Source organism: Pristis pectinata, chromosome 32, assembly GCF_009764475.1.
Source record: "Pristis pectinata isolate sPriPec2 chromosome 32, sPriPec2.1.pri, whole genome shotgun sequence".
Classification (NCBI taxonomy): domain Eukaryota; kingdom Metazoa; phylum Chordata; class Chondrichthyes; order Rhinopristiformes; family Pristidae; genus Pristis; species Pristis pectinata.
In genome coordinates, this window is record NC_067436.1 from 6,151,808 (window position 1) to 6,440,165 (window position 288,358).

A 288,358-nucleotide genomic window follows, 5' to 3' on the forward strand; every position below is an offset into this window, starting at 1 on the left:
GCTCTGGTTTCCTCCCACATTCCAGAGACGTACGGGTTAGGAGGTTGTGGGCATGCTATGTTGGCGCCAGAAGCGTGGCGACACTTGTGGGCTGCCCCCAGAACACTACACAAAAGAAGCATTTCACGGTGTGTTAAGATGTACATGTGATTAATAAGATATCATTTAAAAATATTTTTAAAAAATGACAGTGCTCTTAGGAATATTGATGTACAGAATGGTCTTGGGGTGCAAGTCCATACCTCCTTGAAAGTGGCAACACAAGTGGTAAGGTGGTAGAGAAGGTGTCAGCATGCTTGCCTTCATTGGTCGGGGTATGGAGTAATAAAGTTGGGAAGACAAGTTGTGGCTGTATATAGCTTTGGTCCGGCCACATTTGGAGCATTGTGTGCAGTTCTGGTTGCCACCTTATAGGAAGGAGGTGGAGGCTTTGACAGGGTGCTGAAGAGGTTCACCAGGTTGTTGCCTGGATTAGAGTGTACTAGCTATAAGGAGAAGTTGGACAGAATTGGATTGTTTTCCCTGGAATGGTGAAGGCTGAGGGATGACTTGATAGGATTATACAAAATTATGAGAGGTATAGATGGGGTAGATAGAGCCTTTTTCCCAGGGTAGAAATGTCAAATACTAGAGGGCATAGGTTTAAGGTGAGACGGGGAAAGTTTAAAGGAGATGTACGAGGCAAATCTGGTGGAATTGTGGGCAGATGGGATTAATTTAGATTGGTATCATGGTGGACCAGAGGACCTCTTCCTGTGCTGTACTGTTCTATGTTCTAACTATACTTTTGTCTTGAAGTAGTTCTGTTTTCACTATTATAAGTACTGCATGAGCTGGTAGGTGCCTGGAACACGCTACCAGGGGAGGTGGTTGCAGCAGATACAACAGCAATGTTTAAGAGGTGTTTGGACAGACACGTGAACAGGAAGAAGACACAAAAATCTGGTGGAATTGTGGGCAGATGGGATTAATTTAGATTGGTATCATGGTGGACCAGAGGACCTCTTCCTGTGCTGTACTGTTCTATGTTCTAACTATACTTTTGTCTTGAAGTAGTTCTGTTTTCACTATTATAAGTACTGCATGAGCTCAATTCTCCATTGTTTACATTGGCTTCAATGTTGTGCAGAGCACAAATCCCAATCCAGTCGGGTACAAAACCAATCTATTGAAAGCTTTGGAGACACAAGAGACTGCAGATGCTGTATATAGAGCAAAACAAAACTGCTGGAGGAACTCAGTGGGTCAGGCAGCATCTGTGGAGGCAAAGAGGTAGTCGATGTTTCAGGTCAAGACCCTGCATCAGGACTGAGAGTATAGAGGGAAGGTAAGTAGTTCCATTGCCCTCCTCACTTGGTTCCACGTAACGCCTGCCAGCCCCGCCTCGCCCCTCCCTCTCACCTCTATACACTGGTTACCTTCCGTCTACGCTCCCAGTCCTGATGCAGTCTCACCCTGAAATGCTGCCTCCACAGATGCTGCCTGACCTGCTGAGCTCCCCCAGCAGTTTGTTTTTCGCTCTAAGCTTTGACCTGTACCTGATGCTTTGGAGAAGATGGTAAAGGAGGTGTTCAATATATTAGAGGAAAATGTAGCTCTAATCAAGAGGAGAGAGTGACAGGTGAGCAGCCTAAAGTGGACAAGTGCGTTCAACTCTAGTGATTACATTGAACCAGACAGTTGACAGCAAGCAGTACTCATCACCCGCCTGACATGATTGATAAGCAGCGCTGGCAGGAGCCAACGTTCTCAACAAACTAGGTGCATATTCTCAGTTGAATGTGGATAAAGAGAGTCAGTAGTATTTGACAACCAGTACACATGAAGGTCCCTGAGCCTTCACAAACTACATTTATAGTGTGAAGTTGCCAGTGAAGAGCTGTCCAGCTACCGTGGGCAAGATGCTACAAAGCCAGTCTTTGTCCATTGATCAGTATAATCAGTTACAATCATTTGCTTTTCATCCTTGTGGCTTTTTATTGTGAAAATTTCTCTCTCGTGGGCAGGCACAGTAGTGTAGTGGTTAGCGTAACGCTTTTACAGCACCAGCGACCCGGGTTCAATTCCCACTGCTGTCTGTAATGAGTTTGTATGTTCTCCCCGTGTCTGCGTGGGTTTCCTCCGGGTGCTCCGGTTTCCTCCCACATTCCAAAGACGTACAGGTTAGGAAGTTGTGGGCATGCTATATTAGCAACGCTTGCGGGCTGCCCCCAGAACACTCTACACAAAAAGATGCATTTCACTGTGTGTTTCGATGTACGTGTGACTAATAAAGGTATCTTAAATCACCCTTTGGGTAACTATGTTGGCTTTGGAGTAGTACACTCTACCCTTTTTATCCAATAATCATTTTGCTTTTTTGAGTTTACATACATATGGTGGATAGTTTCCATTCTGGGAATAAAGACAATTTGCATTGTTTCACCCACACACTTCAGATCCTGCTTTGGAACTCTAGCCTGTTCTACTGCTCAATGACTGTAAACTGCCCTCATATTTTTACCTTGCACTGGAAGAAATTCCTAGCATTCCTTGATCTCTTCTCTGTTGACTTCGCAATTTTGTACACAAAAATAAATGTGATATTCCTTGTTTTTAATAGATTTCATTGAATTTGCTCATTGATTAAACTACAAACAGATGTCTCAAAAAAGTGCCAGTCTTGCAGCACAAAGACAGGGCTGACAATGGGAGAAAAGCACTAAGATGCTGGAAGTGCTCAGCAGGTTGGGCAGCATCTGTGGAGAAAGAAGCAGAGTTAATGTTTCAGAACAATGACCTTGCATCAGAACGAGGAAATGACAAAAACTGAATGTTTTAAGTTGCAGACTCTGTGAGAGGGATGGCATGCTTATTGACAGTCTCACCTGGCTTCTGATTCCTAATGTGTTGTTCTCCACAGACTGAAGTGATTCCGTGACTTTTGCTAAACAAAAATCAACAATTACTTTCTGTAACGTTAAAGGTTTGCAAACATAATAATGGAGCAACACATAAAATGCTGGAGGAACTCAGCGGGTCGGGCAGAATCTGTGGAGGGAAATGAACAGTCGACGTTTCAGGTCGAGACCCTTCATCAGGACAGGTGATGAAGACAGACTTTTGCTAACATAATGAACGTTTGGAACAGATTTCATTAAGAAGAATGGCTTAATTACACTGCAGTAAGGCATTGTTTTGTGAAGGCCCATTCTCACCAGTATGCATGATATCCCCAACTTTATTTTGTTCACTGACTATACTCTCTGACTCTAACCCTCTCGCACAACTGCCACGCTGCTGAAACTGTCAAGAGCTCCCTTGCACACACGCCCAAGCTTGTTCTGCTGGACTCACCGCATTTGCACTGCTCTCCCCTGCAAGAATGGTGCCAGTCCTCACACAAAGTACTTGACCAGGAAGCCCTCATGCTGTGTTGCTTCCCCCTCCTTGTACAGAGTTCACCCCCATGCACATATTTATTTAATGTTTGCCCCCACTGTGCCTGGTGCCTCTAGCTGCTGCTGTGGTCACCAATGCCGACAGCTTCCAGAGAAGTCTTCTTGTTTGACATAAGGTCCTTGTTTAGTCTCATGCGAGGTCTGTTATTTGCAGCCCATCACTTTGTGTCAGTGTCATAGAGGGATACAGCATGGAAACTTGTCAAACATATACATATGTTAGCAATTCAGATAAGAATGTAGGTGGTGTAATTAGTTTGCAGAAGACACCAAAACGGGTGGTGTGGAGGACAGTGAAGAAGATTGTCTGAGGTTACAATGGGATCTAGATCAGCTGGGAAAGTGGGCAAAGGAATGGCTGATAGAACTTAATTCCGGCAAGTGCAAAGTGATGCATTTTTGGGAAGTTAAACGAGAGCAGGATGTACACAGTGATTGGCAGGGCCCTGGGGAATGTTGTAGAACAGAGAGACTTTGGGGTTATAGGTACATGGTTCCCTGAGAGTGTCGACACAGGACAGTGAAGAATGCAGATGGCACACTTGCCTTCATCGGACGAGGCACTGAGTGCAAGAGTTGAGAAGTCATGTTTCAGCTGTACAAGACATTGGTGACACCTGGAGGACTGTGTGCAGTTCTGATCGTTTTAATATGGGAAGGATGTGATTAAGCTAGAGAGAGTGCAGGAGAAGATCCACAAGAACGTTACCAGGACTGGAGAGTGTGAGTCAGAACATAGAACACTAGAGTACAGGCCCTTCGGCCCACAATGTTGTGCCGACATTATATCCTGCTCTAAGATCTATCTAACCCTTCCCTCCCACATAGCCCCCCCCATTTCTCTATCATTCATGTGTGAAGGAGAGACTGGATAGGCTGAGGGGTAACCCTCTGAGGTTTATAAGACCATGAGGGGCATAGATAAGGTGGATGGTCAGTCTTTTTCCCAGGGCAGGGGAGGCTAAAAGTAGAGAGCACAGGTTTAAGGTGAGAGGGGAAAGGTTTAAAGGGGACTTGAGAAGCAAGTTTTTCACACAAAGTGTGGTGGGTGCATGGAACGAGCAGCCAGAGGAAGTGCTAGAGGTGGGTACAATTGGACATGTGGATAAATTCAGAGGGATATGGTCCAAATGCAGGCAAGTGGGACTAGCTCAAGAAGACACCTTAGTCGGCGGGGATGAGTTGGGCTGAAAGGCCTGTTTTGTGCTGCTGTAGGAAACGGGCCCTTTAGCTAACCGAATCCATGCTGGACATTAACATCCATTTACACTAATCCTACAATAATCACAGTTTTTAAATTCTCCCCACGTTCTCATCCACTGCCCCCAGCTTCTACCCCTCACCTACACACCAGGGGCAATTTACAGAGGCCAATGAACCTACCAACCCGCACGCCTTTGAGATGCGGGAGGATACCGGAGTAAACCCACGCTGTCACAGGGAAAATGTGCAAACTCCACACCGACAGCAGCGGACGTCAGGATCGAACCTGGGTCGCCGGCGCTGTGAGGCAGCAAACTCTCTCTTCGTGCACCACCGCCGCCGAGACACTGCTCTTAAGTTTGCACATGTCCTGTATTCTGACAGCGGAACACAAAAAGATACAGCGAGCTGTTAGAATGTTTGCAGCCACTTTATTCAATTCTCCAACCACACATGGGCGCAAGCATCATACATGTCCACAATACACTATACAGGAGCAAGTACTGCACTGTGGGGGGTGCTGTTTATTAGTTAAGACTTTAAACAGGGTTCTGTCTGACCTCTCTAGTGGACGTTTAAAGAAAGAAATCTGATCAACATCCATCCCCTAAATCGCTTCAGAAATTTGTATTGATAGCATGCGGTAAATCCACGATGTGTTGATGTATTTGCATTATAGAACGATTCCAAAATTGGGTTACCCAATAAGGCAGGGAACTCCTTTTGCAAGATACAAAATCTATTCTTTATATGTACCGCCGCTGCCAACCAGGGCAAATTTCCACCCATGATCTGATGGTTAATGCATTGTTATTTCTGGGTGTTACCTGCCCCCTCACCAGCCACCCCTCAGCACACTGACCGGCCGCAGCTGAGAGGTGGTGCAAAGGCGCGGTAGAAACCGATTTCGGAGCAGGGTGCGGGCACCGGCGGCGCCCGGGAGGCAGGTGCCGGGGCTAGGGCTGCCCTGCCAGGCGGGTCTCCCTACCCACACGTTCTTTTGGCGGGGTTGTGTTTGAACCGGTGACGCGGCCTCCTCCCGCGGCCTATGTTAATGAAAGGGGGTGTTTCCATCTTCGGGAGCTCGGCTGCCTGTGAGCGGAGGTGCACGCCAGCGGCCAGTGGCGGTGAGGAATCTCCCCGTTTACCTCCTTTCCCCCCCCTCTTTTTATCCCCAACGATTCTTTATTTCACGGGCAGCCGTGCAAGGACTTTGGTGGCTGCGATCCGTCTCTTAGGGATTCGGGGGAAGGCAGAGAGAGAGAGGGGAACCGCGCAGCGCTGCCCGCCGCCCCGCACTGGGTGCCTGCAGCCCGAGAGAAGGCAAGGGGCTGGGGGTTGCAAGGGAGCAGATGGCTCGCCCCTCTCCCCTAACCTCGCCCCTCTCCCCCACCACCGACCGGCCGCCACTCACAGCCCCGCACACGGTGGCCTTTTTTTGGTGGGGGGGGGGGGATGGGAGGGAGGAATCACACGGCGTTTCCTCGCCACCGAACACTATTTATAATCAACACGGTGTGGGTTTTTTTATATATAAAAAAAAGGAAGTGGGGGGGGGGAGGTAATTAGCACCCGCCTTCTTGGATGGATTTGTTGGTTTAAAGCACGACGGCCCGGTCGTGTATTTTGGGGGGGGGGGGGGTGGGTGGGTGGGGGCCGGGATTTAAAGGGGAGGGGGGGGGTGAAAATGGAGAGTGTGGCGGAAGGGAAGGTGCGTAGTTTGCATGTGCAGCGGGCTTGTTGTCGATGCCATCTCCACCCCTCCCCCGGGGGGCTGGATGCCGGTGGGGCGGGAAGGTTATGATTGCAAAGGGGGAAGGGGGGAGAGTGTTGGTGGATTGTAATGGTGGTGTCGGGTTGCTGCCCCCGCCGGCCGGCCGGCAGCCCCCCCCCCCCACCCACCTTCCGCCGCCCGCCGCCCGTCCCGACTAGGCAACAAAAGCCTCTCGCCCTGTAACAAAAGTCCGCGCTACGGAGCGCGCCACGGACCAAACGGCCGAACGCGCTCCCCCTCCAGCTCGAAACGCCCGCGCTCCGGCCCCCGGGAGAGGGGGCTGGGGGAAGGATACACCGGGGATCCCCTCCGGTGGGGTGGGTGGGTGGAGGGGGGGCCGGTGTGCTGAGCCGCCGCCGCCCGTTGCTGCGCGGTGAACGGCCGGCTCCTCGACATTCACCGGGAGTAAACACGGCCGAAGCCCCGCCCCCTCCCGGCGCTGGGCACGCCCACCCCTGACGTCGACAGACCACGCCCCCCACTCGGTGCTGGGCACGCCCACTCCCTGACGTCGACAGACCACGCCCCCCTCCCCTTCATTACGTACGTGCCCGCGGCTCGCCCCTCGCCGTTCACCCGCAAAAGGTTGACGCCTTCTCTCTTCTGATTGGTTGCCGTCCCCACGGACGGTCCGCCCCCTGGTTACTCCATCCTGATTGGTGGTCCGCCAAGCCGCGCCTCCCGCTGGCTTGTCATTGGCGGACGGCTTGTAGTAGTGGGAGGGAGGGAGGGGGTTGCCGCTTCTCTCCGGGAATGTGATACGTCACAATGGTGGCGCCCTGTCACGTGACACGGGGAGGATTCCCCGGCAGCGAGGGTTGCAACAATGAGAGCGGGAGGCGGCGGCGGGGTCCCGGGTCCCTGGTCCCGGCTCAGCGCCTCGGGGAGCCTCCGGAGGGCCATACAGCTCCCGAACTGACCCGCAGCCTCTCGGTGCACGGCGATGAGTCCTTCCCCAGATACAGCGCTCCATGGCGCTTGTTTCTCTCCTCCCCCTGGGCGGTCTGAAACACAAACATGACTGCCTCCCGCGGCTTCAAACTTCCGGGATGTGTTGATCAATTTCGGAGGAGGGTGGGGGGGGTGGAAGGGGTAGCAGCTGGCCGTGAAATTACATGGGATCGACTCAGTAGCAAGTTGACCTTCGGTGTTAATGGTAAAGTTGTGTCGGTCCTTCTGCGATTGTTCTGGGACTTTTGTTCTGTCCCCACTGAAATCCCAGTACAGCATTAATTGAATAAAACCCGCAGCCGTGTGGGACCCGGAACTTGTTCACGGATTGTAGCGTTTGTGCAGATTGTTTTCAAAGTTTTCTCGGGGGTTTGATGTTACTCTGCCTGGTTCCGCTACCTCCGACGTGAATGCACCGCGGCCAACAGTTTGCCGTGTGAATCAACCCATGGCGCCGGGGTTGAACAGCTGAGGCAGTTCTACCCGCCACCGTATTAGGCAGCTTGAGTAGTTGAAACAGCCGCTCACTTTGGGTCTGGAGTGAGGGGAGGGTGTGTGTGTGGGAGTGACTTTGAAAAGAATTGTACTTGCGCTCGTTTGGGACCGGAGGAATTCTACGGGAAGTGGCTCTTTGTTTTTCCACGGGAGGTAGGCGTCGCTGGCAAGGACGACATATTACTCTTCATTAATTGTCCTTTGAGGTGGTGCTGAATATATTTCCACAGTGCTGTGAAGGAGACAGTTCCTGTATTTTGACCCAATCCATGACGGAGTGGGGGTTAAATAGCGAGGTTAGAAATAGTGTATGATCTGAAAGGGAACGTGGACCTTAGCATTCTTACAACCTCTGCCCGTACCTTTCGGTGATGAGAGGTGGTGGGCTTGGGTGGTGATGTCAAGTAGCCTTGCACTGGAGTGTCTCCACAACGTGTAGCCGTGGTGAACAGTTTTAGTATTTAGGCGATGGGCAAACTTACTAATAAATTACAAAAAAAATAGTGCAATAAAAAGGGAATGACGAGGAAGGGTTCATGGACCGTTCAGAGATCCGACAGTGGAGGGAAGAAGGTGTTTCTGAATTGTTGAGTATGGGTGTTCACGTCTCCCCGCTGGTAGTAACGAGAAGAGGGCATACACATACATTTACATGTATTTAATTTACATAACATTTAAAAGATATTTGGACAAATACATGGGTGGGAAAGATTGAGGGATATGGGTCAAATGTGGGCAAATGGGACTAGCCTAGATGGGCATCTTGGTTTGCATGTACGAATTGGACTGAAAGGCCTGTTTCCGTGCTGTATGACTCTATACAACTGCAGATTCTGGAATCTAAAGCAATAAAACTGCAGATTTTGGATCTGAAACAAAAACAGAAATGCCGGAAAAACTCCACCAATGAAGCAGCAAATATGGTAAGAGAAACCAGTTAATCCCTCAGAGAAAGGATCTCTGACCCATAACGTTGATGAGTTTCACTTTCCATGGGTGCTGTTTGACTGGCTGAGTTCTTGTAGTATTTCTGTTTTTGTTCCATTCTGGTGTTGAACAAAGGAATATAATGTGCATTATACTCCTTTGCCTTGCCTTTGTTGATTGCAAAAGAGTTTGGGGGAAAGCAGGAGATGGGTGACTTACTCAGAATAACTGGCCTCTGGCCTACTTGTATTGCTGTATTTATGTGGCTGGTTGATAGTGGGCTCTCCTTCCCCTGGCTCTGCAGGTTATTGTCAGTGCAGTGGTGGCAGTGGTCATGTCACTGAATGTCATGAGCAGGTGACATGGATACTGAATGGCATTTAACAGCCCAAGCCCAATGTTTTTTTTCCCCCCAGGTCTTCCCAAATGCAGGTACAACCATTGAAGGTACATTATGTGAGGATGTGTGAATGGAAATGAACCCTTGCAGTTATTTGCCTTTATCCCATGTACTCCCATATCACAGTGAAGTTCATTGAAGCAGCTGAAGATGTCTAGTTTAGGAATTGCCCTAGAACTCCTGCAGCAATGCCCAGGAGCTGAGATGATTCGTGTCCACCACTTTGTTAAAAATGATCCTTCTGGATAAGAATTTTCCCATTAATTAAACAGTCTTATAAAATTTAAATCAATCACTCTCTTGCTATTAAGGGCAGTGACCTTAACCTCAAGGTGCGATTTGTGTCACAAGTTGCAAAAATGCCCATGTGTCACCTATCCAGTTATCCCTTCATCTGCAGGCACATTTACTAAACCAACTGAATTTTTTTAATATATGGGAGTAGAGCAGGAACATTGAGCACATATGAATTTTAGCAGCCAGCACTTCATTTTTGCATTTACAAAAAAATCATAATTGTTATAAACAGAACTGCTCTCTAGTCACTTGAAATCACAGCAGACTAGCTATTTTTCATTTCCATTATAATTATTACCTGTCAGCCAAGAGTATTACACTACCCAAAACATCATAACCACTTCAAGCAGTTTTTGATATCTGTAAAGTTCTGTATTTAGACCCTTTTGTGCTGATTCTGTTAAGTAAAATTAAACTCTATTTGCCATTCCTTGGCCCACTTACTCAGCTGATCAAGATCCCCATGTAATTTTTTAATAATCTTTGTCACTGTCCATCTGCAACTAGAAATTAAATATTTTGATTGCTTTTTTTAAAAATAAAATCTAGATTAATATTCATCCAAAACTATGTAAAAGAATACAATATTTGAAGGATATACTGTATGGAAAGGCAAGTGTGCACAAAGTTCACCCAATGCTTGTCACCGGCATATATTTAATGCCACTGGAAACAGACCCAATTACCTTCAAATAACTGCCACATTCATGCTCTTTGAACCATTTGAAACAAGTTGGTGACTGAGTTGTGCCTTTAAAAGGTATTATTAATATAAAGTACAAGTAGAGTCATAGTGCAGCACAGAAACAGGCCCTTCAGCCCATCCAGTCCATGACGACCTGATCTTCTGCCCTGTCCCATCTCCCTGCACCTGGACCATATCCCTCCAAAGCCCTCCCATTCAAACCTCTTAAATCATAGAATCATAGAACAGTAAAGCACAATATAGGCCCTTTGGCCCACAATGTTGTGCCGACCTTTAAACCACACCTAAGACTATCTAACCCCTTCCTACCACCTATCCCTCTATTTTCAATTCCTCCATATGCTTATCTAGCAATCGAATTTGACCAATGTACCTGCCTCCACCACTGCCCCAGGCAGCGCATTCCATGCACCAACCACTCTCTGGGTAAAAAAACCTTCCTCTGATATCTCCCTTGAACTTCCCACCCATTACTTTAAAGTTATGCCCTCTTGTATTGAGCATTGGTGCCCTGGGAAAGGGGCGCTGGCTGTCCACTCTATCTATTCCTCTCAATATTTTGTATACCTCTATCATGTCTCCTCTCATCCTCCTTCTCTCCAAAGAGTAAAACCCTAGTTACCTTAGTCTCTCCTCATAATGCATACTCTCTAAACCAGGCAGCATCCTGGTAAATCTCCTCTGCACCCTTTCCAACACTGCCACATCCTTCCTATAATGAGGCGACCAGAACTGGACAAATATTACAATTGAACCCACATCTACCACTTCTGCTGGCAGCTCGTTCCACACTCACAGCACCTTCTGAGTGGAGAGGTTCCCCCTCAGATTCCCCTTAAATTTTTCACCTTTCACCCTAAACTTACATCCTCTGGTTCTAGTCTCAGCCAACCTTAGGGGAAAAAGCCTGTATGCATTCACCCTATCTATAACCCCTCATAATTTTGTATACCTCTATAAGATCTCCCCTCATTCTCCTAATCCTATAACCTACTCAACCTTTCCCTATAACTCAGGTCTTCAAGTCCCAGCAACATCCTTATAAATTTTCTCTGCACTTCTCCAATCTCATTTAAATCCTTCCTTTGGGTAGGTGACCAGAACTGCACACAATGCTTCAAATTCAGACTCACCAACATCTTGTACAACTTCAACATAACATCCCAACTCCTGTACTCAATGCCCTGATTTGTGAAGGCCAAAGTACCAAAAGCTCTTTTTATGACCCTATCTACCCGTGACGCCACTTTCAAGGAACTATGGATCTGTATTCTCAGGTCCCTTTGTTCTACTGTACACCTCAGACCCCTACCATTCTTACCCTGGTTCGTCCTCCCAAAATGCAGCACCTCACATTTGTTTGCTTTAAATTCCATCAGCCATTTTTCAGCCCATTTTCCTAGCTGGTCAAGATCACGCTGCAAGCTTTGATAGCCTTCCTCGCTGTCCACTATGCCTCCAATCTAGGTGTCATCTGCAAATTTGCTGATCCAGTTTACCACATTATCATCCAAATCATTAATTTGGATGATAAACAATAATGGACCCAGCACAATCCCTGCAGCACACCACTAGTCACAGGCCTCCAGGCAGAGAGACGACCATCTACTACCACTCTCTGGCTTCTCCTGCTGAGCCAATGTTGAATCCAATTGGCTACTTCATCCTGAATGCCAAACAACTTAATTTTCTAAAGCAGCCTCCCATGCATGACTTTGTCAAAGGCCTTTCCAAAGTCCAGGTAGATGACATCCCTCACCTTCCCTTATCGACCTACTTATCGACTATCCCTAATCAGGCCTTGTCTATCCAAATACTTATATATCCTGTCCCTTAGAATACCTTACAATAATTTACCTACAAACTGACATCAGACTCACTCACCTATAATTTCCCAGCTTATTCATAGAGCCTTTCTTGAACAACATTAGCTAGCCTCCAGTCCTCCAGCACTTCACCCATGACTAAGGATGTTTTAAATATCTCTGCCAGGGCCCCTGCAATTTCTGCACTAACCTCCCACAAGGTCCGAGGGGACACCTCATCTGGCTTGGGACAACCAGCACTCCTTCTGTAATCCAGATACAGTCCATGCCTCAGTTCTATAGTCTCTGTGCCCATTTCCAGAGTAAGTAGTCTGAAACTCTGAAGATTGTTTTAAACATTTTGGGAGCAGGGGTAGCCTATTTGGCCCTTTGAGCTTGCTCCACCATGTAACAGTTTGGTGGCTGATATGATCATTGGCCTCAGCTTCACTCTCCTGTCTGAGACCCCTAACTCCGAAGTGCAAACATCTCTCAGTCTTGAAAACTGGTATTGGTATTGGTTTATTATTGTCACTTGTACCGAGGTACAGTGAAAAACTTGTCTTGCATACCAATCGTACAGGTCAGTTCATTACACAGTGCAGTTACATTGAGTTAGTAGAGTGCATTGATGTAGTACAGGTAAAAACAATAACAGTACAGAGTAAAGTGTCACAGCTACAGAGAAAGTGCAGTGCAATAAGGTGCAAGGTCACAACAAGGTGGATCGTGAAGTCATAGTCCATCTCATCATATAAGGGAACCATTCAATAGTCTTATCACAGTGGGGCTGTCCTTATGTCTGGTAGTACATGCCCTCAGGCTTCTGTATCTTGTACCCGATGGAAGAGGAGAGAGGAGAGAATGTCCCGGGTGGGTGGGGTCTTTGATTATGCTGGCTGCTTTGCCAAGACAACAAGAGGTAAAGAGTCCAAGGAGGGGAGGCTGGTGTCCGTGATCTGCTGGGCTGTGTCCACAACTCTCTGCAGTTTCTTGCGGTCCTGGATAGAGAAGTTGCTGTACCAAGCCGTGATGCATCCATATAGGATGCTTTCTATGGTATCTGCGATAGAGAATTCCAAAATTCACAACCCTCAGAAGAAATTCCTACTCAGTTCAGTCTTACTTCTTTATCCAGAGACCATTTCCCCCAAATTCTAGCTATTCCTCAGTAGGGTAACATCCTCCATTTACTCGAGCCCATCCGCAAATGAAAATAGCAAAACAAAGACTTACGAGTTAAACAGTGGATGTTATCAGTGTTTACAATACACTCAGTCATCTATGGTGATGCCAAGTTGGAAAAGTAGTTACTGGTGAATCCCAAGTGTGATGTGACTATGAAATGATAACCCTCAAACTTGCCAAGTCTAGCACACAGCTCAGAAACCTTTGGATTATGTGGACAGTTTCCAACTTCTAGCTAGTATTTACATAATTGGTCAATTGCAGTGATATTCTGCTTCACTTGATTCAAATTGTGTATCCATAAGCTAGTTCTAATGATTCTGCTGAAGGAAGGTTTATTACCAGATGATTGGCAATTCACACCAATCCACTTCATGTCACTTCCTGTTTTTTTTGTTTAACAGTTATTTTCAATCTCAGTTCTGATCCTGTCTGAAATATGCTGAGCCAGTCAGGAGCACTAGTTCACAAACCTAGTCCCCTGTAGCCACACCTGTTCAGCTGTAATCCTTCTTGGCAAGTGTCGACTTGTTTTAACTTGGGGATGAGATCACAGAGCACATTCATAGGCAGAAGATCAGGTCGGCATGGACTGGATGGGCTGAAGGGCCTGTTTCTGTGCTGTAGTACTATGACTCTAGTTGTTCTTTATATTAATAATACTTTCAAAGGCACAACTCAGTCACAAAGCTATGCTGGCTGTCCCTGATCAAGTGGAAAGCCGTGAGGTAATGATGCAGCCCTATACAACTCTGGTTAGACCACACTTGGAGTACTGTATCCAGTTCTGGTCACTTCATTGCAGGAAGGATGTGGAAGCGTTGGAAAGGGTGCAGAGGAGATTTACCAGGATGCTGCCTGGTTTAGAGAGTATGCATTATGAGGAGAGACTAAGGGAGCTAGGGCTTTACTCTTTGGAGAGGAGGAGGATAAGAGGAGACGTGATAGAGGTATACAAAATATTAAGAATAGATAGAGTGGACAGCTAACGCCTCTTTCCCAGGGCACCAATGCTCAATACAAGAGGGCATGAGCTTTAAAGTAATGGGTGGGAAGTTCAAGGAAGATATCAGAGGAAGGTTTTTTTACCCAGAGAGTGGTTGGGGCATGGAATGCGCTGCCTGGGGCAGTAGTGGAGGCAGATACATTGGTCAAATTCAAGAAATTGCTAGATAAGCATATGGGGGAATTTAAAATAGGGGGATAGGTGGGAGGAAGGGGTTAGATAGTCTTAGGTGAGGTTTAAAGGTCAGCACAACATTGTGGGCCAAAGGGCCTGTATTGTTCTATGTTCAGTCACCTTCTTGGTTCAAATGGTCTAAAGAGCATTTTCTCAGCATGAATTGTGGATCATTCAAGAGTAGGGATCTCAGCTGGCATGTACATCACTGTGACTGGAATTGGCTAATTCAACATATTCTGTGAATTGGGACCTTCCTTTCAGTAGCCAAGGAGGGGCTTTTATTTATACAGCTGCTCTCAGCACTCCTTTCGCACTTCTGAAGTGTGGTCATTTGTAACATAGGGAGAAACCAATAAAAGCCAATATGTGCACAGCAGGGTTCTCAGTATGGCAGCAAGATAGATCAGTATCTGATCTGTTTTAGTGATATTGCTCGAGTGATAATTCTTTGCCAGAATATTATTTTTTCTTCAAAAAGTCCCTTTGGATTGTTCACGTCCTTAGAGGGAATGTGTCTTTGAGATGAAAAATTAAAGAATTTCTACCAGTGCTGCACTGGGCATCCATCAGAGCCCATGTTCAGGGATGTGGAGCATGGGTTGAACCCATTACCTTTTGACTCAGGCAAGTGCGCCAGCTTTGGAATTAGGTTTAGTATTGTACTAGATTGGTATCCAAATGTGTAATCTGGGAAATAGAGCTAATATAATTGATGGATCTGAACCAGATAACATCTCCATCTCTGCTTGTGGGAGGTTTTATTCAAGTCTGTTTTCCTTAAAGATAACTATGGAGCAAAAGGATCTTTATTAATGTAATTTTCTTTTGCACAAACCAGTGGCACTACTGGGAAAAAGGAACATGTTCCCTCTGGTATCAAAATCAATTACCCCCTATCAGCCTTTTTTCCTTTGCCACGGCTGCTGTGGTAGGTTACTTTACTGCACTTTCCCTTGGCCTTAAGACACTTTTTCCTGAGATCAAGTGAAAAGGGACAAGTTGAGTGGGTCTGTACTGTGGGCCCAGTATCCAGACAGAGGAGGTGTGCTGTAGCTTGCATTACTTTACCCTGCAATCCAAGACTGGAGCAAAGCCTGACATCTATTCTCTAGGAACATGTGTAGATTTTGGGCTCATTTATGTCTTGATGCCAGTAGGTTATCCTCAATGTTGTTCTCACATACTTCAGTGAATGCAGTACTTTCTCTTAACATTTGATGTCAAGCTCCTGACATCTGTACAACAGAAAGCTCCTATTGCAAAGCAGTAAAAAGTGCAGATGTTGGAAATGTGAAATAAAGGTAGAAAATGCTGGAAACATTCAGCAGGTTAGGCTCCAGCATTTTCTATTTTTATTTTAGAAAGCTCATGAAATTTGCTACAAATGGCATTCACTTAACCACTATGTGGATGATCCCACTACAGTGAGACTAGGACCGTATAGAGCAGACTGTCTGATGCCAACTAAACACGACTCTTCTACATGATCAATGTTTTGGTCCAAGAACTAATTTTAGATTTATTCTGAGTTGAAGAAATTTAATCCTGATTTTAGAAATGTCATTGGGGAGAAATAACAAAATTGTATTGTGCAATCATAGAAATGTACCCAAATCATGTACATTTCTATGATCACAATACAATTGTTATTTTTCCCTAATGACATTTACCCCATTAGATTCATACTGGCCAAATATGCACACGGTCATTTCCATATCACAGCTCTAGTTGGTACAAGTTTGGTTTCCATTGTTACTTTAAGACCAATGCCTTCTCAAAAGTTGTCTGAGATGACACGCCAAAGAATTCTAAGCAGTAAAGAAAATGTTGAATATTAGTTTAGATCAGCCCCGTGTCCGATTCAGACATTTCCATGTTTCAGTTCATCTATTACAAGGTACCTTAATGAAGCTATGAGTGAGTGCCACAATCTGATCTTAAACTGAGGCTCTACCCATCTGTTTATTTGATGGTAAAGATCTCCAGAACACTCTACTAAACAGATTAACTGGTCAACAATATGACTAATTGTTTGTTGGCCTTCAGTGTACTTAGATTAACTGCGACTGCACTGCAAGTTATGGGCTATAAAGGAATCAAGATCCTGAGGGTGCCTGACCAGATGGATGTGGAGAGGTTTCCTATTGTAGGAGAATTTAGAACCAGGGGTTACTGTTCAAAAAATAATTCAGCCATCTGAGGCAGAGTTAAAGTTTTTCCATCTTTCAGAACTTCATGAGTTTTTGGAAACCTCATCCTTGAAGGGTGGTAGAAGTAGAGTCTTTGAAGTCTTACGGCAGTGGTATATAGATACTTGATAAGCAAGGGGAAGGAATTGAAAGGTTACTGGGGAGAATGTGGGAATGCAGAATTAAGTTACAATCATGATTGTATTGAATCAGGTTTATTATCACTGACATGTTGTGAAATTTGTTTTGTGGGAGCAGTACAGTGCAAAACAAAAATTACTACAAGTTACAAAAATAAAGTGTGAAAGAGGAATAATGAGGTAATGTTCATGGTTTTATGGACCATTCAGAAATTTGAATGGCACAACAGGCTCAGAGTTAAATAGCCTATTCCTGCTCCTAATTCACATGTTTGTAAATGTCCACCTTTTGGATTAATCCATTACTTCTTTTTGATCTTAGCATAAGAAACATTATGGATCATTATCAATATTGTATTAGGTGGGTAAATAGAGACTTAAATTACAGATTTTGTAAGTGTTATTTATATGACAAGGACAACAATTTTAATCCATAACTGTTTAGTTCCTTTGTGGTCACTGACATTCTCACCTGGTGTAAATATGCCCTGACATCTTAAGATATTAAAGTGTACCTTTGTGTCTAATCTAAACCAATCTGATAACTAAAATTTGGATGCTGAATTTCACAGGTAGTGTCCAACACATGTCCATCCTTGGCTTCAGGACCGCATCTGGTTGCTTTGTGGAAGGACATCACCTGCCACCCCATAGACCTCCCACTTATACAAGACCTGACCAGCATTTCAACACATCTTTTCAGATTTTGTGATTGACCAGGTAAGGTTTATCTCTAATTTTCATTGTTGTCCCTTCTCCCTTTGCACATTTGCTGCTGCTTTTGTTTGCAGTTGCTTCTTGATTTTTTTTTTTACTAATTTGTTTTCCCTTTCCTTCCCTCTTGTCCTTAACTCCACTTCTATCATTATCTCCATCTCCTCAAAGTTCCACCCCTGGTAACACCAAACTTCTAACCTTCAAGGTCTCTGGTGATATCTTCTTCCCAGATGATGTCATCAGGCAGAATTTGAATCCAGTCTTGTTTCTGGCCTGCCTCCAGCAGACACCCCAGGCAAAGTCATTCACATCATTGAGGTCTCGTCTCTCCTTGTCTTCCTGCATTTCTTTGCAATATGCTCTACAACAGGCAGGTCTTTCTCCTCCATCCCTGGCCCCTCATTTACATGCTGCCCGTGGGCCAAGTATCACTGACACAGGAGACACTGCCTTTACTTGTCTATCACCTCTCACCTGAAGGGATGGGTGAGATGGAACATTACTGAAAATCAGAAACAAAAGCTGGAGTCTCCCTTCAAGAATTCATGCTCTTGACAAGCACTCCAAGCTTCCACCACTACCACAACCCTGCTGATAACCAATCAGATACACTCTGCATACAGTCTCCTGAGAGATAAAAGCTGAGCTTCCAGCTCTATCATTACAATTGTTACTACAAAGGAGGCCCTTCCGTCCATGGAGTGTATGCTAGCTCTGAGTACAGCAATCATGTCAGTTTTATTCACCTGCTCTAATCCTATGGCCCTGTAAATTATTTTCCCCTCATACACCTTTCCCATTTGCTTTTGAAACCCCCAATTCACTCTTTCTACCATCTCTGCAGATGGTAACATCCAGACTACAAGTACTCCTTGTGTAAAAGTCTTCCTTCATATCTCCCTTGTATTTTCACCCAAGACTTTAATCTGTTTCCCATGATGCTTGAATTATCTGTTCATGGGAACAGCTTCACTATTAACCCTGTCCATACCAGTCATGGTCTTGTATACCTTCATAACATCTCTCAAAAACTTGAGACTCTCCAGTATAATCTTAAAGCTGAAATTCCTCATCTACGGAGCTAACTAAAGTTCAGTATGGTTCAATATTACCTCTGCTTTAACTGTTTATGGATCTTATGATCTGATTCATTTTGTTAATTGTTCTCTCAACTTTCAAAGGTCTCTTTCATTACTGAGTTTCATCTGCAATATTACTTACCTCTACCCTGACATCTTCCCAGCTATTGAAAACCCTTTCCTTACTGTTCTCCTGGCTTGGCTTTCCCACAACTTGACCAACATTTTCTGAAGTCCAGGTGAAGGGTCTCGACCCAAAATGTCACCTGTCCATTTCCCTCCATAGATGCTGCTCGAGTTCCTCCAGATCCCAGCATCTGCCGTCTCTTGCATCTCCATTTTCTGAAGTCTGTTAGACTCCAAACCAGACTTGCTCAATTCACATTCTTGTTGGCTATCTGTTCCCAGAATGGATCATATTGAAACTGTCACCAACATATTCCTGTGGTTCCAAACCACCCAACCTGTGCAGGATTCTCCATGCTTGTCCCTCCTCCAGCATCTTCTCAACCTGGCCCAACACAATGTCATCTACCTTCCTATCTCCCTTCCATCTTTGATGATGTGCATTTACTTTGTCCCTCCAGTTTAAGATTCTCTACTTTTAAAACACATCTTGGATGAAGCTTTTGATAACTTCCCACCTTGCCTTCATAAAGGCTCAGTGTTTGCTCCTTATATTCTCAGTGAGGTACTTAGGATATTTTCCTATGTTAAAGGCATAGTGAGGTTTGAGATTGTTTGGCTGGACTTATCCAGACCAAGGTCAGCACTGGTGCTTCTCCTCAATGGCCACAGGAGAAACCCTGATTCGATAGCTCTCACATGACTGTTCTATTCTCTAACATAAATTACTCTGCCACTTAAAAGCATTCAGCCCAGCAGACAACTGAAAAATACAAACAGAACATCAGGGATACTCAGCAGGTCAGGCAGCATCTGAGAGAGATTTAATGCTTTGTGTCAATGACCTGAAAGAATTTGTCCATTGAGTGGCTGAACTTGGATTTTGATGAAGGCAATTTCCTTCTCCATATTTTGTTTTAATTGAAATATAGTCCTTCAGGGCATGTCAGGGTAGATGTTGAGTGAGAGAATCTCAAACAAGGGGCTGTACCTCCAAATGAAGGGGGTGGACACTGAAAACTGAGGTGTATAGGAACTTCCCTCAGTAGTAATCTCTGTACTTCTCTACTGCAGGGCTGAGGAGGTTGGATTGTTGGGAAGTATTTAAAGAGCAAGTAGATAATTTTTTTTGTAAGATTAAGGAATGAGGGTGATGGGGAAGTGTCACAGAAGTGGAGGTGAAGGTCTGGGGAAGATCAGTCATGATCATAGAGTGTCAGTAGAGGCTTGAGCAGCTGGGTGGCCACCTCCTCTTATTTTCTTAATCACTAGAAATCAAGAAAGACTGATGGGTCATAAATGTGGTGTTGAATCCAGTTGCACTGACAGGATGGGGTTATTTTAGCTTCCTGCAAGTGGGCAAGATGCATCTGGACAGTTGTCACTTGGTCTCATCTTGAACCTACTCACAGTTCAACTGAAAAATCAAAAGGTCCAGGAAAACACTGAGTGCAGTTGTGGTTGCACGTCTGTAGGTGCTTACTGGGGAGATGGAGGGAGAAATGTTTCTGGTTATACTGTACCTGAAATTTTCTTGTTCCAGTTGAATTGATGCTATGTTTGCTGCACATGAATCTTGTTGTCTATGTTATAGTATCCAAAATGTTTTTTTAAACTGATAGTCTTCTCTTGCTGTGTACAACTGGCTGCTATATAGCAATGACTGACATTATTGGGTAGGTAGTACAATGCTCTGGGATGTGCCAAAAGGCAGTCTTTCTTTACATGCATAAGAATTACTTGAAATGATGCATAGGTTTGGTAGTTTTCAGAGGCAGAACCAGCCAAAACACCATAGATTCCTTGGGGATTTATCAGGTTATGCAGAAAAGGGCAAGACTTTATCCAGAATTAATTATTATAGAATATGAAATATAGCATCCTTAGTAAACATAACAGATGGACCCGTTCCTAAATTTCAGTGTCAATCTTGATGTGGTTGCCTAGGAGTTCACAAGAGCATGCCAGACTCCTGAAACTTCCTTGCTGACAAATCCAGCCTTGTCATTGCTATCCGTATGCTTGTTAATGTGAAAGTACACTGGAACATCACCTCCAAGTTCCACTATCCTGCTTTGGACATTGTTGCCACCACTGGGTCAAAATACTGGAACTCCAAGTACCTTCAACACCCAGGCAGCACCAGAGCATGGTGATGGATGGGCAATAAACAGACTTACCAGCAGTGCCCATAAAATCTTTTTAAAAACTTGTTCTAAAAGGTAACTGTTTCAACTTGTTATCCTGCTTTTCATACAAGGATATTCATCCAAACTACAAAATCCATTTACTTGGATATCTCCAGAGGGTGACCCATGGCAGTTTTTTTTAAAATTGGATGTGGACAGAGAATTAGCTAGTTCTAGGGGATGGTAATGTAATATAGTTCTGTCTACTATGTTAATGTTCTGGGATGTTAAATATTTCCAGTACTTTAGAGTTGGAAAAGTGAAAGTACTTGCAACTTAAAGTCTGTCAGCACTGAAAAAATTGGGCCATTTAGTGATGTTAGAAGCATTTAGAGTCATGCAGCATGGAAGCAGGCCCTTCAGCCCAAACTGGTTCATGCTGACCAAGATTCTCATTTGCCTGCATTTGGCCATATCCTTCTAGACTTTTCCTATCCATGTTACTTATCTAAGTGCTTTTTAAAATGTTGTTAATGTACCTGCCTCAAGCACTTTGTTTAGCAGCTTATTCTGGGTGAAAAAGTTGCTCCTCAGGTTCCTATTAAATTTCTCCCCTCTCACCCTAAACCGTCACACAAGTTTCAGATTTCTACTTCTGGAAGCTTTTGAAGCCAGAGTCAATTAAAACTTTTAAACTTAGACAAAGCAAAGTTTAATATTAGTTATGAAACCATGGTGGGGAGATTGTTGGGAGACATTAGTTGAATGATGCAGCAAGTTAGTGGGAATGAGTGGCCTAATTCTATTCATCTGAAAGGTGAAAGTTCCTCTGTAGTGTCTTACTATGGGGGTTAGTTTAGATTAGTTGGATCTGGGTGCCATATAGCACCCCATGTCATTTTAATTGACTGAAGCAACCATAGACAGCTGTGCCCAGATCACTGCCAAGGAACTCTCAGTATTATTCCAAGGGCTGGTTGTGATGACTGACCAGTGACCACAACCCTGTTCATGTGCTCAACATGACTGTAGCTAGTGAGTTTCCTCCTTGATCTCTATCTTAACAATGCTCCCAGAAGATTCTGACATTTCTTGCATCTTCCAAGTTTATTGAGTGGAACTGGGGAGAGAGACTTACTACCCTTGACAGCAAGGCAGCATTTGACCAAGACAAGCTGAAGTCAATGGACAGAGTGAAAGCACTTGTGGTTGGAGTTACATGTTGCACAGAGGGAGGTGGTTGTTGGAAGTCAGACCAACCCCATGATATCATTGCAGGACTTCCTTAATGTAGTGTCTTAGGCCCAGCCATCTACAACAATGATCTTCATTCCATCACAAGTTCAGATGTGGGGACATTTGCTGATGATTGCAAAATATTCAACCTTTCAGCAAAAAGTATTCCACACTAGCATTCAATAGGATCTGTATAATATTCAGGCATGGGCTGATAAATAGCAAGAAACATTTATACCACAAAACTGCCAGGCAATGACCATCTCCTGAGATAGAATCTAACCACCTAACTTTGACATTCAATGCAATTCTCATTGTTGAGGACCCCCCACCAAAATCCTTGGGGAGGGGGGTGGGGGGTGGTGGTCACCCTTGACCAGGAACTCTGATGCATCAGATAAAAATGCTGTGGTTAAGAGGTTCAGAGGCCAAGAATCCTGCTGTAAACACCTGACATCAAGGTCTTTCCATGATCTCCAAGGCACTTACCCAAATGACTGCAGATCCAACAATACTCAAGGTCAACACCAGCCCAGATAAAGCCATGTGCTTGGTTGGTACTCCATGGCTGTAGTGTGCATTTGCCTAGGCTACAATAACAGCACCTCCGAAACCCACAACTTCTACCACCAAGGACAGGAGCTTCAGGCACACAGAAGCCCCACCACGTAGATTCCTCTCCAAGCTTCATACCATCCTGACTTAGAAAAGTATCACTAGTCCATCATCATAATGTCTTAATCTTGAAAAATCCTCTGCACATCAGCACTACAGGAGTTCCTTCAGTAGAAGGACTACAGCAGTTCAAGCGGCCACTCAGCACCACCTTCAAGGGCAATTAGGGACAGGCAATAAATGCTGGTCTTGCTGTAGATGCTCAGATTGCAAAAAAAAAAATGGAATTGTAACATTAGTCCAGTCCCTCATTCCACCTCCTGGCCAAATCTCTCCAAACCAGATGAACTGTTCATTGTTTTGCTTCCTCTTATGGCAGGATACAACTTATGTACAGATTGCCAGCTTTGTCTATCTGACATTGAATACTCTTCCAAAGTAACCTATTGCTTTGGGACATCCTGCCTGAAGTTTGACTGGTTGCATTCCACGGGGGACTCAATCACCCCCATGACAGCAAGGGAGATGTCACATCAGATAAAACCTTTGAATCTGATGGGTCCTTTTTCTAAACCCCTTCAGTCTTATTTCTTAATCAGGTATTTATCCTGCTGTTTACTCAGGAGTTAATTGGCAGAGCTTTGAATGCTTGCCCCTGGGAGTCTGTTCTACACATTACTCTAGGGGTACTGTATATCCCAGAGTCTAATAATGCTCAAGACTTGTTAATTATAGTCTAGTTAAGTGGTCTTTTCATCCCTGAACTTGAGGGACTTGATTATGGTACCAAATTATTGTCTTGCACATTGTACTGAAGGCAGTGAATTCTGCTGGGGAACATTTGACTGGATTGCACCAATACTTAAGTGGCATTTCTTTATAACTACAGACAAAGGAAGATATTGCATTTAATCATGCAAAACGTTCTAACTTCTCCAATAACAACTTTCAGGCTCGTGCAATGACAGTTGTGCAGAAACATCAGTCAAATGTTTATCCCCTTGGGGTACTGAACTCATTTCAAGTTAAATTAAATTTGCTAACAATGAAAATTACACCAAAACCATAAATGACATTTAAAATTCTGGGCAATGGCCTTTATTCAGGTCATTGGAAGTCTGTCTACCTGGTAGAAAAACTATCAAATAATACTTGTTAACATTAATGAAAGCAAGATCTCCCAAGACACTTCACAGGAGCTTTAAAGATACAGTAAACCACATTAAGGAGTCATTAAGACCAACTTTTGATTGGTCTTGCATCTACAGCAAGACCAGTTTATACAATATCTTGTACTAAGAAGCCAAGGTTAGGAACTTCATTAAGAGCACAAGATACAGAAGCAAAAGAAATATCATACCAGGGAAGATCATGGCTAATTTTTTTTTAAACTTCAGTGTCATCTTCCTGCTCTAACCTTGTATCCCTTTGGAATTCACTACTCAAGATTCAGCACCGTCCAGGTGAATGAATTCCTCGTCCTGAAATGGCCAGCCCCTTGTTTTGAAACAATGACACCTGGTTTATAGATACCCCAGGAGAAACATCTCTGCATTCCTGTCAAACCACAAGAATTTTGCATGTTTTTAAAACAGCATATCTAAACTCAAGATAGGCCCAATCGGTCTAACCTCTCCTCATACAACCCCTAATCCCAAGAATAATCTGGCAAATGTTCATGGCACTCTCCCCATCACCAGAAGATCCTTCACTGGAGGGATAGGGAAGACTTGTGCCTAATATTCCTGAAGCTGTCTCACCAGGAACCAATAAAATTGGAACAAGATGTCTGTACCCTTGTATTCAAAACCTCTCTCAATCAAGCCAAAACAGTTTGCCACCTCAGTTGCTTGCCAAAATGGCATTTTAACTTTCAGTGATTGCATACAAGGATACCAAAGTTCCTCAGAACTAAGCCTTCACACCATTTAAAGCTGCCATTCTCTCCCCCTACCCCCGTGGATAACTTCAATAACCATTATATTCCTTCTGCCATGTCCTTATCCACCCACATTCTGAAGTCTCTCTACATCCCATCAACCCAAATTACCACCTAGCTTTGCATCCCAGTAGACTTGGATACATCACACAAATCTTCCATCCAAATTAAGAGATTGTGAATGACTGGACCCCAGCACCAACCCCTGTAGCACTCCACTGACCTCAGGCTGCTGACCTAAAAATGATGTGTTTATGGTTTGTTAATCAATCCTTAGTCCATCCCCCAATGCAATCACTAATTTTGTTCAATAAATCTCTTGTGGCACCTTATTGAAGACCACCTTAAAGTTCAAATGCACTACAAATGCCTTGCCCTCATTGATACTGCTAGATGCATCCTCAAAACATATTGTAGAATGTTTATCCAAATGCCTTCATAAATACCACTCAGTACTATTATTTTCCAAATGTTTTGTTCCTACTTTTATAAATTCCAGTATGTTCTTTATTGTTGAAACCCATTTCTCAGTTGAATACTTTGGCAACCAGTGAGTGTCTTGGATCAATTTGAACTGAAAATATCCTGGTTAGTCATTACACTATAACAATTTAGTCATCTGGTAATTTAACAGAAACAGATCATTTAGCAGAAACTATTTTGCACAATTATTAATGTTCCCACTGTGCTGAAGTTATGATCAAAAATCTGCCAAATCTCATTTTTCCCATAACTGAGCATTAATTTGGAAATTTGCTTGGAGTTGAAAATTAATGCTGTAGGTGAGAACTGTTGCAGATCTGAAATCCAAGCAGCTAAGAGCTTTTATCAACTTCTAACTATAGCTGTAGCACCAGATCTTAAAACTGCATTTGAGTTTATTTACACTAACAAAAAGAGTCTGGCATTGACTCCATGGTCATTACCTTCACTTGTTGCGAATCAGACACCTGTTGCAACTAACATTCCATTGGCTACGGACTTAAACCCCTTCACAACTACCTTCAGGCTCATGCTATAGTGGTTGTGCAAAAACATCAGTAGAATGTTTATCTCCCTAGGAATGCCAAAGTTAGTTGGTGAATGCAGCTGAAATTAGTAACAATGATGAAAATTTACACCAAAGCCATAACTGTGACACAAAGTACTGTGCTTTGGCTTGTATCCAGATCATTGAAAGAGCCTGTCATCCACTCAGTGAAGAAATCAAATACCAAGTTAACACTAAAAACTGCTTCCACAAGACAAATTTCAAGACCAAAATTTTGTAATTTTTGTTACATGTACAATTAATTACACCCAAGTACAATGGGGGGAAACCATTGCATCTGCCAAGACTCCATGACAGCATTGAGGAACCCTTTTCAGCATTAGCTATGCCCCCTTATGGTACCATAATCTAAGTTACCTGAAGCAGGGTTGCAGTTTGAGATCTTATTCCAAGTACCTTAAAGGTTCAGCCTACTGGCAGGTCTGCACAAACCCTGGGTTGGGACCTGACTCCATAACCTTTTCAGCTAGACTGACACTTTAAACCACTTGTATTAGTGTTCAAGTAGTGAGGGGAGGTGCAGGAAAGAAGTGGGAGAAAGAATGGAAGAAAAACTTGTAGCAAACATCTCCAAGGAAGTTCCCATTGAAGATAGTGTACCATCTATGACTCGATCCCATAGAATGCATCTGGATTTCAAGAAAAAAAAGATTACTACCATGGACAACATTCCATTTGCAGATATTTGTACTAATGACAAGTGTTGCAATGAACTAACACGTTGGACCTAGAATGAAATTTTAATTGGTAGTTAATTGAGAATTTCCCCCAGAGTATTAGGTGAACCTTGACTTAGGACAATACTTTCATGTCACTTTAAGGTAACCCAAAAAATTTTAAAATTCATAGTGGGCATTGCTGGCAAGACCATTATTGCTGGGCCCCAGATGATAGTGAAGGTGGAAGTGAGCAACCACCTTAAATCTGTGGTTCCATTTTTGCCCCAGTTCTCATTTAAAGTGGGACCCTCCCAGTGACAGCCATGCTCCAAGCTTCAGCATGCATTTTCTTTTCCATAATCAAAGTGGTTTCTCGCCTCAGTAGTCCAGCATGACAATGCAGCAGAGTTAAGACAGACTGTTGGTTCCTTACCAAAAAGGGTTTAGTATTGGAGGAAGTAGATTGAAAATTAGCTGTCACAGAAAACAGTTGGAATAAATGGCTTCTGTTCCGGCTGGAGGGGTGTAACTAGTGGAGTACCCCAGTGATCAGTTCTTGGCCCTCAGAACAAAATGTAAAGTTTCCAAGTTTGCTGTTGATACAAAACTAGGTGGAATGGCATGTTGTGATGAGGATATTATGATAATGCAATTCATACACATTAGTGACTGGGCAAAAATCTGGCAAATGGAATTTAATGTGGAGAAGTGCAAGATCATGCACTTCAGTAAGAGGAATCAAAAGGCACATTAATGTCAAGGAGAGAGATTACAAATGAGTGAAATTCAGAGGGATCTAGGTATTCTAGTGCACAAGTTAGTAGGCAGGTCCAATAAGTAGCAAGGAGGCAAACAGCATATTGGCCTTTATTGCAAAGGGGTTGGAGTTTAAGAACAGGTGGTTTTGTTATAGATTGACAGGCTGTTGGTGAGGCCACACCTGGAATATTGTGCACAATTTTGGTCCCCTTACCCAAGAGGATAGAGGAGCACTGGAGGCAGCCCAAAGGAGATTCACCAGGCTCATTCCTGGAAAGAGTGGGTTGTCCTATCAAGAGAGGCTGGACAGGTTGGATCTGTATCCCTTGGAGTTTAGAAGAATGAGGGGGTGACCTTATTCAAACATACAAGATCCCCAGAGTAGATATTGAGATGCTTTCACTGGTACAAGAGTCACAAACAAGGGGGTATAGTTAGAAAATAGCAGCTAGTCACTTTAAACTGAGGTACATAGGAATATCTTCTCTCAGAGGGTAGCAAATCTCTGGAATTGTGTTCCCAAGGATGATGGAGGCCAGATGTAGATTAAGGTGGAGGTAGATAAATATTTGAAAGATCAAGAAATTGAGGGTCAAGGGGACCTGGCACAGAAAGGTCATCCAGGGGTAGACCAGCCATGATCATATTGAATGGTGGGGCAGGGTTGAGGGGCTGAGTTGCCTACTCCTGATCTTGTTTTCTTGTGTCATCTATTTTAAGCATTTCCTTGTTTTCCAAATTCCAGCATCTGCAGATGTTTGCTTTTTGATTACTGATATTAGATCTTTGCCAATGCAGATATTCTTACTGCTTCCTTCAATAGCTTTACAAATTCCCAAGCAGTACTCTTCCTATTTTCATCTGCAAGAAATATTGGCAAGGTGCATCCATGACCCAGCTCCCACCTTAGGAAAATCATTGTGCAAGTATTGAGACATAGGCTCAGATGCCCCACTGTGATCAAGCATTAACCTTGACCATCTACAATATTCAATTTTCAAATTAGTGTCAATATCATTTTATACCTTCTCACCCTCCATCTCATACACCTTCATGAACAGTTCAATCCAAAATTCTGTGGACTTCCTAAAGGAGCAGTATTGTTGGAAAGGAATCTGTATAAATCGAGACAAGAGACTGCAGATGCTAGAGTCTGGAGCAACACAAAATGCTGGAGGAGCTCAGGTCAGGCAGCACCTAAAATGGACAGTCGATGTTCAATCAAGACTTCATCTGGATGGATGAAGAGTCTTGACCTGAAATATTCCCTCCGTAGATGCTGCCTGACCTGCTGAGTTACTCCAGCACTGTGTTGCAATAAGTGCTGTTTGAGAAGTCAACTAAACAAACCAAGCCAAGGGCTCGCCCAAGCAACTATGTAAAGGAAATCAATATTTTGTTAGTAGGACAAGTTAGCCTCCTATGGTTAAAGACATCACTGAAATTTGAAACTAGCATCTTCATGTCAAAGATTTGAAATGTTGATCAACTGTTTCCATAGGCTTTGCCTCAGTAATTTCAGTCAAGTTTTAATGTCAAATGGAACAAAGCTTTCAACTCATTGGCAAGACTAGATTCTTGTCAAGACTAGATTTCATGACAATTACAAGTAACTTAAATCTACACCTACTACCCAACTGTTTTCTCCTGAAAGCAAGTGACTAGATAATTCTACATCTACTCAGCTGCAACTTCTTTGTCATTAGAAAAAGATGATTGGTTGTCATCACCTCTTCTGGCAGCCTCACTTTCCCTCATCTACACAAATCTTTATTCAAGAGGTAGCCTAACCAGAATCCTCTCTCTGGTTCCATTTCCCCCTCCTACAACATCTCCATTCTTGTCCAAGAGTGAAGAGTCTACTCCTTCGACCAGATTCCTACCAACCTGATGTTCATCCGGTTTCCCCTTGTGGTCTCCAATGCCATCCTCTAATAGAGCGACTCCCTTGCCTCATGATGTTCATTCAAACCCAGAATGCACTTCCTTAAAAACAAACACCAAGCTCAGAATGGCACCTCCGTCTTCAACAGTTACACGATGCACAAAATCCACAATATGGAAACAATCCACATTTCACATCTTCCAGTCTTTATACTATTTTATTGTTACAGTTTTAGCATTCAATTAACTCTTCCCACCAATCCACTTTCCTTCTCTTATGTGCCCAGCTTCTCTTTACCTGCTTTAAATCTTCTCTGCACATGGAGATACCGAAGCATCGAGTTCCACATTCTCTCAAGTCGTTACTTGATGTCAGTGGCCATCTTGTATTTTCACTCCCTTGCTGTGGACTCATCTACTAGTGGAAACTATGTCACACCTATTGCATTTTCACATACCTCTATCAGGTCTGCTGTCCCCCCCCCCCCCCCCAAGAGAGGAACCCCAACATGCTTAATGTTGATAGTTGTATTCTCAATTCTAAGGAGATTTTTGTAATAATGTTTTGCAATTTTGCATCTGATTTAATATCCTTTGTAGTGAACATAGAATAGTACAGGCCCTTTGGCCTATGATGTTGTGCCGACCTATACAAACCTTATCCACATTCAATCTATCCCCCTCTACGTCGCCTCCCATAACCCTTTTTCTTTCATCCATGTGCCTACCTAAGGGTCACTTAAGTGACCCTGTCGTATCAGCCCCTACCACCACCCCCAGCAGTGCATTCCAGGCACCCACCACACTAACGCACTACCTTTGACATCTCCCCTGGACTTTCCTTCATGCAGCTTAAACAAGTGACCTCTAGTATTGGCCATTACCGTCCTGGGGGAAAAAGGCTGGCTGTCCACACCTCTCAATCTTATACACCTATATCAAGTCACCTCTCCCTCTGTAGCTCCAAAGAGAAAAGCCCTAACTTGCTCAGCCTCTCCTCATAAGAGGTTCTCCAATCCAGGCAGCATCCTTTTAAATCTCCTCTGCACCCTTAAGGCTTCCACATCCTTCCTATAATGTGGCAACCATAACTCACAATATTCCAAGTGTGATCTAACCAGAGTGATAGCTGCAACATTACCCCTCAGCTCTCGAACTCAATCCCCCCAACTAATGAAGGCCAGCACACCATACCCCTTCTTAACCACCCTATCAACTTGCACAGCAACTGAGATATCTATGTACTTGGACCCCAAAATCCCTCTGTTCCTCCACACTGCTAAGAATCCTGCCATTAACCATGTACTCTGCCTTCAAGTTTGATCTTCCAAAGTGTATCACTTCCCACTTTTCCAGATTGAACTCCATCTGCCACTTCTCTGCTCAGCTCTGCATCCTGCCCAAATCCCTTTTCAACCTACGATAATGTTTTGCATTATTTACTGCACCACCAACCTTCGTGTCATCTGCAAACTTACCAACCCACCCTTCCACTTCTTCATCCAAGTCATTTATTAAAATCACAGAGCAGGGGAACAGATCCCTGCACAACAGCACGAGTCACTGACCAAGGTCGAATAATCCCCTTCTACAACCACCCTCCGCCTTCTGTGGGCAAGCCAATTCTGAATCCACAGCCAATTTTCCATTGATCCCATACCTCTTGACTTTCTGGATGAGTATACCATGGGAACCTTGTCAAACACCTTGTTAAAATCCATTTATACCACATCCACTGCACTACCTTCATCAATTTGTCTTGTCACTTCAGAACTATTAGGCTCATGAGGCATGACCTGCCCTTCACAAAGCCATGTTGACTATCCCTAGTAAGACTCTGCTTCTCCAAATGCCCATAAATCCTGTCCCTAGAATCCTCTCCGATAGTTTGCCCACCACTGATACAAGACTCACTGGTCTATAATTACCAGGATTATCCCTTTTACCTTTCTTGAACAATGGAATGTTTGCCATCCTCCAGTATCACTCCTGTGGCCAGGGAGGACTAAGATAATCAGCAACACTCCAGCAATCTCTTCCCTCGCTTCCTATAGTAACCTGGGGTATATCCTATCTGACCCCAGGGACTTATCTATCCCAATGCTTTTTAGTAGCTCCAACACTGCTTCTTTCTTAACCTCAACATGCTCCAACACATTTGCCTGTTCTACACTAACCTCACATTTGTCCAAGTCCCCCTCACTGGTGAACACTGAAGCAAATATTCATTCAGGACCTCCCCTAACTCCTTTGCCTCCAGATATATTTTTCCTCCCCTTTTATCCCCGAACAGTCCTACCCTCACCCTAGTCATCCTCTTGTTCCTCACATACATGTGGAATGCCTTGGGTGGTTTCCTTAACCCCACTTGCCAAGGCCTTCTTGTGTCCCCTTCTAGCTCCCTTAAGTCCCTTAAGCTCCTTCCTGACTACCTTGCAACTCTCAAGGGTCCTGTCTGATTTTTGCTTCCTTCTTCCTCTTGAAGAAACTTCCCACCTCTCATTAACCATGGTTCCTTCACCCTACCATCCTTTCCTCATCTCAGTGGGACAAACTCATCTCGAATCCTATGTAAGTGGTCCCTAAGCAACCTCTACATTTCTGTGGTGCATTTACCAGAGAACATCTGTTCCCAATTTACACTCCCAAGTTCCTACCTAATGCCATCATAATTTACCCTCCAATTAAATACTTTCCCCATGATGTCTGCTCCTATCCTTGTCCATGGCTATGCTAAAGGTCAGGGAGTTGTGGTCACTATCCTGAAATGCTCACCCACTGAGAGGTCTGTCACCTGACCGGGTTCATTGCCTAGTACCAGATCCAGCACGGCTTCTCTAGTCAGCCTGTCTATATACTGTGTTAGGAATCCTTCCTGGACACACCTAACAAATTCTGCCCCATCTAAACCTTTTGCACTAAGAGGTGCCAATCAATATTAGGGAAGTTGAAATCACCCATGACAACAACCCTGTTATTACTGCACCTTTGCAAAATCTGCCTACTGATCTGCTCCTTGGTGTCCTGGTGGCTATTTGGGGGTCTATAAGAATACTCCCAATAGAGTGATTGCTCCCTTCATGTTTCTGACTTCCACCCACACTGACTCAATAGACAATTCCTTTGATGTCCTCCCTTTCTTCAGTGATACTATCCCCACCCCTTTTGAAACATCTAAACCCCAGAACCTCAAGCAGCCACTTCCTGCCCTTGCAACAGCCAAGTTTCTAATGGCCACAACATCATAATTCCATGCACTGATCCATGCTCTAAGTTCATCACCCTTAATTCTCACATTAAAGTAAACACATTTCAACCCATCTAACTGACTGCATTCATGCACTATCCCCTGCCCATCCTTCCCCACATTCTCTGTACACATCACATCTATACCAGCTGATCCATCATTTGACCTAACACACTGGTTCCCATCCCCCTGCCAACTGAGTTTAAGCCCTCCCCAACAGCTCTAGCAAACCTGCCCACAAGGAGATTGGTCTCTCAAGTTCAGATGCAACCTGTCCCTTTTGTACAGGTCATACCTACCCAAGGAGAGATCCAATGATCCACAAATCTGAACCCCTGCACCAACTCTTCAGCCACTCATTAGTCTGCTGTATCTTCCTATTCTTTTCCTCCAGAGATTACTACACTTGAGGCAGTAGTCCCTCACTCTGATACTTGTATGATTTATAGTTTAGGCACTTGTATAGTTACTTCAGCCTCCCTCAGACACATCCCTATTTTCCTACTTTTAATTTCACTTCCCATTTATCTGTGCTTCAAGGCTTAGCTAGAAATACTGGGTACCTGGGAACACACAAACACCAAGCCAGCATGAAACTGATATTTAGAAGGGTTGATCAAAAGCTTGCTCAAAAAGCCAGGTCTTCAGGTGATGGAGGCAGAAAAAAAATGATTAGGGTTCCCTCCCAATTATAAAATAGTTCATGCACAAAACATAGATAATGTTTCAAGTAGAGTGCACCCACACCCCACCATGAGATCTGGCATCATATTTAGGACAGGCTGGGCAAGAACAACATGTGCCCTTACCTGAAGCATTAGCAGACCAGAAGGGAAACAAACCAGTAGTTTCACAGTCACCACTACTGACACTAGGCCTTTATTCTAGGCATTTTAATTTCCCAGCTGCCTTGGGACCAGAACTTCTCCTGAGATCAATAGTCTACACCTCCAACATTATTCTAGTAAATAAACCACCATCGTACACACAAGGCCTGGGTTACTCAAGGAATGAGTGACAACCATAATGCAAAGGCATGGGTGATAATAACCATTTTTGGAAGAGGAACAATGAAATGACAAAGGTGATCCTTTGGAACCCACCACAAATCTCTACCAACCTCAGATGGAAAGAGGTGTGATATGCATGACCAGAGTCAGTCCCTCCTGCACTCCAATAGCACCAGATAATTTGCAATGTGGGCACTGTTTTCAACTTTAAAATGAGTTTTTGATCCCATTTCTTTCAAAAAGATTCAGTTTCCATCTCATATCAGTCACTTCGTTGGTCTGAGAGAGTCTCCTGTGCTCCATTATATCTGTAAACCTCAAGTTATGCAGCACATTTTCCAACCTGCTCCAGATACTGCTTCCTAGCACTAGTCTACTTTGTTCAAATTCATTAGATGGACTAATATCTTAGATATCTTATGTATTCAAATCTTTGAGGCATCTATTTGTGTGTCACTTTCTCCCATCCTCAAGGGTTCTACTGACTCCAGGTACATTATCACACCTCCCAATTTCCCATTAGTAGCCACATGGGCTTCATACTTCTCATACACTCTATATCCCCCCTTTCACCACATTTTTCTTCTTTAAGTCTGGTGTTTTGTGTTTCTTGAAGCATTTCTTCTGTGTTAGCAGCACTATATTGGGACAATAAAAACAAAACTCAGGTCAGGCAGCTGTGGAAAGAAACAGTTAACACTAATGTTTTAATGAAGGGTCTTCCACCTGAAATGTTAACTGTTTCTCTTTCCACAGATGCTGCCTGACTTCCTGAGCATTTCTAGCATTGGGTTTTTATTTCAAATTTCCAGCACCAGTTTTTTAAAAATTAATTTCTTTATCTTGGTACAAGCTATTGTCCTTATTTGATAGCTACACCCATATTTTAGAAGCTATTAATGAAAGGGCCAAAATGGGATGATTTCCATTCCCACATCTTCCTTCCCCCATTGTCCAGGGGAGAATTTTGGGGGTAAACATGCTGTTTTCATTGCTACATGAAGCACCATAGACAAGGTGTATTCTTAATCTAAATTAATTAGTACAATAAATCTGAAAGAGTCCACAATGATAATTTATACAACATGATATTTAGGATTCCATAAAGTTAGTAATTTGTGGTTCTGTTTATTATTTCCCAATCAAAACTAAAATCCAAAATGGGTAATTTAGCAGTTACAAAGCATTTGTAAACAATCTTGGGTTTAGAGGCACATAATTTTCTCCTGTTCCAATTAGAAAGGCATTGGCCAAAGCTTTGAAAGAGGGCATTGTTAATACATAATGACAATGTGTTTAAACTTATGCCACAAGGCAGCAAAAAAAATTATTCAACTTGTGCTTTGCAGTATCTAACAGGTAACAACGTCATCCTATCTAGGCTGCACAATACTTTTCCTTAGAATATAGTTGTTACATTCAGGGCTGAAGACCCTATTCCTGCTCCCATACAGCATTCTGGCATTTGATTTTGAATTATAAAGGGTTATTTAATTCTTTTAAATGAAGAGGCTCTAAATTCTCAAGTCAAAGCATTGCACAGGTAGCCATTAACACCAACCTGCTTGCTTAAAAGTAAAAAATGTTATAGAAACACAAAACAAATTAGGTTTGTTGATTTAGGATTAATTAGACTGAATAAATAGCATTTTTCAATTACATACAAGCGTTGCACTATTCCAACAATTGTAGTGAGTGCCACAGCGCACAGATACCAGAGCCTCTGTTTACCACTTTAGGTCCAGGTAAGAGATTTTAATGCGTTGATAAATACCGCAAACAAAAAAAAATGTCCATAAGATTGCCATTAGGTAACCAGCTGCAGGACACACCAGCCTGACTCAGACATTGTTTGCCACAGAGGTGGGTTCAGTCACGCTTGGGAACTCAATTAGAACATTACCAGCCTGAACAGCACCGTTGAGCGAGATAAGTGTCCACAACCCAGTGAGCGGAGGCAAACCTGGACTGACTGCCTGCTTCCACTGTGAAAAATGGTGACCTGGTCCCCCTGTACTGGAGCCAGCACCAGTCGTGGCACTTCCGCTATTAAAGGCAAATACCTGCCCATCAGTTTGATAGACAGTTCACTAAGCAAATGAAAATGTGCCGGTCCACTTAAATTTAGCAAGCAGACCAATCAGCATAGAGGGAGGGGGCGTGGCCGTGCTGTGCCTGATGTTATGTGGCTGTGAGCATGGGCGGGTACCGGTTGTCAGCTCGGAGGCGCGAGTTGCGGGATTGGCAGCGAGTTTAATCCAATCAAATGCTTCGGTTCCCCAGCGGACCTGTCGGCGGAGCTTCCGCCGACGACCAATAGACGCGGGAGACGGGCGGGACATCCGCTCCCGGCATCTGCCGATCACGCTGGAGGAGGGGCGGGGCACCGTTGTCAGGTTACAAACGACAGCGGGATGACGGACGTCGCCCACCACCCAATGAGCGACTCTGCTCCCGCCCGCTGTGGCGGCGCCGGAGCCAATGGGGGTGCGGGGGGAGGGCGGGACTTCCTGCGCGATGCGCCGTTGATTGACAGGTAGTGAGTGAGCGGACGAAGAGACGGCCTCCGCTCGGAGCTGTTTGGTTTTATTTCATCCACACCCCCGGGCCCCGCTGGAGGGGGTTCGCGGGATTTCTCCCCCGGAGTGGGAGGGACACCGGGCGCAGGGAGGCTGCATCTTTGGCGGGGGCTTCGGGAGCGGTGAGTGGAGGGCTGAGGTGTCTGTGTTGCCGGGAGGGGGGCTGCGCTGCCCTGCCGTGTGAGGGGAGCGAGCGACCCGCGGCCTGCACGGCCATCGGCGGCCCCCGGGCTCGCGTTCGGGGCTGTGCGGAGACGCGCGGGCGGTGGATCGGCAGCCGTGATTGGGGAGGGGGTGGGGGAGAGGGTGTGGAGGGAGGAGGGGGTGGGGGAAGCGATCGGCCGGCGGCGCGGATCAAGGCGGCGATCGGGCGGGACCTGGGGAGGTGGTGGGCTGGTCGCCGATCGGTGGCGCCGGATTGCGCTTCCCCGAGCGGGAGGGAGGCAGGGCCCTGGGAGGCGGGATTGGGAGGAACATCAAACCAAGCAAGGGGCCTGAGGCGGGAGGCTCCGTGGAAACGAGGGGAAGGGGAGGAGGAGTGTAAAAAAAAGGAGGGAGGGTGGGTGGGGGAGTTGTTCTGAACGGAGCCGAAACGATCGGGCTTGAGGGCATCCGGGGAGAGAAAGGGGCCGAGGACGAGCGGGGATTGGCGCTGAGGGCGTCCGAGGAGGAGACTGGCGGTGTGGGCGGGGTTAGCGGATCCACGGGGAAAGTTGCTGTTCTGGGCTGTGTGTGTGGACAGGGCAGTGGGAGGGATCAGGGAGGGGGGTGGAGATTAGGGGCACGGCTGTGTGTGTGTGTGTGGACAGGGCAGTGGGAGGGATCAGGGAGGGGGTGGAGATTAGGGGCACGGCTGTGTGTGTGTGTGTGTGTGGACAGGGCAGTGGGAGGGATCAGGGAGGGGGTGGAGATTAGGGGCACGGCTTGGCTAGGAGAGGATCTGAGGGGTGGCAGGGGGGGGTAGTGGTGAGTGGAAGAGCAGGCATCTCGGGCATAATGGAGACTGTGGGGGTGATCCCATTGGGAAAAAAACATTCAGATTCAGCTGGAAACATTCACCTTCCAGTGCCAGCAGACAAGCTTGAAAAGTGTACGGTGTGTCTGGTGGGAATGGAGAGGTTTCGTTAAAATGCCACTCCCTCTCGAAGTTTGCGAGTGTGGTGAAATAGGAGAAAAATAAACATAAAAAGGATTCGCGCAAAAGATCAATGTACCTAGGAGCAAGCATTGGCATTTCCGGTAGTCCTGGGTTACGCTGAAAGGCCACGACCTGACTTGATACCTTGGGTGATTGCAGATCAGCTGGGTAGTTCCAACATTTCACATTCTTTCTCTATAAGACGACAAATCAGCCTGTTAATTTTGTAAAGAACGGGTAATTTATTGGGTGAGATATTAGACTCTGGCCACATTCTTTCAGGTGGACCTCGAAACATTCTGTTTCAGAATAGAGCAGGAGGGTTCTGCATACTGTCCTTGTCCACACTTATCTTTCAACCATTGTTAAAACACATTATTTGGTCTTTAAGTAATTATTTTGTTTATGAAAATTCAGTCTCCATGTTAGCTGCCATGTCGTTACATTATGACGGTGATTGTCTATAAGTTGCTTTGAAAGGTGACAAATAAATGTTATATAAAGTGCAATTGTTGAAGGCATTTATAAAAAGCACTTCAGAGATTCTACCATTGACTTTGGGTGGAAACACAAGTGTTTAGGTAAAAATGGGATTTAGTACCAGAATGTTATGAAGGTGAGTGAGCAGTGGTCTGTAATTCTGGGACTGCTGTAGAAACGTAAATATGAGGTATCTTGTTACTTCAGCATAAATGGGATACAGAGCTTAGGACATATCTAAAAAAAGAATGAGTAAGACTTAGTGCTGAAAATCATTTTCAATAAAGAAGCCTTTGCTATGAATTAACGAGTAGGTCTGGTGTAGTGGGAGAGTTGGAGTGGAGAGGATGAAGTTGTGGAGTATCATTTGAACCTGTGTTGGATTCCAGGGTCAGATCAGTCTCCTAGTCTGGGGTAGTGGGTGGGGCTAAAAGAAGTTATCATTTGCAGCTATGTGGTGATTTTGTGTTCCACAATGGTGGTTGTAAAGTAAATTTAAATTCTAACTGTATAGTGCAATATGGTTAAAGTTTGCTTGCTTTGTGTTGCACATCTTATGAATTACGTGGTTCCTCACTCTCACTCAGATTCATGGTGTAGCATGAATCATTGATGTAGGTTCATTTCAGGTGAACTAAGTGGGATGTGGCCAGCATCATTTCCTCGTGTTATATATGAATAATCAGACCTTGTAAGATAGTTCAACATTCATATATGTTTGTGTGAAGGCTATTGTGTCAGCTGGGTTCCAGCAGTTACATAACTTTTGGTTGTATTGGTAAGTGATGGGTTTAATTTGTACAAATTATACTGCAAGTATTTATTTGTAGATCAATGCAATATATATAATCAAAAATAATTCTTCTTAACTCCTCTAGAATATTAAATTGGAAGCCATAATGTGCTCTGATGGGAGGCTAAAGACTGTATGCTTGTTTAAACCTCTGAGTTTCTTTTCATACAAAGGAATCTAAGACAGGGGAAATGCAGTTGGGCATATGAACATTTAGTTAACTGGATTTTTGTGTGTGAATTGATGCCAATGGAGCAAGCAGACCCTAAAGCAAACTTTTGCAAACAATGTTTGCATTCCTTTCGAATTGTAATCAGGACAGGTAGTGTGGCATGTAGTGAATTATTGGGTAGTAAATACATGGCATAAAAGCATACTAAGATATTGATGCACAGAATTTTGTCATGAACCCACATTTGCTTTCTATCACAGTTCAGCCTTGCTGCAATGTTTTGTGTGATAGAGTTGAAAAGTAAATCTTTGAAAAAACGTGTTTGAGAGATTTCCAGACATTGACCTGCACATAGATGTTTATCAGAGCTCTCTATTGTGGCTCAACAACTTCTTAGTTTTATTTCTTTAGTCCAAGATGAGTGGAATTTAATTTTGATTTTTTATTACCAGATCCCTAATCAGTGACTGGTATGTTTTTTACGATATTGTTTTAACATGGGCTGGCAACACATTCATACACCGAACAAGGAAATATGATTGTGTGCATGAACATTATCTAAGCACTGAATTTCTTTTTATTTAGCAGAATGTTCATGCAGCTAAAGCCAAGGGAGTAAAGAATTTTCTGCCTTGCAGTTGGTCACTATTTTGTTTCAAAATATTATGTTGTACCCTAAAAGTAGGTGTTTTAGAAGGATAACCTCTATTAAAACAGTGGGGCATTCTCATTCGCCATATTACATATGCCCAAATGTCACGATTGATAATTAGATTAGTGTGGCTTCTTGTTTTTCTTTTGCTTTTTTTTCCCCCACATATTTTTACAATAAATATTCAGTGTGGCCTGTAGAGAAAATATTTTTGTCCGTTCATTCTAACCTGAAGCCACTCAGTCTAAGTATGTTGCACTACACTTGTCTGTGGTGTTATCGTAAATTGTGTTGATTTACATCCCTCTATAAGGGATCTTTCTTGGCAATCTTGCCAAATACAAAGGAACAATCATTCAAGTTTCCTGAGCTAGTGATAGTTATCTGCTGAAAGTAGTTAAGTTTTTTTTCTTGAAAGCTCCCGTGACCTTTGATGCATCGTTATGAGGTCAGTAATGTGAAAACTAGTGATGGAAGGGATTAAACTGCTTTACTGCCAGCTCATTTAAGGTCTCTGTTGTGACTGTTGACGAAACTAGCAGTGGGTGGAGTCTCTATTACACAGATTAAATTCCACACCTCCACGTGTGTTGCTATCAGAGCTAAATTTTGTTGTCTGCCTGAATGTTACAGCTTTGTCTGGGTGAATTCCTGTTTTATACTTGAATTTAAACTTTATGCAATTGGGAAGGAGGCATAGCATTGTGGGAATTGTAGTTTTCAATCCTCACATGAACTATTAATAGATTATTTGGCAGTTTTTCTGACTCTTTTAAGCTATAGATGAGTGTGACTATGGTGACGTTGCTTTTACCCTCATACTGTTTGTATTTAGTTAGTCTGTGCTTATTTACCAGAATAAGTTACTGCATCACCTGAGACTCAATTGGTAGGGCTTTTGTATTGAAGTTAGAATGCACTTCTGTTTAAGAGATTTGACCACAAACATCTAGGCTGGCTTTCCAGTTCAGTATTAAAGAAACCTGCAATGTCTCTCACATGTTAAACTGAGGCTTCATCTATCATCCTGGGTGGATTCAAATGATCCCATCGCACAATTTCAAAGAAAAGCAGGGATGCTGTGTCAGATGGCAATGTCAATGAATGTAACTAAACAGATTATCTATTCATTGTGGCATTGCTGATTGTGGGACCTTCCAGTGTGCAAACTGACCTGCACATCCATTGCTATAACAGTGATTCCACTTCAGACTTACCTCATTGAATGTAAGGGTGTTAAGATGTCCTGAAGCCATGAAAGATGCTATTCAAATGCAAGTTTTCCCTTTTCTTACTTTACCAAGTAACCAGCGAAATAAACAATCAGAAAACATTCAACTTTTTGTCTTATCATCAAATTCATGGAAATATTAAAGTGGACAAGCATATAGTGAGCATACCTGAAAATGGATCACATGCTCAATGTGATTATGGTACTGATACTTTGTTTTGGAATGAAAAATGTGTTGCAAATACATTAGTTAATGGTACTCTGAAATTCGTATGCCCTGTTATTCCATTCTTACTGTAATCATTTTTGAAATTGGCGAACAATTTTTATACGATCCTATGATTGCTTGTTCACCTTACTTTTAAAGTTGTTTTCCCCTATGTACAAAACGGTGTGTTGTTTGAGTGTGATTATTGACATTTTCCCATGTTACTATTTCAGAATTCCTCCATCTTGAGCCCTTTCACCTGCATGTAATTGACCACAGATCCACAATTCAGTCAAGTCTACATTTATTGCAAAGCTTGACCATGGCCATGGCCTGGACACTTTTATTTGTTCCTAACTGAACCTCAAATTAACTGGCTGGAGGAACTCAGCAGGTCAGGCAGCATCTATGGAGGGAAATGGAAGTTGACACTTTGGGTTGAGGCCCGTTATCTGGACCAAAAGATAGCCAGTATAAAGAGGGGAGGGGATAGGGTGGAACAAGCGCTGGCAAGCGATAGTTGGATGCAGGTGAGAAGATGTTATAGGCAGACGGAGGAGGGAAGAATGGAAACAGTGACAGAGTTTGGGAGGTGATAGGTGGAGGCAACAAAGGGCTGCAGATGATGGAAAGGAGGGAGGAGCATGGAATCAATTAAGGGAGTTGGGTGGGCAGATGAAACGGGGGGGACACCCAGTGGAAGGACTGAGGCTGATGGGCAGGAGTGGGTGGAGGAGAGGAAAGAAGCTGTGATGGAAGGCTGGGGTGGGTGTAGGAGGAACTGGGTAGATCAGGAGGATGGAGAAAGGGGACAGAGGGAGCGGTTTACTTGAAAGTGGGGCAATCAGTATTTGTGCTGTCGGGTTGTAGTCCACCCAGGCGGAATATGAGGTGCTGTTCCTCTAGTTTGCATGTAGCCTCACCCTGGCAGTGGAGGAGGCTAAGGGCAGACATGTTGGTGTGGGAATGGGGAGGGGAATTAAAATGGCTGGCAACTGGGAGCTCCAGAAGGCCATGGTGGACGGGGCTCAGGTGCTCGGCAGTGCAGTCACCTAGTTTGCACTTGGTCTCACTAGTGTACAGGAGGCCACTTCGAGAACACCGAATGCAATAAGCCAGGTTGCAAGAGATGCATGTGAGTGACTGCCTCACCTGGAAGGGCTGTTTAGTGCCCTGTATGGTGGTGAGGAAGGAGGTGCAGGGACAGGTGTTATACCTCCTACGGTTGCAGGGGAAAGTGCATGGGAGGGGGAAGGATGGGTGGGGAGGGGTTAAGCAAACCAGGGGGTCATGGAGAGAGTGGCCCCTGCGGAAAGCAGAAAGTGGTGGGGAGGGGAAGATGTGGCTGGTGGTGGGGTCATGTTGTAATTGAAGGTCAATTATTTTAACTGTCAGTATAGTCCTTTTCTTTCCCCTTCTTTGAATCCAAATAAACAAAGCTCTTGATATTCTTTTTAGTCCCTGCTCCACCTCCCACAACTTTACTGCTATGAATATCTGGAAAATGCACTTCTCTAAGTGAGTATGTTATAGGAAGTAACTTTGAAATCCTGCAGGCTAGCCCTTACACCCAGCAGAATATTTTACCCGTCAGTTATATTTGTCATGGATTTTCCTTATTCATTCTTAAGTTAATTGATTGTTTTGTATCTTTCCTATATTGCCGAATGCCAGATTTGTGACTTCGAGGACTGTTTTGACTCAGTGATAAACTTTGTTGTGTTGTTGTTTGCTTGGAGCTCAGCTTAGTAGAGCAGTGCTTGAAGATTACTTGAAAGCAGAAACAACAAACTTTCTGGTATTAAAATGGCTCTATTTTGTTTTAAAATTGCATTTCATTAACACAAGTCCCTATTAACAGAAATGTCTAAAGCTGTGCTGAATTCATTTCAAAGTTCAGTAATCTTCATTTTGGCCTTTGTTGAAATTTTGTCACTTTTGTTCTAAGTGTGCTGTTAGCTCTGCATGACTGATATTGAGAGTTGTATTACTTGACACAGTTGTATGTTTTAAAAATTAGTAAAAGCATTTGTTACTTATTTATATGACAGTAGAATGATGCTGCTGTCGGAAATCTCTCCACTGAGACCTTTTAAAAAAAACATGGTAGTTTAGGAGCTACACCATTCTCCACAATTTCTAAATAGGTTTGATGGTAAAATAATACATTTATTTAAAAATAAACATGCCATGGCATGGTGTACCATGATGAAGAATGGATCAGATGTTTAAATTTTGTTTGAATATGGCTTTAGGACTATGCCAGCAAAAATACAATTGCTATTTGAAAGCCCAGGAAGCCGTGAAACAGGATAATTGGAGAGGAAGAGAAAGAGACTTTGAAGGTGAAGAAACAGCTAGAAAAGTACTGTAACTTGATTACCTAGACAAGACTTCTACTTAATGTGCACATTTAGTGTAACTGTTTTGATGAAAACTTAAGCTGCAATCTGGCCACAGCGATCAAATTCAAGATGCTGAAACTTATCTAATAAATTCTCACTACATTTGGGATAGAAAATGTTTTGAAATGTATGTTTGATATTGTAAAGTTCCCCTGCCTGTTTATCCTTGTGCCAAATTCCAGCACCCATCACCCCATCCCCATACTTCTTGTCCATGTGTGTATTTATTTTAAAATCCCAGTTCACGGGAACTTCCATGGTGCTGCTCCAGCCCTCATATGCCACTTGCCGTAGAACCTATGTCCCAGCTTGCATTGTCTTCCCTGCCGACTGCGGTCTGCTGGGTGCTTTTCCCTTTTCCTGTTTTGTTCTTTGGAGAACTTTAAACCCTGCTCCCTAATGTTGAGGTGTATCCTTCCCATCTCCAGACTATTTGATAATTTTTTTGCGAATGTCCTTTTCTCACCTGATTATCTGCCTAATCAAGGTATGTGAACTGTTTCATGATGTATGAGATACTTTATTAACGGAAATTAGAGTTGGTTATCAAAGAAAGTTCTTTCTCTTTAAAGGTTCCATTCTTGGTGTTGATTTAGTCCATTTTTAAATTTAAATTTTTTAAAAAAATTTTATTTACAGCGTGGCACTGAAGTCCTTGACAAAGTCCTCTGTAGATTAAGTACTCAAGGACATTAAGTATGCAATCTAGGTTGATGCATAAATGTAGTTCTGGGGGAGAGGTAAGTTGTAGGCGTATTGTTTTTTGGGTTGAGCCTTTAAACTGAGGCTATTTTTAGATAGTACAGTTTTCTCCCAATATTGGATAAATCACATAAAGTTAATATATCCACTGTTCTTTCATCTTTGTTGCTACTCCTACTTGCATCCACTGACTGGGTAAATACCTGATTGCGCAATAAAAACAAGTGGTTATGATGTGCTTATGCAACGTAAGGTGATGAAAAGGTCACTCATTTTAGCCCAATCATCTGATAGAATGGGTGAATATATTTTGCTTTGTAGATAGTGTACAAATCTTTATGAGGAAACTAGAGAAATCCTTGCCTGTAAAATTAAAATGTATTTAGTATCTTTTCTTTATAGTCATAGAGCTGTACTGTAAAATGCCTTCAGCTCACCATATCCATGCTAACTTTTTTGCCTATCTACACTAATCCAAATTGCCTACATTAGCTCCATATGCTTCTATGCCTTGCCTATTTAAGTGCCCGTCTAAATGTCTCTTAAAAGTATTGACTGTATCTGATTCCACCATCTCCTCTGGCAGCGAGTTCCAGATATCAATTAATCTCTGTCTTTCCTCTCACCTTAAACCTGCTGTTTTTGATTGCCCTACCATGGGGAAAAAGATTCTTACTTGCCACTCTATATATGTCTCTTATAATTTTATATACCTCTATTACGTCACTCCTCACCCACCTTCGCTACAGGAAAAGCAAGCCCAGCCTATCCAATCTCTCCCCATAACAGGTCAATCTCTTCTGCACTCTCTCCAGCGAACCACAGCCTCCTTATACTGTGGCGACCAGAACTGTACACAATACTCAGAACTGTACACAATACTTGCAACATAACATCCAAACTTTTAAAGTGTTTTAAAATTTATCATATGTGAATAGCTTCACCATATTTTGTTTTAAACTCATTGCCCTAAATATTCGTTATATGTTGGAACTTGTAGATATTGCTTTTGTCTTTGTTAGGCAGGCAGTGGATCATTACATTGGAATACAGAAGCAGCAGAGGCTGTGCCATTTAGTAAGATCTTGGTTGATCTTGTATCTCATTGCCACTTTTGCATTAACCACACATCCTTTAGTAGATTATTTGATATTAAAGAATCCATTTTTTTTCTTGAAGATACTCAGGGACTGTCCCCTATATGGCTCACCCCTTATTTTGACATTGACTCTTAGACACTCCAGCCAACATCCTCCTTGCATCTACCCTGTCAAGCCCCATAAGAATTTTGTATATTTCAATGAGCGCCTCTCATTCTTCTAAACTAAAAAAAAAGACTTTGCCTGCTTAAACTCCCCTCATATGGTAAATCTGCCATTCTAGGAGCCAGTCTGGTGAACCTTTGCAATACTTCCTCAATTGTAGTTATATACTTTATTGGTGACTGTAAGTTGCCCCCATTGTGTAATTATTATTTCGTTTCGCTGCCTTGTAGCTTGTGATGACTGAGCTTTGTGCTTGCAGATCATTCAGCCCATCTAAAGCCATTATAGGCACCAAGTGTTTACTTTAAGAACATAGGGAAATAGGAGCAGGAGTAGACAACTCAGTTTCTCAAGTCTGCCCTTCTATTCAGTATGATAATGGTCATCTGCCACAGACCCCACCTCCTCTTATGTGCTAGTTCCCTATAGCCTCAATGCCCCGATTTTTCAAAAATGTACTTACTTCCTCTTTAAATACTCTCAATGATCTAGCCTCCACAACCCTTGAGTTTATAATTCAGAGATTGATCGTTCTCTGCAAGAAGTTCCTATGCACCTCAATTTTAAATGACTGCTTGTAACATGAAAACATCTCAACTTCTACTCTTGTATGTTTCAATATGATCCCCCCACATTCTTCTAAACTCCAAGGATTATAGATCTAATAGAGACATAATTTTTTTTTAGAATGATAGCAAATATTTAACAAAAATAGCTGGTTTTCAGTGAAATGACAGGGATAAATTCTTTACTCGGTAGAAAGCTTCTTATTTATAAATACGAAAGTTGGTGTCACACAGAGTCCACGGAAAGAAGGAAAGTCAGAGTGAATGTGCATGTTTTATCAGCATCAAGACACACCAATTAATAAATGTAACAGAATTCTGCAGTTCTTATTGGCGAGGCCCAAGGAAAGGAAGTTTTAAATTTTTACAAATTCCAAATGTTTATATTTTCATTAAAGATTGGAGGCAGGGTAGTCTGTATAGAATCTAATTTATAGGCTTATTAGTATTCCTTCAAAAACTTAACTGCTTTAATTTAACTTTAATTATTAACAAGGAATTAATTTGAAGGTTCATTTGAGACTGAACAGTGATGATCCCGACACGAGAAGTGCCTGCAAAGATTTATTAGCTCTGGTTGTGAATGGAAGATATGTATAGGTTTCAGCCAGGGGTATTTTGCCACTTGTGCCCCTCAGGGTTTGTATATGTTCATAGACTTCATTTACAGACACTTAACTCCACTCAGTGATGTTTTTAACACATGCTGCTTAACATAAAGTTGGCAAGTGAACAAGAAATGAATAGTAAATGAGAAATCAGTGAAGTGATGTTTAGCTCTTGTAACTAAATCTAAAGGAGCCATGTCCAATGATACTTTCTCATTAGTGCTGTATGATGTGCTGTGATATAATAGATTGTATGTCCTTCTGATGGTATCGCTGTGCCGTCAAGTGATCATTACCCTGAAGCAACATTTAGTTTGTCTTTGTGCAGTAGTTCATGATAGGATCCATTACCTGCAAGCATTGGCACATGTTGGGCTGTTGTGCCTTTACAAGAGTGACAGAATCCGTAACTATTGTACTTTGTTACATTCGTCAGTATGTTTTTGGTAGACATCCTAACTGAAATACAGTAAAGCAGGACTTCTTTGCTGGTTCTCTATTGTTGAGTGTCAAATGATTTTTGATTAATCACTTAAAGATAGATATCTGAATGATATCTGTTTGTATTTAGTTTCCTTACTATAACAAATCCAGAAATATGCAGAAATTTTAAAATACACCATCTCTACACCAATATTGGTATTGGTTTATTATTGTCACTTGTACAGAGGTACAGTGAAAAACTTGTCTTGCATACTGATTGTACAGGTCAATTCAGTACACAGTGCAGTTACATTGGGGTAGTACAGGTAAAAACAATAACAGTACAGAGTAAAGTGTCACAACTACAGAGAAAGTGCAGTGCAATCAGGTGCAAGGTCACAACAAGGTAGGTTGTGAGGTCATAGTCCATCTCATCGTATAAGGGAACTGTTCAATAGTCCAGGAGTCGGGTCTAGGCGATGGGGGCTCCGTGGGGACGTCTCCTCGCCCTGCGGAGGCTTCCACGTGGACAGGCCCGTCCTAGGCCGTGCTAGTTGTTTCCCTCTGGGTCCGGGAGTTGGGTCCGCTTCGTAGTCATTCCTGGAGGTTGGAAGATTGCCAGCCCTGTAAGAAGGTTTGAAAGAACATTATTAGTAATAGTTAGTGACATAGAGTTTAAATTTAAAAGTGTAGAGCGATTATAGTAAGGGTAATGAGTAGATCTGTAGCGAGCAGCTTGCAACGAGTCGTCATGCTCTGGCGTGAAAACAATGTTCGTGAATATTTAGAAAGCTAGAGGTTCGCTGGGTCTCAAGTTTTTAAAATTAACTTTCCCTCACAAATTTTAATTTCTTTGATCCAGGAGTGTATCATGCCTCACCATGCTGCTCACCGATATACTCTCAGCAAGTGGCAATCTGAATTTGACCAGGATATTGTCTTGTGTGGTTTTTTAGATGGGAAGCTTTGGAAGGCAATTTGATCTTTCTGTTGAATTTGAAGTCAAGTAATAATTGAATTTGATCACTAGGTTTTGCAGTGCTCTTTGTTGTGATTTTGCTTTGTGTTTTTTCACATGCTATTATAGTTAATGTTGCCATTAAAAAGGAACTCGAATTCTAGGCCAGTTGAATTGAAAAGTAAAGTAGTTTGTTAAACCTGTTTAAGTCTTCAGTTAGATAACCCACGCAGAGGAAATGCTGTGCACAGTTATGGTCACGTTGCAAGGATAAAGAAACACTGGAAAAGTGCAGAAAGAGATTTACAACATGGATCTAGAACTGATGGGTTATTGCCCTAAGGAAATATTCAATGGACTGGGGTTTTTTTTGGGAAAGGCTGAGGGAGCAAACCAATAGAAGTTTTAAACATTGTGAATAAGGTTGATGGAATAGTTACAGAACAAAATATTTTTCATGTAGAGAAGTCCACAACAGGGTCACGGGCAATAAAAGTTTAAGCCAATGGAATTAGCTAAAGTAGATAGGTAGGAGGTTGTGTGAATGTTAATATCCTGAATGATCTAATTACAATAAGGCATTCTTGTTTAGTGACTTACAGCTAGAAAATGTATCTTGTGTCCTCAACATTGTGTCCACCAGCTATACAATGTTCTCCCTCACTAAGTGGACAATGTTACAAAAGTTAAGCAACTGAGCCATTTACTTTCCATTATATTCAAAAGTTAAAGTATCCTGATTTTGGTCCAGCTGTAGATGATGGTATCAGCCCTCCACTCCAGTGAGGTGGCATTCTTGATTGGACAACAGAAGCATCTCTGAAGGCAACTGCGGTTTTCCGGATCATGTTTCTCTCCTGTGTGTGCTGTTATAATGGATGGGTGGCTGTTTGGAATTGTAACCACAGTAGGTTGTGTGGTAGAGGCTGGAGTACAGAGCCTCATGCACTTTTTCTTCATATTCATGGTTTAGATTTAGAGTGAAAGGGAAATGTGCAAACAAGAGTGGTATTCAATTCTTCAATTGACCCATAAGATCATAAGACATAGGAGTAGAATTAGGCTATTCGGCCCATTGAGTCTGCTCCGCCATTCGATCATGGCTGACTTATTTTCCCCTCTCAACCCCATTCTCCTGCCTTCTCCCCGTAACCTTTGACACCCTTACTAATCAAGACCCTACCAATCTCCGCTTTAAATATACCCAATGATTTGGCCTCCGCAGCCATCTGTAGTAATAAATTCCACAGATTCGCTGCCCTCTGGCTGAAGAAATTCCTCCTCATCTCTGTTCTAAAGGGATGTCCTTTTATTTTGAGGCTGTGCCCTCTGGTCCTAGACTCTCCCACTACTGGAAACATCCTCTCCACGTCCACTCTATCCAGGCCTTTCAATATTCGGTAGGTTTCAATGAGATGCCCCCTCATCCTTCTAAGCTCCAGCAAGTACAGGCCCAGAGCCATCAAATGCTCCTTGTGTGTTAACCCTTTCATACCCGGGATCATTCTCGTAAACCTCCTCTGAACCCTCTCCAACGCCAACACATCCTTCCTTAGATATGGGGCCTATAACTATATGGGGCTCACAATACTCCAGATGAGGTCTGACCAACGCCTTATAAAACCTCAGCATTACATCCTTGCTTTTATATTCTAGTTCTCTCGAAGTGAATGCTAACATTGCATTTACCTTCCTTAATACCGACTCAACCTGCAAGTTAACGTTTAGGGAATCCTTCACTAGGACTTCCAAGTCTCTTTGCACCTCTGATTTCTGAATTCTCTCCCCATTTAGAAAATAGTCTACACCTTTATTTCTTCTACCAAAGTGTATGACCATACACTTCCCTACGCAGTATTCCATTTGGCACTTCTTTACCTATTCTCCCAACCTGTCCAAGTCCTTCTGCAGACTCCCTGCTTCCTCAACACTACCTTCCCCTCCATCTATCTTTGTACCATCCGCAAACTTGGCCACAAAGCCATCAGTTCCATCATCCAGATGATTAACATATAACGTGAAAAGTAGTGGACCCAACACTGACCCCTGTGGAACACCACTAGTTACTGGCAGCCAACCAGAAAAGGCCCTCTTTATTCCCATTCTTTGCCTTCTGCCAGTCAGCCAATCTTCTATCCATGCTGGTACTTACCTGTAGTTTGAAGTAACTTTACAATTCTTCTTCCACTCACCCGCTAAGTCTACGATGGGAAGAGCAACTCTACTGGTTTCTCAGTTCTGATTGTGGTTCCTGGCTAGAATTCACTCTCTCCTGTTTTAAAGTGTATTACTCCGGCAGGTCTTGAGTTTACACTGACCACCAACCTTGCCATCATTTTCTTTCCTGCATAATAAGTGATTCTACAAACATACTGCGTTCTTATTTTCTTGGATACCTCAACTGTTCTCCAGAACTCTGTCCTTCAGATAGCATCTGAACTTCACTCATCCGTTTTGCCTATCTCTCAATTTAGGAAACAGCTCATTGTGGTCCATATCAATTCCAATCTACTTACTTTAATGTTATCTTACCATGCAACCCTTAGCTTTAACTCTGGCTTCTGTCATTTTGCCTCCACTTCTCTGTTTACTACCAAGTACACATATCCTAATACTCCTACAAAGCTAGTCTCATGTATTTTGATTGTATTCATCTGCAGTTTTGGCTGCTGCTTCAAATCTCCAGGCATAATTTCCATTTACTAATTTTACCTTTTCTTTCCCTCTCTTAAGTTTTATCATCACACTTTTATTTCTATCTTCCAGCAGCTCTTTTACCACCAGCAGCCCTTCCCGCCCCCCCCAACCCTTCTGCACCCCATAACATAGCTCAGTTCTCTTTGCCATCCCAGACTGGGTCCCTTAATCCTATAGCTTTACTCTGTATCTTTTCTGATGTCATCCACAGACTCCATCAAGGCACTTAAGAGCAGCAGCCCTAACTGTTCCATCTTGCTGCCTTGCCTACTGTCCTGCCAGCATGTCCATTGGGAAATAATCCTATCTCTCTCTTTTCCTCCTTGTGCTAATCCTGTGCATGATGGATTATTTTATGACAGGCCTCTGCAGCTTCTTCCATTGTATGTTATTGTTGGTGATTGCATCAACACAACACCTTGATGAAAACTTGGTTGAAGGCTGAATACTCCTCTAAATGAAACCACCCCACCCCTTGTCCCATCCAGATCATTGCAGTAATGGGCTTTTATTGCCAAATTATACCTGGGTTTGCATAACATCTCCATCAGTTTATCCTCCGAGCATTTTCATTTCCCCTGGCCTCTTATTTAAAGTGCCTTTTCTGTGCCAACCACAAGTAATATAAAATGTCTTTGCCCAGATTTCTTCAGTGTTTTCCTTTATTAAGAGAGATCTTTATTAGTCACATGTATTTCACTGTGTTTCAATGTACATCTTTTTGCTTAGTGTTCTGGGGGCAGCCCGCAAGTGTCACCACGCTTCCGGCACCAACATAGCATGCATTCAACTTCCTCACCTGTACATATTTGGAATATGGGAAGAAACTGGAGCACCCAGAGGAAACCCACGCAGACACGGGGAGAACGTACAAACTCCTTACAGACAGTGGCCGGATTTGAACCCAGGTCGCTGGCACTGTAAAGCGTTACGCTAACCGCTATACTACCGTGCCTGCCCTAATTGCTGTTCCAAGCGACTTTTGCTGCCTGTCCTCTTCATTACCTGTTATTATCCCTTTATATTGAATTTCTTCAGTCATGCTCATGGCAACTACCTTGATCTCGCCAATTTATTTGCCCAGATAATCCCATAATCTCAGCTGTAGGTAAGGGCATCTCGGATCACTTTAGTCTTGATTTTCACCCAAATACCTCTCCCAAATTTGTATCCTTCTTCCATAATTGAAACCCTCCAGTTTGTGCCTCTGTCTCATTAATGAAGTGGATCACTTCAAAGTCAAAAATTCCATCCTGTACGAGAAAGGTAAATTATCCCTTCTCATTCTTGTGGACCGAAATGTAGCATTTGTTGCAGTTGATCTTGCCATCCTTCAGTGCCTCTCCAATGTGGTCAAGCTGAGTGGGACTGCATATTGCTTGGTTCCAATACTATCTAAACAGTTGTTGCTAGAGAATCATCTGTAATGACAGCTCTTTTGCTCCAGCATGTGTCCAGTGGCTCTTCCCATTTCTCATTCATGGCTTGTGTTTAATGATGTGATCCAAAAACACTGTAAGCGTGCACAGGTACTCTGATACTTTGTTTTAGGTCTCATTTACAAGCTTTGTTCAGCAGCTACTGACTCCATCCCAGATGGAGACTGAACCAGACTGCATAAGCTTGGTATTGTCTTTGACCTCTAGCAGAACTTCAGCTCTCTTCTCATTACTTGCTTCAGGGAGGAGGTACAGGAGCCTGAAGATCCACACTCAACAATTTAAGAACAGCTTCTTCCCCTCTGCCATCAGATTTCTGAATGGTCCATGAATCGATGAACCCTACTTCGTTATTCCTTCTTTTCTTGCACTATTTATTTTGTAATTAATAGTAATTTTTATGTCTTTGCACTGTACTGCTGCCGCAAAACAACAAATTTCATGTCACTTAAGTCGGTGATAATAAACCTGATTCTGATCATGTATCCCCTCCCATCATAAAGATTGCCTGATTATCCCTACCACATCGCATCTGCTGACGAAACAGCCCCCCTGTTATTCTTTTATTGCTCCTGTGCTTGATTTTAAAATGCCCTCCTGACTTACCAATCAAATTTTGCCTCTCTAAGCCTGTCATCAAAACTCTGCTACTTTAGTGCTAACTTTCATAAAATACTGTCCATTCATCACTCCTGTGCTTGTTTTCCTCTTTGGTAGATCACTTCTTCATCTACTTTAAGTCATAGAATTTCCTCCCAAAGTTCCTCTGTTTTTCTACCTCTCTCTCTCTCTCTCTCTCTCCTTAAAACCTACCTCCTTTGATCTCAGTTTGGGTTAGTTATCGTAATATCATCATTTATTGCACAGTGTGAGGTACTGTTTGATGACGCTGCTGTCAACCACCTTGAAGTTTTACTGTGATAGCTGCACTATATTGATACATTACTGTTGTCTAGAAAAGGTAATAAGGTCCAGAATGTCAGTTATGAGTGGAAGTACAGTGCAGGGGATTATTTGAGGTAGAAGTACTGGGGCGAGAAAATAGGGATTAAAGTGCCTAAATTTAATTCAGTTCCAATATTAAATTCTGACCTGATTTTATTTTTACAATATTTTGACCTTAACGTGGTTATGTGACGTTGTTTAGCGTATGGTTGGTGTTGTACAGAAGAGCTGAGATTAAATCGGGCAATATTTAAAAAATGCTTAGTATCATTTTTCTACTAAGTCTTTATTGCACTTATTTTATGTTAAGTCTGAAACTACTAGCCTTAACCATTCTTTCTCTAATTCGTGCCTCTGTATTCATAACGTATCTGATATAGAAAAGATTCAAAGAAAGGTGTTCTAGTTGCTTTCAAACCTGTCAATCCAATAAACAAAAACTTGAAATTAATCTATTGTTTTGACGATGAAGTTTACCAGAGATAGTAACCAATGTGCACTGAGAGTTCATTTATAGCACTATAATCTTCGTTATACAATGGTTTGCGAGAATATGTAATTATGTATCGAGCCAAGCTATTTGATAGTGTGTGTGTTAAAGGATATTATATCATTAGCAAGACAATTGTAGCCCCCTAGTGAAGGCAGGTCAATAATTATGGGATGAGCTGTTTCAGTGTGAGCAGTGAAAACTGACCTTTGTCTTCAGTATTAGTTGGCATCTTAGGTAGAATTGAGCAGGTGTAATCAAGGCCTAGAGGGGCTCTCATGTTGAGAATTGTAATCTTGTTTTCTGTTCTTTTTGAGATGAGGTGTGAAATTATAGAATCCTAAACATTTATTCTAAATGTTTCAGACTCTATTATTAATAAACTAATTGCTGACTGATAATAGAATTCAAATCAACTGATTATAAAATATGTTACTGGATATCTGAATTTGTTTTAATTTTTAAATGTTTGTACATCTTAGAAATTATATTTTCTTAAGAATTGCTTTCTCAATATTGACCATATCTTTTTCAGTGAGCTACTCACTCAGTTGTGAGGTGGGTGGAAATACCCAGGGAGGGTTATTTGGTAAACTTTCCTGTAGTGGATCCCCCACTAGCACAAAAATTGACCATTTTGCCTGCAGGTAATTGCAGATACCAGTTTGTGATTTGAAGTACGCTCCATGTTTAACAGTCGCACACAGGTTACTGTTGTTGGTATGGGTCTTTATCGCTTTCTGTTCTTTTGTCTCCTGATTAACAAGTTTAAAATATGTTATTGTTAATGCTACCTTAAAAGTTCCGAGCTTTCAACTCTACTTTTATTAATGGTACAGTGACTAATGATTTTTTATGCTTTCTGATTAAAATTAAGTTTAAATACAACAAATAAGCAGTAAAGTTACATTTATTATGAATTTCAATAATAATATGGATTTCAGTTCTTTGGTTTCAGAAAAAGGATTTTTCTGTTTCTGTCTGGATATCTGTGGTCAGTTGTTTCTGTCATTTCCTGGGACGGTTATTAAATACATTATTAGTGGGGGAACTGTGGCTATAGAAATAGATTGTCAGGTGTGTTGTTGGCCTTTCCTTGTGGTAGCGTGTTGTGATGCTTGATGTGAGGTGATAATGGATATACACAAGCAGCATTCCAGAGCGTAATATGGACTATTTCTGGAAAAAAATGATGTCGGTCTGCGAGGATGAATATGCAAGTTTAACTTTAAATCGTGCCTAAGAATTAGTTTTCACCCAGTAGCTCTAGCAGTTTGGTATTTTATTAAAGCTTCATGATGAATTATGTCTTCACTTGAATTTTATGTGAAACACTTCAAATATGAACTTTGTCCAACCAATCTTGAATCAGAAAGATTAAAGGAAACTTACATTTATCCACATGTTTCATGACTTCAAGATGTCCCAAATGCCATTTAAATACACTTGAAGTTCAGCCACTGAAATAACCATAGGAAATAAGGCAGACAGTTCGTGCAGAGCAGGCTATATCTCATTGCATAATGATTCCTTCTGTGACTTATTAAGGTTGGGGGCATGCACTGCTACCTTGTGATGTCTTGGCACTTTCTGTAATAACAACAAAGAATGGTATTCATCCAATTTCCAGTGTAGCTGCCTCTTGGGGCAGGTAAAGCTTTGTGTGAAGCTGCAGTATAGGTTCCTTACTAACAGTGGAGTGGAGCAATTCCTGCTACTGCATTCTTACCTACTCTCCCATTTGTGGGGTATAAACTCCTGACTAAATAGTTTAAACTGAAATTTGAAGAGAATGTATTTAAAGTTGTAATAAAATATGTCGACTAAAATGGCTGAATATTCGTCAGGGAAGGAGAGGTGAAATGTACCATAGATGCCTTATGAAAACAGGTTGAGGGAACTCGGCCTTTTCTCCTTGGAGTGATGGAGGATGAGGGGGGACCTGATAAGAGGTGTTTAAGATGATGAGAGGCATTATGTGGATAGTCAGAGACTTCTTCCTAGGGCTGAAATGGTTGCCACAAGAGGACATAGGTTTAAGGTGCTGGGGAGTAGGTATAGAGGAGATGTCAGGGGTAAGTTTTTTTCTCGGAGAGTGGTGAGTGCGTGGAATGGGCTGCCAGCAACGGTGGTGGAGGCGGATATGATAGGGTCTTTTAAGAGACTTTTGGATAGGTACATGGAGCTTAGAAAAATAGAGGGCTATGGGTAAGCCTAGTAATTTCTAAGGTAGGGACATGTTTGGCACAGCTTTGTGGGCCGAAGGGCCTGAATTGTGCTGTAGGTTTTCTATGTTCTATCATATTATTCGGTGGGAGGGGGGAAACAGCAGTGTTAAATGGTGAGATTATATTAAATATAAGAAACAAGATTCAAGTGCATTGATCAAACAATATAAAAATAGAAATAGAATGGTGGACGTCAACTTATGATCTCCAGCTGTGCTTAGTTATGTGCAGGTAGAATGACATTTGCCAAGTTGAAAAGTGTTCAGGAAATCGGTCAGTACTAATTTAGTCAGAGATTAGTTGATTATGATATAAAGCAAAATCAGTATTAACCAATTTCTAAAAACTGTTATTGTTCTATTGACATGTCTAAAAGATGTCCTACTATATGTTGGCAGTCTCTAAATTCTAATTCCCATCAGATTTGAATATCAAATAAATGCAGACATTTTCTATTAGATCTTCTGACTATTCTCAAGTGGCATGACAATGGGGACAATTTTGTACGTGTGTGAAAACAGCCACTTGTTAAAGATGCATTTAAAAAATGGGCTCTGATGGAGAGACTCAAATAGTAGAAATTATAGATGATCTCAAATAATGAGCACTTGGCAATCCTTTTTTTCAACTATAATCACAGGACATAACCCGTTGAAAAGATTCTGTTTCAAGAACTTTCATTGGAGGATTACTGTTACTTCACCTTACAAGTGCATCCTTTCTGTTTTCAACTTTCAGGATTTTGTGAATGGAGGGGTCTTTACCCGGAATGCACAGCAGTAGAGAAACTGTTCTCTCGATGATGTTCGGTGTTTGCATGGACTAAACCAACGATAGAGCAGTTTCTATGCTATTAAGAATGCTGGGTAAAAGTTCTACCATTCTATTGAAGATTTGAACAATACTATGATGACCATTTAAATAAATATACCTGCAAAAAAAAGTCTCTTGGGTAACCTTTATTTTCGGGTTTCCGTGTGTATTTATAAATATTATATTAACCCATTTGTTATATTTATTTCTAGTAGCACTTCCATTTACACCTTTCATAAGAATGTTACTTGTGTCTTAACAATATCACTTTACTAATGAGAAATGGCTCTACAATGTTTACCCTATATACACAAGAATGAATTTAGCTGTTGGAATATTAGCAAAATGTCTTCTTTGTTCTTAGTCCAGCGTTATCACTGTAATGGTCAAAAGGAGGTTTCATGCCCTTATTATTTTGGTGTTATTAGGTCTTCATCTTTTGGAATGTGGGCATTGCTGGCAAGTCCAGCGTTTATTGCCCATCCTTAATTGCCCCCTTGAGTAGGCGTCTTTTCAAACAGCTGCATTCCCTCTGGTGAAGGTACTCTCTTAACTTATGTTTAGCAGAAATTGAAACTTCATGTCCCTGTAAGTTTATTTAAGCTGTATAGCGTATCCCAGTTGGAGTACAACATGTGAGGAGCCAGAGTCCCCAAAACTAAATTAGTGCCAGCAGGTTGCAGTCTATAAATTATTTGAGCATTTAGTCACTTGCACTTGTTCAGTGCTTATCTTTGTATAAACCGTTTTTTTCCCATTCCGATTCATTGATGTCAAAGTTAATAATTGGCACAGAAGCATAATCTTATTTGCTGCTTTTAATACAGAGGCACTTAATTGAATCCTTGCAATGAGTTACTCAACAGGAACACATGGAAAGTGTTTCCATTTTATTCACAGCTGTAAGTGTGTGAATGGTAGCTTACTACAACAAATCCAAGTGAGAACTTCTATATGGAATATACTCGCATCTTTGGAGTCACAATTCTCATATTCTGATCCAATTTGGGCAGTGCTGTGATAGAGCAGAGCAGTCAGGGGAAGTTGATGGTGAAACTGGGATTCCCTTTAAGTACTGCCTTCCCATCATAGCCCACTGCAGCCAGTCAGGGTTGAATTGATCTTCTAGCAGGGATGTCTTAAAGTAAAAAAAAAGTATAACTATTGTGTAAAATGTTTCTAGTGTTTATGAAAGATGACACTACCTGTGATTCACTGCTCCCATACGTTGATCTTGTTGTTGAGAGGTCAGAGTATGCTTTTATTTTGAAGTGTTGACAGTATTCTGAATCCTTAAGTCCGTTAAAATAAAAACAAACAGCTTTTGTTTGGACCTCCATTTGCCATTATAAATTTGCAGCTGTTCATCTTGTTGAGCACTCCTTCAATTTTATCTGTAATTCAGTTGTTGCTTCTCCTAGCAAAATCTTTGCTGATGTGCTGCCTTTCTGGTTCCAGAAATCCAAAGGGTGCAGGCATGAGTATATCTGGTACATATTTGTAAGTCATCCAGCACCAGAACTATCCAGACCATATCAAACTCCACTGGGATCTTCTGCCCTGTGCCAAAGCTATCTGCTGTTTGACTTTTCCACACTACATTCTTAAATCCTTCTTTCAGTTTGGTCTACTGTTCTCTGCAAGTATGAGGAGATTTTAGATTTATTTATCACTAAGATATTTATTCACTTCCTTTATATGATTCTGTGACTTTCTGTAACTGATAATATTTTAAAATCTACCTAATTAACCAAGGATTTTCATCCCCTGCTATTAATATTTTACTGACTTGAGCTTATTTTTCTCAGATGTTATTCTATGTAGCACTTTGGGACATTTTTCTACGTTAAGGGTTTTATATAAATGCAAGATGTTATAAAATATTTTAATGAAGTAAATATGGATTTATTGAGGCAATATAATGGCCATGTTTCCTCTTCAGGTTTATAGGGCTCCCTTGAGTATGAACACATAATGAAGCGCCGACTGGATGAGCAAGAAACACCTTATGCATCTCAGCAACGTCGGATTGCAAGCAACGCTGAAACGTTTTCACACCAGCATCGAGTACTAGCCCCAGCACCCCCTGTCTACGAGGCTGTATCGGAGAACATGCAGCCGACAGCTGGCATTCAGTACTCGGTCACACCAGGATATCAGGTACTTATTATTTGTTTACAGGGATTCCCTTGCATTGGGATATATCCCAGTGCATACACTTCCAATAAAGCGTTGACACCAGAGAAAAGTTTAGTTGTCATTCCATTATTGTCTTTGCCCTCGCATATATTAGAATAAGATTCAATTCCTGTACTACTGTTATAAAGTAATTGACTTTTTAAGTTCTCTTTTTACTGAAGCTAATCTCAAAACAAGTAAATCCAATATCTATTTATCATTTGATGTACAGTTTTTCTTAAAATTGCCCAAAATTGGGTATTTTCTCTTTGCTAGGAACATTGATTGCTTACTCTGGAGCTGTTATTAGATTGTGATTCTCAGTTGCATGGGATGGGCACTGGCTACCCTGATACTGGCTAGGCAACATAGCCTTCAAATCTTGTGCGCCTAATGTAGAGGACAGTCAGTGTCTGTCCTCTAACTATACAACCCCTACTACAGTCACCTTCCCTTTTATCCCCCTTACTTGAACGATAGTTACTTTGCATTGGTTAGTTTGCTCATTCTACTTGCAGTCCCAGTCTTGTTCCTTAGAGTCGCATCAAATTGAACGTGCAAGAACTGAGGCTCCCGAAATGCTAACTCCTGAATCTTCATACCTACCTCACTTGCAGTTACACCTTGCTCTCCCTGACCATGAATCGGTTCTAAAATATTTAATCCAAGGGGCGTGCTGCCTCCTGGAGCAAAAGAATCAAAAGGGAGAAATAACTTCCTTGCTCCCTGATATCTCCCAGTATCTGCAGTTTGTCTTCCAGCTCCCCAATATGGAGCTGTAATTCCTCGAGCCACAGAAGTAGTTGCTTTGGTCAAAAATGTCCACAAGCTCCCACATACTGTAGCAGCAACACATCTCTTACCCTCCCATTATTCTGTTTACCTAATTAATTAGTTTAATATTAATCAAATTATTTACAGATTATAGTTTATTAATTTAGATAAATTTAGTTAGCTGCTGTAGGTTAACTCAAAGCTTAGCCCACAGTCGCTACCAATTACTTATCTGACTCACCTATATTGTCACACAGCCGATCTCTCTTGTTGCAATTCACTACTTCTGCTCTCAGGGACTCTCCTGCTTTTTGTATGGCCTCACAATGTCCACTCATTATCTCCCTATCACTCTTTCTCTTGCTCTCTCTCTCTCTCTCTCACATAGATGGGAAGTGTTCCATGAAATCATGGACCTTTATCATTGAGGGGTGGGAAGCAGTGTTGTACAGCACAGGCATGTTGATGAGGGCCTATGTTTTGCAGATGTTGAGTATAAAAGGCCCATTTTCTTGTGTGGTTCATTATAAGTCATGGTGACTTGGAGCTCACCATTTCCAATTTGTCCTATACATTATCTCCATTAGAGTGGGATGCTTGATGGTGGTGGGGTACGGCTCTACAGTAAGGAAGATTGAAGAAGTGTTGGGGTGATGATGCCATCTGCACTGAGATTGGGTCTGTTGTGTGGATCTGTTGGTTAGGATCATAACTTGCATGCTTTCACATAGCAATGGAAACAAATTGCTGTGGGTAATCAAAATTGAGAAATATGCTTCATATTCCCTCTCAATTTGATAGTCAAAGGTCAAAAAAGTCCATTGTGGTTGATGTTATATTGAGATTGTGTGGTTAAGATTTCTCTCTTTTGCATACAGTGCGATTTTGAGAATTATCTTTGAGAATTATCATTGATAATGGGCACATAAGGGGTGGTAACTCATTAGTTGGGTTTTCTCATTTGCTGTCACCTTCCATGGGTCCTTTGCCTAGATAAGTCCTTTGTTCTGTGTCAGCTTTCTAAATAGATATGGCAGGGAATTTATAGTGGAAGTGGGTGAGTACCCTGTTAAAATAAAAGCAAGTACTAGCCGTTTCCTTGGTGAAAAAGTGTTGTCTTTCAATGTCAGCAACCCATTGTGTAGTGAATAAGGGTTTAATGGCACAGCCTTTGGGTGCCTTAGCAATCTACTGATGAGAGAATTTGTGCAATTGATGGCAACTGCGTACATGGATTGTCTCAGTGGCATTACATTATAAAGTAATGCCTGCAAAAACAGCATAGTGAAGACTGATAAACAAAATTAATTATAATATCTCCCAAAAATCGTACTAAAACAGTAACCAGTTAGCAAGTTGGAAATAGGGTGGCATTTCCTCTGCCCCTTGCTTCTTTCAGCTAGGGTCTTAAAGGATGTAAATTTGAAGATGCTTTCAGGCTAATATCATTATAACATGACATCTTAATACTTGTTATCATTCCATTCATTACATTATATCCACCATCATGAAGTGATTTGAGAGGTTGGTCATGGCACGCATCAACTCCAGCCTACCAGACAACCTGGACCCATTGCAATTCGCCTATCGGCGAAACAGGTCTAAAGTGGATGCCATCTCCCTGGCCCTACACTCAGCTCTGGAGCATCTGGACAGTAAAGAGACATACGTTAGACTATTGTTTATTGACTACAGCTCTGCCTTCAATACAATAATTCCAAGCAAGCTTGTCACCAAACTCCGAGACCTAGGACTCAACACCTCCCTCTGTAACTGGATCCTTGACTTTCTAACAAACACCGCAATCAGTGAGGATAGGCAGCAATACGTCTGGCACGATTATTCTCAACACTGGTGCCCCACAAGGCTGCGTCCTCAGTCCTCTACTCTACTCCCTATACACTCACGACTGTGTGGCCAGATTCTGCTCTAACTCCATCTACAAGTTTGCAGATGATACCACCATTGTAGGCCGTATCTCCAACAGCGATGAGTCGGAGTACAGGAAGGAGATAGAGAGCTTAGTGGAATGGTGTCATGACCACAACTTTTCCCTCAATGTCAACAAAACTAAAGAGCTGGTCATTGACTTCAGGAAAGGGGGCGGTGTACATGCACCTGTCTACATCAATGGTGCTGAGGTCGAGAGGGTTGAGAGCTTCAAGTTCCTGGGTGTGAACATCACCAACAGCCTGTCCTGGTCAAATCATGTAGATGCCATAGCCAAGAAAGCTCACCAGCGCCTCTACTTCCTCAGGAGGCTAAAGAAATTTGGTTTGTCCCCTTTGACTCTCACCAACTTGTACCGATGCACCATAGAAAGCATCCTATCTGGATGTATCACAGCTTGGTACGGCAACTGCTCTGCCCAGGACTGCAAGAAGCTGCAGAGAGTTGTGGACATGGCCCAGTGCATCACTCACACCAGCCTCCCCTCCTTGGACTCTACCTCTTTACCTTGGTCTTTACCTCTCATTGTCTTGGTGTAGCAGCCAGCATAATCAAAGACCCCACCCACCCGGGACATCCTCTCTTCTCTCCTCTTCCATCAGGTAGAAGATACAGGTACCTGAGGGCACGTACCACCAGACTTAAGGCCAGCTTCTACCCCACTGTGATAAGACTATTGAACTGTTCCCTTATACAATGAATGGACTATGACCTCACGATCTACCTTGTTGTGATCTTGCACCTTATTGCACCGCACTTTCTCTGTAGCTGTGACACTTTACTCTGTACTGTTACTGTTTTTACCTATACTACATCTATGCACTTTGTACTAACTCAACGTAACTGCACTATGTAATGAATTGACCTGTACAATCAGTTTGTAAGACAAGCTTTTCACTGTACCTCGGTACAAGTGACAATAATAAACCAATACCAATACAAATATATTTACTGTCAACAGTGACGGGGACAAATCACTTAATACATACAGGAACAGTCCCTTTGGCTCATGATGTCTGTGCCGACCATGACAGCCGATTTAAACTGCACATCCGTCTGCACATGTATATCCCTCCATTCCCTGCCTGTCCAAATGCCTCACAAACATTGCTATTGTATCTGCTTCCACCACCTCCCCTGGCAGCGCGTTACATCCACCTTCCACCCTCTGTGTAAACTTATTCCAAAAACAAGAATTTTGTTGTGTTGCCTCTATGGGTGTCTTATTTATTAGATTAAATAATTCTTTGACTGGTAAGTTGCATTCACTCTTTCTGTGCAGTAATGTTTCCATGCAATGGCATGAAAGTAGATAATTGGAAATACTTGTATCACAGTCCAATTTGATCAAACATTCAGAAAACTAACTTAAATTAGAAATGACTCAAGTCCATTTGTTGTTAAGGTCTTGGGGGAGGAGGGAACATCTGAATAAGTAGAACCTCAGGAGCAATGATTGCATGAAGTGTTTTCTTATCTTCCTTACCTAGAGATAGAGAAGTAAGCCAACAGAAGGGCAAATAAGATAAGATTGTTCTTGGCAACTCACCACGTTGATTATTTACGATACGATACGATATCTTTATTAGTCACATGCACATCGAAACACACAGTGAAATACATCTTTTTGCGTAGAGTGTTCTAGGGGCAGCCTGCAAGTGTCGCCATGTTTCCGGCGCCAACATAGCATGCCGACAGCTTCCTAACCTGTACGTCTTTGGAATGTGGGAGGAAACCGGAGCACCTGGAGGAAACCCATGCAGACACACAGGGAGAACGTACAAACTCCTTACAGACAGTGTCTGGATTTGAACCTGGGTCGCTGGTGCTGTAAAACGTTACGCTAACCGCTACACTACCGTGCTTGTCCTACACTATCGTGCCTGAATTACCCAAATACCTTGGTATTACCCAAATACCTTATCTTCAGCCTCCTCATAAATCGTTCTGTGATGATGTGCTAACTTTTCTTTGCTACTTTAATTTCATTAGCTACTTTGTTATGAAAACTTCACTGCAGGTTCTGATGATGCATCAAAATGCACAACACCTCCATCTGAATTCGACTGATAAAGGTAGTCTTGTAGAGGCTGCAGCTTTATAATGAAAACTGAAAGTTCTCAGCAGGTCAGGTAGCATCTGTGGAAAGAGAAACAAAGTTAGCATTTCAGGCTAATGACCTTTCATCAGAACTGGGAAAAATTAGCAATAAACAGGTTTTAACTTGTAGAAGGGAACAAAAGAAAAGGTATGTGATAGGATGAGTCAGGAGAGATAAATGACATAAAGGGACTATACCCAAAAGTGATAAAGGATGGTAATGGGTCAGTAAAGAAAGATGAGGTGTATCTGGGAAAAATTTTAGTAAAGTACTCATCAAGAATTGTAAGGCAGCTACTATACCACTGATGTGGGCAACTTTCTTTGAGGTCAGTGAGGAGCGCCATGGCAAAATCAGGGCATTGTGTTATTAATCTAAACTATTCTTCTGTGTTTCTTTCAGCCAGAAAACTCAAATTGATAAGTGAACACTTGGCAAATTTTTGTCGAAAGATTAGTTGCTATTTAGTTTGCAAATTGGTACTCTGGCAGTTGGATAGGGGAGTTATAAGTCTGAGAACTTGAACCTCCATGATCTTGTATTCTGCACATTCTAAATGTCTGGATTACTTTCAAGTTGCGATAGAAAAATTGGCAGCCACGGTGTATGATATCTGAAGTGTGTGCAGCAGATCTGCCCTGTTGTTGCTCACTGTTGGAGCAGGCTCTGTTTTATAATGCTCCTGGTGTTGTCACCCTGTTGGGGGAGGGTTACAGGAAGCAAGTGTTTTTTTTCCTGTTTGCTCACCTAACCCCATACAACTTTTAAGCCCAGTTGAAAAATTTGTGTATTTGTTCATTGGATCTGCAATGCAATTGTTAGTAACAGCCTCCCGATAACATCTTTTAGTTATGAGGCAAGTGCCGCACTCAGATGTTTATAACTTCCACTTTCACAGCAGCTGATTGAGGCACCTGCTGCCTCATTTTTTGAACAATGCCTATGAAGAGTCAGTAATTAATGTCTAGTTTCAGTATAAGTTGCATCTTTTATTGTTGCTGCAGGTTTCAGCAATGCCTCAGAGCTCTGGCAGTCACAGCCATACTCCTGCTGTACATAGTGGCCACCATCACACTGCGTCAGTTCAGCCCCACGGACAGCAGGTGGTATCCCAGAGCCATGCCCATCCTCCAGGAGCACCAGCCACACCAGCCCAAGGACAACAGCAGTTCCAGAGGTTAAAGGTGGGCTATCATTTCTGCAGTAGAGCTGAAACATTCTTGAGGGCTAATGTTAGAAAATCTGAATTTAACACCGCCTACAATTTAAGGCATTTTTTTTCTTACGTAACTTACAGCTATTGATGTATTCCGCAAGTCATCCTTTGCCTGAATTAAACACATTCACTTGTCATTTGGACTTAATTGAAACAAAGGGAATTACGTGTGATCTGCTTATAACAGAGTTTAGATGATTTCATGAACACTGATAGTGTTTTAAATAGTAGATTTACACAGCCTTCATAACAAGGTTACTATACTGCAGTTAATATGTATGACAAGAAAGTAACACATCAGCAATGTAATGAGTTGATAATTAGAAGGCATATATTTTAGCTCATCATTAAAAGGACAAAAGGTTAGTATTTTTTTCTTGCAAGATCAAACACGGGATTCTCTATCAGTAAATAATAATATAGAACAACATGATGAAAGGGAAAACAAATGATTTGTGAAACGACAACTCTTTTGGATACAAGGCATAGGGTATTGAATGGTTTGTGGTATAGGATTCCATGAAATGGTTTTAATGATGCCACTTAGCCATAGTTTTGAAAAGGAAATGGTTTAATAACAGCAACTAAAACCACAAAATGTTTAGTGATATAATGATAGAAGTTTAGATATGTAGATTTATTCTACTTCTGGCAAATGTTTGTCTAACCACATGTTGCTGCCTTGATGGTTGGCTGACTGACATGGTTTTAAATGGATTGCATATAATTTTTATACTACAGTATTGCATATTATTTAAGAATTTAATTATCTGCTGCAGCAGATCTTGACTCCTCTAGTGGTTGTTTGTTTGGGCCAATCTTACATTTGACACACATTCTAAAATATTCTGCTGTGTAACAACTCCAATGTAATGAAGGGGGCACATTTAACATTAAAAATAATGCAGGATGCTGTATATCTTACTGTAACAAACTGAATGAATAATCCTTTATTTACAATGGTTTTGTATGGAATGTTCTCATCTGCAATTGATTATTATTCTATCAGCTTTAAACTAATGATGAAATCTTAAAAAGAGATGTCTTGCATGCTGTCAAACTAATGTAACTTCTTGCTTTATCTCTTGCTAGGTGGAAGATGCTTTGTCATATCTTGACCAGGTGAAATTACAATTTGGAAACCAGCCTCAGGTTTACAATGACTTTCTAGATATCATGAAGGAGTTCAAGTCTCAGAGGTAAGGGTGAAGGGAGATGTTTTTAAACAGCCCATGCCATATTGATGGTTGTATTGGTTTTCTCAACATACCTTTGTGTTAAATTGATAGCAACTGCAGCTTTTATGGAAGTCTTCACTCAGTTGAAGTGGGAAGGCATATGTTGTGCAGAGAGCTGGCGGGTGTGGAGATCTCATTAAAGATTCATTTTAGTCAAAATGATTCAGGTTCAATGAAGATAACTAGTGTAGTAAATTATTGGTTGGTTTATGTAGATTGAAGCTGCAGTCTCCTTGTGTTCTTTTGAATTTTAATTGCCCTTCTCTTTTAAAACATTGCAGCATTGATACCCCTGGGGTGATTAGCCGGGTTTCTCAGCTCTTCAAAGGGCATCCTGACCTCATCATGGGCTTCAACACCTTCCTGCCTCCAGGCTATAAGATTGAGGTGCAGACTAATGACATGGTGAATGTGACAACACCTGGGCAAGTCCATCAGATCACTCCTCAGCATGCTGCCCAGCCGCAGTCTCAGCAACAGCACCAGCAGCAACCCCAGCAGCACGCTGCACCTGCACCGGCACAGCCAGCACCACAACCACCACCTGCCAAAATCACAAAGGTGAGTATGGGGAAACCAATTATGTAGCCAGTTTAATGTGCAGACTTGCATATCCTGATTCATCTTTAATTGGTATTTATTTACTTGATCTTTCATGCAGACAATATCAGTAGTTCCTCTCCCTGTTTCCCTGGTGTAAACTGGAGTACAGTTGCATGGCTTATTGGATGCATTGCAGGGTTCCGTTAGAATGAACTGTTCATAACCTGAACAGTTGGCAGGTTGGAAATGTGGCCACGGACTAAGTTCCCAGGTGGCAGAAGATGCCTGCAGCCCCCTAGCTGCCGGCAGATCCATACTGCAGGTCTCCCAAATGCTCCTTCGTATATACAGGCTGTGTGTAAGTCGGGTGCTCATAAACTGGGGAGGATGTGTATTAGCATTTTCCTTGCTTTCTACTCAATTGTGTTGGATTAGGGTCCAGATTGTTGTTTTTCTTTTTTTTTTGTAGTTTTAGCTTTCTTCACACTTGCTTATATGTTTGTATAATCACCTGTGTGTAAACTTTTAGTAACCTGTAGTATATTTGGCTCTATACTTCTGTAGTTTCTTTGTCTGTAAAACTGAAGTGTGACTCAGACAGTACCTTTTCTTAGGTTCTCTAATCTAACCAGTTCAGACCAGTTTGCAGTATAAAGGGAGAGCATGCGCCCAAGTTCCTTTGTTACTCTTTACCTGCCTTACTTGCTGTTACAAGCTGACACTGCTTGACCTGTACTATGATGAACATCTAATAAACAGCTGTAACCATAAGATTTGTGCCTCATTCTTGACTTCTGAAGAACCTTCTGGATAACATCATCTCCAGATCTAACAAGTGGCATCCTTTAACTGGAAGGATAAACTTTAGAATTGGGCACACCATCTTAACCTTGATGCTAATGCTGTTTTAGAAAAATATATTTTAGAACAAATACGAACATCTGGTATTTGGTCAGGATTTGCTTAATGCCTTGCAGTATTTACAAGTTCCACATCTCCAAGTTGCTCATCTCAGAAAAGAAAGCATGTAACGGCCACCGAACTTGTGTTGGTTGGATTTATTTGATGATGCAAACTTTTAGTGAGCATTCATTTATCAATGGAATAATCTTAAAATTGTTATCAACTTAAAAGGTACCGTGGAGCTTGTTAGCTGGAAAAGGGAATCTTGTTCTTAGGAATCTTGGGCTTAGGAATCTTGTGCATACATCATTGTAATTAGTGAGAATGTGGCTTTGAGATTGGGTCATCCACAAACTACTGCTGCTGTCCATAATCGGGAGAATACATTTTTCCCCTTAAGGGGCTTTTCTTTTAATAGATTGTTAAGTTTCTTTTGAATGTCAGCATAATTTTAATTAATTTCATAATGCTAACATCTGTGATCTTCAAAAATTGTGACAGCTGTAAACAGGTATTCCAATTATAAACTTGCCTTCAGGGATATATTAATAGTGGAGCTTCCTTTCTATCACAGGCAGCCAAAGGTTTGGGGAGGGCCACGAGGGAATTTTCAGTTTCTCTTAACTTGACTCTATCTGGGTTTCTCACTTTAAATAAAGTGCTGATAGCATATTATGGAAAACGAACATGAATCTTGGCTTTACAATCCATTTTTAAAACCTACTTTGGTCTTGAGGTCCAGGAATGAATGAGTGCTGCAAGGTTAATTTTTTAAAACAGTAGGGTAGTATATTTTTCTTAGGTCTTCTGGTAAACTGTAGACACTCATCAGTAAAAACAGGAACTGTGAAGTAACCCATTGATGTGGTGAACAACTCTCCCCATCAATATGTTCCTTTGATAAATATTAACTGGTTAATACACACAGATCACTGATCTTTTGGAATGTTGTGTGCTGAGTGTTGTGATGATTCATCTTTGATTGATTTTATCCATTACATGCATTTTGTCTATGGGGAAAAATAGCAGTTAATGGCTTTGGAGTACCTGTGGTACTACCTGTGGTAGTCTGTTATAGATGGATGTGCAGCACAATAAAATTAAAGTAATAAGCAATCAAATTAATTTACTTTATTGAAACAAACTTGGCAAGCCTTTATTTATTTTCGCATTACATATGTAGTAGGAATAAGTCATATTGTCCCTTGACCCTGCTCCACCATTCAACAAGCTGATTTTCTACCTCAGCAGTTTTTTTTACTTGATCCCATATCCTTGATTTCCCCAGCTTCTGTCAATCCCACCCCTAAATATACTCAAGTGACTGAGCATGCACAACTGAGTGAAGAAATTCATCCTGACCTCATTTCTAAATCACATCTTTCTTTTTAACTAAAAACTATAGGCCTGTTCTACTCAATTTTATTACTTTTTGGGAGTAATGCACATAATACAGGAAACTCTTCGAAGTCTTATTTCAGAATGTTGTTCACTGTTTTGATTGGTTTGATACTTCTAGCTGTCAGACACAAAGTTAACAGAAACCTCACTAACTGGGAGAGTTGCACAATATAAAAGATGCTGGGGGTTGTGATTTGTGATGTATTTATAGTGGAGTATTTGCAATATACACTTGGAGTGACAGGAATAGGGATTGCTTTATGCATACACTTCTGATGTTATGAAAGTAGAATGTTACAGTATTCCTATTCCCATGATTGATCGTAATTATTATGGTCTGGATTCTCATTTAATTGCATAAAAAAAGCACTGTGGTGGGACACCCATCATCACTCTTGTGTTAGCCGAGCTCTGGATGTCCCATTCTCCACATTCCTGAATAAGCATATGGTTATCAATGGTGAGCATTTATAAGTTCTGAGTGATAACTCACAAAACCAGTAACATCATAGGCAAAGCATACTTAGTTGACCATATCAAAATAACAGACAATTGTCTGGCTTTTAGTAAATGGGCAAGAACAAGGAAATTGATATTGTGTCGCTCCCAGAGTTGCGATAAGTTGATTGATGAATTTTGCAGAATTGTTCTTAGGATTTTAGTAAAATGTAATTCATTTTGTTTTTCTATTCTTGCAGCCACTGCAGTCACAGACACATACACCAACCAGCCAACCAAATGCATCAATGGCTCCATATGCCTCTCCCCGGTCACCTCCAGTGCAACCTCACACTCCAGTCACGAGTGCTCACACTGCTACGCCACCCATGCAGAACAATCAGCCTGTGGAGTTCAATCACGCCATCAACTATGTCAACAAGATCAAAAACCGTTTCCAGGGACAGCCTGACATCTATAAGGCCTTTCTGGAGATCCTACACACGTACCAGGTAAAGAAACTCACACCATTTCAAGCTTTTCCCCAATCTCATTGTTAACACTGCAAAAAATATTTTATTGTCTTCCTCTTTGTTTGTCTCTTTCACTATATTTATCTGTGTATCTCCTTATCTATTTGTGCTATTTTCTTTCTTGTCCTTTTCTGTTTCTCTCCTTTCAATTGTGTTTGTATTTGTAGCTAGGTGTCTGCTTTGTCAATTTTTCATGTCCTTTACGTGACTGGAAAAAAGAATACGCTTTCCCATATGTTATGAGTGGCAAGATGAGCACATGCACATGATCAGTGTACAGTGCCTTTTAGTGGATGGGATAGTTGTTCATTATGTCACCATGAGTACAAGAGGGCAGTCTCACTGAAAAAGTCCTTCATGTCTAAGTTTATTACTCATTTTTACATCTTCTCCAATGTGATGCTAAAATGTATGTTGTTGGGAAAGGTGGGAGTTGATGGTGGTGAAGGGGGGGGAGGGTGGGGGAGAGACGAAAGGCGTAAGCAACTGGACAGTAAGCAAGCTCCTTCATCAAAGAATAAGAATATATGTAGATTCACAGAGACTCCCCCCTCTCTTTTGCCACATGTTAATCAGAGATTGTCTCTTTTCTCAGATGCTTTAAATATTTTTGCTGTTGCAGAAGGAACAACGGAATGCAAAGGAAGCTGGTGGAAACTACACACCAGCATTGACTGAGCAGGAGGTATATGCCCAAGTAGCAAGGCTCTTTAAAAACCAGGAGGACCTTCTGTCAGAATTTGGCCAGTTCCTGCCCGATGCCAACAGCTCTGTTGTAAGTAATGTTGAATACTGTTAGTCCTGGTATGGACCACTCTGTTAAGTTGTTTTGTCATCCAGTTGTATTGAACTGTCCAAAGCTGCAGTGGTTAAGCTAGAAAGTACAAACCATTTTATTCAACCATCTATACTTTCGCAGTCACGAGTATTATTAATTGAAGCAGACAGCATTATTAGAAATTTGTCAGATTTCTTGGGAGGAGAAGTGGGTGAAAACCACAAATGCCTGAATGAAAATATTCTGTCAAGTCTTTGGAGGAAAATATCCTATATCATCCTTTGTCAGGTTCCCACTAGCACACTCACTCCCATTCCTCACCTCTTGATTGAGGGGTAACTTATTAAAATTGTGTTGCTTGTGTTTTTGTGTAAGTTGATGGTTTGTTTTGGATTTGAGTGAATGGAAGGTGCAGGCAGCTGCTCCTAGGATCTGATCTGAGTACTTAAATCTATTACCAACTGCTAAGTGTTGTTTACCTATCACGATGACATGGATAAATGTATGTATGTTGTTTGATTTGTCTTCTTCTTCCTTAAGTGTGGTACCTTGAGCTTGTAACCAAGCTGAATGAAAGTTATTATTACTCCACAGCTGCTGAGTAAGACAACAGCAGAGAAAGCTGACTCAGTCAGGAACGATCATGGCAGCACAGTGAAGAAGCCTCAGTTGAACAATAATAAGCAAAGAAGCAACCAGAATGGCTGTCAGATCCGTCGCCACTCAGGCACTGGAGCCACTCCACCTGTGAAAGTAGGTGTTAGTTCACTGTTGTATGGCTAGACAGAATTATGCACTGAGTGAAACAGTTCTGTGGACAAGCTCCTTGCTGATGCTTCTTTCTGCATATGGAGAATTTGCAAGACTTTGATAACAACAATATACAATTGTGTAATCCCTTCAAAGCAGAAGACCATCCCCGAAACCTTCACACAGGCATAACAAAACACATTGGATTGAGGGTGCAGTGAAAGTGTGGTGCAGTTGTGATGAATTGACCCAAGACGCTCTTTGGATGATTTCTAAAGAGCACTAAGTCCAATGTTTGCAAAGTGTGCTTGAGGTTTCTTGTGGTGGTTAGTGACTTCCTGCGATATTGCCTTTGGTAAATACAGTTTTGTTGCATGTTATAACATTAGGGTCATTATACTTTGTGATTCATAGCTTATTATTTTGCTGCATTCATGTAGCTGTGTTCAACTTGCTCTGTCCTTTTAAACAAAATTCTTTTAAAACTTGTTTTTACTTTTGTAGTAAACTTGTGTTATGGAACTTTGTTATCCACACAGACTTACAGTGTTCTTGTTACTTCGCACCTCTCAACCTGCCAAAACAAATAGGGTTTTGATGCTTCAGTTTAACGTCTATCTGCTAATAAGACAATAGTATAAAAAATAACTTTTCAAAACTTTCAGGTCCACAAAATGCAAATAGGAAAAAAACAGCAAGTAAGAAATAAAACCGTAAATAGAACTGAGTTATCTCGGCTTCACGTCCTGGATTTCAGTGTAAATGGGTCAGAAATGGTCTGGGATAATAAGTTAGAGTTTCCCTATCAGGTTAGCTCAAAGTCGGTTATTAGGAAGGGAAATTTGTAGATTGGCAGGTGGCTGCAAATTCTTGGTCCCCTACATAAAATGACTGCCTTTGTACCAAAAATTTAGAGTCTTGGTTTATTTAATGCATATCAGTGGCTGCCCCGCTGATGTGTCTTTGAAGCCTTTTTAAAATCCCTTAACATGTGGTTTACTGTAATGTAAAAACTTTTGAGCTTAGGCTAAAAGTATAATATATGCTTTAATAGTAGCTTATAAAATTTTAAATTGGTATGTTCAATTATGAAAACAGTCTCAGTTCTGTATATGAAGATGATAAAAACGTAAGGTACCATTTATGAACAAGAAAAGGTGGGCTTGTTACTGAAGCGCGTGCACCGTGAGCTTCTAATCTTTGGTGGACTGCCAGAGGGGTGATAAAGCGAATAGGCTGCCTATGTACTATGTTGGTCAGGGACTGCTGTGGAAATGAAGGAATTTGCAATGCACACATTAGGTTGCTGAAGAGTCCATGTTAAATTATCACAGTAATGTAAGCACAATCAAGTCTTGTTCAGGTGCAAAACCGGTTTGCAATTGATAAAGATAACCAGCAGTAAACCAATGTTGTTAGTGATCAACTTTTCTTCCTTCTTTTTGTAGAAGAAACCAAAGATGTTGGGATTGAAAGACCAGTCCCTGGCTGAGGTCAATAAGCATGGAGCTGGAACAGAAACCTTGTTCTTTGAAAAGGTGACTGACTGTGACTTCAAATAAGTGAATTAATGGAGGTTGATTTGCCAAATCTTTCATCACTGCAATTAATATAAACTTTCCATGCTTCAAGGGCATTAAAATGAAGCTGTATTCTCCAAAGAAGCTTATGGCCAGGACTGCTTAACTGTCGGTAGTTTTTAAAGAGGAATATTATGTAACTAAAGTTGGAAACCATCTTTTCTTCAAAAGATTGATTGAAATTTCTGCTACACATGAGGAAGATCTAAAAATAGATGGTGGAAATACTCCTCAGGTCAGGCAGCATCAGTGGATAGTTAACACTTCAGATCAATAAAAAGTTATAGTAAGAGTTTTTAAGCAAATATAGAAGAACGGAGGAAAGAACCAGGAGAAGTCTGTGATGGACTGGAAGCCAGAAATGATAAAGTGACAAAAGTTGTGATGGTACAGGCATGAGGGGTGGCAATGGATCATGTAGAGAAACAAGATTTGCTGTAAGTGACCACAGCAGAATCTACGCCAGTACCTGCTGTCTGAAAAATTGAGAGCACCGTCCTAAAATTGAGTTTGAAAGGCTGTGAAGAGCCTAGTCTGAAGATAATATAGTCTTCCTTTAGCTTTTGTTGAGTCTCATTGGGATACTGTTATAGATTGAGGTCAGAATTAGTGTGCTGCAGAAAATTGAATGGCAAACAACCAAAAACCCAGGTCATGATTGTGGAGTGAATGGAGATGTTCAGATGGAAGTGGTATGTTGGTTTGTGCAGTTCTGAAACAGGTTTGGGCAATGCTGACCACTGTTTAACATTGAATCTACTCAAAGTTGGAATGATGATGACCCACATTCACATGAATAACAGGCAACCAGAACCGGCCTACTGAGTAATCCACTCTTCAGTGTCTTTATGGGTTGACAGTATTTAATATTTGCATATATCACCAGATATTGCCTGGAATGGAGGGCTCTAGCTATAAGGAGAGACTTGATAGGCTGGGTTTATTCTCACTGGAACGTAGGAGGCTGAGGAGTGACCAGTTCGAGGTTTACAAAAATGAGGGGCGTAGATAGGATAGATGGTCAGAATCTTCCCAGAGCAGGGGAGTCTAGAAATAGAGGGCACTGGTTGAAAGTGAAAGGGGAGAAATTTAAAGGAGATCTGAGGGGTAAGTTTTTCACACAAAAGAGTGGTGAATATTTGGAATGAGCTTCCAGAGGAGGTAGTGCAGGCAGACATTAATACAATGTTTAAAAGGCATTTGGACAGGTACTTGGATAGGAACGGAGTAGAGGGATACGTGTACATTGTGGGAAAACGGAATTAGCGTAGTTGGGCATCACGGCCAGCATGTAGAAGGTGGGCTGTAATGGCCCTTTCTCTGTGCTGTCTATGATTTTATATAAAGGTCTTCCTTTGAATAGGAATCAATTTAAAAAAGGTTTTAGATAGGCAGAAATTGCTTGAGATTTTATGTGGTGTGGGTACTTTCCACAGGCACTTTAATTGAAAGTGAAGCATTATACGGTTCTGAAGTATAACAATCCAATATTTCAGAATAAATCATTTCAAATATTTAGAGTTATCCAAGGATATCGGTTTTATTAAACAGCTACTATTGTCAGAACAAAAACCACAGATTTTACCCCTACCTGAATGGGATTTAAGTGTGTATTTGGGAAGGCAAAGATCAGCTCAGTAAATGGAGAACATGACTTTTTGCTGCATTGCTTTTCTCTTACTAACTTTTTTTTCCCAACTTCTCATTTAGTACAAATGATTGAAGGAAAGAAAATGCCAATAAAATATCGTTACTTTGATTTTAGGTTCGGAAAGCACTGCGGAGTGCAGAGGCTTATGAGAACTTCCTACGCTGTCTTGTCATTTTTAATCAGGAGGTGATTTCTCGCGCAGAGCTGGTCCAGTTGGTGTTTCCTTTCCTGGGGTGAGTAATCTCTGAAAGAATGGGATGTTTGGAAGTAGTTTCTGATCAGGGTTTTTAAACTTTGAAGACTGCAGCAATATTTTTGTCCAGAATAAATACATTGTCATAGTTTTATTTTGAAGATAAAAGGATTTTTTGGTTATATACATTTTCTTGATTTAAATATTCAGTGTAATAACTTTAAGGCAATAATGTATAATTTGGGTGCTTAGAACTAAGGCTGAATCAGAAACTGAGCATTGAGATGTAAATCGGGAAAATAATTTTGATTTTGAAAAAGCAAATCAGTGATTAAAAATGTTCACAGAATTTATGGGGTATTAAGAATGCATTTTTGTGGTAGCCGGTCACTGAAGAGTGCAGCAGAGTAGCTTCAGGTGACAGTTCAACTTGAGCTCCACCTTTCCCTGCTACTTGAAAGAAATTAACAAGCTTAGCTGTTCACTGCAACAAGTGGTGACTGTATTGTGTTTGAATTTACTGGGGTTCAGGATCATTTGATAGGTGTGAAGACTCCACAGAGCGTGAACCAGTATGTATTTCCTGAGTGGATAGAGTGCTCATATTGGTCACCATATTGATGAACTCTATTTAACAATGCTAGTCTGCAAGCTCTTTAATTGGATTTAGTTTAATTTCCATTGCATGTTCTTATAATTTTGTACAAGTTACTCAGCAGTAAGTGACTGTTCTCTATGTCTCATTACACAAAATAGTTTGCTTTTCTCTGAAAGAATGGGGTGGCACATCCAGGCATTGGATTAGCAGGGGTTAAAGAAAGAAAAATCATGTCTATAGTATACTTGTTTCTAAATAATAGACATTATGTAAGTCTCCTACCCTTCACTGGCCACAGTAAACATTATGGAACTTATCAGCATTTAGTTTTGTATGACTGTACCACACATATATATTATGGAGCTTTAAGTTGGCAGAAAGCTTGTTTTCAGACCAGTAGAGTTCAGTACAGCATGGTTGGGAGACTGAGAACCTTGAGAACAAGGGAAAAGTTGAGGGCCAAGTTAGACTGGGCAGGTGTATATCAAACCAGAAGGGAGAAGGGGCAGCACTGAGGCATGGCTAGTAGAGCTACTGCACTCCACCAGTGACTCGGTTTCGATTGTGAGCGCCTGTGCTGTCTGTGGAATTTACACATTCTTCCTCTGATCATGTGTATTTGCCCAAGATGCTCTGGTTTCCTACCATGTGCCAATGGCGTGCAGGTTGCTAAGTTAATTGACCACTGTAAATTGCTGCTAGTGTGTAGGTGAGTGGTAGACTGTGGGAGGAATTGATGGAAAGGTGGAGAGAAGAAAATAGGATCATTGAAAATGGGTCTTGATAGTTGGTGCGGACTTGGTAGGCAGAAGGGTATGTTTCCTTGCTCTGTAATTCTGTGAACCATATTTACTATCTGAATTGTTCATACTGTCTTGCAGAAAGTTTCCTGAGCTCTTTGTGTGGTTTAAGAATTTCCTGGGTTATAAGGAGTCTTCCCACATTGAAGCATTTCCAAAGGAGAGAGCTACAGAGGGTATTGCAATGGAAATTGATTATGCTTCTTGTAAACGACTTGGTTCAAGTTATCGTGCTCTGCCCAAAAGCTTCCAGCAACCCAAGTGCACTGGCAGAACTCCTCTTTGCAAAGAAGTAAGGAACATTTTATGAATTATTTTGTTGCACACTAAATTCTGTGGTAGTTAAGTATGGAATTCCTAAATGGCTGAACTGCTCATATTGGCCATCAGATTGTTGTGTAGGTGACTCACAGACTGTATAGTTATTTTATATGTTTGCCTCTACATGATAAAGTTGTACATGTAGCGGTTGCTACCGCGGAATAAAACAAGACTCTACTCGGAGGATTGCCAAACAGAACTGGTTTATTTTCCCGCCTTGCACGGGCCCTTTAAGGGAGAATGTTTCCGCCCAAAACAACCGGCAATGACGTAAGTCCTACGTCATCAGGACTTTCCCGCGCGCGGGTTCTCCCCGTCGCTCGGAAAGACGAGGCCCGCCGCCATCTTGGGCCTTGTCGCTCCGACGCCGCGCGACCCGACTGCCGAGCTGGTTTGCCCGACTAGACGGTGAGTCGCCACACAACCCCCCCCAGAACCGGCGAGACAGTCCCCAAGGTCCGTGGGCTGTGCCAGCTGCCGCTTAGGGGGGCAGCCTCTGCGTCGCGGCGTGGCAACCTCGACAGGCTGTTGCAGATCCAAATGGGCTGGTTTGAGGCGGTCCGCCGTGAAAACCTGTTCCCTGCCTCCAATGTCCAAAATAAAAGTGGATCCGTTATTCCGTATGACTCGGAACGGTCCCTCATATGGTCGTTGCAATGGCGCCCGAGGTGTGCCCCTGTGAACGAAAACAAACTTACAGTCCCGTAGTTCCTTGGGCTGGCAGGATGGGGCTTGACCGTGCCGTGAGGTGGTAGCGGTTGCTACCGCGGAATAAAACAAGACTCTACTCGGAGGATTGCCAAACAGAACTGGTTTATTTTCCCGCCTTGCGCGGGCCCTTTAAGGGAGAATGTTCCCGCTCAAAACAACCGGCAATGACGTAAGTCCTACGTCATCAGGACTTTCCCACGCGCGGGTTCTCCCCGTCGCTTGGAAAGACGAGGCCCGCCGCCATCTTGGGCCTCGTCGCTCCGACGCCGCGCGACCCGACTGCCGAGCAGGTTCGCCCGACTAGACGGTGAGTCGCCACATACAAATCTAGTCACAGATCACAAAAGGGAAATAGTGTTTGATATGTGATCTTTAACATGATATTCTCAGCACAGGTTATCAAAATAAAATATTTGTATGAACTCAAAATCAAAATCATGGTAGTGTGGGAAAACTGGTTCAGCAAAGTTTTTGTAAGTTCTATCGGAGATAACCTCACTATTAGCTTTAGCCCTTGTCACATAAAGTAACACTGCTAGGATATGCATAAACATTGGTGGAAGCATTGACTCTTGCAGATAGTCTCATGTTGTTCATCTCATTCTTGATCTGGAACTATCACTGATGCTTTTGTTTCAGGTTTTAAATGATACGTGGGTGTCCTTCCCCTCCTGGTCTGAAGACTCCACCTTTGTCAGCTCAAAGAAAACACAATACGAAGAGCACATCTATAGGTGTGAAGATGAGAGGTTTGAGGTAAGAAGATCTGCAGAACAGATATGTGGACACACAGAGACTGGTAACATCTATATGTTGAGCCTTTTCTTCATATTTATTTATTCAGTATTAAATTGTATCCACACCTTGTTTTTGCCTTGAGTTCTGCCCACCATCTGTTGCTTGAATGTATAACATTTGGCCTTAATCCAGGTATTGAGTTTGGCAGATTAAGGTGTGAACTAATAAAGCATTAAAAATATTAGAAGGATTTGGTAGGAGAACTGAGTCCTGATATCGGAGCTAGGCAATTTAAGGGCAAAGTCAGGAATTACTTTTTCCACACTGTGGAAACCTGCAATCTGTCTCCCAAAAGACTATGGATGCTCTGAGTGTAGGTGAGCATCTATATTTCTATAGCAAATTTCTATAGGACAAGGTTATCAGGGGATATAAAGGTAAGGCAAGCAAATTGAGTTGTGTTGTACATAAACCATGATTTGTTTGAATGCCAAAGAAAACCTAGAGGTGAATGGCCTCATTCAGAAGATGTTTATATGAGAAGGTTCATGACTATCTTGTGAAGCTGTATTTTGAGCTGTATGTAAGAAGCTCCATTTCTAGTTTTTCCCACCTAAAACACAACATGGATTGCAGTTACATTATTTAGGATCTGATCAGTGCTCCATGAAGAATATCATGTGTTACACATTCTGGTCATATTGTATCAAGAGCAGTCTATTTGCAGTGCTCTCAGTATTTACTGTTGGTGATTAAAACACTGTGGGTGTGGATCACGCGCAATTTCAAAATAAATCAGTTGATACTGCACCTGTGGTCTTTCCCAGATGCTTTGACCCAATGCTTCGGATATAATTTTAAAAATTTGCTGTTATATTCTTGCTCATTAAAATATAATCCTATTTGTGATATAACTTATCTACTTGATTCAGTCCTGAACAAATGGTATCATTTTGACAAAGGAAAATATGAGCATTTTTTCCTTCTCTAGTTCCCTATGTATGCAATATATACCCTTCCTCTATAGAATGACAGATACAGGAGCATCTAACATTGGTTAGTAAATAATCGTTTAGGGATTTATTTACGTTTTGCACAAAAAAAACCTACAAACCTTTACTGACCACTAAAGAGTCCTTCAACTTCAGTAAACATAATCCGAGTCATTAGCTGTACATTGCTGGTCTCCCTTGAAATGTGAGTGTTGAGAATCTGATATCTGACTTTGTATTTTAGAAGTGCCTTACCTTCTTGTACAAAGAAATTGGAAAATTTTGTCATTCAAAGAAAAGTAAGTTACATGTGTTGGATATTTTTCCACAGCTTGACGTTGTCTTGGAAACGAACCTAGCAACGATCCGTGTCCTAGAGACTGTTCAGAAGAAGCTGTCACGAATGTCAGCAGATGACCAAGCTAAATTTCGTTTGGATAACACCCTTGGAGGCACTTCAGAAGTGATTCACCGTAAGGCTATTCAGAGGATATATGCAGACAAGGCTGCAGACATTCTTGATGGCCTGAAAAAGAACCCTGGTGTAGCTGTTCCTATTGTGCTGAAAAGGTAGCTTTATTCTGACTCCGTATTATATCAGTGTTACTAAATGTACTAAATATTGATCACTCTAGAAAGGCTCAACAAGTGGGCTCCTATATCTGAGATGATGGGGCCATTGTCACTTTTTGTCATAAGAGCTTAAGAAACGTGACCAATATGGATCACACATCTGCTGGAGTGGTGCTCATTTATTCTGTAAAATCATGGTTTATCTGATCTTGTCTTTAGCTCCACTTGGTGTGATCCTCAGCTTCCCAACAATTCATAACCCTCCAAGAGAAGAAATTCCTCCTCATCTGTCTTAAACGGGTGATCCCTTATTCTGAAATTTTGCCTTGTAGTTCTAAATTCTTCCAGGAGGGGAATCTTCCATATTATCAAGCCCTCAGAATTTTTATCCATACTTTCATCTCAAAAGTAACCACGAGTGAGGTACCGGAGGTCAGATAATGCTCTTGGAACTATATCCTTTCTTTTTCAAGAGAGGAGGGGGATGGAAGTTTGGAAAGGTCAGTCACAATACGTAAAATACTAATTCTGAAACAGGATTTTCCTTCAAGATATATTTTTGAAGATGAACCAAGACAAACCTTCAGATCAGTCTTAAATGTGTCCACTTTAATTCAATTTTTTTTAGATCTTTCTCCCCACTCAGGTCAGCTGAATATTGCTTCATTAGTGGAAACTGGATGTCATGAGTTAGATAAGAACCTCTTAGGGTAACAAGTCTCGGTTCCCTATATCCCTCTGTTAGCAGTGTTGCAATTGGGAGCTGGTTTCTGAAGGATTGATTTGTGGATCCAGGAAGGCCCAATCTTTTTCTTTTGCCATTTTATCAAAGTTGCATCTTCCTCCTGTTCTTTGCTCCATTCCCTTCACATGTGCACATTGCCATAAATTGTAACTTGGAATCTTTGGAATTTTTATGTTAGAATTTTTTTGTTGTTGCCTCACCTCTGCAGGTTAAAAGCAAAAGAGGAAGAATGGCGAGAAGCACAAAGAGGTTTCAATAAGATTTGGAGAGAGCAGAATGAGAAGTACTACTTGAAGTCCCTTGATCATCAGGGAATCAACTTCAAACAGAATGACACCAAAACTCTGCGCTCTAAAAGTTTGCTCAATGAGATAGAGAGCATATATGATGAGGTACAGTGTTCTTGCAACTGATGTCCATTTTCTTTAGGGAAAAGCAATGACTACTGTTTTTGTAGCTGATCATTTTGATCGTACAATATGGAGGGACCTTGTAGCCACTAATGGTGATGAGGTACTCACAGAAATTATCGGTCAGCTGTTTGGATCTTAACTTTAAATTTCCAAATCAGTTTGGTGTGAGTTAATCATTCATTATGACCCCATTTGCTTGGGTATGCCTCTGCTTACAATGAATGTGATTACAATTTGTAGGTAACATTTCTCTTCTTGCCGAGAAATTGTTGGTTGTTACAGTAATGCATTTGGATCTCTCCGTTCATTAATGTCTCTTTTCACAATGCTACCCTTCTTCCCCCCCTTCCCTCTAGTTCATGCTGGTGGCCTCTCTTTTCCATCTGTCTCCAAGCATACACATGTACCACCACTAATATCTAATACTGCTTCAAAAGATTTAATTTCCTGCTTAAGTCATGCAGTAAATTTCACTCTGCTGAGGCAGCTACTTTGGATAGGAGCTGATATTGGCAAAAGTTGGAATTTCTTAGTCGGCAACTGATATTTTGTGTAAGTTTGGATTTTAAAAAGAGTGAGGCTATAATTTTTCACTACCCCATCAGTTGATGCCTCTTCAGTTTTTGTGCACATTTATAAAAATATTCTCTTAATTATTTAGCAGCCATTGAGATTGGTAGGTATGACTTAGCATTAGGCAGCATGTCTCAGTATGATATTTAGTGCTTGCCGTTTTTAAATGTAATGGCTTTGGTTGTATTTTGTAGGAAGGCACTAGGTGAGTTGGACATACTTGTGCAAAGTTTCCCTGTGGTTTCTGGAAGATTGTTCAATCTGAGAGTTTCTGTCCTGCATGTGTCACCTGCTAACTGGGCCTTTGTCACAAACACTGGAGCTTGAAATAGTCTTTCATGCTGACTAGTTTTGAGAAATTGTCATTTTAAGATGATTTTCAAAAGAACCAGAGGGATAAGATGAGGGCATTTTCTTTTGTGTAGTGAATTGTTTTGACTTGTACTGCCTGAAAGAGATGTGGAAGTGGGATCAAAGCAGTGTTCAAAAGGGAATTGAATCACACTTGGCAGAAAAGATAAAAAAAAGTCATTGGGAAAGTACAGGGTAAGGGAGAATGCAATTGCTCTTTTAAAGAGCCAACAAAGGAAATGTGGACTGAAGTGCTTTCTGTGCTGTATCATTCTGAGTTTTATAGTACTGGTTGACTTTACTCTCTGGTTCATCAAACTTACCCTTTTTTTGAATTATGGACTGAAATCTCTTGCAGAAAGCAATTTGAGCTTTATAAAACCTGATGTTCAAGTAATTCTGTGTATTCATAGATCTTTTACAAAAGGGAACCAACTCAGATACCCACAGGAGTCAACTTCAGCGGCGCTCCTCCTTCTGCTTCAGAAGGTTGGGTGTTCAAATCCAGATCCAAAGGTTTGGGCACAAACTCTAGAGAATACCCCGCAGGAAATGGGCACTTTTAGAGGTGCAGTCTTTCCAGTGAAACAATGGAAAAGCACTTTCTCAATGAGTGTAGCCATGTGTCATGTAGCTACAGGGAGGAATTCTTGGGTATTCTGGCCAGTAGTAATGCTTAAGCTAATTTAGCTGAAAACATGATTATTATCTCATTGATGTATGAGATTTGGATGCCCCATTTTTCTAAGTACAGTTTTGACTCCACTTCAAAATTACCATTGCCTTTGATGCACTGTTACTCATCTAGAGGTGGGGAATGAAGCCATATAATTGCAAATAAAAGCAGAAGAAACTAAAAGTACTCAGCAGGCCAGGCAGCATTGCAGAGAAATAAAGAACGAGAGGAGATGCAAGTCAATGTTTTAGGTAAACGACTTTTAATCTAGGAAAATTTGAAATCCAACATGTTGTAAATCAGATGTGTTTGATGAAAGGCCATCAACCTGAAACTTCAGCTTTGTGTCTCTCTCCACAGGTGGCATCCAGCCTACTAAGTATCCCCAGTATTTTCTGTTTTGTTTTGGATTTCCAGTGTCTGCAGATTTTGCTTTTCTATGTAATTATTTTCTTTCTATTTAAATTAACATCACATTAATTGACCACCTTAACACACCAAAAGTGAAATTCATTAAGCCAGGATCAGTGCAGCGGTCCTTGCTGTTTGTCATATACGTTAATGATCTGGATGTGAATGTAAGAGAGTAAGTTCACAGATGACATGAAAATTGATGGTGTTGTTGATAGTGAGGAGGGTTGTTTTTGGCTACAGAATGATATGGATGAGTTGGTAAGATGGGCAGAGAAATAGTAGGTGTGATTTAATCCTGAAAATGTGAGATGATGTACTTTGGGAGGATTAGTAAAGCTAGGATATGGACAATGAGCAGTAGTAACCTTGGAAGTGCTGAGGAACAAAGAGACCTTGATGTACTTCTCTGAGGATCCACGAAGGTTTACAGCACAGGTAGATAAGAAGCTAAGAAGGGATATGGGATACTTGCCTTTATTAACCAGGGCATAGAATATAAGAGCAAAGAATTTAAGGCACAACCATATAAAACATTAGTTAGGCTGGGGTATATATACAGTTCTGGTCACCATGCTATAGAACCAATGTTATTGTATGAGGGCAATTAAAGAGGGAATTCACCAGGATGTTTCCTGGGATGGCATGTTCCAGTTATGAAGAGATTGGATTGGCTGGGTTTGTTTCCTCTGGCGTGGAGGAGACTGGGAAGACCTAATTGAGGTGTATAAAATTATGAGGGGCATAGATGGGGTGGAAAACGAGAAACCTTTCTCTTTAGCAGAGATGTCTATAACCAGAGGGCATAGGTTTAAGGTAAGGAGCTGAAGATTTAGAGGGTACTCTAGGAAGGTTTTTTTTCACATAGAGGGTGTTTGAAAGCTGGAGCTCACTGCTTGAGGTGGTGATGGAGGCAAATACTCTCACAACATCTAAGATGTATTTAGATGAACACTTCAAGTACCATGGCATTGAAGGCTACAGGCTGAGTGGTGGAAATTGGGATTAATATAGATAGATATTTGATAGCCAACACTGATGTGGTGGGCTGAAGGGCCTGTTTTCTTACTGTATGACTCTAAATTTATCGGGTCTTAAAAATGCAGCAATTGAAGGGTTTTATTGTTCTTTTCTAAATTTATGCCTAATGATTTTTCTTTCTATTTGTGCATGTTTAGCGACAAGAACAGGCATCTGAAGACCATGCACATGTGCCATCTGGTTCTCACTTAACCTTTGTTTATGAGGACAAGCAGATCATGGAGGATGCAGCCTCCCTCATTATCCATCATGTCAAGCGGCAAGCTGGGATACAGAAGGAAGATAAGTACAAAATCAAACAAATAATTTATCATTTCATCCCAGACCTTTTGTTCGCTCAGCGAGGTGAGCTGTCAGATGTAGAGGATGAGAAAGAAGACGAGGAAGATGAAGAGATGGACATTGATGAGAGCACAGGGGCAACCAAAAAGCACAATGGCATCGGCGGTAGCCCACCCAAGCCAAAACTTATGTTCAGCAACACGGGAGCACAAAAATTGCGGGGCATGGACGATGTGTACAACCTATTCTTTGTGAACAATAACTGGTACATCTTCATCCGGCTTCACCAGATCCTATGTTCACGACTCCTGAAGATCTACAACCAAGCGGAGAAGCAGATTGAGGAGGAATGCAGAGAAAGGGAACGGGAAATGCTGACAGGAAAACGAGACAAAAATGACAGTCCTGCTATTCAGCTTCGGTTAAAGGAACCAAGTGAGTATTTATGGGGATCTGAGTGGTCCTTCCTCATTAGAAAATAATGGCTGTTATTACTTTATTTTCCTATGAATAAAATGGATGAGGTCTACCTGAGTTACAGGCTGAACTTCCAAATATTGTATTTGAGCTGTGGACAACACCGACAAAATTAAGGAAAAGCAATATTTTTTAAAAATTAATTATGAATTGCATAAGTCTGTGCCAAGAACAGGTAGGTCTGGGGTCTGGAATTGGGTAGACAGTGCTAGGAGGAGCCAAGAGGATGGCTGAGACCCTGCAGAGGGCTGAGAGGGAGGCTGGAGATTCCAAGAGTAGGTGTGCTGCTGACCACCTGAAATGCAGAGTCAGTTAGCTCGACAATTTGGATTGCAGAAGAGACTTGATGTTTCAGGATCTGCAATATTGCAATTTAGGTAGGGGTTTATTGATAGGATCTTTTAGAAGTTCACTTAGTCATCGTCCTGCATTCCCATGTCTAGGTATGAAATTGATGAGGTCAACCCATTGTAACCAGTTTTTAACCAGTTAGGTGGCTCAAAACACCATTCAGTTTTTCAGGGTGCCATTTATTTTCTCACTGGGGTTGTCTCGACTACTCATTTAACAATGAATTGGAGCTGGCCTGCTGCTGCATGTTCCACAAATGTTTGATTTCATTGTACTTGTTCCTCGTATACCGGAAACTTCAAGGAACTGTCCTCTTGACAGAATGTTGTGATGAACGGTCTCGACCCGGAACATTGACTGTCCATTTCGTCCACAGATGCTGCCTGATTGTTGAGTTCCTCCAGCAGCTTGTTTTTTTTTGCTCCCGATTCCAGCATCTGCAATCTCTTGTGCCTCTCTTGATAGAATCTTTTTTTTAAGGGAAACCTTTCAGATATTACTTTGTGGTGGTTGTGATTCAGTAAAAAAAAATCTTGGTTTTAAAGCTGTAGTGTCGTACAGCATGGAAACAGGCCCTTCGTCCCAACTGGTCCATGCCAACCAAGATTCCCATCTTAAGCTAGTCCCATTTGACTGTGTTTGGCCCATATCCCTCTAAACCTTTCCTATTCATGTACCTGTCCAAGTACCTTATAAATGTTGTTATTTTACCTGCCTCAACCACTTCCTCTGGCAGCTTATTCCATATATTGACCACTGTCTGGGTGAAGAAGTTGCCCATCAGGTTCCTATTAAATCTTAAATCTATGCCCTCTAGTTCTTGATTCCCCAATCCTGGGAAACAGTCTTTGTGCACTCACCCTATTTATGCCCCTCATAATTTTATACACCTCTATAAGATCACCCCTCATTCTCCTACACTCCAGTGTAAAAAGTCTGAACCTGCTCAACCCCTCTCCATAACTCAGTCCTTCGAGCCCCAGCAACATCCTCGTAAATCTTCTCTGCACTCCTTCCAGCTTAATGGCATCTTTTTTAATGGAGATGGCAGTTAATGGCTTAATGGAGTCTTGCACCAAAGGATAGTCCCGCACATTTAAAATATAATATAGGTACCTAAGTTGCTGGACCATCGTTTGATATACCAGTGAAAGCCAATTTGCTCAAAGACTAACATAAGCACCTTGTTAGCTTGGGAAATATTTCACACCCTTCGTATGGAAACTTTTAGTTGCCTATCTGCTAATGGACAAGGAGATTTTGAAGAATTACCTAAAGCTGCCAACAGGCTATGAGGCCATACATGTTTATGCTGGTATTTATGCTTCCTCTTGAGTCTCCTTCCCTACAACTTTATCTAATCTCATCAAGTGCATCCTTCTATTCCCCGATGCATCAGATATTTAGCTGGCATTCTTTTAAATGCATCTGGGCTGTTCACCTCAGCAACTCCATGTGATAATGAGTCCCATATTTTAAAATCTATGTAAATAAGTTCTTCCTAATTGTCTATTAGATTCCTTGGTAACCCCCCAAAGAAAGTTCCTAATGTGTGCTGTTTAAATCTTTACATGATCAGAAGGACTGTAATCTTCTCTTAAAGGGAAAAGAAACCCTTTTGCTCACCAAAATCTCTCAGTTATGGTATCATCCGTTTACAGGTCGTTACCCAGTGCCCCATAACCATTTAAAAAAAGTGATCAAAACTGTACACTGTACTATAAGAGCGAGGCAGACAAGATTGATTACAACTTTAAAACAACTTCAATATCTTTCAGTTCTCCTTCTTGAGAAATAATAGCAAGATCACATTGGCTAGGCCAGGCAGGATCATAGTCATTTGTTTTAGAATGAAGTTACACTTCCATACTCACTGTGGCTGCACCAAAAAAATGATCATATTTAATGTAACAACTCCAAATACTAAGTTTGCTTTCTGGAGTAAAACGTAGACATCAGACATAAATCAAAGTTTTCTTTGTGAATAGTGATTAGAAATGACAAAAGATGTTTGTGTTAAGTAAGTTATTATGGGAAAGGGTACCTTATTTATTAGTGTAACAGTTAAGCTGCATTGACTGTATTAAGTGAGCCCAATCACAATTGATTCTCCATGTTCACCTTGCTGTGAAAGAAAGCAGCTTATTGATTCACATTCAGTCTTGTCTGATGAAATGTCTGCTCAGATTTAAGAAGCACATTCATGCAAGATGCAAATTTGTAATTTGTATTGTACGTTGTCAGGAAAGCCAATATGAGGCATTATGAGTCAACTTCCATAAAATTAAGGCACTTTAATTAACGGCCAACATTGAGAAGGAAGTGTGTGGCATTGGTGATGCTGAGTATGTATCCTAATGTTTGAATGCTTCAGACAACATTAAACATATCTGAAACAACAGCATCCTCCCATCCTCCATTATACAAATCGCCCTCAACAGTGGCACGCTGCCTAGATGAAATCAATTCTAAACTGCAATTAGTTTTTGGTTTTATTTTGCATGTTATTTTATTTCCTTACTTTGATTACATTGTGGTGTAACTTCATGTGGTATCTGTAAAATAATGACTAACATTTAAGTCATTGAGTTTCTGATGAACATTGGGAATAAATTATTGTTGGGTGGGTGTCAAATGTGGTCATACTTTCACCTCTCAGTCAGAACGTTACTGGATTCATGCCCACTGCTGCATGACGAGAGCACAAAAGTGTGTTTGTTGCTTAATCGTAGTATTGAATAATGCATTGTAAAAAGTGCCATCTTTCAGCTAAGACATTGAAGTGATCCCATGTCTGATTGTTCTGTTATTTCACATTGATGTTAACAATCCTATGATACTACTTTAGGAGCAGCAGTGAGTTCTTAATTTTATTCTGTTAAATGTCCTCTTTCAATCAGCACAACAATATACTTGTAAACTGGCAATTCATCTCATTGCTGTTTATCCATCCATTCAGCTGTAAGAATTATTCATTAAATGAAATGCATTGGAATATTCCTGCCGCTACAATTTTTTCCTTTTTAAGTATGTATCCAATTTCATTTGGGAGAACCTTTGAATCTGGTTCCATCACCTTTCAATCAGTTCAGTGCCTTTCAATCATGTCTGCAATTTTCCATCACTTGAGGCAGCGGAAGAGGCGTGTGAGGCACTCTGTGTGCCTGGTGTACAGAGTGATGTTTTATAAGTGAGAGGAGTGTGAGTGGCTGAGCTATACCTGTGGCAGTGGTGGTGAGGGTGTGGTCTACATTTAGAAAACCAAATTCAGTCATTCACAACCCCTGGTCCATCCTAAATTGCTTTACATCCAATGAAGTACATGTTGAAGCATAGTCACTGCTGTGAGTAGGAAATCTGGTAGCTAATTTACACACTCCAAATTTCTGAAAGCAGCAAAATTATAAGTGATGTTGATTAAGGAATGAATATTGGCCTGAACCCTGAGGATAGCTCTCCTGTTTTTCTCCACAATATATCTACGGCATTTTATAAGTCAGGTAAGAAAACAGATGAGAGTTGAATATCTCATTTGAAAGACTCTCCAGCATTCCCTCAGAGTGTCAGCTTTTGACTGTAAATTGTATCAAGTTGTTGCAGCTTTATGTGTGAGAGCTGTGTGCTGGTTTGATAGGAACTGCTTTACAAGGAATGACCCTGTAACCTGCTTCTTTGTCAAATTTCAGTGGATATTGATGTGGAAGACTATTACCCAGCTTTCCTTGATATGGTGCGGAACCTTCTAGATGGCAACATGGATTCCTCCCAGTATGAGGACACCCTTCGGGAAATGTTTACTATTCATGCATTCATTGCTTTTACAATGGACAAACTCATTCAGAGTATAGTCAGGCAGGTAAGATGTCACCAATTAGAACACCCCTGTTCCTGCTGAAGCCTTGATCTGAATTTTATGTGAGTGGATGTTTGTGTCCTCTCTGCTCCTTTTACAGTGAAATACCCTGGTGTAGCAGTTGTGGGAATTGTGTTCATCAGTAGTTGTAAGTTTAATCATGAATTATCTAGTGCATTTTTTTTCTTCAAAGGTATACTCTTCCCCTCTGGTTACATTACCAGTTGATCAGTCTAACACTGGAAGGTTATGTCTTCCCTGCATTATGTTTAATGGCTTGTGCTTGGATCCTCCCAAACAAATGGCATCACTGCGTTTAGCAGTTTTTTGTGGGAAGTTCCAGGCGTAAACTTTTGAACCATCATTAGTATTTGGACTGGGGGTTTCAGTGCGTCTTGTCACAAACAATTGCTGAGGTTGATCCATTGAGATCTGGCACTCTGAGCTAATTGTTCACCTAGCCATTAAATTTCCAATGTAATTTCAAATCTAGAAACTTGTCGAATCACAAACCTATTCCCTGCTTTTTGTGTTTCTGCTCTTTATAGCTGCAGCATATTGTGAGCGATGAAATCTGTATACAGGTGACCGACCTCTATCTAACGGAGAGTGGTAACTGTGCCACCGGAGGTCCCTTGGCAACCACATCCTCCCGAACTGCTATTGAAAGCAACTACCAGCGCAAGGCTGAACAGCTCTTGTCAGATGAGAACTGTTTCAAGGTAAGTGTGTTCAGATGCTGATTTCTCACTGACAAAAGTCCTTTCAAAATTACCTTCAGGAAGGTGTGGCTAGAACTGAAGAAAGTGGCACCTGAATGGATTTGGGACTCGTAATTTAGAAAACTCCCCGCTTCCTTGATTCTGTCCTGTGCAGTCCATTTTTAACTTTGTCAGTTAGGTCCAAGTGTTAAAACAGTTTGGTTACAGGCATGGCTAGATCTGAAGTATTAGTCTTAGCAATATTGCTGGGGTCCAAAACCATTGCTGAACCCAGTGCATTCTGATATATCTCAAAAGTACATGGACCAAATTGAATTAATCAGCTGGCTGCTGTGATGGTGTGGGAGGCAGCTGAGCTGGATCATCCACTTCTGCCAAACCTTCAACCTTTCAACAAAAACAGAAAATGATGAAAAGATGCGACACACAAGATGCTGGAGGAACCTGTGGGCAGGCAGCATCTATAGAGGGAAATGGACAGTCGACGTTTTGGGTCAAGGCCCTTCGTCTGGTTTGAAAGATAGAGGGGAGATAGCCAATATAAAAAGATGGGGGGGAAGGGGTGGAGTAAGAGCTAGCAAGCGATAGGTAGATCCAAGTGAGGAGGGGAGACTGGAAATAGCGACAAGAGGCTGGGAGGTGATAGGTGGAGGCAATAAAAGGCTGAAGATGATGGAAGGTGGTGCATGGAATCAAGTGAGGGAGGTGCAGGAGGGTAGATGGGAACAGTTCGGGGGGGGGGGGGTGGGAGGGGAGGGACCAGTGGGAGAGTATGTGGGTGATGAGCAGATTGGAATAGTCCCCACACAGGTAGCTGTGGAGATAGTGGATGCAGTGGTTGTCATCTTCCAAGATTCCATGGATTTTAGAATGCCTCTCACTGCCTGGAAGGTAGCAAATGTAATCCCACTTTTAAAGAAAAGAGGGAGAGAGGAAGCAAGAAATTTAGACCAGTTGGCCTACCCTCAGTAATAGGAAAATGCTGGAACCTACAATTGAGGAAATTCTAATTGTATGATAGGATTCGAAAATAACAATAGGATTGGGCAGAATCGGCATGGATTTATGGAAAAAAAATCATATTTGACATTTTTTAGAGTTTTTTTTGAGGTTGTAACTTGCAGAATCGATGAGAGGGAAACCAGTGGATCTGGTACACTTTTAGAAGGTCTTCAAAGTTGCCGTACAAGAGATAATTAAGCAAGACTACAGCACATGGGTTTTGAGGCTATAGACTAGTGTGTGGACTGAGGATTAGCTAATGGACGGAAAATGGAGAGTAGGAACTAAATGGGTTATTTTTGGGTTGGAACACTGTGAATTTTTGCAAGGATCAGTGCTGGGGCTCTACACTATACATAACCAGCGATATGAATGAAGGGATCATTGTAATATATCCAGTTTTGTTCATGATACAATGCTGGTTGACCATGTGAGCAGTGGGGTGGATACAGACAGGCTTCGGGGAGATATTGGCATATTGTGAATGGGTGAGGAATGGCAGATTGACTATAGTGAGCAAAATGTGTTGTCATGCACTTTGGTTAAAAAAAACATAGAAAAGCTGAGTATTTTTTTAAATTGTAAAAGATTGAAGGTATTGTGTTCATTGGGACTTGGGTGTTCGTGTATATGAATCACAGAAAGTAAACGGGCAGGTATAGCAAGCAGCTAGAAAGTCAAGTGTTATGTTGGTCATTGATGTAAAAGGACGAGTACAAAAGTAAAGATGCCTTTCTCAATTGTATCAAGCGCTTGTGAGACTGCATCTACAGTGTTGTGTACAGGTATGGTCTCCCTAGCAATGAGAGGATAGTTGTGATAGAAGGTGTAGTGAAGATTCACCAGATCTACTCCAGGGGTGATGGGTTTGTAGAATGAAGAGAGATTGAGTAGGCAGGGCTGATACTGATTTTGAACATGGGTGTAATTGGGCGGCATGGGCTTGTTGGGCCGGAAGGGCCTGTTACCGTGCTGTATAAATAAATTTTTTAGATTTTAACAAAGAGGGGTGATCTCATTGAAACATACAAAATTCTTATGGGATTTGACAGGATAGATGTAGGGATGATGTCCTAACTGCTGGAGTGTCTAGAACTCTAAAACAAGGGGTTTGTCATTCAGGACAGGGATAAGAAGGAATTTCTTCACTCAGCCATCTTAGGTAGTGAATTCTCATTTTGGGCTATGGAGGCTCAGTCATCAAGTATATTCCAGACAACCATTTCATGGCTATTAAGAGAATCAAGGATTACAGGGTTAGGACAGAAAGTGGTGCTGAGGGAAACAGTCAGCCATGATCTTATTACATGGCAGAGCAGTTGATCCCCACTTCTATTTCTTGTAGTCTAATCTGTTAGTTAATTTGTACAGATTTTTGTTATCCCATTGAAGTTTACTTTTTCCTAGCCCAGTAGCTTTTTTTCTTTGATATTCACTCCTTTCAGTTTCACAATATATTTTGAAGAAAAAGTATCCAATACACTGTAGTTTGTGGATGGAACAATATATTGGGTAACAAAGGAGAGGGGCCTTTGTATGTTGTCAGATCAAATATATTACTGTAAAAGCAGAAATTCTGTATACTTAAAACCATTCAAATTTATTATTTTTCTTTGCTCAGCTTACGTTCATACACAGCCGAGAACAAGTGTCTTTGACCATTGACCTGCTGGACACTGAAGAGGAAAACTCAGATGATCCTGTGGAAGCAGAGGTATGCATAACACATTGACTTTAAGATTGAATGATATAGAGTTATCTTGCCAATAACACATAGATTGGAGAATCCTTGAGATTCATTGTAAGTTCCATGTATAAGCAAAATTTGTATTCTATACACACACACACACACACACACACACACACACACACACACACACAAAAATATTGTACTCATAAAAGAAAAGGGAATGCATGGATTTTATTCCATGTGATGTTGTGCTTCCTACATCAACCTTCTGTTTGGACTGTCCCTTTCATTCCAACCTCAGGCTTGTATTTCACTGCAGCAATACACAGCCCACATTCCAGAAAGAAGTGAAGCAATTCTGTGAGATGATTTAGTGGCTTGCATAAATGGATTGGCTATGTTGACTGTCCATTTCCCTCCATGGATGCTGCTCGATCTGCTGAGTTTTTTCAGCTTTTTGTGTGTTGCTCCAGATTCCAGCTTTTGCAGTCTCTTGTGTTTCCATCTGGCTACCAGAGGGAATGAGTTATGAACATCCAAACTGTGATTTGGTAATGCAGGTTAATTCCTTATGAAATTTGTCCAGAAGTCAGTAAAACCTAAATCAGAAAAAGAACTGCAGGTGCTGGTAATCTGCAACAAAAGCAGAAAAACTGGAAACACTCAGCAGGTAAGGCAGCATCTTTAGAACAGACAAAAGGAGTTAACATTTCACATCGGGGGCCCTTCATTGGAACAGTTACGAAGGGTTTCCTATCTGAAATGTTAACTGTTTCTCTTTCTGCAGGTACTGCCTGACCTACTGAATGTTTCCAGCTATTTTAGTTTTTGTTTCAGCAAAATCTATGTGGTGGTATGCATACAGTTTGTAGAATTGAATCAAGTAACAAATATTTTGGGAATACTAAAAAGTTAATTATTTTTGTTCTTGTGATTTATGGATTTTCTGTCCCTTTGTCCATTAAATTTGAATACAATTACTTCAGTAATTTTGTTGCACTCAGCTACCATTAACAGTGGAAACTGAATGATTGGTTGATTTAATTTTGTGCTGGTGTTGGTTGATGGAGGAACCTTGACAACTGAAATAACGCAAATTTTTTTCTTCAAATAAGTTGAGTGATTTTTGTTTTAATATTTATTGAAACCACTAGAATTGGCATTTTAACCTCTGGCAGTCCAGCACTCTCTCAGCCCTTTAAATGGTTTCAGATATGATCAAGAACAGGATTACTATTTGAGTCAAGTCAAGAGATGGGGTTGCTACTGGATGAATCAAGCTGAAAACCTATATTGTGCTTCTTTTTGGATTAAGTTTTACTGAAGTTCTCTTCACTTTTATTTTTTTCACCTGTTTCCTTTTGTTGAAGTATAATTTGCACAGGCCCTTTGGCCCACTGCAGTCATGCTGACCATCCAGTAACTATCTATATTAATCCCATTTACCAGCACTTGCTGGATAGCCTACTAAGCCCTGATGGTTCTAGTGCTTGTGCAGATGCTTCTTAAATGTTGAGAGTACCAGCCTCCACCACCTTTTCAGGCAGTGTGTTTCAAATTGCAACCACTCATCTGTTAGATAAACAACACAAGCTTATCTTCGTTAGGGTAGATAACTGTTTTAATTGAAAGTAAAACTATGGAGAAATGCATTACATGGTAACATGGAGACACAAGACTGTAGATGGTTCCTTTACTCCATTTGTTGCTCCATTACATGGTAAGTTGTGAGTGTGCTGGAGTGGAACTAATGCACAGGACAAATGGAAATATGATCAACCTATGTCATCTCTACTCCTGAATCGAGGCCACTCCAACTCCAGTATTTGAGCTGCAGCATGCATGCGGTGCTTGAATATGTACGCATTTGGAAGCTAAGCTCCAATTCATTGTTGAATGATTCACTGAAGCATGTCAGAAGATGGGTCTTACATTCAACATCCAGAGAAGTCCTCCACCAAACTCTCCGTCCTCTACAACATCTCCCTCCAATGAAACCCTGGGAATTGAGGACCATCTCCCATAATTTGGGAGCCACTTCTCAGCAAAGGCAAACACCAGTGGTGAAATTCTCCATTGCTTTCTGTGCACCAGACACTGCACTAGACAGTCCTTGGCTGTCTGAGAAGAAGGATGATCTGAAGTTCAAGACCTCAAATCTGGCACAAGACTCGTTCGTGATCTACTTCTTTTATGGAAAATACAACATTTGGTTCATTGATGAAGCAGTTAAGGGAAGTCAACCAAGGATGTTTCCTTGAGAATCAGCAGAAACCTTAAGATGCATCTATTGGCAGCAGAGATCTGAGATTTGTACTACCTACAGCAGGCACCTCCAAGCCACTAGAGAGATACCTCCAATGTTGTCTCTGTAAAAAATCCTCCAAATGGATTAGTAGGAATGAACCAATGTCAGTGTGCTCATCCAGGCCAAATTGTCCAGTATTGAGGTCCTACATAAACTCAGCTGACTCCATTGGGCAGGCCACATTGTTAGCATGCCTGACGTCCAACTTCCATGGCACACACTTTTTTTTCCAGGTTCTGTCACAAGAACTGATTACCGGCTGGACTGAGGAAATGGTTTGAGAAGATCCAAAAGCCGCCTTGAAAAATAATGCAACACCACCACTGACTCATGGGAAGCCCTTGCCAATGTTCACTCGAAGAAGGAGCATTTAGGTTGGCACTGAGAACTTTGAAGCCACGTGTCAGGTACACCGAGGTCCATTATAAGTGGCCAAAGGAGTGCACCACCTCTCGAGTGTCCCAACTGGCTACCCCACCAAGTACCTCCTGCCCCAGCTGTAGCAAAATCTGTAGGTCCCACATTGACTCAGCCACTTCAGAACTGGAGTGGAGACAAATCATCCTCAACTGAGGGACTGCTTAAGAAGTAGTATGATGCGCATTTGTTACTTTTTTAAAAATTTGTTCTTTGGGATGTGGACAGCACTGGCAAAACTTCATTTATTGCAATATCAGTTGACTCTGAGGTCGTGGCTCTGTCCTGTACACTTTACTCTTTCAAGTTCAAGTTCAAGTTACTTTATTGTTATTCACCCATATGCTATAAAAACACATGGAGGAACAAAATATCATTTCCCCCAGACTCTCACAACAGAGGACATACATAGAACAGAGGACATACAAGAAACGCAGACAAAAAAATTGTGCAAGTACAAGTAGTGCAAAAAATGGTATATACAGAATACAAATTTAGTGCAGAGTTAGTGCAAAACTGAGTTAGACAAAGAAAATACAGAACTCAGTGTGTTGCACTAATTGTATAAACATGTTCAGCAGCAGCCAAAGTTCTTATACGCTGTTGTGCAAACCAGGGCTTTTGACACAGCATTTGTCTGAAACTGTCTCCAGGGTATTCAGGAGCCTGACAGCCTGGGGGGGGGGGGGGGACTGTTGTACAGTCAAGTAGTTTTGGCCCAGATGCTCCGGTACCACTTGCCAGACAGCAGTGGGACAGACAGGTCGTGGGAGGGATGAGAAAGGTCATCTATGTTACATAGAATAAGCTGAATTAATATCTGTGATAATGGCCACCATGTGGCTTATAGAATTGTTCACATATAAAATGCAAGTAAGCAGCTAGTTTTTGCATTCACTTAGGTAGTGTTTGAAGGAGAGATGTTCATGTTGTCTCTTGTTGATGATTACCGAGTGGTAAGGTTGTGATACTTTACTGTGCTCCAGTAGTTGTTAGGCACCTTGGTTCTGCCTGCGGCCTGCACTTTTCCTATTTAGTAAACTTTACTCAGTATCTTGTTCCAAGGTGCTCCTGGCATGTTCCTGATGCTTTCCCAATTGAATCAGGTGAGGAATGTGTTGGACAGTGAAGCCACAGATTGTTGTGGTTGACAATTGTCATATTGATAAGTCACAGAATCCCATGAATGCTGATGTTCTGGTTTCCTAGACCTTTCCTCAGCAGTCATTTATAGCTGCATTGGTCTTCAGTTGCACATCAGCCAGGCTGGGTAGGAGCATCAGAATCCAAGGCAACTTTTATAATAGAAAGATTGGTACTGGGCTGTAAATGACAGATATATGTTGGTTTAGTTTCACCATGGTGTAATTGGAACTCATAACCTCTGTTTTGCCAGTACTGTGCTGGTTACCATCAGGGATATCATATCCTGATACAGCAGGAAGTCATGAATGAAAGCTCAACCTCACTTGCATTTTAGCTATAAAAAACATGATGTTGCTGGAGGAACTCAGCAGGCCAGGCAGCATCGGTGGAGAAAAGCAGGTGGTCAACATTTCGGGTCAGGAACCTGAAGAAGAATCCTGATCCGAAACATTGACCGCCAGCTTTTCTCCACAGATGCTACCTGGCTTGCTGAGTTCCTCCAGCATCATCGTGTCTTTCATCTAAATTCCAGCATCTACATCTACAGTCCTTTGTTTCTCTGCATTTTAGCTATCGTTGGGCTGATGTGTTTAGGCTTCCTTTGGAAGGTAAATGACAGGTAATTAAACAATGATTTTTCAAATTGAGTTCTTTATGATATTACTATAATTCAGAAATTAGTCTGGATGCTCCCCAACTCCATGTAGCTGCATAAACCGACTTTTGGCAGAGGTCTGGGAGTACAATGCCTAACTGCTCTCTTGGCTGTAGAGACCTGGGCCCAAGTAGACTGGAGATAACTTGCACATCTTTATTTCTCTATTTAGAGCCAAGGTCAGCCTCTTCACATGAATCGGCTTCTGCCTAATCTTTTGTTGTTCTGGCAATGACTGAAATTCTGTCACATTTACTGTTTTATTCGCATTAGAAGTTACACCCATGTGGAAATTATAATTCAACACAACTGTTGGGGACATACAGCTGTTTCTTTATGCATTCATGAATCAGATTTTGTTGTTCCTGTTTTTTGCTTGGTTGTGTCTAAATTAAAATATATCCTGATTTAACCCTGCCATATTGCAGGTGTTGGTGGTGGTGTCTTTTGGATCAAACATTAAACCGAGGCCCCTCTTAGACAGATGTAAAAAATCCCCAGCACCACTTTGAAGAAGAGCAGGGGAGATATCCTGTGTCCTGGCCAAAATTTATGCCTCAACCAACACTTATTTAAAAAAGTTATCTGGCTGCTTTCACATTGCTGTTTGTGAGGCCATGCTGTGTGCATATTGCCTGCCATGCTTCTTACATTACATGTCACAAGTACCTCACTGGCTGTAAAGTGTTTTGGTACATCCTGAGATTATGAATGGTGCTATATAAAGGCAGATCTTTCATTTTTGTTGGTCTCCAAGATCTCTCACTGTTGAGCTTCTGTCTCAAGGTGATTCACAAGAGGTGGGCAAAATCTTGACATGAAGTGAAATTTTACTTAAAGAAACAGTATCCCTCAAATGATTTTTCTCCTCCCCCCTCACTTTGCCCATCCACCTTGGAAGGAATTTATAAGTTTTTGTGGAAGTTAAACTTTAACCCTTCAACTTAAGTAGAAAACATTTTATAAGTAATCTGTCCATCTATTTTGACTGATCATTTTTGAACAACACTTGTCTGTTTGCAGCGCTGGTCAGATTTTTTGGATCGTTACATGAATTCAGATTCTACCTCTCCTGAACTACGGGAACATCTAGCACAGAAACCTGTGTTCCTGCCAAGGTAAGGCTTCTGTGTACTGTAGATGTAAGTCCTAACCTAGCTGGTGAACATTGGGTTTATGTGTTTAATACTTGGAGGATAGAGTTAGAAATCTGAAGGACAGGAAGAGGGCGCTCAACCTGTCCTGCTTCTGTTGACTGTTTGTGCCTAGTCCACATCCCCACCATTTGTATGCAAATGTTACGTTCCTCATCCTCCTGTACCCATTCAGCTCTCTTCAACCTTTTTTTAGATATGGTATTTCATATGGCAACTTTGGAATGCAAAAAAGGACTTCGCGCCTCCTATCGAGATGTTTTGCCAATAATTTTAAATATGTGATCTGTGGTTATTCATCAGAAGCAATAATCTTTCTCTTTCTACTCTATCTACCTTTCATAATCTAAGGTCACCTCTTAATTTTCACTTGTAGCAAGGAGAATAGTCATACCTATTCTAACCTCTCCTCATTTTATGTTTCTTATACCTGCTGAATCTCAGTACACTACTTCTGTAATCATTGCACCTTATCAAGGAAAATAAAAAAATTCAAATTCTGGCAATCTTCCTGCAACTGGTGTCAGAGACAAAGTGACTGAACAAGTATAAACCCATTAGGAGAGTCAGCTTGGATTTGTGAATGGTGGGTTGTGTAGTTAATCTAGTTACATTTTTTAATGTTACTAACAAGGTGGAGGTGGTGTGTAGTATTGGTTTATTATTGTCACTTGTACCGAGGTGCAGTGAAAAAGTTGTCTTGCATACCAATCGTATATGCTATGGGTGCAGGTTTGAGGAAGACAATTAATAAAGTTCTGTACAAGAGGTTATTAGCAGACATGAACAGATGCAATCGGAGGTACCCCTAGGTTGGTACCTTGGTTGTTACAACAGGTAAAGAGAGTCAGAATAAAGGGAATGTATGCTGATGAACATGATGAGTGATGTTTCTGGGGACCTCTGCTCAAGCCTTGGCCTTTGTGTATTTTAGTGACAGATGAGGAGATTGTACATCCAGGTTTTTGAATGATATTAAGATGAACTGTAAATGTGCAGATGGAAACAAAAGCTACAACGGGACATACAGAGATTGATATGGAAAGAATTCAATATTGGATGTGTGAAATGCTCACCGTTAAAACCAAGAACTGCAGAGGATCAAAGGGATTTTGATATTCTTATACACAAATTAACCATTTTGTACCTTCCACTTGCTTCCAGTAATGAAATTTCAGCTCAGGGTTTTAAAGGTTAGAATATTTGGATAGCTAGCCTAGATTTGCCTCATAATCCTTTGAATATAGATCATCTAATTGAGGTCTTGAAAATGGAAAAATGATTTGCTGGAGTAGATAAAGTCAAAGCTATTTCCTCTGTTGTAGAAATCTAGAATAACGTGACACATTATAAATTTAGAACTCACCAATGTAGAATGAAATCAAAAAGTACTTCGTTCGAAGAGTAATGGAGACGTTGGAATCTCTCCCTCAAAGGGATGGAACTTTCTTAGATCTTTTTCTTAGTTGAGTTTCAAGGGATGTGGAGTAAAGGTTTGTGAATGGAGTTGAGCTGTAAATCGGTCATGGTCTGATTGAATGGCGGAGTAGACTGAATGGCCTCCTGTTCAATTGAGTGAAAGGTAGCTGAAAAGCAAAAATAAAAATAGATGGAAAAAAAAATAAAGGAAAATTATACTAAGTTTTCAGTCGATTAACTGCAATGGTTTGCACACACATACTTTTGGAATATTTAATAAATTATCTGTGATGGAAATCTTGCCCCTTAGAAATAACATGGAAGGAGAAAATTCTTCAGAGGTAGCCGTGTTGGCCTTCTTCCACTTTCACTTAATCACAAATCTGTTAATTCGTCATTTTATGTTTTCAGAATTAGAGTCTGAATCAGAATCAGATTTATTATCACTGACTTAACTGACGTGAAATTTGTTGTTTTGTGGCAGCAGTACAGTGCGAAGACATAAAATTACTATAAATTACAAAAATAAATAAATAGTACAGGAATAACAAGGTAGTGTTAATGGGTTCATGGACTGTTCAGAAATCTGACAGTGGAGGGGAAGAAGCTGTTTCTGGGTCATTGAGTGTAGGTCTTCAGGCTCCTGTACCTCTTCCCCAATGGTAGTAATGAGAAGAGGGCATGTCCCGGATTGTGAGGGTCCTTAGTGATGGATGCTGGCTTCTCAAGGCATCGCCTCTTGAAGATGTCCTCAGTGGTGGGGAGAGTTGTGCCCGTGATGGAGCTGGCTGAGTCTACAACCCTCTGCAGCCTCTTGCGATCCTGTGAATTGGAGCCTCCATACCAGGCTGTGATACAACCAAACAGAATGCTCTCCACTGTACATCCATAGAAATTTGTAAGAGCTTCACATGCACACCTTGCCCATATCATTTGATCATCCTTTTATTGCATCTATTCAACTAATCTTCTAGCCTTTCCCCTATCCCTTCTCCCAAATATCCCAATAATTTATTGTCATGGAGTATATCTCTCAATGAAACAGTCTGAGTGCATGATTCCTCTGGATAATTCCAGCCCTTTTATTTATTGCCTACAGAACCAAATGTCTTTGTCAATTATTTACTTCACTCAGCATTAAGATATAAGGCAAATCCATTTCTGAACTATGTCTACAAATTGCCACTGTCTCCATCAATGAGCAAGAAGGCAAGAACCTAAGAATCAGGTTCAGTTTCCTTCCTCAGAAAATGTGAAAGGTCCTGTCAATAATTAAAGAAGAGTTAAAAGCGTTGTTCAGGTATCAATCCCCCTCTAAAAGGTGAAATTACTGACCTTAATAAGAACTAAAAAATAATTTATTTTTAAGAGGATGGAGTTAGATGATTGTTGAATGGAATGTGTGATAAGAAAGAAAAAGTTCTGATATTTTTTGGCAGCTGTTGTACATTTCCTATAGATTTCTCCCTTCACACTATTCTTGTGTTTAATTGTAGTGATCTGATACACAGTTCTGTACATTATGCTTTTTTCAGGAATCTACGTCGAATTCGCAAGTGCCAACGGGGTCGGGAGCAACAAGAAAAAGAAGGGAAGGAATGCAGCAATAAGAAATCTATAGAGAATACTGAGAATTATGATAAAGCACAGTGCAATTTTAAACTCAACTCTTACAAGATGGTGTATGTCTTCAAATCAGAAGACTACATGTACAGGAGGACTGCACTGCTTAGGGCTCGTCAGGTCAGTACGCTCTCTTCACAAACTCCTAGAAATTGCATCTTATGAGAATACGGAAAACAAGATACTGTGGGTGCTCGGAATCTGTAAATAAAGGTAACAGATGTTGGGAAGGGCTCAAGAGGGAAATGCAGGGCTAGTGACCTTTTATCAGCTGTAAAAGATTATGCCTAATATTTTCTTCCCCGTGGATGCTGCTTGAATGTTTCTGGCTTCTGTTGAGTATGTGATTAAGGTTGTCCGGATTGGACATGACATAAAATATAGAAGTAATAGTAGACTATTTGGTCCTTCATGCCTGCTCTGCTATTGTGTGAGATTATCTTTCAACTCAGCACCATTTTCCTGCACTAGCCCCATGTTCCTTGTTTCCCTTAATGTCTAAAAATCCATCAGACTCTCTTGAATGTACTCAGCAACTAAGCCTCCACAGTCCAAGAGGGTTTATAAGTGAAGAAGCTTCTTTTCATTTCTATCCTGATGTCCAAACCCTTATTTTGAGAGTGTGACCTTGGCTATGAACACCTCAGTCAGGGTAAACATCATCCCTGTGTTTATCCTGTCATTCCACAATTATTTTGTATGCTTCAATTACATTACTTTTCATTCTGATAAACTCTACAGAGTATAGGCCCAGTCTGCTTAATCTCTCCTCGTCTAAGTAACCCACCATCCCAGGAAGTAATCCACTGAACATGCACTGTACTCCTTCTATTGCTCGTATATTCTTCCTTGGGTAGGAAGACCAGACCTATGCACAGCATTATAGGCGTGGTCTCTCTAAGGCCCTACGTAATTTGAAGTGTAGCCTCTTTTATGCTCAAATATACTTTCAGTAATGGCCAGAGTAACATTTGCCTTTATAATTGCTTGCTGTACTTTTAGTGATCCACGTACAAGTACATCCAGCACTCTGTCACAACACCCTCAATTTCACCATTTAAAAATGCTCCGCTTTTTAATGTATTTCTACTAAAGAGGATGACCTTGCATTTTATGCACCACATTCTATCTGCCATGTCCTTTCCCATTTGCTTTACCTGTCAATATTCCCTGAATCTTATCTATATACTCCTCATAGCCAACACTGCCAGCCAGCTTTGTATCATCACCAAACTTGGATATATTACACTTGATTCCCCTCATCCAAATTACTGATGATAAGATTGTGAAAGGCAGGGCTCAGCATTGGTCCCCGTGGCACTCCACTAGCCAGAGCCTCCCTACCCTAAAATGACTAGTTATTCCTACTCTCTACTTTCTGTCAGTTTGCTACTCCTCACTTCATACCAGTATATTAACCCCAATACCATGCTCTGTAGCTTTGTTTAATATTATCTTACGTGACACCTTATCAAAGGCCATATGAAAACCCAAATATATCACACCCATTGTTTCCTCCTTTAACTGCTGGTTACACCCTCAAAATAACTTGACAGATTTCTCAAATATGATTTTTCTCTTCATAGCCAATGTGATTCTGGCCACTCCTATTACTATTTTCCAAATGTCCTGATACTACTTGTTTGATAATAGATTCCTGCATTTTCTTTACTATTTCTGGCAGGTTTTTGTGTCATGGTATGTGAAGATAGGCACTAAATATATGTTTAATTTTTCTCCCATTTCCTTATGCTTATTATAATTTCTGCTGTCTCAATGTGTAAGGGACCCACATTAACTTCAGCTATTTTTTTTCTTTTTTCATATCTGTGGAAACATTTACAGTCTGTTAGTTAAAAGGGATTATTGCTGTTAAATCCACTTTCTAACAAAGCTATTTAAAAATAACTACAATACTCATAAGTGCAATGTATGTAGGAGAGTAATTTACTATTTAGGTCAATCCTTGCTATAAATAATTAGTAGCGTTGGTAGTAAAAAAATATCTTGGAGAGGTGACATCTGGCCAATGTAAGACCACAGGAGACATTTACCCATACTTGGGTTAAATTCTGTATGTAAAACTTTGCTCCCAGCTATCGTATATCTCCTTAACTTTAATCTCCTTTCAAATTTTCTTGCCTTTTTTTAATTGAATTGAGCAATGTTAGTTGATGAGCAAGTTCTTATGATACTCCAGAGGCATTTTCCTGTTTCATGTTTGCTTATTTCCAAACATTGATTGTTTATGTGTGCTCCAGCAGTCAACTCCAGAACAATTTAATTTAAACAAAAGCAAAATATTACAGATGGTGAAATTCTGAAAGTGAACTCCAGGAAAACACCCTGGGTTAGGAATTCTTATATATGGTGCAAATTTTTATGTGTTATTTATAATCTATTGCATGTCGTTAAGTTCACTTTCAATTCTCTGATGTGAACATACTGTTCATGAATGGCATATCTTCGATTAAAGGAACAGGCCTGAGCTGCAGTTACTTGAAGTGCATCAAACAAAACTGGCTCTTTCATCATACTACATCTTCCACTGGTGTGGGCCCACTTACAGCATGGGATTCAGCTGGGGCAGACCACCATGCTACTCATGAACAGTGTTGTTTGCATTAGAAAACTAGTAGATGCGTTAATTCCAGGCACAGCACCATTTAAGCATACACTATCACACTGAAGAATTTGTAAGCCTGTCTTCCTTTCGACAGATGCCGACAGGCTGCCTGTATTTTCCAAACTTTTCCTGTTTCCATTTCAAAATTAAACACATCTCCACACCCCACCTCCCTCTCGTTTTTCTTTTTTCATATTGTCTCTCCTTTTCCCCAATTCTTTCGTTTAGTAATAACTTAACAAAAAGCAAGTGTAATGTTTAGTTTTCCAGAACCAACATCACTATGTGATGGCTGTTGCTGTTTATCAAGTATTATGCTGTCTGTTTTGAAGTCACATTGAAAAGTATTGCAAATAATATCGTGAAATTTGGCCTAATGTTTGTAATTTTCTAAAGTCCCAAAGCTTTGAATTCAATGAGAAAGAATAGTTGCAATTCAAGAAAATCTTCATTATCCTTTGTATTGATTCACTTGAGCTTAGGAAATTGGATTGCACTCTATTTTGATTCACTAATTATGAGCCCATAGGTATTAACATCCAATTGGATCTTCTTCAAAGATTCATGAAATTGGACAAACAAATTTGTTTAAAAAATGCCATGGCATTTTGTACAGGAATTGCATGGCGAACTGTGTCATTGCTGGGAAGCATGTCAGACTTTAATGTATTCTCTTTATAGTGTCCAAAGAAAGGGACATAAAAAGCTATCCTAAAGGTGAAGGATAACAGGGGCTGGGGTGTTTGGGCATGCTGTTACTCATGCAGTGGTCTGCCCTGATCAAAACCCATGCTGTGAGTGGGGCCACACCACTGAGAAGTATGTAATCAAAGGGCCAGTGATCACAGCGGAAAGGCCAGATGTAATTTGTACAAAAAGATTGCGGATAGCATAATGGAAATCATTGATATGGTTTACATTATGCTAAACATTTGAAAGCTGCATTTGGCAGGTGCTGTGTGCAAGTCATTGATGTCACAGCGCAGACCTTTCAACTGATGTCTCATTGCTCATCCTTGTGCAATGTGCTCCTAGTCTTTTTTTTCTGAGTGCTTAGTGAAGCTGGTAAGTTACACATAGAAGCTCCATTTTATATTGGTAACGGAAGTCACAATGCATGACTAGTGTTGTCAATCAGGTGTGCAGCTAATACCCAGAAGAAATAAGCAGCACCATGGTGAATCATACGTGGAAGACCCCATTGGGTGGGATTTCATCCAGAATTACCTGCTAGTGCAAGTAAGATCACTTTAGTGTGCGATTTGCATGAAAAATATGCAAATGATCCAATTTCTCACCTTTAGATTTTAAACTAAGCTTGAGTGCCATGTTGCAACACCACATTGGTATTGCACCAAATGTTACTTTTAATATACTGGCAGCTGAGTTGTCCTTTCTATTAAAATGTAGCAATATAAATAATGTTCTTAATACTTCTGTTATTACTGCTTCCCAACTCAACACCTCTGCATATCTCACTCTGAAAGGTAGAAATTGACCCTGAATTGGCAACCTACTTGGAGTCTTGTTTCTTAAAATTCTAGGTATCCTATTCCTCACAATTCTTTTTTTTCCCCTAATCCATTCAAGGCCACTATTTTTTCATTGAATTTGGTGAAACTCACTGTGACTTAAACTTCCCAGATAATACTATCCTAATAGATTAAATAAAAAGCATGCAATAAACAGAGTTAAATGATCTTACAACAAATGGATCAGGTCTTCAGTCCTACCAAATCTAGTCATGAATAGCGATGAACAATTAGACAGCTAACGGGAAGAGAAGGCTCCAAAAACATCTCTGTCCTCTTCAATGGCAGGGTCAGCACCTGAGTGCAAAAGACATGGCTAGAGCAGTGGTGACCATGTTCGGCCAGTCATGCTGAACGGGTGATTCATAGAATACTACAGGAACAGGCCCTTTCGCCCACAATGTCTGTGCTGAACAAGATACCAAATTAAACTAAATATCTTCTGCCCGTACATGATCCATATCCCTCTATTCCCTGCACATTCCTATGTCTATCTGAAAGCCTTTTAAGCACCACTATCCTACCTGCTTCCACCACTTCCCCCAGCGGCCCGTTCCAGGCATCTACAACCCTCTGTGTGTAAAAGAAAATCTTGCCCTGCACATCCCTCTTAAACTTTCCCCTTCTCACCTTAAATGTATGTCCTCTAGTATTTGATCTAGTATTTCAACTTCCTCCTGAGATCCCAACCATCACAGAAATTGGTCTTCAGCCAAATTGATTCATTCTGTGATAGCAAGAAATGGCTGAGAGCATGGGATACAACACAGGCTATGGGATCAGACAGCAGTCCAGCTGTAACCCTGAAGATTTGTGCTCCAGAACTAGCTGCGCCTCGAGTCAAGCTGTTTCAGTACATTTACAACACAATATAGAAAATTGCCCCGGTCTATTCTGTTCAAGCAAAGCAGGTCAAATCCAATTTGTCTAATGACTGCCCAATCAGTCCACTCTCAATTATCAGCAAAGTGATGAAGCAATCTTCGACAGTGCTAACAAGCTGCACTCATGTACCAATGACCTGCTCATTGATGCCCAGTTTTCATTTTGCCAGGATCACTGGGTTTCAGATCTCAACACAACCTCGGTGCAAACATGGACCTATGAAGTGTTCAAGATGTGAGGCAAGGGTGAAAAACCTTGACCAATGCAGCATCAAGGAATGCTGGCAAAACTGAAGTCATGCCCCACACAAAGGAAGATTGTTCCTGGTTGTCAGAATTGATTATACTAGCCCCTTGATCTCACAATCTATCTTGTTATAGCCTTGTACCTTATTGTCTGCCTGCACTGCACTTTCTCTGTAACTGTAACACTGTATTCTGCATTCTGTTATTGTTTTCCCTTGTACTACCTCAATGCACTGTTGTAATGAAATGATATGTACGGACTGCATGTAAGACAAGTTTTTCACTGTACCTTGGTACATGTGACAATAATAAACCAATTTACCCTGAATATCACTGCAAGAGTTCCCCAGGGCAGTGTCCCAGACCCACCGTCTTCAGCTGCTTTTTCAATGACCTTTTTACCATGATTCTGCAATGTTCAATTCCATTTGCAGCTCCTCAGCAAATGAAATAGTGTGTGCCTACATGCAGCAAAACTAGACCACATTCAAGCATGGACTGATGTGTGGCAAATAAAATGTGCACCACAGAGTTCCAGGCAATGACCATCTCTATTAATAGAGAGTTTAACCATCTCCCCTTTATGTTCAAAGTCATTACTATCACTGGGTCCGCCACCATTAACATCCTGAAACTCTCCACTGACCAGTAACTCCTCTGGAATCATACTCTGGCTGTGAGAGTAGGTCAGAAACTGTGTAGAGTGATTCACCTCCTGACACCCTAAAGCCTTCTCACCAGTTACAAGGCACAAGTCAGGAGTGTGATTATAATACTCGCCACTTCCCTAGATGAGTGCAGCTCCAATAGTGCTCAAAAAGCTCAACACCAGCCAGGACAAAGCAGCCCACTTGATTTGGCACCCTATCAACCACCCTAACTATTGTTTCCCTTTATCATCAGCACTTGCTGGTTGCAATGTATACCATCTACAGAAAGCATTGCAGCTACTCACCTAGGTATCTCTGACAGCACCTCCCAAACCTATAACGTCCACCAACAAGAAAGGAGGGCTTCAGGCACATGGGAACACCATTTCCTGGTTCCCCTCCAAGTTGCATATTTGGAAATGTATTTGATTAATTCCTTCATCATCGCTTGGTCTAATTCCTGGAATTTACTCACTCAAAATGCTAGAAGAACCTTAACCCAGAAGTATAGCAGTGGTTGAGGAAGATGGCCAACCTACACCACCTCAAGGGCACTTGATAATGCTGACCTTGCCAGCCAGTGATGCCCAGATATTAGAAAAGTGAATTTAAAAAAAAATAATGGTTTGGCTATTGATTGATTGCTAAACCGGTCACTAGGTCTCAGATCATTGTTGTTGGCTTACACAGACTTTTAAGAAATGATGGTCCGATAATCAGTGACAAACTTGCTGTATAACTTCTGCCATACAAGGAACCAAGAACAGGCAGACTAACCCAACAATCTCCTGCTTTGCTCCCACAGCTAAACACAACTCCAGTGTATGAGAACTTATGAAAATCAATCATGTTGCAATGCTGTTAGCTATTCAAAAAATGGGAAATGACAGGGCCAAGACTGTTCATTGACCACTTGTTCACCCCCGCCATCACCCCAAGCAAAGTGCACAAATGCATTTTATTTTAATCATTGAAAAACTTATCTTGTCAGTTGCTTTAGCAGGCAAGTCTCGTAAAACTCAATTCTTTCTGATATTCTCTAAATTTGATAGGTATTGTTGACGGCTCTTTTTTCGTTTCTCTTGAATTTAGTCTCATGAGCGAGTCAGCACACGGCTACATCAGCGATTTCAGGCCTGGGTGGATAAATGGAGCAAAGAGCACGTGACTCGTGAAATGGCTGCCGAAACCAGCAAGTGGCTGATGGGCGAGGGATTGGAAGGCATGGTGCCTTGCACAACCACCTGTGAAAAGGAAACACTGCACTTCATGAAAATCAACAAATACAGGGTGAAATACAGTGCATTATTTAAGGGGCCGTGACCAACCCACACAGCAGGTCCTCCCCTCGCTCAGCGTGCCCATCTTGTGGCATCTCGTCCAATGCCACCCACCAGCTCCTTCAAAAAAATTAAACACTGCTATCTTTTTGTAAATACTCTGTACATATTGTCAACAGACTTTTTTTTAAAAAAAAGAGAAACAATCTGCATCAATGTGCTAGCATCACTTACTAGCTTATTGTGTATCATAGTATGAGGTGGCTTGAAGTTAGTTGATATGGAAAAATGAGGCACCATTATTAAAGTTTTTACCAAAGGGATTTCAGAGTAATTGTAGCTTTCTTTACATGTGAATTTCTGTTAGTGAAAAAAATATTTCTTTATGCACAGAACACTTGCATCATTTAAGTGTCCCTGTGCAGCATGCCATCACATAGTGCATTTTGGCCTTTTTTGTTTTAAGTTTTAATTCAAGTTTGCTCGTCTATAACAACTGGACCAAACTTCATGGCAGACGTTATTTGAACTGTCCGATCACCTTTTCTTTCTTTTTGGAAACATTGAACTCTGGGTCTCTGAGGGTAACTTACCTAAGACCTTTTTTTAAAAATACCTGCCTTAGTCTTCCAAACACAATTTACTTCCTTTTGGAAGTCTGATAGACTGCTGGTTCCAGTTTTATACAGTATTTGACCCCATGGAATAGTAGTTTCAGGTATTAAAAGATGTTAATGAGCAAGTGGTTGACTGACTTTCTAATGTGACAGCTGACCGGTTAGTATACAGTTTTTTTTTCCAGATGTTCATCAGTAATTAGTAATTCAGTTGCGGTTGACACAGTCCTTAAGTTTTTGTGCTGCTTTTTTTACAAGTTACAGTAAAAGTGATTTCATGGTTTGGGCATTTTATTTTGAACATTTTTTTTGAAGCATTTTGAGTATAGCATTTGAAGCCTCTTATGAACACAGTTGATACTATTGGAAGACGATGAAACACATTAGGTGTTTTTTTTAAACATGTCACAAAGAAGAGCTTAGCTGAATTTTGAAAGACTTTCTATGAGCCTTAAATTTGATTGGTTAGAACATTCACTGCTGTCTGTCGTATGTTGAAAAGTGCTCTGTAATATCTGAAACACCTGACTGTTAATTATGATGCCTCTGGAAATCAGTTTTATACATTTGATAACAATTTTTCCCTCCCACAGCCCCTCCGACTTCTGCCTTCATCTTATTTTAAAGTTATTTTTACTTGTTGAAACAGGATTTTTTTTAAAGTTATGAGTTTTTTTGATGAGCAGCCATACATCTCGTGAATTTCATTTTTATAAGCGACCTTTCCAGAATATTCTGGACTTGTTACTGCTCTCTCTCAATTAGCCATGCAATTGAAAATTCTGTTTTTGACAACAGCAGACTGGTAGTTGGGTGAAATTGGTCCACATAAGGAGTTTGGCCATTTTACGGATTTCTTTGTAAATCAGGTAAATTATTTTCTCCCCTCCTCTGTCTACTGATGTGGATCAGCAGCTTTTGTTCCCCAGGACAAACCAAGTAGTGGTTTGGCAAGTATTAGAAGAGCCAATCTAATCAAGGCAAGATTTGGCTAACGGCAGCTGAAAAATCCTGTAACTAGTTTCTGCTCAACCACTCATCCAGGTGTCGATGTTAACCTCCAATTGTCCATTTAAAATGTTGCATCTGTTCAGATAGCCACTGTGCTCAATGACATTGTGATCAGACAATGTCAGAGATTGACTTGTACAGTTTGCCCCAGCAACCTCTCTATTTTCACTTTGTAAAGTATAAGAGGCAGGGCTTTTAAGCCAGCTTGTACAATGCATATATATTGCTTTTTGTATTCTGTACTGTGATCTTTAGCCATCCACGTGTGATTTCTATACAGAAGTTGTACACTTGACTTGTAGTTCAGTATTTCCCATTAAAATATCGCCAGGGCTGAATTCTGGCTGTCTTGTGTGAAGTGTATTATTTTTTTTCTTGGATTTATTATAGGTAACTTTAAATATGTAATCAAAATAACTTTTTTTTAGATTGGAAGCATAAACTGCTGCCCTCACTGGTCCAGAGATAGGCTGTTATTTATTGTACTGCCTCCATTTCAAAATGTAAAAATAAAACTTATCACTTTTACATCTGGACAGAGATCAAGGACAATCCCTGCTTGCTTAAGAATAGCTGATATACACACATCGTAAAATATTAGGGAGTATAGATCTAAGTAAGTAGAGATTTAAGCCACATCAGTTGCACCATTGTGTCAATGGCTCAAAAAAAAGATTGAAAGATTTTGGGAGAAAAAGGACAGCAGGATCAGAGGAGAAAGCTTTGATTTGATGCACAACTGCACCAATGGTCTTTGGCTCTGAAATCTCTTGTTATTTTATGATCAGATAATCATTCTTACTCTCTTTTTATTTGTTTGCAGACTGAGGGCATCGCTGAAAAGGCTGTCTCTTAATTATCCATCCCTAATTGCCCTGGAGAGGGCATTAAGGAACCGGCTTCTTGAACTGTTGCAGTCTACATGGTGATGGTACTCTCCCAATGCTGATGGGTGAAGAGTTCCTCAAAGTCAAAGTCGAGTTATTGTCAATATGCATGTACGTGTATACACAGGTGCAGTGAAAAACTTACTTGTATTTAGACTTAATGACAGTGAAGGATATTTCCAAGTCAGAGTATTGTGTGACTTGGTAAACTTATAGATAAATCTCCAAGCTCCTGCTGCCCTTGTCCTATGTAATAGAAGTGTTAGGACTGGGAGGAGGTGCCAAAGAAACCTTGGCTACTACTTGTACTATATTGCAACTACAATCCATTAGAGGTAGAGGGAGTTCAATGTTTAGGATCATGTATGGGATGCAAACTGCTTCGACTTTGATTGTGTTCAGCATCTTGTTTGTTGGAGCTGCACTTATTCAGAGGAAAGTGTACAACCACACTCCTCATTTATGCCTTGTAGATAAAGGAAAAGCTCTGAGAAGAAAATAGGAGAAGTTGTACTGCAGGATATTCTGACTCTAACTTGGTTGTGGTCATAGTATTTATATGACAGGTTACAGTTAAGTATCTGGTCAATGGTGATCCCTGGAATGCTTATGGTAGAGAAATTGGTGAATGTAATTGGACTAAATGTCTTTGGAAATGGCCATGGCCTGGCTAGCCCATTCCTGGATGTTGTCCAGGGGTTGTTGCATGCAGATCAAATGCAATTGAATGTTATATATTCATCAATTAACGTTCATATTTGCTACCTGATGATGGAAGGATGTTGATGAAGCAAGTGCAGATGGTGACATCTTTGGGATGAAGTGATTGGCTTCCAGCCATCACAACCACTTCCACTGTGTGAGGTGTGACTCCAGCCAGTAAAGAGCTTTCCCTTTGATTCTCATTGACTTCAGTTTTACTGAAGCTGCTTAATGCCACACACGGAGTCAAATGCTGCCTTGCTGTCAGTGCCGTCACCTTGCCCAACCTCTAGGATTCAGTCTTCGGCCTACAGAAGCTGACTGGTCCTGGCAGAACTCAAACTGAGAATTGGTGAGCAAGTTTATTGGTGAGTAAATGCCGCATTTTAAAATTTTCAATGGCACAGGGTTCCGTTCCTGAGAACTTCCCGTAAGCTGATTTCTTCATAAGTAAGAAATATCCATTTTCTATAGTAACCCATATCATATCGCTCTGCATACAATTGCTATAATTTCATTTCATTGAATAAACACCCCAACACTACCCATAATTAAACTAACGGAATATACTGTATCCAGTCATTAATGAATACTGTGAAACATTTTATTATTACTATTACCTTGAAAAATGTTTTAAAATTGCAAGGGAGAATTTGCATAATGTTGGATTTCCTCAGGTCATCCGTAACCTGGGGAGCCCCTGTCTTTTCCATCATATTTCTGGTAACTGAGACTGATATTTTGTACGATTAATTTTGTTCCACTGAGTGTGGATAGGGCAAACCTGGACAATTCTTGATATTCCCAGTTATATGGTATTGACAGAACTGTAGTGGAAGATCTTGGCAAGAGACAGGGAAGGAAGTGTTTATGGAACTTCCTGTTAGCTGTTTAATTGTCGACCACCATTCATGACTGAAGATGGCAGGATTGCAGAACTCAATCTGATCCGTTGGATACTGGATAGATTTTTGTCTGTTGCATGCTGTTCCACTGTTTAACATTTATGTTATCTGTAATGTAATTTCACCAGGTTGGCACCTCATTTTGAGGTATGCCTGCTTCTGCTTCTGATTTGCTCTTCTGCACTGTTCATTGAACAAGTTCCCTGGTTGATGGTGATAGGAAAATGAGAGATATGACAGACTATATGCAGATTATGATGGTATTGTTCTGCTGCAGGCACATAGCACCAGATGGATACCAGTTTTTAATCTGCGGGATCATTCTGAATCTATCTCTTTTGTGCTAAGCTGATGCCATTCATCACAATCGAGGGTGATTCAAAATGAAGACAGGATTGCATGGTGCTCATTTCTACCAGTACTACCGTGGAATAATTCAACTGCACTTGGGAGACTGGTAAAGGCAAGGTCAAGTAGATTTATCACCCCTTGATTCTCATCACATGCAGCAAACCCAATCCGGAACCATGTCCTTCGGAGATTGGAGAGCGCTGTGCTACTAAGCCACTTGTGATATACTTTGAAGGACCTTAACCAGAATACATCTGTGAGGTTGCTGCCTTCAGTTCAACATGATGAAATACTGATTCATTAGCTAAGGGAGGTAATCAGGAGGTTTCCTTGACTTGATGTCTTCAGACTTCATGGGATCCAGAGTCGATATTGAGCAGGGCCTATCCTTTATGACCTGTGACATCATCTCTGGTGGGTGTGCCCCACTGCTGGGACAGAATATACCTCGGGAACGTATTGGAAGATATTGGCTGCAAGATACGGTTTACATGAATACAACAATGTGAAGTTTGTGGCTTAACTAGGCTTCAGAGAGCTCCACCAACATTTGTATAAATATTCATGAAGGTAACTCTGTTGACAGGGTATGTCTTTGCCATGTTCATATCCAATGCCTAGGTCAATGCCAGGAAGTCATTAGAAGATAACTGGTGAGTAAACATTTAATGTTTGTTTATTCGTAATACTTGTATTGTACTGTCTATACTTTGATGTTCACGTAGACCTACCTTTGGGTTAGAGTACCTTCAATTTTTGTTTGTGACATATAAATTACAATTTAAAATAATTGGTAAAAGAACTAGAAGGAGGAGCAAGTTACTCATAGACCAGATGTTGTGGAACCCCACAACCTGAACGGGTGATGGAGTCAGATTCTGCAGGAGTTTAAGGCAATTGGAAATGGTGGGAGAAGCTGGGAAGTGTAACTAAATTTTGCAGTTCTATTAAAGAGCCTGCACGAACCGAACGGTCTCCCTCTTGTGCTCAATGCTTTTATTTTATGAACAGTTCACTTTACATGCTTTGCATAGCTGGCTTTTTAATTTTTTTTTGTAACTTGGAAAAAAATTAGAATGTTTTTACAGAAGGAGGTAGGTCAGACTCTATGGCGTTATCCAAAACTAATTCCAGTGCCCTGCTGCTTATTCAAGTCCTATATCTGGTCCTTAAATGCGTACCATATTTTCATTAATGGGATGGTAGATCTGTGAAATAAGAAGTCCAGGGTGTTGGGTAACACTGGACAAGGAAGTTGTTACCATGATTTGATTGAGGTTTCCCATAATCTCCAAGAGTTGATAGGCAAGCTTTAATGAGCCCTGGCAACGCCTGTCTTCTATTTATACAATCAAGGAAATCCCTTGAACCCCTGTACCTACATTCTACTTAAATAGGCAGGGAATCCCCTAAAATTTTGTGCTCTGAATGGAGTCTGAACTTTTTTTTGTTCCAAATAGGATCAGAATCATTGGTTCCAGACAGGTCCTCAGCCTCATGCTTGCAACAGGATCTGAAACTTGTGCAATTATAGGTTCACTTTTCTTGAGGCTAGTTTTCTACAAGAATGAAAGCAATGAAGAGTTATGCTCTGCTAAGTGTGAACTTCTTGTCAGCATCCTTCAAAATTCTTCCCCTGGTCATCTGTAAAACAAGGAATGGCTTAGTTTTTGCCTGAGAATGTCAGAAACAGAAGCAGGAGTGGGCCATTCAGCTTCCTGTGCCTACTCCACCTTTCAGTAAGATCAAGGCTGGTCTTATACCTTGGAGCCAGTTCACATAAAAAGCTTGCTTCTACCAAAGCCTACATCCAAACTTCCTGGGTGATGATGGAAATGATCAGAAGAGTTGTGTTATGTTTGGGAAGCTGAGGAGATAAACTTAATGACATGAGCCCAAGTAGCTAATGAATGAGTTTAAAGGATGCCTCTGGGATATTTGACCCCAGGGACCATCATAGGTGAATCCAATCCTTTCTCATAATTACTTTTAGCAAATTTTTTTTGAAACAGGCTGCCTCTGAATTTATTTTTCTGTTGAGTTTCAGTTCCCCTTCATTTCCATGCCCAGGCTGTCTGGGGGGAAAAAAGCAAAAACTACTGAATTATGGGATGTTTCTCCTTAAACTTAATTGGATTTCACCTCTCACCTTTGGTTATTTTCAGCTTCTAAGCAACATTGAGATCTAGGCCTTTAATGGCTGTGAACCTGGCTGTACAACTGCACATTAAATGTACATTTGTTTAACAACATTTATACTCAGCGTTTTGTATTCAAGCATTTGATTTACACCACAGATATTGTGTCTCAGTCTGTCAAAGTACACTCATTCATAATACTTTACCTGCCACTTCCTTTTTCTTACTAAGTGATGAGGGGTCAGTTCCCAATTAAACACAGATTATTTTTCTATTTCTGCCTTTATTTTGTATTATATGTAAATCCAAACTCACCTTTTAAAGCAAACAATTAAGTAGCTAATTGTGGTACATTGTCAACTGTGGGCAGGCACGGTAGTGTAGTGGTTGGCGTAACACTATTACAGCACCAGCGACCCAGGTTCAATTCTGGCCACTGTCTGTGAGGAGTTTGTAAGTTCTCCCCGTGTCTGCGTAGGTTTCCTCCAGGTGCTCCGGTTTCCTCCTACCTCCCAACAACGTACGGGTTAGGAAGTTGTGGACATGCTATGTTGGCGCCGGAAGCGTGGCAACACTTGTGGGCTGCCCCCAGAAAATTCTACACAAAAAGATGCATTTCACTGTGTGTTTCAATGTACATGTGACTAATACAGATATCTTATAATGTTTGGGTACAGAAAAATTCTGCCTCTTTTTAAAGAAATTATATTCTAGATTTCCAAAATAAATATTCTCATGGAAGAGGAGTGTAACAATATAGAAACCTTCCTGTGAATAAAGAGATGATTGATGGAAAGATGGGAGTGTTTTATTGTCCAATGTGGCTCAATAGATAGCACTCTTGTTTCTGCATCAGAAGGTTATACATTCAAGTCCTACTCCAAAGACTAGAGCACAAAACAAGCTACCCTGACACGTCAGTGTAATATAGAGAAAGAGAGCTGCATCTTTGGCATTGTGGTTTTTTGCATGTGGCATTAAGTTAAGGTTGTCTACCTGTGGACATAAAAGATCCAATAGACCCATTTCAAAGAAGAGTAGAAGAGATTTCCCCCAGTGTGCTGGCCAATATTCATCCCTCAGTCACCACCACAAAAGTCTGGTCACTATCACAGTGCAGCTTGTGGGAAGTTGCTATGCATGTTGTTGGGTTTTCAACATTATTACACTTTCAAGATATTTAACAGGGTGTAGGGTGCTGAGTTTGTGAAAAATGTTATAGAAATGAAAATCTTTCTTTAACTGCAACTAACATAATGTTTAAGAAGCATTTAGGCAGGCATTTGAATAGCCAAGACATAGAAGGATACAGACCTTACGTGGACAATGGAATGAGTATAGATGGGTGCAATGGGCTGGCATGGATATGGTGGGCCAAAGGGCCATTTTCTGTGCTGTACAAATCTATGACCACATATTGTCAACCCATTGATTCTTTCCATCATCCATTCAATTCTCAAGGGTTTTTAAAATTGATCCCCACTTCCAGTTGCAGGAGCAGCTGCCCCTAAGAAATTTCATTTTGGAAATCAAGGATCAGTGAAACTTCAATATTCCAGTTCAGAATTCCTGATGGTTTGGCATTGGCTCGCTGGATTCTGTTACCCGCTCTCCTTTTAAATGCACTGTCCCCTTTAAACTCACTGGGTTCACAGGAGAATTTATTATACTTCTATGTAATATGGGGAAAACTAAGTGAAATAAAAATCTGTTGGGGTACTAAAAGCATTATATAGACTGGAAAATCTTAGTCCAGCATAACTGAAGTTCTGAATATACTGTATTTTCAGAGTTTTACTGCACAATATATAGGTTAAAATTTCTTCCAAAATATTCTAAACCATGAACAGCAAATCATTTAAATAAGATGTACTGAGTGTACTGGCTGTGATTGATGCACCGACTCATTTTTAATCTAGACTACAATGTGGATTACAATTTCCAGTTAAAATCTGTAAATAGGTGCATAAGTGGCAGATGAAATTCAATATATAAGAACACATTGGGAGGTAAACTATTTACAGATGTTAGCTAGTGTTTAAAAGAATGGTGAAGTGAAAAGTGGTATGGGATTAATGGCAGATTTGCTACTTGACAGTCAAATCTTTCTGGAGCAGCAGTAAAAACCAAGCAAATTGCTCATTCACATTATGAGGTCAGTCAGATAGGAGTTGGATGATATGCCAAAACTCTACAACACACATTGAATATTTGGATATCAGGGAAACATTCCAGGATTGTGTGCAAGGAAGAGCCTCAAAGCTGACCCATAAAGATTAGAGACAGGAAGAGGCCATTGCCCCTTGCAACTGCTCCACCTTTCAATAAGATCAGAGCATTTGGCTTCCTAATAGCTAGCTGTACCTGCGTGTTGGTAAATTGGTTTATTATTGTCATATGTACCAAGGTACAGTGAAAAACTTGCCTTGCATCCTGTCCATACAGATCAAATCATTACAACAGTGCATTGAGGTAGTACAGGGTAAAATAACAGAGTGCAGAATAAAGTGTTACAGTACAAAGAAAGTGCAGTGCAGGTAGACAGTAAGGTGCAAGGTCACAATGAGGTAGGTTGTGAGGTCAAGAGTCCATCTTATCGTACTAGGGAACCATTCAATAATCTTATAAGAGCGGGGTAGAAGCTGTCCTTGAGCTTGGCAGTACATGCTTTCAAGCTTTTATATCTTCTGCCTGATGGGAGGGGAGAGAAGAGAGAATGTCTGGGGTGGGTGGGGTCTGCTTTACCAAGGCAGCGAGAAGTGTAGACAGAGTCCATGGAGGGGAGGCCGTTTTCCAGGATGTGCTGAGCTGTCCACAACTCTCTGCAATTTCTTGGGGTCATGGGCAGAGTAGCTGCCAGTGTTGACTTGCAATGATTCATGTATAAGGACACCCAAACCCCTATAAATACCAGTCCTTTCAATGTCTTTGGGGGAAAAAAATACTCTGGTTTTATAGTTTTCTACTAAAGTGGATGACTTCACAATTTTCCATACTTTATCCCATCTGCCATGTCGCTGGTCATTCACTTGTCTATATTCCCCAGAACATCTCTACGTCCTCCTCACAGCCCACACTGTCATCCAGCTAAACATCATCAGCAAACTTAGATATATTATACTTGGTCCCCTCATCCAAATCATTGATATAGATTGTGAATAGCTGGGACCCCATTCTCTCCTTTCTGTCCAATAACCAATCTTCAGTCCATACCCCAATCCTGTGTGCGCTAATTTTGTGTAATAATCGCTTACATGGTACCTTATAAAAGACTAATTAAAAATCCAAATGCACAACATCTATTGGTTTCCCTTTCTCTAATCTGCTCATTACAGCCTCAGATTTGTCAAACAATACCATTATTACTTTATAAGTGTCCTGTTACTACTGTCCAATTACTGATGTCAGGCTAACAGGGCTGCAGCTCCCTGTTTTCTTTCTCTCTTTAAATAATTTGCTTCCCACCAATCAATAAGAACTGTTCTAGAATTTATGGAATTTTGGAAAGTGAAAACCTGTGCATCCACAATTTCCATGGTCATCCTTTTCAAAACCTTGGGAATATGGGCCATTAGGTCCCAAGGACCTATTGGCTTTAAGTCTACTGATTGCATCAATGCCTTTCTCTAACCAATGTGATTACTTTCAGGAGACACAAGAAACCACAGATGCTGGAATCTGGAGCAACAAACAATCTGCTGGAAGAACTTGGTAGATCGAGCAGCATCTGTGGTGGTGGGGTGGGGGGAGGAATTGTTGACGTTGTGGGTTCAGATCCTGCATTAGCAAAGATAGCCTCTATAAAGACGACAGGGGGAGGGGTGAGTCAGGGACCAAGGAGGCATGATTACTTTTCGCTCCGCTTTCACTCCGGAGCTACTGTTTTCCACTGTTTCCAGTAGGTTATCAAGTATTCTTCCGACACAAAATGTTTAATATCTCTGCCATATCATTATTCCTCAATATAATTTCTTCAATCTCAGCTGGTAAAGGATCATTCTGAATTCTGAAATTTCCTCAGGTCTTTGGCTTACTGCTTTCTTCGACATCGCAAGACTTTTCCTTTGATCTAATGCTGTCACTAACATCTCAGCCATGTCCAGAGCACCTTCTTGTTGGACTTGTGTACCTTAAAAGAATCCTTTAAATCTTAGTCATTTCTCACTTATTGTTGTACCTTTTAATGTAGTTTACCAATCTACCATCTCACTCATATTTAGTTTGTTTTCTTTACATTTAAGACTTACATTTTGGATTGAACTAAATCACTGTCAATCTTTATACAAACACACATCATATTATGGTCACACTTCCTAAAGGTCCCTTAACTATAGATTATTAATTGACCCATTCTCATTGCACAAGATCAGACTTAAAATAGCCTGTTGCCTTACTGATTCCTGAACATACTGATTTAGAAAGCCATATATACGATATGAATTCTTCCTTCACACAATTACTTTTGATTGTGCTTGCTAGTCTTTATGTAAACTAAAATCCTCTATGATTATTATATTACCCTTAATACACGCACCTCTAATAGCCTAATGTATACAATGCCCTACATTATCAGTAGTGTTTGACGCCCCATAAGCAACTCCCACCAAAGAAAAGTGAACTGCTCATAAAATGAAAACGTTGAACACAACAAGAGGGCGACAGTTTGGTTTGTGCAGGCTCTTTGATAGCAGTGGAGAATAGTGTGGTGGATCTCGGATTACCTAGATTCATTTAAAAGATGATGACATGAAAGGAGACAGCTAAATTAAAGAAAATAGAAGAAATGAATGGATAGATCAAAATGGGTCAAAAATACCCTGCACCTTATTATTCTACTAATCAAGGTTACTTTTTCCGGCTTAGCTTTGTCTAAATTTGAGCATATGCTCGTTTTTAAATTCAATAATTGCGGCATAAAGCTGCAAAACCTGGGCTGCGTATTCCAGTTACTCCGATATTGAAAATTAGACGTGTTAGATCCACTATCGTCAAAAGGAAAAAATACCTTCCCCTTAACGTAAATATAATTACCCAATGTGCTTCACATGAGTGTTGTCAAACACATATGATCCTGGGCCTAAAAAATAAGCAAAAAATAATTTTCATCAGTTAAAAAAATACATGTTCCAAAATACATTCAGTGCTTTAAAAGGACCAGTATGTGCCACTTAAATTCTGTGTTGTCAAAGATTTAGGTTTTAGAATAGTGTACTTTCAGAATTTGAAGTTTAGGCGGATGAAGGGTGGCAGTCACCAGCAGGGGAAGGGATCGGATTGGGAGGAGCGACCAGTTCCCAAGGTTGTGGGGCTGGAGTAAATTGCACTGATTTTGATGCAGGTCAATGACCAAGGTTACGTCTTGCAACCAAATGTAAAACTTCCTATTTCAGTTCTGCAAACAGAAACAATCTAACAAAACAGAAAAAGCAAACGAACAATTTGCAAAGTTATAAAAGTTATCGCAGCCGTCGGTTATGCGCTTCCTGAACTTTTGCAAGCAGAAGGCTGGTTGCTCCCCGGGGGTAGTCGAGGCAGCCGAGCGGTGGGACTGTGCGGCCCGGAACGGAGTTGTGGCGCTGCTGTGGGGCGCGGCCGGGGGGACGGTAGAGCGCGGTGCGCCATGGCCGGCTTGGTGCAGAAGAACCGCCGTGCGACGCTGGAGCGGGTGGAGAAGTTCGTGTCGCCGGTGTACTTCAGGGCCGTCAACCTGCGGGGCCGGTGAGGGGCGCGGGGAGGGGTGAGAGAGGTGGGTGGGGCAGGGGGCCGGGGCTCAGGAGCGATTGTTACCCTCTCCAATTAACACAACCCCGTTGACCCCACACTGACCCCCGCCCTCTGATCATCTCCCCAATTACCCTCCCTCCTCGGGTCCCTACCTTCGTCCTGTCCCCTCCCCCGCCCCGTTTCCCCCCCTCCCCTCCCCCACCTTCCCCCCTTCCCTCCCCCCCTCCCTCCCCCCCTCCCCCCCTCCCCCCTCTCCCTCCCCCCCCCTCCCTCCCCCCCTCTCCCTCCCCCCCTCCCTCCCCCCCCCTCCCCCCCCTTCCCCCCCCCTCCCTCCCCCCCCCCTTCCCCCCCCTTCCCCCCCTCCCTCCCCCCCCCTTCCCCCCCCTCCCCCCCCTTCCCCCCCCTCCCTCCCCCCCTTCCCCCCCCTCCCTCCCCCCCTTCCCCCCCCCTCCCTCCCCCCCTTCCCCCCCCTCCCTCCCCACTTCCCCACCGTCCTGTCCCATCTCTCCCCCCTCTTCCCCCCCCGACCGCCCCGTCCCCTCCCGTCTCCCCCCGACCGCCTCGTCCCATTCCTTCTCCCCTTGCCCCGCTTCTCCCCCCTCCCGTCCCATCCATCCGTCCCCATCCCATCCCTCTCTCCTCTGTCGGTCCCTCCCTCCTCTGAGTCCCACATTTATGAAGGTGTGAAATGCACAGTTGTAGGAAATGCCCAGCAGGTCAAGCTGTGGGAACGGAGATGGAAAATATGTTTTCCATCTTTTCCATCTAACTGTCCCCATTTGTCTATCATCTTGATCAACAGCTTATCACCATGGTAACGCTGTCCTCACCCTGTCATAGACATTCACTTTGTCCTATCCATCTCCCCCTCCCCCCCCCCGCCAATCTCTACCACCTTATTTGCTTTTTTTCTCCTTCCCATTTTGAAGAGTCTTTGACTTGAATTGTTAATTCTATTGCTCTTTCCATAGTTGCTGCCTGACCTGTTGAGTATTTCCAGTATTTTCTATTATTTATTTATAAGTTTAGAATATAATGGACTGCAGTGTGCATTTATTGGTACAGCAGCAGCTAAAGATGTAGTGCCTTGTCTCTTGTAGGCTGTTCGGTGCTAGCTGTCCAATTGAATCGCTGTCCTATTTTCTGACACAGTCACGTATTCCATATGAGAAGGCAGTGAAGGGAAATTTTACAGCTGCTAAAGTTGGAGATTCTTTTGGACCAACGTAAGTATATATAAGAAAATAGGAACAACTGGCTTGATAAATTTTCACTTATGAGCCATCCCCAGGTAACAAAGGGGTTCCATTTTTACAGATGTCCTTAAGTTGAATTCGTCCTTAAGTTGACTTTGTCCATAGATTGGAAAATACACTAATCACTTTATGATAACCATACCTCCCCAGTATTGTAAAGAATAGCATCAAAAGCATATTAGACTAGTAAGAAAGAACAATTGCTGGAAGTGGAGAGAGAAACTAGGTCTGCCGTTTGTTGGAACAAACATGTATTTATGTCAGACTTCAGAATTTAATAATGTTATTTAAGTTCCATAAGTCGGGTGTTCATAACCCAGGGATACCCTGTAGTTAATACCATTTCACAAAATTTGCAGACATGAAGGCACTTCACATTAATAAAAGTTTCTCTGTCAGTTGAAACTTCATCTGAATATTTGGTGCTCATTATTTTTCACTTTTTGTTACTTTTATTAATTATAAGCCTTTATTTTTCTTTTACTACCTTTCATCGTGAAAAACTTGGATTGTGAGTTGAGCTTAGTCGGGAATCTGTCCAATAAAAGCAAATGCGTATCTCTAGCATGTTTAATGAAGCAAGTTGTATCAAATTGTTTCTCGAGTGTGGTTTGAAAGAAAATTCGGTCAGTCAGATAAGAATATTAGGGCAGATGATCCAAAGCTTGGATAAAGAGAGAACCTGTAAACTTAAGCTTATTCTAATTCGTACAATTGTTAAATAGACTTTTGTTTAAACTGTAGATGGTGGACTTCCTGGTTCAAGGTAACGTTCACCATTCCCCAAGAATGGAAAGGCAAAGAGGTGCACTTTGTGTGGGAGAGCGACGGGGAAGCAATGGTTTGGAACAACAGCTCACCAGTACAGGTACAATAAATTTACAGACTGGAACAAATTTCTTTCTGTAGCATAATTATTTGTGCAAAAGCTCCTTTATTAGAAGCCAGGCATAAATGTTTTCATCCCGAAGGGGAATTGAGAACCTTCTGTCAGAGAGGATAGTGGAGGCTGAACACAGCACTGCAGTAAAAAAAGTACTTGAGTGTTTCTTAGAATTGTAGGATGGTTACAACAGCACAGGGGGACCTTTCAGCCCATCATGTCTGTGCCAGCTGTCTACCAGAGCAACTTTCCAGTTCCATCTACCAGCTTGCACAAATGGAGATGGTTGTGGTTATTAAAGGTCAATCATTTCAGCCCCCATACATTTTTTTTTGCAGGAGTTCCTCTGAAGTGTCATAAACCCTACCGTCTTTAGCTGCTCCATCAACCTTCCATCCAGAAATGGGGATGTTTAATGATTGTACAATGTTCAACTTCTTAGCTAATAGAACAATCCAAATATTAAGACCTAGACAACTTTAAGGCATCAGCTGATAAATGACAAATAATAAATGTATCACCAAAGTGCGAGGAAGTGAGTGTCTCCAACAAGAGAGAATCTATCCACCCATTCTTGCTATTCAATAACCTTACCATTGTTGAGTTCCCCAACATTGACATGCATGGGGGGGGGGGGGGGGGGGGGGTTGCTTGCTGCCAACGAGGGGGTGGGGTGGGGTGTGTGGCCAGGAGTTCGGGGTCACCAGATCATGAAGTCAGCAAGCCCAACTACATAACTACTGTGGTTACACAAGCAGGTCAGAGTGACTCCCCTTCCGATAACCCAAAGCCTTTCTATCGTCTGGAAGGCACAAATCAGTGCCTTCTAGAGTGTGATGGAACACTCTCATTTGCCTGCATAAGTGCAGCTCTAAAACTACTCAGGCAATTCAATTCTATCCAGGAAAAATCCAGTTCCTCTGATTCCTATTCACTACCCTAAACATTTATTCCCTCCGCCCAGGCACACTATGGCTTTAATGCCTATCATTTACCAAATGCACTGCCATTACTTGGCTAGGCTATGCTGATGGCATCTTACAAGTCTGTGGCCTTGAACTACCAAAAATGGCGAGAGCTGTAGGTGCATGGCAACAGCATAAGAAATAGAAGCAGGAGTAGGCCATTCAACCCTTCCTGCGTGCTTCGCCGTTCAATATTGTGGCTGATCTGGTGACCAAAATAGTGACCTGATGTAATGACCAAACTTGGTACCTTGAAGCATGTTGCAATATATACACGAGTACGTGGAATGGATGGTACAAGTTAATGTGCTGATTAACACAGGAATAGTGTTAAGTTCATGGTAAATGATGGAGATGCTGTTCACCCATTGATGTTGAATTCTGTAAAAAAAGAAACAAGTCTATCAGCTGGATCTGTACCAAAGCCTAAGTGTTAATTATGTTTCTTGTGTTATCTTAACCTTTTTAAAAAAATAATAATGATTTTTCTTCAGGGCCTTGCTAAAGAAGGGGAGAAGATAAGCTATATCCTCTCAGAGAATCTAACAGATGAAGAACCCCACAGGTCAGCAATCTTAACCACCTGTAGAAAACTTTTGTATGCTTTAAGATTCTCTTGAGATTTAGTGGCAAACACCTTTAATAAAAGGTGAAGGGTACTATAGTAAGTGAGTAAAACGGCAACTTTTGGGTAAGGATAGTAGTTATGTTTCTTCCCACAGAGCTGCAGCATCATCTCTAGTTTGTTTTATAAAAACATCCATAATTATGGAAATCTGTCTTAGAAACAGGGTGAGACAGTGGAGCTATCTGTTCTTTTTACTCCATGCTAATATTGACATCTTTTAATGCAGTAGCAGGCTTGCATTGTCTTTGATGTGCAAACACTCTGGTCACTTAATTTGCCGTTCATAGCTTCTGTTTGTTCAGTTGAAGTGAAGACAATAGCATTATTTTAATGAAATCAATAGCTAACCTGCAATTCCAGAATAGGAACAATTAGTGAGCTGGGTTTTATTATCTCAGGTAAAATTAGTTAGAGGACTATCTTTTATTCTTGGTTCAGGTTAGACACAATCTGGAAAGTTTATCTCTTTTTCCCTTAAATTGGGAACTGGTGAGCTAATTATGGTAATCTTGGCTAGGTGTTCTACATGAAAGAGGAAAGTCACTGGAGTGAGATGCAGTGGGATGACCTTTGAATTTTGGTCATCTCTTCAGATTAGGTTATTTAATGAGTAATGTAGTTGATACCCTTGGACATGCTGGTCTGAATATCTACTCTGTCCAGTTTCTTTAATTGTAGTTAGACAACTTTGCTGGAGGAGACAACAAATTTACTGGAGGTGTGTTTCTTTTTTGCTCTCTGCAGCTTGGAGCTGTATGTAGAGCTGGCATGCAATGGATTGTTTGGAGCAGGCCAGGGCTCTATGATTGCACCCCCTGACCCACAGCGCAAGTTCACTCTCCACAAGGCTGAACTGGTGGTCTTCAACAGGGATGTTCATGAACTGCTTATTGACTTCGAAATCCTCTCTGACATGGCAAAGGTATGGATTGCTTTGATTGCTTGTCTCTGTGTAGAAAGGACAGCAAAAGTACTGATAAAATTAAATAGTTGTTGTAAGGAGACTTGCCTACTGGATTCTTGAAAATTTCACAGCCTTCTATTAAGAAACACCTTGCACGTAGCTGTCTACTTGTCATAGATCAGATCTTCCAGGGGTTAAAGAATCAACACTGAGATTTACTCATGGACTGGGATCAATGGGTTGGAGATGCAGAGAAGCAAGTGACTGTTAAGGATTTGAGACTTTATGTTTGCTCTGTTGAAAGCCTGATATGGTTTTAAAATTTTAAATCTATTGGCTATGCCGTAAAATTTAAACTTTTTTGATGTAGAAAATCAAATTTGCTTCAGTCCTTGATAGAGAGGTCCTACAAATTAAAGCAGATCTTGAGACAGTATTTTGAAGGAACCTGCACAATCTAAACTATTGACTTTGGGCTTTACTGTAATGACTCCATGGTCAGTAAGACTGTTTCTTTAAGGCACCTTTTAATCAAGAGATGAATTCAAGTTTTTATCCCAGTAATGAAAGCAGCCTGTCTGTATTATTTTGCTGGTTACATCCTTACCTCTAAGTCAGAAGGTTCTGGGTCCAGCTTCCACTCAGGAGACTTGAACACGAAGTCTTGGTGTCTTTTCTGTGCAGTAATATGGGAATGTTGCACAGTCAGAGAGATTGTCTTTCAGATGGGACTTTAAACTCTCAAGCGATAGTAAAGCACTTCAAAACTATTTGGAGGAAGAGCAGGTGAGTTTTTGGCAAATATCTTTCAACCATGTCACTAAAGGTACAGTATTAGCAGTTTTGCTTTGCTCTTTACTGGACCTTGCTGTGTGCAAATTGCCTTCTATCTTTATTACATTGCAACAATAATTAAGCTTCAATAAAGTACTTCATTTATTGTAAAGTACTTTAAGGCACTACATAAATTCTTGTACAATACTTCATTTATCTGTGTGCTCTTCAACCAAGCATTTATGAACCACTTTTGCAATTGCAAAGTGGGGAAACCCAACCAAATTTCACGTAACAGGGTACTCCAATGGAAACGAGATAAGTAAACGGATAATTAAATAAAAGGAAAATACCAGGAACACACAAGTTGGTTGGATTTTGTAAACAGAAAAGATTGTTTAATTTTCTGGCTAAAACCCTTATCTGAAGTCAATTGAGTCCTGATGAAGGGACTCGACCTGAAACGTCGACTGTCTATTTCCCTCCATAGATGCTGCCTGACCTGCTGAGTTCCTCCAGCATTTTGTGTGTGTTTCTCCGAAATCATGACAGCTTTTTTCTTTCTTACTGCATGATAGTCTGGAGACGGAGGATTAAGAGCACAAGATGCATTTTCCCTGGATTTGTACTATACCCAGAATTCTTTAAGCAATAGTTGGTATATTTTCCGGTATTTTAGAATTTATCATTTGCCATCTCAACAAAGGATGCTTTAAATTTTATTGGGCATTGCTCTTTATTTTGCATTTTGGAAAATAATTATTCCTTTATAAGTATTTTCTTCCCAGAAACTGTTAAGTAATGTATTATCTGGTTGCTTATCTCATTCCTGTTGGACTATCCTGTTGTGTGAAATATTTTTTTGGGGATTTCTCAATTACAATTGAGAAACCACAAAACCAAATTTCACACAACTGCAAAAATGCTTCATAAAAGGTATATGTTTGGCTGAAGGGCATCAGGACTGTTGAAGGGTCTCGGCCCGAAGTGTCGACTGTTCGTTTCCCTCCATAGATGCTGCCTGACCTGAGTTCCTCCAGCATTTTGTGATTGATAGACAAATAAAGTTTTAGTATTAATATCTCCTTGTTCCCACTTTACTTTCTCTACTATCCAGTTCCTTGGCACTGAGAATCAGCGCAGCTACCAAGCATTGTACACCGCTAATAAGATGGTAAATGCCTGTGATGTTGCAGACCCAAACACCTTTGCAGAAGTTCACAGAATAGCCAATGCTTTCCTTCAGCAAAAGAATGGGGAGAGTCAACATGTGGTGCATGCGATGGGACACTGCCATATTGATACAGGTCAGAAGACATTTGCATCCATTTAATCACAGAAGCATTTGTAATTAAACACAAATAATGGTGAGACAGATCTTTTGCTTTTATTTCATTTTATTTCCAGCGATTAGAACCTTCCAGTTGCATTATATACCTATTCTACACGTCTATTGCTTGTGCAGTGTGGTACTGGTCAGTAGCCTGCATTGGAACACAAGTATTTAGTGTTCTGTTTGTAAGCTGTTACCACTACTTGATTCCAGCCTGTCACTGAATACTTGATCTCTGGTGTGTCTTCAACACAAGGAATTATGACGTTATTGCTGTGACGAAGCCTGACTAATTAAAAATCTAAGCATCTTCAAACATCTGGATAGAAGCATTGGGTACCTGGGATAAATTACAGAATAATCTAATTATGTGCCCTGTAATGTACAAGGGAAGAAATCACTGCTGATATGGAGAATGCTGTCAAACAATGAATCAAGCTAGCAGCTGAAAATCAAAAAAATTCATTTGGTGGAAATCCGAAATAACAGCATAAAATGCTGGGAATATTCGAGGGAGGCGGTATCTCTGAAAAGAGAAACGGGGTTAATGTTTCAGGTTGAAGACCTTTCATCAGAACTGGGGAAGAGAGAAAACAAGTTAGTTTTGATGTAGGGTCTTTGACTTGAAATGTTAACTCCATTTCTCTTTCCACACATGGTACCTGACCTGCTGAGTGTCCCAGTGGTTTCAGTGGAGACACAAGAGACTGCAGATGCTGAAATCTGGAGCAACAATCTGCTGTAAGAACTCAATGGGTCAGGCAGCATCTGTGGGAGGAAAGGAATTGTCAACGTTTCTGGTCCTGATGCAGGATTTTGGTATTGGTTTATTATTGTCACTTGTACCGAGGTACAGTGAAAAACTTGTCTTGCATACCGATCATACAGGTCAATTCATTACACAGTGCAGATACATTGAGTTAGTACAGAATGCATTGATGTAGTACAGGTAAAAACAATAACAGTACAGAGTAAAGTGTCACAGCTACAGAGAAAGTGCAGTGCAATAAGGTGCAAGGTCACAAGGTAGATTGTGAGGTCAGAGTCCATCTTATTGTATAAGGGTACCGTTCAGTAGTCTTAGCACAGTGGGGTAGAAGCTGTCCTTAAGTCTGGTGGTACGTGCCCTCAGGTTCCTGTATCTTCTACCCGATGGAAGAGGAGAGAAGAGAGCATGTCCGGGTGGGTGGGGTCTTTGATTATGCTGGCTGCTTCGCCAAGACAACGAGAGGTAAAGACAGAGTCCGGGGAGGCTGGTGTCCGTGATGCACTGGGCTGTGTCTACAGCTCTCTGCAGTTTCTTGCGGTCCTGGGCAGAGCAGTTGCCGTACCAAGCTGTGATGCATCCAGACTATGGTAGATAGGATGCTTTCTATTGACCTGAAACGTCGACAATTCCTATTCTTCCAGTGTTTTTATGTCCAGCTAGAAGTGTTGTATCCCTATCGTCAGTCCGTGCTTGCAGTCAGTGTTCCATGATGAGTGTCTACCTCAGTTCTGTGAAAGAACAATCACCTCCTGAGTCAGAAAGTTAAAGGTCCATTCCAAGATAAACAAACAATCTGCTGGAGGAACCTAGGGGTCCAGCAGCATCTGTGGGGGGGGGGTAAGGAATTGTCAACTTTGCGGGTTGAAACCCTGCATTGGGACTGAGAGGGGAGATGGCCAGTATAAAGAGGAGAGGGGCAGTGTTGAGACAGGTGATTGGTGGACAGAGGAGGGGTGATGGGCAGATGGAACCAGGTAGGAGAGGAGAGGGGTGAAGTTGGGAGGTAGGTGGATGATGGGTAGAGGCAGACAAAACAAAAGGAGAGGCAGACGGAGTGAGGTGGGGTGAAGGTGGAGGCAGCTGTTGGAGGGTGAAAATCAGGAGCACAAAGGCTACCAGTGCTGGACTCTGATAAGTAAGGGCATTGAGGTGTGCATGTAGGGGTACAAAGGCAAGGACTCTGCTGAGGACCGACTGCTTAGCATCAGAGTGGTGGAGGTCAGCGGGGGGTGGTATTACTCCATCTGCCTCTATCTATCATCCACCTGCCTGTGTCTTCCAACTTCACCCCTCCCCTGCCTGGATTCATCTGCCCATTATCCTTCACCCCTCAGTCCACCAATCACATCAAATTCCTGCCTCACCACGCTCTCTTTATACTGGCCACCTCTCCTCTCCACTCTCAGTCCTGATGCAGGGCACCAAGCTGAAACGTCAATAATTCCTTTCACCCCACAGATATTTTCCGACCTGCTGAGTTCCTCTAGCAGATTGTTTGTTGCTTCAGATTCCAGCACCTGCAGTCTCTCGTGTCTCACTTTTTAGGGTGCTGAGAGAGTGATGTATAGTATATCAATTTATCGATGAGATATAAACCGATGCCTTGTCTCAGGTGGACAAAAAAGATCTTGCGATCGACTTTGAAGAAGGATACAGTGGGTTCTCCCAACACCAAACATCCCGCAAGCAACATCTAAACTGTGGGTATCTGGTCAGCCAAGCAAACAGGACTTTGATGATGCTGTGCACATTACATCAATGACTACACTTGATTGTCAAGCCCTTTGGGATAGTCCTGCAATTGGGGAAGGTTCTTTCCATTCATCAGTCTGCCAAACCTGGATATGCTTGTACGTGAATTGCTGAGATTTAACATAAAGATGCAGCCAACAGTTAGGAGGCCTTCTGTGAGAAGATTTGAGTACAAGAGAAAAGATGTCTGGTTGAAGTTATATTGAGCCCTAGAGAAACCACACCTAGAGTATTTTGTACAGGTCTGGTCTTCCTAAGCATGGAAGGATACAATTGTGTTTGGATGATGCAATGAAAGTTTACCAGGTTGATTCCTGGGATGGATTGTCTTTGGAGGAAAAATTAAATAGATGGACCAAATACTCTTTATAATTTAGAAGAATGAGAGCTGATCTCATGAACCTAGAAAATACTGACAGAGCCTAATATGCACAGATGATGTATCCCCAGCTGGGGTGTCTGGAGCTAGAGGCTGCAGTCTCAAACTAGGGACTCTCAAGAGACTGCAGATACTGGAATCCAGAGCAATAAACAATCTGCTGGAGGAACTCAGCAGGTTAAACAGCATCTTTGGGGAGTGGGGGGGGTGGTGGTGGTTGGTGGTGGCAATTGTTACAGGTTGAAATCCTGCATCAGGACTATGTGGAGAGGGGAAATGGCCGGTATAAAGAGACGAGAGGGAGTGGTGAGATGGGCCAGAGGTGATTGGTGGACTGAGGGGGTGGGTGAAGGGTGATGGACAGATCGAGCCAGGTAGAGGAGGGGGAAGTGGGATGGAGTTGGGAGACAACTGAATGATGGATAGAGGCAAACCAAGAGAGAGGAAGGTGGAGCCAGGTGTGGGGAGGGGAGGGTGAAGGTGGAGACTGCTGGAGAGAGATAAGCAGGAACACAAAGGGCTAACAGTGCTGGTATCTGGATAAGTAAGGAAGGTGATAATGGGAACCATGAGGGGAGGGGTGAAAGGCAGGATCAGCTTTGGGAGGGAGGAGTGGAGAGCTGATGGTTGAAATATATGGGTAGTCGGTGGATGGAGCCAAGAGGGGGAGGAAAATGGGTGAAGGGGTGGGGGCTATCCTCAAAATATGGGTTGGCCATTGAGGACTGAGATGAGAACAGATTTCTTCACACAGAGGATAGGATATGTTTGGACTTTCCTGCCCAAAAGGGATGTCGAGGCTCAATCACTGATTATATTCAAGTAGAAGTGGAAACGGGATTTAAGCAAATGGAGAGATGTGGCTTCCTGTGGGAAAGTGGTGCTGAGCTAAAAGCTCACCCTTGACTTTATTGAATGGTCGTCCAGGTGTCAGGGAGCGATGGCCAGTTCCTGCTTCTACTTCTGTGTTCAAAGAATTAGTCTTTCAATGTGCTCTTTATCAAAAAACCATAACAAGACAAAACAAACCTCGTCCTGGCTTCCTGTGCTGCAGCTGAAGTAGTCCCACTGTTTCCTCTCCCACCACGACATCATCGTGTTGTATCTCTACTGTCCACTTAGTATAAAGGTAGGTGACCTAAAACTGCTCAGATGCAAGTGGAGTGTAACCATTGCTTTGCAAAAAGAAATTATTGCTTTGCTGTATACACTCTAACCTTGTAGCAAAATTGGGAAGGATATTTAGATCAGGAACTTAGGTAAAACATGAGGTGGGATGCTGATTCATTTTCCTTGATAAGATATTAATATATTAGTCACATGTATATTGAAACACACAGTGAAATGCGTCTTTTTGTGTTACTGAGAATGTGCTGGGGGGCAGCCCGCAAGTGTTGCTATGCTTCTGGTGCCAACATAGCATGCCCACAGCTCCTAACCTGTATGCCTTTGGAATGTGGGTGGAAACCGGAGCACCCGGAGGAAACCCACGCCGACACGGGGAGAACGTAGAAACTCCTTACCCACAGCGGCCGAATTGAACCTAGGTCGCTGGTGCTGTAATAGCATTACGCTAACCACTGCACTAGATGTCAAAATCTTTCACTACAGAAGGAGGCCATTCAGCCCATTGTGCACAGTGCTCAGCAGTTTGTGCTGCTGGCTTACTGCTCCAGGTTCCTAGATTCTATCCTGACCTCCAGTACTGTGTGTATGGAGTTTATACATTCTTCCTGTGACCGTGTGGGTTTTCGCTAGGTGCTCTGCTTTCTTCCTACCTCCAAAGGAGTTCTGGTTGGTAGGTTAATTGGCCACTGTAGATTAACCCTTTAGTGTGGGTAAGTGGCTAGAAGAAGGGGAGTTGATGGACACTTAAGAGAGAATAAATTGTAGGACTACAAAGGGGAGGGGGATATTGAAGGAAATGGATTGGGATTCATGGGATTGCTCTTTGGCATAGTCCTGATGGGCTGAATGGCCTCTTGTGCTATAATAAGTAAATGCTTCTGTTTATTGAATGAATGGACAGTATTACTTTAAAAGCTTTACCCCTTTTGCTTGATTACACTTGGCACTGTATTCCCATGAAAGTGGAAGATTAATGGAGGGAAGGTATTTCCTCTGGGAATCGCCTATTGAGGCAGAGGTTAAGTTAAAACTTGAGAACAGATTTTTTTGTAAACCAAGGCAGGTAGGTGGAGCTTATGTATAGAACAGTTGTGTTTCAGTTGACTGCTGGGAAGGCTCGAGAGGTTGGTTAGTCTCCTGCTCCCATATATGATTGCATTTCATTTTTAAAGAGCGTTTTCTTTTTTTGCCATTGAACAGCTTGGTTATGGCCGTATGAAGAGACCATTCGAAAGTGTGCTCGGAGCTGGGTGTCTGCATTGCGACTAATTGAGAAAAACCCAAACTTCATTTTTACTTGTTCACAGGTAAAATGGACATTTCCCTTATTTTAATTTTGATGTATCTTTTTTTGCTTTGTATATTGATAACTGGGAGTGCAGGTGAAATTGGTCTTCAAAGCATGAGAGCATTTGGTAGTGAAAATTTACACACTGTTGTATTTTCATTGACTCCCTGGGCACTCCCCAAACCTAGGATTATGTACCAGCATAAAAGGACAGCAACACCCCTTCCAGCTTCCCCTCCCATCACACTGTACTGATTTGGAAATGTATTAGCATTCCTTCGTTTTCCTGGAGCTTCCCACCTAATAATGGGTGCACAGTGTCACAGCTGGTGGAGCTGCTGTCTCACAGCTTTACTGACCGGGGGTTCAATCCTGACATCCAGTGCCACCTGTGTGGAGTTTGCATGTTCTTCCTGTAACTGAGTTTCCTCCAGGTGCTGTGATTTCTTCCCACAAGCCAAAGATGAATGGATTTGTAGGTTATTTGGCCGTTGCAAACTACCTCTAGTTTATGTGGGTGGTAGAATTGATGGGGGGGGGAGGGGTGGTGTTGGAAATGAGTAACAGGGAAAATTTAATGGGGGATAGTGATTGTTTTGAGTTGGCAAAGGCTTGATGGGCTAAATGTCTTTCTGTGTAGTAAGGAAATATGAAAGTATAACATATGACACAGTGAGAGTACCACTACCAACATTACTCTGCAACGATTCAAGAAAATGGCCTGCCACTATCTTCCTGGATAATTAGTGGGGGTAATAAATGTTGGTTTACCAATCACACCCACATTCCATGCAGGGCCAGTTTTAACAGCAAATATTGGTTCATCCTCATCGCATCCTAGATTCCTTGATCTCTGCGTAATTCTTGTGGTCAAATGGGATTAGTATAGATGGGCAAAAAGGACGTGGTGGTCTGAAGTTTCTGTGCTATATGACTCTGACTATAATTGTCTCCCTTTGCCCCATCACATCTGCACCCTTGCTAATACCTTTACGCATCCCTCCTTGACTTCTCAACCCTCCTTAAACCCCAAATTGACAACAATTCCACTAACTGTTAGCAGTCCCACTCAGAAACCCGGCCTTTGTCTCTTGCCATCCAATGCATTGAGTCGAATATTCTTGCTCTTATTTAACACTCTCACCGTGGCCACCCCTACCTTGCACGTTTGCCCAATTCTGATCATCTATCAATCAGCAAAGCCATCACATGAAATATTCTGTGCATGGATTTGTGGATTTTGGTTCAAGTTCAAATTCAAGTTTTTCTTTGTTTTTTAATAAATGGATTAAAAATAATTATTTTACATACTGCTTTAGGGTTTGATTTATCATAAGACAATTTACTTGACATTGCTTTGGGCTTTGCAAACATAACACGAAGCTAGTGCCTTTTGATTTTTTTTCACTGGCACATTGGTAAACAGTGGAAACTGTTAACAGACTTTCTCTTCTGAAATACATTATTCAAACTTTTGCATTCAAACACTGGGGAGCGCTGGGTTTCCCTCTGTGCCAGAAAATGGGCTTGATTAATGGCTGTTTATATTCTTAAAAGTGAACACTAAAATTAAAGTCTCAACCACAAGAGAGAATAATAAACAAGTTCTCAAAATCTACATTATTCTTGAGACTGTGTGCATCATTTGCTATTCATGAATATATACACCTCATTTATCTCCAACCATAAACTTAACCCTTGATTACAAAATGGCTTACTTGGCTTATTGCCAAAGGGCATAGTGCAAGATGTTTGCATCCAGTGCCAAGATCAGGTAATTATACCAGTTGTATTTTGGGTTATGCATAAGATGATGTGCTTCCTTTGTCATCCAAACTTACAATCCCACCACCTGGAAGAATGAGAGTTGCAGTGGAAGGGAAGCACAGCTTCTGGGGTCCCGCAGTAACTCACATCAACCTGGAATGGAACTTTGTCGCTATTCCTTCCTTGCCACTGGGTCAGTACTTTGGCTGCACCTTCTATGTGTGGACTGGAGTGGTTCTAAAAGAGTGGTGCATCAACCCTTCTCAGAAGCAGTAAATATTGGCCTTCAGCTTTGTCAGCTAAATTGTACCAAGATAAGTGATGCCCACATTCCATTAGCAAATATATTTTAAAGAAAACTGTCTTCAGGTCACACCAGTCTTGGGGTGCAAGTCCATAACTCCCTGAAAGTGGCAATGCAAGTAGATAGGGTGGTAAAGAAGGTGTATAGCATACCTGTCTTCATTGCTCGGGATGTTGAGTATAAAAGTTGGGAACCCATGTTGCAACTGTATAAAACTATGGTCAGGCCACATTTGGAGTATTGTGTGTAGTTCTGGTCACACTGTTACAAGAAGGATGTGAAGGCTTTTGAGAGGGTGCAGAAGAGGTTTACGAGGGTGTTGCCTGGATTAGAGAGTATTTGCTGTAAGGAGAGGTTGGACAAACTTGAATTGTTTTCTCTGGGACGTCAGAGGCTGGGTGGGGGGGGGGGGGGGGGTGGGGGGGTGACCTGATCGAAGTATATAAAATTATGAGAGGCATAGATGGGGTAGAATCTTTTTCCTTGGATGGAAATGTCAAATACTTGAGGGCATAGCTTGAAGATGGGAGGGGGAGAGTTTAAAAGAGATTTATGTGGGAAGTTTTTTTATATACAGAGAATGGTAGGTGCCTGGAACGCACTGCCGGGGAGATAGTAGAATGATATGATAGCAATGCTTAAGAGGCATTTAGACAGGCACCTGAACACACAGGGAATCAAGGGATATAGACCAAGTGCTGGCAGATGGGATTAGTTTAAATTGGCATCATGGTCAGCACAGACATTGTGGGCCAAACGGCCTGTTCCTGTGCTGTACTAGTCTCTGTTCTGCAAGGCCTAGACTGGATGAAAGCCTAAGCTCCTTGTGCTTTGCTCCAGCACGATGTTTCAAATTCAACTAAAGAAATGTATCCTATCCAAATGGTAGTACTTCCATTCCCACAGCAGCCGTTCCTGTAGCATTTGTAAGGGACAGATTGCGATGTATTGGGGCTTTTGCTGCAATTATAAACGAACAGCAAGCCCATCCACACCCACTTTTAACTTGGAACATTGACATGACAAATTGCCTGAGGAAGAAATAAAAATTAATATAAATTCTGATTCCCCTCAGGAAGTTTCTCATAACTCCTCAAAATCATATCTAACTAATAACTTTCCCTCTAACCAGAGTCGGCCTCATCTCACAAAGGTTTAGAAAGTCGGTGTCTGGCATATGATTAGTCTACCCAGATGGTGATGGCTCTGAGGAAAAAACATTTAATTTAATGACTCCCCTCTTAGTCTGTCAATGACATTCTTACATTATTGTGGAAAACTTTAAGCATGTACTTCTCTAAAATAAATAACTTCTGGCACCATCCTAGGAGCCCCATTTTGATGTCCCCATAAATATTAGATTTGTATACTCCAATAGAACAGAAATAGGAGGAGGAGCAGGCCATGTACAACTCCCACCAATGTTTTCTTTCCCCTTGCTGTTTCTTGGCTCCCACAGAATGATTCTACTTGATCCGAGCTTCAATCCTTTATCCTAGCCTTTAAAATTTGAGCTGCTTTACCACCCCACCACTACACTCCACTTTTTTTTAAATCTTGCCTATCTCTTCCAAAGTTTACTGAAATAAGTAATTGCCACCTGAATCTGAATTTGAAACTGATTCTCTGTAATGATTATTAGACCATTCCCATTTATTTCTATTTGTGTCACTAATTCACTTTGTTAGAAATGCTTTGTGCATTCAGATACTTCACTTCAGTGTTGTCTTTGTACCATTTTTTTCTGCTCTGACTCTAGTTGGAGTTTTAGTCTTTTGTACACACTTCCCCTTCCTGACAGACCATTTTTACTCATTTTGCTGCCCTTTACTAATGTTTTGTCTTTTCTCTTGAACTTCAAAGATTTGTGCTTACCTGGAACCCTCCACTTTTTGCATTAAAGCTTTATCTGCAGCCTTGGTTGTTGAGTTTGCTAAGATACTGGTCTCTGCCTGATTTAAGTGAAATCTATCCTACTGAAGATCTCCCTCTTTCCCCAGTATTGTTGACCCATGAATTGAAACCTGCACCAATCTTTGAGCCACGCCTTCAGTTTTGTGATCTTATCTGATCTTATTTGCCGTATGCCAGTTTGCACTTGGCTTCGGTAGTAATTTGGAAATCATCACTTTGTTGTTCTGCTTTATAGTTTGGACCCCAGTGGTTCATATTCCTTCAGCTGAACCCTCCTCATTCTATCTCTATCAATAATTCCCATGTGGACCATGATAACTGGATCTTTCCCCTTCCAATCCTTGTTCCTCTCCATGGCATTTCTTAACCATGGCATTGATCAGGTGGCACAAGGCTGTGGGATTCACGCTCGTGGCTGGAAAGAACAGTTTTTATTCCCCCTAACTACACTGTCCCCAATAACACTACATTACTTGTCACTCCCCTATCTGGTACAGTCCCTGTACCATGATGCTAAGATCAGTGTGCTCATCCACCCTGCGGTGTCTGCTTTCATCTATGAACAAGTGTGAAGATTGAGGCTCCTGCAGTAATACCTTCTGGATTCCTAAACCTGCCTCACTCGTAATTATGCCGTCCCTCCTCTTAACTGACCAGAACCAGAGTCCTTAAGGCAAAGGATGAGGCTGCCCCCTAGAACAAAGTGAAAATCAAAAAACTGTAGATGCTAGAAATCTGAACCAAGAATAGAAAATGTTGGAAAGTGTTGCAGCAGCATGTGTGGAGAGAGAAGTAATGTTTCAGGTCAGTGACCTTTCATCAGAAGTTTCTTGAGCCACTTATTGCAGATGTCACTGATCATATACTGCAGCACCTGTCCTGCCATCCCGTCTTAGAATAGTTTTAAAATATTCTTTGTCACTGTCATCCTTACCTCACTTAAGTGCTTTGCTCCCCAGTATGCACGTGACTGGATAGCACAGCAGTGCAGGTAGTAGAGCTGCTGCCTCAGCTCCAGCATCCCGGGTTCAATCCTGATCTCGGGTGCTGTCTGGAGGGGTTCACACGTTCTCCATGTGACTACATGGGTTTCCTCCCACATCCCGGAAATACGTGGATCGGTAGGTTAACCTTTTTGGGACTTTTAACCAGAGAGTGGTAAGTATCTGTAATACACTGCCTGAGCGAGTGGTCGTAGCAGAGTCACTGACAGCTTTGAAGAGGTGTCTAGATGAGCACTTGAATTGCAGAGGCATTGAAGGCTACGGGCCAAGTGCTGGAGGATGGGGTTAATATGCACGGGTCCCCACTGGTTGGTATAGACATGGCGGGCTGAATGGCTTGTGTCTGTGCTGTATGTCTCAGTGACACTATAAATTGCTCCTTGTTTATGAATGTAGATTATGGGGGGAGTTTATGGGAATGTAGGGAGAATAGAAATGTGTTAGTGTAGGGTTAGTGTAAGAATGGTTGCTTGATGGTCAGCATGAAATCTTGGGGCCAAAGGGTCTGATTCTGTGCTGTATCTCTCTGTGACTAACACTCTGGACACAGCACTCACAGAATGCTCTTAACCAGTTCCAGCTTGTTTCCCAATCAACTGGACTCTAAAGCTACTTGTTTACCATTTGCTCATCGCTACAATTTAAAACTACAGGGTGAAAAGAATTTAACTTTAAATGGAAATAAAATCAACACATTTTTAAAATGAAAATAAAATCTCCCTCTTACTCACAAGTCCACACTCCATGGTTGCTGCACTTGGAGAAGGCCCATCGTGTTTTGAGAGAGCTCTTTAGTTTGTTCTATTCCCCTGCTTATTCTAACCTTAAGGTTAACCATTAACCTTAATGGTTAACCTTAACCATTTCTCTGTGCCTTCTCCAGAACCAAGACATCCTTCACCACGTGGTGCACAACTGTAGGAAGTACAATGAATTTTAATCCCCCTTCCTCTATAAGCTAGTCAACAAAATAGGGGCATTGCAATACTGTTAAGCAACACTGCACATAAACCTCCTCCGTGATGTAGAGAAGGTGCATCAATATAATTTTCAAAAATATATACTTGGGACAATCTCCTCCCACATAAACCTCACCATTCTGATTCCAGATCTTTGGTGTTTTATTTTGCATAAGAAATAGTTAGCAAATTCTTTTAGCAGCATATTGTTTTTTTTCTATTAATATCGCAGCAAAAGTGATATTCAGTCCTGTGCCACTAGATCTTGAAGGACTTTGTTTGGAGGCAGATGAAGGACATTGACCACAAGGCTCTTGGGTCATTCCTGCTGAGCCATGAGCCTACTTCCCTCTACCACAGATCGATCTGTGGTAGCGGGAGCCTGAATGAAAAGGAAAACCTTTCAAACAATCCAGCACTCGCACCTATTCATTAATGTAATTCTTCACATCACATTTGATATTCCTTGTTCTCCACCTAGCACGTGGCACTGTGCTGCCAACTTCTCAGGTGGACTGTAGGGGGTACCTGAACTGCTGCTGTCACCCCAGGCATGGTACAAGACCACGTGGTCATTCACAGAATGGAGCTTTTAAATAAATGAAGTCACTAATAATTCATAACTATCAACATTTAAACAAAAAATTACCAACACTGAATGAATTTACTGGAAAGGCTCAGGGATGAGAGATTTTAATTACAAGATTAGACAGCAGAAGCTGGGGTTTCTTCACCAGAGCACAGAGGGTGAGAGGAGATTCTAGAAGTGTATGAGTTCACCAAGGGCTTAGTTAGGGTAAACAGAGTGGAATTGTTCCTATTGTGGTGCATGGACTATGGTACATAGATTTAACAGATGAACAAAAGAACAGAGGGAAGTGAGGACTTTTTTTAAAACAGAGACAGGAGGTTGCAGATGTTGTAATCTCAATCAAAAAATCAAAATGCTGGATGATCTCAGCAGGCCAGGCAGCATCTGTGGAGGCAAAGGGATGGTCAATGTTTTGGGTCAAGACCCTACATCCTGACCATCCATTTGACTCCACAGATGCTGCCTGACCTGCCGAATTCTTCAAACATTTGTAGGGAGTAGTTATCTAGATCTTGCTGCAGGTAAAGGTGGAAGAAGCCAAGTTAACCATGACTTTCAGTAGGAAACTAGATGGGCATAGTGGAAAATAACTTGCAGGGCTGTAGGGAAACGATACAGACTGGATTGCTCCACAAAGGGAATATTGATTTGATGGGATGAATGGCCTTTGTGCTGTTATGATTCTATGCTGAGAAGTTTTTTTCCTCAAATTCTTAAACATAAAGTCAATTCTTTTTACTTTTGCCAACCTTCTAGGGCAAGTTTGGGATCATCGTAGAGTGAGCCAGCAATATGCAGATATGCATAAGGTTGTTAATTTCCTGGCCTTAGCTGGGAGCGTGCGTACTGTATCCTAAGCTGCCTTATCCCACATTTTTCATCATCTAGGTTGGCTGATCCACACCAGCTCCTGGTCCAGCAATATCTCCATTTTAAAATTCAGGTTTAGAATGCAATGGTGCCTGAGTTGTTGCTTGAAGCTGTTACTCCAGGAGTTCAAATTTTTGCATCTCCCCTCTCCTCCCTATCTCTAACATTTTACACGTCTCCCATCTAGTGTTTTGAACATTTACCCAGTCCCTTTCCATCACTGATAACCATTCCATCAACCATCTAGATACTGTTTCCAAAGCTCGTTCTCTTTCCTCCTTGCCTACCTCTTTGATTAAGCTTTTGGATCTCTCCACTTTTGACGGTGTCAATTTATGCTTCGGGGAAGCACCTTGTGAAAGATCTCCATCTGATGACAACTTCTGTTTATATAGTGCCTTTGATGTAGCAAAGCAACTCCAACTGTATCATAAGAGAATTATCAAGCAAAAATTAAATATGTGCATGTAGTTACGAAGCACTTTGGCACTTTGAGAAATGACTAATACAAAATTAGCAACAATGATTAACACTTTAACTTTTTACCAGGCACAGCAGCTGGAGTGGGTGAAGAGCTGGTACCCAGGCTTGTACGCACAAATCCAGGAGTATGCTCAGAAAGGGCAGTTCATCGTTGTAGGAGGCACCTGGGTAGAGATGGTAAAGTATCAGAACTAGGGCTAGAAAATACTGCATGCGCTACTTAGCCGTATCACATTAAATGTCAGCTTACCTTTGCTGGGTCTGGAAGTTGTGTGGTCGTTACTTATTGGGGGTTTAAGAAAATGCCTCGACTGATACTTCAAATGTGGTACTGAGGGAGTGCTGTGCTGTCTAGATGCCAACCTTTTAGATAAGACATAAAGGACAGAGAGTCCAGCTAAGTGACTTCAACAATGCCACAAAAAACAAATCAGCTGATCAGTTTCTTTGCTATTCATAAGAACCTGATGTGTATAAAATGGTAATCAGAGGGATGATGCATGTGTGAAGCATTGGAATGTGATATGGCACAATGTAAACATGACTCTCATTAACCACAAGACACATCTAACAGTTACAATATGCTGCTATCAGTTCTCTGCATATCACTGATAACCAGCCACTGCCATCGTCAAATCTGTCACCAACATCATGGAGGTCATTGACCAGAAATTTAAATGAACTGGCTACATAAATATTGTGGCCGCAGAGCAGATTGGAGATTTGGTATTTTGAGCAAGTGACTTGCCCCAAAGCTTTCCCATCATCTGCAGTGTATGCGATAGAATGGATTCTATTTGTCTGGATGAGAGCAGCTCTAACAGCACTCAAGAAACTCCAATCCATCCAGGAAAAACAGCTGCTTTATTTGGCAATCCAGTCACCATTTAAAACATTCCCTCCCTCCGCCACTGGTGTACAGTGACTGTAGTAGGCATCACTTCCAAGACCTAGTGCGGAAACTCTCCAATGATTCTTTGACATGTAAGCCTGTAAAATCTAATGCCTTGAAGAGCGGGGTGGGAACTTTTCTTAAACATCAACGCTGAGTTTATTGTCATATGCACAAGTACATGTATGCACAGGTGCAACAAAAAACTTACAGCAGCATCTCAGGTACGTAGCATCATATAAGCAGCATTCACAAGAGAAATATAAATTATACACAATTTTTTACCAGAAAGAGCACAACTAGAACAAAAAAAACAAAGTCCATTTTAGTGTGAAGTGATCAAAGTGGTCACTGTGTTGCTAAACTGTAGTGATTAGGGTTGTGCCGGTTGGTTCAAGAATTGGTTGAAGGGAAGTAGCTGTTCTTGAACCTAATGGTGTAGGACTTCAGGCTTCGGTATCTCCTGCCCGATGGTAGCTGCGAGAAGCTACCATCGCTGGGTCAAAGTCCTGAAATTCCCTCCACAGTAGCCCTAGGAATGCTTTTGCCACCTGTCCTGCAGCAGTTTAATTGGCAGATCACCACCATCTTCCTGAATGGGCTGTTTGTTTGCCTGATGGGGAATCACCAGTGTACATTTGCATTTAGTTGCTTCATACTGCTTGGTGTTGGATGCCCAGTATTACACTACTTCCAACATTTTGTAATTAAAACAACAATCTATATTGATGAAGCTCCTTTTACATAGTAAAAAATCCCTAGAAGCTATAAAAGAGCATAATCGGACAACTAATAAGCCAGATAAGGAGATACTGGGATAGCTGACCATAGCTTGGTCACACAGCGGTTTCACTGTGTGTCTTGAATGAGGGTAGAGTGGTGGAGGTTTAAGGAAGGAATTCTTGATTTGGAGCTTAGGCAGCTGATGGCATGGCCAATATTGGTAGATGGTTTAAAACTGAGGATGCATCACAGCTCAGAAGTAGAGATTGTAATTGGGATTAGAGAAGACTGCACAGATAGGAGAGGTGAAATCATGGAGCAATTTGGATAGTGTTCCTGGGAGTCGGTGAGGCCAGAAAGCACACATGGGGGTTTTGGTATGAGTTGTATTTCAGGCATTAGTACATGAGGGATGTTGGAGGAGGGCCAGCCCAAAGAACATTGGAAATAACCAAGGCACAGATGATGATTTCAGCAGTAAGTGAGCTGAGACAGGAGTGGTGAGCAATCTTGACTCCAACCTCTGCCAGTAGGATACAGTAGAAATACAGAGAGCTCACACTTCTCCACGGTTTATTGCTGTACAAGATAGATTGTAGTATAGAGTTGTATTGAAATAAAAGCAGAAAATGCTAGAAACACTCAACAGGTCGCGCAACACTGGCGGAAAGAGAAACAGATTTAACATGTGGAGTTGAAGACCCTTCATCGGAACTGGGAAAAGAGTGTAAACAAGTTGGTGTTGAGCTGCAGAGAAGGTGGGGGAGGAATGGATAGGATAAACAGAATATCTCTGAGAGGGTGAGGGCAGGGTTTCTGCCAGAATAAGTTGCATAACTCCTGCAGTCAAATGGATTTATGGGGCAGTTAGAGGATGATGATGCAGATAAAGAAGTGTAATGTGTCGCAAAATAACTGAGCTGTGGGACATGACCAGCGGGTCAGTGTATACCACTGGAGAGAGGAAGACTGAGCCAATGTGATTGACAGAAGAAATGGCCAATTCTGATACAGAGAAAGCAAGTTATCTGAAGTTGGACAGTTCAATACTGAGTGGGGAAGGCTGTAACCTGCCCAGACGGATGAGACACTGATCCACAGACTTGCATTGTAACAGTGCAGGAGGTCCTGACAGGTCAGAGTGGGTGTAGGATGGAGAATTAAAGTGGCAAACAACTGTATGTTCAAGGTCATCCCTGCAGACTGAATACAAGTACTCCGCAGAACAGTCACTTCACTTTCACTGCGGATCACGTTGTGATTACTGAATGTAATATGCTTGATTGGGAGAATTGTTAGTGAATTGCTGCTTCCCCTGGAAGGACTGTTTGGGTCCCTGGATGGTTGGAAGGAAAGAGGTTAAAGGACAGGTGTTGCTTCTCCAGCCGTTGCATGGGAAAGTGTAGTAGGATGGGGAATGTTTAATGGGGACGGGGGAGCGGGCCAGGGAGTTGTGAAAGGAATGGTCCCTTTGAAATGCTGATAGGGCAGAGGACGGGGAAGATGTGTTGGTGTGGGGATCTTGTTGAAGCTGACAGAAATTGTGAAGAAGTTGTACTTAAGGTGCGTTCGGCAATCTAGATCATCTCTGCTCCTGTTTTACTGGTGCTGGGATTATTTGGATCGTAAAGGAATCATAAAGCTATCCAGTAGAGGTCACTAACGTTCAGGTTTTGCAGGACGGAAACCTCCCCTCCGGTGAATCAATGGTTCGACAATTTCTCCAGGGTCAAAGGTTCTTCCAGCAAGAGTTTGGAAAACATTGCTCTGAGGTGAGTGGTTGGCACAGCAACCAAACTTTCATTTCTTTGTAATTTCTGTACAGTTACTTGTCTTTGAATCAGAAATTACATTTGGTCTATCTAAATGAGTACTTGTCACTACTTCCACTGAAACAATATAGATGTACCTGTCTGTGTTCAAAAGCAGTTTATCTCATAAAATTGCAGTATTGTCATGGCATAGAAGCAGGCTGTTCAGCCCATCAAATCTTCTTGGGCACTCCCATCAGTCCCATACCCTTGGTTCTTTCCCACAGTCATGCAAATTATTCTCTCTTGAATCCCTATCCAGTTCCCTTTCGATTGCCCTCATTGATTCTGTTTTCTTCACCCCTACGAACAGCAAGTTCCAGATCATAACTTCTTCTTGCAAAATATAAACAAAAAAAAATTCCTCTCCTCCTCATTGACCTTTTGCTCTCAGTCCCTGAACCAATTCTTTCTTTCTTTTTCTTTCTATACTTTCTTTCTCACCCACCTTATCTCGTTATGATTTATTAAATCTCCTCTCAACCTTTACTCCAAGGGAAATAGCCTCAACTTCTCCAGTCTAGCCTTTTCTGTCGTCGATCCATAATAAATCTTTCTGCATTCGTTCTTAAAGTGAGATTCCAGAATTGGACGCAGCACTCCACTTGTATCCTAAGTAGTGTCCTTTACAAGTTCAAGGTAGCTTGCCTGTTTTTGTTGTCTGTTCCTATTTCTGAGCAGTAAGATCCCATCTGCTTTACTAACCCTGCTGTCTGTGCCCTGTCACTTTAAAGATTTTGTGCACCTGTGCATCTAGATCCCTTTGTTCCCTATACTTTGCCTTTGTGGATAAAGGTGGTGTTCTGTTACAATAGCTCCACCAGTCATCTTGCTGTCCGCATATTATTTACATGCCTGCAGTAGGCTTTTGGGTTCCCATTTTTAAGTTTACTTTTCATTCTCCCTTATTTTCCTTTTCATTCCTCACCCAGCTTCATCTAGTATTGTTCACTTATTTATTAAATAGAAAGTGCTCTCATTGGTCCTTTCTGCTGTTGATAACAACTGTGTTAGGTACATGTTGAAAAGTCATTTACTGCTTCAACCTTAGACTGTCAGAGTTTCTGTCAGTCAGCAGGTGAGCCAGTTGTTCGGTCCTGGAGAGATTAGACTTATTGGATGTACTGTACCTTTCCAGCTCCAGAGCATGAGAAGGATACAGACCTAATGCAGAAAATGGGATTTAGTGTAGATAGCTGAAAAGGTTGGCATGGTCATGGTGGGCCGAAGGGCCTGTTTCTATGACTCTAAACCAAGCTGCTGGCAATTCAAGGTATGGTGAAGATTATGGAACAGAGTTCTATAATGCTTCATTGTTTATGGTAGTCCTCATGCTGGAGTATTTGTCCGTGTTGGCACCATCTCTACCTTGCCTCTGCCCACACAGCCATTCTTCATGGATAATTCTATGCATTTGCTGTAGCCTAGCTTGTTCGTGTCCTTGAAGTACATGAAAATTATAACCTGCAAACAGGGCACTAAGGATTGGAATTGGTTTATTATTGTCACGTACTGAGGTACAGTGAAAAACTTGTCTTGCATACTGATCATACTGATCAATTCATTGCATGGTGCATTGAGGTAGTACAAGGTAAAACAATACAGAATGCAGAGAAAAGTGTCACAGCTACAGAGAAAGTGCAGTACAGGTAGACAATAAAGTAAATTGTGAGGTCAAGAGTCCATCTTATCGTACTAGGGAACCGTTCAATAGTCTTAACAATGGGATAGAAGCTGTCCTTTAGCCTGGTGGCAAGTGCTTTCAGGCTTTTCTATCTTCTGCCTGATGGGAGGGGGGAAGAAGAGAGAATATCCCGAGTGGGTGGGGTCTTTAATTATGCTGGCTGCTTTACCAGGGCAGTGAGAAGTATGGACAGAGTCCATGGAGGGGAGGCTGGTTTCCGTGATGTGCTGAGCTGTGTCCACAACTCTCTGCAGTTTCTTGCGGTCCTGGGCAGAGCAGTTACCATGCCAAGCCGTGATGCATCCAGATAGGATGCCTTTTATGGTGCATCAATAAAAGTTCAAGGGGGACATGCCAAATTTCTTTAGCCTCCTGAGGAAGTAGAGGCACTAGTGAGCTTCCTTGGCCATGGTGTCTACGTGGCTGGACCAGGGCAGGCTATTGGTGATGTTCACTCCCAGGAGCTTGAAGCTCACAACCCTCTCGATCTCAGTACCGTTGATGTAGACAGGTGTATGTGCACCGCCTGACTCCCTGAAGTCAACAACTAGCTCTTTTGTTCTGCTGACATTGAGGGAAAGGTTGTTGTCGTGACACCATGTCTCTAGGCTCTCTATCTCCTTCTTGTACTGCGACTCATCATTTGAGATACTGCCCACTATGGTGCCTCTGCTTCTTCAGGAGGCTAAAGAAATTTGGCATGTCCCCCTTGAACTTTTATCATCTGTAGACTTGTAGATGGCATCAGAACAGAATCTGGCCATGCAGTCATGAGTGTATAGGGAGTAGAGTAGGGGGCTGAGGACACAGCCTTGTGGGGCACCAGTGTTGAGAAAAATTGTGCCGGAGGTATTGCTGCATATCCTCACTGATTGCAGTCTGTTGGTCAGGAAGTCAAGGATCCAGTTGCAGGGGGAGGTGTTGAGTCCCAGGTCTCGGAGTTTGGTGATGAGTTTGCTAGGAGTTATAGTATTGAAGACGGAGCTGTAGTCAATAAGCAGTAGTCTAACGTAGGTGTCTTGAGTGTCTAGATGCTCCAGAGATGAGTGTAGGCATCTGCCGTAGACCTGTTTTGACAATAGGTGAATTGCAGTGGGTTGGGTTTTCTGGGAGGCTGGAGTTAATGCGTGCCATAGAACACAGAACATTACAGCACAGGCCCTTCAGCCCACGATGTTGTGCCGACATTTTATCCTGCTCTAATAGCTATCTCACCCTTCCCTTCCACATAGCCCTCCATTTCTTTATCATTCATGTGTCTATCTAAGAGTCTCTTAAATGCTGATACTCCTCCTTATTATCTCCAATCAACTTAAAATAATGCCCCCTCCTATTAGCCATTTTCCCCCTGGGAAAAAGTCTCAGACTGTCCACTTGATCTATGCCTCTTATCATCTTGTACACCTCTGTCAAGTCACTGCTCATCCTCCTCCTCTCCAAAGAGAAAAGCCCTAGTTCACTCAATGACCAGCATCTCCAAGCACTTCATGATGGTGGATGTCAGACCACTGGGCAGTCGTCATTAAGGCACATTACCTTGTTTTTCTTGGGTACCGGGATGATAGTGCTCTTCTTAAAGCAGTGTTTACCCTCTTCACCGATTTGCTCATGACTCTCACTGGGTTTCTTTGGATAGTAAACAGGATCGTTGATTCTTGTCCTCTCAAACCTTTTGGGATAGTTGTACTAGCTCAGATTTTTGTCCTTTAATTGCTTTGTACCAATACCATTTATGTATTGACTTGAGCTACAGAATGCTACCGGTTAAAAATGGGACATTTTTTTGTTTCTCTTTATTTTTGAAATATAGTTCTGGTTGCCAGATACATTTGGATATTCAGCGCAGTTGCCACAAATCATGAAAGGGTGCAGTATCACACGCTTTCTAACCCAGAAGCTCAGTTGGAACCTGGTGAACGAATTTCCGGTGAGTTGTACATAGGATGCCACTGTTGGAGGTTAGAGATTTTGAAAGTGCTTGTTAAAATAACTTCATAAGCATTAAGAGTGTGTGAAGTGGGGCAAATGTAATTTACAGGCTGCTAGTAGAATCATAGCAATGGTTTATTTCCAGACACTGACACTTGGAATGTTCCTGCCATGTGAGTGGAAACGCAAGTGGAATTTGGCTGTCTGTGCGTCACTGTCATCAGTTTGAGGACAGTGGGTCTATTAAACTGCTTTGGTGACTGAGTTTAGTTCAGTTTCATCAACCTTGGGAGAAGGTGGTTTAACTGACTTCAACGTAAATGGCACTCCAGACAGGTGGTGTTCATGGAGGTAAAGGAAAAAAAAATCAGTAAAAATTGGAAGCTGTAAGTAGAAACTACATGTGTGAACTACTTGGGTCTAACTCCATACTCAGAATAGACCCTCTAAGCTGCTGATATAATGCCGTTCCTCAGAAACTGTTTCCTGAATGAGGCCAACTGTTTCAGACCTTTTCATGCTGTAAACTCATTGGGAATTGGGTTAGCACTCATTTCTTATGGCAATATAGGCTTTAATGCTGTGATTTGAGCTTTGTGTGAGTCCCATATTGAATTGAATTGAAGTATCAAATGTACAGATGTGCTAGTATGCAATATTGCTCGCCTGCTGTAAATAATTATTGCATTTTGTATAAACTCTGATAAACACAATAGCAAAGCAACAGCATTGTGTTTGCATCATGATTTGAATTGATGTAAGAGACACTTTGGATGCATTTTGATGCTGCGCTGCAGTGTTTCACAATGATAGCATGCTCCTCTCTCCCTCTTAAAACAATTCCCCTGTAACATTGATCGATCTACCTCTGCCTGATGATCTCCATCGTGCCAATATTTTCTACCTTCTGCAATATCTGCAACACACATTTTACTTATTCAAAGTGAAGTGAACCTAGCTCTCTCCAGGAGTGTCACTGCGCTTAACCTAGAAGTGGCTAAGTGGCTTGGGTCATAACTCTGAACATACATGGTCAGTTTAGCACTGCTGCGAAGCTGAACCTATTTTCTATCAGCATTAAATGTAAATGCACCATTAAATTTAAGAGAACAGAATTTCCCCTCCCTCTTTCTCTATAGGGGTGTTACTATCATAACAAGCATACAGTCCCATGTATGTCAGTAGGCCAAGCAGTCCCTCCTAATGTGGTAGGGTTATGATTGTTGACAGGCATTTTGAGCGTGGCATGGATTACTGTATTAGACATCTGGAAGAATTAAGTATTAACAATCAAACATCACTGAGTTACTATAACGCTGTTCAACAAAAGCCTCTCCAAGGTAATCAAATAAAACCTTAAGAAATAAGAAACTAAGACAACATTGATTAGAATTAAAGTCAAACTTTAGTGCCTAGTGAAATGAGCAAAGATGAAGGTGTCAGCCACACTAGTGAAGATATTTAAGAAAATATGCTGTTCATAATACTATCTTTTAGATGATTCATGAACAGATAGATCATGAAGTAAACAGGCTGTTCGTTGAAGGGATAAATCTATGTTATATGTACCCTTGAAGGCAAACTAAGCTGTGTATTGGAGTATAGTTTTCTATTCTTAGTCTGGAGAGCTTGGAAGATATAAAACCTGAAAAGCAAGTCTTTGTTCAGTATATCTTCACTTATGCCACTTATCAATGTATACTCAAATCATCAAGTGTCTTGTGCTTACTCAGAGCATTTCTTTATTAATGATTGGCTAGACAGGTATTAGAGCCCAGTTTTATCTTTACTCACAGACTACAGTGAGCTTTAAATGTGGGTATGCTCAGAGCTAGGATTCCTGCTCAGTTTATCCTTCAACATTGACCGATTAGGGGAAATTATTGTTTTAAATTGTCTAATTTGGCACAGACCGAGGATCCATAATGATACTTGGGCTCAGGGTTAAGTGATGAGGAGAGATTTCAGAAATGAGAGATAGAGGAGGGATCTGACTGTGGTGTTTAAAATGTTAACAATTTTGTAGAACAGATATGGAGAAATTATGTCTCACGTTGAGGGAATCAAGAACAAAGAAGAAAATTGGAAGCTTTACACTGCACCAAGGATTAAAGTGTATGCATTAACACGTGCTGAGCCAAATCCTGTCTGATTCCTTCAACCAATGCCCTTTTGGACTTGTACTTTGTGATCGTTTCAACAGAGATTTTGAACTAGAATGAATTGCTGCCTCATGTTCCACATTATGACAAGTAATATCTTTTGCTCTTGTGTTCTTGGTGACCCTCACAGCATCACACATTCTTTTGGGAAGGAATTGATGGCTCGAGGGTACTCTCCCACTTTCCACCCGGGAACTCGTATGGAATGAAATGCAAGGTTGAGGAAGTAAGTACAAACCAAACTTTGGCCTCAGAAGTTCGGAATAAAGGGGGAAAATAATATTTTTTGTGAAGGTTCCTGTCTCTCCTTTTCCTTTTGAAATAGACCTGCAAGATTTGCATCCTAGCAAACATAACCAGTAAACGTGCCCAAAGGGCTTTATAAACAAGCTGATGACATGCATTTCTCATCCACCTCTAGCATGCAATGGCACTGATTTATCTGAGGCTTCTCCTGGGTTACACTCAGCCTTAGTGAAGCATATCTTGGTGCGTGTCACTATTCTTGATAGATGTGGTGTCTCTAGGATCATTAGATGGTTTAAACCTGGAGCAGTCCAACTTGATAGCCAATGTGATCTACGTCAAAATTTCATCCTGTGTGTTTCTACAAGATCATATGTTGCAATGATCTTCAACTTTAAAATTGGATGTCAGCTCTGGAACCTGTGACTGCTCTGAGAGGGCAGCACAGCCTCACAGTGCCAGAGACCTGGTTTGAATTCTGCCCTCTGGTGCTGACTGTGTGGAGTTTGCATGTTCTCCCTGTGACCCTGTGGGATTATTCCAAGTGCTCCAGTTTCTTCCCATATCTCAAATGTCCTGGTCAGTAGGCCACTGTAAATTGCGCATAATGTGTAGAGGATGGGGTGGGAGTTGATGGGAATGTGGGGAGAATAAAATGGGTTAGGGTAGGATTTGTGCAAAATTGGATGGTTGGGTACAAACTCTGGGCTGCAAGGCCTGTTTCTGTGCTGTATCCCTCAATGACTCTGCCAGGACTGGCACTGTGAAAGTTCAGTCTTCACATTTCAACATAGCGTAGACAGAGCTTTGAGGGGGTTGGTGGGGGAGATCATTGCCTGGTGAGCAAAGCATTTACATTCTCCCTTCTACTTGGAAAAACAAAGCAGTGTGTTTCACGGGAGAAACTTTGATACGCAAGACTGGAGTGGGTGACCAAATGCTCAGTCGCAGATGTAGGCCTTCAGAAAGGGAGCAAGGTGTAGAGAGATGAGAACTGTACACCAGTGTTTGGGGCCTTGGCACTTTGTAGTGACCCTTAACAGTGTCAATGTACAGAGGGATCTTGGAGTCCAAGTCCATAGCTCCCTGAAAGTGGCTACACAAGACGATAGGGTGGTAAAGAAAGCATATAGCACGGAATTGAGTTCAAGAGTCGGGAAGTTATGTTGCAGCTTTATAAGATTCTGGTTAGGCCATATCTGGAGTGTTGCATTCAGGTCTGATTGCCCCATTACAGGAAGGATGTGGAGGCTTTGGAGAGGGTGCAGAAGAGGTTTACCAGGATGCTGCCTGGATTAGAGGGTATGTGCTATAAGGAGAGGTTGGACAAACTTGAATTGTTTTCTCTGGAGCTGCAGAAGCCGAGGGAAGACCTGATAGAGGTTTATAAGGTTATGAGAGGCATAGATAGAGTAGGCAGCTGGTATCTTTTTCCCAGGGTTGAAGTGTCTGATACCAGAAGGCATGCATCTAAGGTGAGGGGGGGTAAGTTCAAAGGAGACGTGAGGGGCAAGTTTTTTTTTACAGAGAGTGGTGGGTGCCTGGAATGTGCTGCCAGGGGTGGTGGTGGAGGCAAATATGATAGAGGTGTTCAACAGGCTGTTAGATAGACACATGAATGTGCAGAAATGGAGAGAGAAGGGATTAGTTTAACTGGGCATTTGATTACTGATTTAGCTAGTTCGGCACAACATTATGGGCCGAAGGGCCTGTTTCTGTGTTGTACTGTTCTATGTACATGTGCCCAGAATTAAAGGAGCACTGATATCCTATGATGGGAGTAGTCGCAGAAATAAATGGGAGTGAATGGGATTTATACTGGAGGATGACAGGTTTGAGATGCTGGTGGATTGGGAGACAACAAGGATCAAAGAAAATGTGATGGGTGAGGAAAGCTAACAGCTCCATGCAAGAAAAAACATTTCCTTCATGCCACTTAACTTGCAAGTTGGGTAGAACTTATTCTGCTTGGTAATGCTGTTTTGTCAGCTGACACCTTGAAGTGGACCTACGGCCTGGGCTATTTTCTTCCATTCTTTTTTGCTGCTGCAAGAAAAAAATCAACTTCCTGCAGCTAGAGTGCAGCAACGTGCTACCTCACAGAGTTGTCTTCCTTTGTTATAATGTTTGTTATCCGCTGATAAGATAGTTCCATTTAAATGCTTGCAGGAGAATTGAAGGGAAGGGCAGGAGAATTGAAGGGAAGGGCAGAACACCTTGTTTTATTGATCTGTAATTTGGAAGAAATATGACTGACACATGCTGTCAACCAGCAAGTAGTCGACGTATAAAACTCTTACAGATTAACAGGAAAGCCAGGGTGCATGGGGTTCAAGGTCTGTTGCCTTGCGGGACACACTGATGTCAAATCTTTGTACAAAATTTGGTAAAGTGCACAACTCAGCTTGGGTTAAAGGAAATGCTCTGTTACAATTCTGCCTATCTTATGTGTCACATATTTTATTTGCCGTGACCCAGTGTTTGTACTTTATACCAGAAGAAGGACTAAATTTGGATATATTCAGATTTGGTGCAGTTATTTTGTACAGTGACCTGCTTCATCAATCCTGCTGAGAGGTTTCATTTCCAGCTCCAGGCTGTTATCTTTACTTTTTTTTATATGATATTAGATTTTCCTTGGGAGAAGCTTAAACTTCAGTGAGAGTTGTTGTCCAGAAAATAGTAATTTATATGCAATTTAAATTTCCCCAACTTGACAGCAGAAGTTTTAATATAATTTAAAATTTTGCAATGATGAATTAAACACTTGTGTAAATCTTGAATCATAGTATGTTTAAAGATTTGTTCATTATGTCATTTTTGCTTAAAATAAGTGATTTTTATTGAAAAGATGTTCATTAGAATGTGTTCATTAAAATGTTTGCAATTTGACATCTTCAAAACCCATGGAATCCTCAACTCTTCTGATTAAAATATTTTTTGTTCAGCTATTTAATGTGGCTTTTCTCTATTGTTTGTTGTAGTCTTGATCTCTAGCTTCCTCATTAATTCATGTTTGCTGTTTTGTGCTCTTTTAAAATTTAAGTTTTATTTCCTCTCCTTTGTTCTGAAGTGCTGGAATTGCTCCAGTTTAGAAGCACCCATGTTCCCTGACTAATTCCACTACTCACGCAATTGGTGAAGATAACATTCCCTCAGACTTTAGCTGGTTCTTTGTGGTAAACCATTTAGCTTCCCTATGACCACACAGCTAAAATCTCCAACTCTGTGCAGCAGGAGTAAAGAAGTACTTGAGGCATGAATTTATATCTTTCTCCTTTTGCAGGTCATTCTATTGGAGAGACAGTGCTTTACCCTACAAAACCTTTTGAGACTTGACATTCTTCTAACTCCATGCTGTATAGCTCTATAATAAGTCTAACCTCTTATTGCAGAACCCTCACTTTATTTACCCAATCAGTAGCAGACATGCCTTCAGCTGATTAGGTTCTAAACTATGGAATTTCACCCCCCCCCCCCACCCCCAAATTTCTCATTTTACTTCACTCCTTAAAATCTACCACTGTACTGCATGGGTTTTCTCCAGGTGCTCCAGTTTCCTCCCACTTCCCAATGATGTGCAAGCTATTAGGTTAATTGGCCACTGTAAATGGCCCTTCCTGTGTAGGTGAACGTAGGATCTGGGAATAGTTCATGGGATTGTTGGGAGAACAAAAAGGGATTAGTGTAAGTAGGTGCTTGATAGTCGGTGGGGACTCGTGGGCTGAAGGACCTGTTTCAATGCTGTATGACTGACTTTACCAGTTTGATAAATCCTTTCTTTCCCCTGTTGCAGCTGCTGAATACGGTTAAAAATAACAAGGACAAAGGTCGTGTTAATCACAGTGCATTCCTATTTGGGTTTGGCGATGGGGGAGGTGGACCTACACAAGACATGTTGGATCGACTACAAAGAATGCAGAATACAGATGGACTGCCCAGGTCAGGGGACATTGTTTAAAAGGCTTGTATATTACTATCTAACTTCCCATTTTAGATTGACCTGAAGAGATTCAGAACTCTGCTTCCTTCTATTACTATCAATTAAATAGATTGCAGAATATTGTACATTGATTTTCTAAATCTTCATGCAAACTGTAACTAAGAAGTGCAGTGAGTTGGAGTCGCAGGTTCCAGTGCACACACAGAAAACTATCCCTTGCAGAGTTCCTGTTCCTTAGCAGGAAGAATAGAGTAGCTAAGTATTCTGTGCAATCATTCTGACCACCATTGTTGGAAGTAGATTGCTTGATGGTCCTCTAAAGTAGGGATGGTGCTGGACAATTGAACTGTAAGGTACAGTAAGGGAACAACAGCAACGTTCACTTCAGAGGAGTGAATGGAGTTAAGGAGTTGGGCTCGTTGGATGGTGAAATTACACAGCACATTTGTGCCAAGCCTGGAATGTCGGGAATTGGGTTTCCATCCACAATCCTCCATGTAAATGGTACCCCATTGTTAAATTGCCACTCATTGTGTTAAACACTGAAATTGAGCAAGAAAGCCCGTGGTTTCCTGCTAGCTGTTCTGACCCTGGACTATCCTGAAGGCAGGTTCCATTGATTGGGACCACTCCCCAGTCTGGAGGAAGCTTTTACAGCAAAGTTACACCAGTGCATTCCCTACCTGAGGAGAGGGCTTAAAGAGACAGTACAAGCTAATTCACGGTTTCATGTTAGCAGCTGAAGCTCACAGCCATGCTTGTACTAACTGTAAACAGTGTCACAAGGATCAATTATTTAGTTTTACTGGTCTTGTATATCGAGTGCATCACATATTTAAGTGAGTCCCTGCACAAAGACTTTGTTATGCTTCTAATCTTTCTGCAATTTTATATAATTGCAGTTCATGTGACTTAACTGTTTACGGCATTTTGCAGCTCATGGTAAGAAGGGTGATTCATGTTCACAAAAAGACTAATTTCCTTAGCTGTCCCGTTAGAGGTGTCTGGATAGAGGTTTGTTCATAGTAAATGGAAAAACCTTTGGGTGCATTGCCTTGGACCACCACTGTTATCAGGTTCAAGGATCATAACAGTGTTATCCAAATTTGGGATTTCCCTAATGGCTCAGTGGCATCACACTGAGAATTCTTTCAGGAAGATGGTTGGACTTTTTCTGTGCTGAGTTAGATGTTCCCATGTATTAGTACTCACGGGTTAAATAGTCTGCCTACGCCCTTCTATCTCGACTGCTGCATCACTGCTTACATAAAGTATTGGAGGTCAGCTGATGATTGTGAAACATAAATCTGGGAGAGAGAACCGATGAAATATGACCCATAAATTGTTACATTATCACAACAAAGACTGTGCTTCTTCCTAATCTGATGGTTGGTTATTACATCTGGTTCACTTTTAGTCCTGGGAGTGACCAAAACAGATTAATTTTGTGGTATTTTATTTTTCTCCCAATCCCCTTTTATGCAAGTTCGTGTTTCTTTCTGTGATTATTTTCTGCATCTTGTATAACACTGTGGATCATGTTTCAAGGTGTTACCTGTTAGTGTTCTAAACCAAGTCCTGGGTGAGCAAGTTATACAGACACTGTTCTCAAGCTGCCAAAAATGGTGAATTGATCAACATGAAATTGGTTTAGTCTCAAGTCACAGTGTTCTGTTTAGTAGCATTCCCCTCACTGATTGTCTTTCTCCCAGTGGCAATGGTTGGTTGATTTTATTGCACACGGTATTGCCGTTTCCAGCTGTTGTTGTTAGCTTGTTTTAAGCATATTGACAATCAGAAAGTTGTCTGTGCATGTATGTAATGGATCTTCAATGTCATTGCTCACAATAGAGTTTCCCAATACCTGAATCACATGTGCCACATGTGCCTAATGAGGCATCCAATTGATGAAATATAACATGGATAATATACACATTAGGCATTTGATCTCGTTCATACGTGTCATTGGTAAAATGGTAAGACCAACAGAGAATGGGAGTGTTTTTAAATCTTGAGTGTTGGCAAATACTTGCTGAATAAAGAAAATAGAAATTGTGTTTGGCACATCTAATAGTTCTTTTAGAATCTAAATAGCAGAATACACGTGGTAGATAAAGAGTAGCTAGCATACGTGTCATATATAGACAAGGTACGCATCAAAGGCTGTTTGATAAAATGAGTCTCGCACCATGTTGAGTAATGTTTGTATGGGTGGACAGAACTGAGGAAAGAACACTACAGATGTTGGAAATCTGAAACAAAAACAGAAAATGCTGGAAACAATCAGCAGATCAAGCAGCATCTGTGGAAAGAGGAACAGAGTTAACATTTCAGGTTGAAGGCAAAGGGTCTGATGAGAGGTCATTGATCAGAGACATTAACCATGCTTCTCTTTTCACACATGCTCCCTGACTGGAGTGTTTCCAACTTTTTCTTTTTTTACATGGATAGATGATTGATTAAAAGAAACAGACCATAATGGGAATAAACAGCTCACATTTTGGATGGCAGGCTGTAACTAATGGGGTGTCATAGGGATCAGTTGTGGTCCCTCGGCTATTTTCATTTTAAATTCCTGTCTCAGATGTAAAGATAGCTGACTAGTTCAATGCACAACTTTTTAGTGTTTTGTAATTGAAAATTAATTACTGTGTATCCATTTTGTACTGTGATTTTGACTATTTCTGACCACTCCAGAAATACAGCTGGGCACTTCATGGAGTAAATCATCATTAAAGCACACTGCAATTTCCACATCAGGGATGGACAGGATAACACAATTCCCCATGCAACACTCCTTTCTTGGGAGCTTTGATTAATGTCCCAGGCACAGCCATAGAACGTGGAACAGTACAGCACAGGAACAGGCCCTTCAGCCCACTATGCCTGCATAAACCATGATGTCAGTCTAACTAATCCCATCTACTTGCACATGGTCCATATCCTTCTATTCCCTGCCTTTTCTCTGTGTCTAAACGCCCCTTAAATGTTGCTATTGTGTCTGCTTCTACCACTTCCCCTGGTAGTGCTGTCCAGGCACCCACCACCCTCTGTTTCAAAAAAATCTTGCCACACAAATTTCCTTTTAAACTTTCCTCCTCTCACCTTAAACCTGTGCCCCCTAGTATTTGACATTTCTACCCTGGGGAGAAAAGTCTCTGACTGTCTACTCCATGTATGCCTCTCGTGATTTTACATACTTCTATAATGTCGTCCCTCAGCTGATGCTCCAGGGAAAACAATCCAAATTTGTCCAACTTCTCTTTATACAGTAGCTAATACTGTCTAATCCAGGCATCATCCTGGTGAACCTCTTCTGCACCCTCTCCAAGGCCTCCACATCCTTCCTGTAGTGTGGCAACCAGAACAGCACACAATACTCCAAATGTGGCCCAACTAAATATTTATACAGTTGCCACACAACTTGCCAACTTTTATGCTCAATGCTCCGACCGATGAAGGCAAGCATCTGTGCACCTTCATCACCCTATCCACGTGTTGCCATCTTCAGTGAGCTTTGGACTTGTATTCCAAGGTCCTTCTGCACACAGTGCTCCTAAAGGTCCTGCCATTTACTGTATACTTTCTTCTTGTATTTGACATCCCAAAGTGCAACACCTCACACTTGTCTGGATTAAACTCCATCTGCAAATTTCTCTGCCCAAATTTCCAACTGATCTATGTTGTTGGTCATTCCCAAGACTAAGTCTCTTCAGCACATTGGGATCCCTGAAAGACAAGTTGCCGCCTTAGATTTTGTCCTTCCACACACTTCCCTTGTAGTGAATTGATCCTCCCTCCTGTCCTTTCTTTCCCACTACTATTGTCACTCAGTCCCGATATGGTCTTTCCTAATACCAGCCTCACTTTTCTGATTGCTGCCCAGACTTGCCTTGACCCAAGCTACCAATCATTTTTCCAGTACTATCCACATCCACCTTCGCTGACCCACACTTGAATCAGTTCTTGCTCTTGGGCCTAGACACAAACCAAAATTTGCAACAGTGGAAGGGGGTCCCGTACCCGAAATGTCGTGGTGCCCCTCTACCATGCCAGTTTAGTGGTTGTGTGTAGTTTATTGATCATACAAAGCTGAGTGGGAGAATAAGGAGATGCAAAGAGTCTATAAAGCAATGTGGCACAGTAACACAACTATTCAAGCTGCTGTTTCACAGCTCCTGTGACTCAGGGTCAATCCTGATCTCTGGTGCTTTCTGTATGGAGTTTGTACTTTCTCCCTGTGACAGTGTGGGTTTCCTCCAGGTGCTCCATTTTTCTCCCACATTCCAAAGACATATGGGTTGGTATGTTAATTGGCTGCTGTAACTTGTCCCTGGTGTGTAGGTGAGTGGTAGAATCTGGGGCGAGGTGATGGGAATGTGGGGAGAATAGAATGCAATTAGCATTATGATGCTATGTGCCTGTGATGTTGCTGCAAGTAAGTTTTTCATTGCACTTGTGCTCACATGTACACATGATAAACTCAACTTTGATTTTGTAAGATTCGTGAAAATGGGTGTTGGGGTGGGGGAGCTGGTGGAACTAGAGGAGGGTAGATTACAGGGAATATTAATGGGAAAATGGGATTCCTCTGTGATTCAGCATAGATCCGATGGCCCAAATAGCCTCCTATGTTGTAGGACAACATGTATATGGTGTTTTCTATTTAAATTAGTTCATCTGGCTCAAACTGAATTGCAGTAGTCAGATGTGACTGGTCAGCAAATGCTGCTGGACAGCACTCACTTAAAGGTAGCTTAGACCCTGCAGCAGAGTAGCTGTCAACTAGGCCGCTCCCAAATATCCCCTTCAAACAATCCCCATGAAAACTTATTTTGTGGCAATGGAGATCTATTAGAGATCAGTTAATGACTAAACTAGATTAAAGTAAAAAAAAAGATAAAAACTAGATTGAAGTAAAATGTATCTTGTGCATTTGAAGCGAAGTTAGATTAGAAAGGTCAACCGTTATCATACCGGCTACTAATAGATGTTTTCCACCTCAGGGTAGAATTGTCCACCCCAGAGACTTTCTTCTCTATGCTGGAAGCTGATACAACAATGCTGTGTACCTGGGTTGGTGAACTCTTCTTGGAACTGCATAATGGCTCTTACACTTCCCAGGCAAAGGTGGGGATTTATTTTTATTTTCTTTTTGACATCACTGTCAATCATTCTGTAGTTTCCAAGCCAATCCATATCAACTCTAATTTATTGGAATGTGAAATAAACATAACATTACCTCAACGTTCCTGTGACAGATAACATTACACAACATATCATTAAAAAGCTGTGTGTGTATACACACACAGCTATGCACCAATTTTACTTCCAGTTGCCATGATTTTTGTGTGTACTGTGTTAATGTTTAACGTTTAATCTGTGTATTCACTTATAATTGAGTTTCCCTATATAAACAGTTAGCCATAACTATTGATGAACCAGTGAATCATTTAAATTGCTTTTTTATAAGATGCATCTTTTTTCTTGGATAAAATTTACAAAGTTAAAATTTTTAAAATTGCATAGATTCATGGAGAGAGACAGCACGGAGGTAGGCCCACCAAGTCAGCGCCAGCCACTTACCCCAACCACTCATTTACACTAATCCTCCCCTCCATTAATTTTATTTTTTTATTCTCCCCAAGTTCTTACCAACTCCTGCCAGTCCGTACCACTCACCTACACACAGGGTGCAATTTACAGTGACCAATTAACTTCCCACATCCTACGGGCTGGTAAAACAATACAGTCCAGAGGAAACCCACGCAGTCACAGGGAGAGCCTGCAAACTCCACACAGACAGCACCCAAGGTCAGGATTGAACCTGGATCTCTGGTGCTGTGAGGCAGTGGCTCTATTAGCTGTGCCACTGCGCTGCCCATTGAAATAATGTGCCTTCTGTTGTAAACTCCCTGGAGACAGAATGACACTGAACAGAAGCACCTGTGTTTTCACTTCAGATTGGCTGTAACGTGTGTGATTATAGCTGGTGAAGGTTTTGTTAAAGGGCACTCTCAATCATTTTAGACGCTCTGTTTTCATGCATAAACAGATTGAAAATGACGTTTCTGTTTGGTTGTTTCTTTAACAAAAATTCATGTTCATTAAAAATTACATTACCACTGAACTTGCTAATCTGTTGCCCCTGCTGCATAACAAGTTTCTTTCTGGAAACTGCATTCACTTACGTCCTGTGAGGTTTTTTTTTCTGTTCATTGAGGTGAAGGAATTGAATAAGGGTTGTATTGCTTAAAGCGAAAGGTTGGATCCAGAGGTTAGAGTGATAAAACACGGAAATGACTGTAACCCTTCAGCCCACTAAATTTGTGCATTAAGCACCCACTTACCCCAAAGTGGATTTGTGTAATTGTGAGGAAAAGGAATGGTGGATGAGTTTGAGGAGGCTGACAGCACCCAATGAGGGGTTGGGGCTTGACGTGGACTAGTAACAATTGCCTCCCCTTCTCCTGGACTCCCACACTTCACGTGGAGGCACCCCATTCCCTCCAAAACTATTGGATCACTCTAATCCCTGATCACTCCTCCCCACAACTGGCTGGCTGCTGGACAGAGAAGCCTACTACAAGGACCTCTGGGGAGGAAGTTACTGTGGGATGGGGAGGGTGTGGAGGGATCTGGACAAATATGGAAGTTGGGCAGAAGATCCTTAGGAAGGCGATGACACCTTGTTAATGAGAGGATCTGGGGAAGACATTTACTTCATTCAACATTTTGCTGCTTAAGTGAATTGAGAGTGGATTCCTCATTTTTATCAATATACTCCCCTCCCCATCCTCAGCCTCCCACTCCCCCCATGAAACTGATGCATTCCTGTCAAACGTGGATGGGCAGAGAAGAGTAATAAAATCCTTCCAATGTGCATTTGTACCTTGAGAAAGATGACTTCCTCTGAGTATTAGAAAGACTGGCCGTTCACTTACATACCAGAGCTCAATCATATTCATGTCTATTCTTATGACTTAGAGGGAGGACATTCGGCCCATAAATCAATGCCAGCTTGCAGAGCATTCTGATTGGTCCCATTCCCTCACTATGTAACCTATTTTCTCCCTCAAGCCCATCAACAACTCCCACCTGATTCTCCTGCCACTTGCTAGCAGCAGTTTACAGTAGCCAACTAGCCTATCAGAACGCCTTTGGGGTGTGGGAGGAAACTGGAGCACCTGGAGGAAACGTGCAGTCATAGGGAGAGCATGGAGATAGCATCCAAGGTCAAACCTGGGTTGCTGGAGCAGTGAGGCAGCTGCTCTACTAGCTGTGCCACCATTCTGCCCTGATACCATGCTGGTGTGAAATTATTGTAGATGGAGCACTCACAGAAGCCTTTACGAGATGCAGTTAATTTTTTTATGCAATGACCTGGAAAGTTTATGCTTTACTTTTGAGATAACTGAAAAACGAAACTGTACATAGGATAACATTAACCAATGTGGTGAGGCTGCAATCAGCAAATGAAGTAAGACTAAAATAGGGAGAGGATGTTAGGTAGGATCAACTGAAAAATAATGGGAATTTTAAAATACAAAGTATTTGGCCCATCTCATTTGTCTCGGCCCTTTAGAAAAGATATCCACACAATTTAATTTTTTGCCTTTTCCCTTTCTTCACTTGCTTAAAAATAGCTTTAAGTACTTAGCAATACATTTGAAATAATTGCACAACTTGTTCTGTTTTGAATAATCAGCACTATTTAATGTAACGGCAATGGCAAATTCTGGAAGGGCTATCATGCTTACAAATGGAAGCTCTCAATGATTTAAACAAGTACAGAGAATATTGCAGTAATCTTGTATTTTAAGTTTTAAAATATTGTAAGTTTTACACTAATGGTCAAACCCATGGAGAATCTGCACCCTAAACAAATGGATGATTTAAGATTGCATCTCTTCCAAAACTGAATGGTAGATGAGGAATGCAGAAGTAATGAAATGTTCGATAATAGTAATCAAGCTCCCCAATTTGTGTAGGAGATATTAGTATATGTATTTACCTAACCAGATAAGTAAAATTGCTATTTCAGTGGCACTAATTAAATAACATATATTTCACTGGTGGTGGCAAGTGCTCACAGAACTTATTAATAAATTCGAGCAGTGTTGAATTGTACCAGTTACCACACCCAAGTATCTCCATTCCTCACAGTTGCAGAAGCAATCCCGATTCACCCTGAGTGTTACTGCACCATTCTAGGTTGAAGTTTCACTTCTAGTTCAAGCATATAGCAGTGTTCTGTAAAGCAGATGGCATGGAGTTTCAGCATAATCTCTGCAAGCATATCGGCAGAATCAGTGTGAAATGATGTAAGATAGAACAAAACAAATCAGAGTTTTCATTGTGAGTAACTGCCACTTCTCATGATCTTTTGTGTTGGTTCAAAAGTCTATTTGACCAAAATGTTTCTGATCCACAAATCTGACCATGCACCCAGTGAAGCTTCACCCTGATGTATCTTATACTGATGCTAAAATTATTTTAAGTGGATTTAAATTGGTTCATATTCAGTCAATTAATTTGCCCTTGCTACACAATCTCTTCCAGCCCTCAGCTGAATCACCACTTTACCTGTTTATTGATCTGTAGCAATTCCTTGAACATGTAATCAGTTTAAATTCAGTCATCTCGAGAGACTTCCGTGTATATAGTGCCTTTCACAACCACAGAGCATCCTGAAGTAATTTTACAGCCAATGAGATGAATTTAGCCCTGTTCTAGTCAAATATTGATTATGATGAATAACATTGCATTATTGCCCTGCGTTTTGGGCAACTTTAATGTTTGGGTTTATGCTAATGGTTTGAGTGGAAACTTGGGTGTAATTTCACCTCCAGCAAAATTGCTATATTCCAGACACTTTTTTAACCAATTATGCACACCAAGCCAATCGTCTTTATTTGTATCCAAATTTGAAGATTTGCTACACAACACATTTTGATGCTGAATGATAAATATAATTGCATTGAATGCACATAGGAGGATTGCTTTCATATGTTCATTGTTATATTTTAGAATTGTACCAAAATACTGGCATTGCTATTCGTAACAAGGCAGTGACTGATGCAACATGCAACCTTCAGAAAATCCCAGTGCAGCTACTGAAAGAAGCTGGTGGTTTACTCAAAGGGGAATGCAAGCATGTAGTAGTGGAAGATTAGCAGGCCTAAGGAGGAATGATGGGTTACAGGAGAAGTTGCAAGGAAAGGAGGCAGAAGAAATGTGGTGAACCTGGGTGAGAGGATGGATTAGAGGCAGAACAGTGAAGCTAAGGAAGTGTGAATAGGAGCACTGGCGCCATTCAAGAATGAAACTGGAACAATTCTATTGCGATATCAGACTGTGGTTTTGTCTGTCTGTGTAAAAAGTCCCATTGTGTTATTAGCCCTACTGCATAATAGAAATTCTAGTGTCCTGGCTAACAATTTACCTCCGTAGCTGAAGTTGTTTATTTATTTTTGTCCATTGATCTCACTTCAAAATGGCTTTTTGGGCTATAGAAATCTTTTCCATTGCTGTATTCATTTTCCTCCTTAAAGTCTTTTTCACTTTCTTTAGATTAAAAAAGGCAACCGTAAATGTGAATGTATCCTCCGTAGTATTGAAATTGTGAGTAGCCTGGCTGCAGTCCAGAAAGATGGCTTCCAATATCCAAGTTCCCAACTGCAACAACTGTGGAGGTAACAGTTATTTCATGAGATTTCATTTGAGTGTTAATACTAATCTCTTTTTAGATTTCTCGACACCACATTAACTTCTAAGTTAAGATGCTTGGGAGTTGAGTTCTTGCCTCTCGCTTGGGCTTTTTGTAGCTTGACATTAAGGACTGTGATGAAATACTTACAACCCCTTTAATTTCTGCAGCTAGGCTTGAACATCAGGTAGAATGTCATGTGGCAAATCACACAAGCCTGCCACTCTGTTGGAGTGTGCGTTTACGAGTGGCATGTTGTGTTGATCAAATGGCAGACAGCTTCTCTGGCACTAAGTATGTTGAAGAGGAGATGTCAAGATCCTAGTTTCCATATAGAATGGACAATTAACCTGGCGGCAAATCAGCTGCTCTCCTGGTATATGCGAGGACTAATAGGAGGAGACTTTCTAATAATTGACAAGAGCCAATCACATTCAGAGTGCCAGGATTGTGTAGGTGACATTGCACTATGAATCCCACACGTGGTCAAAGTTCTGCTTAATGCTTGGGGTTCGTGTTGGAAATTGTGCTTTTCTATCTGTTTAATTTTCCCAAGTGAATCATATGAGTTATTTTGTTCATGCATGCAATGTGGACAGGGCTGGCAACCCTGGCACTCCAAGCTCCCCTTAGGCCATTTCAGAAGGCTCCGTCCCCATTGGCGAGTCTGGAGTGACATTGGCCAGAGCAGCTTAGGGTGGAGGATTTCTTCCCCTAAAGGACATCAGTAAACCTGATAAGTTTCTGCAAGAATATGGGAGCAAGAGTAGGCCACCAGGGCTCTCAAGCCTACCTCATCCTGTGATCATGTCTACCCCTGGTCTTATCTCTTCTGTGCCAGTTCCCCAGAGCTCTCAATTCCCCTCTCTTTCAAAATATTATCCATATCCTTTTTAAATACTTCCAGTGATCTGGCCTCCACAAAACTCTGGGATAGAGAATTCTAGCAATTTATTGTCCTCTGTGAGAGAAATTCTGATGCACCTCAGCTACAAGATGAAGGAGTGATCATTTTAGACTATGTGCCCTGGTTCAGGATTCTCCCACTAGTGGAAACATCTCAACATCTACCCAGGCATGCCCCTTAAGATCTTATATCACCATAAGATCACCCTTAATTCTTCTTCATGCCAAAGAATACAGCTTTTCTACATTAACCTCCATCTTACTCAACCTCATTGCAGCATTAACGTGAATTCATCCATTTTTGTGTCGTCATCTCACTTGGATGCCCTACACTCTGGCTCTCTCCTTCAAATCGTTAAATAGTCATAATTATGGTCAGTAAATAATTGAGGGCCAAGAATTTAACCTAGGGACACTCCACTAGTTACATCTTTCCAGTGTGAAAAGGACCCGTTTATTCCAAATATATCCTGTGTGATAACTAGTCTTCAATCCATGTTAACCCGCTTCCCTCAATACCATGAGCTGGCACCTTATTGAATACCTTCTGAAAATCTAAATACATTACATCTACAGGATCTCCTCTATTGACCCTGTTTGTTACTTGCTGCTGTTCTGTGAGTATGTTACAAACATGATTTTCCTTTCATAAGGTCAACTTGATTGCATTAAGCTTCTCTAAATGACTCATTATTTCTTCCTTGATTATAGACTCTATCATTTTCCCAACAGATTTTAAGCTGACAGGTCTATAGTTTACCACCTTGTGCCTCCCTTCCCTCACGTCTGTGGTTTTCCAGTTTTCTGGTGCCCTCCCAGAACTTAAGATGAATAAATAAATGCTTGAGGGATAAATGGATGGAAAAGAAATGTTTAGGAGAATTGGGAGGAGGTCCTGTGTATAATAAACATTGGTGTGTAAACTAGTTGGGCCAGTTCTGTGTATTTGAAATAAGTGATCACATTTCACAGACTGTTGCTTCTTAATCAGTTCCATGATGTACTGCCTGGCACCTGTATTCAGTCTGTAGTGGAAGATGCTGTAAAGTACTATGAAGGTAAGGCATGTCTCATCTTGTATGTTATAGATTTGCCTGATTCTACTTACTAACAGCAATCCTTCCATTTTTAGTTATTTACAGGAATATATCCTATTTCTATTGTGATTGTTTCCATAATTACAAATTCTTATTTGATTAATTATTTAATACCATTATGTATCTTTGTAACTATATATATAAACATTTAGCATTACAGAGCAAGAAAACAGGCCCTTTAGCCCACTGAATACATACCGACCATCAAACACCCATTTACACCAATCCCATTTTCTTCTCCTCATGTTCCCAACAACTCTTGCCACTTTATCCACGTGTTGCCGCTTGCAGGGAGCTATGGACTTGCACCCCAAGATCCTTTTGTACGCCAATGTTCCCAAGGGTCCTGCCATTTACTGTATACTTTCGTCTTTTATTTAACCTCCCAAAATGCAGCGCCTCACACTTGTCCATATTAAACTCCATCGGCCACTTCTTAGCCTAAGTTTCCAACTGATCTATGTCCTGCTGTATCCTTCGACAACCTTCGTCACTGTCATCATCTGCAAACTTACTAATCAGACCATCTACATTTTCAACCAAATCATTTATATACAAATATTACAAAACAGGTCCCAGCACTGATCCCCATGAAACATACTGTTTACAGACCTCCAGTCACAGAAACCTCCTCCGCCACTACCTAGTAAACGTTGTTGTGTTGAAATGATGATCTGACATTGTCTTCTCTATGTGCCTCTAGTCTAATACATTTTACAATTCACTGATGTTCATCAAATGGGCACCTGATGTGAAATATTGTCTCAAAGCAAATCTGGTCATTTGGAACTATTTGATTCAACTTTCCTTGAGCCATTTGTTAAACCACATTTGCAAATGGGAAGTCTTTCTTAAGTCAGTCTATACAACCTCTTACTCAACAATTTAGGAACAGTATCTTCCCCTCTGCCCTCAGATTTCTGAATGGTCTATGAACGCTACTTTGTTATTCCCTTTTTTTGCACTAGTTATTTATTTTTGTAACTTATAGTAATTTTATGTCTTTGCACTGTACTGCTGCCGCAAAACAACAAATTTTATGTCATATAAATTGGTGAAAATAATCTTCTGATTCTTCCAGTGGCTGAAAGTGAGTGTTTTCTCCGCTAAAATAAAAAATAATCACATTCTACTTTGATCCATACACTTAGATTAAAACACTTGCCAGTAAGTGGATGTATACCCAAATCTCTGCTGCTGAACTGACCTCGACCTGTTATTTGTGTGGAAGCTGAGAGCCGTGATGTGTTTGCGTGCCTCATTCCTTGCGGTTCCATTTTGGCTCAAAGCTTTCTGTAATTAACTCATTCACACTGGCAAGGCTTAGAATTATGGTCCCTGCGCATTATTTTTTTTAAAACAAGCAAGGTTTAATATTATAACATTTTATTGAAGATTTGGTGTGGAATAAGATTCTGAGACTGAGAACATTTTGGTTTACCTTGACACAGCAACAGGGATGGGATTTGAGGCATGGGTGTTGAATTTGTGGTGTGGCTAAATACAATGGCTTTAGTCATCTAGTGGAAAAATTGCAGATTATCCATGAATGGATGTTAATCATGTGTGCCTTATTCGACAGACCTTCTGCCTCTGAGTCAGAAGGTCATGAGTTCAAATCCCATTCCAGAGATTTGAACACAAAATTCAAATACTATCTTGCAGGGCAGCATAGGGGTTATCTCCAGAATCTAGGAGTCAAGAAGTTATGATGCATCTCAATAGAACTCTGGTTAGGCCGTATTTAGAGTATTGTGTGCATTTCTGGTCACCTCACTATATAGGAAGGATGTCAAGGCTTTAGAGAGGGTGCAGAGGAGGTTTACTAAGATGCTGTCTGGATTAGAGGCCATGTGCTATCAAGAGAGGCTGGACAAACTTGAGCTCTTTTCTCTGGAGCAGCAGAGGCTGAGGGGTGATCTGTTGGAAGTGTATAAAATTGAGGGGCATAGATAGGGTGGATAAGCAATATCTTTTTCCCATTATTGAGCTATCCAATACCAGAGGGCATTCATATAAAGTGAGGGGGGTAGTTTCAGAAGAGACATGAGGGGTAAGTGTTTTACTCAGAGAGTGGTGGAGGCCTGAAATGTGTTGCCTGATAGGGTTGATGGAGGCAGACTCCTTGGGGGCTTTTAAGAGGGGCGTGGATGGGCACATGAATGAGAGGGATATGGGCATTCTGCAGGGAGGGATTAGCTATGTTGGCACAACATTTTGGGCCAAAGGGCCTGTTCTGTGCTGTACTGTTCTATGTTCTAATCCTGGTGAACATTCATTCCCTCAATCAATATCTAAACAGGTTATCCAATCATTGCCTTGTTGCTACTTCTGGGAACTCACTGTACAAAGTTGGCTGTCCAGTATTCTACATTACCACACTGGCTTCATTTCATAAATACTTCATTGGCTGTCAAGTGTTTTAGGACCAGAAGTTGTGATCTGATATAAATGCATTTCCTTAAGAAGGCAACCCTCACAAAGGTGGAGTGGGACTGTGAGCGAAGGCACAGAGGTGAAATGGCTGTTGACAGCATATGTGAAATAATATACTGCATTGCTAACTTGCATTTATATAGACCCTTTAATTTAGAAGGACATTTTCACTGATACTTGACGCTGAACCAAGAGAAGAGTTTGATCGTTTCAGTTGTTTATCTATGTCATATTTGACTTCCAGCTGTGATTGTTAATTGATCACCAATATGTCACTTGAAATCAGACTTCCCATGGAGTTTGAGTTGCTTTCTTGTGACTTTTGTTGGCAAGAACTGAGGATACAGCTTTTGTGAGGTCATGAATCAGCAGAGGGGAGGAAACTCTTGTCTAATTGGTTTCCATTCATATGCAGCACCTGATTTGTGTTCATTGAATGAACGTTCTCCTTGTGTTAATAAAATCCGCCACTTTATTTTCTTATTGCTTTTGTTCATTGTTTGCAGAAATCCAGAGCAATGGCGATGAACTTCTTAAAGAGGCCATTCAGTGTCTCTTGGGTGGATGTGTGCTGGAAACTGGGAGAAACATACATGTGCTAAACACCCTGTCATGGGAACGGACTGAAGTCATCTCAATGCCTCGACTGGAGGGAGAAGAAGTTTTGGGTATGTAGCAGTGGATCCATTAGAGTCTCAGAAGATGCAATCTCTGCTTCAGTTAAGCACAGATTTGTCCTTCAGAGTGTTAATCAAGATTTGGTTGATCCTACTTCATGTTAAATTGATCATATTACCAAAGGAGACCTTCAAATCTTTGCAGCTGCAGCTCGATTTGACTGGAACCCCACATCGTAGAGGATACCTGGCAGGACTAGCTGTACCTTGCAACATATCCAGTCACCCTCCATTAGCAGGGTATGGCTGCATACTTTGGAGATTTATTAACGTGCAGGGAAATCAGGTAGCATCTGAGGAAGCCTGTGACTAGATTTTCCCCCAACTGAGAGAGAATATCCTGGACGTGGTAAATTACAGGTCAAGACTTGTATTCGAACACTAACTTGTTACAACAAGTAGAGTTCAACAGCTGTTGGTTGTCCTGCTGCCCTTTTAAATCTTGTCCAAGTAGGCAGTGAGCACTACTGGAAGTTTTGACAGTGGGAAGCGTCACAGCAGACCCTGATTCAGTTCACTCATGTTTCCCAGCAGAGGAGGTTACACAGTGTGGATTTGAGGATGGATGTGCTGATTCATAATTCCTCTCCCAAGCCCAGAGGCTGGTTTTGTGGCACCTGGGCTTTCTGGTCTGTCTCCCTCACTGCCTTTGCCAGCTTATCATTGGGGATAAACTTTAACCATACCTATACATGCATTCTTTTACCTTAGCCTCCTTATTGATGTCATTTCTAAAAAACCAGTGAATATGACTAATGATACCAGTTTTCCAAACCAGTATGTCGGGTACTGTTAGCAAGTACAGCTTTTAACCAGAATTCCTGATAATCAACTGGAAGTTCTCAAAATTTCTTTTCCATAACCAAGCAAGGCTGTATTTATTTTTTCTTTAAAGTTCTCCAGGACAGGTTTGTTGCAATGATAATAAAGATTAGCATTCAGAAATAATATTTAAACTTTACACAAGCACAAACACACTGGCTGAAAAACGATTGTAGTTTATTTGAGAGGTGCAAGTCATGTGCAACTTTGGTCAGTCTGTGGCGGCACGGTAGTGTAGCAGTTAGCACGACGCTATTACAGCACCAGCGATCGGGGTTCGATTCCCGTTGCTGTCTGTAAGGAGTTTGTACGTTCTCCCTGTGCCTGCGTGGGCTTCCTCCGGGTGCCCCGGTTTCCTCCCACATTGCAAAGACGTACGGGTAGGTTAATTTGGGTTTAAAATGGGCGGCATGGACTCATTGGGCTTTAAGGGCCTGTTACCACGCTGTAAATAAAATTTTAAAAAATTGAATGTTCTCTGAATTTTTTTTTCTCTGACTTTTTATTCTTTCTGGTTTTGCGGACTGATTTTTTTTGTTTAACTTTTATACAAAGCAAGTGTTTTGACAGGTTGTTTAATTTTTAACCTGAACTGTGCAAGAATGCAGGATTATCAGAGTTTTGCTGTATTGCTATAATATTCAAGTTCTTTATTGTTCTTTATTCACTGTCAAATAATTGAAATCTCTGGCTGAAACACGTAGTGTTGGAGTTCGAACCAGATGTAGTTTGCTTCTGTGCTACAACATCATGTCTGCAGATTGGAAATGTACATTCTAAATACAGAATGTGGCAGGAAATTACTGCATTTAATTTGCGATTTGCAATGCATCCAAATTCTAGTGTGTCATGCTGCAATGGGGAAACTGCTCATTCTGCACTTTATAGGCAGAGTTTGTGAAACACTGTGGATGACTGGTTTACTTCAAAAGGTTGTAAACCTGAACAAATAGAAATAATTCAGAATAGAGTAAAACTCTGATAATCCGCTGATGGTTCAGAAATACTGATGATTCGGCATCTGACTCATTGGGTGATGTTTCCTGCAGTCCCTTTAAGCTCACCGAGGCCCTAATCATGCACTTTAACTATGTTTCTCCCTTCCCATGCTACCTGACAGCAGACTGGAGTGTTTTCCATTAGGAGAGTGTGGGAGGCAGTCCACTGGCTGGAGGGCACTTCATTTTCTTAGGACTTCTTTTCCACTTCCAGTTGGCTTTGTCCCTGCCCATCACTGCTGACGCAGTAGATTTGACCTCCCAAACCTAACCTCAAGTCCACTGATTTCCTCTGACTCATTCTGCTGAATCAATCACTCCTCTGAGCTTGATTCTGGCATAGATCCAAATATTAAATGCGCCATCGTGTTCACGTCCACAAACATTTCGTCTTATCCTACCACCTCATTTTCTCATTGCCTCTATTCCAGCAGTTGTTTATGACTGTATTCGCATCCCAGAAAGTGATCCTTCAGTCTAGATTCAGCTGAAATTATCCACATGCATAAGCTCCAAATCGAGTGATCTGCTTGGAAGACGCAGAATGGTCGTGTTTTCACATTTGTGTTAAGCAGTTGATTGCAATGTATTAAAGTGTGAGTGAGTGGGACAGAGGTTTTGTGATACTGCAGTTACCCAGATATACATTCTATGTCATTTGCAGCCTTGGTAAAGGTTCCCAGTGTAGGATTTGCTACTGTGACCAGCCCTTTGGTCCCACCACATCCAGTTATTGTCACTTTACAGGTAATTATGAGATAACTTGTTAAGGTACTTTATTCTATCGATAAACAGCTATGACCTTTTTCTCACTTGCTTTCTTCACTGTGTGTACTCTTGCGTATTTGTTCCTTGAACTTTTATTGATTTCAACTTTTCGTCCCTATTCTGAGGGTTATATTGTTCCTCTGCTTACTGATCTCTGATTCTTTTTATCTTTTGTTTTCACTTCCCTTGCTGTTACTGCATGAATCCCTCTCACTGCCCCCCCCTCCCCCCCCCAGTGACTAGTGGTGTGCCACAGGGATCGGTTGTTCATCATTGTTGTTCATCAGTTACATAAATGATTTAGATGAGAATGTACAAGGCATGGTTAGCAAGTTTGCGTACTTATTAAGTTTGGGACGTTATGTTGCAGTTGTACAAGATGTTGGTGAGGCCGCACTGACAGTATCGTGTACAGTTTTGGTCACCCTGATGTAAGAAAGATCTCATTAGGCTGGAAAGAGTGCGAAGAAGATTTATGAGGATGTTACCAGGACTCGGGCCTGAGTTGTAAGGAGAGTTTGGGCAGGCTAGAACTTGAGTTTAGGAGACAAAGGGTTGATCTTATAGAGGTGTTTTAATTCATGAGGGGCATAGATAGGGTGAATTCACATTATCTTTTACCCAGGGAAAGAGAATCAAGATTTAGAAGGGACAAGATTTAGAAGGGACCTGAGGGGCAACTTCTTTGTGCACAGGGTGGTGTGTTTGTGGAATGAGCTGCCGGAGGAAGTTGTTGAGGCAGGTACAATAACAGCATTTAAGAGACACTTGAACAGATACGTGGATAGGAAAGGTTGAGAGGAATATGCAGACAAATGGGACTTGCTTAGATGGGCAGGTTGGTAGGCATGGAGAGGTAGGGCTTGTTTCTATGCTGCATGACTCTGTCCCTCTCACAATCTCTTAAACTTAAAAAAAAGACGTCTACTTGGGTACAAAAGGAGAGTTGGCTAAAGTGGATTTGGAAATTAAATGTTATAGCGGTAGGGAAGCAGTGTAAGATATTTAAATATTTTATCCTCAACGAAGATGCATGCCATTGAGAATGAAGACCTCAAAAAAGCTCTGTCCATGATTAACTGAGGAAGGATTATGTTTGATTTGGGGGGAAGAAGGCCAGTGGGAAGCCTAAGGATTGGGCGAGTTTCATAAACTAGCAAAGGACGGCTGTTGATGGAAAGAAGATAGAAAATGAGAGTAAACTCATGAGAGGACAGCCCAGGGGTACAGCTGCTGGAGTTGCTGCCTCACAGCTCCAACCACCTGGGTCCAACGCTGGCCTCAAGTGCTGCCTGTGCAGAGTTTTCACATTCTTCCTATGACTGTGCTGTTTTCCTCCGGGTGCTTTGGTTTCCTCCACACCCCCAAAGGTACACAGGTTTGTAGGTTAATTGGCTGCTGTAAATTTCCCCTGGTGACTGGTGGAATGTGGGAGGAGTTGATGGAATGTAGGGAGGATTAAAATGGGATTAGTTTAGGATTAGTGCAAATGAGTGGATGGTGTAGACTCTCTGTGTCAAAGGGATGTTTTCACGCTATTTGACTATGACTTTGATATAAATTCATTGCAAGTGCTTGTATGTGAGGAGAGTAGCAAAGGTTACCCAGGTTTATGGTGACCCACTCCAGGTTTTTATCCATCTGGTCACATCCTGTCAATGCCACTTCCTTTTGACACACTTTGGGAAGGGCAATGGTGCAGGGTGGAGACGCTCTAGACTTCTCTTATCCACAGCCCCCTCACCCCTTGCCTTCCTCGAGTATACTTTATCTCCGTCACTAAATCCGTGTGCACACTTTGAAAGGAAGGAACTTAAAATGACCATATTCACGAGAGAAGCAAGGTTATGGAACCAAAAACTTAGGGATCCCCTGGAGCTGATGGGCTGCATTCTACGGTTATGAATCTTTTGGATGCTGGATCATTAAGTATATTAAAGCCTATTGAGATAGCTGGAGTTTTGGACGACAGGGGGATCGAGGGTTATGTGGTCAGATGGGAAATGGAACTGAGGCCAACCATCAAATCGTTCATGATCTCCTTGATTGTACAAGCTCGAGGGCTACCCCTGATCCCATTTCTTGTATAAAGTCTTGGTGCTCTTGCATCTCATGTTTTCACGCATGCTTTGTCCTCTTCTCACTCCCTGTGTCCCTTCCTTGTGTCCTCTCACTCCTTGTGCCTCTCCCCTCTGACTCGCTACTTCCTGTGGGTGTTTTGTGTTTACTTCTGTACATGTTTGTTCATGTTGCAGGAAGGTGGCTCCGTAACCATGGAGAATGGAATTCTCCGAGTTGAATTTGATTCATTAGGCCGTGTGATATCACTTTTACATTTACGTTACAAAAGGTAATCTATTTCTTACAAAATATTAACTATGGAAATAGAGTCTAAATGAAATAATTTCATTATTCTCTAAACCTAGTTTGAAATAGGTTTCACTTTCACTTTAGCATAGAGTTCCCAAAAGTTTATGTCAGGGCATTAGTGCTCTGAGGAAATTAGAACATAGAACACTACAGCACAGTACAGGCCCTTCGGCCCACAATGTTGTGCTGACGTTTTATCCTGCTCTAAGATATATCTAACCCTTTCCGCCCACATAGCCCCCTACTTTTCTATCATTCATGTGTCTATCTAAGAGTCTCTTAAATGTCCCTAATGTATCTGCCCCCACAACCTCTGCCGGCAGTGCGTTCCACACACCCACCACTCTCTGTGTAAAAAAAAGCTTACTCCTGACATCCCCCTTATACCTTCCTCCATTCACCTTAAAATTATGTCCCCTCTTGTTAGCCATTCTATGAAATTGCAGCATGCTCCCTCACATCAGAATTGCTCCAGACACAAGAACAAAAGATTTAGAAGCAGGAATAGATTGTACGCACTATCTCCTCAAGATTGTTTCACCATCCCTCCCATTCCTTGATTCCAGAAATCCCTAAAGTCTAGCAGTCTCAGCGTGGAAATGACTGCTCACCCTCAGAGTAAAGAAATTTCTCCTACCTCAGTTATGAATGGCAGAACCTTTATCCGGAGGCTATACTCCCTGGATTTATAAATTTATAAGAATTCTGCTGTGTGAGGAAATAGTCTCTCAATGTTTACTGTGCCAGTCCCTTGGGGAGTCTTGTGTCTCAGTAGATCCTCTCTCATACTTGTGAAATATTTATGTGTGGATAGTTTTGCTGTAGAGACCTTTGACAAAACTGTTGTATTATAGATGCCACAACACCACAGTGGAAACCAATGGTGATTTTACTGAATTACTGCCACTATGAACATCACTGCCCCTCACACCATGACAGATTGGTTCTGGAGGCTTCAGTCTGTCAAGAATTAAATTGCTCAGCAAGCTGGCTGTCTGCATCTTGATTATAATCTTAACCTTGCATAGTACACTGAATGCAGGGAAGGGCTTTCATTTATAATGAGCATCAAGTTTAATATTGTCTTGATCTGAAATAAATCCTTGTGTTGTTATTTTCACTGATCTCCTATGGACTTGAAATGTTAATCTCAATTAAGTAGTAAAATCGATGTTTTAATCGATGGGTATTTTCCGCCAAAAAATATTTCATTTACATTAATGCTTAAGGAACATCGAGCATAGGCTGCATTCAATAATGAAACTTGGTCCAGGGCTGTATACAGATCAACACACAGATTCTGATTTAATATGTTAATAAACTGCAGCTTCCTATTTGTTCTTTGTTAATTAGTATACAGATTAACCTGGAAGGATAGTTTCAAAGTGATATTTTTAAATATTATGGGGAATGCAAGTATAGAAACTAGACACATTAAATTAGAGATCCTGCACGAAACATGTCAATGCAATGAGAATGTGTAACATCTCGTTCTAATTGCCCTGAAGAGATGCCCCCCAGAGACGACACATTAAGTTGAGGATGGACTCCGCAGGGATTTATCATTATTGTGATAAGCCACTGTGAAGAAAAAATTTGTGTCTACAATTGAAATGATAAAACGTTGCAACTGCAAGCAATTTCTACCACGTACAAAGTTTCTAAAATTTACCAGGGAACTTGCATCTTAAATCCTCAGGAAATAAAACTTCTAGCAGGTCGTGATTGTTTAACTATCGACTGATGAAATAAGCCATGTTCATTTCTAAAACAATGTTGCAGGCGGTGGTCATTTGTTCTTACCACATTTATTCATTTGTAAAGTACAGTAAGTAAAGAATTGGTCGCTATACTATCAGAATATTTAATAAATCATCAGTCAGGTAGTTTAAAATATTCAGCATTTGGAAGAATGAAGGAAAACCACCTGTGATTTTCATGAAAAAATTTTAAAAATCATACTGTTCAGTAACCAACCTCATGCTTTTGAATAACTCAGACTAAAAAAAAGATTGCTTTAAGTAACGGATGCAGTTAGTAGGCCCCTCTTGACTATTGCACCATTCAGTAAAATCGTGGCTGATCTTCTACCTGTCTGTCACTTTCCTTCACTAACCCCATATCCCTTGATTCTCATAACGTCCACAAACCTAGCGACCTCTGTCTCAAATGTACTCAGTGACTGACCCTCCACAGATCTTTTGGGTGGTGAATTCCAAGGGTTCTTCACTCTCTCGGTTCTTCACTCTCTCGGTTCATCTCCGGCCAACCCCTATTTGAAACTAAGTCCTGCTTCTAAACACCCCAGCCAAAGACAACATTACTACATCTCCTTCGTCAAGCCCAGTAAGATTCTTGCCAGTTTCAATGACGTTGCCACAGAGACAAAACAACTCTGCTTCTAAATCACGTGTTAGAACTTTCCCCTCATCTCCATGGGCTGGACTGATGCCTGGGCATCATAGGGGAGAAACAAAGGACTGCAGATGCTGGAATCTAGATGAAAAACACGATGATGCTGGAGGAACTCAGCAGGCCAGGCAGCATCCGTGGAGAAAAGCAGGCGGTCAACGTTTCGGGTGGATAGGGGAGGGTGAATTCACCAGGCTCACAGTTGCAGAGTATGTCGTTTGTAACTTCAGAGAGACTTTTCTCACAATAGGATGGCAATGCAGCTAATTGGTGGGAATCAGATAGTCTGGGGAAATTAGGAAGGGATCTAGGAGATGGAAATCAAAAATAATTGCGGATGTTGGAAATCAAATAATATCAGAAAATGCTAAAAACACTCACCAGATGGAAATGGGAAACAGAGGTAATGTTCTGTGAAAGAATCTTCAGCATAAAAAGTTAACAAACAATCTGCTGGAAGAGCAACATTCGTGGGAGGAAAGGAACTGTTGATGTTTGGGTCGAAAGCCCACATTAGAACTCAGAGCTCAAGTTCTTTCAGCAGTTGTTGCTCCAGATTCCAGCATTTGCAGTCTCTTATGTCTACATAAAATGTTAACTCTGTTTTGCTCTCCACAGATGCTATTTGACTTGTTGAGTGTTTTCATTGGAGAGGTTAGAGCTGGGGTGGAGGCGTGCAAGAACAATGAGGGTTGGGATTCCTTCTCGCTGAGAAACTGCACTTGATGTCTTTGTCCAGCCCTCCTCTGTTGAATGAGATTGGCGAAGTATTAAAGACAACATCTGTATCTATTTTCCGGCCACCCCCCATTCCTTGTTCTAATCTAGTTTTGTGATCATGAATATGTGGTGCTCATCATCCAAGTCCATCAAGATTATTGTGTTTCATTTCCAGGGAAACTCTTCCTGAGGGCAGCTATGGCAACCAGTTGGTGCTATTTGATGACATTCCATTGTATTGGGATGCATGGGACGTTATGGACTATCACCTGGAGACAAGGTAAAATAACCCTGACGACCTACATTAATTTGTATCGATCGTGCATTTCTTTCGCATACCAAGGAGAAGTTATGTACCAAAGCTGGCAAAACTATTGTGCATGTTATTCTGCAACGAGCTGTGAGGTGACGTGAGTGGTGAGCTGGGCAACAATGTCCTTAAAGGGAATCATGAAAATCTGGTAAATCTCAGTCTGACTCTCAGGGGACTGTTTCTCATTTCTACTTTCTCTCCAGGTTTCTTTGGCAATTAGGAACTTTCTGTCAGAGCAATATTTCTGGTTGATTGCTCCATAGCTCTAAACAAATATTGTACGTCTTATATTTCCTTACAACATCGAAGGAGGATACTCAGTCCATTCTGCCTCCTGAAGTAATTCCTCTCCCCCATTTATTTCCCTGCAACCTGTTCTCTCTCGCACAACCTTTAACACTACCCAGCCGTACCTGATTACCCCACCAGCCACCTACACCAGGGGCAACTTACAGTAGCCAATTAACCCTCACACTTTTAGGATGTGGGAGGAAACCCACACAATCACAGGGAGAATATGCAAACTCCACGCTGATGGCACCAGAGGTCAGGATTGAACCAGCGTTGCTGAAGCTGTGAGATAGCAGCACCACCACCTTCTGTAGTGTCACTGCGTTGCCCCGACTACTGAAGGTACATCAAGAAAATTCCCTCTATTATTAGTGATTTGCTGAGAGTCATTTAAAATGTTCTTGTGCTCTATTGTTACAACGTTAAATAATTTCCCTTAAGAGAAAACTTTCTATCATTGAGGCAGCAATGGCACGTTGAGGAAGAAATGTTTATTTCACCCCCGCTGTCCAATTTCTGCCCCTTCCCAGAGTTCTGGGTTATTTGTTGCATTGGCTGAACCCAGTTACATCATAATTTAGTCCTAAATTCTTCCAGCTCACATTTGGTCACCTGTGATTCAGTTACATTGATTAAATGGAAAAAAAACAAAACAATAATTGCAGATGTATTTGATTATGATAAGATGGTGTCATCTAACCAGATCAAAATGTAATAGTTTGTCCATAATCTAGAACGGTCTGCATTTTCCCTGATGTATGAAGGTTCGGCACTTGTCTCAGTTGTTGTACTGGATTCTCCACATCGCGTCCTCAGCTGCCAGATCATCATCACCACTCTCTTGTACCTGTTGCAGATAAAAATCGTACTGTTCTCAGAGCTGTTGTGCTTCTGTCACTAGCTCTCACTTTCACTCCATAGAAGTGGTAATATTGACCAAATAAACCAAATACTTAAGGTCAGATTTGAAACTTTCCCCTTCCAGGTACTTTTGCAAGGGCCATCACAGAACAAACACTCTGACTAACATCCAAAAAGCCAATCCACCGTCACTCTGTAGCCTAACAATTGATGCAGTCCCCTCCGAAAAGAAAAAGGGAGGGTTTCTACACTGCCTTTCACAGTCCTAGGATACCTCAGAGCTCTTTACAAATAGTGAAGTACTTGTGACATGCTTCCTCGGTTGGAATGTGTAAAACTTGCCGCTAATGTTTTGCACAGCAGTGACCTGTAAACAATAAGATGATAATGTCCAGATAATCCTTCTGGTGATCAATGTTTAGAGACCTGTCCAGTCCTTCATATCATGCGAGGGGGTATTTTACTCTCAGCTGGGAGGACAAGTAGACCCTAGTTTTGCTGTCTCACCCTAAAAGTCAGCACCTGTAGTGGTGCTGCACTCCCTCAATAATCTGCATTGTGTGTGCTGTCATCTCTGGAAGCCATGTTTTACTTATTCACAGGTCAATGTATTACTGTTGGGTGGGAACCAATACTGTGAAAATGCCTTAGTTTGAACTTCGCTTGTATCGATCCTTGGTACAATGGAACGTGGAGTCTGCATTCTCTACTGGCAATGTAATGTTTCTTTGCTCATTAGGAAACCTATCTCCCAAGTGCTGCAACCTCTGGAGATCGTGTGCCCAGGTGGGGTCAGGGGAAGTATAAGGCACTCCATCCGTATCAGTGAGACCAGCAGAATTCGCCAAGAAATCATACTGGATGCTTGCAGCCCCTACGTTAAGTTTAAAACTGAGGTGAGCAGATTTGGGGAATCAAGAGCTTTCTTCTCCATGTTGTACGCTTTGTGACCCTTTGTACTAAACAGTAGTATATGTATTGTGTGTAGGTTGAATGGCATGAAGCACACAAGTTTCTGAAGGTGGAGTTCCCCACAACGGTGCACAGTGCCAATGCCACCTATGAAATCCAGTTTGGACATCTTCAGCGACCGACACACCGCAACACTTCGTGGGACTGGGCACGTTTTGAGGTACCAATTTGATGGAACTGCATTATGCTGGAACAGCACATACCTCACAATAGAACAGAAGAGAAAATTGAGCCCAAAAAATTGGTTAGGCTTTGGAATTGAGGTTGTGTGACCATTTTGAGGACACCTGCGTTTAGTCTGTAGCGGCGACCCTGGGCTTCCCGTTCCCTGCCACTTTAATTCTCCGTCCCACTCCCACTCTGACTTATCGGTCTGTGGCCTCCTGCACTGTCACAGTGAGGCCCAATGCAAGTTTGAGTATCTGCATCTCATTTTCTTTCTGGACACGCTGCAATCTTGTGGATTTAATATTACATGCTACAACTTCAGGTAATTTGATGTCTCTGTCGGCATCCGTCATCCATCTGTGATACCTGCTCAGCTGGTTTGTTTTCCCTTTTTCCCCTCCGGGAGTGGAGGACGTGCCCAGCCTAACCTGCCGGGCACATCTACCTGCTCTGCCTTTCACACTCCTACATTCTTTTGTCTACGCTCTCACTCTCTAACTGCTCCTATTGACCAGATCACCCTGTTCACAGCTTATCCCTTCGGTCAGCCCAGTTTTACCCTATCAGAGACGCTCCCCTTCCCCACCCTCCCTGCAGCTTAACAAGTTTCTATTCTCTTCTTCCCAGTTCTGACCAAGTTCCCAGTTCCATGACCTGAAACTTTGACTCTGTTTCTCTTCTCTCAGATGCTGCCTGACCTGCTGAGTATTTACAGCACTTTCTGTCTTTATTTCAGAATTGCATCATCTGCAGTTTTATTTTTGGATTTTTTTTTCACTTCCTGGAAATACTCAGTAGCTGAGGCATCATCCATGGAGTCAGAGTACTGAAGGAGGCCCTTCAGCCCACCAAGTCCGTGCTGACCATAACCACCCATTTACACTAATCCCATTTTTTAAAATTCTCCCCGCATTTCCATCACCTCCCCCTAGAATCTGCAGGGAGAGAGGAACAGTTAACTTCTTAGGTCGGTGCTCCTTCAGCTCTTTGCGGACACTGCCTGGCCTCCCGAGTATTTCCAGTTTCAGTTTTACTTCTAGTTTCCAACAGCAGCAGCATGTTGCTTTCGAGTTGTTTAGCTGTGTATCTGAAGCATTTCTTCACTCTTAACACACCACATCACCCCACCCCGCCCCCCCACCCCAGCACCTTTTCTTCAAGGTAGTTAAAGAGAACCCTAATTGTTTCTGTCATAGTTCATTTGTTCTTAAAGTATTTATAGATGTTGTGTGCACAGTTTACAATTTCCCATGGTCCCTGCTGACCTTCCTTGGGCTTACTAGAACAGTCTGCTCTCCCACTCTATTCTGGCTCGATGCTAGCGGCTGTTCACGTTTTAAAAGGTTTCAGTTCATAAGTTATCATATTGTGCATGAGTTGCAATCCCTTTGGAAGAGACTGATCTCTACAAAGTTGGTCTGTGATCTGCACTTCAGCATTATAAATTACGTGCAATTATTTTTGATGGGAAAGATAAAGCTGCTGTAGGCTCCAAAATGCTGAGAGTTTCAAACTGTATAATATTTTTTGACAGAGGGGGGAGAGGTGTTAAACACTGGCTAAAAAGCATTACATCCTGAAACTATCAGAAATGTCCAAATCCACTCCTGATCTACATGCATTTTGCCCCCTCTGGAGAAAATGGTGGGAGGTAGGTGTGCTTCATCGTGTAACTTGGTTAATGGTTTTCATGCATCGTGTTTATGGTTCGGGCCTTTGGGCTGTCAGCTCAGTTGAAGCACTCTGTCAACGTTTGAAAGTTTGCTAGGTTGATGTGTGTGGAGGCGCCTCATTTCTTTCTCCTGCACTTAGTTTCCTAACTATTCTGGACGTGAGCTGCATTACTCAGTCAGACGCATCTCAAATGTTTTGCTGAATTATTTTCTCCTCCCTCAATCATGTCAACTTGTAGAACTCCAGATAATAAATGCCCAGTAGTTGGTCAGTACATGGAGGCTACATGGAAATGAACAGGATCATATTCTGTTTTAAGCTTGGTGCTTGTGCATTATTACTGGAGCTGACAGTTTCTCATCGTCAATCCTACCTCTTTTTTTCCAAGACATCTACATTGACCCAGTGAGACCTAATGTCATCCTTTGGGAGGAATCATTGATGTGCCAGTGTAAATTAGCATGAGCTCAACTCAACTGACAGGCTCACTGATGCATCCTGGGTTTATGACCGTAGCTACAGTTATGTCGTTCTCTCACAGTTGGGGCCACTTTTCACAATGATGCCTCAACTGCTTGGAACTAAAAATACTTTTTTTTACTTAAGAGTAGGCCATTGTAACAACCTGCATTTATAAAGAACCCCTAATGGAGCAAAACAACCCCAAAGAATTATCAAGCAAGATCTGATGTCAAGCTACATAACTTTAGGTACTCCAGTCCTAAAAAGGTCTCAGACCTGAAATGTTAACTCTCCGCACATGCTCTCTCTTTCGTATTATTTATTTATTTCTGTAACTTGCAGTAATTTTTATTTCTTTGTCTTGCACTGTACTGCTGCTGCAAAATGGCAAATTTCACGACATATGTCAGTGATAATAAACCTGATTCTGAGATGCTGCCTGACCTGCTGAGTGTTTCCAGCATTTTCTGTTTTTATTTCGGCTTTCCAGCATCTGCAGTTTTTTTAAATTTTCTTTTTTTAGAAGAGAGAAGCTTCATTTTAGTGGGATGGGATTGCAGTAGAAAATGACTTTACTTTGTTTCCTAGGTCTGGGGACACAAGTGGGCTGATCTGTCGGAGCACGGTTTTGGTGTCGCATTGCTCAATGACTGCAAGTATGGATATTCTGTGCATCAAAACATAATGACCCTATCCCTGTAAGTACTCGGTGAAAAACAGATCTATCACCACCAAGGTGATGATGACAGTACAACCTATAAATATACCTACTCAAGTAAATATTCACAGTTAAGTCATGGGATCTAATAAAATGTTTTTACGTTGCAAGATGATTGGGTTGTAAGGCTCTCTGAACTTAACCCATGTGGAAGGAAATGATAAGGGTTGGTACGGTGGTTTATGGTGTGTTTGTGTGGGTTTCCTCCACATGCTCCGGTTTCCTCCCACGTTCCAAAGATGTACGGGTTAGGCAGTTGTGGGCATGCTATGTTGGCACCGGAAGCGTGGCGACACTTGTGGGCTGCCCCCAGAACACTCTGCGCAAAATGTGCATTTCACTGTGTGTTTTGATGTACATGTGACTAATAAAGATATCTTATGGACCTTCTGAGTTTAGTCATGTTTATGAAGGGCTAACTTGTTTATAGTTGGCATACTTCACTGCCCCAAAACCAGCTAATAAAAGTTTTGGGGAGTTTTATTCACTCTGTTTCTTGTTTGTTTTAGCCACTGAACCAGTGTTAGGAGGTAATGCAGCTTGGATCATTTGGGAGAGTTTGGGGCTGATGATGTGAATAAGGCATGATCTAAATTTAACACAATTTTCTGATGATCACAAGATCTTTGCCCACCTTGGCCAGTGCAGCGAGCTCTGTGATCTCTACTTTAGTAAGAGAACAAGACAACAGGTTTTTGGATGGTCTGTTGGGAACCCAGGGCTTGGCTCATTGAATTTCAGGGCCAAGCAAAATGACCCTGAAACCATCAAGAGCCTTGGGTTAGTTACTGCGGGAGTAACCGAGGTTTGAGAGAGCACTCAGAGGTGCAGCTAGAAAAATCTGAAGATTCAAACTTCTGCCAGTGGACGAGGTAGATGAGAGCAGATTTCTTTATTAGTCACATGTACATCGAAACACACAGTGAAATGCATCTTTTGCGTAGAGTGTTCTGGGGGCAGCCCGCAAGTGTCGCCACACTTCCGGCGCCAACATAGCACGCCCACAACTTCCTAACCCGTGTGTCTTTGGAGTGTGGGAGGAAACCGGAGCACCCGGAGGAAACCCACGCAGGAAACAACATACAAACTCCTTACAGACAGTGGCCGGAATTGAACCTGGGTCGCTGGCGCTGTAAAGCGTTACGCTAACCGCTACACTACTGTGCCGATTAACAACAACATTAAACGGATGAAAATGTCTGGAAGGAAAGACTTGCTGCCTTGTCAAGTGCAAATTCACAGTGGCTAGAGCATCATTTGGGGAGTGGTGAATTGGTAATTAAATTACTGAACTGATGGTCTGGAGACTTGGAACATCTAGAGACATGGGTTCAAATCCCATGGTGGCAACTAATTAAATAACGTAACTTTTTTTAAGAAGGAGCTGTTACTATGAAACTACTGGAAATCCATTTGGTTCACACATCTGAAGGGAATCTGCTGCTCTTGTCCTGTCTGCCCCTTGTGTGGTGCTAACCACATCCCGATCTTCACCAGCTCAATGTAGCCACAGTGTCCACCATTCATAAAGTCCACAGCACCTCTCGGACTGCACTTCCTGCCACCAAGAAAGACGGGGTCTATAGAGTCATGGAGTTATACAGCACGGAAACAGGCCCTTCGGCCCAACTCATCCGTGCTAACCAAGTTGCCTAACTGAGCCAGTTCCATTTGGCCCATATCCCTCTGAACCTTCCCTATCCCTGCACCTGTCCAAATGCCTTTTAAATGTCAAAATTGTACCTGCCCCAACCACTTCCTCTGGCAGCTCGTTCCATACACCCACCACCCTCAGGTCCCCTTTTAAATCTTTCCCCTCTCACTTTAAACCTATGCCCTCTAGTTTTGGACTCCCCTCTTCCCCCTATCTTTGACACGTGGAAACCCCACCCTGCAGGTTGTATACTATCCCACCTTGGGAATACTTATCCTGTCCTTCACCATAAACCCCAAGCTCTCCATCCAACAGCACTGTGGGAGTATTATCACCACGTCTCTTGCTGCCACCTTCAAGGGCTGTTAGGAAGTGGGCACTAAATGTCCTGACGTGTAAGTGAAAATAAAAGGAACAGGACCAGCAATGTGATCGATTCTTAACTGAAACGGATGAGCGAGCCACCCTCTTGTACTAATCACAAGGATTCAAGGCAGCATCTCTGCACATCTCCGCAGTTCCCAGCTCCCCACAGTCCTGTACTCCCAGGGGAGGAAATGACGCAGCAAATTCTGGGGCCGGTGAGGGGATGATGCCCCGGGGAACATCTCTCTCACATCCTCATGGTTGACATCACATGGAGCAAGCTTGCCTGTGTGATTCGATCTCTGACTCAGCCGAGAACCAGTCGAGCATGAAGGCAAGCAGAGAGCTGAGCGTTGACTGTGTTAGAGGGGCCCATGACTCTCTGGGGGAAAAATAACTGACTGACCTGGCTCTTCCTGTTCCTGCACAGTGTAAGATCACGATCTTCCGCAATCTGTCCAGCTGAAGTAATCTCAGAATACAATGTCAGCTCTTTCATTAGAACCCTCTAACACGATCGCGTGTCTAATCGTCCCAGAAGGAACAGATCAGTTCCTTAAGCCTATCTGAGTAACTAAGCTTCTAGCTCTTCCTTAGAGCACTTACAGGGCCACTGTATCGCCCATTAAAGGAATCTCGGCTCAGTGATGTGGGAGCAGTCAGTTTGAGGTCCAGCCAGATGTTTCAGTATCAGACTCAAATCCAACAGTGGTCCATTTGCACTGTCCGAAAGACACAATAAATTAATATTATCTTCGTGTTACCATAGCAGACTTACGTCCCGTCTTCTCATTGACTCCTCCATTGCTGTCACCAGCTGTGGGCTGTGATTGACCAGTAGGAGATATGAATCAGAATCAGGTTTATCACTGACATATGTTGTGAAACTTGTCATTTTGCAGCAGTAGTACAGTGCAAGACATAGACATAAAAATTACACATAAAATAAAAATTAAAAGACATAAGTCACAAAAATAATGCAAAAGAGGAATAACAAGGTAGTGTTCATGGACCATTCAGAAATCTGATGGTGGAAGGGAAAATCCTGTTCCTAAAATATTGAGTGTGGGTCTTCAGGCTCCTGTACCTCCTCCCCAATGGTAGTAACATGAAGAGGGCATGTCCTGGATGGTGAGGGTCCTTAATGATGGATGCTGCCTTCTTGAAGCAATGGCTCTTGAAGATGTCCTTGATGGTGGAGAGGGTTGTGCCCGTGATGGAGCTGGCTGAGTCTACAACCCTCTGCAGCATCTTTTGATCCTGCACATTGGAGCCTCCATACCAGGTGATGATGCAACCATCAAAATGCTCTCCATCATATATCTGTAGAAATTTGCAACAGTGGTGACATACCAAAGATATGCTGACACAGTAGGCCTGGTTTAGTGCTTAGGGAGATCCTAAGACTTGGTCTCCAACTTGATGGCCTCAACATCGATTTCTCTAACTTGCAGTAACCCCTCCCCTGCAGGGTTCGGACAGCATGGAGTTACACGCACTGCACCCATGGGGTCCCAGCGCTGAGCCCGTGGGGGTAGCCAGTGGGGCCGGCACTGTTTGTAGAGCCACCAGATTCTGGCAGTGATGTAGAAGTTGGGCAGATGGCAGACATTTGCTAACTTCATTCAGGTCCCAGCACAGCAGCCATCCTGACAGTTCTGTCTTTGTTTGCAGTTTAAGATCGCCAAAATCCCCGGATGCCACAGCGGATATGGGCCAGCATCAGTTCACATACGCCATCATGCCCCACACAGGTAAATATTAGGGGGAGAAAGGTGACTTGTCACTGAGAAATATACAGATGTTATATAAAATGTCACTATCACACTATTGAATTCCAGGGCTGCAGTGAGGGGAAGACTGACTTGTGTCGGGGTCCTGAACACAGCTTCAAATCACAGTGAACTGCTGTGACTGTTATGTAGGAAAACACATCTCTCTGCACAGCAAGGTCACAAGGTTATAGAAAATTATTTAGCTAATCTTTTGGATATAAGTGCAATCCATTTATAGAGAGGTATCAGATGCGTTCTAGGTAAGTGGCCACCAGACAAGAAGTGGGTACACTCTCTGGAGAGGGTCTGGATTAGCGAGTAGGGTCTGTGCTGTTAGCGGGAAATCGAATGATTAAAGAATCACTTGACACGCAGGTCTGTTTCAGTCATCAGAGGTTTATTGTTTTTCACCAGTGGGAGGTGAAGCTAAATGTCTCAAGCAGCTTCTCCATCCAACAAATAAAATCACGCATTTTCATGCATGTTCTCGAACCTGTCCTGATGAGCTAAAACCTATCACAATCGTAATTGCTCACACATTACATATCCAACCAAGTTAACAACGAGGCATCATGTGGCTATTCAATCAGTTTATGGACAGTTCTGAACCATCCCGTGATGTTTACCAGATAACTGACCACTTGTCCTCGGTCCTGTATGGTGAATCCTAGTGTTCAGGATTCCTTTTGGGCTGATAAGGGGAGCCCTCTACAACACTTTCTGCTTCTGCAGCAACCACAGGAAAGTGGTCAAGTCCCACAGTCTCCATTTGGTAACGTAGTGTGTGGCTAAATGTAGCTGCCTCTGCTCCCATGACCTACTCCCAACGGTCACCTCTCCTATCACTGGGCTAGTAATGCTGGTTTATGTTGTGAACTGGAGTTGAATGGCTAACGTGATGGGTTTTAACCAAGTGCAGCATTGCTGGTGTTTCTCCTCTAGTCCTACTCGAGTCAGCTGTGGTCCTTGTCCTGAGCGCCTGTGCTGGGTTTCCCTGCAGGTTCGTTCCAAGAGGCCAATGTGGTCCAGTTTGCCTACAACATCAACTACCCCTTGCACATCGTACCTGCTGAACCCAGCGTAAGCACTTCCAGCTCCTGGAGTGCCTTTTCCATCCAGTCTCCTGCTGTCGTTCTAGAGACAATTAAACAGGTGAGAGTACCAGAGAGCAACACACAAGGCGCTGGAGGAACTCAGCGGGTCGGGCAGCATCTGTGGAGGGAAGTGGACAGTTGACATTTCAGGTCGAGACCCTTCATCTGGCATGAAAGAGGGGAGATGGGCAGAATAAAAAGGTGGAGGGAAGAGTTGGAGAAAGCTGGCAGGTGATGGGGAGAGAGCCAGAGGGATCAGTTGATCATATAGGGCAATAATATTTCTGTAATTTGCAATAAAGCCTCGTAGGTATCACTGCTTCAATCAGTAACTCATTTGTAGGTTTGACAGTGCATTGGATATTAGTCCAATAACTTAACCACAGGCGCGCGTTTCTACCCTTCTGTGCCAGACAGGAAATGTAAATTAAAGTAACAAATTAAGTGTGGAACACCAAGCTAGAGGAGGAATAGTGACCATGAAACTGCTGGATTGTTGTAAAAACTCATCAGGCTCCTTCAGGTGAGGAAATCTGCTGCTATTACTGAGTCTGAACATATTTGATTCAAACTCAAAGCAATGTTGTTCGTGATTAACTCCCTCTGAATGGCCCGTAGTTCACAGGTAATAAATGTGGCTTTGCTGGTGATTTAACAGCCATGAACAATTCAGTTTTACAAATTGCCCTTTGAGGTGGCCAGATCTTTCATCTGGGGGATGTCTCTGTGGCTGCTGTTAATGCTGTGTGGCTGTAAGATCTGTAGGTGAAATATAATGGATGCTTTGAACCTTGCAAAGGGAACATGACTCATTGAAGTGAATTCTTGCTGCATAAGAGGAAGGCAAATATTTTGTGAACTGATCCTTAATGTTCATCACTGATAGGCTGAAGACAGGGACAACGCTCTGGTGATCCGACTGTATGAGTCACATGGCAGCACGGTAGACACTTGGTTGCACACTTCACTGCCTGTTAAACAAGCAATCTGGTAAGTGGCTATCAGTGTGATAGTGGACATTTTGTCAGTAAACAAGCCCCAGTACTGCACTTAGATCAAAGGTTATTGTGGGAAAGCTCCGGTAACATGTTGGCTAACAGCAACCAGAGGAGACACAGGTGGGTCTTTCTTTGGTTGGCAAAATGTAACAAGTGGTGTGCCACAGGGATTAGTGCTGGCGTCCCAATATTTTACAATTTGGATAAAGGCACTGAAGGTCGATAAATTTGCTTGTGACACAAGGATAGGAAACTGTGAAGAGGGGGCGGGGCAGGGCAGCTCAAAGTGATAGAGATGCATTAAATGAGTGGGCAAAGATCTGACAAGTGGAACCTAATGTGGGAGGATTGGAAATTGTCCATTTTGGCAGGAAAAAGGGAAAACTTTATCCGAATGGTGAGTGGAAAAGGGATCTGGGTGATGCAGAGCAGGATTTACAAATGTAGTATGCAGGTACAGCACGTAATTAGGAAAGCTAACAGTGCTATCTTTATTGCAAGATAAATTGAACACAAGCGAAGGATAACTTCCCTACCTTTATATAGAGACCTCAGCTGGAATACTCTGCATTATTAGGCTTTGTACTTAAGGAAGGATGTAGATGTGTGGGAAGTAGTTCTGGGGTTTACTGGAGTATCTAGAATGGGCAGGAAGAGAGGTTCAACAGGCCAGCCTTGTATCTGCTGCAGCTTAGAGTGGGATGTGACTTGATTGAAACATTCCAGTCCAGAGGGCTCTTAACAGGGTGGATGTGGAGAGGATGTTTCTTCTTGTGGGAGAATTTAAAACCAGAGGTCACCCAAAGGTTGCCCATTTAAACAGATATTTTTCCAAATGTTGGCTGTTTGGAACTCTCATACCATGGTCAGCGGAAGAAAAATCTTTGCATATTCCTAAGGCAGAGGTAGGTAGATTAGCAAGGGGGTGATAGGTTGCTGGGGGCTGGGCTGAATGTGTGTTCGTCAGATCAGCCCTGGTCTTATGAAATGGTTGAACTGGTGCTTATTGGTCCTGCTCTTGTTGTAAGCAAGAATCATGGATCATATCCATCAATGTAGGCTGTTTAATAACTTCAGAATGACCCAGTGTAGGAATTGCAGCAGTCAATCTGAGAACAAGATGGCACAACACCTTTTTATTTAATTGACAGACTGGCAATATCAATGTCAGAGGCAAACATCTGCTGAAAGCTGATGCTTAATTGGAACCACAAAAATTCCAGAACATCTTGTTACAGGAGTGAATGTGTGAGACATGAATATGTCCAGTGCTCTGAACAGAATCCTCTCCAACTGTTAGTTTTGAAGCTAAGTTACAGAGCAGTGAATCCAGCTGGAAGCAAATGTTCTGCCTCTATTATTATCTCAACTCATCCACATTAGACAGGCTGTGAGTCTGTAACACGTCCCTTTCAGTTGGTCTACGTATGAACCCACAGCCCATCTTGATAAAGTGAAATTGACAGGCTTTCATACTCTGTGTCTTTGGGTGATGGGGCATTTATTCACTACAGCTCAGCTCTAGTGCAGGAAGCTATGTTCATCAAGTAGTAACAATGCTGCAATCTCCCTGGGCCTTGTGAATCCAGCACCTTAACATTTACTGTTTCCTTTTGGCAGGTGTGACCTCTTGGAGCAGCCACTGACAGCCAAGCCTCTTCCCATCAATGATTTTCGGATCGAACTGTCCTTCACTCCATTCCAGATCCGTTCCATGATTCTCATTTTCTGATGTTGTGATGTACATAATTGCATCATATATAATTAACACCTTGACTGTATCAAGATTTTGCTATACTTGAAATCACAATCTGATTTGCAACAAGCAATTAAATAATACAAAATCCAAACATCCTCTGCAGAATTTTTTTTCTCATTTCCCGTCACTATTTACTGCTTGCAGCAGGAGTTTGATGCAGTCAGCGCAGGTCTTCTCATGGCTTGGCAGCAATGCTGACTTCCATTTTACATTCCTTGACAGTAATCAGATAATTACCAGGAAGCAGCTAGAGTGGATGAATGAAGGTGGCAGCAGGCAGGGAGCACGTTAACCATTCCAGGTCACAGCCCCTAATTCTAATAAACAGTCCTCAACCTGAAATGGTAATAGTGTCTCTTTCCACACAAGCTGCCCTACCTGCTGAGTGTTTACACCATCTACAGTTGCTTTGATTTCTAGGAAGATGGGCCAAGTGTTTCAGGTCTGCGGAAGGGATCGCAGACAACTGGCGGCAAGAAGTAGAATTCCTGTAGTTGACAAGAGTTTTAAAATAGTGGCTAGAGTCCAGAGCAGTAGGCACCGGGTATGTGTTTTCGTGCTTTAATATTCCAATTCCCCTGCTCAATTTCTTGAAACTATTTCTTTCCCACCTGTGTCCATTGACTCTCCCTGCTTCACCCACGTGAGTTTACAATAGCAATTCACCTAACAACCAGCACCACTCTGGGATGTCAAGGTAAAGCAGAGCACCTCTGGGAACTCACGTGGTCACAGCAAGACTGAAAAACACACAGAGGTCGGGATTAAACCTTGCTCACTGAGTTGTGAGCTACCTGCACCACGTGTTCCAATGTTACCATTAGGTGCAAATCCTGGCTCCTACTGATTGTCCAGCTCAAAGTGTGTGCGGATTTGCCGTTCTGCTGGTTAATTTACACTGGGCAAACTGCACCTTCTGACCACACGAGGCAGCAAGAGTAATCATTTCTGAATAGGTTTTGCATTTATTAGATCAAACCATTTTTGCAATGACCAAAAAACAACTGAATAAGTACACAACCTTTGATTCCTCTCCAACCCAACTGTTTAGTAAACAGCAGCTTCCATGGGTCGCTGAGTTACCTTCAGACTGCAGCGTGTCTGTGGCAACACACCATCTCTGAGCTTCCTATAACAGAAGACAAAACACCTTACAGCATGGGAGACAGACAGAGGCACAGTGGAGACAGCAGAAAGATGAATTTGCCACACTAAGGATTAAATAAAATAATCTCCACCTCGCAGGGTAACAGTTGAGTAGATTATAGTACTTCAGCTCCAGACACCGTAGTTTGGCTGAAATTAGGACAAAGCAAGTGCTTCCCAATTGGAAGTACTTTAAAGGGGAGGGGGATGGGGGAGCATTTCCTCATTTACATTGTTTGTTCATTCTGCACAGCAAGCAGGCTGAGGTATGGAAATCAATGCAGCACCACAGGGTCAGAGCAGCACCTGTGTACATCACAGGAGGAAATGGAAATCACTGCAGTAACGAGCTGCAGCAGGAAACTAGGATGGTTAAAAACTACAACACTAATCCTTGGAGTTCTTTCTGGGCAGAAAACAAGAATAAATTGGTCATTCAGGTTGAGAAGCTCTGACAAGGAGGCAAACTGGCTGAGAGAGTCAAGTGTATCATGGTGATCCAAAGCAGGCTTCAGGGGATATAAACAGCATCAGTGGATGGGTGAGGGTGACGACAAGGCAGATATCATGTCATCCATAGAGAAAGGCAGAGTATTCGTAAAAGATTGCAAGGACTAGAGAAACCCGACTGTCCTTGTACACAAAGCACAAAGTTAACATGCAGGTACAGCAAGCAATTAGGAAGGCAAATTGTATGTTGGTTTTTACTGCAAGAGATTTTGAATACAGGAGTAAAGATGTCTTACTACAATTATGTAGAGACTAGATGGGATCCCAGCTGGAATGCCGTGTACAGGTCTGGTTTTCCTACCTGTGGAAAGATGTACTAGTGATAGAGGGAAAACAGAGAAAGGTTCGCTAGATCAATTCCCAAGAGGGAAGGAATGCCCAGTGTAGAAAGATCAAGCAGACTGGACCTGTACTCTCTAAGCTTGGAGGAATAAGTAATCTCACTGAAACATGCAAAATTCTTATAGTGCTTGAGAGGATAGCTAGAGGGATAATGCTTCTCCTAGCTGGGTGGCTAGAACAAGCACATTCAATTTAAAAGTGATTACTTTTACCATAAGAGGATAAAATAGTCTTCATATTAGCAATCGAGGACCAAATTTAGACAAATGCATGAATGTAATTGTTTAACTGCTACTTAGCAACAGCAACATTTGTTTTCATACCAACATGATCAGTCACTAATACACCAAGTCTGAGAGAACCTTCTCCACAGAACCAAAAAAACTAAATAAATAAAACATGCAGTGATTGGATTAAAGAGCAAGGGAAGTGACCTTGCTATTCTTTCCAAAATGAACAAAATGATCCATAAATTTTAACTAAACCAAATTAAATTAAAACAGAGCATCTTTTAAAAAGACTTCTTCATATGATAAACAGCAGTAAACTCACAAATCACATTTGTTATAAATAATGCCTGAATACCAAGAGCAAGAAAAGGGCACCTCAGGAGACGAGCAGGGAGTAAACATCCATGTAAAGCTACAGGCAGAGAAGTGTCGATGAACCACCAGTTAACCAAATGTGGAGGAGGAATCAACAGGATCGAAAAGAAGGTTTCAATAGGAATTTCCAGAGTTAACAACCTAGAAGTTGAAGGCACTGTAGACACTGGTGGGACCCAATAAAAACAGGCAAGTACACCCATAATATATTTCACAAGGACCAATCTAAAATTAATTTAGATTTTACTGTCTCTTTCAATGTTGTGCTAAGTAAAAGAACACAGAGATTGGGCGTTGGGCTACTCTTTGGCAGAGGTGAAAGCCATGGGGATCTTTCGGTTGCCCATGTAAACCTGTGGTCACATTGTCATCACACAACAGACAGGCAGCAAACCTTTAACATGCCTGTTGCAAGATTAGTGCTTCATCCAAAATCCTTGCACTGCTTGTTTCTGTCCTGTTGTTGAAATAGCTTTTGTTGAATGAACAAACTATTATGTGTGGATTTATTTGCATTTCATCCTGCAATTTGAGCGATTTAAGTGAAATGAGTTAGAAACAGACAGCAGGTGTTGGAATCTGGAACAAAAACTGCTGGAGAGACTCAGTGGGTCACGTGGATCTGTGGAGGGAAATTGAGAGTCAACAAGTTGGGTCAAGAGCCTTCATCTGCACTGAAAGAATAGAGGAGAGGCAGCCAGTATCAGTATGGCCTCTGTGATTTCTACTGCTTTTGGACCACATTGGTCATCTTCCCTCTTTCAGTCCAGACGAAGGGTCTCAACCCCTAATGTAAACTGTCCATTTCCCTCCATGGGTGCTGCCTGACCCATCAAGTTCCTCAAGCAGTTTAGTGAAATCAGAATAAGGTTTATTACCACTGACACATGATGAAATTTGTTGTTTTGTGGCAGCAGTACGGTGCAAGACATGAAAATGTGTTAATTGTGCTCAGTTTGTAGAGTCCTTGCCCATGGAGACAAATGTGATATTGAGAATGACACTATTGTTTCATGTGGATGGCCAAATTACAACAATGGCAGGGAAGTGATCTCAGAAATGGAGATAAAGCACAGTAATGGAAAATGTTCACACTTTCAGGAGGCAGCAATCAAGAGGAAAATCAAGGAGTGACCAAGGGAGATAACATGGTCATCAATAACCAGTTAGTTATTAAGGTTACCCGGAATTCCCTCCTGTCCCTTGAAAACCCCCTGGCTAAAGCACATGGCCAATTATTTCTCATTTAAATATTTAAGAGCCCAATGGAAAGTAGAAAATGCTTCAAACTACCAATCCCTGTTCTAAATGTTTTTGATTAAGCGATGAGAGAGAAACACACACATTTAAAAGCACATGTAACACACGCAAAAGGAAAGCTTCTGCTTCAGGCTACTCATCGATTAGAAATGAGAGATGGAAGTTTAGCAGGAAATCACCAGTTCTCTGATTCACATGACACAGCCTGAAGATACAATGGACTCACTGTTAAAGAGACCGGTACAACCTTTTAGCTGGAACCAGGAATAAATGAGACATTTCTCTCTCTTACCTCATCTTGAGTAGATGATGTAGGCAAATTGCAGAGAGGTGCGAGAGGAATAGTTTTATAATAATAATTCCAACTTCCCCAATATTAACTGGGATTGCTTTTGTGTGAAAGGATTAGACAGGATGGAATTTTAAAGTGAATCCAGGAGGGCTTTTTGTGCTGGTACATATATAGTTCTACCAGGGATGGGACAGTGCTGGAGCAAATCTTAAGAAATGGATGAAGTGTAAGTGGGCAAACACTTTGGTGATAATGACCATAACTCTTAAAGCAGCTGTGTAAAGGGAAAAGAAATCAAGTGCCTGAAATGGGGGACTGCAGATTTCAATATCATTAGACAGGACCTGGAGCAGCTACTTGCAGGTAAATCTATAGTCAGAAACTGGGAGTCTTTTAAAGGTGAAAGCTCGGGGCCAATGCAAGGGCGAAGGGTAAGGACAGCAAGTCTAGGGGATCCTGGAATGTCAAGGGTTTGATAAAGAAAATACGCATAGAGCGCTGATAACAGGGGAGACCCTTCAGGAATAAAGAGTGTGGGAGGTGGCTGCTTAAAAAGAAATGAGGACAAAGAGAACCATAGCAGACCCTTCACAAAAAGGACAGACTGAAATCCTGCTGGAAAGGGAAAGAATTTAAAACCCAAGATGAACAATTTTCTTCCCCACCCTCAGCTTCACGCACTTTCATTTTCAGTGAGCAGAGGATCTGCCATACACACAAACCCACTACTGGTCTTCAACCCAAATCATCCAAATCCCAGCAGACCTAACTATTTAAATGGGGGGGAAATGGAAATCTGAAATAAAATGACTGGATAGAAATACAGACCTGAAACACTGCAGTAAGCTGTCCCTTGATACTATGGAAAGAAAGATACAAGTCTTTCCTCTTCTGGTCAATCCAGGATCACCACACACGGGTATGACAGCATCTTAGACGGCTCACCTGTGGGCAATAAAGGAAACCCTGGTCTCGCCCTCTAGGCCCAATAACGCTTGCTGCTCATTGAGAGCAGCAATTAATGCTGCCTGGCCTACTAGGTAGCTTCAGCTTTTTATGCTGGTGTTCCAGCCCACCGGAATACCATGGAGTTTTGGGAATTATGTCTGCACAGAGGCTGTCACAGAGAAGCCATAAAAATTCGATGTCTGAGACAGAAAGGAATCAAACAGATGATCACTTGACAGCCCTTCCCTCTGCCGACCCCACCCCACCCCACCCAGGGGAGGATTGGCTCTAATCAATAAGATTGTGAAATCCCACCCGGTTGGCCGGAGCCCACAAGGTGAACCTGTCACCCACTGCTGAGACATCGCACCACGTTTCAAGTAAACTGACACAATGACAGCATGTTACACAAACCAGTCGCCACCTTTAATTATGGATCTATAAATAATTACATTGCAGCTTTAACACTGATGCTTTCAAGAAATTACATGGTAATTTTGAGAAGACTAGAATTTTTTTTTACAAAAACAATTGCTCCCACCCCTCCGCCCCCACCCCCCCTCCCCCAAACAGTCGGCCTCTGGCAAGCAGTAGTGTGGCCTTGCTTTTATGGCCCATTTATCGGCCCATACCTGAACACAACACACAGTCTCTCAGTTACTAGGTAGGACTTCTGGATCCTCGTGCAACAGTTCTGCCATCAGTCCTGCCACTGGATCTGTCAGGAAGTCTGATGGTGTTGACTTTGAACTGATCCATCCATCCTTAAATAATACAAAGGCTGCACTGTGTAAAATAGATCATAATGACTGAAAGCTTTAAAATATCACAGAACCAGTCTCTTTCTCCCCCCTCCCCACTGAGTTTCCACATTCTAACATGGTGGATGCCACAATGCAGGAAAGGGGAAGGTGAACTGGCACTCCCACCAACTGGTTCCTTGCTCCTGATTTCCCAAAGGAGGCGAACTCAGTGAGATTAACATTACTGCCGGTGAGGTACACAAACTGCACATTCTCCACTGACAACTGGCGACTGACTAACCTATAAACACAGAGTCTGAATAGCTGTGTTGTTAAGCAGCATGTCGAGGTTAAGTAACTGCTTATTTCAGAAACGATGCGACAAAAAGCACTGGCGATACTTTCATATGTAACATACAGGCCGTTTTTCAGCCAAGTGTTCAAGAACTTGTAGTGATGGGTTTGAATCAGTCTTATTCCTTCCCAAAGGGAAGAAAATTATTGTGGATGCAAAATGGGTTAATTAAAATCCGTTCTCCTACTAAACACTGAACGTTTCTCCATTTCTCCCCCACTGTCCATTCTTTTCACTGTCACAACACATAACATGTCTCGACATTTCCATGGCAGTTTGGAGTGATCACTACCAACAAGTCACTGGATGCAATCGCATTTACTCCAGGCAGAAAACTCTGAATGAAACACTCTTCTGAATGGGAGAGTTCACTATCTTGGCAGAGCACAACAGCTCAATATACAAAACATCTTTTCTGGTTTTCAATACAAAAAAAAAACTTACTGTTTTGTAAAGATTAAGGAAAAACACCTCTTCCCCCCAACCCCTCTCGTCTTGTCCCCCATTGCAATTTATTGAAATGCAACACTGTGCACCTTCCATGCAGGGTATCATCCAGTGACAGGCTGTAGATTACTCCAGAGTCCAGTGTGAACGAGGAATATCCACTCAGAAACCTGATATTCCTGTGTTAAGAAATGGTCAGCATGAACTGGTGCTTGGATCCAGTTGATAAAGGCCTGTCCCAGGCATTATCCAGTCGTTTGGAGATTGAAGCTTTCTAAGCAATCAAGGAATCCTGCCGCTGATACCCAGCGATTAACCAGTAGCTCACACTGTCGACATATTGAGTAGGTTGGAGCTGGATCCTGGATGATTTAGTGTTCACCCCTTCACCCACTGGTCCCAGGCTAACAAATCAGAACTGGCAAGCACTACCATCCTGTACTGTTGGCCACATGCTACAGTTGCTCCCTTGTTAGGAAGATTACATCCCAGCGTCCTGCAGTCCAATGAACACGTCACTCCTTGATCACTCACAGAGGTGGCTATGAGTGGCAACTTTATAACAGTGAAGGATGGGATGAAATGAGGAATGGACTACTCGAAGATTGGTTTGATGTCACAGCTACATTGAGGAACGGTTTGGGCTGTTGCATGCCTCCCCATCTCCCAATGTCCAAGGTCCAATTGCTTCAGTTTTCATGCTAAGGTGCTGAGATGCTACAGAGAATGAGGTCTCCCATCAGGACAGCAAGCCTCGACTGCCTCTTGCCGCTGCTGCGTGAAAAATGTTCTGAAAGGAGGAGCACAGAAAATCCAGGTTAGAGACAAGCTCCAGTGAACACTGCCCCAGCCACAGCCCCAGCGTGCTTGATGCTTTGCTGAAGGACAGAGGCTTTCATCAACAAACAACCCAAGCACGTCCTGCACAAATTCACAAGGCATGAACACTGGAGGATCCTGATAAATACCAAAACCACTCAGCAGCACCTACCTCCTCCCCGACTCAAGCCTGCCAAAGGCAGAGGGTGTTTACCAGCAACAAGTATCATCCTTTGGCTTATGCAAGTGATCGCTTTATTTAGTCCCACAGCAAGGAAACAGGTTCTTCAGCCCATCGAGTCCCTGCTGACCATCAACCACCCATTTACACCAATCCCATTTTATTCTCCCCACTTCCTCATCAACTCCCCCCAGATTTTACCCCTCACCTACACACTAGGGGCAACTGAGAGTGGATAATTAGCCAATCAACCAGCACCTCTTTGGGACGTGGGAGGAAACAGGAGCATCCGGAGGAAACCCATGGTCACAAACTCCACACGCAGAGTATCCAAGGTCAGGATTGAACCCGGGTCTGTAGCGCTGAGGCAGTCGCTCTGCCAGCTGCACGGTGCTGCTTCCACAAATGCCCCCCCACCCCCAAACCATGAATCAGTGACACCGGACACACCAAACCCAAGCCAGCTAATGTTCCAATGGGTTGCAGAGCCAGGACAGCCAGATATGGCACTGAATATACAGGGTTTGAATATTTTCGTGCTGAATAATGAAAACTGAAACAAAAAAAATCACCAGAGACCTGCTTAGAGAGTTCGTACCTTCTCCTCTAACCATTCACAACTGGGTCACAGCCCACAAGAATGAGAAATCAGCACTTTACTTTGTTGGAAGGTCAGCAGGTGGTGGGCTAGATGCAGGAGAAGGGTAACGTTTATTATGGATGCTCAGGGGGAATTAGCAGACATTGAATGGGTGCAGCTGAGAGATATTTGACCAGGGTAAAGGGAAACATTAATTGCTCTGGCAGCAATCGGTAACTGGGTAATGAGGTGTGGCAGCAATTACTGCTTTCCTAAGAAAGACCATTCTACGAAATTGTGCCACTGAAACCTTAGTTATACCTTGAAGATTCACATTAATTATTGAAACCAGAGGTGACGGGCAGGCTGGGCCACAACAACCTACTGGGTAGAACATAGCCCACGCATCAGTACAACCAAGTTAAATTAGCAATGCAAACAGACCAGTATGAAATTTAAGCTACTTTCACCCAAGTGAAACCACAATATGACAATGATTGATATACAGCCTTCTATCCCCTTCTGGAGATCTGTATATCCACAAACACCTCTTACTGTCTGCCTATAGTATGTTTGGGCAGTGCAGTGAGATCTTTAACTGAATTACTGCAGCCACAGGATCATTTTATGCCAGAGCAAACTGACAACTCACAGTCTTAGTCTGACAACAGATGATACAACACAAACGATGGTAGGTTTGATCCTGGTGAGGTGAGAGATTGACAGGTAATTAAACCTAAATTAATAACAAAAATTAATATTTTAATCTGTCCAGAAGATTAGGGAAGATGGGATGAGTTAGGCTCTGAGCATTTACAGAATTTTTGAAGAGAGAAAATGCAGCTACTGGACTTCTGGCCTGAGGTACCTGCTTATGGGTTGTGGAACAGGTTCGACTTCCTGAAATGCAAGATCTTTTTGTCATTTTTGTTCAATAATAAATTGTCTCATTAAAAATAATGACTATTGCTTCCAAAACCTTGGCCAGACTGATAACATAAACTAGTGGAACAGTCCCTGAAAAGTTGTAGGTTAAAGGCTGATTTAATTGGTGTACAAAATGCTATGAGGAACAGATGGTGCAGAGATGAATTATTTCTGCTGGCATCTGTGTCCCTGACAATGGGGCACCACCTGAAAGTTAGAGTCAAGTCTTTTAAGGGCGAAGTTAGGAAAGACCTCCATACACAGAGAGTGGTAAGTACTTGTGTCACAAGGAATTAGAAACTCCAGCTGAACTCACAACAACCTATAACCCAAAGTTGAGAAGGACTGAGCCAAGGCGAGTGAAAGCTCCCATGGGGACATTCCACTGATGATGTGGGGCATTGGGTATTGATCGCACAGTGCTGGGACAGGGGCCGCACTGGACAGACATCCAACCTGAAACAGTGCTCACCAACTGAACCCACGGGAAATAAAGAGTCGGAGGCACTTTCCCCCATGTGGAACTGTAGCCCCGTTGGGATACATGCAACTCCCAATCCCGTTGCAAGGGAATCAGAAATTGAAGCCTCGTGCAAATCTGGGACTTGAAGGTAAATCCCAGTGCTCCAAAGTACACGTCAGGAGGGAGAGGGATTTGCACACATTGTGCATGACTTAACGTTTGGCCACCTCATGGGGATGGAAGGAAGCTTTGTGATGTTGACCTTGTACTGATACTCCAATCTCTCCCATCGGAAACTGCTTCAGCTTTGCTGGACGGCCAAAAATGAGGAAGTAAAACAAAGCAGCAAGTGTGAGTGGACAAGCCGGAGGGCTTACATCCCTGGGGCACCCGCAACAAGCTGAAAGCTTCCATCGCCAGGCTCTCAGCACACACAGAACCTAATTCTTCAAAGTACTCCTTGTATTAGAACCATGGAATCAAAATGTACACAGCAAATTACCAGGAGAGCGCTGGAGCAACCCAGACTCAATTTGAAATATTAGGAATAGAAAACACCATTCAGCCACTCAAATCTATTGCATCTTTTATTGTTAAAAAGAGTGATGGCTGATCTTTCACCTGAAATCATTTATTTGCCAAATGTCCTAAACATTTTACCCAGACAATCCCAATATTGATCAGAGTCAAGGAAGTTCTTTTGTGTTCCAGCATCCACACTGCCAGCCTTCTATCCCTACTCTTCAAGGGACCAGTTCTAATAGTAAGGTTGTGTTCCTTCTCAATTTGCCCACCTGAGGAACTGGTTTCATCTCCTGCACCCTAATCAACTCCTTTCAACTTTTTAAATGTCCCAATCAGATCTCCCACCAGCCCCCCAAAAACTGAATCAGTGATTTCAAAGGACTGAAATGGATCTCTGAATCAGAGAACAAATGAAGAAACCTTCTGGCAAATACATTAAGTGGCTAAGTTTGCGGATGACACCAAGATAGGGGGAGGAGTAGGGAGTATTGAAGAGATAGGAAGGTTGCAGAGGGACCTAGACAGTTTAGGAGAATGGGCAAGGAAATGGCAGATGAGATTCAATGTAGGGAAATGTGCAGTTGTACACTTTGGAAGCAGAAATAAGCGGGTAGATTATTATCTAGGAGGAGAGAAAATCCAAAGCACGGAAGTACAAAGGGACTTGGGGGTACTCGTGCAGGATACCTTAAAGGTTAACCACCAGGTCGGATCGGTGGTAAAGAAAGCGAATGCTATGTTGGCAGTCATTTCGAGAGGTATAGTGTATAAAAGTAAGGAAGTGTTGATGAGGCTCTACAGGGCACTAGTGAGGCCTCATTTGGAATATTGTGCGCCGTTTTGGGCCCCACATTAAGTGTTGACGTTGGAGAGGGTTCAGAGGAGATTTACGAGGATGATTCCAGGAATGAAAGGGCTTAAGTATGAGGAGCGTTTGTCGGCTCTTGGACTGTACTCGCTGGAGTACAGAAGAATGAGAGGGGACCTCATAGCGACATTTAAAGTATTGATAGGAAAGGACAGAGTAAATGTGGCTAGGCTGTTTCCCTTGGTGGGTGAGTCCAGGACCAGAGGGCACAATCTTAGAATTAGAGGGTACAGTTTCAAAACAGAGATGAGGAAAAATTTCTTTAGCCAGAGGGTGGTGAATTTGTGGAACTCCTTGCCACATACAGCAGTGGAAGCCAGATCAGTGGGGGCGTTCAAGGAGGAGATAGATAGATATCTAAATAGTCAGGCTATCAAGGGATATGGGGATAAGGCCGGTAATTGGGATTAGAATAGTTTTTTTTTCTCTTCTTCTTCCCCCATTCCCCATTTCTCATTTCTATTTCCCTTTCCTTGGAGCAGACTCGATGGGCCGAATGGCCTGCTTCTGCTCCCTTGTCTTGTGATCAACACCCTGTTGGGAGCAGTTTGCAGATGACACTGGCCCTGATGGCTCCAGTGCAAGATGGACTAATGGCACCAACAACACTTGCTCGAGGAGGTCTCAGCTTTACTGAGGGGCAAATGTGTAAATGGACAACTCTGAATCACAGCTTCATTGCAACCTCACCGGCAACATCAAAGTATTTGTACGCGTTCCTCCTTCCCCCATGTCCGTACCATGCCACTGGAGCTGTTCCTGTTACCCTCATCATGGCCAGCTTCTTCCATCTGTGGGAGAGGATGGGGAGGAGAGGGGGGAACGAGAGGGGAGGGAGGGAGGGGAGACCAGCACTAATTAGTAAACATCCATCTCCCTTTGCAGTAAGTCCTGAGTTTACAGCACCTGGATACCATGTGGTAACGCGGCAAATACATATGGGATCCGGTACCACAAATAGTTCCACATAAGGACTTAATTGCTTTCACACTGAGGGGTTGGACTGAACAACCAGAATAAGTTCGGGGTAGGTTAGGACTCCCTGCTCTAAACCACCACCTCATCTACACACCCAAAGCCTAGGAGTGTTTAATCTAAAGAGATACCAGACCTACAATCAAACAAATAATCCTGATCTCTGAACTTGATCTGGATGCTGCTGCAAGTAAGCTTTGCATTGCATACATGGAGTGGTGCATGTGACAATAACCTCAACTTTGATGAACACAAAGTTGCTGTGGGCTGCTGACTGGAGACGTCGGAAGCAGCTCGTTGGCAGCCAGTGTACAAAGCGTCTTCCATGAGACTGAAGATTTCACTGTGTTCTCACAGAGAGGTGTCTCGGCATGCAGGGAAACAACAGTCAGAACCAGGGTGTGTTCCAGTTTCGCCCTCTGCCACTGTCTGTAAGGAGTTTGTACGTTTTCCCCGTGTCTGCGTGGGTTTCCTCCGGGTGCTCCGGTTTCCTCCCACATTCCAGAGACGTACGGGTTAGGAAGTTGTGGGCATGCTATGTTGGCGCCGGAAGCGTGGCGACACTTGTGGGCTGCCCCCAGAACACAGTAAGCAAAAGATGCATTTCACTGTGTGTTTCGATGTACATGTGGCTCATTAAGATATCTGATCTTACCTCTTTCCTCCACCTCAGCTCACACAAAACCCGCTCGAAACATTCATGCATGTAGTTAAACTGGAAAAGGAAAATACAAAGTCACTTATCAATAAGCCTCTGAGGGAAATACTGTGTAAAGCTGCAGTTGCTGTTAATGCAAAGTGATGCCATACACTAGGCCAGAGCAGGAGGGGAAAGAGCAGGACAGGTTACCACGTTCCAGTCCACAGCTGCCTGTGGTGCACACTGGCACGTCCGTGCGTAGGCTCCACAGCAGTTCAGCATGCAAGAATCCCACGCGACTGCTATCCTGGAGGAATGTGCAGCCTCTGCAGGGGAGGCACAGTAAGTCTCAGGAGGAGCAGGAAACAAACTGCTGGAGGAACTCAGCGGGTCAGGCAGCATCTGTGGAGGGAAATGGAGAGCTGACGTTTCGAATTGAGTCCTTCGTCTGGACTGATCAGAAACGCTGACTGTCCAATTCCCTCCACAGATGCTGCCTGACCCGCCGAACTTCACCAGCAGTTCGTTTTGTGCTCCAGATTCCAGCACCTGACCTCTCTTGTGTCTCCAAGTTTCAAGAGGAACTGGATATCCAGCTGAGGAGAAGAAATTTGCAGGGCCTTGGGTAATGAGCTGTGGAGGGAGACTATTTAAACTGGTCCTTCAAAGATGTGGTGGATCTAATAGCCTACACCGTGCCCAGTCTAGAGAAAGAACTTGCATCTCAACAAGCCTTTCAGGACCTTAGCATCTCTCCAAATGCTTTATAACCAAAGCAGCTATTTTAGTGCAGGAAAAGCGGCAGCCAATGTACACAACGCAAGCTTCCACAAACATCAACAGGAATGTTTGTATTTCTATAGTGCTATTCACCATCTCAACATCCAAACACAGTTTACAACAATATGAAAATACTGAAAAAATTACACTGGTTTGGAATAAGTTCTAGCAAGAACTCAGTAGGCCCTGCTCATCACTTTTCTTGCATGCAGTCTTAGATTTACATCTCACCCAAAGGCCTGTGCTGCTGACAGTGCAGCAATGAAGTGTCGACCTGGATTTGAGCGTGAGTGACACCAGAGGGACGGGAGGAAATCACTGACAGTAACAATGCCGCTTTTCCCTTCAGCAGGAAGCACGGGGATGGGTGGAGAAGCAAATGTCACATCGGTTACTCACATATGGAGTGAAAATCTTCACCCAGCGCGGTTTCTTTTCCCCGCGGATGTACTCGAAGCAGAACGCCATTCCCTCTTCATCTGTGTCCCACTGGTGCATCTCAGCCCAGTCAAATACGATCACCTGGTTCTTTTAAAGAACAAAATATCAGTATTTTCACTGTGCATGAAAGCCCCAATGAGAACACCTCCCCTGACGTGATTTGGTAATGCCAGAACCTTCCTTGCAAATCTCCAATGTCAGCCAGTTTTGGATGCATTGGTATGTTCTACCCCCAGAGAATAAGAGACTCGGGGGTAAGGACCCAGTGTGATCACTGGTGATAAGGGGGGTTCCCACAAGGTCAACGGTGTTAATTCATTGGTTAACAATTCTGCTAAGAACTTGCAATTACAAAAATAATTCAAGGAAATGCAGGAATGGGTGCTGGGAATAAAGTTTGTGTCAAAGGTAGGGAAAATATGGAACCATGCACCAAATCTGATGAAGCATAATCCATTGATCCATTAATTAATGGAATAAGGGAGCTTCTTGCACAGAAGTTCAGGTGTGGACACTGTGGCAAGGCAAGGGTTAAGATAATATGACCTCGGCTCCCATGCTGTACAAAGAGAAGCTATGCTCTCAAGCACCTTGCTCAGCATGGGTGACTGCAGTGTCTGCAAACCATCTCTGCCTGCTCACCGTCTTAACCCTTGCCTTGCCACAGCATCCACACAGGTAGCAATGAGAACAGAAATGGCTGTGTGACCGAGAGAGAGGAACTTGTGTACTAGTTGGATTCTCAGATAGACTGCTCCACACTGTACAGTTTTACAATGGTCGAGACAGGATTTGTATTCTGGTTGATAACGATCTGAAGGATGGCCTGACAGAGCAGTGGAACCAGTTGCAGCAGGAATTTTTAGGAAGAATTTGAGGGCCAACAGAGTGGGAGGGACAGAGACGAAGGGAAGGGCGCGGAGATGGGGGAGTGCGGAACAGTGCCGGGAGTGGAGAGGGTGAAAACAATTTGGAGATTTCATGCTGCAGTAAGACAAAAAGGAGCTGAAGTAGCAGGCTAGCTGATCAGCCCTACCTCCAGCTGACCATCCTCTGTGCAAGCATGCAGTTTAAAGTGCTGAATGCTAATGGCTGCCATGACGTGCCCCTTCCTTCGAGAGTCACAGCGGCAGTGGGGGAAGACTATCTGGTTGTAGCCTTCGCAGGTCCGAATCATGTTCAAGTACTGCAACGACGGAAAGACTGAGCATCAGACAACATCTCACCCTCCTTCACCCCATCACTCACTCCCCATCCCAGTACTAGATCCACAGCTTGCTCACACGTTCCTCTGGCAGGCCCTTCTTCCCAGCTCCAGCACTCTGGTACACTATCCCGCTCTCCCCTCCACTTCCCGCCCTCTGGAATGTTTCTCCTGAATCACAATACCAGGCAACTTCAACCCACATCCCAACAACAGCACTTCCCCCTCTAACTATCACTGAAATAGATGACGTAGACCTGGGATCTTGATGTGCAGATCCTTTTTTTTGGACATTCGAGCTGCGACAATCCCCCGGAAGTTGGTTTGGGCTGGTGAAATGGGCACTCAGTTACTATGCTCTGACTCCACCACTGTCCACACTGCTTTCCCCTCCCTACCAGCCTGTTGGGAAGCAGTGATATGATAGAACCCCTCCCACCCCAGTCATTCTCTCTTCTCCCCTCTCCTGTCAAGCAGAAAATACAAAAGCTCGAGAGCACGTACCACCAGGCTCGAGGACAGCTTCTATTACGTTATTATCAAAATCTTGAACGGACCTCTCAAAAGCTAAAAGATGAACTTTTGATCTCCCAATCTCGTCATAGCCCTTGCACTTTATTTGTCTGCCTTCCCTGCACTTTCTCTGTAGGTGTAACGCTATATTCTGCATTGCATTTTCCTTTGTACTACCCCAATGTACTTATGTATGGAATGATCTGTCTGGATGGTACGCAGACAAAAGCTTTTCACTGTGTGACAATAATGAACCGATTCCAATACTGCCCATATTCCTTTCCCTCTCTATTAGCCTGTTGTGAGGCACTGCCGTGGTAGGATGCTGCAATAATTGACCCGGTTTCCACCTTTGAAAGAACAAGTTACATTCTCAGTTTTTGGGTGGCGAAGTTAAAGATCTGAATCATAGCGCCCTTGCAGGGAGTGTGACACACATCTGCTGCATCTCCCCATCCTGTATCAGAGAGACCTACCATGACTTTCTTGTGCTGTTCGGACAGTTTCTGAAGCTGGTACGACTTATCACCAACTCGAATCCGGCCTTTCTTCACGTCCTCCACCGCCTGCAATTACAAGAACACAGTCTGGTGACTTGGAGGGGTGATCCATCGGCAACCCACGACCCAGGAACAAGCTTCAGAAAGCCAGTGCATCAAGTCCACAACCCATTTATTACACCTGTGTCTCCACGCATCATCTCTGAGCTTCTTGTTATTTTCGGAGTGTACGCCCTACATTTTTTGCCAAGGTGATCAATGTCACGAAATCACTTCTTTCAGCTCTTTATAACTGAATTGCTTTTCTAATCACAAGCTTGATGATTAAAAGCAACAACTGGGTTGGGCTGAAAGCCTTGGATACCAGTTAATCATCATATCCCTTCACAAAGGTCATCATGACAAGGCTTGTTCTGCAGTGCTTTGTCTCGCTCTGTCTCACATACTGACTGACCTGTATGCTTTCAGTATTTCCTATTGTTAATACTGATTTGCAGTGAAATTTAGCTTCCAACTGTATGCCCCAGTTAACAGATTGCAGTTGTATTGGGCAAGGTGAAGCAAGGAACATCGAAACAAGAATTGATCCTGTTCACATTGAGTACACGTGAAGACCTCTATCATGGAGGCAGTGGCAACAGGTTTGGGGGAATGAGTTCCTTCAAGCCCATGGTCTAAACTGAGTCCCTGAGGATGAGAGAACAAATGAAACAGATAAGGTGCAACGAGATGCTTCCCAACAGGAATGAAGGCTTGGTCTTGTATACAGCACTCCTAGTGGGAGGTTATAGAGCAGAGGGCTGGGTAACTATATTGCCTATTTACTTACTATACAGACTCTGCTCCAGAATTACAGAAATGAAGCAAAAATTTATTAGCGACACCAATCAAGCAATTGCATCAGTCATACACTAAGCTGCCAGCAATTTTTTAACCAAATTAAACAAGCAAACCAGACACACCGTACAGAGAGTACACACACCTGATGGAAGAAGTAGGTTACGGCAAGATCATTGTCATTCAGAAGTTCTTCCTGGGCCATGGTGAACAGCCACTTCCTGATAACCAGACAGGTCCCAGCCGCTGCTGACGTGTAGTTCTGTACATATAGTTTGTGTGGAAATTCATTGGGAACCAGTTTCCTCTCTGCAAATGCACAAAGTATGCATTAAAGTGAAAATGATGCTTCACATCATCTAAACAACCCAGAAGCAGAGGAAGGCTGGGAAGCAACACATCTCTGGCTAAAACAAAATACTGCTGAGGTCATAGCAATGGTACAGTGCAAGAATGGGAACAAGTGCCATAGCTGACCAAATGTGACTCTTTGCTCTTCAGTTTAAATCGCTGTGGTTCTGCCCTTCACTCTCTGTCACATCCTCCAGCTGGAAAAGCCCTCCGAGAACTCTAATGCGTCTCAGATTTCACTCAGCCCATCAATACCATGTCTGCCACTGTCTGGGATTAGCTTAAAGTCATCTTTACCTCTGCCCCTTTCCCTGTTATTCCTTCAGATCTACATCTTTGACTAAGTTTTGGTCAGTTATCCTAACACTGCCATTCTTGGCTCAAGACTGCATAGTCTCAATGAACTAGATCTAGAGAAGTAAATCAGTGAGATTACGGCAGTACCAAGTCAAAGGCAAATGTAATTTATGAATCGGCCCCATTTGTGAAAAGGAAAAACATTCAGTGAAAGGTATGAATACCAACATCAATTAATATTCAAGCAATACTGTGGAAGATCAATGAACTCATTGTTAAGGGAAGAAAGGAAATATCACCCGTGCTTTTCTTAAAATGATCCAAGGAGATGTTCTATATGACAATACGCTGTTTGATTTCACGATGGACACAAACAGACGAAAGTGATGCACAGGAAAAGGATGACCACTTCGTCAAAGCTGTCTCACAAAGCATGAGTAGAGGTGTCACGACCACTACTCTCCAAAACACCTCCCCCACCAAAGCAAAATCAGGCAAATTAGAATCACTAAGCAAACATACAAATAAGCGAGGTCCAACGTAAACCAGAGGAACAACATCTTATCTTCCATCTGGTAACTTTGCCACCTTCTGGAGTGAACATTGAATTTTCCCAACTACAGGTAAACTGTTTCCAGTTTTCCTTCTAATGGCCCTTTCTCAGCTCGTTTCCATAAAGTGCCTTCCTGATGAGCAGTATTCACACTCCTTATCAACTGATCTTAAACTGTGCACACCGATCCTGGAACAGAGAAATCCCCACCTTGCTCCAGGTAAAATTTTACACGGTAACACAGAAGGAAAACAAATGAAACTGCAGATGCAGGAATCTGAAACAAAACCAGAAACGAGCCAGTCAAGCAGTGTCTGTGGAGTGACCCTTCCTCAGAAGATCAACTGGGATAAGTTTCAGAGATAAGTGTCAGAGTTCAGAAGCCAGTGGAAAACTGCTCAGGCTTCACACATAGCTTATTCTAACATCCAAACCGAAGACTAGTAGTTCTTTTCTGTAACATTACTACTGGTGGAAGTTTTAATTTGTTTGTAAATTATCCTTCTGGTGCCAAGAGGTATCATTATTTCTCAATAACTTAAAGAAATAAAATTGTCACCCTTACCAAAGAAGTGGTCCACTACTTCAAACAGCGTGAAGAAACTCGCTGTGATACTATCCATCCGTAGGTGCTCCTGTACAGCCTGCAGGGATCAAACAACCAAGAATGAACCAAGGGTCAGTCACACTGCAGCATGCTGTACAGTGCTGGACGTAACACAAAAACTGGCCTTATAAAGTCAAGAATGGCAAGTCATTTGTTGGATGTAACTGGGAGACTGGAAGACCAAGGGTATACCAGTTTTACATACTGATCAAAATCCAATTAGAATAAATTCTTAAGACCAACGTAAAACTGGTTCCAAACCCCTGAAGCATTTAAAGTCAACATTAATATTTAGTAATTCTATAGGAAAATAATGAAAGCAACCAAAAGACCCCAAATCTTCAGACGTCTTTGTTGTCTCATCACCCACAACAACTAAATAAATATTTAAGTCCAACAAAATTAGTGCGCCTCCAACACGGGCATTGAAATGCAAGGTCAGAATTTTGTTTAGTTATGAGGTGACAAATTGAGATTGTTTGATGCCTTTTTTTTAAATGAGATGTTGGCATAACTTGCAAGGCCAGCGTGTATTTACCATCCACAACTGGCACAGCCAGTGTTCCCTGCCTATCCATAACTGCCCACAAGACAAGAGGCAATGAACTGCCTTCTCAAATCCTTCCGAAGGTGCTGACAGACAAGGAGTTCCAGTACTTGGACTCAGTGATGATGAAGCAATAGGAATATATTTCCCAGTCAGGATGGTTTGCAATCCGGAGGGCAACTTGTAGGTGATGGTATTTACAGAGTCAAGAGTACTACAGCACAGAAACAGCCCCTTCGGGCCATCTAATCATGCTGACCTGATCTGCCTAGTCCCATCTACCTGCACCCGAACCATATCCCTCCAAAGCCCTCCCCAGCCACGTACCTATCCAAACTTTTCTTAAATGTTACAATTGAACCCTTATCTACCACTTCCACTGGCAGCTCGTTCCACACTCACACCACCCTCTGAGTGGAGAAGATCCCCATCAGAATCTCCTTAAATATTTCAGCTTTCACCCTAAACCCATATCCTCTAGTTCTAGTCTCACCCAACCTCAGGGGAAAAAGCCTGTATACATTCACCCTATTTCTATGCACCGAACACAATAAAAATAATTTCAAGGAGTTTGAAAGTGTTATAGAGGCAGCCTTGGTGAGTTGCTGCAGTGCAGTTTGGAAATGGTACACTCTGCAGTTATGTGGTGCTGGTGATGTAGGTAATGACATTCAGCTAGTAAACTAGATGCTGCTCTGTGGTGTTAAGCTTGAGTATTGCTGGAACTGCACCCATCAAGGCACGTAGAGGATATTCCACCTGGCCAGTGATGGTGGAAAGGGTTCAGAGAATCGGAAGAAAAAAAAAACAGACTTATTTCTTGGAGCCACAATGTGCGTGACTGGTCCAGTTATTTTTGATAACAATAACAAAGATATCGATGGTGGGGGATTCAGTAATGCTGTCGCACGTCATGGATGGATGGTTAAATTCTTTGTTGCAAATGAAGATGAACATTCTGTAGTCATCCATGAACAGCCCCACTTCTGACCTTGTGATAAACAGGTGATCAGTGAAGTAGATAAAGACTGCCAGACCTACATTACTGTTTTGAGACTCAAAACATTGCACAAAATACATTAACGCCAACAACCAAGATCAAAGTATAGTACTCAGCCTAATGAATAATGAGCAGCACATTCAATAGATTCAGTACAACTGATCTTATCAGATTATAGATCCGGGGTTTTACATTTAAGGGTAGGGTACCTTAGTAATTAGTTGCTGAATTTGTTGCTCAGTAATGCAAATTCAAACCTCATCATACCATCTTAAGAATTTAAACAGTTAAAAATCTTGAAATAAAATCTGGCTCAAGTCGTCAGAAGTTCCATACTAATTTTGAGGTAATCTCATTTAATTTATTCACCAATATCCTGGAGGTCTGCTGATTTTACCTGCTCTGACCTATGTGTGAATCCACTCTCATACCACATGGTGATGCTTGAATCAGAAGTGACCCAGCAAGCCACTTGGTCAAAGCTTCAAAGAGGGCCTTGCTAGCAAAGCCCACATCACAAAAATTCATTTTAACAAGCTTGTTTCAAGTTCTGCCTCAGCAGACACAACTATTCATTCCAAGCATTAACTGACTTTTTAAAAATATTCTGAAAGCATGTTAAAGAACGATACTGAAACTTAAAGTTTGATGACAGAGTTGGCTCATGTCTCTGGAGATACGCAATTACTACTTTCCCTTCTCTACCTTATCTTGACACTCAAAGGCTAGCCACATTGAGTGAAAACTTGGTAAAGCCAAACAAAATCTCCAGCATGGACATTATTTTTTGTTTCCAGATGATTAACACTGACACTGCCATCAAGATGGGCATCCTGCTGAGTGGAATGCTCCTAGCTGTAGCAGGGAAGCAAAGGTATGAATGGTCTGAAAAAGAATTCAAGGTAAAACCTTAGTATCCATGCAGCACTGAGTCACAGCAGAGGTACATAATCATCCTATTTAGGAAACTATAACCATGCAATGGCCAGTCTTTCATGGCTTCCATTATGCTTGGATCAGAAATTCTGGCTTTCACTCCACTTCATAACAAGAAGTCTGTATCATGACAAAGGGACCCCACCCAAAGCATTAACTTAGTTTCACTTGGCATCACGGTCGGCACAGACATTGTGGGCCAAAGGGCCTGTTCCTGTGCTGTACTGTTCCATGCTCAGCTGTTCTCTCTGCAGTTGCTAAATGACCTTTTCCCAGGAAGGTTTCATTTATGCAGATTGGAAGCAATCTACACGTTGGCACTGACTACCTACAACGCAATGCAACAAATATCCTTGCACCATTTGGACCTGTCATTCTGTGCACATCACAGTTGAGGATGACGACAGAAGACAACAATGAGCTTACATATAATTTTTCTTAATTGCAAATACAGGAAACTATGAGGCAATTCAATCTTCAAGTATGAGAACATTAATAAATCACCCCCATCTCCACCCTATCAGCCAACGTTTAATTGATCATGTCACACTAATGCAACCATATACAATTTCTCCATACTGGAGCTTGTTTTCATGGCTAAGAATGTCCAACTTATCCAGACAAAACCTAAACAGCTTTGCTGATTTCCTTAAGCGGCTTTGTCCAACCTCAGTGTAAAACCAGCAGAGGTCCACGTCATGATTATTGCCAGTGGTCAGAGCATTTAACTCACCCTGTAGACTTCGTCTGCAGTGCTGTTTTTTTTGACAGTGACAGTGATGATGTTCCTGTCAGGCAATGCTATCCTCAGGTCCACATCGGACAGCCCGTTCGTACTCTGAAAGAGTGTGACAATACATATTCAGCTTTTATAACAGTTATTGCTGAAGTCAGACAGTCAGCAGAGTTTCCTAATCCAAGGAAGTGGTGTGGGAACTAAACATGGGGGCCCATCTTGTACCATAATGCCTCTCAGGAGAAGTGCCGGTATCAGGCGGAACCGTGGGGCTATACCAGCAGCCTCGTCCGACCCACCACCTGCATTGGTGGACTCCCTATGGAGTCCAATAGGGCAGCATGAACTGCTTCAGACTTCCCAGCTCTCAGGCTGGGATACCTGGCCACTGAGTCCATGCTGGCTTAAAGCTGGTGCAATACAGCAGCCCCTTTAAAATGAGTGGGAGAAAATCAGCTGCTGGGACAAAGGGAATCTTTTACTTAGTTATGTTAAATGGCATTTAATTGTTTTAAGTGCTAGCGTCTGAATGTTAACTTTTTAAAAATAATTTACTTGCTCTTTTTTTATTGTCACTGTTTTCAAATGTCTGTTAATGCCAAAAGTATCCACAAACATACCATCTCCTGTCTAAGCTGCACTGACAACCAGCAAGGGTGGAGATCAGGGCCCTACTGGCCGCTGAAACCATTCTGACTCCAGCCAGCTGCTTGAGCCAAGATACCCTGCACTGCACCACACCAATCTGCTGGTAGCCAGCCTCACTGCAAAGCATGGTGCTCGGGACCACAGTGAAAGAACAGCATGGCCCAAGGGTAGGTGATCGCAGATCTCAAGGCAGAAGATCTGTCCCATCTTTTCAGCAGCAAACCAATGACTACAGGTACAGGACTCGCAACAGTGAATCCAAACACCAATCCCAGACATCACTGTTGGACTCTGCTCATGTAGGTCATGGCCAGAGGCACCTGTCCTGATTTCTCAGGTCAGCTAAGAAAATCACAGACACCATTTCAGGATGCTTGCAAAGATCTTTCTGCTCTCAACCAATTATACATTCTAAAAACAACAGCAACTCATGAATGACAACCGATGTCCCTTTTGATTCGGTGACATGCTGCCCAGACTTTCAGCAGTGTGGACTGCCCTACCTCAATGCAGGTCTGCAGGTCTGTTTTAACCATGGATGGCATGATAATCAATTCACTGGTAACGATTTTCTCTACATGTCTGAGATAGTCCAGCTAACATAGCAAATCTACTTTAATTCTTCCACTACACATTATATTTACATATGGTTCCACCTGACAAGTCAGGCAATACAATGTCTAGGCAATACGATGTCTAGACAATACAATTTCATGAACAGTTAAGGTACCACATAATAAACCAATTAATGGGGTCCAAGCTTGAAGAGACAGGATAATTATCAGAATGGATAGCTAACTGGCTACGGCAAAGCAAGGAGTAGAAGGGCAGCCACTTCTGATGGCTTAGGGTGGGAACTGGTCCCACAAACATCAGTGCAGGGACCATTCGTTTGAACAATTTGATCAGTTTCTAAATTACAGATGACAACAAGCACCAAGGAGGGCCACAACAAATTACAAGGTGACTTTCATAAAATTGAATAGGTAAAAATTGGCAAATGAATTTCAATAAAAGAAAATGCAAGAGCTATTAAATTTTGTTAAGAAAAAAAATGAGGTTGCAGATTACTTGGGAAATAAGGATCTATACAGAGCAGTGTTTCAGAAATAATAAAAAAAATAAATCATTAGAGGTTTAGATGTGATTCAAAAAGGTGCTAAGAGTAAGCCAAATACCAGGGTTTACTCTCAAAGAAAAGGACTGAAGTTACACTAAATTTCTTTCAAAGTTTGGTCCATCTATACTGTGAGTACCTCTGGACATGTTATATAAAGGATGGAGAGACACTGGAGAAGGTGAAAAACAAATATTACAAGAATGATAACTGTGAGGTTATAACTATCAGATAAGCTGGATCACTCAGAGATCTTCAAAAAACAAAAGGTTTTGATAGATTATAGGAACAGAAGTCAGCCACATGGCTCTTCAAGCCTCCTCTGCCATTCAATATGGTCATGGTGAATCACCCAAACTCAGTCCCCCGTTCCTGCTTTGTCACCATATCCCTGAATCTCAATCGCTGAGACGTTTAAGGGGCAGCAAGATACAGGCAAGAGGGAGGAGGGGATGATGGGTAGCATCGATAGATGAGGAGAGGTAGGAGGAGGATGAAGCGGAGCATGAATGTCAGAACGGACTGTCCTCGTGCTACACACAAGGATGTATTACACAAATCAATACCACTGTATCATAATGATCAATAATGTTGTACAACATGCCTCCTTGAGTTTTCAAACAATGTACAGCAGTGGTTAAAGTGCAGTTTGTTAAGGGTTCAACCCCAGACTTGCCCAATTTGACCTAATGTGCTTTGACTTTTAATAGTGCACGAACAGAAAGTTATCTCCCTATTTCTCAATCACACATCAACCCTTTGTTCCATACTTTCTACCCCACGGGTTTCATCCTGTGGCTCCCATCACCTTCCCATACCACCACAGGGCCATTCTTTCCCTTCCGCCTCTTCACTGCCAATGGCCCCCCTCTCACTTTCACTCTTCTTTCGCCACCAGGTTTAAGCCCCTCATCTCACTTGTTGGGTCACTTCCTCCCCACATCAGTTCTTCCCATCCTGTCTACACAAAGCCCTGACCAAACAGTGAAGTACTCATATTTATTAGAGATGTAAAACATCCCAAAACGCTCCTCAGGGGCATTAATAAAAGTCGGCATCAATTCACACAGTTATCGGGCCAGGTAACCAGAAACTGAATGGGGAGCACTGTGAAGGACGAGGGAAAGAGGTGGAGGGCTTTCAGAGCTTAATGAGATGTCAACTGAAGCCACAGCAACGAGAATAGAATGGTAAAATTCAGAGATACACAAAAGACCTGAATTGAAGTATAACAAATGTCCTGGATGGTTATAGGCTGGAGAAGATTACAGTGATGCGAGGTGCAAGGCTTTGGGAGAAACATGAACATAATGATCATAAATGTCAAACTGAAGCACAGTCCAGGAGCTAATGTAGATCAGTGAGTACAGAAGCAATGGGAAACTTGGTGTCTTCATATACAGGCTGCAGAGTTTTGGATGGCCTCATTTATCTAGAGTAGGAGGGCAAAGACTGACCAGGAAAAGTGCTTGCACTAGCCAACATACAAGCTCTAAGCTGTGGTTGACAAATGCTGTTTGGTTTTTACTTTAAGTTCAAGGTTCCAATTGTAGACAGAGAATGCTGCAGTCTACACTGATGGCCTAGACTGGATTTATAATAACTACAGTCTGACAGCCAGACATCCCTTAACTCGAAGTACAGATCGTAGGGTGAACAGGAATTGAAGTCAGGTGAAAATATTGCTGAGAATACATATTTGAGGCACAATTCATTCTCAGCATCTTCCTCTCCAAAGATACCATCCGCACAGATCACACAGGCAAAAAGGATTCCAGAAATTCAAAATCAGATTTTTCTCTTTTTCTCTCTCTCTCCATTGCCACTAGCAAGAACTCAATAAGGGTCCTTCACTCATCTAATCAACAACATAAATCAGTATAGCCCAAAGCAGAAAATTATCTAACCAATAAGATCTTCAGGAGCACACATTTGACAGAAATCAACCACCCCAGCCCCTGGCGCTCTTAGACCTGGTATGTATTGTGATTCAGGTAGTGCATACTAATTAAAATCAAAACCTATTAATGCCATGAGAGCCACTACGCAGAATAAATCCTGGCTGAAGGAGGGGCAATTATTCAGTCATCCCAGATGAGGCAGCAGACACACCTTCCCTCCAGAGGGCCAGTGGCAACAATTTGTGCAGCATTCAAGGCCACAATCCATGGAAAATTGTCGAGTGTGTCAATAGTGGGTTACTTTATGTGGCTCACTGATAACTACTTTGGTTCCAACTAGGGTTCGGGTTCATATTCCACTTCAGAAGTTTGAGGCCCTAACCCAGGTCTCATCTTTTGGGTGAGATAAGCTGTAGGCTCTGGCTGCCCCTTGGGTGGGCAAAGAGTTACAAAGCATAAGAGGAGGGGGAGTTTCCCAGTCAAAACTGATCATTCTAACATTACACTGTACAAGTATTAGTTGCCATATGTTTTAGAGCACGTGGAGTTTGCAAAGATTTTAATGTAAATACCAACCTCTTTAAAATATTCCAGTGTCACCGTATGTGTATTTACCTCAACTTAAGAAAAGCAATTCCGTGTATACTTACAACCTCCTACATTTTGTTGTAGCAGAACATCTAAAATCATCACCAAATGCTGGTTAGGTCCAAGTGCTTCTACAAGTCCATCCAACCAAGGCAAATGGACGTAAGACAGGAGTACAACATGGATGATTATTAGGGCAATGTTAATTAAGTTCAACCACTAATACAAAATAAGTACGAGTGAAATATGACTGCCCCATACTCATTAGGGCATTCAGACATAGGGTTATGTATTCACAGAATTGCATTCTGTATTTAGTTGGTTATACCAATCTCCCATTTTTTCTGGTTCCCTATTCCGTGATCCCACAGAAATTATTTTGACAAAATTGGACTTGTATATGCACATTATTATTATTCGGATTCCAGTTGGAATATTGTGGCCTTTTCTGCACACCATTTTTGTTGAGGAGGATGCCAAGCCCTTGAGAAAAGGTATAGATTAAGGGACATCAATTACTTGAAGAGCCTAGAGAAGCTGGGGCTGTTCTGCTCAGTGCAAAGGAAATTAAGGGAAAATTTAGTGGAGGTGTTCAGAATCATAAAGGAGTTTGGTAATTAAGAATAATTTATTTCCACTGGCAGGCCAGCAGAGGACACAACTTTAACACAATTGTCTTACACAACCCAGGTAGGATGAGCAGGATATGCACAAATTCAGAAACGTAGCTTGCACTGCCTGAAAGTATCGTGAAAGCAGATTGACAGTAACTTTCAAAATAGCATGAGATAAATATTTGACAATTTATGGTCTTCTGGGTTTAAAATAAAACACACACGGGTCTAATTCGCAGGCATTTTCAAAGAACTAGACAAAACTACAAAGGCCCAAACAACCTCTTTCTCTGCTGCATCATTCTATAATCTTATGAATAAGGGTCACGTTTCACAGCAGTTACGGTACACCACTGGCACAGCGCAGAATGCTTTACTGTTCATCACCCCCTGTTCTATATCAGATGCTGCAGCACTTGATGCCAACTCTGGATACAAGCAGCAATAGAGTTCCATTCACCATTCCTTGACAAAAACACAGAGCACATTAAACAGCTTTGACTTTCAGTTACAGCCTTACATTTAGAAAAAATTCTTAATACTTCAGACTTATATATAGCAACAGTAACTGGCACATCTGATTTTCAAAAAAACGATAATTACAAACATTCTGAACTTAATTGAGCTGCTCGAAAAGATCAAAAGATTACAGGGTTGAGAAAAGTCACTGCTCGTGGGAAAGTCCAGAATAAGATACAGCCTTGTTTAGGCTGGGAGTCAACTGAAGTTGTTAAAAGAAAAAAAATTGAATAAGGGACTAAGGAGGATAAATGGAGTTGAGATACAGGACAACCATGAATGGCAGAATAGGTTCAAAGGGCTGAATGGATGATTCCTATTCCTACAATAACTACTGATAAAGCAGGCCTACACTTCACCCACCTCCCTTTCCACAGGCTTACCTCACTGGAATCAGCCAGGAATTCCTGCATCACGTCGCTCTCCCCAAGAACACTGACCGAGCACACTGCAAAACAAAGCATAAAACAGGCCATTACAACCATAGCTTACTCAGTGCTGCTCTTGGGAGGCACTAATGGGATTTGGGTTCAAATTCAACCCCACCCCCACAGAAACACACACACACAAACAAATACTCCCTTAACTGCCTTTGGACAATAAGCCTGGGTCCAGACACCAGCTCCACATAACTCTGCAAGTACATCCTTGTATCTTTCCCCAATTATTCAGTTTCATATCCAGCACCTCCACTGTATTGGTGTGCAACATGTTAGGACCTTAGGACCTTAAAACTGACCCCCATGTTTAAGTATTTGAAATAGACTTTGGAGAAGGGACAAAGGAGCTTTTTATGTGGACTTAACCAGGAGACAGCTGCTCTTCCAAGGACGGCTGTCACCACCAGCGCAGAACCTGACCTTGGGAAGATCGGCTGTCAGGAAATTCCAGGTGAGAAAAGTTTCTTTTTACAAAATCCAACACTGCCATGCTACAAGTGACTGCAAGAGGCAGCATTACTGAAGCTGGAGTGAACTGAAAGGCAACTTCAATCACCCAGGGAAAAGACTTCCAATCACCTGGTGCCTTCTATAGCAGTTCACAAAGCACTTCACAACTGTTGTACTGTAGGGAATTGCATTAGTCAATCTGTGCATGGCAACTGATGTGGCTACCCGCCACCTCTTCCCATACACCATTAACAGCAGCATGAATGATCAGATTATCAGTCTGCAATGGCAGACAGAGCATAAAGGAGTGGGTTCATGACGCCTTCCCTTCCAACCTCAATCCATTCCTGAAGAAACCTCAGGGTATTAAGAGCCTCCACCAGGACAAACAAATGGTATATACTCAATTTGATATTAGGTCTAATGTAATAATTAAATCAAGTTGCTGTTCACACTGCATTGCACATCTCTCACAAGGTTAACAGACAATTTTTGACTTATGGTTCATATTTTTCAGTTGGGTAGGAAAGAAACAGAAAACTTGTCTGAACTACAGTTTTAAGCACTAAATGGAGTGACATGCCATTCTACTTGTGCATACTCAGTAGACGAATCAGGCAACTAATTATTGGTAATTGGTTTATTACTGTCACATGTACCAAGATGCACTGAAAAGCTTTTGTTTACATGCCATCCAGACAGATCATCCTATACGCAAGTACATAGAGGTAATGCAAAAGGGGATAAAAAGGAATTAAGAATACAGCATTGCAATTACAGAGAAGGTGCAGGTAGACAAATAAAGTGCAAGGGCCACGATGAGGTAGATTGAGAGATCAACAGTTCATCTTTATTGTACAAGAGGTCCATTCAAGAGTCTGATAACAGTGGGATAGAAGCTGTCCTAGAGCCTGGTGTATACGTTCTCAAGCTTTTGTATCTTCTGCCCGATGGAAGAGGGAAGAAGAGAGAATGACTGGGCCGAGAGGGGTCCTTGATTATGTTGGCTGCCTTCCCGAAGCAGTGAGAAGTATAGACAGAATCAATGGAGGGAAGGCTGGTTATCTTGATGGACTGGGCTGTGTTCACAACTCTCTGCACTTATGACCTATCATGTTATTCAATCATTGTGCCTTTCATGAACTGAAAAAGATGACACTTTTCAAAGTGCATGCCAACTAAATCACCTTTCCCAATCTTCATGAGCACATCAGATTAATTAATATTGTAAGATACGGAGCACCTTTACATTACGGTGCAAGATTAATCAGTGCCACATAACTGCAGTATTAACACCATTAATATGAATGCAGGAAACCAACAGGCCTCATGAACCCAGCAGTAATGATCCATTGCCACCACTCCAAACCAGGCAAGAACACAATATACCTAAACCTTGGTCCCCAAGAGAACTGCAATCAGGTTTTAGGGTTAGAACCAATTAGCATTAGGGTTAGAACTGGAAAAGAACTTCGAAGATTGTTAACATGGTTTTCTGTCATTAACAGTTAGGCACTAAACTGCACTAAAATGCACTAAAATTTGAGCTACACCAACGTGCAGCATCCTAACAGTACAATTCACGACGGGAGCTCAAAGTGACCTTTTTCTATAAGTGGTGTGGGATAGGAATTGAAAGATGGTGCTGAGAACCATAAGTGAGGCAGAGTAATGGTCCAACTAAATCCAGCTTCCTACTTGATCAATAAGTTAAGACAGGGCATATCAACAATCGAAACTTATCCTGTGACCGTCTTTTATCTCCCAGTATAGCAGCTGACCCAATTCTGAAGATACTAAAATACTTTTATTTTCAGTCCCATCTGGCAGAGTGTTCCAAATTCACCACCCAAGTAAAGAAATTCAGTTTTAAAATGAGCTTGCACTAATTTTATTTGGCATCACCATATTCTACTTCCAGACTATTGCACATTTTGTACAGCTTGAAGAGTATTCCCATTAACTATGTTCTTTCTTTATCGACCAGTAAGGCATTCAACCTTCTCTTCACATTTAGATTGTTCCCCCACTTTTGTGTGCGTGCATTCTTTCCGGTGCAACGCTCTAAATTAATAGACGACTCCTGGAACAGGTAATGAGCACAATTTGCTCACAATGGCCTTAACATTGAAAATACTGCAATCATCTGTCCTTCCAGGGACTCACTGAGACTCCATTGGGCTTCTACTCTCTCTGGCATGACTCTTCGCACGTGTATAAACTTTTCACTAAACTGGTTTAATCCGAGTTCTGATTCTGTTACATGTCCCAGCTTGCAACATTTAATTATTTCTAGTTTTGTTGAAGTTCAGATAAAGTGCATTTTAGAGAGTGCTGCAATTTATATACTGCATTTGAGGAAATCAAAGAGATCTAATTATCAAGATCCTTTGCTTCCAATTTCACACTGGGTCCTGACAGATACAATTCCAGCAGCACATATCCTTCACCATAATGATTTTCAAAACTAAAATAAATCCAATTTAGGACAATATTCATCAGATGAAGGGGCACCGAGCTGATCTTCAGCATCCAGTTTTTTTTGGGTTAAGGAAGATTTTCATTTACAATAAAACTCCAATAATCCACTATATTTCTATTTGGGGTTCCCAATGATTTGGCATCTGGCTCAGTGAATGCTGCTTCCCACACTCCCTTCCCACTCACCGGGGCCCCAGTTCCTACACTCTCTTTAAACTTGGGTTCACTGGAACTAATGACTCTACCGTGCAACATGTTAAATAAAAATATGAGTACTAATACAATAACATCTGATAATGCAGAAAATCTGCTTGGCTGACACCAAAATCCTGAGAGTGTCGGATTAATGTAGTTTTACTGTATCAGTACCTTTTGCATCCTCAATGAGAAGCACTTTGTAGGAAATTACTGTTATACTTTAAAGAATGGTCAACACAGAAGCCAAATTGCTGAGTCCACAAATGGACACGTGATGGCGTGATGAAGGAGAAATTTGGGCTGGGGTATCAGAAAGTATTCAATGACCTCCTATTGAGTGAAAGGATGGATAACCTTCCCTTAACTCGACTGCAGCCTAACAGAAAAGTGCAGGGCTATTGTAATGTATATAGATCCTGGCTCCAACTGGATCAGGAAAGCATCAGCAAATTGCTTCCTTGCAGCAGCTTCACCACTTCAAAACTTCAAGGTTCTTCATAGCAGTATTTCTAGATAAAATTTTGGCAGTGAGTTACAAGAACGAAATGGGGTCTGAGGCAGCTCAGGCATAGCCACCAAAGTGATACAAAGGAATTCAAAGATATGCATTAGACCAGAATTGGAGAAGATCGGTATAGCTGGAAAGGTCACAAAGACAGGGAAAGTAAAGGTGGGATTTGAAGACAAGGATTAGAACATTAAAATGGTCATAATCAATGGATGGGAGATGGGAAAACAACCAAAAAGGTAATAAATTTATGCAGTGGATCACGAAAAATTCTTAAGATTTGATCTATCAAAATCTACACAATCCCATGACTGCAATCAGGTGTTCAACAGCTGATACCATCTGTATTGTTTAAACTGTCTTTTTGAATTGCAATTACTCAAGAATAATGATTTCTAGAAGTTGCTGAGTCTAATGAAATTTGAATAGCAGCTGGAGTGACACAGTAATTGATGGGAACTGCTTCAGCAGCCCTGACGTGATAGAGCTGAATTAACAACTAGACTAGCCTAGGGATGGTCACGTCGGCTCTATAACACAGACATCCCTCAGGATAAGTAAACCATCGTCAGCCAACCCAGTCAGTGGCACTCAGCGTTGTCAAAATTAGATCCTAATGATTGGCTACCCTATTTGATTTTCACAGCAAGGCAGTAAAGGCAAGAGTGACTGCAACAGGTGTCTAAGAATGTGTCAGAGAGCAACGGCTTGCACAGTCGCCTCAGTGGAGGGACGGGAAGACAAGTGGACTTGGGAGTTCGCCAATCACAGCTATGCCTGTTGAGTGAGGAATTTTATTGGTTGAGCATCTGCCAACAGAGCAGGTACAGCCCTCTATAGCCAATGTGTTTCTTCTTTCTCTCATGTCCAATCTCATAGAATTAAAGCACCACAGAAAGCCATTTGACAAAATGAGCCATCTCAGAAATACCACTCTCTTGCTCCTTCACCATGGCCCTGTAGTATTTATCTATTTTCTCACTGCATGTTATTAGCAAATCTGCTTTCACCACCCTTTCAGGTAGTGTATTCCATATCAAAACAACTTGCCATTTCAGAATATTTCTCCCCCATCGTCTCTTCTGCCAGATACCTAAACCAGGTTACTTTTGGTTATCAGCTTATCCACCAGTAGAAGGTCCTCATTTTTTATTTCATTCCACAAGGTACGAGTCATAGTACCAACAGAGGATTAGCTAACAGGCAACAGAACATTGCAATAAATGGCTCATTTCAGGTTGCCAAGTTGAAACTAGTGCTGGGGTCCCAATTATCTATAGCCAAAACAGAACAGGGAAGTCAACAGAAAATTATTTTAAAATGTCAGGGACAGGCATAGTTAAAACAGTTCTGATGAAAGGTCATTGAACTGAAACAATGATGTTTTCTTTTCCCCATGGAAGCTGTCTGACCGAGTATTTCCAGCGTTTCTGTTTTATAATTCAGGCTGCCCTGGTAGGTTTTACCGACACTCAATAGCACAGCTGTGGCCAGCTTGGAGACTTACAGCATTAGGAATTGTATCCACAGCTCAAACCTTGGCAGAAGTTGGTTAGCCTGCTGCACAGGTCGGTCAATCAGGCCACAGATCATCAGGTGGGCCTGGAACTGAAAACTATCACTGCAGGCTTAACCACAGATAGCTGAGCACTTCTTTACCTTTCGATTATTTTCACTCTTTTGCTGTATTTACAGAATAAGGAAGTGGAATATTGCATCCAAACAATAACACATTTGTGTACTTCTTTATCAAAGAGCGACGAGTATCTATGAGTGATTGGGCATCTAGACAGGAACAATGAATAGATTTAAACTAAATTGTCAAACCACCTGGTTGCATAGCCTTGGGTGCAAGTTGATGAATGGCAGTGAAATGGTACCCTGAAATTATTCATTTGAAGTAGATGATGAGCGGGGAAAGGCTGCGGCAGTGGGGGGGTGCGAGGAAGAGGGAAGGCTGCCATTTTCATCTTAAACAGGAAGGAAAAAAAATCCCCAGTTCCAAACAAGTTATGGCTTAAACAAGAAAATAGAAGATAACCTCACATCTGATGCTCTAGGAATTGAGAGGAATTCTTTTGTGGAGAGACACTTCATTTAAAAATCTTTCCATAGAAAGAAGAAAAACACCTAAAGGTACATTGCCCTTGAAAGTCATTCATTGAGATTATCTGCATATCTTTCATGATGGATTAGAAAGTGCTCCACACATTCTGTAAGGGCAGAGTTCTGATTTGGACATGTCCAATGCTGTACCGAAATTTACTTGCTTTAAGAGGGAGCAAATTGAAGTTGAGCTTCTGAATCACTCCCTTCAAACTAAGCTTCTCAGGAAGGCTGGATAAGGGGCAATTTTCCAAACAATTTACATTAAATTGTAACGATCAAGATTTGCCAGGACTAGGTTCTATCAACCATGAAAGACCATCTCCAATTACTTATTCCTCAACGTTCAAATAGATATCAATACAAAATTGATTTATTGATGTTTTTTTTAATGAATTAAAATCCTGCAACATTCATGGGGTGAAGGTAAAAATTCCACCCTTTTTGCAGTGTCCACATCCCAGAAATGAATAATAAAATGTTTAAAATTAAATCCCAGTAAGGGAGGCTTTGCAAAGACGGTAACAAAACTTTACAATTTTACAAAGTTATAGTTGGTCTTAAATTATGGCAAAGCATTCAAAATGTATAACTTTGCTTTCAGGACATCAGCAGTGTTGTGTTTATTAATTTCCCACCTCAGATCATGGATCAGAAATGCATGCATTGGAAAAAATGCAAGCTTTGAGCATCGAGTGTGGAGATGGAAATTGGGAGCCATTTAAAAATCAAAACTAGATAATTGTTAAAAGGTATTAACCCAAATCATAAAACAAAACCTTTTCAAACCATTTTCTTCTCCCATCACCTCAAATGCAAACTGGAAAGCCATTCCACAACCGTATCGGCTTTGGTACCTTGTCCACAGCATCCATTCACGGCTTACAAAAGGTTGAGAAGTGGCTAATCAGACATCCACATTTGTATTGTCTGCACATTAATTATTCCAACAGAAAATTCGGCATAAACATTTGGATCTTCACTGAGAGTAAAACACTAAATGATTCCTCCAACCTGATATGCACAAATGTACACATACAAATGCATACAATTTCAAGCTGAAGGAAACAATTGGAGTCTTACTTAATGGGAATAAAAATACTTTAAGGGGTAGGATTAGGACCAGCCTTGCTTATATTACATCTGACCTATGAAAGCAAAATTAATGGGAATTCTTTTTGTACATCTAAAGAATATATTATTAGCAACATTTAACTATTTCACTACCAAAGATTCAATATGAAAATGAGCTCAGCAGAAATGAAAGAAAATTTCAGATTCGGAGTGCAAAGAGTTACAGGCTAGCATGAGAGGCAGTGCTATGACAGAATTTAAATGAAAGGGTTCAAGTTGGGAAGGCAACCTTTTCTCATGTATCTGCTTTCTTACACGTATATTTCTGCTAATTTCAAAAGCTTGACATAATTTCATCTGCCTCATCAGCCTGTGTGATTAGGTGCCATGTTGCAGGGAAAAGTAATGATATACAGTACTGATATTGTTGGGTCTGGTCATGCCTGCCACTTTCTATCACACTGCATTTCCAAATTAGCACTGGTACAGAATGAGTGATTTTGTGCTGAGTGAAGGCACTCAATGCACTACCCTGCAAACTGTGCTATTTCCAGGTTTTCTTTTACCCCCTTGGAGAGAAAGGCAATGTCAATAATCTGCTTGAATTGAATCCACCCAAGCTTAACCCATACAAAAGCTGCCTTCACTGAAAAATTGAGCTTGCTGGAGCCAGGCAAGGCACCATCCTCTAACAACATAAAGTCTGACACTGTCCACAGTATCCTTGAATACATCTATAAGCAACAACAACCTATACAAGTTGCCCACCCAGTTTTAATGAATTCAAACTTTACTCTGAGTGAATATTAAACCCAGTACATCAACAAATGAAGGCAGTAGAGGACTGTAGTTTGGTATACCTGATCAATCTCTCTGGCTATGGTAAGGTGCAGCAACATGCATTGAGCCAAGGACTGCAGATGCTAGAAACCTGAAATGGAAACAGAAAATGCTGGAAATTCTCAACAGGTCAGGTAGCATCCATGGAGAAATATTAACATAGCAGGCGAGAAATCTTTCATCAGAACTAATGAGTGGAGGAAAATCAATCCCAGTCACTAAAAGCAGTGCATCTCCAGGCACGACTGGGCAAATCCCCAGGCAACCTGGTCAGGTCTCCACAGATCCAAATTTAATACACAGCAGTGAAGCTGAATTATGATAAACCACAATGAATCAAGTGCCACATCCTGCCCTGTGACTGTTTCACTAGGAATGGTACTTCCCACTTTCCCATGTAGCATGTACATCATTGGCTCGGCGATGGCTTGTGCAGTCATATCAAAAAGCACTGGTTCAACACCTGCTCCTGAAGATTCCAAGTGAGAGGAGATTGGATTTCTAGATCTGAATTGTGACTTCCTACGGGATAAATGGGCCTGCTGGGTATAAGGGCGACAACTCCCACATTGCATGGTTTGTGGGAAGTATGAAATGGTTACTGCTTTGGAAGCAGCATTCATATTGAAACCTTTCATGATTGTAAATCAGCCTGCAAATCTTCCACAACTTCACTGTCCTCTGTGGGAAGTGAATGAAGATACAAAACACCCACCTGTATGGCAGTTTCAAAGCAATGCCTGAATTATCAGTCAGCATTTACACTCAAGAATACTAGTGCTGCCACTGTAACAATACCAATCTGGAACACTGGTAATGAATTCTGATGAAAAAGAATATTTCCTCTCTGGACCAAATATTAATGACAATGTTGCCACAGTATTTATCTGCATTAAAAAGGCAATTAATGCTGTCAGTTGGATGAAAGGAAAACAAGTTAATTCGTTTTATCTCAACATACCTGCCTCAGTCCATTCACTGGAGGGATAGGCAAATAATTGTTGAACCTACTCATAACTTTAACTTAAATAATAATATACCACGGCTATTCCACTCTGGGAATATGAAGGAACATCAATTGGAATCAATGTAATTAGTTTTAAACTTCTGTTCCCTGATATTTGAACCCCAAAAATCTAACTTCATTGTCAATTCATTTTAAATTTTAAATGATGTCACCACAATGTACCAATTTCCCCATATCCTTAAGGTTTCCTTAAAAGTGGATTTAGAAATAGACAATTCTTGGGGGGGGGGGGGGGGGGGGGGGAGGGGGGGCGGAGGGTGGAGAGGAGGTGGTGGAAATCAGGTTGGTCAGGAAACCTCAGTAAATGCTTCAGGTAATGACCTGGTATCAGAATTGGAAATAGTTAGAAATAAAACAAGTTTTGATATGCAGAGAAGATGCAAGGGATGGCAGAGAGGGGGACAGGGGGAAAGAATGTGGAGAGAACAAAGGGAAGCTTAAATGGAAGGCAGGAGAGATTGGGTGGCAAAAGGGGTGACAGTGCAAGTCGAAGAGTGAAAAAGGGAAGAAACATTCATTCTTGAGAAATGCAGAATAATTGTGAAATTACCAAAGGAATGTGGATTGACTGCAAGACATCTGAAATAAAAATGCCACAGAAATGTTGATTAGCTGAAATATCTAAATTCAGTACCAAGTCCAGAAGGCTACTCTAGTGCAAGTGCAATAATATTATACCTTAATCACCAGAAGTCTCTACAGACTTCATGGGAGGGTTGCATCAATATCTAACTGTATTGTCACTATAATTAAGCAGGCTGTGTCACTTATGTCACATAGAACTTGTCACGTAGACTCTTTACCAGCATTGCATCCCTCTAGCTGCTAACAGTACTGGCTGAATGCAGCATGCACAGATACAAAATGAGATTAATAGAAAACATGAAAGCTAACATGCTTCCTAAATTGTCAATTTTTGGAAAAGATAAATTTTCGTTTATGTACTACCTTTCACTGCTTCACAATAGCGCACAGCTCTTTACAGTTAATTAAGTACATTTAAAATGTAGATCCTACCTCAATACATGTTAACTATTCATCGTTATACTTAACTCAGTCTTCACCCAACAGATCCGTTAATAACCGCTTTGAAGTCTGTTCCTGGAACCAATGTTAAAATTGTTCTGCAATGCAGTAATTTTGGAACTAAACTTGCATAATTTGTTAAATTAACCAATTTTTTATCCTATGCAATGGTGTTCCAAACAGCTAACAAAATATTTCTTTTACTGCTTCTGGCATCTGTAGCTTGCAATTTCTGCTGAAGATTATTTAAATCTGACTGTTTTATAAGTAACCTTTTTCTGTCACTTCAAGCACAGTCATCAGTTTGTCTCTTCCCCCCCCCCCCCCACTTCTCAGCAACTGTCTGGACCCTAATCCCCCAAGCTCAGCTCAGCTTGTCTATCATGCACTGCAGAGGGCAGCTTGTTTTTCCTATGCTCAGGACTTCCAGTCTTTCTGCTTCTTCCCTTCCAAACTAGGTTGTTATTTAACCCCAATTTTCAGGGACAACTTGTTCTCGTCTCCTGTTTTCTCTCTCCCAGCAAGGTACCCGCGGTCTCCAGCATCATTTTCAGATCGGAGGCTGCATTGCCAGGTGGAACTTTGGGGTCTGGGCCCTTGGGCAACACAAGACTGTGGCAGGATCTCAGCGAACCCCCTTTCAAATCAAGCCAAGTATGAATACTGGTGTGGTATGAGGCTGGAAAAAGATACAAATGACTATCATAAATACAGAAATTTAGATTCTAAATAATTATTTTGGATTAGTCTTCAAGGTAGAAGATGCTAAAAACATCCCAATAATAATAAATAATCAAATAGCTATAGGGAAGGAGGAACATAATTCCTAACATGAAAACATGAAGGTTAATTGGCCACTGTAAATTTCCTCTGGTGTGTAGGCGTGGGGTAGAATCTGGGGGAGTTGATGGGAATTGGGCAAGAATAAAATAGTATTAGTGTGAATGGTTGCTTGATGTTCAGTACAGACGGTAAGCCAAAGGGCTTGCTTTGATGCTAGATGACAACTCCAAAGAAGGTTCATCTATTAACCTCTGCTTTACAAGGTACTTCTATAATGATAGGCAAGGTCAAAACCAGACTTGGCAGTGATGTCTTCCAACAAATAGCTCAGAACACCTGCTTTTTAGATTCACAAATAATTTCCACTAAGCACTTAACAAGGACGTCTAGCCCTGCACCAACAGATTCAAGAGAATAACAAGAATATGAGGGAACATCGCCATCTGAACAGAAATTCAAAATTTGAATGAACTACAGATTCTTTGAAATCTCTTGGAAACAGAATCTTGGAGTACATTATTCCAGAGAGCAGCTGAAAAATTGGGAATTGACAAGAAAATAAAAATTGCCAGAAATATCCATTACCTGAAATTGCTAAATTCAGTACCAAGTCCAGAAGGCTTTCACTTGCCACAGGTCTGGGAATGCAAGGAATTAGAGCAATGGCAACACTAAATATCCTCTCCAGCAAATCAAGTACTTCTTGTGGATTCAACGGGTTACAACCGCATTGAACAGATGATGGTTCAGGAAGAGATAGAGGCACAAGTTGAAGGAAACCACTGCTCAATTAGTGTTATAATTGGAAATAGGAGACTCAGTGATTTGTCAGTGGCTACTATATCCTGCATTTTAAGATTCCCAATATTCAGTTGCCTTGAGACTTTTCAGAAAGGGGCATTTCAGAAAGGCTGGGAAAGATAATGAGCAGACACTCAGGGGTCACATAGCAGCTGATGACTTGGAGAAAAGAAGGGTCAAGTCCAACAAAAGTTCAGGAAGCAAAGTCTGGAGCAGGACAAAAAGGTACACACGAGAAAGTTTAGATTTTTTTTAAACAACAGGATCAAGTCTACAACGTATGACCATATTTAGTGACTTCAGGAGTGACTATCAACTTTCAAGCATTGACTGAATGGACTATGAAGAGTAAATGGCATATTCAAACAGAGATCTGAACTGCTGCTGTTAAAGAATAAACATAACTCGGCTGTGCAGAAAGGATTATCCTGTGCAGCGTTAAAGTAAAGCAATTTTCAATTTGAATTAACACAGGAATAGCAGGAAATCCATTCTGCTCAATAGCTGCAGGATTCCTAAAGTGAACAAACCTGAAGAATTCTAAGCTTAAATCCAGAGCATAAAGTGAGAAACTACTCAGATTTCACTAGAGGAAGGATAAAACTAGGGAAAGGTGCAGCAAACAGGATGTGCATACTGCCTGGGGACAGAACCCAAGGACACTGGGCAGAATTCAAAGACCAAACTGGAAATAAAAAGTTGCCACCAATAAAAGTTACGATAAATTAGTCTGTCATGAAATACTTGATTTGCTAACTAAATACCCTTTTACAGAAATAAACCTTCTCTCCTGACCCAGTATGGCTCACAAATCCCATCCCACACCTCCTTGAACTGCCCTCCCAAGTGACCTAGCAAAATCATTCAGCAAAGACAAGCAGACTGTATCAATAAATGCTGATTTTCGCCTGAATGAGCAAAAGAAAATCTGCATTTAAATGTTTAAAAAGGGCAATCTCAAAGTAGCAAGGGGATCTGGAGTGACTGATAAGCACCAGGTGCAGGAATTATTGGACGGAAATATCAAATTAAAAGGTATAAATTCTACAGAATGGATATACTTCAATTCAACAAGCAAAGGAATTTAAAACAAACCTTTGCTTTGTCTCCCCAGGCATTCATGTTGTTTTTCAAGCCTCTGCTGCCAATAATTAACCGGACTCTGCACTAGATGTTTGTGCAAAATTTTACAAATATGAAATAGGACAGTATCTCAAGGCAACATTCCATGCTTGACATGTTGTTCAAGGATAGTTAGAGCTTGACTCTGCACTCAAACCAAACAGTGTCTCGTTCTGACATCCTGTCACTTCTGGTCCATGGTTAGATGCAATGACCGTGGCCCCAAGGTGATATTCTCCACTCCACGCTTTCCAAGGCAGAGAGACATTTCTTTCAATAACATACAACTTTATGGAGTCTAGTCATTACATTCAGTCAATCAACAACCTTGAGTTCAGTTTTGTAATATCCGCAAGCAGTTTTCTTCGAAGAGTAATATGGCTTTTATTAATAAGTCTCATCTTACTTACCCAAACACTGAATATAGGCCTTTGATTTGCCTCTTCCTATTGGACCACTCAGCCTTGGGAAAACAATTGAAAATCTTATACCTAGAATCCAGGTAACAAGTTTCCGGTAATGACCTTACCGAGGTCCTGTTTGAACCCATTTGTTATATAATAGCTAACTATCTTCAGGCTGTCAACCTTGAGCCAGATAACTGTTCTGCACGTTAGCTCAAATCTTTTTGTGTGAGAGGCCTCAGAAGAAGGCATGCCTACTACTGTCAACACATGTTCCATGTTACTCAGTGACTGGATGGGTTAGGCTTTCAGTTGGTTCTCTCTCTATCGCACCAAATACACTCCTGCTACCCTATGGACTTCTGACCTTGGTAAGGTGTGCCTCAATCATTGGCTTGTCGCAGAATTCTGAACCAGGAACGAAATCTGATTGGAAACATCTCACAGGTTAAGCTCTGGGTATCGTGCTCCAGAGGGGCAATTCATTATTCTGAGCTTGAAGCAGGGAACTGCACTCGGTGGGAGCACAACTGGAAAATTGAAGCCACCATACTTCAGCCAAATCATGTTGCTCAGCTCTCAATGAGCAGCCATCCCATTGGTGAGGAAGCATCTGCCAATGGACCTACAGAGAAATATCACTATCAGCAAAACAGTGCATTAAAACCAGTTGGGAATGGTTGGAAAAATATTCTCAGTCCCTAATAATCCCATATATTGCCCAAACACTAATGGATACCAACTACAAGTAACCCTCTCTCTATAAAGATGCTCTGTGTTACACTCTGTTTCTCTGGCATAAATCTCAAATTTCGTTTATAAATCTCCAAATTTAGCTTCATACTCAAGTTTCCAATATCAGAAGGAATAAGCCAATAGGAAACAACAGTGGCTTCCATTCCTCCTGTGTAGACTGAAGCTCTGCAAACTTTATACATGCTCACTGTGATACTGCAATTCCTGCTTTTCCTTAACCACTCCAGTATATCAAATCCTTGCAGCTCATCGTGTAACTGACTGATACTTTAAGCCTCCAATGACACAAACATTCCTGAACAGAATATTTTCAGAATTCCTTGACCAAGAACACAGGAACAGGTAAAGACCAACCATGCCTCTTCTGTTATTCAATTAAATCACAGCTGATATATAGCTCAACTCCATAAACCCCCATCAATTCATAATCCTCAACCTTATCTGAAATGATCTGATGTCATATTTTCAATTGACCCTAGCCTCAAAAGCACTCTAGGCAAACTAGTTCTAGCTCACCAACATCCTTGTAAATAAGTGTATTCTGGTATTAATCTCAAACACACTAAGGTTATGTCCTCTTGCTTGGGATCACACATGCAAAGGAAATAGTTTTCCTATCTGTACCTTTAGAACTGATGTAATCATCTTACTCAGCTGGACCTGCAGAAGGTCACCACCATCACTGAGCATTGTGTGTCAAACACCATCCCAACTGGGGAAGTGCACTGTCATTTCTTCATCTTCTCTGGATTAAATCATGGGATTCCTTGCCTAAAAAGCATTACACGATTCCTTCACCAAAAGGTTCAAGGTAGCAGACAACCATCTCAAAGGCAACTGGATATGTGCAATAACTGTTCCTGTTGCCTGTGATACTCAAATCCCTGTATTAATAAACCAACAGCTTATAGTGTACATTGCTTTTACACTCTGTGCTGCCACAATACTGGGCTGACATTCTTCAAATTCACTCATGATCCTTTCAAGTACAGAACTGCAATGGCAAATCCAAACAGTTTTTCTATCATTGAAGCAGCATATAAACCCACAATGTAAGCTTTTGCATACTGTACTACAGGCTGGCATAACTCAGGTCTCATTCTCAATGCACCCAGAACCTTGTTGAGAAGGCGGCAAGAGAGAGTTTGAAGAACATACAAATGGCATTCTATTTCGAATGACCTCAAGGCTGGAGAAATTAAACACAAACAGAAAGACTACATAATAATGAGCTTATTGCAAACCTTCTCATCTCACTAGATGACTGAAAGCTTGTTATAATCAAGAGCTCAAACCTCACCAGGGTAACCCTGATAAAGAACTGTTTTGTCAACCATAACTGGTGAGAAGTGCTGCACACTGCACCACACAGTCTGCATTATAGCAGGATTATGTGCCGCAGCCAGAGAATTTCAATAAAAAATCCCAATTATAAATAGAACACTTTGTAAGCATTAGTGTATGGTTTTCTTGAGAAAGCTAAAGAATGCACAATTAGCACAGAGTATGGTTATTTCAAACCAAGTCTAATTCATCTTCACATTTCTTCCCAGGAAATATCAGTAATGCTTTCCACATGCACCATGATAACATCAACACAATCAGACACACATTCACAGCAAGGAAACTGACATCTCTACATGGAGAATGTTGATGATGGAACTTTCATATTCTCTCTCTGGCGCAAGAGTTTTCAGTCTCTGAAGCTGACGTCCGGGCATCCTTCAAGAGAGTGAATCCACGAAAGGCCTCTGGTCCAGATGGTGTACCTGGCCGAGTACTAAAGATCTGTGCGGACCAACTGGCTGGAGTATTTACGGACATACCCAACCTCTCGCTTCTGCGGTGAGGTTCCCACCTGTTTCAAAAAGGCACCTATTGTACCAGTGCCCAAGAAGAGCATGGTGACCTGCCTCAATGACTACTGTCCAGTAGCACTTACATCAACTGTGATGAAGTGCTTCGAGAGGTTGGTTATGGCACGAATCAACTCCTGCCTCAGAGATGACCTGGATCCGCTCCAGTTTTCCTACCGCCACAAGAGGTAAAGAGCAGATGCAACTTCTCTGGCTCTTCATTCTGCTCTGGACCATCTGGACAACAGGAACACATACGTCAGGCGGCTGTTCATCGACTACAGGTCAGTGTTTAACACAATCATCCCATCCAAACTCATCATCAAGCTTCAAGACCTGGGCCTCTGTACCTCCCTCTGCAACTGGATGCCTGACTTCCTCATCGGCAGACCTCAATCAGTGAGGATTGGTAACATCTCCTCCTCACTGATCATTAACACAGGTGCACTCAAGGCTGCATGCTTAGCACCCGCTCTACTCTCTATACATATGACTATGTTGCTAGGCACAGCTCAAATGCCAATTTCAAATTCGCCAATGACACTACTGTTGTTGGACGAATCACAGGTGGAGATGAGTCAGCTGACCAGAGCAAGATAGGACACCTGATTGAGTGGTGCCACAACAACAATCTCTCGCTCAACATCAGCAAAACTAAAGCACTGATTGTTGACTTCAAAGGGGAAGGAGGACGAACGTGTGCCAGTCTGCATTGGAGGATCAGCGGTGGAGAGAGTCAGCAGCTTTAAATTCCTGGGCATTAACAGATCAGATGACCTGTCCTGGGCCCAGCACATACAGTAGATGCAACCATAATGTGAGTGCATCAGCATCTTTACTTTCTTAGGAGGTTAAGGAGGTTCAGCTTGTCACCAAACACTAACTTCTACAGATGTATTGTTGAAAGTATCCTGACTGGTTGCATCATAGTCTGGTATGACAATTCGAATGCACAAGTACACAAAAAGCTGCAGAGAGTAGTGGACTCTGCTCAATACATCACGAGCACATCCCTCCCTACCATTGGTAGTACCTACAGGAGGCACTGCCTGAAGGCAGCAACGTATATCAAAGATCCCCACCATCCAGGCCATGCTACCATGGTACAGAAGCTTTGTCCCACACCACCAGGTTCAAGAACAGCTACTTCCCTTCAGCCATTTGGTTCTTGAACCAACTGGCAAAACCCTAATCACTATAGTTTAGCAACACTATGACCACTTTGCACTAAAATGGACATTGTTTTTTTGTGTTCTTTCTGGTAAAATTGTGTATAATGTGTTTAATTTATGTTTTTCTTGTGAATGCTGCTTATATGATGCTATGTGCCTGTGATGCTGCTGCAAGTTTTTCATTGTACCTGTGCATACGACAATAAACTCGACTTTGACCACAGTTGCTATAAAGAGACCATTCAACCATCATCTCCCTGAGAAGCATCAGGATCAGATTGTTATTAGCCAGATAAACTGTCCTGGACCTAATCTCTCAAGGATTATTAAATGTAAGGACTAATATCCTGTAGTAACATTCATAAAGTGGACAACGCATTAACTGACAGTACAGTGATGTCCCATGGCATTTCTCATAGCAAATTGAATACACAATGGAGGGAAATATGCACAATGGGCAATTCAAATTATTTTCACAAGAGCAACGTCTCTCCTAGTAACCATCTTACTTCCCATTTCTCTTTTAACCTTCACCTTCTCTCCCTACCACCTTACACAATATATCACACTCCAAATGTACTAGATTCATGCTCCACAAATCATGCTTGCCTCAGTCCTTCGGCCTTGACACTTGGTCACCTTTGCATCACAAGAAACCATGATGCATTCCGAGGGCCTGCTGTACTGTCATGGTTGTTTTCCAAATCAGACCATAAACCAAGATCTTGTCTGCCCTCCAGAAGACTAAGGATTCCTATCCCTTAGGAGCTAAATCTCACATTCCATGACTACTGGAAGGAGCTCAAAAGAAGCCTGGCTATCAAGCAGTCTTCACAGGAAAAGCTTATTAAAAGTCCACCCTGACACAAGCCAATCATGCAAACTTCAGGAGACCATGATTACTCACAATGCACTTGCACTTCTGTACTCAAGTTTATAGTAATTGCAAAATGAAAGCACTCCACTCTGGACTACAACTGTGGATTAAATAGATCCTGGTACAAAATTGTTGTTCTTTCCACTCCTCCCTCCCCTCCCCAATCACCATGAATATGTTAGAAACAGCTCCATCCATTAACCAGAGCTCAAGGTAACTTCTTACCCTGCCACACCTAAACTCCTCAAAAACCCCCATCCGAGATGTACAAAATCCCTCTTCTTCCATGACTGCCCAAATGTTTGCATCCCCCTCAGCTGTGTTCACCTTCCCACCCAATTTCTGAATCTTTTTATTCTTGGCCTGAAGCACGTGTTAATATTTAACATATCCAATTTCACGATTCCATTAAAGTCACCTTTAAACCATTTTTTCTAAACTGCAATAGTCTTTTCACGGTTTGGAGCCCCAATTACTTTCAATTTAATGCACACTCTCTGACCTCTAACTCCTACACCGTTCTAATGAAGAACGACTTATGTTTGATAAACAGCAGCTCATTTTTTAATTAGACATTTTGTTGCCTTATAGGAGTCTATAACTGTGGATCCACAGTTCAACAACTGTGGATCTTAACCACCGCCCTCATTTACTTCGGGCACCAACTGTGGATAATCACTTACAGTTCCCTAGACGGAGCTTCGTTCTATATTTTGTTCCACTGCTATTCCTATTTGCCTTGCACCATTCTCTTCTGTCATATGATCTGTCATCCGTTGCAGGGAGACCCCAGGTTACGAACACCTGACTTATGGACACCTCTAGATATGAACAAGCTCCCACAATATCATTAAATTCAAAAGTCCGACGTGCGTACATACGCTCATTTCAACAAACAGCAGAACTAGTTTGCTCTCTCTCCGCTTTTAGTAATTGTTCCTTCTTATCAGTCTTTGGTGCTTTTGATGCCATTCATTACAATACTGTGGTAGTATAGTTACCCTGGAGTGATTTTTGTGCATTTTTTGACAAAAAGACAAAATTGACGTAAGAACATCTGTAAAAATCAGAACCACTCTATTACCCAGGGACAGCCTTTACATCACAGACCTTCCTTTTGTTCTTACCTGCCCTATTTCCATGCCTCTGTATTTGCTCATTTGAAATGAGAAGTGTTCTTCTCATTTCAAATGGTTAAATTGGAACATTCAGTTTATCCCCTCTAGCTGCTTTATTTCCTGAATTTCTTGACTCTTTTTCAGCAGACATAATATTTGGTTTCCGTCCTACTTATCATTGCTTGACCTTGTTTGTACCAACTCCCACCACTCCCTCTCTGCACTCAGCCTAAACAACTCCAAAATAGACACAAAACTTAGAACCATATTAGTGCTTCCTCAGACCGATATTCTTGGATGGGGCACCTTGGTCGGTATGAACCAGTTGGGCCAAAGGGCCTGTTTCTGTGCTGTATAACTCTATGACTCTATCCTCTAAACTATATAGTTTAGTTTAGAGGATAGTTTTTCAATCTTAAGTTTTAAGTTAATCTTTCAATTTTAAGTTTTTCAATCCCACTGCATGCAGTGGTATAGATACTATTAGAGCGTGGTCATTTAAAACTGAGGTGTGTGGGAACTTTTTCCTCGCAGAGGATGGTGAAACTTGAACTCTCTACCCTGGAGGGCTATGGAGGCTAGATAATTGGGGGTATTTAAAGAGGAAGTTGATACATTTTTGAAAGAGTGAGAACTGAGGCTACGGGGAACTGGCACAGAAGAGGAGATGAGGCCTGGAGCAGATCAGCCATAATCATACTGAAGGGCAGGGCAGCCTGAAAGGACTGACTGGCCTACACCTGTTTCTATGTTCTTATATGGATCCACAAAAACCTGAAGATCTCCTTTCTATAGTAGTTTCCCATTCATTTGCATCACTGCTGGTAAGTTCCCTTTCCCCAGTTCCTCCACCACACTCTTTTTGGCATGATCTCTCTCAGTAACTATACTGATTGTGCAGAATAAGCCACACCCTTTTGGTGGCTCCCTTGGACAGCTTTCGCCCAGCTCCGAATCATTAACGTGTTTTCTAGCCCTGGAACAAATCTCTGTGATTCCCCAATAACTCTTTCACTATGCAGGTCATGATCCCAACACCAACCTTTGCATTAACTGACTCAACCAGGAGGACCTACATTTTGAAAGCTTCCTTGCGAACCCCATGCCTTCTTTTGCTGTAATTTCCATTTGCAAATTTCAGGCATTTAGAAATTAATGAATTCTTCTCATCATCTATATCAGTTACACTCTCAAAGAACTTATCTAAAATTGCTTACTGACTATGCCTTGGGTAATTATTGTCTTGCTGCTTCACTTTCTCTTAATATCTGATGTGCCCAATGACCAATGTTAATCTCAAAGTTCTGCAGTTTCTGGTTTTCATAAATTAGCCCATCTCTTCCCCCTCATTCCTGCACAAAGTCCTTGTAATCCACAAGGGTTAGGTGCACAGACTTCCTACAGATAACAAAGCTGAAGCTGCTGATACCACTAGGGCTCTCTCCTTTGTACCCAATACATACCCTAATTAAACATAAATATGCCCTATGTTCTAAAAGCATTGACATGCATTTGTAAACACACAAACGTTTAAATACCCAAGAGGAAATATTAGCCTACAAACTACAGGTAGTACAAAAATGCATCTTTCCATAATGCAATTTGGTTATAATGTGGATTAGGGAATTACACAGGCCACATTGTTATAGTGCAGTTGCAATCGGGAAAACCTGTTTAACTCTGTGCTTTGAAGGCAACTACAGCCTGTTCTGCTATAAAGTGACTTTCCATTACACAAGGTTTCTTAGGAACGTAACTATTGCATTATGGCAGAACTACCTGTACTTCAAATGAAAGTTACAAGCAATGATCGATTTTAAAATCACAAGGTGCAGCTGTGTAAACAGACTGCTGTGAAGAAAGCACAGAGCAGGGAGCCACTTGACACAAGTGGTCTTGAAACTGATCACTGCATTTATACAGACAGTGATTGTTTCCACAGTGTGTACATGTACATAGATATATTTGAAAAATTCAAGATGGAGCTTAGGGCTGACTTCATGTACACAGATATGGATAGCAAATGTGCGGATAATAAGCCTAAAGAGTGTGCTTTCAGATATGACTGACCTCATTTGAGTTTCTTTGATCCTCACATCAAACCTACGTGCCTTGCCCACTTCTGGTGAACACTGTACAAATAGTTCTTAAGAAAACAAGGTCCTTCAAAGGGTTTAATGAATCCAAAAATACACATCTTGTGCTACTGGCAGAGACATGTATCCACTAACTTGTTAGCTTCATTCAAATCTGTTTCAGGTATTTAAAGCTGAAAATATTAGTTTAAATTATCTACAGCATTTGAAAGTTACAACTGTTTAGTTTTGTGTTATAATATGACGACTACATCAGGGTAGGTGTCCAATGTGATGGTCAATGCAATAACTCTATGCTCGTTAGAATTGAAGCACAAGGTAAAAGTACAATCATTCAGTCAGAGAAAAGACAAGACAGACCAGAACATACAGCAGCTGATGCAATACTCGCCATTAGCATAAAATCATTAAAGTTATCAGCTTTCCACATCATCAAGCCAGGTAGACACATTATCAACATTGCACTGCTATTCTTACCAGCACAAGATGTAAATTATCAAATGAAGTTAAATGTGCCTCATTGTACCACGTGAAAAAAAGAAAAAATTGCATTTATATATGCCTTTCACCAGACTTGTAATGCACACCAGCAGCAAGCAATTGACAGTAGGAAGCATGGAGACAAGAAATGTATATCATTTAGTCATAGCTCATTTTTTGTGAAGTATTGCAATGCAGAACAGCATCCCTTCTTTTCGTATTCCCTGCTGGTGCATCACATCCCACTCAAACATGAATAACTGGTTGATGTACCATTAACTCTCTGACATCTCTCCTAACAGCAGGCACTAAGCACTCCTCTGCTGTTGTGAAGCATCATGACATTTTATGTTGCAGACATGATATAAATGTCAGGTGGAATTGCAAATGACATCCACTCTCGGGCTCACCTTTCTCCAGATACTCTTCCAGGCCTCGCCGCCTGGCATCCAGCTGCTGCTCCGAGAGTGAAAACGGCCATTTCCTTGGGAGTTTTGGGAAATGGAAGTCTGAAAATTCCCGCTTCAAATTCTGGTGAAGGATCGTGAACTCACGGAAACGCCGAGAGCAAAGCTGTCGTCCAGCCATGTAAATGTTGAACACCTAAACGAAAGTAGCAGAGTAAGTCAGAAATTGTGAAAATCCAAATACCCTTTTAGTATCAGCTACAAATTAATGGGTTAAAAAAAGTCATGGGTTAAAATCTCCCTTCAGTGACTCATTCAAACATGACACACTAGTGCGGTTTTAAGGGAGTGCTGCAGTGTCACAATTGCTACCTTTTAGAAGCCATTACACAAAAGGATTACTCAGAGCCGATGATTCTCAAATGATGTCTGGCCCCCTGAAAAATGATTAAAAATATCATATATCATCAGTCTTCAAAGGATCTTGATATGAAATAACTGCCCAGTTTTCACAAAGTGATCACAGTTGAGAAGTACTTCATTGCTTTGTGGAGTACTTTGAAATACTTCAAGATCCCAAAAGTCACTCTGCAAGTGTACGTTCTCTCTAATCTTGAAGCAACTAATTTAACTCAAACTCTGCAATCCTCCAAAGTCAATTAAACAATTATTTCTATTGTGAGAATCTCCTTTCTAAAGCCTTCTGAACACCAGAGCTTGATACACACAAATGGGCTGTTGCACTTCTCACTACACTTCAGTCACTGCCTTCAGAACATCCTGAAAGTCACTGTCAACGTATTTTTCCTCCTTTTGACTGGTTTACCAGCAATCATGCACTTAGCTCCAGTCCATACTTAGTAGACCGACTTTGCAGCTAACGTGGCAAGTAGAGGTGAGCAGGAAATTAAACCTTGCTAGCAAATCTGTACAAGGAATTGTGTTATTTCAGGGGACTTGTTGCCACATCATTTATACAGAAATCCAAACAGGCTGCAGTTACAGCAGTATCTAACTTGCTTGCTGGGTTGAACAGTGTTGGGCAGTACAATAGCTAGTGGAGACGTTGCCTCAGTACCAGAGATTCTGGTTCAATCCTGACCTCAGCCGCTGTCTGCGCAGACTTTGCACGTTCTCCCTGTGAACGTGTGGGCTTCATCCAGGTCCTCTCACATCCCACAGTCATGAAGATTGGCCACCATACTTTGTCCCTAGTGTGTAAGTGAATGGTAGAACCTTGGGGGGCGGGAGGGGGGATGTTAGTTGATGAAAGTGTGGTGAGGATAAAAAGGATCAATGTAGGATTCGTGTGTGTGTGTGGTGTGTGTGTGTGTGTGTGTGTGTGTGTGTGTGTGTGTGTGTGTGGTAGGGAGCGGGTGTAGAATGGACAGTGGATCAAACAGCCTGGTTCCATGCTGTATCTCTCTCTGACTCCATAACCCGGAAAAGCAATCCTGGACTTTGCAACAAGGCTGGAAGAAACAACTACTCACCACAAATTTCTCCCCATTTCGCTCAACATGTTTGTAACTGGGGATGGAGATTGGCACTGCCCGCTTCTCACTGTAGTCATAGTAGATGCTCCCCGAGGAGTCATCACCAGGATCAAGGCGATCAGCTTCTTGCTGTGGAACGGACAGCACTGTCAGAATCAGCTCCCGATCTCCTGCCCGAATCAGGTCCACAACCTGCTTGTGCGTTGCTCCCTCAACATTTACTCCATTTCTGCAGATACAAGGAACAGAATAATTAGAAATAATAAAAAGAAACTGCAACATACAGTCAATATGCATCAGGAGTTCAAAAACCATTGTTCAGTATCACAGTATGTGAGATATTGGAATACAGAAGGAGTACTGCATTATTGTAAGTGTTCGCTTTTCAATGAGGTATTTTATCCCAAAGCACAAATCACCCTATTTCTGGCTCAACATTTACCCCAGAGCATCAATAACAGAACTGTTTAGTGTTCATGAATGCATAAATGCGCCTATTTAAAAAGCATCTATAAACTGAGAATAACTGAACAGTTGTAAAAGTGCTGAGAGATGGAGAACCATTGGGTATATTAATGAAGAATCATATTTATCTTTCTATAGGAATTGGTTATCCCTCAGATGGCAAAGGCTCAACCCAGGTTTCAGAATAACCCATGTAAGAGTAGTTAGATGTTACAACACTGGGTTGCAAAATTCGCAGAGTGGCAAAACCATTCCAAATTTAAGTGCAAATATGCAAAGTTTTTGCTCTATCTACCACAATCCCCAACAATTAACAAATCTACAAAATAGTTTACATTACTTTTAAAGCCATGAAAAAAAAATCTATGACCTCAACTATATTTGGGCATTGCCCTCATTTGCATTAATTTTATCTTTGAGTTCTTCACCAATGCTGTCATTCATCAACTAATAGCGTCAGCATGAAACCAGGTCACTTAGGTTGTCATAGCTGACTGATGAACATCAACAGGGCAAATGAAGGTGAACTGCACAATGAAATACTTTCCTTGCCCTCTTGCCTAATCTCCTTAGAATAGCTTAAATGAAATCCACACACAATCATCTCCATTTTAGTCACTGAAGTGATATGTCTAAAGTGAATGAGGTCAAATACACCCACCCAGTGAACTGAGAACACCTACCATGCAGGCAACTATTCAAAGACAAAAGACTACCCATTATTCAACTTTCACAATTTTAGATTGCCCTATAAGTGGAAAACTTATGCTATTTCAGAAATAGTGCATTGTCTTCACATCGATTTTAAAGGTATTTTGAGGATTCCTAAGAGCAGGTGGGGTGTCAAACAATATTTCCATTCTTGGCTATTTGATTCAAATTAAACCAAACCTCCAATACTTCAGTGATGAAACCAATGAGTGACATCCCAACATCAGAACGAACTCTGAGTAAGGAGCATGCCTTAAGGTTAGCACATGAAATCACCCAACTACTGCTGAGAAATTATACCATTAGCATCACCACTCCTTAAATCTGTGGCCAGGATTTGCACATGATTTCATAGGAACCAAAATTTTCATTCCGCAGGAGATCTTACTCAAGCAACAACCATTTGTTGGCATTTCTTTTTACTGTCTTTTTAAAAAAAGACCTCAGTATTCCAGCCTTACAAACTACCAAAACAGCTGGTTAAGAAACACACCAGTCACTTGATAAAAATGTAAATCTCAATCCTTCAAGCTGCTAATCAAGACAAATAACTAATGCACTTGGCCCCATTTTCTGTTGCTGAAGTTAACTATTTTAGACCAGATGGTCATGCAGTACTGCAGAGTGGTTAGACACTTGTGCTTCGGTTTGCTTGCTCTACATGTTATCACATAGTTCCATCTCTTCCTCCATTAAAGCTGGGAACAAGGACTCCCATGACTTTGGCCTCAGGAGCATTTTGGAGAACTACGTATAGTTATACAGAGTTTCTGAAGTAACAAAAATTCCACACGGATCTGAAACAAAATTTTACAGCGCCACAAGAAGAGCACAAAATGGATAACCAAAAACTTGATCAAAGAGCTAAATCTATGGGGAAAGACAAGAGCATTTAGTGAGAAATGCCATAGCTTGGCAGCAGTCAGCAGAGCTACATTTAGGAACCATCGAGAGATCAGATTTGGAGGGTAATGTTCTTCCTGAATTATTCACCAGCGGACGTAGGGAGGAATGAATGAGGACAGGGAAGAAAGATACACAGACAGAGGAACAGTTAGGGCCCCAGAGGGACTTAATTCATTCTTGCATACTCCTGGCCGCTTCTGCTTATTGTCAGAGGAATTGGAAGACATCTGACTATTCTCCAAATTAGAAATATATTTGGCCTTGGAGCAGTAGAAGGATCAACAGAATGAAAACCGGGTGACGTTTTAAGTAAGATTCTTGTATTCTCTTAAGTTGATATATCGAGACATTTGAGTCTATTCAAGAATTTTCTCAGGTAGCAGAAACTTTCCTCGAGATGGGAAATCAAGGATGAGGGGGAATAATCTTACAATTAGGGCTAGATAACAACAAAAATAAAATCAGAAAACCTCAACATTATGTGGTAGAAAGTTGAAACAAATTCCTCCAATAGACCAGTTAATGGAATATTTGGAACAAAGCTCAATAGAATTTTGTTACTCAAAGTTATCAAGGTAAATGGAGCCAAGGCAGGAAAACTGACTAAAGTTAGAAATCAGCTGTAATAACCAAATGACAAGAGGTAGTTGAGGAGTTGAATGGACTATAGCTGGTATCATGAGGAAATGATCCCACTAAAAGAGTTTAAACAAAGCATAATTCAAAGGTTTTGGAGTTGCATTGCGGTCATGAGTGAAAAGCAGGTCAGCACCTGCCTACGGAAGGATAATAAAACTTGTATCTGAAAAATCATTCTAGGTGTGATGTGGAGCACAGCCATTTGAATATTATCGATTTCATCCCAGTTGTGCACAACAGGGCTGTGGTCACTTGGAACCTTTCTGAAACTATCTCAACTCCATTTCAGTTACTACCCTCACAGCCACCAGAAGCAGCAACCCCAGTGTGTTAGGATTGGTTTCAGGTTCAGTTTCACCATGTACATCCCAGATATTATATTGTCTGTTGTTCCCATATTTATAATGGGCCTTTTAAATTGCAAAGAAATTGAACCCTTCAGATAGAAAAACAATTATACTAATAATACTAAAAAAAATTATACTGAAATCACTGTGTCACATTCCTGCCTCTCAGCGCCATTTTAGGTCAGCTGGTAACAATGTACAAATAGCATTCGTGCTATTATCTCAACTGTTCAAGCTGCCTGATAGAAACAGAGGCTATATTGCAGCCTGTCCTGTAAGAATAACTTCTGGGCTCTCTTAACCATGGCTATCTAAATTCAGGAAGCATACACATGCTGAAGTGATAAGGACAGAATGAAGGGAAAAAGCACCTTATATGTCTGGCACAGTGCATTAGTGGCAGTCTGGTATTAACCATCACAATACTAATACAAAGAAAATTTCATTTAAATCCCGAATACCAACACTAGTTCAATATCCTAACAAGATTCTGCATGTCAAATATTTTTGGCAAACAAAATACAGTGGAGATCCAATAATCCAGCATCCGATTGTTTGGAATCCCAAGTTCAGCATCTGACTCACTTGTAGTTCAGTGCAAGACAGAGGTGCACAGTGCGAGTGAGTTGTGTCGTCGGTCCAGACTATAGGCCAAGTGCAGCTGGAGCCTGGGTAGGGATCCAGAAGACCAGGGGCCAAGAATGTGGGTAGGTTTGAGGCTGGAGCTAATGTCCAGAATGCTTTATATTTCCCGCTCTTTTTAAACTCACTGGGTTCACTGGAAAATGACACCACTGTGTCATATGCAAAAAAAAAGTGAAATAAAAGTGTAGGGGTATTATGAGCAGCAGCCAATAGTCCAGAAAATATGCTAGTCCAGCACCAAAATCTGCGAGTCCAGCATCAAAGAGGGTGCCAGATTATGCTGGAAGTCTGAAACAGAAAAGGCTAGAAATACTCAAGAGGTCAAGCAGCATATGTGCAGAAAGAAATAAAGTCATTGTTTGACAGAAATGATCTTTCAGCAACCTGGAAAGGTAACTGAACTTGTTTAGTTTTTAATCAATCGACAAAAATCAATGTTATGAAACATTAACTTCTTCCATTACTAAATAATTCAAACTCAATAGATAGTTTGAAAGTTGCTCTATTGGAACTAATATTTTACTAACTTTTGAGAACAAAAGATTTCTTTTATGTAGGATATTTTCAGGCCTTGAGATAAACCCAAGTATTTTACAATCAGTGGCTTGAAAAATTATACAGATTACTGCATAGGTTAGAGTCCAACAGCTTTATACCCCTAGTGAAGAAACAAAGGTCACTAGGAGATCATGCTGGCGCCAGATAACCAGAGTCATTCATGGATGTTTACTACATTCCCCATTTGAAAAAGAACTTAGCCACATCTCCCAGGAGATGTCCTAACACAGTTCAGTTTGCAACAATCTTTCTAACACAGTCTAAAGGGTGTGATAATGTGAAACATTACTAGACTAACAGCCAGTGTTATGGACCATTGCTACAGAGATCAGATTAAATCCCACAAAGGCAGCTGAAAGCTTGAATTCAAATAATTAAACAGAAGCTAATTTCAGTAATCGTGAACTTAAAATTTACATATCTTCATAACAATGTATCAAATTTACAAACATTCTTCAAGGAAGTTCATCACCCAGTCTGCCCTATATGTAACTTCAAACCCACCAATGTGGCTGATTCTTAACTGCTTCAGTTCAGGGGCAATTAAGGCCAGAAAATGAAATATTGCCAGCAGCATCTACATCCAACAAGCAAATTCATAATTTAAAAAAAACATTCAGAATCAACTCAGTCTGTTTCTTGCAGCTGTAATACTCAACGATACCTTCCACTGCACCTCAGTGTTAGCTGTGAGGGTCTTAATCTGGTTGCAAAGAGGATTGCAGAGTTTTGGTCTTTTTTTTGAGATCAGCTGTGTAGGCAAATCGCGCTTCCAGTTTGAGCACTGCAAGGTCCCAACAACAATGATGTACAACCAGTTAATCTAACATTTAAGATGTTCTTTGTATGATAAATGAATGCTTGAATACCTGAAGCATATCCTTACTCATTTACAAATATCACGGAACTTTTTTTAAATTCTATCTCAAAAGGGAATGCGAAGATTCAATTCAACATCTCAATTATTGATGATATCTGTGACCCTGCAATCGGTACTGCACTGATTCATCAGCCTGGATGTGTTCACAATTTGCTTTCCCCCCAAACAACCATGGCTTCTGTGCTTGAAATATAATTTTTTTTAATTGCTTGGGTCCAAGCTCCACTCCAGAGACTTGAACAAAAATCAAAGCTGACCTCTCCAGGGGAGTATTGTGAGTGTGCTCGACTACCAGAGATGCTGAATTCTCACAGGTAAATGTGGCACCATGTAGAGGAAAAACAATAAACATCTTGGTATCCTAGCCGATATTTACCCCTCATTATCACTTTGTAATTTCTAGGATCTTGCCTTGTGCCAAGTGTTGCATTTCTTACTGCAGAGTCCAACAGTGCTTACATTTGAAAATATTTCATTGGATATTCCAAAGCTTTACAACCAAAAGATTATGAAAGGCACTCCACAAATGCAAGTCTTGCATTTTCATTCTCAAAAGAGGAATGCCTGGAATTGAATCTGGAAAATATTTCCCAAGAATTGATATCTCCAGAGCAATTAACTGAATTAAAACATGGACTATCCATAATCTAATTGATGAAGATGGTGTGAGGACTGGATGACCTGCTCTGGTTCCTATACGTCTTTTCACTTCAAATGCAATTTGCATTAGATCCAGATTAAAACCCCAAAACTTTACCCCAACAAATCTCAACCACACAGGTTAGATGCAGATCAAAGTTCTCCAACATGCCCCGGTTTTAATCTCAAACACATTACCCACTACACCAGTGAAAAGTTCGTAGAAGATATTTAGAAGTCATTTAAATGACAATTAGGCTATACTGTGGATTTGAGCTTAAAAAAAATATGGGCGATTGAAAAAAAATCCTTTCCCATACTCAATAGAAACATGAGAGAAAACCAATTCTCCCACTTTAAGTAATTTCCACCTCCTTTCCCCACAACACCCCCCACCCCACCATGCTTCTTCACTTCTTCCCCTTCCTAGCTTTTTATCCTTTCTCTCCTTACCTTCGACCCATCCCCCAGTGGATCTGCTCTCCCCTCCTCCCCCACACCTGCCTACCTTTTACATGTATCTACCTATCACCATCTTGTGCCCACCCCACCTACCCTCTTTTGTCCACCTATCACTGCTCTGCTTTCCCCTCCTTTATATCGGGCTTCCCCTTTTCCTGTCTTCAGTCTTGAAGAAAGGTCCTGACCCGAAACGTTGACCACCTGCTTTTCTCCACAGATACTGCCTGGCCCGCTGAGTTCCTCCGTTTCTCTAGAGAAAACCAAACTACCTGCGCTGAAGTCGAACTCAGATCCATGAAGTAAAAAGGCCAATGTCTTAAATGTTTTCCATTGTTCTCCCAAAAAGGAAACTACTTCCTTAAGATCACAGATGAGGAAAAGGTTAAAAACATCACACACATTCTCTGACCGCGAGACTCCAGCTGATTGGTTACCATGGCTCAGTCCCTAGGAAACAGTGCACTCATTCGCCAAGAGGCATCCTGCTCGGGTCAGGAGCTCTTTAACACTGCAGAGAACAAATGCCCACTTTACTACACATACCACCACCCAGTCCAGTGTTCAGAGCGGGCCACAGCCAACTTCCAATCCTCAACAGAAACCCAGAAAAACACTTACTGAACCAACATTAACAAAAACCTCACGCAAATCAGGGCTGCATTTCATTAGGATGCATTGTGCTAAGTATGGAATAAACAACAGGGCAACACATAGTACATTGAGCTGTGAAAACATGAATACAGGGGAATGGAATATTTATACCAGGACTCTGCATTTAATTAGGAAGCAGCTACTAGTAACCGATCCACCAGTTTAAACATCTACGCACTTCATTACCAATGCACTAAGACACACCACTGCAGCATGTTGCCAAGGTTTCTTTAATAGTACCTCTCAATCCTACTACTTTCACTGCCTAGAATGGAATGGGCAATAGCACAGAAACACCATCTGAGCACCTCTCTATCAAACAACATTGTGACTTGGACACATATCCCCAAACCTGCATCAAAATCCCGGAACTTCACACATTTCTACACTGTGGAAGTACTTTCACCATATGGTGCATGGCAATTCAAGAACAGCTCACAGTTAGCAGGATCCTTCATAAAAGTTACATTTGACCTGTTTCACTCTTCACAGATGCTGCCTGACCTCATCATTTCCAGCATTTTGCTTGCTTTTGTATCATGGCTGCTTCCAGCTTTTAAAACGAAGAAAGCATTGGTTTCTCATTCGATGGCACATGTACAAATAACATGGAGACATTACAACTCATTGTCAATTTCGCCTTTTCAGGATTAGTAAGTGTGTGAATGCAGAAACTATGATTCACACTGCACCATAAACACTTTAATCGAACAATTTTTCCGACATAAACGGCTTTTGTTTTGAAAAATCAACCCCTTGCAGAAGTAAAATTTGCCAAAAATATTTGCATGTGAATTGCAAGATGGAAAACATACAAACATATGAATTAGGAGTTGGCCACTCACTTCCTTAAGTCTGCTTTCCCATTTAACAAGATTGTGGCTGATCTAACTCCACATTCCTATCCACCCTACGGTAACCTCTCACTCTCTTGGTTATCAAATATCTGCCTCAAAAATATTCAGACTCTGCTTCCACTGCCCTTTGAAGGAGTTCCAAAGACTCATGGCCCTCACCTCTTTTCAGTGACACCTAATTCTAGATTCTCCCAGGAGGGGAGAGCTTCTTCACATTCATCATGTCAAGATCCCTCTGGATCTTGCCAGTTTCAATCATATCCCCTCTCACTTGTCTAAACTCCAATGGATTCAAGCCTAGCCTGTCCAACTTTCCCTCAAAATAACCTGCCCATTCCAAGTAATAAGCAATATAGAACAAGATTATTAAGACAGCCTTTCCCCTGAACATTTTTTCCTGAAAGTGCGATGCTTTTTTGGGGGTTAAGCTCTGTCCAGTCAGGATCATGAGTTTGCAGCAGATTAATGGGCACCAGACTTTAACATATACCTGCAGCCTTCTGAAGTTAAATAGCGCAAAAGCACACTTCAATCTAGAGAAAAGGAATGAGAAATCCTCCAGCTGATTATCTGACACACAAAATCAATCATCCAATGTCTTTCCCTTTCTCTCTTTAAAGAAAAGGCTTGCATTGGAAGATGCCCAACTCGGGTATCTTTGTGACCATGGAAACACTAGCATTGTAACTTGGGAAGCTTTGTACAAAGGTAATGATGCCTAGCGGGGTTGCCTGGGCATCCAACGGTCTTTGCTAAACACACACAAGATATAAAAGCACATCATTCAGTCCAAATACACACTATTTTTTGGCCAAGTATTCTGTAAACATCTAGACTACTGCCAATTGGGAAAGGGGAAAAAATTCTTCAGGAAACAAAAATACTATTGAAAAAACAAAACACCTCTGAAGAGCAATTAATGAATCCCATGTTTACAATTAATTTGACCATATCTGGATTCTACATCACCCAACTTCTCAATGGAGACTCAAATATGCAATCAGAGAGTAAATCCCTCTCCCACAAGTGCAAAAGTCATGTGACAATGGGACACAAGCAAACTGGTGTAAGCCTCTCTTGTGCCAGCCATAGTTCCGAGGTAGTCATTTGCCTCAGAAATAAAATTTGGATTCCAGGACAGTCCAAAGCACTTTATAATTGATGTTGTACTTCAATAAATACTGAAGTGCCTTTAAAGTGGTCAACACCACCATCATTTGAATACAAACAGCAATGGAATAATGATTGGATAGCTGGTTTCACTCGTTGGCAACAATGACCACCCTACGTATCAAGGCAACATTTAACAGAATGTCACATCAAGGAGCCCATGTAAAACTGATCAATGGAAATCAAGGGAGCAAACTGCCCTGGAGTCATACCAGGGTGGTTATGGCTGGTATAGGTCAATCACCTCAGCTCACAATCATACAATTGCAACAGCGTGTGCCATCAACTCACCATCATGTGAACCTACCATCCAGAGTGCATTGCAGTTACCTGCCAGGGCTACTTCAAAATCATCTCCCAAGTCTATGGTCTCTACTACTAAGGAAAAGCACAGCAGGTCCAGAGGAATGTCACTCGTCACCGAGTCAGACACCTTTCCTGGCCAGTAAATATATTGCTGTTTCTTCGTCATCACTGGGTCTAAATCATGGAACTCCCTACCACTAGGGCAATTACCTTTGCCAGAGAGGGGTAATTCAAGAGAGCTGCTTACCACCACCTTCTCTTGGGTAATTAGGGTTCAGCAGCATGTGAAGGTATGGCTATCGTTGGTTGGGCTAAATACATTTCCTGTGCATTTGCGGAAGGCTTGCATATTCTCGTATTAGATGTGAATTAGCCATGGGGTTGAACAACAACAGCACTAGCAGAAAGCTTGAGGACTCTATTTTCCTGAAATCCAACTGCACAGAACCAGCTTAAAACCAGAAAAGTGGATCAAACTGTGAAAAGCATTCATTTGGACAAAGTATTGCGATCTGTCCATTCCCAACTAAAAAGTATTTACTGACGGATGATATTTTATTGTGGGCTTATGGTAATAGTATTGGCCAAAGTTACATTATGGCAGGTATGAAGTTGTTCATCAATTTTAAAAATGCCCATTGTTTCATTCCTTTTATGAATACACAAGTCTAGTCCATTCTGCAGTGGCAGCTGTTGTCCGTCATCTAGAAACTATTTTTTAAATAACTTGCCAGCAACATAGAAGCTAACTCCTTTGGAAACATGCTGAGGTGTATTAAATACAGACTTGCACTGTATTATAAAACTTCCTTCAGGATGATATTACATTGAGATAGTGTTAAAAACCACATTGTTTACACCTAAACAGAAAGCTCAGTAACAAACACAGTTTGCCAAGTGATAAAGGCAGAGACAATGCAAGACAGACCTTAGGCAAACAGGAAAGAGTATATACAGGATACATAGCAAGTTACTTAACTATATTCAAGGGTCTGAACTACTGACCTGGAGACAAGTTTGAATTGCATCATGACAGATGGGAAATTTAAATACAATTAAGTAAATAGTACCAGTAACTATGAAACTATTGGATTGCCTTTAAAACCCATATGGCTCACACGTCCTCCAGGGAAGGAAATCTGCCACCCTTACCCAGACTGGTCTTACACATGACCCCAGACACACAGCAATGTGATTGACTCCTTTTTGCCCTCGGACATAACCTAACAAGTCAAACAACTCAGTAGTAATTTGAAAGGGGCACAAATCGTAGCTATACTTCATGAATATACTAAAAGAAAAATTGTTGACTAGGCAAAACGATGTTTACTTTTAGGATATAAAGGACTTCCAATGGCTCAATGGGTTTTGAAAAATGGTGAATGGACAAGTTTATTTCACTGTCTCAGTGTTTCCAGTCTACCATATGGGCAGCACAGCAGTGAAGTCAAAGAAAGTCCTTGATCTGATTTTACCCAAGATTCACAACTGTTCAGCCTGAAAGGTTAAAACCTCACTACTGAAAAAATCATACATTTCTTGGAATTTCCCCATAAACATTGGTGATTGTTCAGACTTGCATCTAACCAGTCTTTCACAACCTCAGGATGTTCTAAAGAGCTTTACAGTCAATGAAGTGAAGTGCTGTAATATAGAAGATACAGCAGCCAATCAGCACAGAGCAAGGTCCCACAAACACCACCATGAAAATTAACAGACAGTAGTTTTAGTGCTGTTGAGTTGTATTGTGTGGGGACTCCCCCTGCTTCTTATCTTAATGTTGTCAATGAGATGTTTTACCCAAAAGGCAAAATGGAACTTTAATTTAAAGGCCCATTAGATGTAGCAACACCCTTGGAAGTACTGTATACAGAAATAAAGACAAGGTTTCTGGAGTCCCAGAAGTACCATTTGAAGGAACGTACTGGTTAATAATTTATATGAAACTGGCTTTTAGTTTGAGTAAAGATATAATTTATTAGACCAGATCAGGTGAAATAAACAGAAGTATAAAATTCTTGACATGCTAATATTTTGTACTTGGCTATCAGCCAACTAGTCCCAGGGGCTATTCTCATTAAATCTCTCTTAGAACATGGAATTAACGTTAATTGTGTAATGTCATTTGCTAAAGCCAAAGATCATGAAAATAACTACAGCTCCAATATAACTTCAAGCTACAAGGATCACTGAAAGCTCCAAATGGGTTCAAGAGGACAGTATCCTCAAGGATGATTGACTTGGTTTAATTAGCACCTGTATTAAAACTAGTGTTAATCCCACAGGACCATTAAAATGACTGGACAATAAAGGATAATCTCATAAAACAAAATCCAACCTTCTGGAGAAAGGGGTCAGATATATATCAAAATCAGTGAGTGAACAGTATGGAAGTGCACAGTAATGCCACTCTACTTAAAATCTGATATGGACTAAAATTTCCTAATATAGAACAGTACAGCACAGGAACAGGCCCTTCAGCCCACAATGTCTGTACCAGACACAACGTCAAATTAAACTAAATCTTTTCTACCTGCACACGATCCATGTCCCTCCATTCCCTACATATTCATGTATCTATCGAAAAGGCCAATATCGTATCTGCTTCCACCACCACCCCTGGCTGCCCTTTCCAGGCACCTACCACTCTTAAACAAAAAACCTGCCCCACACATCTACTTGAAACTTTCTCCTTCTCACTTTAAATGCACGTCCTCTAGTATTTGACATTTCTACCCTGGGGAAAAGATTTCCGACTGTCTGCCCTACTTATGCCTCTCATAATTTTATAAACTTCAATCAGGTCTCCCCTCATCCTCCGACGCTTCAGAGTTTGTCCAACCTCTCCTTATAGCTCACACTCTCTAATCCTGGCAGCATCCTGGTAAATCTCTTTTGTACATCCTTCCTGGAAGAACAAGCGCTGCTCCTTTAGAAACATCTGTCCTCTTGAAGGTGCTGTGCCCAAGGAATTCGTAAAGGCTGTATCTCAATTGAAATCCATGAAACAAGCATATCCTGAAAAGACAGCACGTCTAAAATTGACAAACACACTATAGTCAGAACCAGAAGCTTCATGGACCATTTCAAAGGGGTTCTTGGACATGGAAGCACCTTAATCACACAGGAAACAGCAAGATCCCAAAAGAAACAATGCAGCACAACCAGAAAATCTCCTTTACTGTTCTGGGTTTAGGGATAAACATTGACAGGATAGCAGGGCAAACTCTCCTGATCTGTCATGCTAAAAAGCAATTAAAGCATGCACAAGGCATTGTAAAACAAGCATGAAATATTGTGCGTTTCTCTTCTACATTTACAGAGTCCATTCTGATTCACTGAATCCTGAATGACTGTAGGCTCTGGATGAAATTTGCTTCATTTCCTGATCAGATAACTGAACTGTGAGTCACCCAAAGGATCTATGTGCTTAATTAGTCTTTCTAGCCTTGAGAGACAGCACTCTACATCAACCCTATGCTTCAATAGGTTATGGAGTATTCCGGCATCTGCAACACATGTATAACTTGGAACTGCACCGTTCAGGATGACAAATCTGATTCTGCAAAGCCACAAACATCAAGGACAGACTCCATGATGCTTTTTACACTGAGAGCGATGGGTGCCTGGAATGCACTGCCAGTGGTGGAGGCAGATATGATAAAGGCATTGAGGAGGCTCTTAGAAAGGTGCATGAATATGCTGAGAAGGGGGATATGGACCATGGGCAGGCAGAATGGATTAGGTCTCATTAGCTTAATAAGTTTGGCACAACATCGTGGGCAGAAGGACCTGTTCCTGTCCTACGCCTTGGGTGAAATATTCAGAACAGATCTAACAGCTCAAAACTCTCCCAAAGTACAATTCCACTGCTATGGATGGCACACAGCAGTTCACGGAGGCCCAATCCGTAACCTCATGGCCCAGTATATTCCTCATTCTACCATTAACACCAAGCCAGTGACCAATCCTGGCTGAAAATGGAATAGAAAAGAACTGTACCAAGCACACTAGACCCCATGAGATTAGCCAAAGTGAATAAATTAAAAATGAGGTGCCAAACTGTGAAGCTGCAACACAGGGCTATGCAGGTGCTCAATTTCAAAAAAGGGCCAACAATAGACAGCCAAGCAATCTCACAACGAACAGATGGGATTAAAGCTCTGCAGTCCTGTCATGTCCAGTGACAAATGAAGATGTACAAACTAATGGGAGGTTATGGCTCGAAAAGCACCCACATTCTCAATGATCAGAGAAAACTCAAAGAGTGCAAAAGCCTAGGCTGAAGCATTTACAATCACCTCTATTGCCTCCTGTGATCCCTGCTATCACTGCAGCCAGCCAATTCCATTCACTACGCGTGCTACCAACCAGTGGCTGAGAGCACCAGATGCAAAGGCTATGGGACTGGACAACATCCCAGCTATGGTGATGAAAGTGTATTCCAAGACCAGCCATGCTTCTACTCAAGATGCTCCAGTGCTGTTATAGCACCACCATATGCCCAACAATATAGAAGATTGCTCAGGTTCTCTCCTAGCACAAGGTTACTGCAAGTAAATGTGAATGCAGTTACAGTCAAATCATACAGTTGCTCTCAATTTATATGTTCATTTGTGACAGCAGATCCAATCAGCAGCAAAGCAATGGAAAGTATCACAGAGTGCTATTAATAACCTGCAAAATGGTGCTCAATCAGAGCTTTACAAGGACCACTTGGCTCCAAACCTTATTACAGCCTTGAGCCATGGACAAGAGCTGATTTTGGAGGTTATAAGAGGGGGGAATTACTCTGGGTATGAAGGCAATGCTTGACCAAGCACAGCATTAAGCAGCAACATACTTTACACAAAGGAAGATGGCTTTCGATTGCTGGAGATGAGTCATCCTTGGTCTGAGTTAAGTCTGTCGGGGTGGTGGGGGTTCATCATCTGAAAATTACAGTTGGACTATCCAACAACACCTTCAATTGATAGGGTATCTTTAAAGTAACAGAAGACTTGCTAGGATTGTGTGCTAACTGCAATCATTCCAGCTGCTTCTTCAGTGACTTTCCTTCCATCACTAGATAAGAAGTGGAGATGTTTGCTAATGACTGCACAAATGTTCAATTCCATTCTCAACTCAACAAATGAAGCAACCCACACCTTCCATTCAGCAAAGCCCAGATATCATTCAGGCCAGGGCTGAAAACTGGCAAGCTACACATGCAACACAAAGTATCAGTCAATAACATCTGCTACAAAACACAGACTAACAATCTATCCTTGATATTCACTGACATTACCATCAATATCCTGGTGATCACCAGTTACCAAAAACTTAACTGGATCAGCCACGTAAATACAATGACTACAAGAGTGTGTCAAAGGCTGTAGCAAGTGACTCCTTTCCTACTCCCTAAAATTCTTCCATTGGTTACAAGGTAAAGTCAGCATTTTGATAAAATTCTCCAATTGCATCGTTGAGCTCTCCTTGAACAACACAAGCTCAAGACGTTCAGGAAGCTGCAGTCTACCTGAATAGATACCCCTACAATGAATGTTCACTTCCTTAACCACTGCCGCATTTAGACTGCAGTTTGCTCCTTCTGCAAAATGCACTGTCATTACTCAATATTGCACTTCAAAAGCACCTTTCAAATTTATAAACCCTATGACTAATAAGTCGAGAACAGCAGGTGCACATTATCCTGAATTGAAGATACATCATTCCTTCATTGCAGCTCTGTCTAAACCCTGGAACAACTTCTCCAACACTGCTGTGAGAGTGCCTTCATTAGGTAGACTGCAGCAGTTCTCGGCAACTTGCCACCACCTTCTCAAGGGCAATTTGGAATAGGCAATAAATGTTGGCCTTGATAATGTCCTCATCCCATTAGTGATTAAAAACAGTGCATGCAATTCACCTCATGTGCACACATAACTAGCATGGTGATGGGAGGCAGAGGGTAGTGGTGAATACGTGGTTTTCTGACTGAAAGTCTGTAACAAGAGGTGTACCACAGGGATCAGTGCTGGGACTTGTACACACACACACATATATGGCTTGGATGAGAATGTAGCTCGTCTGATTAGTACGCTTGCAGATGACACAAAATTTGTTGGAGTCATAGATAGCAAAGGTCATCTAAGAATAGAGCAAGACGTCGATCAGCTTGGAAGTCACGCAGAGCAGTGGCAGATGGAATTTAATCCAGACAAGTGCAAGGTAAATCATTCTGGTATGACATATAGAGTAACTGGCAGGGACCTTAGCAGCGTTGATGAACAGAGACACCTTGGGGTGCAAATCAATAGCTCCCAGAAAGTGGCAACACAGACAGATTGGGTAGTGAAGGTATTTGGCATACTTGTCTTAATAGGGCAAGGCACGGAGTACAAGAGTTGAGACATCATGTTGCTGTTGTACTAAACATTGGTTAGACCACACTTGGGAGTACTGTGTACAGTTCTGCTTGCCACACTGAAGGATGTGACAGCAATAGAGAGATTGTAGAATATATTCACCGGAATGCTGCCTGAAATGGAGGGCTGTAGTCATAAGCAAAGACTACATGGGTTTATTCTCACTGGAAGGTAGGAGGCTGAGGAGTGACCTTCGAGGTTTATAAAATTATGATGGGAATAGACTGGATAGATAGGCAAGGGAGTCTAAAAAAAGAGGGGAGAAATTTAAAAGGATATCTGAGGGTTTTTTTTCTCCCACACAGAGGCCAGTGGGAACAAGTTACCAGAGAAGGTGGTAGAGGCAGATACAATTACAATATTTAAAAGGCATTTGGACAGGTACTTCCATTGAAAAGGTGTAGAGGGATAAGGGCCTAATGCAGACAAATGGGATTAGGGTAGACAGGAATCATGGTCAACATGGACAAGGTGGCCAGTTTCTATGCTGTACAATTCGATGATTCTATCCAGCACAGAACATACAAAACCTCCAGACAAAAACTACAGTTAGGCCATCCAACGTCTTCCAGAGCCCTCTAAGATGACAAAATACCTCCATCCACAGGGCTTCCTAAATTATTAACTGCTTCTTCAATGACATTCCCTTCATCACAAGGTCTGAACTTCAGATGTTTGCTATTTCTAGATAGCAAATAATTTTTTTTAATTCACCACAACTCAATTAACCAAAATATCAATCTACACACAGTATGGACTTAAATTTGCATACTTACCAATGAGTTTTGCACCACAATTTGCCTTCAAACAAGGATCCAAACTGGAATTACCCACAGAACATCTGGAAGCTGCAAGAGTGCCACTAGTGGTGTATCTCCTTAACCAATTTAATGAATCATTACAAGCATTGCAGTGGCTGAACAATGAAATTTAAGTTCAACTTAGAATTCATTTGGGATCCGAACAAAAAAAAATGGACAAAGGCAAAAGAAAGTTTTACAATTTTTTTAAAAAATGCCCAATAAAGGCCGAGAAAATTAGACTCAACACTTGTCAAGATTAATTTTAAGTACGAGAGGGGTAGCTGGATGTAGTTAAGATTTAATGCAACATTGAAAAGTACTTACAATGGACAAACTCTAACCATTTATGATATTAGTCCACATCCAAGATAACTACAGGAACTTCAAGCCATCTAATTTAACAGTGCAGCCTGACAGGCATTTGCAATTTTGGGTGCAGCTTAAAAAGCAGTTGTGCACCTCTGAAAGCAACTTAGGAGTTCTCATGTTTAATGCAATTTGTGCACCTGCCGGAAGCTACTGTGCAATTTGCTCACAAATCAGTGACCACTTATTACAAAATCTGGCTATTTCTGACTACAGTTCAACATAACCACAAGCATTAATTGTCTCAGTTTAAACTATAATTTCCCTGTGTGCATTACCAGATAAAGCTATGTAATATGCTGCAGTGCAATTGTTCTAACTGTGGTGTTTTATTACAACCTCTGTTTAGAAACATCCTTATATTCTGGTGTACCACAGCAATAAAAACCAGAGTAATTACATTAATTGAGATTTAAGAATGTGTCACAATTAGTTTGGCCCTATTCCATGCTTCTGACCTTAATTAACCATTGCACTTCTAAATACTCATTAAATTGGATCACAAAATTATGGTTTCTATGAGATTGCCCACAGTTTACACAAGATAAACAAATCTGTAGTTGGTAGCTAAATCATGCTCTCCTTTCCGAGAAGGAATTTTTTTTTTACTCCTGCTCTCCTGCCTACAACCTAAAAGGTGCAGAAATTGTGACTAGCACTTCAACTGACTCCACTCCAAATGCTTTCAACCATCTTGGGTACTGTCACCAAGGCCACCTTGATTCCTACAGTTATCCTGAACTGTTCCTTCCTTCCTCTGATTTTACCTATGTTCTTACTTCTGTTGTTAAAACCAAGATAATTATTTCACATTCTCCACAACTGGTTTCCCCAAACCATCCAACGTCTTTTCATACTATCCTTGATCTCATTTTCAACCAGAATAGTGGAATGTGCTGTCTGAAGAGATGGAGGAGGCAGATACCATCATATTTAAGCAGCATCTAGACAAGTACTTGAAATCACCAAGGCATAGAAAGCTACAAACCTAATGCTGGTGAATAGGATTAGTGAAGGTAGGTACAAGGGGCTGCATGAACGTGGTAGGCCGAAGTGCCTGTATGACTCTGACACTTTATCCCTTAATTTTTGATAACCCCAATATTATGTGCCTCCCTATTAATTTGGCTCAGTTTGTATTGAATTGTAGAAGCTCTCTCTTTAATAGAACCCCTCTTCACTTTGAAGCATATCCCTTCAGCACTTTGCCCTTCTCATGTGAAGCTTATCCCTAACCAATCCCTTCCACCCAGTTGATGTGAGCCATTTCCCTCTTCCCAATGAACTTGGCTTCTGTCTCATCAGGTACCCTTGGCCATCCTTCCCTATTTCCACTATGAACTCGATTGTGCTTTGTCACCATCTCAGACACCTTCAGTGATTCATATCAGCCATGTCCCAATTCAATTTTTTGATACTAGGCCAAGGACTGCTTCTACAGGTGAATGATAAGCAACCTGAACCAGTGGCAACCTTCAATGCATTCTATGTTCTGCCACGTTCACCACTGTTGTTACTTTCATTCCATGCGATGTTGCGACCATAAAAAACACAATATTATTGCCTTGTTCAGTCATCTCCTTTAGTAGACTTTGGAATGATCTGTGCACAATATTTAGCCCAAAAGATCTTATGACCACAGTATACCCAGAGCATTATACAGCAATGATTGCCTCTGAAGTAAAACCACACAATTGTATTGGAAACAGAGCATCAGATTTGCAAATGGCAAGGTCCCACAAACAGCAATCTGTGATAATTACTGGACAAGCTGTTTTAGCATTGTAGGATAAAAGTTGGCTAGGCCATAGACACATCACAAGCCAGAGTTTAAAAAATAGTATTCAGCCAAATTCATTTTGTTCAATTTTGTCTCACACCAAGTCCAGCAATTAAATAAGTTTTAAATTTTAGGATTCATCAGTTTTAGAATTCAGATTTTCAGAAACAACCAATTAACTGATAAAAGAGGAGAACCTACTCAGAGTATCAAAGAGATCTGACTGACTAATGATGCAGCGGTAGGCTGGAGATGATCATAATGCCAATGGAAATGAATCACAGTGCAGCCAAATCGGTACCCAAACTGTAGCCTCCTCAGACCAGCAATTAAGCCCAAGATTACTCATGCCCATCAATATTTCATTAAGTTTGAATGCTTGGAAAGGGGTTTTCTTTCACTGTTTCATTGGTAAATAAATCCAAAGATTCAAGGAATGAATCCTCCCCAAGCTATGAATGCCCTTCTTATGGACACCTGTACATACGAACGAGCTCCCATAGTATTATTATATTCAAAGTCCGATGTACATACACACATTAATTCCTACAAATGGCAGAACTAGTTCCCTCTCTCTCTACTTCTTGCAATTGTTCTTTCCTATCAATCTTATGGGCTTTTGATGCTATTCATTACAATACTGTGAAGGCATGGTTACTGTAGCGAGTGATTTTTGCATATTTCCTGACTTATGGACAAAATCGTATTGTATTTATATAGAAACTCGGGACCATCCTATTTTAGTGAATGTAGTATTTTTCAAGTGTAGCAACTACTGTAACATCAGAAAAGAAAACAATTTATAAACACCATTGTCCCTCAAAAGTTGGAATAATGACCAGCTCCTGTGTTAGGATACTAATTGAAGGATAAATATCAACCAGAATATCTCAGAGGATTCTCCTGCTTTTCTTTGACATATTGCCTTGGTATCTGGGGCCTAAATAACGTCTTATGCTGTTCTAGCATATGCATGTTCTCACATCTAACTCCTTGTATTTTCTATTTGGCCAATTAAGGCAGATGTTGTGTGAATAGTCAGAGGCTTTTTCCCAGGGCTGAAGTGGGACACAGGTTTAAGGTGCTGGGGAGTAGGTACAGAGATGTCAGGGGTAAGTTTTTTTTTTACTCAGAGTGGTGAGTGCATGGAATGGGCTGGCAGCAACAGTGGTGGAGGCGGATACGATAGGGTCTTTTAAGAGACTTTTGGATAGGTACATGGAGCTCAGAAAAATAGAGGGCTATGGGTAAGCCTAGGAATTTCTAAGGTAGGGACATGTTCGGCACAAATTTGTGGGCCAAAGGGCCTGTATTGTGCTGTAGGTTTTCTATGTTTCTATCTTTTACATTTCACCCAAGGGGGGAGAGGGTGGGCACACAGGGCTTCAGTTTAATGTTTTACCCAAAGGGAATCTACCACAGTGCAACATTCCTTAAGCAACACACACTGAATTCAGAAACTGTCCCATAGGCACTGCAAAAGCAACATGCCAGTTAATATTTAGTTACATGAATGTGCTCCAAGCACAGATTCAATTCCATGATCTTTCTCCTCCCTGTACTGGAGAAAAAGACATTATGTGTAAAATTCTTGATATCAGTGATGCATTACAGGCATTCTCAGGACAGGGGACTGCATGTGACATTACAGATCCGGATTGCTACAGTTACAAGCACTTAAAAAGCATGTACAGCTGAACTCCAATACAATTCATGGTTTACCTCAGGCTATGAAGAAAATCTGAACCCCAAGTTCAAGAGGTTAATATCTTCACAGATATATAATCCCAGTTCAACCAGTAGCAGCATGAAAACCAGCACTGATTTAATACGACAAGAGTTACAGCAAAGTATGAGATGATTTATTGACAGGATGTTTAAGCCCCTGAAATCAAATGTCATATAATAACACTTATTTAAGAAAGGCTGGAGGGAAAGAAAAAGCTATAGACCAGTTATTCTGGCTTCTGTTGTCATCAAAATGTTGAAATGTATCATCAAGGGCCCAGCAACAAGAACTTACCATACTACAGTTAGACAGTCAGCATAGTTTTAATAAGGGAAAAGAATATTTTGCAAACCCAAGTTCTGTTTTGATGTAACAGGCAAGGGAGTTAAGGCCCAGTAAATACATCAGGATTTTCTGAAGAAATTTCACGTTGCACCACATAATCATATAAAGGGTTCATGGGGCTAGGATTAAGAACAGAAAATGGAGGAATAAGCAAATTTTCAGGTTGATAGCATCTCTTTATTCAGGATATGGGCATCATTTGCAAAACCAGCACTTATTGCCCATCCCTAATTATGCTGAGGTGGTGGTGGTGAAATGCCTTCTTGAACTGTTGTAGTCATAGGGTAATACAACATGGAAGCAGGCCCTTCACTCCAACTCGTCACCTGCAGATGGTGTTGCCATGTGCTTGCCACCCTTGTTCTTCTTGGAGGTACAGACTGTAGGTTTGAGAGATACTGTTAGAGTAACAGAGGTGAGCAACTGCAGTACATTTTGATGATGATAAATACAGACACTATGCTCTGGTTGTGCAGGAAATGCGCATTTAGGGTGGTTGCTGGGGTAGCAATCAAGCAGACTGCTTTGTCCTGGCTGGTGTTGAGCTTCAAGTGTGGTTGGAGCTGCAGCTGCTCCTGACTTGTACAGTGCAGATGGTGGAAAGTAGAAAGGCGAGTCACTCACTGCAAGATACCCAGCCTTTGACCTGCTCTTATAGCTATCGTCTTTATAGCAGGTTCAGTTGAGCAACTGGTCAAGATATTCATGGAGGGAGACTCAGCTATTATAAAGTTATCGCATGTAAGGGGTAAGTGATTAGACTCTCTTCCGTTGGAGACTGTCATGCCCAGGCCTGACTGTTGTCTAGGTCTTGCAGCCTGCAGGCAAATACTGCTGTATTGGCCGAGTTGCTGCAAATACAAATGAACATATTCAATCATCCCCACTTCTGACCTTCTGATGGCAGTTGAAGATGGTTGCGCCTAGGACTCCTGCAGTAATGTTCTAGAGATGGGATGATTGACTTTCTCTGAAAGGTATGACTCCAATCATTGGAGTGTTTTTCCATTGGGTCCCTTGACTTCAGTTTTACCAGGAATCCTCGTGCCATACTTGGTCAAATCTACTTTGACTTCAAGGACATTCTCTCCCATATCTAGAATTCTTTGGCCCATATTTAGATCAAGACTACGCTGGGGTCTAGAGCCAAATGGTCCTGGTGAAACCCAAACAGGACATTTGCGAGTTTGTTATTGGTGATAAAGTGTCTCTTGATTGCACTGTTTATGACATCTATCACTGATGACTGCGAGTAGACTGACTAGGCAGCATTTAGCCATACTGCTACTGATGAGATGTCATAGTGATCAGTGATAAGAAAATCAAAAAAGAACTGCAGATGCTGGAAATCTGAAATTACAGTAAAAGCTGGAAACATTCAGCAGATCAGGCAGCATCTGTGGAAGGAGAAACAGAGTTAACGTTTTGGATCCAGTGATGTAGGGCCCCAGACTTGAAACGTTAAATGTTTCTCTTTCCAAAGACGCTGCCTGACCTGCTGAGTATTTCTGGTATGTTCTGTTTATACGCCATATGGTTCTGTACTGGTTCCTCAGCCATTCAATTTATTTTAATAATAGTGGAAGATGTACAAGTTTGCTGATGATACAAAGATAGGTGGGAAGTGAGATGGGCAAAAAGCAGATAAGAACTTACCCTTTTGTGCAGGTAGAAATAGAAAAACAATATTTTTTTTAAACAGATAAAGAAACAAATGTTGATTCAGAGAGGGATGCAGAAGGTTAGTAGGTACACCAAATGATTAGGAAGGCAAATGCTATGTTGGCCTCTATGGCAAAGGAGTCTTGCTGTCTTCATACAAGGTTTCAGCAAGACCTATTTAGTGTACTGTGCACAGTTTTGTTTTCCTTAATCAAAGATGGATATGCTTTCCTTACAGTCAGAGCAACAGAGCCTCAATGAACCTAGGGATATATCATGGGAAGAGATCGAGAAAGATTGATCTATACTCCAAGCTGGAAGAATGAAAGGTGATCTAATTCAGACTAACAAGATTCCAAGGGGCATTTACAGGGTTAATGTTTCTGCCATTATCTCATTCTTTCTTCAGCTGTGTTGGTACACAAACCAGAAATAATAGTAAAAGCCATTTCCCCAATTAATCATGATCTAATAAGCAAATCCTTTCTCAATGTTCCACTACTGGAAAGTATGATTGTGGGCAGGGAAGAGGGGGGGAAATGTGCAAAGTTGCCAAATATATTCCCGGACCAGCAAATCAAATTGGCTCTTAGGCAACCTCCAGGGTACAGCTGGTAATACAAGGCAACCTTGGTAAAGCAACCTTCCCAAAGCAACAATGCAATAACGAAAAGTGTGTCTGAGATTTCCTTATCTAATTATAAATCAGAATCTTTCCGCATGCATTGACATCGCATTTCACAAGAAATATTGTGTGGTTTTCTGGGCTGGAGTTAGAGAGTCCATTCTCATTCACCCTGACCCCACCCACTGCCATTCCACACCCTCCCCCAATGACTATAAGCTCCAGATGGAACTTGCTCAATTTCCCGAACAAAAAAACTGAACTGTAAATCATCCAAACTTTGACTCTGACCTTAAAAGAGACATTACATCTGTACTATTCACTTCCTTATATGTATGAACTGACTGAACTGTACCATTAACCACCAGATAACTCAGATTCTGTTCTGCTTACAAGCATGCAGACACAAACATATACAGCAAAGCTCTTGACAATCAGGCACCCAGTTGTTCAGAAATCCTTATGGGCCAGCATTTGGCTCACTCATTGATTCTGAATATGATCCAGGGATCCAGCCTGCAAGCAGGGTGGGGGGAAGGGGTGCACAGACAGGACCCAGACTGTGGGCCAGTTATTTGGCCGGAACCAGGGTGTGGTCTGGAATGGCAGGGGTCAGATGGAAGTGGGATACACAGTGGTTCTACATTTTCTGCTGCCTTTATACTGTCGGGTTCACTGAAAAATTCATACCAAAATTGCTGGATTATCAGAGATTTAGTACACATGTGCTTCTAAGACTTGGAATACCTAAGCAGGCTATTCAAAGCTCTGCAGAGGCAGTGTTTGGGACATCCTCCAAGTCTACTTAAAGGACAAGGGACCCAAATCAACATCCCGAGTACTGATGCCCTAGTAATACTTAATCAGCTCCAGTGAGCAGGTAGCATTGTTTCTATGCCCAACGAAACATTCCCAATCCAGATACCCTATTCCAAGTTGTGTCATAGAAACAGATTACAGATGGTCCCCAGGTTTCAGGTGGGTTCCGTTCCTGTGAGCTCCGTTCCTGTGAGCTGTTCGCAAGTTGGAAATGCGGTCGCGAACCAAATTCCCAGGTGGCTGAAGATGCCCGTAGCCCCACAGTAGCCGGCAAACCCACACCGCTGGTCTCCCAAGTGTTCGGTCGTGTGTATGGCTGTACACAAATTGTGTGTTCTTAAGCTGGGGAGGACCTGAAGCAGGTGGATGGGGGAAAGATTCAAGGACGTACTCAAAGACGCCTTCAAAATGCACCGTCCATGGTGCATTCCAAGCCCAGGAATCCCAGGCCTATGACCAGTGGAGGAACAGCATTCTGGATGGTATGGAGAACCTTGACTCCATGAATCAGTTGCACAGCAAAAAGGTCCAAAGGAGCACACCAACTCACAACTTACTTACCCACCTGCCCCATCTGTAGCATTGTCTGCAGGTCCAACTTTGGCCTCCTCAGTCACCACAGAACCCAGAAAAATTGAGTTCGTTTTAAGCCCAAGGCATCACTTCAGAGACTAATGATTTACAAATTCAGTCTCCTCTCTCAACAATTTGTACAACTTGACTCAACTGCAGATTGCTGATCACAAATCAGATTCCACAATCACATTCCATTCTGCACAAAACCCATCTAGAAGTTAAACAAAATTTTAAATCCTAAATACAGCTTAATGCACATTGTTTTGGACACAATGTGTAGCACATTGAGTTTTTTTGCAGCAACAAATATCCAAAGAGTACATATCCATCATCACAGCATCTACCATCTGAGAATATAACTGCTCACCTCCTTGACCAGATTAAAGAATCATTAATGAGCAGCAGAATCCATAACAGGAAGTGCAAATTGGAATCAGAATTCAATGTCAATTCAGAAACAAAAATCAAGGCATTGCAGAAAGAATAACTTTTTTTTTCCCTAAAAAAAACCTTCCAAAAAACCTTCCATATGAAAAAATAAAGCTGAAGAATCAGGCTCCACCCTGGAGAAAAGTTAATTTTCAGTACCAGTCTGGCTACATTGTACATACACAGGAATGGACAAGTTCTAACAATTGGTGGCAAGTTTAATCCATATCCATAATATCAATTGCAATCACCTTTGAATGAGGAGACCAAGTGGCAACTCGGGTGCAGCTCACGGAGGAGCCATGCACACTGCACAGCAATGCTCTCCAGAAGCTGAGTGACATACCTATGCAAAAATAATAGAGCTCTGCTAGCTAACATAAACATTATTTTCAGAGAAAAATATGACCTGCAATTCAACATTACAGCAGATGCTAATTCACTTGGTTAAAACTTCTTCATGCACTACCAGATAATGCTACACAATATGCTGCAATACAGTAATATGGATGTTTCTTTACAACAACTGTTGCTCTGTCTTGTATTGGTGCACCACAGCGATGACAATGAAAACAGCTGTAATAAACATTAAAATGAAATTAAAGTACAAAATTAATTTTGCATTTATTCTATGTTGCTGACCTTAATTAGGTGACGCATTTCCAAGTATTCAAATACTGTCTTGAATAATGATCTAAAAGAGTTTGTCCACAGCTTAAGCAAGACAAATTGGTCTGGTAGTTAGTGACGGACATTCTTTCTTTCAGAACAGGCATTTTCACTTTGGCTGCTCTCCAGTCCTACAACCTAAGCATAATTTAGAAATTGGGACTTGAGCCTTTGCCAGCTCCACAATAGCTTTTGTAACCTTTGATACAGTCCTCAACAAGAGGATCTTGATTCATACAATCAACAACCATCCCCTTCCTTCTTCTATTATATTCACATTGAAATGACAATTGCAAAACTACGATAGTATTTCATGTTCCCTATCAGTATTTTCCCCCAAGCAAGCTAATACCAACTGAACTTTTTTTTTTATATACAACTTTAAAAACTTTTTATACCACCTGTTTTTCAGATACTCGTTATCCACCTCCATAATACTATTCCTTTATTTGCTCACAACTCGCTTCATCGCGCCCCCCCCACCCCTTTAAAGTTTGCTTAGTTTACATTTATTCAAGCTCTCTTCACTTTGTAATGCATCTGCCCTGTCCATTTCTTTTGGAAAATCTACCCAAACTGTAATGCGTCATTTTCCATCCACAGGCAGTCCCCAGGTTTCGAAAGGGTTTTGTTCCAGAGAATCGATTGTAACCAGAATTTTTTTATATATTAGTTGGAAATGAACAACAAGTGTGTGGAAGAGGATCACAGAAACAGCTGTGACGGGACAGCAAGCAGGCATAGGAAGAGTGCATGGAAATGCACCGTTCCCACCTAGCAGAAGATGCCTACAGCCCAGCAAATGGCAAATCCATCCCCATCCATCTCCTAAACTCCCGGGAAAATACCCCACTCGACCCCGAAAATGCCCACAACCCTGAAGCAGCTGGCAAATCCATTCCCAAACAGACCTCTGCACTGCCGGCACAATGGCTCAAACCACCAATTCCACCAAAACTAAAATGCCTCTACCTTGCCTGCATACAGCTGCACAGTCAGGCTTCAACCCCACTGGCTAACTCCGAATCACTTGATTCACCTCAGACTCACCCGTGAAGCTCTGCTATAAAGTTAGGGAAGCTTAACTTGTTTCAAAAAGTTGTTTACAAAAATTTTCCTATGACTTTTTAAAGTCAAAAATTCATAAGGGCTTTGAGAACCCAGGGTCTGCCTGTATTTCTTCACAACATAGGAGGCAGCCATTTGGCCCACCAGGTCTATGCCATTTCACAGAGCAAACTTATTCCCCCATTAATTTTCACTGGAATCTCTTCTCTCTACATTCTCATAAACTGCCCTTTAGTTCTACCACTTTTCTCTGCACTAGGGGCAATTTAGAATTACCAATTACCTACCAACCTGCACTTCTTTGGAATTTGGGAGGAAACCAGAGCAACCAGAGGAATCCCATGAGATCACAGTAGCTGTGTCACTGTACTGCCCAAATTGTTTTGCTAACTTTTGTGGACACACAAGAGATTCTGCAGATGCTGGAAATCTGGAGCAACACACACAAAGTGCTGGAGGAACTCAGCAGGTCAGGCACCATCCATGGAGGGAAATGAGCAGTTGACATTTCGGGCCAAAACCCTCCACCAGGACTGGAAAGAAAGAGGGCAGAAGCCAGAATAAAAGGATAGGGGGAGGGGGAGAAGCACAAGTCAGCAGGTGATAGGCCAGTCCAGGTGAGAGGGGGAACGTAGGTGGTTGGGGGAGAGGTGGGGTGAAAGGGAATGATGTGAGAAGCTGGGTGGTGAAAGGTGGAAGAGGCAAAGAGTTGCAGGAGGAGGAATCTGATAGGAGAGGACAGTAGATCATGGAATAAAGGGAAGGAGGTGGGCAGGTCATGAGGGCAGGGGAGGGGAAAGGGTGAGGGGGCCACAGAAATGAGGGAAAACAAGGGGGGGGGAAGAGAAGGAAAACAAGGGAGTGGTTACTGAAAGTTAGAGAAATCAATGTTGAGGCTATCAGGTTGAAGACTACCAAGATGGAATATGAGGTGTTGCTCCTCTGACCTGCACCTGGCTTCGACGTGGCAGTAGAGGCGGCCGTGGATAGACATGTCAGTGTGGGAATGAGAAGTGGAATTAAAATGGCTGGCCACCAGGAGATTGTGGTTGTTAACTTTTGTGTTTAGTTGATACAAGCCATTCAAGTACCTTTGGCCACCCTTCTCTGTTTTCATGATTGATCTTAAATTCTGTTACGGTTTCTGTTTGACTTTTTCCTCCAACTCTCATCAGTCACGTCTCCCTTCAATTTCTCGATGTTAAGAAACGATAGTAACCCGTACAGAACTTTCCATTGCTTTAGCACCTTTACGCCACTCGAGCTTGGAACCAGTGAAATTACCCACTTTATTCCCATTCTTCACTCGCCTCTCTCAACAACATGCAAAATTCCCCACTATCTCATCTACATTGTTCATCTGCCAGTAATATATACCAAGAATTCTGCCAATTTCAATTTCTTATCTATAACACAGTTCATTAACAATCTTCAAGAAACTGATGCTCCAAATGGTCGATGAAATCCTTTAAAACTGTTCTCCCATCCACCCTCTGCTGCTGAAAGCAGAGGGAAGAAAAGCAATGCAATTTATCCATTTTGCTAAAAAGGCCTTCTTTAAGATGACAAATAATAAAGTAATATGATCAAAAGGACAGAACAGAAATGTTATCTAACCATTTAGATAAGCAGTAAACAAGAGCGAGGGGTAGTTTGGCTGGGTGTTAGATGATGGAACCAAGGCCTGGATACCAGTGCTCAAAACACCACCATTCGTAACTCACATTAACCATTCAGAATCAAATGAAATGTAAAACTTTCAGACCTCAGCAGATGAAGGATAAGGATGGGAGGGGAAAGATTTTCAACACAAGAATATCTGTCTCCAATAGCAAGAGTGATGATCTGAATCGTACTAAACTTTTGCTGCCCAACTACTGTCAGTTCTTCAATCTTCATGCCTGCACCCACACACCAGTCAGTAACAATCTGGAGTTCAGCTGTACCTGACCTTACAACTCTGCTAATGAATTCAGGACTGAGCTCAGTGCAGACCCCTCTGCTGAGGGGGACAAAAGCTACTGTCAGAAGGCCATCAGAAGCCCCCGCACAGGCTCAGTCGCCACTTGCTCCACTTCTTGTGGCATCCACCCAAGAACAACTGAACCTGTGGGGCTGCAACAAGCAAAACCACAGGAACAACCCTGGCTGCAGGGCTGCTAGAGTCCCCACAAATCCCCAGGACTTCCCAGCTCCTTTTTTAAGATATCTTTATTAGTCACATGTACATCGAAACACAGTGAAATGCATCTTTTGCGTAGTGTTCTGGGGGCAGCCCGTAAGTGTCGCCACGCTTCCAGCGCCAACATGGCATGCCCACAACTTCCTAAGCCATACTTCTTTGGAATGTGGGAGGAAACCGGAGCACCTGGAGGAAACCCATGCAGACACGGGGAGACCTGTGATTTGCTGTTTATGTGGGGTAGGGATGTATTTTACCAAGTGTTAACAAATGGAGCTTTCATTCAAAAAGGTTGGGAATTACTGTGGGATGCCACAAGGACACGGCAGAGGTTTCTGCTTCTCTTCAAAATAGATGCATGGGAATGTTAAAATCTTTTTCAAAAAGGCAACACATTTGATCATGTAGTACATCCATCAACGGGTCTGAAGGGGAACTTGAAGCTATAACCTTCCAATGCAATTTGAAAGCTACACAGACCACAGACTGACTGCTGTCCAGTCCCCCACAATTCCCCTCCCCACATTAGTTATTAAGATACTTTATGCTTTGAGGCACAATGACACCAACTAAAGCAAGGTGCCCAAATTGTGATTTTTAAATGGTATAAGCTTTAAACATTTGCTAAATAATATTCACCAGATTAAAGAAAATACCTCTAAGAAAAGTTCAGAAAATTACAGAATTCACAAATGTTTGAACAGTAGTCCAAGCATACCAGTAGTAGCTCCACTAATGTAGTAAGTTCCTGGAACAAAAAGCTCAAACACGATTGATTTACAAGCTTTCTTTTTGTTCAGCTTTGTGTCAAACCAAATCTAGTGAATGCAGCAGAGATTTCAAAGTTGTTTTTGCTGCACCCTACTTCCAAAAGGTGCATTTATTCTGATTGCACCATTACCACAACTGACTCCTATCCCCTCACACCCCCACATCTAACCCCATTGTCCAATCATTATGAGATTTCTTTCAACTGCACCCCAACTTCTAATCTTGCACAGCCCTCTGGCAGGAGGCAGAGGTGGTGGCATCAGGCTGTAAACAGGTACTAAACAATTCTACATTTTTGGGATAAATATATTTTGGGTTCAGATTTTCAGAAAGCACAAAGCATAGTAATAACCGATGGGGAGGGATTGTGGGGGACTAGGAAATACTTTAATCTGCTGCTTTATTGGTACATACATCCAAATTCTGAAAGGATGATTTTTTTTTGTACCCGTCCTCAGGAGCTCCCACCCAATGCATTTTACGTATAATGAAGTGCAGTCAATATCACAATGTAGGAAAGAACAAAAGTACTTTGCCAATAAAGGATAAATAAATTGCTGATCTGTTTGATCTTCATTGAAGGATAAATACTGGGAAGAGAAGATGCCAGAGGATCTCAGAGGCCATAATCATGAGCATTTTCAAAAGAGACACATTCAATTGTACAACTACAGAGGGATCTGCCACAAGGAATGTCATCACAAGGAGGGTCCTCAACTATCTCCTCCCAACTGCCCACATGCTTCTCCCTCAATCACAGTATGGATTCTATTGACCCAGAGATACCATGGACACAATATTCACCCCACACTAACTCCAAGGAAATGCAGGAGGCAGCATCAACCACTGTGCATGGCCTTCTGTGACTGTATCAATCGAGAGAGACTGTGGAAGTTCCTCAAATTTGGCTGCTTCAGAAATACGTCTCTATCTTACAGATACTACGTGAAAGCACACAAGCTGTGATCTTAACCAATGGATCCACAACAGAGCCAATCCCAGTGCAGATTGGTGGTCAAGCAAGGCTGCAACATCACTCCAACACCTTTTCCCCCTAATCTTTCTTGCCTTAATACTGCATTTTACTTCCAACCAGCGTCCTGTCAGAGTGCAGCTAACCAACAGGACAAATAAGGAACTGTACGACCTACACCGCCTGCACTCCAGAACAAAGGTCATTTCAACCCTTATTACTCAGCTTGAGTACACAGACGATGCTTGCATATACGCACGAGGCACAGCTCCAAGTCACCTTTAACTGATGTATATGAAAGAATGGGCTTTGCGTAAAACATCTGGAGAAATAAAGGTTTTCTACTAACACCACCTTCCGACAAGGTTGGTTCACAACAAGAACCTGAAAAAGCAGGTTTTTGGCAGCTGCCTCTGAGTGAAGGCAGACTTCACCAATGAAACTCACCACCCTCTTTAGCGCAGCAGTACAGATTCGGCCCTCCGAGGAAGCGTTTGAAGATCAGGACCTCAAACCCAGCAGTAAGCTCATGGTTGACTGGGCAGCAGTAATCCCCACCCAGCCATATGCTCCTGAGAAGTGGTCTACCTACAGCAGGCACTTCAAAGCTCTGGGGAGATGGCATTAACACCATCCAGAAATATTCTCCAAATGTATAGGGAGGATAAATTAATCAACGACCTAACATCGACTGTATATTTCTCTCTACAGATGCTGCCTGACCTGCTGAGTTCCTCCAGCACTTTTGCGTGTTACTCCAGATTCCAGCATCTGCAGAATCTCTTGCGGCCCTCTTCCCGGCTATTACTCTCAGCACTGAGAGCCTACATTTAAATCAGACTCTAAAATACTGTGTTCAGACTTGTGAAGACAAGAGCCAGTTGGTGGGCACAGAAGAAGTTTCAAGGATGCTTTCATCCCAGAGACTCATGGGAATCCCTGGCCCATAGTCGCTCCTAATGGACAATCAGCATTCAAGATAGTATTGAGAACCTCAAGTCCCTGTGTCAGAAACATGCAGAAGATCAGTGCAAATGGCAGGTGGGGCACACTACCTCCAAACTACCAAGCCACCTCCCTCCTCTCGCTCCCATGCTCTCCCATTGGGCAGAAGATACAAAAGCCTGAAAGCAGGTACCACCGGGCTCAAGGAGAGCTTCTATCCCGCTGTTATAAGACTGAACAGTTCACTAGTACAATAAGATGGGCTCTAGACTTCACAATCTACCTTATGGCCTTGCACCTTATTGTCTACCTGTACTGCACTCTCTCTGTACGCTATGACACTTTATTCCATATTGTTTTTACCTTGTACTACCTCAAATGCACTGTGCAATGAATTGATCTGTATGAACAGTATGCAAGGCAAGTTTCTCACTGTACCTCGGTACAAGTGGCAATAATAAACCAATTTCAATTCCTCCTGCCAAACCTGCGGCAGAGTCTGCAGGCGTATCACTGTCCTTGTCAGCTACCTCAGAACCCAGAGAAATGGAGCTCCTGATGGACTGCCTTCGGAGGACAAGTATAATCATCAGCTGGCACACCTGGCGAACTCTGGTGTGAACCCGACCCAGCTTACACCAGGTTTCTATGCAGTTTCACTTAGCTACAGAGAACAATTTATCCACTTATATATACACAGCCACATCCAGGCTTTAAACATAAACCTGAGCAAAACTATAACTGCACCCAAAAATTTCAGCATGGTATTCTGCAATTTGGCAATATATTTCAGCATTTGATGTGTTTTTTTTAGTCTTGTGTCTACTCACACGCCACGGCTCCCTATCAATATCACCTGTAGCTTGTTCAATAAATTGAGTACATACAGTATTTATTTCTCGTTCCAATAAATCACCCTTACACTTACCCATGATGAGTTCTCTCTGTCAGTATGATAGCTAACACAGTTATCAGCTCATGTTGCAGCTCAGTGGTTGTATCTAGCTTAACAGCCATCTTTCACCTTCTACCTTCAAAGAAAATGAGCAATTTATATCTTTAGTGTAAATAACACGCAAAAGGGCCAGTCTCCCAGGATCGATCTGTCACTTCACTTTGTCCAAACCTGACATCACCTCCCAAAGGAGGCTGTACAACATGAAAAAACTGAAAATAAAATTCCCTCTACTCAAGTTCAGAAGAACAGGATGATGTCATTGAAATGTACAAAATTCTGAAAGGGATCAACAGGGTAGGATGCCAGGAGGCCAAAACCAGGGGGCATAATCTCAGCATAAAGGATTGACTATGGTGTTTGGAACTAAGAAAAAAAATTTCTTCTACAGGCTTTGGAAAACTACTGCAGTGGAGTCGTAGCTGCTCCAAGAAGGCAGTATTAATAACTGCTTCCCTTTACTACAATGAAAAACAATCCGCCAAGACCTTTAATTGCCCCATATGAGCCAATTTACTCAAGACAGAATTTTTGCAGATTATTAATACACACGTATATTCACTGTTGTAAAGAAGGAAAGGGAGTGGCACAGCAAGCTCCCATCACATTGGGAATGTGAGAATAAAATAGGATTAGTATAAATGGGTGTTTGATGGTCAGCATGGATTCAATGGGCCGAAGGGCCTGTTTCATAGCTGGATGACCATGACTATACTAATACTCGGTCATCAAGTATACTCAAGGATGAGATGGTTGGATTTTTGGACAAAGGCATTAAATCAGATAACAAAGTGGATGAGATACAGGATCAACCATGATCTTACTGAATGGTGGAGAAAGCTCAAGGAGCCCTGCAGTCTAGTACTTCTACGTTCAAATAAGTATCTGATGCATCCATTCCTTCAACAGATTACTTCCTTGTAGATTTTAATATCAATTTCTCATGTCCTTAAACTTGTACGGAAGCCATATCAAAGCTGTTCATCTATAGCATACGTCTCACTGATGCTGATGGAATCTTCTTGTCATAATAGCTGCAGTAACTTTAACCTGACAACACTGATACTGAGAAACCATAGTAAAACCAAGATCAATGCAATCATGGGAAAGAGCCTCTAATCGTTGGAGTCATGCTTAACAAAGAACGATCCATCAGGTTAATCATTTCACCTACAGGTCATCACTGCAAGTCATTCTTGGAGCAAGTGCTCAGTACATCCATTTTCAGATTCTTCATCAATAAGCTTCCCTCAGCTAAAAGATTAGGAGGCTGTATCCTAATGATTCCAGGCCTAATTACAATCACTCCAATATCTAGGCAATGTACGTCAGCTTAAAGCAGGATTTGGACAACAAAAGTCAATTTTTCTTTACAAATGATACTAAGATTCATGGACTTCAGTTCTAAGCTAAGACCACAGAGTCTGGGAATTGTTCCCCTTTGAACTGAGTATGTTGAGAGAAGAGCGAGATAGGTGTTTAAAATTTTGAAAGGTGTCGCTAGAGTAGAAACGGTGAAAGGGTTGGTAACCAAAGGATGTGTTTAAAATAATTGGCAAAAGAATCCAAGAGGAGATGGTGAGAATTTCACTTTTTTTTCGCCAAAGCTCTGATGATCTAGAATTCGTGGCCTTAAAACTTGATGAAAGCCGATTCATAGGCACTTTCATAAAGAACCCGACATATATATTCAGGGGAAATGTACAAGGTAAAAGACACATTGAGACAAATTCAATTACTTATTCAAAACATCAGCATTTGCATGAAGGTCCAAGTGGTCTATTTTTGAGCTAGATATTTCTATTTTATGATTATCCTAATGTATACCTTCCTAATTACCCATTACTGTGGGCTTGCTGACCTACATTAGCTCCCAGGCCCACATAAGCAATGCCTGAATTTTGAAAACACATTGCTTTTAAATCCTTCTACAGTCTCACCCCTGTAAGCGTAATCTCTCCCAATCCTATAACCTTCAGATCTTTATTGTACTTCAATTCTGGCTTTTAGCAACCTCAGTTACTCCACCATTGCCATGCCTTCAGCTGCAAGTCCCTAAGTTCTGGAATTCCTTCCCTAGGCCTCCTCACTTTTTTCCACCCATTTTCTCGATATAAAAGTGTTCCTTACAACTTAACAATTTAACCAAGTTTTCAGATTCCCACCAGCCAATGATGCATTTATTTGCAGAGGTTTGAGAATGTTCTTAGTTGGGGGGGGGTTTGTCCTCCTGAAATCTCTTGCTAAGACAAACTTCAGAGTAGAGTGCTTGCTTCAGGAGGATCAAGAATGCGATCCTTGGACAAGCTTCACAAATGGTTGAGTGTGGTCAGAACCTCCAGGCTGGGATAGGACTTGTCTGCTGGTTGATTTGGAAAAATTTGAGGCAGCATTGATCTACAAGGCCATTTTAAAAGTCACAGGTGACAATCATTCTCTGTTCAGCTGCAAGAGCAAGTACCCTAGTGAGAATGTACCCTGGTGAGAACATGAGGTGATCGGCATATTTTTGATGATCAAAATGGTTTGCTTCCAGATCATTTTGATTTCTTTTAAACAAAATAACTAAAAATGTAGATCTGGACTAATTTCTACCACAAATTCACAATTCCAACCACTTGTGCAAATGTGCCACAAAACATACATCAAGTCCTTCCAGCAAGTTTTGTTCCTGATGTTTTAGAAGTCCAGGAAAAATTAAATTAAAAATATGAATTGTAGAAATAATTTAGGAAAATAATAAAGGAAACAAACTAGGGTAAAAGTCACATCAAGCACAGCATGGCCATTTCTGACAGATGTAGAAATAGGATTCTATTGGAAATTAAGACTGCACACAGATCGGGATGAGACGGGAAAAGTTTGTTTCTGACAGATGTTAATGAACAATCTGAAAAAAAATAGAAAATGCTGGAGATTCTCAGGTCAGGCAAATTCCGTGGATATTAATTCTGTTTCTCTCTCCACTTATACCACTCAGCATTTTATTTGTCAGCAGCCACATTTCTTGTTTTATGATGATAATGTGGCTAAGACCAGCAGCATGATTGTGCACACCATGCAATTTATGAACTCCAATACTTTATGGAGGACCTTGCTGTCGAGCAATTGAAACCGAGACCAATTTCACTAGGTAACTGCATCGTTTGATAAATACAAATCTTAGAATTGCAAATAGAAAAAGTAATTAGGCTACAACCTCAGATTCCAGGAAATAAATTTGCCAGAAGTATTTTTTTTACTGTTAAACCCAGAAAAAAAATTGTACTTAAGTACTTCCATTAGGGTGCCAGTCCTCAAGTTAAGCCAGCCTATTGGCATCCTTCATTTGTTGGTTTAAGTGGAAGTCACAAACAAACTATCTTACTTTGGATAATCAAAATGAAAACTGACCAGCGTTTTCCCACAAAACCTACTCCCAGTCATTTATATGCAAGAATCATGGAACATGCGAGAAATGGAAGGTACAATAGATCACACCATAAGTTAATGGTACCACTCTTCTCTAGGCAGCAGAAGATTGTGCATGCAAATCCTGTATCAAGATTCAAACAAGTAATCTATACTGAAACTCTATTACAATAAAAGTATTGCAGAGGCTGGCATGACAAACAGAGCCCAACTGCATGTTGGGTTCAGGTTGGATCAACTTTGGGGAGAAGATATATTCCCGGGCTCTGGAAGCGTCAGCTCCTTATAACTCATGTCCAACACTTTATAGATAAATACATATTACATATTGGAGGCAAATCTATACAGAAGCCATGTAATCCTTGTCATTTGATCCAGGATTACATGCCCAGGCCAGGATTCTGGATAATTTTATAACCAAGTGGCATCAGCAAATAAGGCACTACATGTCATTATACATCATTTTTGTGGCCTTGCTGTGAAAAAAAGTGGACAAAACCTTGCATACTTCAAGTGGTCCTTCTTGTGTCGTATTTCAGTGAGACATCCTAGAGTTGTGAAAGCCACCATATAAATGCAGGTATTTCAGATATATCGTGATATAAAGCTGTGACCCTCAAAAACTGCAGGTGTTTTTTTATGCTTCTTTAGATCACTATAACTGTTCAGATTCTCCTCAAAAAAAAGATGTTTGAAGTGAAGTTATGCATGTAATATAACTAGTCCACAATCCAATATAGGATTAAGTTATTTTATTCAATATAACGCCACCAAAACTACAAAGATTTACAATAAATATGTTATTATACTGACACTGAGGAAATCTTATCAAAAATAATTCATTGGATGGAAGGAGAAAGTTTTGTGCTTGTTAGTTAAGGATGCTGGCTGCATAGGACAAGGGGTGTGACAACTTGCAGAAAGATCGGAAAAAAATTATGCACCATGTTGTAATGAACTGGAATACACATTCTGGAATATTGAAGCAGATTGAACAGCATGCCTCAAAAGGAGTTAAAGAATTGAAAAGACAGATTTTGCTGGGTTACAGGGAAAGATGTTGAACAGGACTAATTACATGGCAATGTTGTTTGAACAGCCTCCTCGCTGTGGTGCAGATACATTTCCCAGCCATTTCAATTGGACACACAGCTCCTGTGTAATTTTAATGAAATTGTTTAGGGTTTTTTGTTTTTAGAAGACACAGATTTCTAAAGCTCAAAATATAGCAATGATGCAAACAATGTATTATTATAAATATATGATATAACGAAATTCAGACCTTGTATGATAAAGATGAACTCTTGATTTCTCAGTCTACCTTGTCATGGACCTTACACCTTGTCTATCTGCACCACACTCTCACTGTAACTGTAACACTATATTCTACATTTGTACTACCTCGATGTAGTCATGTATGGAATGATCTGTCTGGATAGCATACAAACAAAAGCTTTTCACTGTGTCTCTGTACATGTGACAATAATAAACCAATTACCAGTCTGGGCAATATGCAGTAATTTTTAATGTGACTAACTCCAGCCTTTGCCTGAAGAGCCAGATGGAAAATAATTAAACCTGGCTATAATTCCATTTTTTAAATTCATACCTTCTTTTGATAACATAACTAGCTCTGCCATTTAATAAGATGATGGCAGATCTCCTACTTCAGCACCATATTCCTTTAATAACCCTTACCCATTGCTTCCAATAATTTCCAAAGATCTATAAATCTAGGCACTTAGCAACTGAGCCTCCTCAGCTTTCTTGGCTACAGAATTCCAAACGATCACTGCACACAGGTGAATACACTTTATCTGATTTGTCCTGAATGGCCAACCCCTTACTTTGAAACTTGACTCCTGGTTCCAGAAACCCCAGTATAAGATTTTGTGCAGTATTTTTATTTTTTTCATTACCTATAGATCAATTACTAAGCTTCCAGAAGATGAGATTTATGGCCAAAACGTTGTGACCTCAGACAATCCAGTACCATTATTGTGGAAACAGTAGTGTGACATGTAAATGTGCATACTTTGTACTTTAAATGTGGAAACTTTAAATGTACAACTTCACGTGGTACAAATATCACGTATAGAAAGCTATGAGACTAAATTGCATACAGCAAAGTACTTTGCCACCTTTAAGTACATGAAAAAAAATCACCAAAGTATAACCATCCTCAAATAATGTTAAAAACTTATAACAATAAACTCATTTGTAGGCACAGTCAACTTGGATAAGTCAAAGACAGAAACATCAGTTATGCAGGAATTATAAATAAACAATCTCAATAAATTATCACAGGAACACGTGTGCATGACCAACAAATGCATATTAATTGGAATTACTGAAATTGGTTGTCATATTAAGTCTTAAATGGTCAGCATTCAAGAGAGCACAAATTGGGATAGGTTGGTAGAATTATTTTTTTTGAAGCCAACAGTATTTATACCCAAAACCTTGAAGATCAGGAACTGGGTTAACCAAGATGCCAAGCATGAGCTGAATTGGAGCAAACCAACAACTTATCCCACCAAATAAACTCAAGATAATTCCTTAATTCAGTCCACGATCCATTTCCTCCAGCATAACGGCACATGACTATGTATTTCCTTTGAATCCAAAGAACAAAAGTTGATTAAACTGAAAAAATTAACTCAAAAAGCTTGCAATAGGTACTAAAAAAACTGCAGCTCTGCTGTTTCAAGAAAAAAATACAATAGAAGTTTACTCTGGTAATGAAATTTAAATTTTCTCTCAAATGGTAAAAAGAAATCTGGTAAATCGTGATGGTTTGTACAAATAAAGATTATTGTTGTTGCACTGCAAGACTTTTCACAAAGGCCCAGCAGGGAAAACAGTAGAACTGCCATTCCTGCCTCTGCTATCCCAGAGATGACCATGTACAGTCACCTCAGTGCAGCCTAGTCAATCCTTCCACCCAGCTCATGTTGGACATCAAATTCCTCTGCATGGATAGAGTAAGCACCAATACCAGGCCTTCTGTATTTTATTTAGGATCAAATCGTGTGCAGCACTGCAATTAAACATATTTCTAGTTTATTGAGATATGGAGATAAGTAATGTGAGTGAACCAAAGCAAAAGGCTGCTGGGAGGGGGGCGGCGGGGTGCTGTAGAATTTTATAAAACATTGGCAGAGATGAAACCTTCAATCAGCTTGAGAATCCCCTACGGAAGTAGATGGTTTTAACTGGCTGCCAAGTTGACAAGCAGCTGTAGCCACTCATCTGGGTCTTGGAATTCTGAATCTCATCACCTTTAACTCCTGTTCCCAGCAAGTGACTGGACCCTGGGTATTAAACTGGAAAGTGTCCTGCTCTCGCATTCTAATTTTCTGCTTTATTTTCAGACACCTAACACAGCTAGTGCTGCAAGGCAGAGGAGATCGTTACTACCATTGGGGAAGTGGTACAGGAGCCTGAAGAGACACACTCGACGATTTAGGAACAGCTTCTTCCCCTCCACCATCAGATTTCTGAATGCTCCTTGAACACTACTTCATTATTCCTTTTGTTTTTGCACTATTTATTTTGTAATTTATATTAGTTTTGTCTTTGCACTGTACTGCTGCCACAAAACAACAAATTTCACAACATGCAAGTTAGTGACAATAAATCTGATTCTAATTCTGAAAACAAGTACACATTTTACCACAGTTACATGTACAACCTCAAATGCTATACATCAGTAAGAACTGTAAATACATTACATCTGGGCACTAATCATAGCCCACACTTGTGAGATGCCCTGGCCACAAGAGCCAGGTATGCCCTGACTAACATACACCTGTCCCATTGGAGTAAAAAAAAAGTCAGGCCAGGATACAAAAAGCCAGGTATTCCTACTCAATGTTTGAGATGACAAAGGGTTACTGGTAGATGTAGGTAGGTCACAGAAACCACTCAAATTTCCTCCATCCACAAATAGGTACATTACTAAAAAATGCTTCCCCCAGGAAAAAAGGCCATTTGCATTTGCCACAATTTTGCATACACGGGTTCTTTTCATTTACAACTTCCTGCTGCCAATTACACACCTTACTGTGCCTAACTATACAACTATTTATTCCCTGCATCAAGGAAGCACAGCAGTAGTGAACTGCCATGTAGAGAATGTTGCTTTTAATAGGGGAGCAGAAATGAAAAATTATGATTTTCCTTTCTAAAAAAAAATGTCACCTGAAATTAAAGCCCAGACTTGAACAATGAACAGATGCCTATTAACATTCAGGAAGTGCAATTCCTTTTTCCAAATTACTTTTCTACTTTGAACCTTACAGCTGACCTCATGATACTGGCAGTGATGGTTTGGAAATGAACTACAGCGCAGATCAGAAGAAATGCATCATACCTAGCCATCAATTCCCTCACTCAGTCCTGTCACTCCACTTCAAAACAAAAGTGAAGAGCAGACAAATTAAGACCAATAGACAGATTTAGTGCAAAGTGGAAAGATGTACTCACTGGGGGTCCAAAGGTCATTCTGAGGACACTTATGAAGAGCAAGGAGACATGGTTCAATGCAATTATAGCATACCATTAGTTTAGCACTTGGAGTAATCAGCCTTAAAACTGAAGGGGTTAGGGAAGGATAGCCAGCAGGCTCGTCTGGTCTATGTCACATGCTGCAGGTTTATGGGCCACAGCCTGAATGCAACGCTTCTCCATTTCTCATAGATGGACAGAACAGGGGAAACAAAAAAAAAATCACAGAAGGATGTCAGCACAACAAGCTGATTCTGAGATCCCAAGGTCAGGAAGGGCACAACATAAACACAGGCCCTCTTTCTTTCAGTAACGTGGGATATCCCAGAAAGCACCTGACATTTTAAGAAAATTTATAAATCACCTTGAAGTTTGTAAAAAAAAAATCTAGAAAGAGACAATGTACGATTTAAAAAGCAAGGAAACGTCAGAGGCTGGACCTAGCACTCTAGTTATCTTCATGTGCTGCTATTTCCATTCATTAGAAGTGAATGAAGCTCAAGCTATTTCAATAGGCTGTGAACATCCCACAACACAAGCCGAAAACCAGGACTGGTGCTTAACCTGGGGCTGACTTCCTAAACTCAGCCCTGATAGGGATAAGACCAATATATCCCAGTATGCTGCAGCTCTTTGGAGTTTAAAAGAACAAGGGGTGATATTATTCAAACATTCAAGATCCTAAGGGGGCTTAGCAGGGTAGACGTTGAGATGTTTTCACTAATGGGAAAGTCACAAATAAGGGGACCTAGCCAAAAAAATAAACAATTTTAAATAAATTTAAAACTGAGGTGCGTACAAATTTCTCTCAGATGGTAGTAAATCTCTGGAATTCTCTGCCCCCAAGGGTGCTGGAGTTGAGGCCAGTGTAGATTAGCCACGATCAGACTGAACAGCGGGACAGGCTTGAGGGGCATGGGTGCCTACTCCTGCTCCTATTTTCTTGCGTGGTGTCCCAGTGACCAATCCTAAAATTCAGGCAGCATCTTAACTCGTTACTACAATCCCTGGCTTATCATTAGTACCACCAAGACTGTCTCTACAAAATCCTCCAAATTCAGTGGAAGGAACATCAGCATCCTCTCACTGACCAACAACCCTAGCACCAAAGCCCAAGTAATTCTCAAGTCAGATCACATCATTTGCACGCCCGACACCAAACTCCTGAAATAGATTATTCCAAGTCTTGTCATGGGAGGAGATTATTGGGCAGACAGAGGAAAAGATGCAAGGATGTTCTCAAAGCTTCCATGAAGCAGCCTAACACCACCACCGACTCCAAGAAACCTCTGGTCCATTACTAAATTGGAGCAGCACCATTCAGGAGAGTGTGAGGACTGAGTCCTTACATCAGGGGCACAGAGGCCCTGTGTAAGCAGGAGTTCACCACCCCCATGAACTACCCACTGCCCTGTCAGCCACATTCCCACACAGTACAGTACCCACAAAGTACAGTACCCACAAAACCAGAATGGAAGCAGGTCATCCTCAATCCCAAAGGATTGTCTAAGATTAGCACCACTTCCTCAGAAACAGAGCCCAGATGGACACAATGTGGGAACAGGTCATTTGGCCCTACTAGTCCCTAACAATGCTCCCCCTATGCACAAACAGTCACAGAATCTGGCCAATTTATCCATCAGCCCTGCGGTGGCTCTCTCCAAGAGCTATCCACTTAGTGGCAGCCATTTCAAGAAAGCCAAAGTTACATATCGCTGCCCCAAAAAAAGCAATCAAATTAAACGAAGATGCCCAGAGTGGAATTTAATTTCAATTGCTCAATTCATCTTGTACTCTAACAGCATCAAATCCACTAAACCACTGCATTAATTAATAGAACTGACATACATAGCACTGAACTTTATAAATACATAAAGTTTAAAGTACTTCCCCGTTTATATGGATCTATTTCATAGGATGTCATGAACAGATTCTGGTATTAGGAACAGACTTTCCAGTGGGGAAACCATGCTTAAACATTCCCCATTCCTCCAGAAAAACAAACCCAAACAGGCACCAAAAAGGTACACCCAAGGTAGTGGTAGGTTCTGCACAGCTGACGGCTCACCCTGACAAAATGGACCACAATTTAAACATTTCCAACTGAAATGACACAGAAACTATTTTCTGCAGCTTCATTAAATTTTAAGTCATCTACACCTTTACTGCCCAAAAACTAACTCACAATACCCTGCTCACTAATCACCCATGCATACTGATCTATACAGACTTCTGGTTCAGTAACAATTTGATTTGAAAACTTGCAATGAGTTCAAATCTGTGGCCTCACCACCCACACCTCCCAGGCTATCCCTTTAACCCTACCCAGCAACATTTTTGAAACTCTCTCCAAATTATGATCTTTTTGCTATTTCTTATTACCTTTGCCCTATCAGTACTTGTGTCTCTACTTGTCCCAGCCCCCTCTGCTGCTCTTTGTCTCTTTCAGATCCTACTTACATGACCAACCTTTGATCACCCACCATATACTCTTATGATGCAATACCAGTTATTACCGGATAACACCCCCGTATTCACATCAGGACATCTCTCTACCTCAAAAAGGTATCATTAAAAAGGAAAATGCATAACGGCTGACTTGGGAAACTGGAACTCCATTAGAAATGAGAAAGGAAAGATTGATAGCATCATTCGAAGTAACGAGGGACTTTCTTTCGTGAAGATAGCAAAATGTGATTTCCCACTTGTCAGTGGTTGACTAACTGAGAAGCAGCAAGGGAACAGGGGAGAACTTAGAAGAATTAATTAGTTCTGCACAGAGAAAGATTGTTAGAACACGGAATATCCTGCCAGATATAGGGATGGGAGCAGAATCCACAATAGTGTATAAAAGAAATGATTAAGGGGTTTCAAAAAAAGTTTCTACAACAGCAAGGGTAAAGAAAAGGGGAATAAATTGAGAAGACCGCTCCTTCAGATCCGACTGGCCAAATACACACCAGCTATGCTGTAATATTCCATGATACCTTTTCATAAATTACTGATATCAAGATCTGTCATATTTCCTAATAATGCAGTGCAGATTAAATTCTTATAATGCAATACAATCAATCTTGCTGAGGTCACATAAGCACTGTATAATTATTATACAGGATATATGTGGACAAATGAGAGATCCAAAACTAATTTAGTTTCCAATGGCAACCGATGGAGCTTTGCTCTGGTCATTTACATCAGGGCTCCTCAAAATATTTCCATACATTAATAATGCATTTTACTTGTGTAGTGGCAATTTTACCAGTAAAATTAAAGCAGGCATGACATATTAAGTTCTTATTTTTAAGTGACCTACTCCTTTACCCTGCTCTGTTAGATGTTAGCATTCACCCGTGATGTTTTGATGGTCCGACATATCTTTTGAGTTCCAGCCACAAAACAGGCCCAGGAGAGAGAAATGAAAAATGAAAGTGAAGGGATTAAGTTTACAAACAGGAGGGGCCGTGATTCCGAAACAGGTTAAACAGCCCAGAAAACAGCAGAGATTGATCAGGATGCACAAGTTAAATGTCATAGGAAATGCCATATTAAATGAAATCTAAAAATCAAATGCAGGTTGTGGCTATAGTCAATAAACAAATAGCAATTTGAACCCCAACACGCAAGCTGAAAGCTATTGTTTGTGGTCAAGTAGTTTGTGAAACTCTGACTGAACAAAACACAGACACCTCAGAGGGAAGTTACCATAAAATTATAAACAGAAATTCATGTGCATCGTATTACACAAACACTGCCAAGGGATACACTGTTGGTCAAGATCCAAAAATACTATTGCTTATTGCAAGAGGCGTTTGCAGGGTTGAGGACAAATACACTGTATAGATCCATCAGGCTTGGGGACAGGGCTGGTGAAAGGGTGGGGGAAAAGAGTTCAGATGAGATGGGATGGGGACTAGAGTGGGGAGGTGGAAGGGCCAGGTGACGATACAGGTACAGGGAAGGAAAAGAGAAGCAGGAATGGGTTTCGACTAGTATTTGGTATGGATGGGGGAGATAGGGGTCGCAGTGGGTGGAGGGAGGGGGAAACTGGTGGGGGGGAAGAACGGGGAGCAGAAGGGAACTGAACGTGATGGAGGGGTGGGGGGGGGGAGGAGAAAGTGGGAGCTGGATGGAGGGGTGTGAGGTGATGAGGACCGAGGGGGACCAACGGGGGAGGGGGGCAGCGGGGCAAGGGGGAGAGAGACCGATGGGGGGGGGCAAGGGGACCAACTGGCGGGGCGGGAGGGGGGGAAGGGGAGGGGGGGGAAGGGGAGGGGGGGAAGGGGAGGGGGGGAAGGGGAGGGGGGGACTGACGGGTGGGGGCGAGGGGGAAGAGGGGGGGAACCGATGGGGAGGGACACAGGACCAACAGGGAGGTGGGAAAGGGTGGGGGGAGGTGGGGAGGGGAGAGAGGAGGGGAGGGGGAACGAATGGGCGGGGGGTTGGAGGACCAACGTGGTGGGGGAGGGGGACTGGGTGGGGGGGAGGAGGTGGACCAATATGGGGGTAAGGAAGAAGCACCAGGGAGGGGGGGTGGATGAGGAGATAGACGAGGGACACTGGTGGGGTTGGGTTGGAGAACAGGAGCTGGGGGGGTGAGGGGGATGGGGGGTTGAGGGGGGTGAAGGGGAGGGGGAGGTGAAGGGGGAGGTGAAGGGGGGGTAAGGGTGGGGGTGTAGCGGTAAGGGGGGTAAGGGTGGGGGTGTGGGGGGTAAGGGTGGGGGTGTGGGGGTAAGGGTGGGGGTGTGGGGGTAAGGGTGGGGGTGTAGGGGTAAGGGGAGTCCCCCCTCGGACGTTGCCCTGCCCTGCCCCGCGGCCGACCCCCGTCCTCCCTCCCGCTCCCACCCCCCCCCCCCCCCCGGCCGGTGCGGAGGCGCGGCGGCCGCCGGTTACTTACACTTCCAGGATGCGGTCTCCCTTGCGGACGCCGGCTCTCTCGGCCGCGCCGCCCAGCAGCACGGCGCTGACGTGCTGGAGCGGCGCGTACAGCTCGCCGTTGATGCTCCTCAGTTGCCCGCCTTCGCTCACCTGGCCCCGCACGTTGAAGCCGTAGCCCGTCTCCGACTTGATGATCTTGACCAGCCGCGGGCCCCGGCTCAGCTCGGTGGGCGTGGGCGCCTCAGAGTCGGAGCCCGAGCCCAGCCGCTTCCCGCTACTCCCCACCTCGTCCGCCATCTTCGGGCACGGACCTCACACACCGCTGCACACGCTCAAACCATCACGTGAACCCACCGAGGGCTGGGAGGGGGAGGAAAATGACGGAACCAAAGGAGAGTGTCGGCGCTTTCTGCCGGACTCCTTGGTGTTGCGCCAAAACCTCACACCTCGGCCAGAGAATGCGGACCGCCATCTTTAGTTAGGGCAAGTGGGCAAACCCGGAGCACGTTCGCCCCAGTTACTGAAACACGTTGAGGTTTGGAAATAAAGAAGTTTTCTTTTAAGAAATGAGTAAGTTCTGGTATTCGCAATGGTGTCTTCATTAAAACTAATCTGAACATATATTGTAAAAAGCCCTGAAACTTATTTTGGAGATATAAAAAAATTGCAGATGCTGGAATCTGGATCAAAATATACATTGCTGTAAGGTTTATATTTTGATCCAGGTTCTGCAGCATCTGTGGAGGCAAAAGGATGGTCTTCCAGCAGTACATTCTTCGCTCCTGAAACTTATTTCAATGATTCCCTTTTGGTATCCTCGATGCTTATATTTTTTTCTTTTTCAGTCTTTTTATTGAATTTCAAATTAATATACATAACAATAATTATACATATGATGCGAAGAGATCGGGATAACAATAATGACAGTTAATATTTATACTCACAAGGAGTAAAATATGTCATCTAGACCCCCCGCACTCTTGCTAATTGTACATAGTGCAAGAAAAAGAAATTGAAAAGAAATTTGATTATATGAAAAGAAAACCCCCAAATCAAAAAATATTTATAATAATAGACAAAAGCAAACCAAAAACTTCAAAGAAAAAAAACCGAACTGATGTTTCTTAGATTAAAAAAAGACGTTCATATGTCGTCAGCTCTGCTCCTCTATACTCAAAGGTTATTGCAAGGGATTCGAAAAAGTTCTGCTTAGATGTTTATTTTAATTTGGACTTGAATCTATTTCAAATTTATCAGGATAACTTCAAGTAACATTTCAATTCATTGACACTTCATGATCAATGCACACTCCAAAAATATTTTACAGCCAATGAAGTGTATGAATTGTAGAGGATAGTTACAACCAGTTTGTACACAGCTAGCAAGTTACAAAATGATGCTTTGATGAAATAATTATTGCTCAGGGTACCATTTACAATGCTGCTCTGCTATTCTGCACGTAGGATAACCTAAAATGACTTAATTTAACATTTCCTCCTATATCGGTCACCTCAGAGCATAGCACCAACTCTAGCTCTGCACAGGGCTGTCAAGCTGAGCTATGTATTTGTATTTCTAGAGTCATGTTGAGTTTATTGTCATATGCACAAGCACATTATAATTGTGCAAGTTGGTTCATGAACTGAATGATTGAACAGAAGTTCTTGAACATGGTGATATGGGACTTAAGGCTTCTGTACCTCCTGTCCAATGGTAGTTGCGAGAAGATGGCATGGTCCGGATGGTAGGGCCATGATAGATGATAGATGCTGCATTTTTTGAGGAAGTGTCTGTTGTGAAACAGATTTCAGGTCTCAAAAGGCAAGGACTCAGCACAGTCTGGCAGTAAATGATTTATTTACAAAAGACAAGCGTGGGAAAATGGTAACAGGAATAACAGACACATGCACATAGTTTATAGGGAGCGTGGGAAAATCTCAATGGGGGAAAATACACACACACACACACACACACACACAACAAACTAGATACATACAATCAAGGAAAAATAATACGATACCCACCACCCCTTGACTCAGTGCAGGCACGGCTCTGTGCTACTAGGAACACTAACTAAAACGCTCCCAACCCTTTAACAGTGCACACCTCACCAACGATTTCTCCAGCACCGTTCCACGGTACTCGGCCTGGAGTGAAGCAGGGTGATCCCTCGAAGCTGGCAAAGAGAAAGAGCCAAGCACATGTGCCACTCTTTATAGTGCTGGAAGGCTGAGGGGTCCAGCCCAGGTAATTTACAAAGGCCAATGGCCCGGTGCCAGCAAGGACTAATCAATTACAAAGGCCAATGGTCAGGTGTGCGGTGATGGGTGGGGTGGGGTGGGGTGGGGTGGGGCGGGGCGGGGCGGGGCCGGGCCGGGCCGGGCCGGGCCGGGCCAAACCTTGATTGGCAGTGGTGTGTCTTAAGACCAGGTAGGGGACAGTGCTGTCACGTGACAGCCACAACCCTCCACAATACAGTGCCTCATGTAGCTACTTTCATTGGTGGGGAGATATGTGCCCGTGATGTATTGGGCAGAGTCCACTACTCTCTGCAGCTTCTTACATTCCTGCACATTCGAATTATCATATTGCAACAATCAGGATACTTTTCAACAGTACATCTGTAGAAGTTTGTTAGAATGTTTGGTAACATGCCAAAACCTCCTTAACCTTCTAAGAAAGTAGAGACGCTGGCATGCCCTCCTTGTGATTGCATCTATGTGCTGGGCCCAGGACAGGTCATCTGGTATGTTAATGTTCAGGAATTTAAAGCTGCTGACTCTCTCCACCATCAATCCACCAATGTAGACTGGTGCATGTTCGCCCTCCTTCGCCCTTCCTGAAGTCAACAATCAGTTCTTTAGTTTTATTGATATTGAGCGAGAGCTTGTTGTTGCAGCACCACTCAACCAGGTGTCCTACCTTGGTCCTGTAAGCTGACTCACACCACTCCTGATTCAACCAACAACAGTGGTGTTGTCAGTAAATGGCACTGGAGCTGCGCTTAGCCACTCAGTCATGTGTGTATAAAGAGAGTAGAGCAAGGGGCTAAGCAGGTAGCCTTGAGGTGTACCCATGCTGATGGTCAGTGAGAAGGAGATGCTGTTACCAATTCTCACTAATTGAGGTCTGCCGATGAGGAAGTTGAGGATCCAGTTGCATTGGGAGGTACAGAGGCCCAGGTCTTGAAGCTTGACGATAGTTTGGTGGGGATGATTGTGTTGAATGCCGAGCTGTAGTCAATGAATGGCAGCCTGATGTATGA

General features: G+C 41.9%; 3 protein-coding genes and 1 long non-coding RNA gene across 7 annotated transcripts; 2 read left to right on the plus strand and 2 right to left on the minus strand.

Annotated features, from left to right (window-relative positions):
* Nucleotides 1–5,680: 5,680 nt before the first annotated feature.
* sin3aa (SIN3 transcription regulator family member Aa) lies at nucleotides 5,681–109,473 on the plus strand. 2 transcript variants are annotated; one of them, XM_052042615.1, is made up of 22 exons: nucleotides 5,681–5,770; nucleotides 17,271–17,418; nucleotides 57,884–58,101; nucleotides 63,949–64,128; nucleotides 65,253–65,359; nucleotides 65,680–65,959; nucleotides 68,944–69,195; nucleotides 69,839–69,991; nucleotides 70,589–70,747; nucleotides 72,193–72,282; nucleotides 74,090–74,208; nucleotides 75,648–75,858; nucleotides 77,238–77,354; nucleotides 78,660–78,898; nucleotides 79,855–80,038; nucleotides 83,249–83,828; nucleotides 87,908–88,077; nucleotides 88,623–88,796; nucleotides 91,420–91,512; nucleotides 97,038–97,132; nucleotides 100,123–100,330; nucleotides 107,241–109,473. In XM_052042615.1, exons 3-22 carry the CDS (start codon nucleotides 57,916–57,918, stop codon nucleotides 107,469–107,471), a joined length of 3,828 nt encoding a protein of 1,275 aa, XP_051898575.1. In that variant the 5' UTR covers nucleotides 5,681–5,770; nucleotides 17,271–17,418; nucleotides 57,884–57,915; the 3' UTR covers nucleotides 107,472–109,473. The 2 variants fall into 2 exon arrangements, with proteins under 2 accessions (XP_051898575.1, XP_051898574.1); XM_052042614.1 differs by lacking the exons at nucleotides 5,681–5,770; nucleotides 17,271–17,418 and adding an exon at nucleotides 35,705–35,850.
* Nucleotides 109,474–119,465: 9,992 nt separating this feature from the next.
* On the plus strand, nucleotides 119,466–189,213 carry man2c1 (mannosidase, alpha, class 2C, member 1). Of its 2 annotated transcripts, XM_052042719.1 has the most exons (26): nucleotides 119,466–119,757; nucleotides 120,864–120,989; nucleotides 121,764–121,887; nucleotides 123,362–123,432; nucleotides 124,240–124,417; nucleotides 126,291–126,480; nucleotides 131,735–131,841; nucleotides 139,782–139,892; nucleotides 143,010–143,102; nucleotides 146,636–146,752; nucleotides 149,047–149,142; nucleotides 152,959–153,104; nucleotides 158,112–158,235; nucleotides 162,679–162,800; nucleotides 164,693–164,778; nucleotides 167,760–167,921; nucleotides 170,415–170,497; nucleotides 172,774–172,868; nucleotides 176,196–176,300; nucleotides 178,225–178,381; nucleotides 178,474–178,617; nucleotides 181,350–181,459; nucleotides 185,174–185,253; nucleotides 186,275–186,426; nucleotides 187,255–187,358; nucleotides 188,987–189,213. In XM_052042719.1, exons 1-26 carry the CDS (start codon nucleotides 119,660–119,662, stop codon nucleotides 189,096–189,098), a joined length of 3,093 nt encoding a protein of 1,030 aa, XP_051898679.1. In that variant the 5' UTR covers nucleotides 119,466–119,659; the 3' UTR covers nucleotides 189,099–189,213. The 2 variants fall into 2 exon arrangements, with proteins under 2 accessions (XP_051898679.1, XP_051898678.1); XM_052042718.1 differs by lacking the exons at nucleotides 186,275–186,426; nucleotides 188,987–189,213 and having other exon boundaries at nucleotides 119,509–119,757; nucleotides 187,255–187,351.
* On the minus strand, nucleotides 123,129–137,579 carry LOC127585336 (uncharacterized). Its single transcript, XR_007958497.1, has 3 exons — nucleotides 137,543–137,579; nucleotides 125,007–125,075; nucleotides 123,129–123,248 (listed from the first exon to the last, which is right to left on the minus strand). It is a non-coding gene; the product is annotated as an uncharacterized LOC127585336 (long non-coding RNA).
* A 5,422-nt stretch (nucleotides 189,214–194,635) lies between the features above and the next one.
* On the minus strand, nucleotides 194,636–285,405 carry LOC127585222 (sorting nexin-27-like). Of its 2 annotated transcripts, none has more exons than XM_052042508.1 (13): nucleotides 285,113–285,405; nucleotides 239,956–240,187; nucleotides 238,466–238,658; nucleotides 216,824–216,888; nucleotides 211,051–211,155; nucleotides 207,793–207,871; nucleotides 206,172–206,335; nucleotides 205,166–205,255; nucleotides 204,009–204,158; nucleotides 202,931–203,059; nucleotides 201,767–201,826; nucleotides 200,877–200,927; nucleotides 194,636–196,563 (listed from the first exon to the last, which is right to left on the minus strand). In XM_052042508.1, the coding sequence occupies exons 1-13, from the start codon at nucleotides 285,388–285,390 to the stop codon at nucleotides 196,513–196,515; spliced, it is 1,647 nt and encodes a 548-aa protein (XP_051898468.1). In that variant the 5' UTR covers nucleotides 285,391–285,405; the 3' UTR covers nucleotides 194,636–196,512. The 2 variants fall into 2 exon arrangements, with proteins under 2 accessions (XP_051898468.1, XP_051898469.1); XM_052042509.1 differs by having other exon boundaries at nucleotides 194,802–196,563; nucleotides 200,827–200,927; nucleotides 285,113–285,403.
* Between the last annotated feature and the right edge of the window lie 2,953 nt (nucleotides 285,406–288,358).

Excerpts from the sequence above, each read along its gene's own strand:
- man2c1 (XM_052042719.1), top strand. The coding sequence starts at position 119,660 with ATGGCCGGCTTGGTGCAGAAGAACCGCCGTGCGACGCTGGAGCGGGTG. Across the intron at positions 124,418-126,290 it reads TCCTCTCTGACATGGCAAAG|TTCCTTGGCACTGAGAATCA; the intron begins GTATGGATTGCT and ends TCTACTATCCAG. Across the intron at positions 126,481-131,734 it reads ACACTGCCATATTGATACAG|CTTGGTTATGGCCGTATGAA; the intron begins GTCAGAAGACAT and ends GCCATTGAACAG.
- sin3aa (XM_052042615.1), top strand. The coding sequence starts at position 57,916 with ATGAAGCGCCGACTGGATGAGCAAGAAACACCTTATGCATCTCAGCAA. Across the intron at positions 65,960-68,943 it reads CACCTGCCAAAATCACAAAG|CCACTGCAGTCACAGACACA; the intron begins GTGAGTATGGGG and ends CTATTCTTGCAG. Across the intron at positions 69,992-70,588 it reads CCGATGCCAACAGCTCTGTT|CTGCTGAGTAAGACAACAGC; the intron begins GTAAGTAATGTT and ends ATTACTCCACAG.
- LOC127585222 (XM_052042508.1), bottom strand. The coding sequence starts at position 285,390 with ATGGCGGACGAGGTGGGGAGTAGCGGGAAGCGGCTGGGCTCGGGCTCC. Across the intron at positions 238,659-239,955 it reads GAAATGGGGAGAAATTTGTG|GTGTTCAACATTTACATGGC; the intron begins GTGAGTAGTTGT and ends ACTTTCGTTTAG. Across the intron at positions 201,827-202,930 it reads TGAAGATTTTCACTCCATAT|TTTAACTACATGCATGAATG; the intron begins GTGAGTAACCGA and ends TTCCTTTTCCAG.